The sequence below is a fragment of the Lonchura striata genome, chromosome 5 (assembly GCF_050655825.1).
Source record: "Lonchura striata isolate lonStrDom1 chromosome 5, ASM5065582v1, whole genome shotgun sequence".
In the NCBI taxonomy this organism is placed as follows: domain Eukaryota; kingdom Metazoa; phylum Chordata; class Aves; order Passeriformes; family Estrildidae; genus Lonchura; species Lonchura striata.
The window spans coordinates 29,809,539-30,097,896 of record NC_140707.1 but is presented as its reverse complement, the minus strand read 5'-3'; the positions used below and the strand labels follow the sequence as shown (position 1 = coordinate 30,097,896).

The window sequence follows — 288,358 nt, the reverse complement described above, 5'->3', positions numbered from 1 at the left end:
ATGTAGGAGTGTCATTCATTCCCTTTACAGAATGTTGGCTTAAAACAAGTCACTGAATGATTAATTTTTATTCTTTCAAGGAAGCATTCTACCCCAAATTTAATTTCAGAAAGTTTTTACTTGAATGAAAATATACAATATCCCAAAGTCAGACAATAATTAAAGTACATGAGGCAGGATCTGACTGTTACATGCAGATGGAGTAAGAGACTTTTTGTTTAACCTTTCCCTGCTGCACCCATTCAGCAGAATTGATATAGCATAATTATGTAGTGAGAACACAGTCTTCCATATGATAAATTAGGAAAAACTCAGAAGCAATCTGTTAGAAGTAGAAGCTACTTAGTGTAGAACAGAAATCCACTTCCTAAAATTCCCAGTATGATTGAGTTTCAGTAGGATCATTGCCACTAAACAAGAAATTAGGGCCAGGACTAGTGACATAAACATGGATTAAACATAGAAATTAGTGGCATAAATTAAAATTTAAAATTACTGGGGGTAATAGGAAAAGATAAATACATTACAAGATGAACTTAGAATCCTTGAAAAGCTGAATTTCATGTAGCATGTTCTCATCATCAGATCCGTCTTTATTTGAGAACACACATCAGGGAACAATGCCAGAATATAAAGTGTCAAGTAATCTAGTTCAAAAGACAGATGAGCTCAAATGATGGTGGGAAAAAAATAGGAATTTGGAAAATTTAAAAGAAATAATACAGTGGAAAAAAAATTAAATAATACAGAAAATTCAACACAAACCACTCCATGAGATATTTACATTAAAATTGAAAGCTGCTATTAGCTACCCTTCCTCTTATTTACATTTGAAGTTAGTCCCTGCTTGCTTAGACCAGGTGACATCAAATTTAGTCAATGATACTTAATATTTGTTGGGATTAAATATTTCCTTTTCAATGTAGAGATTATAAACAAATGTAACACATTCTGACAGGAAACCCCTTCTCTTTTTACATTACATGGTCCATTTGAAAAGCTCATATGTGGACAGGAAAAAAAAAGGTAAATGTCAAAAGGGCCCAGATTTTAATAGAAAGCAGAATGCAGAGGAACATGAAAGGAAATGGAAATATGAGAGACACACCTCAGGAGTGTAAGCTAGAACAAAGTAGGAAGATGTAAGAAAAACTAATTCTGAATTAGTTTTGTACTGGTTTGAGGCAAGGGGAGGCAAAAAGATGTGAATTAAATGATTAATCAAAAGGTCACCATTGGCTACCACTATTTGTTCATATCATATAACTAATAAAAAGCTTTATACTGTTCTAGGGAATACTGGAAAGTAAATTTTTAGTAGAGGAAGGAAGATATTTATAGTATTTTATAAAATGCTGGGAAATCTCCATTTGGTTTACCATGTACATTTCTGGTCATTGTGCTCATGAAAAATAAACTTGATTTGTAACAGATGCAGACCTCAAAGTCTCCTGGGACAAATGAGAGAATGGAATATATGTCTTAAATGGAGAGAGCAGAGGAGTTTGATTTAGTCTAGGCAAATTAAGTCTGAGAAGATATATGCTTCCTCTTCATAACTGAATTCAGGAAATCAACATTGAAGAGGACTAGAAGTCGTTAAAGGACACATATCACTTAAATTTGGAAAGGAAAGGAAGTTTTCTTAACTGTTCAAAGAGTAAGGTTCTGAAATGTTCTTCCAGAGAGGACAGTGTGAGCCAGGACCCTCAACTATTTAAAAATGGAACTTCAAAAATTATGTAACTAAAACATATTTCCTGGAGACAATAAATCCATGCTACAAAGTTTTGGGTGTCTATACATATTGGCATATTCAGGGGATTTTGAAAGGATGGACAGTAGATGATGCCATTTTTCTTTGTCTGAATCCCATACTTCAGGACTTCTACTAGTCACCCATGGCACCCAAAAAAATACTTCACCTCACTGCTATGTCATTCTTAGAACCACTAAGTACTGACCACTAAGAGATGCTGAGGCAAAATGTAGGCAGTGTGTATCCCCTTCCTGGAGATATTGAATAGCCCTGTTCAAATGCTTGAGCTTGAGCCATGGTAAGTCAGCTCATTCTGTGCAGCTACTTGTGAGCTCTTGCTCTTTACCCAAATGGTTTTCATTCCAGCTGCTGCAGTGTGGCAACCTGCTCTGGCATATTTTATAGTGTTTATTCACTATGGTGTGGGTTTTTTTGCAATCATAGTCAATAACTAATTAAGCTATGTCAGACCTTTTGACACATGCCAATAAGTTTAAAAATGTGCTAGTTCTTTGCACACTACAGACAGAAATTATGTGGTGTGTGGCTAAGGAGCTGAAGAGGGACTTTAAAGATCTGAGTTCACTTTTGTACTGTGTCACATGTTATGGGCTGGGTTTGAGGCACTCACCAGATTTCCATGGCTTTGTCTCAGGAAAATATTGGAATGAATGCTGAATAATAAAATCAGTCATGTTGTCAAGAGCCTTCTGAAGTTAGGACTCTTGGAAGTGGGATGAGAGGCAATACCTCCACCTTGTTTTCCTGTAGTCTGTCACTTATGAATCCATAACTCACACAAAGTCTCACCATTTATTCAGCAAGATCTGACTTGGGCTTTTGAAAGAATAAGAAATACCAGATCCTGACCAGGTACCTCACAGAAAGGCACCCTGAGCCCAGGGGGGTCTCAACTAGAACATAAATTATATCTTTGGAAATAGAAGAGGTGTATAGTTCATTTGCAAAACCAGTAGCTGTCCTGTAACTACATGCCAAAATAATGCTTCCATAAATCTTCATTACAGAGTGGATATTTGCCATTCAGTATTACCCACTTCAGAGACCAAATGTGACTCATTATTAAATTACTTCAATCTGTGCTGATGTAGAAGCACCCCTGACACATCTCTTTGTGAGCCATTTCTTCAGAGTAATTGCATTAGTAATAGCCGATTACACAGCAATCTTATGTTCCTACAAAATTAAGGTAATTACTGTAGCTAAAAACACATCCCTCTGTATTCTGTCCTAGCAAGGAAGCTGGTAAAAGGCAGTGTAATGCTTCAATTCTTTGTAACAAGAGAAACATTAAGGTATAATTACATTATTGATGTGGTGTAGGAGAAGTTTTCATATTTGAAAGGAGCATGGAAACAAAATAAGAGTTTGAAGCTATAAAATCTTAGTCTAGAAAGGGGGGAAAAAGATCTTTTGCATGTAGATGCCTTAAGTATGGAGGAAATGTATTTGAAATACATGAATGAGTTTGTGTTGTGTACTTTGAAAGTATTAGATGTCTGTATTTGAAGTAGATTTTATTATGCAAAAGTGCAATTTTCTTGGTTCCAGATATTCCAGAGAAACTCACACAGGTAAATTTTTATACAAAGTTAATGGGTATTAATTTTTTAATTTAATGGCAAACCTCCTGAATGCCAGGGTCAGATTCTAATTAGACTATGTGCTACAGAATTTGATTTTTATTTTAATTTTCACCTCTCTTTATGTCTTTAAGGGAAACTTGACATTCAACATTTTCTTTAATACAATATTAGAAGTTTAATATAACAGCTGAGGGAGAACAGGCCATTTCCTGTAAATATAGCTAAGTAATTATAAACCTAAATATTGTAGGAGGGATATTGAAAAAATAATCTCTTCAGAGACATTGTGCAGTGTCAAAATTGATTGACAGAGGGTACCACCAGGTCATGAGAGAGTGGCAGTTTATGTTTGGCTGGGGGCTGAATGATATAAATACTCCTTGCAGAATAATATAAATACATCCTTGCTTTCTGTAGGATCAACGTGCCATGGTTGAAATGCTGATAGCCCTGGAGCACAGAAGAAATGTTCAGCTGTGGAATAGACCTTGCAATATATCATATGCAAAACTCATCCCATTAACATGATGCTCAAAATTGGTTTCACTACAAAGGTAAAGTCTAGCAACTAAATATTGATTTTTGAATTGACACAGCAGAATATGAGAATGTGTCAGGTTGAGCTAAATTCCTTTTATGCTAGCATCTTAGCAACTGTTGTGTATCGTTTACATCTATTAGGAATATTCATGATGAAAGAAGTGGTTCTTTTAAAATGTTTACAAATTAGAACTCTTAGGAGATCCGAGTAACAACTTCAAAAACATTTTTTACAGGACAAGAAATTATAGAAGATGATACTGTATTTTTCTGTTACATACCAACAGCACTGGGAACAGTGGGCAGTAACTACAGCAGGAAGCTCTCCAAAGCTACATTTTTAAATATAATGTGATAAAATACATGTGGGAACATTTTGTGTTGTAGAAGGTATTTTTCAACTGCTGTGTCAGGGGATCACAAGGACAGTGTTTACATGGAGCCACCTCACTCCCTTTAGCAGCCAAACATGTGAGAGTGATAGGCCCAGGAAAGAGAGAAGCTAAATATAATAATGGAGTTGAATGAATATTGTTGCCTCATATGACAGGTTTTGGAAGGAAGCTCTCTGAAGGCAGCAAAGATGTATTTATCTGATATTTTCAATACTGGTGCTTCCCACAGACAATTTTGGAAATTATGTGGAGAGCTATAAGCTTTTCATTTACTTATATTTTCTCATGCATAATGTAAGGAGAAGGAAAGATGAGCCATATTAGTAAGCCTTTAGCTTTCATAACTGTCAAATGTAACTTTAATGATCTAAAATGAAGTTTCATCCTGGAACAAATTGATTTAACACTTTCTGATCTTTTAAGAAACTACACTGTGATTCACAATAGTTGCATTCAGTTGACTTTTTTAATTATTGATTTTCAGCGTGAGGAAGGTTTGCAGCAAACATCAGGAAAGCTTTGTTTTATTAAAAGCAGCTTATGTGTGTATATTGTACTGTAAATCTTCTTTTGATGTTCAGAACTTTCCTTGGTGTTGAACTCAGGTTTTTTAGTCTAAAGCCCAAACCAGAAAAAAAACCAAAAATGCATGTATTTCCTGGGCAATCTGCAGAGAGCACTGCTTGGTATCTATGATTTCTTTTCCTAACTTATTATTGTTGCACTGAGAACAAGAAGTTTCCTCTGACATGCAGGTGCTGGGTTTGGGTCCTACATCTGCACAGCAGCTGCTGCAGATGTTCAGCTGTTTTTCTTACAAACTGGGGGTGTTGTTCTTGCTAAGCCTTGAAAGCATCTATTTATCTGGCTCCATACCAGGAGATGAAACCCAAATCATTCTATGATTCTGTGATATCTACTCTGCTTCACAGCATCCTTATCTTGTCAGGGCTGTTTCTGTTTTCTGCTGTCATGCTGCTGCTGTTCTTGTGGATGTGGGAAGTACATGAAACAGCCTTTTCTGTACTTCAGATACACAGAAAAATCACAATCTTCAAACTTGGTGGGGTTTTTTTCCAACAAATAATTGAATTCTTAGAATACCACTGGTTTTGGAGAGAGAGCAGCACAGTGTGGTTAGTGAATTACGCTCTTGGAGAATTCAGATTGGCACTGGCAGCATGTCGTGGTTTGACACGGGAAAATAATTTTTTTCCGGAAGGAGGAGGTCAATTTGGATATTGACCAATTGAAGGTGGACACGCCTCTGAGAACACAGAGGTGTTAAAAGCAGAATTCCCAGGAGAACTCGCTCTTTTTGGTTCCGGTCAGCCGCGGTGCAGCCTCTCCCCTGCCTGGCTGTGGCTGGGTGGGGAGGGGAAGGCCCATGGCCTGACTGAGGTGGGTCCCAGGGTGGAGAGACTGGAACACCCTGCAGATGGAAGGGTGGAGAAATCTGGGATGTCTCCGTTCCCCCCACCCAGAGTTTCTCTCCTGAGAGGGAGAGAGAGAAAGAAACAGCAGCAGTTTTGTCAGCAATTCCACCGCGAGGAAGGAGGAGCTGGGGGAGCTGCTGCAAGGTGCCCAGTTGTGTGGGAGTTGCTGGATGTCCGGGCATCGAGCCATCCTGGGAGTTCGGACTTTTAACCCTTCCTTGAGAAATGAAAGCTTGTGAATTTTTTCCTTCCCCTCCTCAGTTTGAAAGAGAGGAAGAGGGACACCTTGGACCCTGGGATGTTAGAAGGAGGAATTCTAGATGGGAGGGGGACAAGGAGTGGCTTTTGGCTGGACTTTTCAGTGTTAGCCACAACCTGAACCAATCTTCTCCTCCAAGAGGGACTGTGTTTTGGGAGGATGCCAGTGAGTCAAGAGACCTGCTTCAGCTGGGAAAAGACAGAAGTGGAGTGAACAGAGAAAAGGTTAGGGGGTTTGTGGTGGTGCCCCCTGTCCTCAAAAAGAGAAGAGAAGAAGATCTCTGTTCTTGGACCCTTGGCCCCAGGGGAAATGGAAAAATGGGGGGGACTGTGGTCCCAAACAATGAAAAACTGAACTGTTGTTTTCTCCCCTCTTGGCAGGGCATCCTTGAAAGGAAAAATCCTAAAAGCAGTCTGTCCATCCATGCATTGGTGGTGAGAGCACTGTGCATGGAAAGGAGAAGGGTCACCATGGCAAACTTTTCTCCGGGCGGTGCCATGTGTGACATGGAGACACAGGATGTGGAGCTGTGTTTCTTGGGGGGTCTGTGGCACAGGAGAGACTCTGTTCCCTCGATGGACTGAGTATCGATTGTCTGGAGGGTGGAAACCTGATTGGGGTCCAGATTGTGTCTCACTGTGGTTTGTTGGAGTTGGGTGGTGGGGGGAGGAATGCTTTGCAAAGTTTTCATTTGGATCTTTGTGTGCTTTTTTTTTTCCTTTTTCCTTTCTTTTTTTCCCTTTTGTAGTAGTAGCTTAATAAGGTTTTTCTTCTGTTATTAAGCTTGGGCCTGCTTTGCTCTGTTCTCGATTCCACTTCACAGCATTCAATGGATAGGTTACATTTTCATGGGGGCACTGGCATTGTGCCAGTGTCAAACCATGACACAGCAGAGATAGAATAATTCAGACCACTTTGAAAAATCCTGACACCCCTCTGTTATCCTGTAGATTTCAGACAGCATACCAAACCAAGGAATGGATTCTCTTTAGTGTGAATAATCCCATGTAGTTAAAACTACTTACACCATTAGAAAAGTATTTCACTTTTCATATGATAAAAAGCAATGGATATGTAGCTTGTATACTGGTAAATTGTGTAGAGTTTTTCTTTTAAAATTGCTTTTGAAAATAAAAATCCTCCAGAATAAGCTTGTAATATTGTCCATCATTATCAGAGGTGTATCTTCTGTCATCTAGTAATAATGAGAACAAGAAACAAAATTCAGGAAAACTACTCCATCAACACAGTAGCCAGTTCAAGGCAATAGGTATTAGACTACCTCTCTTGGCCTGCACTGGTTTTCTGCCAGCACAGATGATTCAAAAGTGTGGAGAAGATTATAACTTGCTACGATTCCTTAAAGTTTCTCTGACATCTACTACAACTGTGATTTACTCCTTATCCTGGCACTCAGTGTCCCAGTGAAAAAGAAGCAACTGGAATATGGCATTATTAACATCTCAATTCTAGTCAAGGATGATCCTGCTTTGACAAATAATCCCATGGCTGTTTAAACTCAGCTCAGGATTAATGTATATACATCTTTAAAGTATTTTGATTTTAAGTTGAACTGCTCCAAGATCATTGTAGTAAATAAAACTTCTCAGGCAAGACTGACTAACTTTTGAAAAACCAGAGGATATAGAGAATTACAGGGGTGACTGCTGGATCATCACTCACTCCTTGAAATTGTTCCCAAGATATTGTACATAAATCTTAAAAGTCAACAGTAGGTCAGATATAATCCACAGTCTCTAGAGCAAATACCACCTGAATAATATCTGAAGTAGCTGTAGCATTCTCTGTTCTTTAAGTGACTTATTAATTCAAATGTCTTGCTTTTAAAGATACTTGTAGAAAGGCTGCCTACTCACTGACATTCTGTTGTCAAGCAGCAGCAAACTTCACATTCCACTCAATCATTACTCACAAGCACTTGTCTTTTTTCAGTTAATATAATAATATAAGCATCTTTTTGATATAAGAAGAAGGTTGCATACCATGTAGGTTCTTTTAAGTAGCTGTAAAAAATAGACTACCTACCTACTTGGTAGCCTTAAAAGGCCTCAGAACTGGTGTTTTAAACCCTGCAATAAGGTGCATAGTTCTGTTTCATGGTAAAAGAACAGGCAATTAATTATGTTTTTGAAAGCTTGATTACAAGGAGAAACATAAGATAAAAAGTAGGGCTTAGCTGTGTTCTAATCTCATCATTCTATGGCATCTGCTGGCACTCCCTTCTGCCATTCAAACACTGCCCAAGCATTTAGCCTGTAAAATAGCTGAAGATCATAAAATATATAAATCTCAGTTCAGGTGGCCTTGGTCCTTCCCAGATTTTTGTCTCACAGTGTTTATGTGCAGATTAGTTTGTGAAAATTACATATAAGATATTAACCTACTTTTCTGGTTTTGTGCCAAGATGCATTATATCAGAGTAGTTAATGGTAGTTGGCTCCAGGAGATCTGGAAATAATCTGTACCTGAAAGAAAAAAAATCATAACACAGAAGTTGACAAAATGTCAGGCATTCCCCATTGTTTTAAGGATGATGTGTGCTGATGCACAAGGTGCTGTACACTGTACTCTGTGCAGTGATGGAACACAAATATGCAAATAGTGAAAATGGGATCACTTTCTATGTCTTAACTGCAGCAAGTGAAACTCAGAACTTTTTATTTCTGTTAGCAGGCCTGGCAACAGAAAAATACCAAAGGTGAGGGAAATACAGGAATATCTTTCTCCCAAATTTCCCACAGAAGTGCTGTCTAGCTGAAGTTCTGAAAATGAAGAAAAGAACTTCTTTTTCTTTCCTGACTTTTTTTTTTTTTAGGCAACCTGTAGTGATCTGTAACAATTTATCCAGACAAGCTCCCATAGGTCATTTAAGTCACAGCTTTGATAATTTATTAAAACTTTAATCTCAGATAATCCATCCCACACACTAATGATAACCTAATTATTACCCAGAATTGGCAGGACTTTCCTCAGTATCCACTCATAAATTCTTCTTTAGGTTAATTATCTTTTAATACTCTTAATGCTGGATTGAAAGGGGGTTGATTATGTTACTGTGATGGATACAGAAGGAACATCAGATGAATTGTGACAAAGGAAGACACAACTTTTTTAATTGGTTTCTGTGAACTAGCTATTTCACAGCATCTCTATTGGGATGACCATTTCAGGACAAGAAGAATTTAATAACACAATGTGACACAATACCAATGTATTCGCTGCACAAAAGAACAATGTGGCATTTACCTATACAGAATATGCTTTTATAAGGAAAGAGCCAAGGGCACTCACAGCCCCTTTAATCTCTGTCAGAAATGTTGCATCCTGAATGAACTCCACTGAGCTGTTGTTTGATTTAACCTTTTCCAGGTAGCCTAATTTGAGTACGTGTAGACACAGTGAGGAATAACATTTATGCTAAAGGAGAAGCCTCTACCTGAGCAGTTGCACACAGGTCACCACAGGACTTTACCTGCTGTGACCTGAGTCCTTGTGCACTTCCTTTTTTTATGGATTTGGCCCTGGGTCCCCAGGAGCAGAATCCCAGGCACTGGATTTATAAAAATAAATAATTTAATAGCATGGTACAGGTCAGCTTGAGTTGGGTGCCTCTGCAAAGGGACCCAGAACAAAGAAATAATTAAGGCAATTATACCTCTATAACTCATGTACCCACCTCTCCTCTGCTCTTCAAGCTATGCATGTACCTCTTGGTGGAATGGTAATTTTTTGGTCTGGGGTCTTTTAACACTTTGTTGGATTTTTTTTTCTCTGTGTTCATGCAGGCAGACCATACCCTGTTCTTGTCAAGTTGCAGCTCCTGCTGATGGTTATGGCACCCTTATCTTGTTTGTGCTTCTGTGCACCTGCTTGCTGGTAGAGCATGGAAAACTGAAAAAGCCTTGGACTCCATATAAACATTACTTAGCAACAACCAAAAAGTAAGTGTGTTGCCAATTTCCTTATACTAAAGACAAAACACAGAACTGTACCAGATAGTGGGAAAATTAGTAAGAATATTTATTCTGTTCCAGCTGAAAATATATATAGGTGTGAGCTCACAGTTTGCAGCCTAAGGTTGGAGCAAATCACACTGCTCCTGCTGAGCAGGTAAAGTGAAGCCAAGAACAGACTAAGTCACACAGTAATACAAATCTATGCAACTCATTTGACACTAAATGTACTTATGCTAAACATTTCTTATTTCTCAACATGTGGGCAGCTCTATCTTATTAACAAGCAAAGGGATTATGTGAGCTCACTGTTACTAAAAGCAAAGGACTGAATTTGGTGGGTTAAGGAGTTTTTGTTTTGTACCATCCCCGAGAGAAAAGGTGTGCTGTGCAATTCTGCATGCCCATTGCCCAGTCCTGATGTCTGACTCTGCCTTGCTCTACCTAAAAGTTGTTTATTCTTGCTGCAACTGGCACTCCTGAGAATGAGAGGTCCTTGTTCTGAGAACCAGTCAAAGGGTTCAAATTCAAGTGCTGGACACCCTGCAGGCAGTCTGCTTTCTCCCTGTTTACAGGCTTGAAGGCCATTGTTACCTCTTCTGCAGAAAGAGGTATTGTAAACCTCAGAGTGGTTAAAGCCAAGATCTTTAAATGGGTCAGGGAAGTCACAAGAGGAAAAAAGGTTGTAAAATTATAATTAAGACTTTAAAAAAATATGATTGAAGAGAAACAGCATATATGAGGTCTTCTTAAGGAGATGAGGAAAAAAAGGAAACCCCTTTTGATAAAGTAGACTAAATTCTGTCCTGTTATATGCTTAAGAGAGAATCTCTTTATACCAAGACAAAAGAAAATTGCTGTGGGTCAAGATAGTGTGATTTGCTTTTTTTTCCACTGACTTGCTACCTTTTGCAGAGATGACAAGCATAAAAGTCACATCATTGCAAAATCTGTTTCTTCAGACTAAATTAACTCCCTCACAAATGGGCAGCAATTTATGAGTTGAGTCCTTTTGGACTGAAGAGCATGAAGAGCATTCACTCACCATGGATCAGACAGCCAGAAGATGAGTGAACTATTACTCACATGATTCAATAATCTAATATCACAGGCAATTGATGCAATCCTTCTTTATTTGGTCAAGGATAAAAGGCCTGACTCTAAAACTTTTAGTGGAGATAGTATCTAGTTGTGGAAATAGTGCCTTGACTTTACATGGTATGATTGATTTAAAAGTCTGGACTCAGAAGTGATGGTAAAATTTAAATTCATAATTTTCCTTTTGTTCTGGCCTGTGTAGACACTGTGCTGTAAAGTCTGCTGTGGCTAGCAGGGGTTAAGCAGAACACAAAAAGAATTACAGATCCCCTGTGAAATGATGTGAAATAAATTTTAAATTGCATTGCAATAATATTCTTCAAGTATCATCTTAGAGTAAGTAAACCCTTGTAATGAAATTGCTTGCCCACATAATAATTGCTGAGATGTGTGATTAGAAGTTGAAGTGTCACTTTGCATGGCACAATTTTTATTCTGCATGAATATAGCACCCATCCATCATCTGGATTTTTTTTTTTCATGCAACTTTAACACCAGGGTGCTCCTTGGAGTCCACAGACATATGCTATATTTTAGAACAGTGTTCTAAGTTGGCAATGTTTCTGTTGATTTGTGTGAATGATTAGACAATTGATTTATGCCTGGGACTGATACACTGTCTACAAGACCAAGAATCCAAATTTATTAATCTCTAAATCAGTAGGTTTTCCTTACATAAAACAGATGTATATAAATAAATACCTATTTTATATATATAGGATTTTTTCCTTGTGCTTTTAAGCACTTTTAAGCTCAGCAATAACAAAAACAGATCTATATTATCAGCTCTGTGTTCAGCAGAGATTAAAAACACAGCCTCATATTAGCCACTGAGAAGAAAACTAACTATACCTTAGTTCAAATCAGAAGAAGCTATAAGCTTACTTATTTCTAATGCAGAACTTATGAGTGCTTTTTCTCTGTTCTTTCTCACTAAAACTTTGGCAATTTACCCAGACAGCCGCTGCACAACTCTTGTGGATTTTATCACCTGACTTAATCTTTGTCGTGCTACAACAAGGGCATTTTTTAAATCACATTTTTCTGTCAGTGGGTATCACTGAGCCAGGGCATTTTTCTCTTAGCCAGCACAGAGAGTTCTGCTGGAAGTTTTCACCCCCTCGTTTCCAAAGGCACTCCTGTTCTTTGTAGTTATCATTCTCAGCAAATCAGACATCTCTGTAGGGTTAACCCTGCTTGCCTGAGCTTTTCCATGAAGAACACTATTACCACCTTGTGGCTATTTAAGCCATCTATTACACTCAGAAGAACAGTGCTGGAGTATATTGCAGCCTTCTAAATTGTCAACCTTCTTTGCTTTATCTTTTCTTTCACCTGCATGCACAAAACCTGAGACTAAAGCATTAAGAACAAACAGCCCTAACATGATCTATATAATATTTTAAATCAGAAAAAAAAACAAACAAACAAACAAACAAAGCCAGAAACCTTGATCCTCCAAATATCTGAAACTTATCTGAAGCTTACCAATGTTTAGCAAGGTGTGTTTTTTTTACCTTTAGGAAAAAATAGTCCAAAAGGATTGTGAGACAGGGCATATTAACTCTCCTGAAACACACTGATTTAGTAACAGTTAAGGGAAAAATTATTCCCATGTTCATGGTCAACAAACTGCTTGGTAGAAAAGGCAGAGCTGAAGAGATGATGAGGCCAGGAATAGAGTGTACTGTCCCCTCCATGTAATTTTGCTGGCACATGGCAGCAGGGAGCTCAGAAGGGAAATGCCATAACCAAAACCAGAGTTTCCTGGCTCTTTTCAGAACACACCTGTGCATTCAGAGTTCATCTTTTTATTCATAGCTTCCTTCTTCTAAAGGAAGGTCCTTCCTGCTGCAGGCTATAATTTCAGCTTTTTATGTGATTTTAGCATTATTAACCCTAACAGGAGTTGAAAGTCCTATAAGAATTTTTCCCAGTCTGGATAGCACAAGGGTAAGGTTTTCAGAAGGCGATGTGAGTCCCTAGCACAATTTTAAGCATTATGGTGCCAAAGTCTTGTAATATTTCAGAGGAAATTCTGGTGATGCCTGCATCACCCAGCCAGGTGTGGGGGCCCAGGCAGAGCCTTGTGGCTGCCAGTGCAGGGTGCCCTGTGTTGTCTGGCCCAGAACCTGCAGTCACGTTGCTCTTGACACTTTCCTGGCAGGTTTTTGCCCTTGAGATGTCAGTGAGTTCATTTTATTTGCTGGATAGTATCTCATTTTTGCTGAGAAATAGGTAAACCGATAGCAACACAGCCAAAACTTTGATAGTATAAGTTATTAGTGTTCTCCATGCTTTCACCTATAGAGGGGATTTATTTTGCCATCCTAAGATTAAGACGTGTATAAAGCTGAATTTATAGTTGCACAAATGTTCTTGCTTTAATAATGGTTCATATTTCATATAACTAATTAAAATTTCAAATCTTATTGGTAATCCAATACTTGACTTCTTTGCATAGTCTAATGGATCCAATAAAGTATGTTTCTGCATCTCAAAATAACACCTCCAAAATAAAAATCCTCAAATCATTCTTAAAAATAAAGGATTAAAATCCTTTATTGCTTTAATGCTTCTGAAGAATGTATCCCAAGTCTATCAATAGATGTGACTCCACTATGAATTCACAAAAGGTAGTGTGGTAAAAAATACTCGGTTTTTTCCCCACAAAGGAAAGCCTCCTTTCTGTCTGACTGAGGCGAAGAATAAAGCTTATGGTTAATAACTACTACAAATGATAGAAGGAAAAAAGCAAGTTACATCTTCTTCCCTTTATCCAGTCGGCAATATCTGATTTATCAACACTGTCACAAAAAATATTTTTTGAAAATTACTATGTTTTATGCTAAAATATAGCTAGAATGGGGAGAAGAATATCAAAGTAATGATTAACATGACAAAATTATTATGTCTAATTAAACAGATGGTTGAGGGCTCTGGTGAACAATAAAATACCATCTATAATGTGCACTGCAAAAGGAATTCAAATAAAAATTGATTAGACAGAAAAGTGTAAATATTTTGGGGGGAAAAGTGTTAGATAGTTTGAACTAAATGAAATTAAGTAAAATGAAATAAATAATATACAGAGTATAATTTCTTTAATGGCTGGAATCAGTAGATGGTTCTGATAGCACAAAGTGACAGTAGCAATTAATGAACAGCATGCTTGACAGCAGGAGGAAAGGAGTATTACTGATAGAATAAGGGTCACTATAATTTTATTTCTGACTTTTTTTATGTAAGATCTGAGATTTTTTAAAATTAATTTATTTTAATAACTTTGCTGCACTGGATGGAGTCGAACCTTAGCTAATATAAGTAAATGTACTTTTGAGGTCAACAGCACCACTGCAATTAGTTTCATAGGTCAGGATTTAGCCCTTTTGTGTTGTATTTGATGAGCTTTATTTTTAAACAGTGGCTAAGTGGGTAATCAGCAGGAAAGCCAAGCAGGCACGATTTGCAAAACTGACTTTTGAAAAGTGGTGCAAAAATGTAACATTTAACTGTAAAAACATGGTTATTTTTCCTGTCTGCTTCTACTGGTTCTCTAAGCCTTAGGGCCTGGGATCATTCTGCTTGATTTGAAGGAGGAAATCCAAATGTCTCATTTAAAAGGTGCTCTGGATCCAGAGCCAGCACCCACACTCTGCTAGCAGGAAGCAGATTCAAATTTCATTTTTCAGAACTGCCCTCTTCATTTCTAGAGCCCAGAGACTGTAGAGAGCTCTAGCAGCACTTACTCAATCTAAGTGTCCTCAAACTCTGATTTGCAGGAAACATGCATCAAATTCTCACAGAAACCTTTGGAGAATACTTTAGGAAGGATTTTAATTGCTGCCAAGAGCAACAGATATGAAAACTGTCAGAAAGCTAATGATTCCTCAATCTACCATCTTTTAGATCAGAAGTTGAAGAAGAATCAGGTAACAAAATCAAATTGCAGAAAGATCTTAGGGAAGCAGGGTGTGATTCCCTATTTATTATCTAAATGAATAGTAAGCCAAGAGCATTCCTGAAGATGTAACTGAGGAACTTATATTGATGTAAATAATTGAAGCATCAGTTTTAGGTTTTGTCACGAAATGCTAGCTTTAATATTGATAAATGTAAATAATAGCCATAATGTTCATAAATCTGGTCAATTATTTTCCAGTAGAATGATTTTTAATGGAATAGAATAATTTCAAGGAAATGCAATATCTCATGAACTTTTTGAAGGGGAAATTATAGAAGCATTATGTTCTGAATTAATTATATTTGTGTTGGTAAGTGATACATAGGCAAAATTTATTTCAGAAACTGTAAAAAAATCCAATCTGAATGGTAACAGGTATTTTAGAATTTTTTTCAGGCAGGCATTCTATATGAGACTCGTGTCTCCTAGCACTCAGAAAGGCTGTATGATTTATATATACATAATTAGAAGAAACTCTGTGGAGATAAATTAAATTAGAAATGCGTAAGTAGAATCTGAAGGGAATTTGATAACGTTTTAGGGAATAAGTCTTTTAATACCATTTTTGCTCCTCTACAAGCAAGGAGGTAAAATAATTCCCATCTTTGGTTCAGCTCTGGCTTTTCACAGCTCAACTCTGGGAAGTTCTGAGTGTGGCACATGCATTGACAAATGTCCAGTGCTTTGAGGTGTTAAAAACCTTAACAACTTTATATTTGTATACCCAGCTGCTGAATCTGGGTAATAAAGGGATCAGTGAGCTGTAGTTTTCTATGGTTGGGTCACACTCAGTCCTCATACAATTAAGTATCAGAGTTATTATTATTATTATTAAAAATAAGTGAAAGAACACAAAATAGTTACAGAAGTACTGCACCATTAATGTACTCTGTGTATTGGTGAAAAATAGTTCTGCTATTAACACTTGAGTCTAAACTTTCAGTTAACCCTTTTAAGCTTAGGAAACTCCTGAGGTAATCTGCATTCTGGGCAAAATGCAAAATACGTCTCTAACTTGCTTCCATTTTGTGTCACATAATTTTAAAATAATTTTTAATATTTTAAATAATTTGAATTAAATATTGTTTAAATAATTTTAAATAAAGTTAAAATACTTTTTCCACTTTTTTTGGGAGTTATTAATGTGTTTCTTCACATGCTATCTCATATCATATATCCTCATATCTTCGGAAATACAAAAAAGCACTTAAGGATATGTCGGGATCTTTTGTAAACAGAATCACACCAAGCTTCTCTATGACCTCAGGAAAAAGGGAGCAGGATTCTGGCAACCCCAATATCAAACCCCAACAAATGTCCTCAGTACTCTGAGTCCTACCTAATTTTTCTATGCTAATGTTGCAGTCTGACCTTTACATGAGTAGACAGGTGGGAAAATACATGTATCCTGTCAGCTCCCTGATGACTTCCTCATCTGAATAGACTCTTCTGTGCCAGCTGTGCCACCAAAAATTCCCCTTTTATGCTGAACCGATTTGCATTTAAACAAGTTTTAATGAGACTACCTGGCAGGTAGGTGAAACATTGTATAAAATTATAAGGGCTTTTTGTTATAGGTAGTGCTCAGAATTCAGTATTTCTCCAGAATTTTTAGCCAAATATATGTGACTTCCAAGTTTCTGTTGTAAACTGGCATCAGATTCTGTGCAGCTGAAGGAGTCTTGTTTAATTGTGATCCCTGGAACAGGTTCTAAGGGTTGTTTTATAGTTCTGTGCTCTCACGTACCTAATTTGGTCTGAAAAAAAATTTAATTAAACATTTGAACCTTGAAGGACTTTTCTTTCATGAATAGAACTGTTTCAGAACCTATGGCTTCCACAAAGTCCTGTGCCACAGTTTCATCGACAGATGTATGGAAAAGCCTTCTGGCTTTTTCTGGGTGTGGAGTTTAAAAGTGTTACTTGATAATTTTATCATCATTTGGCATCTAATCATTATATCTTGAGTTACAAGAAAAAGCATTTTGAGCACAACATTTAAGATTAATCTCCCACATATTCAGTTTCTCTGTGTATGAAAGTCACTGTAAATATATTTGTATATTTGTCTTTTTCCTATGGCTTTTCTGGCCTGACAGTGATTTTTTCTCTGCAGTGAAAAAGTTCTCCAGAACTGTGGTTGGTAGAAAAATTGGGAATGGTATATTTTCACTGTAATTCCTACTATTCCCTTTGACTTTCTTTCTGCTGTTGAGGTTTAAAAAAAAAACATTTTTAGAGGACTGTGTACAATGAGTCTGAGTTATATTTCCAGACATAATTTGGAGCATCAGTATGTGCATGTAAAATTAGAGTTGTTTTTCTCTGCGTACATAATTTGCTTGCATCAGCATTTAATCTCATCTCCCATTTTATTGTCCAGTCATTCAGCATCATGCAAGCCTTCTGTTCATTGTCAGAGTTAAATTTGCATGAAGGATAATTCCATATCACTGGCAAACATTACAAGAAATACTTACTCTTTTGGGGTTTTTTTATTTGGCTTTTGTCTGTAGTGTAAATATAAGTTTAACCTAATCCTACATGACAATGGAATAGAATATATGCAAATAAGCAATGAATTCTATAATATAGAAAAGGGGATTTTTTAATTCTTATTTTCTATAGAAATGTCACATTTTTTTATTGTCCATTTGCCCCATTGAAATTTCCTGTTTTCAAATTGTGGATTAAAGGACATTGGACATTTTTATTGGGTGTTTGTCCAAGAGGTTCATTATGGAGATATTATTACAAATATTTGCAGAATTTATGTTTGAGATTAAGTGATTTAAGATATATTTATTTATTAATATATTTATATATTAATAGATAAAATAAAATTAATAAAATAAAAATGTTGCTGAAAATAATAATGTTTCTGAAATTGATCCAGAAGAACTCCTTACTGTGGTTTCCCCACTTCATATTTGCAAAGATAAGAGGCATTAAAAGGGTGAAAAAAAAGCTGAAAATTTATCCTTTCTGTATTTCAGAATATTATCAATATGTGTTTGAATGCAGAAATTATTAAATGAAAGTATGTGGACTGCTTTTGGTAATTAGTTTATAATAATCTGGTTTCTATAATATATATAACAGTGCAGCACAATGTAAAACCTTGTGAGCTTCCCTGTTCAGACAGTGCTGTAAATCTTCCTGATTCTATGAGTTTTCCACTATTTCAAATAATTTCAAATTTCAGGATTTTGAATAATTGTTCTAACAGGATGACTCCAACTCTAAGGAGCTGAAGGTATGCCAATTGGATCAAAGTAATAACTGTTTTCTAATTCTATCCTATTATTTCTAAAAATTTATTTTTTTAAAAGGAAAGAAATTCTAAAATGAACGAAAATTAAGTTCCTTTTATTTGATCATAGATTCAGCTGCTTTGCCAGAGATGGATTGCTACTGAATTCTTCAAATAGATCCTGGATTTATCAGTCAATGAGCAAAGTCCATGGAAGTCAATGAAAAGAAAACCTCTTGATTTTTGTGAGCTCTATTTCAAGGTTGTGTGAGAAGCGTGGGCATTACTGGTGGAAATGAGAGTTTGGACTTACTGAGCTATGCTAATGTACAGAGGTTAAACTTCATTTTGGTGGTTTTTTTCACATTTTGGGAAGCCCATAAATTTGCCAAATAACATTGAACTAGCAGCATGTATATTAGCAGTGTATACTCTGAAAAAAAACAAAAAGAAATCCAGTAAATCATAGTGTGAAGGGTTTGCTCAGACGTTCACAGGATGTGATATGAAGTGTGTTTTCACACTTTGGAAAGTGAGAACATCAGACATGAGATCAGAGGCTGAGTGACTATCACAGGAAGAGCACAGCCTGAATAGCTGGGTGGGTACAAAGCACACACTAGTGGCTTGGATTTTAGAATTCTGCTATGCTGAAAGTGAAAAACAGATTAGATAATAAAGGTCTGCAAATTTTCTGTCGGTCTGTGCACTCCAGTGCACGTCAGCATTTTGAAAGGATGATATTTCATTGCACTGTGCAGAGGCTGAAAGTCATCTGAATATGAAAAACCTTTCTAAGGTTCTGTAACCTCTCAAACCTTTCCCCAGTCTCGATCTGACATTTATTGGGTGCAGGCCAAGCATCCTGGTCCCGTACATCAAAGCTGTTTTGCATGGCTTAAACATGGATCCAAGTGCTTTGCTGGGCTCAGAGTGAAGCCTCTCATGAAGTGTATTTTTAATCTTGCAGCAGCCAGGAGCTTTTCTCCATTGAGATTGCAGCCCCAGTGTTCTCAATGACATGGGAACACCACACATAAGACTTGTGGAAACCTGCACAGAACACTTAAATTTGCATTGCATCAAGGTATGCTCCAGCCAATGGTGTAGTACAGGTGAATAATACGAAATTTGTTATGCACAGGAGTTTATGTCTTGTCTATGAAAATATGAACAGGATGCAATGGTTCCTTGAAGCACAGAAGTATTGACAGATCTGTGACTTAAAATGATTCTGCATGGCAGCACTCTGAAGTTGTTTTTCTGTTATTTAAAGTACCAAATATATATATGTGTGTATATATGTTTTATTATACTCTAATATTGCAGAGTATAGATGCAGTATAATCTTACAATTTACCCCAGGCTTTCTATATTATGCATTGTGTGCTGGTATGTACATACTTTTAAAATGAAACAACTTTGTTGCTCTTTATTTTTATTTTATCATTTACCTACAGAAAATATTTACCAAAGCAAAATTATACACAATGACATCGCAGGAGAGGGAGGGAAGGGAAAAAAAAGAGGCAAAAAATAATCCAACAAACCAACCAGAGGGCAGAACATTGTTTACCATTTATCAGATAAGTGCAAACTATACTTCTTAACTTCAGGTCATTTTGGTCTTTTGTTTAGATTCAGTCTAAATCTACACTGCAACAAAATAAAAATTCATTCTTCAAGACTGGTTCACTTCCTCTGGTGTAGGTAGCTTGTCAAGTGCTCCCACCTCTGAAAAACAGAAAAAAAGAGATAATTAACACACATGTAAACATGCATATTTATCTTAGCAGTTAAGTAATGAAATCCAGTTTCAGTAATATAATTTTTAATACTTTTCTCAATTATAAAAGACAAATCTTTGAAGTTGTCATATTTTAATTTATAAAATACTGGGGTATATTCTTTTGAATGTCAATAATATCTTCCTGATATAATTTCAACATTTTAGAAACAGCAGCGACAGAACAACAATTACATTAATTTTATTATGTCAGTTGATATTGCTGGATCCCAGCATCTCATAAGACTTAATATTATCTAATTAGAGCTGCCATTCTACATGTTGCTCTTTATGAGAAGCACTTAAAAAGATGAAGGCCACTTTTAGTTATTACCATGGTATTTCTTAGCTGCCTTTTTCTTGCAGATTAAAAGGTATATCTAATCTGAATAACTATTGCCTGAATCTGAATCCCATGAGTGGGGTTGTTCCCCCTTCCCCCACCAAGGAACATATCTAAACCAATGCATTTAATGCAGTAAAGTTTCATTTAAGCAAATGTGTTGAAGGACCTCTATAATGAAAAAAGATGGGTTTTGCCTACTTAATTTACAGTTCTGGGTTTGTGTAAGAGTTTGTACTAAGCCTTTTCAATAAATATTGTTAAAAGATAATATGTGATAACATTCTGTTTCTGTTGCAACCTGAGACTACAGGAACTATGTCTGCAAAAAGCCAGATCTGGAGATGCATTTTTTGTTTTTCATGAGGACATGGTAATGCCACCACCTTTTCTAGATAAAAACAACTGTTTGTCATCACTGTCCTAAGAAGGGAGCTTTTTAAGCTTTTTCGTTGCAGGGAAGAAGTAATTTGTAGGTCTGTGAAATACTTTTTATTTTCTTGTCTGATTTAGCAGCTTTTAGCCTGCTCAGAAGGTGTGTGATTTAGCTTATTGTACAGCCTTTTTGCTGTGTTCAAATATTGATTTTACTTCCTAGGCTCACCCAGCAGAGTAAAGGAGAGTTTTGGGCTCTTTCTTCACAGTGGTACAACAAACAAACTACTACTTTGTCCACAGTAAATATATATGCTAACAATCTACTTCAAATATGTACTTGAATTATTTCAGGCCCTTAGAACCAGCTATGTACATTTTTTTCAAATGTAAATTCAATTCCATAAACACTGGGTTCACATTTTCAATAATGAGAATTATTTTCCTTCAGTGGATACAAATAATTCAGAAAGCAATGAGTAAAAAGCATCTCAGGTATGCAGAAAATGAACCAATCTGTTGAAAGTCTCTTTTAATAATGAAATTAAAACACAAATGTACACACATGTTCCACAGCATACACTTGGCACGAAGTTGCTTATGATTTGTTTTATACAAAAGTAAGAACATGGAAGTTACTAATTTATGGAATTGTCTACTTTTTGAGACAGAAAAAAATCCTCAAATGTTTGCAGTAGAATAACTTTTTTCTACCTGTTGGTTTCTTTGCAACTGTCTATTATGGTTTTATGCATTTTGTAGACAAAATGAGGAAGAGCTGAAGAGGTTTTTAAAAGATGAATATTGTGTTTGTTTGGGTTTTTTTTAAGCAAAACTAATGAAAACCCAGAAGCAGATAAATTGCTTCTTCACTGAATTCCAGAGCAAAGTTACCATTCTTACAGAATCAGCTTGTAAGCTCAGCATTTCAACTCCTGTCACAACTGTGAGGCTGCACAGAGTTTTGTACTTCAGGGCATTCTGAGCTGTTTGCCAACATTCAGCTTAGTCTTGTTGCAGTTTTGTCGTTCATATTTATTGTAGAATATGTGCAAAAAGGGAGATGTGTTTCTTTTGTCACTAACACATGATGGAATGCTATCAGACCTCTGCTACATCAGGTCTCCACTGAGCTGCAGTGTCTCAGGACCACCTGCACTCTGTGTCTCACAGTGATGCCAGAGGTGCTGTTGCAAGTCTTGCACACTCAAATCTGCAGCAGATGTTTACATTAAGGGACAGTTCTGCCTCCTCAGTAAATTTCCTACCAGAACTTGGGAAAGATTAAAAGGTACTCACTAACCTTTCAGATGCAAGTAAGTCAAGAATTCAATTACTGTGCGCACAATGTTTTCATCAGCCAGGGGTCTTCCAAGGTTCCCTGTAGAACAAGCTGGTTGTTACTCACAGTTAACATGGTTCAAAAACATCATGTGAGATATTGTGGCTAAGTTTATGAGTAATCTGGGGAGGGGAAAAAAGCCACCAGAACTATCTGAAATTACATTTTCCTTAAAATCTTTGATGGAAAAACCTCATTTCATGGCAGGGCAAAGCCTACCTCATAGGTAGGTAACTGCAATTCTTGGAATCAAAATCACCCAGCCTTGTGTGCCATTGCTGCATAGCAGCTGCTTTGGCACATTAATGGTTGTGATCTCTAGGCCTTATGTGATCTGTTGCAGAAGAGAGTTATCCTCTGTTCCCAGCTCTCTCCCTTGTGCCCACCTGAGCCTGCAGGGATAGGTTAAATTTCAAATTTAGAAAACAAAATCATCAGCTTTACAGAACAGTTAAAAGTTCATTCATATAGCCTTGTTTTGTTCCAAATAAGCATTTCAAGTGATATAGAAGTGATTTGTGGCCCAAAACCTTTGCCTGGATGCTTTTCTAAAAGTCCAGAAAGCTGTTTTTCACATAGGTATCTAATCCAATACACTTGTCTTCAAGCTTGTGAAAATAGCTTTTTGGTGCTATTTTAATGGCCTAATGGTTGCTTGTTATTGCACTTTTGAGAAGGATGCTTTCTGCATCTGTAAATGAGAGAAAAAACTAGCAGCCGGGAGCTGGAGGAAGACACCTTGCTATTTTTAGGAGGATGGAGAACTGCTCTCTATTAAGAACAAATGGTGAATAATTTCCCCAAGATTTTAAACTCTCTGCACACACATGTGGCCACCAGAACAAACAGTCCATTATTACATCACTGAAAGCATTCTCAGACGGGTCAGAAGGCAGACTGAGCTCTGTAGCACAAATTTAAAACATTGATGAGAGTGGCAAGGGACACAAAGGATTCTGGTAAAAGGAGAATAAGCATTTAAGAATGCACTTATAATAGGCACCTAAAAATCTTGTCTTCCAGTCTTTGAACTCACACAAAGATGTTATTATTATTTGCATTAATAATACTCTTTTATTTGAATTTTTGCTTAGCTTTTATTCCCACCTAACCTGTTATGAATTTTCATTATTATTATATTATTCACATTTTTATCAAGATTTTATTATCCATGTGAAATTTATTGGATAAATATTTTTCCTCCGTGACTCGGAAATATTGTACTTATGTATTGCTCTGCTATTTACCTTAATTCTGCACAGTGGATAACTTGCAGATTTCAGTAAACAAACAATTTTCATCTTGTAACTTGAAGATTTGATTAATTATGCTCAGAGATAGTTGTAGTTTTGTTGTGGGTTTTTTTTTGCTAGACCTAGTGTTAAATCCCTAATACAGGTTACAAATTTTTCTAGGTTATCTGGAGAGTTGATGAATTTTGCAGCATTCCTTCAAGGAGAGCACAGTCCTTCGCAGGAACTCTTTCAAATTAATAAAATAATATGTGCATATATATTGCCATTTTAAGAAGCTTTTGCAAATAATCAGGAGAAATCCTTCATTTTCAATTAAAATAATATACTGACTACCTTATGCATTTCTTATGCATTATATATATATATATATATATATATGCTTAACTCTCCTTTGGGTAGGAACTCTGTAATAAACTTCAGCTTCAAATAAACATTTGGTGAGGGAAGAGAATTAAGTTCATAGCAGAGGCAGCTGTGTAATTTTGAAGTCTCATCCTGACAAGTTTGGTTGGGTTTATCTGCAATTGTGGAGGCTCAACAGTACCCAGCAAGAAAGTTCCATAAATCCTAAATTCATATTGCTTTAAGGGACCTGGGATATACACAAATGACAACATGTTGCACAGTGATCTCTGCTGCTGGATTACAACTCCCTTATTTTTACATTGTTTTTGACTGGCCATATATTGTTTTAATCCTGGTATTTGAGACAGCAGGGTTGGTTTTCTCTTCCTTAAAAACTAACAAAATAAACTAAAACACAGCACCAAAAAAATACCACACAAAAACCCCAAAGCCTGACTCTGTAAATGTGCCAGAAGCCAGAACTGAACTGACAGTCCTTCCAGAGAGTGTTAACAATTAAGAGATGTATTAATTGTATTAAACTTCTCTTTACAAAGTATGCATGTATGAGATTGTAATTAATCAAATGTCCTTTATTTATGAACTTATTTAGTGTTAACTACATTTGCACTGTTCTAGGTATTATTTAAAATAGGCTCCAAAACCTTTGTTTTGCCCCCATTGGTGCAGTGATAGATGTACTCAGGAAATATTCTGGTCACTTTTATCAGCCTAAGGGTGAGGTTCATCCCAGCTCACTTTAGATGCCTGCAGCAGGTTAAGTATCACCTCAGGAGATAAAACAGGGTTTTTTAGAAGTTTCTGCACCTCATCCTGAAATAGGTGTTCAAAATAAAACCTAAAAATTGTCAGTTTCTCTTCATAAGGGAGTCTAAACATATATTTTAGAGGCCCAGCTTTGGATGACAAATCCAGAACAAGGCTGCACCCTTTTCATTGTCATTTGCTAAATTCTGATACATGCAACATCTAAGCATTTTGACTTCAGTTGTGGCCAGGTTCTCAATCTTTTAATGAAGATAAGCCACCTTGCTTAATCATAGGAAATACTGAGACTTTGTATTTTCTACAGCCTTCATTACTGAAGTCACCTTTATGGACTCTTTTGCAAAAAAACAATTAACTCTGGAGGGGCTAGAGTGGCATTTGAAATACTTACTTGAATATATGAAAAGAGAAAAAAAACAAAGTTTTTTTTCAAAGCAATATGATCTATTTTCCTAATCACTTAGATATTGTAATCTATGACAATATAAAGATCACAATGAGTGGCCAAATGTAATTTTCTTCCTTTCATATGTTTATTAGGATTTCTGTTGAAATGCAGAAATAGTTTTGTATCCAAGTAGTCAGTTAAAGAGTAAATAAATTACTTGATATAAAAAACAAATCAAAAATGCTTGTTTCCAGACCTTCATTACCTGCTTTAATATCCTCATCGGGTGGTACTTCACGTTTACCAGTGAAACCATGCTTGTCATTAAAAGATCTGTGGTTATCTACTGCATCTGATAAATAAGTTAAAAATCAGAGGAGTTAATTGACTCAGTAAAAGCTGATCAATATGACCTGCAACAAAGGATGATTCCTATTATCCAGTCTTAGATGCAAAATAGAAGTCTTTGACAAGCACATTTCCCCACAGTGTTTTTTCCAATTTGCTTAGATGTGCTTTGGGCAAATATACTTCCAGACATTTACAGAAGCAGTAAAGATGCATTTAAGATGCATTAAACTTCTTTTCTTTTTTTATGTCTCCTTATTGTTAGCTAAAAATAATGAAGAGTATCAGAGTAAGTATGTGTAGTATTTGTCTATGTGTTACTGAGATTGAAAATACAGAAACATTGGTGATGAATGTAACCACATTCACAAGAATTAATGGTAAAAGGACAAACATTTGAGACAGCTTAGTTCTGCATTACTTTCCTTACAACCTGCATTTGTTATCTCCACCCGTAAACCAGTACTCCTGTATTTCAAACACCTTGTATATTGATTTTTCACATAGTGAACTGTTAACAGTCTTGAGTTTGCAAGTTACTGTTTTAATTTATTTTGCTTTAATTAAAAAAAAAGTAGTCTTATAAAGTCAAGTAGTGAAATTTTGTAAAAAGATTTAAAGGTGAGATCTGAAATACATGGAGAGGTACACATTTTGTTATTCTGACCATGATGTATATGATGCTATAGGGTTTTTTGACACTTTTTGTGGTGACATATTTGTCATATGAAAATTACAGTTCAGAAGCACAAAATGTGAGCAGATGTGTTTCTGGACATAAGGCCTCCCATCATCACACTTCCTTAGAAAAGAACAGCTGTTGTCTCAGACACCTCAGTTCTATGATAAGCATGTAACAAACATATAAACAAGTATTTTTCCAAATGAGTTTGTTGCAGATTTAGATAAAATTGTTGTATACAGAGAAGTGAATAACACAATATTTGCATTTTGAAATAATGAATAAAAGAAGTGCCTCACTTACGTGGCCCGAGTAGATAACCAGCACTATTCAAAGTCCAACCCCTTTTGTCTTTCGCCTTAAAGGAAAAAACCACAAGTATGTTATTGCTCGACCTACACTCAAAAGGACATTCTCTTAGCAGAAAGAATTTTTTGAAGGCTCAAAATTAAGAAAAAAATATTTTAAAACAAAGCAAATCATATTGAAGTAAATATTCATGGTGAGCTCTTGCTCCCTCCCTGTCTAAGTCTATAGTGTTGCTATTGACTTCCATGTGGTTTGACTGTTTCACACCCACGTAAGTGATGACTGCAAATCACACTTCAGAGGCAGAAATTTCGACTTTATACGTGAAGTTTATATTACCATCTGATAGCCACCTTAGCAAACGGCAGTGCTTCTTTTTCTTGCTCGGATTTACATGACAGCCTCTTCATAAAAGAAGTCCATATGTACATCATCCTTTGGGAGGAAGGTGGGACACCCATTCAATTTTGGGCTAGCAACTATACATTCTTAGTCATAGCAATTTTTTTTTTACAAGAGAGCTAGTATTCAAAAGCTCCAAATTATTATCTGAGAAGGAAGGAAGGAAGGAAGGAAGGAAGGAAGGAAGGAAGGAAAGAAGGAAAGAAAGAAGGAAAGAAAGAAGGAAAGAAAGAAAGAAGGAAAGAAAGAAGGAAAGAAAGAAGGAAAGAAAGAAAGAAGGAAAGAAGGAAAGAAGGAAAGAAGGAAAGAAGGAAAGAAAGAAAGAAAGAAAGAAAGAAAGAAAGAAAGAAAGAAAGAAAGAAAGAAAGAAAGAAAGAAAGAAAGAAAGAAAGAAAGAAAGAAAGAAAGAAAGAAAGAAAGAAAGAAAGAAAGAAAGAGGCAAACTGTTTATAGCCCAAAATGGTTTTGAGTGCTGTACCCTTTGTAATCCTATCTAAGAGCAGTGTGTATCCGTGGGAGGTTCGCGGTCCCTCGCTGGCTGAGACGCGGATACTTACTGAGAAAACCAGCCCGAGTGTTTCCGAGAGGGCGGCACAGAGGATTAAAGCCAGAAGCAGGAAAGCGGTGCACCTCTGCATCTGGAACAAAGCGCAGCGGGTAAACGCTGGCTGGGAAGTGGGTGGGCACGGGCTCCCGGGGCCGGGCAGCCCAGCTCCCGGCGGGAGAGGGGCCGGGGCCGCGGGTACCTTGTTCTGGGCGCTGTGTCCCTCGCGGAGCCGGTCCCACGGCGGGCTCTCGCTGCGTGGCCGCGGCCCCGCCGCGCTTTATGGCCGCGCCGGCGGAGCCGCGGCCGCCCCCGCCTCCCCCCGCCTCCCCCGGCCATCCATCCCCTCGCCGCTCCGGGAGGGCAGAAATCCCGGCAATCCAATGAGAGCTGCTCGGGAGCGCCCCGCGGGGAGCCGGGAGCTGCCGTCGCATCACCCCTGCCCTGTGCCTGCGCCTCCGCCCGCGGCATCGGGGGACAAGGGGGGACAGGGACGCGGCAAGGGAGCGCACATCACTTGTCACAGACTCGGGTACGGGACAGTGCCCGAGAGAAGGCACCCGAGAGAAGGACTCCGCTCTGCTTCCGAGCCCCGCCGCTCCCTGCGGTTCACTCGCGGCCCCTGCAATCCCTCTGGCCCGTGCCCGCTGTCCAGCAGCAGGGAGAGGAGCTGCGGAGGCTCTGCGCTTCCTGCCGCTCTGTGCCCGAGACAGCGCTCCTTTCAGGGTTATATCTTTTATATATAAAAGCCTGGGATTTAGCTCTCTCTAGTGACCGCACTAGCCCTGGCCTGTGCGTTTGTTTCGCCAGTTCGCTGATCTGAGATGGTATCGGGATGTGCAAAACTGAATTACAAAGCAGAAACTCCCATATTAGTTCCATTCCCCACCCCCCCCCCGCTAAATTGCACTTTCTCTACAACAAATTATTTATTCACTGCAAGTCCCTCAAATTCATTTCTCTTTCAATGAGAAAACACCAGAAATGTTGCACAGAATAAGTTATAGTTACAGCTCCTTTTCCAGAAACTGCTAGAGAGTCTCTGCAAACTTTTTAGTTTAAAAGCAAACTTTTTTTTACTTAAACGTAGCCTAATGTTCACAATCCAAGATAGAAGCAGCAGCTGTGTCTTGTATTTCTATTTCCTACCCTCTTTTGTTGGATGCAGTAGGGTTGTAATAGTCTAGCCTTGTCTTTGGGTCTCTGAGCAAAAACTGCTGGGATAAAGTTTATTTTATGCAATTCTTAAATGCTGATTTATATACATGGGAAGCTCAGCTTTTCAGAGGTTATTTGGTACTGTTTATCATTTGCTGAAGGTGTTCTCTCAGCTATTGCATGATCCTCACAATTCAGATTAGATAGAAGATGAAAATAGCAATATAATTTTTGCAAAGTGATGTGGTCCTCTATCTTATCAAAAGTGCACTTTTGACTGAAATTCCCTAGCTTTCAGCTGTTAACCTCCACTAAGTAATTTTTGAAACATGAAGGTTCTTTGTGCCACAAAATGTTTTCTTTTGTTATGTTATTTGAAAAAAAAACCAAAGAAGTTACATCAAGAGATGCCAAATTTTGCCTTCAAGAAATGTTACAAAAATGCGTTAATTCTGTGAGCTTTGACTAATTTTATTTTTGATCTTCCCATAAAATGTATTTGAAACATTTTTGAACCTGCAGTTTTCATTCTGATTTTTCATCTATAGTATTTGCACCTTCCTGTCAAATTAGAGTGAAATGATCTCTTCATCTCCATTAGAGTCAGATGCAAAAGAAAGCCTTCTTGTATACTGAAAAGTCTAATCCATCACTTGCCCATCATACTTTTTTATCTAAATCTTTTTGTTAGTGTCAATTAAATAATTTTATCAGTCATTCCTACAATTGATGTTCTCATTCCCACAATTTTCTTTCTCAAAAATGCTATTAGTTCTTTTTTATTCCATAGAAATTTTAAATCTCACTGCTTAGAGAAAAAAAAAAAAAGAGCATTATTCTGAAGGCTTCCTTTCCTAGTTTAGCTTGACTAATGTCCATCTCAGTGACTGCACAGCTTGTTTGCATTGAGGAGACCCTTCAGTGTACTAATTCCTCCATTGATTTATTTATGTCTGCTTAATTGTAAAGGCTAAATGCAATTTGCAGTAGCTGTTAGGTTATGCCTAATCCTCACCAGAGGTCCATCATCGGATAAACTCACAATGAAGCTCATCTAAATTCACTCAAGTCAATGGAACAATAAGCATTGATAACAAAACTGTTTCTGGTGTCTCTGATACATGAGAGACAGGATTGGCTGTCTCACACAGCAAGATGTATATGTAATTTTATAGATGTGATTGTGTCTGCATTTCAAAAATAATTAAAAGAAAAACAGGGAAGAATACTGTTTGCAGCCAGAGCAAAAAGCTTTGAATTTTAAAGGAAATTGTAATATGGATTAAATAAATTACAGTGTTGAAACATCAGATTTGGGAATTAAAATTATTGCATTTTTGTCAATGGAGATTTAATTTTGAGAACAAACAGTAAATCCTAAGGATTCTACCATGTCTTTAATGATAAAAATGTCTCTTTTATAAAATTGATGAGGCAGGATGGACCATTTAAATTTTAGTTAGCAAAAAAAAAAAAAAAAAAAAAAAAGCCACACAGAATGGCTATCTTGTATAGTAGGAAAAACACTGAATAAAAGTGGATTTTGCATTGTATTTTCAAAGGGTCTGGAGTCTGACTTCCTTCACAGCTGAGATTACTGAGAGATAATGAATGAAGCAGGAAAAAGCATGTCTGCTATTTCTATGTTGAAGTTGTCTAATAGGGTTGTTTTCACCAACTTGCCAATTAATATTAAAATCAAATATTAGAAACCACTGCAGTCACAGTGATGTACATCAGCACAAAAAATGAGTGAGTTTTTTTCCTACTTCCCAGGCAACATCAAGTGTAAACATATTGTTTGAGACCTTTCGCAGGTATGTACACAAAACCTCTAATATTATATGAGCAATTGTAATGAATTCTAGGCCTGGGAGATAAATTACCAGAAAAAAATATCTCCCATGTATGAGTAATTCAGTGAAACAATAAAATAGCAGAAAAGGAATGCTTTATTGGATGAGTGTCATCATCCAGCTATCTCTAAATGATTGGTTGCAGTAGTTTCAAGATGTTTATTTTTGAATACTATTCAAAATTTACAAGGTGATCACTAAAATGCAGTGACACCAGTAACTTACATTGCTGTCTTTTCTGCATTGAAAACAATATCAATTTTTTCAGATCAGAGTTTCCACTCTGAATAGAGAGATTTATTATAACTTAACAGAAAGAGTCTTCTCAAGGCTCAAAATCAAGAAAAAATACTTTAAAAATAAAGGTAATCATGTTGAAGTAAATATTCCTGGTGAGCTCTCTGGCCCCCTCCCTAAGGACAGGTCAGAGGCACTGCCCCTCTCAGAAGCAAACACAGATTTAAATATCTCAGCCCCATAAGGGCTTCGCTTGGCACTCACCCCCTGCTAACCTTAGAGCTCAGCTTCTCTGACCCTCTCTGAGTCCAAGAGGGAGCCCCTGAGCCAAAGGGCTGAGTCAGGATTTATTGATGAAGAGGTTCCTTTACCAAACTCTCAGTTCTGATGCTTACCTGAAGGAGGCTGGTTCTTGGCTTAGTTTTCCATTTGATTCCTCCCTCACCAATGACTTCCTCCTCTGATCAGCTCCAGGGAAGCTCACACCTACCAAACACAAGTGAGTTTCTGCAAGACCTCGGGAGGAATTCCTGCCAATCCCTATAGGGCTGCATGCTGTTTAACATCCTCCTCAACAGTCTGGATGATGGGATTGAAAATCCCAAAACCTTCACCAAACCTGGTGGTGGCACCAAACTGGGTGGTGCATAGAACATGCCAGAAGGGATATCTTACAGGGAGAGCTGGACAGGCTGGAAGAGTGGGATAGAAAGAACAGGATGGAGTTTAACAAAGACAAGTGCAAGGCTATGCCTCTGGGATGGCATAACCAAAATTCCCAGGACAGGCTAGAATCCATCTGTCTGAGGAAGAGCCTTGATGAAAGGGACATAGAAATGCTGGTGGACAAGATGACATGAGTCCAGAGTGTGCTGCTGCAGCAAGGAAGGCAAATTGGATCCTAGGCTGCATCCATGGAGCATAACTAGCAGAGACAGAGCTGTGATCATCCCAGTTTATTCAGCACTTGTCAGGCCACACCTGCAGTACTGTACCCAGTCCTGGCATGCACCATTCAAAAAAGACATAGAGACTTTGGAGAGGGCTCAAAGGAGGGCCACAAAGGTGATCAAAGAGCTGGAGAACCTGTTCTGTGGGGAAAGACTTAAGGAGTTAGGTCTTTTCACCCTGGAGAAGAGGAGGCTCAAGGGAATCTCATCATAGTTCCAGTTCCCAAAAGGCAGCCACAAAAAGCATGAATGCTCTCTCTTCACAAGGACACACATAGAGAGGACAACAAGCAAAGGGCACAGGCTGTACTCAGAGAAGTTTCATTTTCATATAAGAGAGGAATTTTTTACAATGGAAACAGTGTCCCAGAGCCTTAGTGGAGTCCCCATCATGGAGGTTTTAAAGTCAAGTGGTCAGGGTGTTAAACAAGGGATGATTTTTCAAGGTCTATTGCAACCTGAGCTAAATGACAAGTGCTTTACTAAATTATGTATATTAAAATGAGAAGCCACAGGATAGCAGGTCAGTGCTTTCATGGCTCTTATTTTTTAACAGAACACCATGCCAGCTGCTTCATATAGCAAGTATGTTGCAACCTTATATTACAAAAAGCCTCACAACTAGGCATTTCAGACATGAAATGCATTCACAGTAATTCAAAAAGGAGCTACAGAATAGTACTTAAATATTTTCCAAAAGTATTTTTACATTAAGTTCATTGAACTGTAAAAAAAAATCAGCAGAATGTTAAAAGATAGATAGATATTCAGCTACAAAATACACTTCTCTATCTTGTTTGTTACTGGTCTTTATTTGGTTAAAGCACAAAATAGAGTTAGCAGGATGGTAATAAGTAGCCTTCATTATTGTACTGAAAGTGCACCCAGTTAGTCTCTTTCTGCCATGATGAGAAACAACCCATTCCATCTTACAGACTCACCATGTAATTTGAAAACAGGTTAGAGAAAATGAGGTGGAATACCTTTCTTGTTGTCCTTGACATCCCTTTTCCCAATTCCAAGTGGATCTGAGTGTTCCTCATCACATCTCTGCATACTCTGACAACATTCCTATATTCCTTGCAAACAGCCCGTCCCTTTTTTGGCATTTTGTATACTTTCTTCTTCCTTTTGCCAGAAGCTCTTTGCTTATCCATGCAGGTCTTCTGCTCTGCTTTGTGTGATTTCTTATTCATAGGGATACACCACTCTTGAGGCTGGAGGAAGTGATGCTTGAGTATTAACCAGCTCTCTTGGACATCCTTACATTTTAGCTCCCTAACCCATGGGATTCCTCTGGGCAAATCCTTGAGGAGGCCAAAGGTATCTCTCCTGAGGTCAAGGGTTGTGATCCTATTAATTGCCTGGCTTCCTCCATGCTGGATCCTGTAGTCCATGGCACTGTGTCTAAGGCTGACCACAACATTCACATGGTTAATGGCTGAACTTGGTGAACCTGGAAGTCATTCCCAAGCTTAGTGATTGTATGATTTTATGATTCTGTGATTCCCCAGCCAGTCCTTCCTTGTTTGTCAGCACACCTCTCCAGCAGCCCACCTCTCCTCGGTGGCTCCTTCACCACCTGTGTCCAAATGTTGCCATCAGTGCTCTGCAGGAGCCTCCTGGGCTCTGTGTGCCCAGATCTCCAGCAGAGATCAGGGTGGCAGAAGTTCCCCATGAGCACCAGAGCCTGTGACTGTGAGGCTTCTTGCAGCTCACTGGAGAATTTTTCATTGACTTCCCCTTCCTGACAGGGTGGCCTGTAGCAAACACCCACAGAGGTGTCACCCAGCTTGTCCCTTACATGTTGACTTCTTACCTGTGAGCTCTTGTCTGGTTCTTCACCCAGCCTGAGGCAGAGCTCTAGACATTCCAGTTGCTCTCTCACATGAAGAGCAGTTCCACCACCCCACATTGCTGGTCTGTGAGAAGAAAATAGCCTAATTTCCTAGAAAGGATGTAGCCATCCATGACAGCATTCCAGTCATGTGAGCTATCCCACCATGTCTCTGCAACTGCAGTGGGAATGTGCACACAGATCTCTAATTCTGCCTGTTTTTTTCCCCGTGCTGTGTGTGTGTGTACAGGCATTTCAGAGAGCTAGTTGATACTGCTCCCAAAGCACTCCAATAAAAACCACTTTGAAGACTCCTCAGTACACACAAAAAAACAAAAACAGCTAAAAAAAAGTAACAAGCCCCCACTCAAAGGCCTGGTTTGCAAGACAAATGTGGGAATTTACTTTCTTCTACCTATCCTCTCAAAAGACAAAGCACAGGATGTGGCTGGGTCTGAAACAATATTTTATCAAGGAGAGGTTTAATCTGGCTGCTTGCAGAGCTACTTGGCCTTTTATGTAAAAAACCTGTGTCCTCTGAGTTCTGCAGTATTTATAAAGTGGAAAATTTCTCAGGAATTGGAGCAACATTAGAGCTTTATCCTAGTGAATCAGCACTGCTATGATCTATGAGAATCTTGATTCTATGCCATTTTCAAAACTGTTACTAGTCGCCAAACATGAATTTTCAGGTTTCAAATTTAGTGTTTCCTCCCACTTCTATCCAAGGAAAAGATATGTTTACTATATAATATATTTTCCAATATTACTTCAAAGGACTTGAACTTCCACAAGATGTTGACTCATTTGTTTTCAATGAAAGTTAGAGATTTCTATTAACTACTAGCAGATAGTTGCAAGATCTTCAAGGAAAAAAAAAAAAAGCAATATCTCATTAAGTCCTTTGGATTGTCATCTTTGGAAGTACCGCACAGTAAATCCAGATAAATGTTATTCTTTCCATTTTCCTTATCCATGCCCCTTTAATTCTTTAGTGTGCTTTTTTATGGATTAAAAGGAATAAATGTGAAACACTTACCAGAAGAACATGTTACCTTATTTCTGGTTGTGGTCTTCATTCTGTTTCCTAAGAGTTACTTGGGGATATTTCGATTTTACATGAGGGGAAAAAAAATATTTATTTTATTTTGCAAGTACAGAAAATCATTCCTTGGTTGAACACTTCAGCAGGATTTTGAAGTTTAGAAACACTGTTTGATGGGTGTATTTTAATCCACTTTCACTTCCTTATTATCAGTGTGAGAAGGTCATCAGAAGGTTTGGGGGTTGTTTTTACAGAGTTTGAACCAGCAATTAACTTTTAATTTCTTTCGCTTACACATGTAAACATGTATGAGGCAAAAATACTGAATTTAGTACTTACCAAGTAACCCAAATGGATCACTTTTGTATGCTGCACCTCCAAGTAAAATTATTGCCATCTTACTTGATGATATATTAATTTGCAAAAAACACCCTAAAATAAGAATGCTTCATACCAATTTTGGGACCACTATTTAAAACTATTTGTAGGTTCATGACAACATCATTGCAGTTCAGGTGTATCAGTACCTAAAATTAGGGATCACTGAGGTCTCAAGAAAAGGATTCTGAGTATTTGTTACCAATTTCTTTCTCTGCTGAAAACCCAAGCAGCTAAGAACTTGTATTGAGAGTCTTGGTTAGATTCTAAAGATTTATGTTGTAAATACCTCTTTATTAAAAAAAAAAAAAATCACACTTGCCTATATTGCCTAGAAACCTTAAAGTACTGATTAAAAGTTTGTTCTTCAGAACTTCAGCCACCAATGCCTGATTTTAAAGGTCAATCTTCACTGAAAGATTATATTTCTTCCCTTCTTACAAATAGTAGAAGTAGTTAATTATTTATTATTTACTACTACATTATTTACTACTTAAAACTTAATTCTCTAGATGTATAAATGCTGAGGTAAAAAAAAAAAGGTAGTTTTTCTTTAGATTAGTTCCGTGTGTTTGTTTTTTTCTTTATTTCTTTCCTTTTTTCAGCACAGCAGTTCAATTCTTACTGAAAATTTACAGGATGAATTTTCCCTAAATAACTGAATAAAGCAAATTAAGTAAAACAGGCAGGTACCTTACTAGTTTTCTTGAATAATTTAATAATATTTATCAATTAAGCTTTATAGACAATGAAAAAACAAGAAGTAGTAAAAACTGTGACAATAGTTTACCTGTTCTTCATTAGAAATCTACAGAAATTTCATAAAGGTTCCTGTAATGAACACTTGTATCAATGTAGACTTTCCCAGCATGATAAAAACAGGAGTAATTATGCTTATTCTTTTTGCAGTTGTTTTTTCTCTGTGTGTCCTGGTATCATTAAAATATCATTGCAAAAAAAAATATATATATATATATAATAGCTGCAGAGTCTGGCATGACCCACATGTTAACAAATAAATGAATATGGGTGGTCTAAAGCTTTGTCTCCACTGTTGGGTAAGATATGCACACATGCATAAAACAGACCTTTGCTTTTCCATCTGTTTTTGGCTAATCAAAATGGCTTTTTCTAGTCTTTGGATGTTAGTAAATATGCACTCTGAAGGTGAAGGTTGTAAGAAAATGTTTCATAATCAGAGCCCTAATATTGAAAAACTATACATTTTGACAGACAACTCAGCTGCAAGATGATATTCTGTGGCAAGAGTGTTTTGCCAATAGAAGGCTTTTAAAGTACTGAGAATTTTAAAGGTTGCAACTGGTATCTGAATTAGGAACAGGTAGGTGAAGAAATGTGGATTGGGGCAGGGTAAGAAGGGACAAAGTTGTCTTTTTACTTGCAAATGTCTCTCTAGGCTACAGAAAAAGACATTTAAACAGGAGTAAAATTCATTTCACCCACCTGCCTTTATGCAGCTGGACTGATGTGATCAGTTACCTTAGCTCCATCAAAGAGACTGCTTCAGCACTGGAACTTAGAGTGCAAATCCATCTCGAGATAACTGTGTGCTTCAGGATGAGATGTACCATTTTCTTAACTCCACTGGCTTGTTGTCTTTCAAATATGCCACCTTGAACAACAATTTCTTACGTAAATACCCTGCAGGGTGGACATGGAAGGTTATTTATTTACCCAGTGGTGAAATCAACATGCCAGTTCTAGTTACTTTACAGGAAATGAGAATACCATACTTGTTTATAAGGGGAGGACTTTTGTGTTCCACCAGCTTTAGGTTGTCTATTCTGACTTCATCTTTGCAGGTGTACTGGTTTGGGCTGGGATAGATTGAATTTCCTTCATAGTAGCTCATATGTTTGAAAACACACCAGTGTTTCAGCTATTGCTGAACAGCGTCTGCACAGCATCAAGGCTTTCTCTGCTTCCCATGGGAGTACAGAAGAAGCCAGGAGAGGGCCCAGCTGGGATGCCAGTCCCCTCAATATATGTTCAATGTATATCAATATTCTTAGTATCTGATTGGTGTGGCAGCCTGTCTGCTCTGGGTTCCTTGCTGACTTTGTCAGCAAATTTGTTTATGTCATGTAAATGTAGCCTCCTTAGAAAAATTTGTGCTGGTAATCAGTATTCTGGAACCTTGTAAGCAGGACCAGCACAGAAATCAACTGTGATAGGAAGTCCATTCTGCATGTTTTGTAAGCAGGCATTTATCCTCACTGATGAATTCAAGACTGAGGTGAAATGGGGCTTCAGCTGAATGTGGAGAAATAAGATGAAGTAACAAATTTGCAAAGAATGCAGTCACAATTTAGCTTATAATCTTGCAAGTTTTTTGTTCTAACACTAAAACAGTATCTAGAGACCCACAGGCAAACAGCTGGTAAAGAGCTGCTGTTTGTATTTTAAGAGCTAAACTTGAACCATCTGTGTGCTGTGGGGAAACAAAGCAAGTGTTTTCTCTGCCTTATTTACCAGCAGACATCTCCTGAGTGATTGGAGAACTTCCATTCACCTTCCTGCAGGGGAAAATCAGACACCCCCTCTTCCTTTGCTCCTCTCACATAAACCAAGATGCCTCCGTTTTGAATAAGGTCATTCCAGATTTCCACTGGGAAGAATAAATGCTTCAAGAGGAAGAACAGAATGGAAGAAGGATCACTGCCCCATCTGTTAAATGGCATGGTGTCTTTGATTAGACACTGATCAAAAGGACAGTGTTTTCCTTATTTTATTTCTTTACCAGGCAAGCAAACTGAAAATGCAAAAATAAGTTATGCCTTTGCCAAGTGATTCTGAAGAATATTACTTTTGATTAATTATTTTTCTGTTACAGACTTCAACATGAAGAAAACTGGTTTATTAATAAAATAAAATCCCTAACCATTAAGTTGAAAAATTAATTTTATTTTTTCCATTCATGAATGTGGACCCAAATTTCAAGCTATGCTTGTTAAAATGTGGTTTTCCTTTTTCATTTGTAACTGAAGTAAGAAAAAGTCAGTTAATGAAAAAAAATGCTAAAAGATTGTGCATAAAATAGCACAACACCTACTAAAGCTGGTTTCTTCTACTGCAAAGGTCCTATAGATACTGTGTGCATAATACTTTTAAAATGTATTTACCATCATTTCTGAAAGCTAAGAAAAAGCTTATCCTTTGAAATGGCAGTTCTGTTTTTTCTCACACAAACCACAGATATTAGAAATAGCTAGATAATTTTCTCTTCTATGATTTCTGTCACCACAGAGATATTTCTCTTGGTTTCTTTAAAGAGGATCACATTTTTTTGTCAGCTTTCACTGTGTGGCCTACAGTTAGAAAATTACATTCATGGTTTATATAAATGAAATTTACTCATTTTGTATATATTTATGGTTAGCTTGCTTATTTTATTACCATTTTATTCCTGCATTAACTCCTATTTGAAAAATGTATGTGATATTTAGGGAAATTTTAATGCTTTGAAAGACATTTCAATATTTAGAGTTATCTAGAATATTTTTTTATTAGACTTTTGTAAACTAAGACCTTTAAAATGCAATTGGTGTCAACCATGAAGCCTTGTGAGTCATTCTGACTCTTAAGAAGCAGATTCATCTTTTCTCAAGATGGCATTTTTAAAACAAAGTACTAATTCATAGAATATTCAGAAAATACTAAGTAGCAAAATAGTCCTCTCATTTGCAAAATAACCCCACTGTAAGCAGTGTGAATTACATTTGTTTTTGTGCACTTCCATGCATCCTGATCACTATTTTCTGGACATTGCTTTATTGCCCAGTCTGATTCATTGGATATTTTCCATATTGAGTTTTCCTGAAATAGTTCTCACCCTTTGCCTTTTTGTTTCCCTTTTGTTTGTTCTGTACTTTTCCCTTCCCACTCTGCAACCCCACCCTGGCAACGAAACTGCTCACAAAGCTTCAGAACTTGGCTGAAGACTGTATTAACACTCCTTGGGGTGCAGAACCCTTCTCCCAGTCATCCATCAATAGCTGCTTTTAAATAAGCCTTACCTTTACAGCAAATGCAGTATGGGGAGGTGTTAACCTCCAAATTCTTTATTAATCCATGTTTAAATAGATTTCAAAAAAATAAATTCTTAAATTTGGTGTTCTAACTCTGTATTAGGAAACTTTAATATATTATTTGATTACCTGTGAATTCCAATTAGCCTCTGTGCATCCACTTACATGAATTACTATGTTTTTGTAAATTTGTGATGCTTATTCTTTGCAGCTCCACATTTAGTTGAGATGGGACTAAAAAAGTCCAAACTATATCTAACCTTATTTAGGAAGTATCTCCAAGTAACTTTACCTTATAACATTCATCAAGCATTTATAATTCATGCAATTTAAAACTGCTACAGTCAGATTTAAGAAAAAAACCATAAGATTACTGTTCCTCCTAAATATTATTTGGGAATGACATCCATCATGACAATCTACCATTCATCTTCACTTTCCCCTGCTTAGGAGATTTTTAAGACAAATAAGGAAGAATATATTTAGTTATTAACATACATAGGGTCACAAAAATTAATATGTATTTTCCTGTTTCAGTAACTGTTGATCATTCCTGTGGCTTAGTTCCCTTTTGCTGCATTTTCAACAGAGCATGACCACAACACTTCAGTGCCACTCCATCCCTTGTTCCACCTCTCCCTTGTACACAAAGCTCCCTCTGTGTTTATGCTCCTAAGGTGTGCAGACAGTTTGTCCCTGGTGAACCACAGCCTACACAAGCATGACCTCTTACTGAACTTTGTTTTTCAGTATTTTATCCACAGCCACCAGGGAAGTGGTAGAAACATGTCTCCTGGAAACATTAAAAAAAAAATGTGTGAAGGTGGCACTTGGGAACCACCGGTTTAGTGGTGCTGGGTGAACAGCTGGACCTGATCATCTTAGGGGTCTTTTCCAACCTTAACAATACTGCTAATAAACTGCATTCACTGGTGTGAATGCAATTTTTTTCAACCATGGCATTTACTGTGATGCAGTACATGAATAAAAGCACATAATTTCATGTGTATCTCTGTTAGGCTACCGGCAACCATATCTGAGTGAAAATAGGAAAATGGGGATAAACTATAATTACCCAGACTGGCCTTTGAAGACAACACAAATCTGTGGTGCGTTCATGCAATGAGTATTATGAGATGTTGATGAGAGCAGGCACACAGAACAGCTCATTTGGGAACCCAGCCACAGGAGCTCCTCCTCTCTGTGTCTGCCCAATGCTGAACACAGCCCAGGCAGGCAGCCAAGCTGCAGTTCTTTGCCTTGCAGTGGGTGTCAGGCATGAAGCTCTTCATCCTTGACTACAGATGCTGTGCAGGCTATATGGTCTTGACTTCCCTCTGAGCTGTATGGCAGCCTTTCCCTTAAAATTGTCCTTACCCTACACCTTTCATTTTTTGCTGGATATATTTCCCTTTCTGTAATTTTTCATTTATTCTTTTGCTTGAGGTTTTTTCCATTACCTATATATGTTTTACAGTTTTGCCTGTTCTGTCACAGGCATTCCTGTAATAGAGGTTCATCTTTACTCTGTATTGAATAAGTAAGGATTTAGATTCAGATCCCCTTCAGGTGCTCTAAATCTTAGGAAATAAACATGTTGTCAGTACACATTGAGAAATACCTTTTTAAACAATATCTTGAGATGGAAAAGTCAGCAGTCCTTGGCACCAGTACTGAACTCTCTTCCATTTTTACCTGATTTCCTGCACTTTGTAACCCAAAATGGGGTGACATTCATGCAAAAGGAGATGGTGGGTCCCAAGGAGCTCCTTCACACCACTGTAGAATGAGCCTGTAACTCACAGAATGGTTTGGAAAGGAGCTTTAATGAACTCCTTGTTCCAACCCCGCTATTGTGAACACAAAACACCTTCCAATAGATCAGATGGAGCTCAAAGCTCCATCCAGCCTGACACTTCCACATTTCAGTGCAACCTCTTCCACACAGCACAAGCCACAGACTTGTTAGTTTCTCTAGCAGTACTGCTTCTGCAAGACCTGTGGATAAACAGAAGAATAACAGCAGCACAAAAGCCAACAACTGATAAGGACTCTCCTTAAGCCCTCTCTAAACTAATTTTTGAACAGTGAATATCTTGTCTAAAACAAGATTTGAGACAGGAGGATTAAAAGCAAGATGGCAAATAGTTATTGTAAAACATGAGGAATATGACACTTGATCCAACTTCAAAACATCTACAGACATAAAATATAGGAGAGGAATGTTCTCTCTCTTGAATCTATTTTTTTTTTAAATTAAGAAATATAAATTTCTGAGATATTTTTAAATCTTAGGAGAGAAACTACAAAGGAAAAAAAATCTTATTTTGAATTTTTGTTTCCACAACATCATGATTTTGATATGTGCAATAGTTTTGTGAGCCAGTGGGGTGGTGCCAATGCAATCAGCTCATAATGCAGCTCTGTTTCATTTGCTATAGCAATTTTGAGTGACATAATTGCACAATTACTCCTTTAGCATTTTCCTAATGAAATTATGCATCTTCCACTCTCTGAAGACTGTATTTTAATATGTAAATTTTTATCTATGTCACAGATAACAAATGTAACTTCATATGATATGAAAAAGGAGAAAATAAGCTTCTTGTGCAATAAATAAGCTTGGAGTCTGGATTGGAGTTTTTCTGTCCTAGATATCTGTAGCCTTATTTTTCCTGTACACTTTTACAAGATTATTTTTTGCATTGCTACCACCTAATGGTCATAATGTCTTGTCTTAACTCTAATGGTAGTAATTTTGTCTCACTCATGTCCAGCTTTCAGACAGAAATCACACAATAGCTTTTGTCTTTTTATAAAAAAGTAGAATAGTAGTAAAATACTAAAATTACTGCGAGACTTTCATCATCCATTTTTTCTGTTTGCATGGTAAAGTCTTTTTCCTCAATGTTCCTGAAATTCTAATGACAAAGAGGGTTATGATTAATTTGCAGATAGAATACCCCTTTTCTAAATGCATACTGCTCAATAAATGAACAAGCTGCTTACAGTAATTAAAGTAATGTCATGCTGTGCTCAAATTGCTTGTGCTAATAAAGCTAATTGGCAACAGCAAGCATTAACTGTGATTAGTCATATGCATCTAATGTCATCACCAGTGCCTATAATTTTCTACACAGAGGGAATTTCACATCTGTTTTAAATCACTTGTCTGTTTCCAGCATTGGTGTTCTTTCCAATATTAAATCAGAGATTCTTTTACTACAATAGATGATAAAAAACTTGATTTTCTTTTTTTCAAAGAAAGAACTGTGTAGTAGAGAATAAGATATGAAGCCTTCAGCCTAAAATAATTTATTCTAAAATAAGTGCTTGATTTTAGTTACATTAGCAAATCGGCATTTTCCTTCTTTTGCACATAGTCTGATATTCCCTTCAACAGAACGTAGATTATTTGCAACAGAACATTCATTTTCTCAATTTAGACTGCACATTGTATTTCCCCATAAAATGGATGAGTCAAAAGATCAATTTTGTATTTGTTTTGAAAATTTTTAAGCAATCATTATCAGGAAAACAACCTTTTGCACCATACAGTAACTCTTAGCTGTAAATAGAACAATAACTATTTGCTGTGTCTATCCAGAAAGGCAAATATTAAATTATGAAGAATCAGGGAGCTGAAAATGGAGTTTGAGAGACCAAAATTATCCAAGAATTCATACAAGTGTTTTTCATGGATTATATTTACTAGACATCTCCAGTTTGCATTGCTTTCTAAAGTCTCTGTCCAAACGGGTACATTTTTCTAGAAACACAGAAGTGTCCTCCAGTTCTGTAGCTGAGGTTTCTTCCTGTGCTGAATGAATATTGCCTGTGTTAATGTATTTGCTACAGTTCATAGTTTGCTTTTGTCCAGCTGCTCAGATGTATTGATCTATGTCTAGTTGATGTTTGGCCTTGTGGCTCACATGTAAAGATTCGGAGCTGCTCTGTCACCTCAGAATCAGCAAAGGCAAACAACCCACCCCAAGTTCCACAGAGAGCTATCTTAAGGAAAGTAAATAAAACATCCCTCTTTTTTTTATTTTTTACAGCAATTTACCTGACTTTTTCCACTTCTGATTTCAGTTCTGTGTCCGTTATTCAAAATATTACCAATATTACCTAGCTGATCGCAATTTATTTTTTTTTATCCCATTTCAGAGTACGATCAGGTCATGACTTTTTTCATAGTTTTTCATTTTCTAAGACTAAGTTCCATATGTACTCATAAAAATCCTCATAAATTTGGAATTTGACATGATTACACTCACATGCACCACTTTGAACCGTGTGGTTAATGTGATGATAGCATCAGCACTCTTTCATGGAAGAATCTTAAGTTTCGCAATATAACTTAATTGTAAAGCGGTAGATCTTTACCCATAACAAAACATCCAGTTTTGAATCAGCTACAATTTCTTGGATTGTTTTTGCTTATGTAAACCACAAGTGATTTAATTTTGTTGAGTTTTTGAGAAATCCTGTAAAAATCAAGGATACACATTTGAAATCACATCTAGAACTGCAGGTATTACCTTTCATTTTATCAGATGACAACATCAACTTCACGATATATTTTTAAAATTATTTAAGCAACTTGTTTGTGAGCTCAGAGGACAGTTATTATACAGCTCACTTTTACCTATGTGAGTGAGCAGCTGCATGGTATTTAGTTGCTGGCTGGAGTTAAGCCATGATAAGTCCAATGACCACAGGTTTTCTGATTTTGGACAACTTGGATAATTTTGCAAGCTCCCAGAGCCTTTGTAATGACAGCAGTACTTGTATTTTAGGGAACAGTAATCCTATTTGCTTGGGCACACAAAATCAGTAATCTACCTCTGTGAAAAAATTTAAAAAACCCCAAGGTTTTACCCATGTATAACCAAGAGCGCTCAGCATTTGTTTTTGGAGCTCATCAGCACCACTAAACACCAGTTCACTCTTTCTATTCAATATGGTGAACTCAGTTACTTACAAACACTGCCCAGGGAGCACAGCTACAACTCCTGGTCTCGTGAGTGACTGGGCACAGGTGGCTAGCCAGAATGTTTTATAACTGAAGACTTCAGGACACAAGTTCAGATGCGCTCTGTTACAGAAGTTTACTACGATTGAAAAGACAAAGAGAATGCACATGGTCAAATATGATGCAACCACAAAAATAACCAATGTTGAGAGTGATTATGAAGAGAACTAATTAGTCTGTAAGCAAAGGAGACACTGCAATGACAGGAAAAACATTATGTTGCTCATGTTTGCTTTCAGATTTGGGTTTGGGTGGATATGCACTGGTTAATCCAGTGACGTGTTTGCGGTAATCTGCCTTCAAGAGGGTCAAAACTCCTCCTACATCAATGCTGTCTGTTCAGGGGCAGAATGAAGAGTAACTGGTTTTGGTTGATAAATACTACTTTGTCCTAGAGGAGTGGAAAACCACAAAATAGGGCCTATTTTTATGGGGCTTTAAGGAGACTAAGCTAGTAACTAGTAAGCATAAATTGTAATAAGGAATAAAATTAGAAAATAAGCAGATAAATGCAATCTTTTTGGCAAACATGGAAAGTTAAAGGGAAGTTGTGCATCACAACTGTGAGATTCAGTATTAAAAATGGGGTTGTGACCTTTAAAGTTAATCCTAACAATAGAAACAGAATATACATCTAAACTGACTTTTTAAAATTACTGATCAGTATCTATATACATCTGAGGCACTTAATTTGTCTGGGCTACTTTAAGGTGTCATAGGATAGTTACTTAATTCCTTTGAACTTTTCTAGTCACTGATTCATCTTGATACCCTTTTCAGCTTGAAATGTTCTTGCCCTCACTTTAGATTTCACAGTCTACAAAGTTAGTCTCCAGCCTAACATGTAAGTAGAGCAGTAAGGGGCAAGTTAACCTGCCTGAGAAGGAAATGCAGCATACTGCTTCTTATGTAAGTGCTGTTCAGTGCTAAACAATATCACTTACATTTTATTTGTGCTTAATATACTTAATGACTAGGAAGCAGGAAATTTGAAAGTATAATTATGAAGGTCTTTCTCTTGCTTTCCCCAAGACAAAATCAATCTGTTTTCACAACAATGGAGGAATAGATTTAAAGAGCATTCTAGGGAGAGAAAACTTAAAGTGCTTTTGTGAAAAGACCGTCTGTATCGTTTGGTCTTAGTTAATGTAATTACAACATTACACATGACACATACTCCCCTAGGCTTTCCTGATAACCACTGGAGAAACAGGTTCCTCTGGAGGATCACTCAGGATCTACTTACTGCCTTCTCAAACATAAAAACCAATTAAGTCACTTCTCAGACTAAATAAATATGACAATGTATTAACACATGAATATAGGCAATCAAGGTCTTAGATGTTACTCTTACATCAACTAATAATGTTTGCTGATGCCAACAACACACCAATTCTTCACAAAAAGTGTTATCCTGCTCATTGTTCAAATGTTTTCTGCAGAAAATTTTTCACTAATACATTAGTGCCTAGTTCTGACCAAATTTCAGTTTAATGACTTGTCAGACCTTTTCAATTTTAACATATGGGGAGCATTATAAATTTCCTGGCAGTACTTCAGTGCTACAGTCAGGACTGCTGAGTTTTTGTTTTCTTTTAATTATGGAGTTAATAAGATTATGCTGGTGTACTTCATTAAGAAATGTTTTAAATTATTGTAAGATAAAACAGTTCATCTTTTCCTTCCTTATACTTTACACAGCCACAACAGTCATATTTATATTAGTGATTGCAGTGTGATGTGCAATCGAGGAGTTTTACTATGCTGTTTACTCTGTGTGTTCAAATTTTGAAAAGGGGCCATTTTTTCCCATTCCTAGTTTTGGAAGGATGGCTGTGTCTTTCAATATCACATTAACAGCTTTTGGAGAACATACCTCTACTACTGATTATCTCAAGTTGTGAACAGCTCTGAAACTTGATGAAAATAACAAAAGCTTTGATCTCAAAACCATTTAAGCATTTATATTTTTATTTAAGAGCTCTAACCTATTACAAGTAAGTTTGGATATTTTAACTAAACAAATGCCTTCCTTTAAAGATACTGACAGTTGTAAAATATATTACAGAAACTGATCTAGAATCTCTTAAATACTTATAATGTGTGCAGAAATGCATCACGGGGGAAAAAAGCCATGGGTAGGATGAGTGGTCATATTTTCCCTTCTCATTGTATGGCAAATTGGCTGTGCAGCTCCGAAGGTTTTGAAGTATTGGCTATTACTATCTAAGCAAATTGAACTGTACAAAACCTCACTGAAATTCATGTCATCCCACTCCATTTTATTGATTTGACTTCAGTTCAGAATATTCTTTTTTTAGCATTTGATTTCTTCAATTTTTTTCTCCTCTTTGTTTCATATTCTTCCCTGATTCCAGCATCTCAGTAACTGTAATTTTGGTAAGTTTTACTTGTTTTCAGTCTCCCATAGTGGAAAAATACATCCTATTTGGATTTCTAACATTTTGTCATTTCTCAAGAAGTTAGTGAGGGCAAGGAGGAGAAACAGAGCAAGAATTTAGGCATCAGTGATCTTAATTATGCTGTATGAAGTTAAACTGAGCTTTCCACAGAGCATGTGACATACCCAGAGTTCAAGCTGATCTAGAATGAAGTGAAATTCTAGTCCTTGTTACAAAGATTTGTATGAGAGATATTTTAAATTACCTCTTTCAGCTTTTATTTAGCAGCTATCACATCTATTTAACTTGTAGCATCTATGAAAGAAGAACTTTTACTTCATAAACACCTATGCATTGAGTATGTGATTTCTGCAGTCCTGGTAACAGTTCATTCTATCTTCCCACAATCCCAAATAGTTCTGTGAAATCTTCCATGAGACATTAGGCAAAAGACAATGACAAATGTAATACTGCCAGGATTTCTAATGGAGAGTAAGGAAGAGCTTCCTGTGAATTATTAAAAAGCTGCAAATATTTATCTGTCACCCTATTTCTTATTTTCATCCTTTGACTGTAAAAACAAATTCTAGCACTGATTCTTTTTCCTTTATTTCTATATGAAATTACCCTCATAAAGCATTTGGAGAAAACGGATACAAATCTCTTCTGCTGAGAAGCACTGGGAAATACTGACATGGATTCTGCTCTCCACTTTGCTTCCTAGACTAAGAGCAGTTTGTTTCAAGGTTCTACTATTACTGTAGGATTTAATCCATTCCATCCTCAGCCACCACAGAAACTGCTATGGCAGCAGCAGAGAGTGACTCTGACACATTCAGTAAACTGAACACCTAATAAATGCCTGTCAGCTTAGCAGTCAGCCTCATTACCTTTATTTCTCTTTAACAGAAAAGCTGTAACTAAGATAAATGTTTATACTCATTTTTGAGTTTCTAAGACATTGGAGGTTTGTAGCACATATGTAGCAAGGCCATAGATTGTTTATAAACAAGTCATTCTTACTCCACTAGCCCTTCTGCTCTGAGGTCAGAAAAGCTTTCTTTGTCATAAAAACATACAAAGATTGTCAGAGACAGCAGTATTCAAGCAGAGAAATATTGCTTTGTGTTAAAGCTGAAGAAAATCCAAAGTCCAGAGGCCATACTAAGTCCTATAATCACATAAGTGCCTTTGGAATACCTTGCTGACACATATGGCTGGACATTATGATAGTCACAAAAACAGTATTAAAAACTAACTAGTTACTCTTTCAAACATGCTATATTATCAGTTCTATCTTTTATGAGTAAATGAAGACTAAATCTACAGTCCTCACAGCAGGTTTAGACAGAGAAAGGTTTCATAAAACAACTAATGTTAACACAAAACCAATAACATTCTAATTTTGTCTAGCAGCAGCAATCATTCAAGTTTCCAAATCTTCACATTCCAGAGGGCCAGATGTCACTACATAATACACAGCCACACCATGAGTATAAATTCTGACTTCATTACACAACTTATTCAGAGGATTTCATTGGCGTGTATTTCTTCTCCTATTACAACTCACAACTTCAGTCCTTTCCCTTCATGGATAATGTGCTACCAGCATCACTGCTATGAACTATGAAAAAGAATTCTCCCAGGAACCCAAAGCCATTTGAGGATTCTATTTTAGAGCAATCCATTATTCCACAGGCAGAAAGCAAGCCAGAAAGATTTAATCTTCTTCTAGCTTGCTGAAGCGCTGCAATGACCAAAAAATGAAATGAGGCCTTGCCTGAGATTAAGAACTTCAAATGGCTTTCCCCTGCAAAGCTTTGCTAGTTCCCTGCTTTTTCTTTCAAGCCAATATCTTGATACTTGAAAGCAATTACCTTTCCATTTGAGTGTTGCCTAACTATAGCCTTTTTCCACACTTGTGAAGACAAAGACTTCTCGCTCCCAATAAATGTTCTAGTGTGACTAGATGATCTGGTTTCTGTACAAGTGTCCCACTACACCATCACTTTCTTGATTCCTTTTCAGACACTTGGTATAAAAATGTATCCAGAAGTAACATCTACTCCTCTCACTGAAGGAACTGGTTAGTAATTTAACACATAATCCATACCTTCTTAAATGAGAAAAAAAAGGATATTGGAGAACAGCTCAGACGGAAGAGCACCAAGCATGCACATGAACAGACTTATGCTTAACATAACACCCTTGCCCTGCTATTAGTTTTACAATCCAAGTCCTTTTCTGAGTTACTGCATTCTAGATTGCCATTGAGATTGTAAAAGAGACTCCCTGTTGGATATGCCCTACCACAGGCTCAAATCTGTCAAGTAGCTGGACTGAGAGAGCATCAGACAAAAGAAATCATCTAACAAAAGCTGAAGCTTTCCTCCAACACCAGAGGTGCCAGCTCCTCCTCCCATCAAGATACCTTCAGCCTGGCCAGACACTACTGACAATGTCTACACATGCAGACACAAGCCTGAAATGCTTTAGAATGGGCTGTAACCTGTGCAAAAGTATCTGTTCTTTCTGGTATTCTACAGTTCAGCACACTCTGGAAATGCACCACGGGCACTGCACCAGCCACGTTATGAGAATGCATCCTGCACACTGATGTGCATGCACACAGGTGTGAATCTATAGATTTTATTTAAACAGTTCAGTCAAAAACTGTTCTCAGTGCTTGTACATAGAGATAAGTATGAATTCCACATGAATAGTGGTGTAACTAAAGCTTGAAACAATTTACTTACCAGGAAGTCACCCACCACTTTCCAAGTTCAGAGATTTGTCTTTGAAGTAGTTCAAACTAGACAAGCAAAGTACAAGCATTAAAAAGAAAAGTGACACATTTTGTCAGCCCTTTTACCTTTCCAAGCTACTTTATTCTGAAGGGACTAAAGAGAAACAACAGGGCCTCAGTCCCACAAATATCTCACAGTTCCTTGTTACTGCCTTGTCAAGTCAACATGCTCAGTCCTCCATGGCTCACTCCACGAGAAGCAGAGCCCTTCTTGTCTGAAAGCACATCTCAGAATTGTAAGTTTAGCAGTGACTAAAGAAAGACAACCAATTTTAACAAACAGCATTAACAAATGTTTCATTAAATATCTAGGAGGAAAGGTACTTTGGAGAACTCCCAACAAGGTCACTTGTAGCAGTTTTAGCTTATCTCAGCAATCTCATCTGATAGAAAAATTAGTAAAAGACAGTCACATTTTTTTATATTTCATTTGAAAAAATAGCAGAGGGATTTCCCAAACACTTAATTCTGTTTGGTGTAAGGAAAAGCAGGTTTTATTTGCATCATCTGCAGTCACATTTCAGAGCTCTTGCAGAAGAGCCAGGCTAGTGCATTACCCAAGGTGAAACTGTGACAACCTTTGATAGATAATTGGTGTAGAGAAGGGGAATCGAAGAACCCTTCCCAAGTAAGAAAGAAGTGTGGCACATAGTGGAGTCTAAAAGCAGACCTGATTCCTTGATCAGGTCTAGGTTTCATCTGAAAAAATAATGTCTATTAGGTCCTTAAGAATCAAAAACCTATCTACCTGAATATCATCTACAGACCAAAGTAGTGAGAAAACCAGATAAACTTCCCCTGTGCAAATGGGCAACCAGTATATCTCATAGGACATGAGTGACAAAATCTACACAACCACAGCTAGGCAAGGTGTAGCTTTCTTACTCTGGGTGGCTGTATGGCAACAGAAAATCATCATCTAAATTACAGTCTTCAGAATCATGACTTAAGACATACAAAACAAGAAAGGATGCACATGATACTCAAATCCAGAATGAAGCCCAAGAATCAGAATTACAGTATTTAAGCTATGGCCAGAAAGATAAAAGAGAATCTCCCCTCATTTTGCAAAGTATTTAGTGACTTAAGAGAAGACAAATACAGAAAAAGTTCCCCTCTCCAACAAAAAACAGGCAAACACTAAGCCCAGACTCATCTAAAAGAGAAATTCTAAAAGATGCTATCAGCAAAACACAAGGTAAAGTTTGGGTCTCAGTGCTTTAGCTTATGGCAGCAGAGTAAGAAGTACACAGACTTCCCTTGGATATCGTGTGAGTACCTCCAAGTCATTAACCAAGACTAAACACATTGCAAATCACAATTTGAAACATGTAATAGAACCTGGTTGGAACCAGTCCAAAAAAATATAATGAACTGTCCTACCTAAAAGAGACAGAAAAATGCATCTATCATTACAGTAAGAATATTTTTTATTTAAATTTTATTATCTTTACCTCCTTCCACACTGTAACCTTACATACTCAAACAATAACAGAACAGGAAGATGCCAAATCCTTACCTTGCCAGCAAGTAAGATGCAGTAGCTAAAATACAGATGTTAAAACCTTTACTAATAAAGGGCATTTTGCTGCCACAATAACAGCCATTTTCCACCCTGGTTTCAAAAACAATACAGATTCTTTCATAATGAAACTCAAAGCATTTACACTACACTAGAGAAACCACTATTTATTCCGAGACAGAGGTGATTAAGTCTATTAATAAGTCAGTTATATACAGTGAGTACTTCCTGATATAACTGTATGAGATGTATGCCAGAAAACAAAATCTACAAGGAAATTAGTGCTTTAAATTTTAAATTGAAAGGTAAGTTTATAATGAATGATAGTAGAATCTGATTCATCTTCCTCACAAGTCTCCTCAATGGATTTCACACAAAGAATGAATGTCACTGAGTTTCCACAGAAGTATGCAGATGACAACACAGAAGTCACTGTTTTTAAGAGGTAGATACAAGGTTTAATAGGTGCAATAATGTAGACTTCACTCAAGAGCATGGTCACACGGGGATTCCACGTACAATGACATAATGAGATTGTTTCCACTATCCTGTTATCTTTTCAGTGAATTAATAGCAATGTTAGTCAAGATGATGACTTATGCTTTTACTTAAATGGAACAATCTTGCTATAAAATTAATTCAGGGATTACACTCAAAAATAATGGTTTCACTGGTCAAGAAGGCATGATTGATTCATCCACTCTGCCAGAAGGGAAGAGGCAATGAGCTACTATGGATATTACTGGTCTAGCCACTTTTGAAATATAATCTTGCTTGAGTAAAAATCCTTTACAAGAGAAATCCTAAGGGTTAAATCCACTGGCCACTGACATCAACATCATTATTCCTCAGTTTCAAGGGACTAAGCTTTTAGCCATTTCAAAGAGCACTGTGGAATGTGGCAGTGGATGAGCCTTTCAAAGCAAGCTCATTTCATCCTAATTGCTGCTAAAAACACTGTAGGAACTCAAACCTATACAAAGGTATTAGACTTCAGTCCATGCTTCAAATGCATAAAAATACCTTTTCTTAAAGAAGATTCAAATTCCATAGCATGCAAGTCAAATCTGATTAAATAAGCTGGGTAAGAGCCATTCAGGATTCTTGCAGTATGTTCAAACCTTTGTAAGACTCTGTGAGCAGCAGATCAGCAGCAGTGTTGACGAGAGACAGCAGAAGAGGTGTGTTTACACCCACCCACAGACCTCCCCAAACACACCTCCAATGTTTTCAAGTTCCGGATTCCTTGTGCAAGTAATAATGAATGGGTAAAACACACCCTACACTTCCTCAAAACAGTGGACTGATATGACAGCTTGTGAACAGGACAAGTACAAGATTGCTGAACTAATGACAACAAGGCCCAGATTCAATTTCATCTATTGTGTTCTCCAGTTTTCATGGCTACAGAGTTAGATAAATCACCCTTTTAGCAAGGGACAAATAGTTCCACTGGAAAGGACGCAAGTTTTTCTCCTTACAAGCATCAAACTTACGCAAACCAACTTGCTGCTTGCCTGAATTTGGAATTTCTACTTGACATCAATTCATGCATCAAAATGAGCAGTTTTGTTTCCGAAGCTGCTTGTTCAATGACAGAACAAAGTGACAAGAGGACAGCTGCCAACCTTAAAGCTAACACACAAAATGGTTTTGGTTAAGCTGATCTGCAAGTAATTCTGAACTGATAAAGAAAACTTAGAAACAGACTGGATTCTATAATTTATAAAGTACAAATAAAAGGGCAACTATAGTTATCAATTCTACTTATGATATTGTGGTTTTACCCCTTCATTTTCACACAACTGATCACTTTGCAAAAACTTCCCAGGACAAGTGCACTGAACCTTGTCAAAAACGCAAAAGAGAAAGCAATAAGGGCAGTGACATACATGTGGGTTTTTTATTTCTGTATGCAATGTAATGTTTAGGCACGTTGTTTGGGACGCCTTCTAAAATAAATCATTGGCCATTGTTTAGAATATCCTTTTGGCTTTAAATACTGGTCAGGAAAACAAACGATGTAAAAAATAAATGAGTATGACTATTACAGAAACAAAAATGGGTTTGCATCTAAAAGTGCAGGAGTATTTTAACCCTTTCACCAGACAATGTGGCAATATACAGTATATTGCTTCTGTTTGTTTGAGAAGGCTGTTGGAATTTTACACTGACATAGAAAATTATAAATTACACAGAATTAGTTTCCATAATCACTATATATATACACAAACCAGCTGTGAAAAAACTGGCTTAGAACATACAAATGAAAGCCTCACACAGATCAGTACAGTGAAATTACCAATTAACATGCTCTGCTGCCAAAATTTGTATTAAAAACACTATTTACTTTAAAATGCAGGTACTGTAATTACATTAGCAGCATGAGCATTTCTTTTACTTGACTTGTCTAAAAGGATTATAGCGTTTTAAATACGCAGATTGTTCTGAAATGTTCAATTGTATAATGCTTGGTATTAAAATAAATCTTGGTGAACTGTTTAAAGGCAGGTGAACCACTTAAACACAACAAGCCATGTGCACTCCAAATATTCTAGTGTTTCACCTGGAAGGTATTGTTTCAAGCAAACTAGACTTAACAGAACATATGGCTTTACAGTAACATCAATTTGTCAACTAAGCTGTTGCAATAAATACTTAAAATCTCTACCAATAGACTTACATTTTTTGATCTGTTTAGAACAATACAGAAAACAATTACCAATTAAAAAACCTGTTGTAAAATGTTGAACACCAAAAAATTCTTATTTAAATCACTTTTGTAAGCTAAACCAACCAAAATAACATTTATAGGGCATTTCAGTTTCAGAAAAAACATGAATTTCCTTTTTCTTTTTTACAAGGTGAAAAATGTAAGAAAACTGCTAAATACTTTGGTCACACTAATCATCAAATAGTTATGTCTCAAATACATTAGATTTTTGTATTCACTTTTTTATAAAACTATTCTTACAGCCATTTTAACTATAGTAACACTACTGTCATCATTACATGGGTAGCAGGATCTTATTTCACAGGCCCCCCATTATTTAGAACAATACAATATAAACATACGCAAAAATTATTGGTATTTCGCAATGTGCAATATTTTTACACTTAGGAATTTCTGTACAATGTCTTAAAATCTAGAATATAAATGTTGCTGGTCCTGATTCCTTGCGAAATTAGTGCAGCAGTGACTGGCTTCAACAGGGTCTAGATGACATCCTTAAGAAACACTCAAACACCTGGACATCAGTTCTTTCTCTTCAGCCAAGGCAGTAGACATCACGTATCATACAGGGCCATTAACAGATGCCTCTCCTAAATGGGTGCGTTGATCAGTCCTAAGAGGCCAAAAAAAGAGATGTAAATATACAAAAAAGATTCAAAACAAATTCAGGTAGGTGCAATAAAAAGCAAATAAAAACCAAGAACCCCAGATCCTGTGTAGCATAACCCATGAACTGAAGGAAGGAAACATGTGCTAATAACATGTTCATCCCAATTATCTTCTACAGTCCAGTATTTCTGGAGTCTTTATTTCCTAATTAGGCATAGCATTCAATTAACTGAGCACACCACTGAAGAACGTGTGTTCTTCATTAACTGATATAAGTGATCTCTAGAGATGTGGTATCTCAGAGACTTACTAATAAATAGGACATTTCTGATAGTTATCCAAATCTTATTCTGAGGCAAAATGTGATACCAGGAGAATTTAAGGTTGCACTGGAAAGCCAGCAGCTAAGACAACAGGAAAAAACAGCATCTTAAAAAATTGCTTGTTATTAATCTAATCTACAAAGAACCTTTCACAAGTACTTTGAATGTCAGACCATTAGGATGAAACTTTCATGAAGTATGGAGGAAAATGGAGAGCAAACCTACAAGAGTGAAAACAGTAACAGTATATACATTTCTAGATAAAAGTTTAAACATGGGCTCAATTGCTCTGGACTGGCACAAAGAGATCAAACCAATGCATGAGGACATAAAAAATATGCAAGCAACAGAGGCAAAAAAATCTCAACTTCCATTCAGTGCAAGTCTATGGAATACATTTGAAGATTGTCTAAAAGAATGCCAACACTGCTTGAAACTACAGATGAGGAAAGTTACCTGTAACTCCTGTTCTCTGATGGTGGACATAACAGAGAAGCCACTCTGGGGTCTGTGCTCTACATGCACAAGACCAGCAGAAGCCCCCTAGCTAAGTCTCTGGCTGCTAAGCTCTAAAAACACTTTTTAAAAAACATATGTAAACATTAGAGAAAAGACAGACAGAACTAGACAAAAGCAAACACTTTGTAGAGAAATCTAGAAGGTAAGAAACAAATGCTGCATGGACAGGAAGTGTGACAGTCTGCACAACCATCACTCACTTATTAACTGGAAAAAGTCCATGAGAGAACAGTGCTCCTAGCAGAGATTACTCCTGCTAGCCACCAGCCAGAGACCTACTTAGGGGATTCCTTCCACTAGTCATACATACATGGAGCCCCAAAAGCACCATTAGGTTTATCTTGGTATTTATCCTGTGCTTATGAGGATCTACTGCAACAGCCACCTTTAAAGAAAATTCTGAGCTTTGCTGAAGCCAGCAGGATTCAGTGAAAGGAGTTCCCTGAGATTTCCCACAACCTAAAGGCAATCTAGACAACTGCTAGCTCTGAGAACCCTCTGTTGGTTCAGACGAGCATCTTTACCCAAAAGATAATTACCTAGTACCTACAATATAACGCTTAGCAATGTTTAAAAAATATTGTTGTCTTGATAAAGGCAGCATCTCTAGGAGACACTGTGAAAGAGTTTTTGGATCTCCCACGTTATGTATACAGGGTTGTTTTTTCTGATTAGAATCCCCTTCTTGATCAAGTTTGAGATTTATGCAAAGCAGGAAGTTAGAAAAAAGGAGCTAGTTAAATACTGGTTTATAAACAAGTCTTAAAAATCAGAATCTAAATTTGTCAAACACACATCTCTGTAATCTATCTAGAGTACAATCAGAACACGCAGTAAAGTTCTGTGCATTAGTTCACTATTCTAACTTGGTAACATCGTCACAGAACAGAATGGGGATATTTACAACTTCCTGCAAGAAAAATACACCTCTGATGTCTCAAGAGTCTTAGAAACAACTCAAAATTCAACTTCTGAGACTTTAATAAAAGCAAGCACATTTTTAGATTGAGCTAAATTCAGTCTCTTTATATCAATCCTGTTAGAAAAGCATATGAACTGCTATTTAGAGAATTGAAAGCATCCTTGATTGCAGTTACCTCTGCTCTGGACTGCTGTTGGTAGGCTGAAGACCTGAAGAAACCTCTTCTGCAACCTCTGTATTCTCTTCTACTACATATTTACAAGAAGGATCCTGCGAGGTAGTCAATTTTCCTTCCTCACTTAAACAAAACAAAAGCAAGTGATTATTTAATGTATTTAACTTTGAAGTTTATTTATAGGGAATTTCAGGCAACAGGAGAAAACGGAGACGGGTCCATATTTCACATGCAAATGGATTTTAAGTTATGATTGCAATATGAAGATCAAGCACATGGCTCTCAACTTTACAAACACCTAATGATGCATTGGTGTTTACATCCATTAAAACTTGAATGGATAAAAAGGCAGGGAACACAGTAATCGCAAATAGGATCAGGAAAGAAAAAAGGAATGTATATGATGCCTGAAGTGATAATAATCATGATCCTTTACTATACATACCGATAGGATTTCAACACTCTGAAGCCAGAAGTATGCAAAAATGGAAGAAAGTATAAAAGAAATTCAAGATTCCCTCAGGAACCGGCATTAATAAAGTCTGTCCATGAAACATACCAGCAAAATCATTAACTCATCACTATCTTACATAATAAACTCCCTAGTAACTCCACAGTGAATACTATGTACGGGGTACAAAGACTGCAGCCCAATCTAATTCATAAATTTCCTCTTGTAGACAAAAACAAAGTTCAGTGAAAAAGCTGTACATTCACACTATATAAGACAGTACCATGTAATCAGGCAGCCTCAAAAGTCATTAGTGAACAAATCTTCCGGTTTGCCTCGAAACCCAAACTTTTCTGCCTCTTTATTCCACCCTCTTCCATTTCAATCACACCATTATGAGCGAACTAAAATACAAATTTGAGCATATATACCTGCAAGAGATAGTTATAAAGTAGCTCTGAAGTAGACAAACATCAATCTTATACCTCTGTAGCAACAAATCTATTTATTCAAGAAGTGCCAATCTCCTCTGCTGGTTTTCTTCCTATTCTCACAGTTCTCCTTTCCATGGATCCTTTAAATTTCAATGAATCCTTCTCTTTTCTCCTTCTATCCTGCAGAGCCTGCAAAAATACTGTCTTTTGCATTGCAATCTCTCATCAAGTTTTCCCCATCTAAGCTCCCCATCTCATTTGCCTTGATACTCTCCACATTTCTTCCAAATAAAATACTTGTCACCATCACGATCGAAAGTGATGTCCTAGGTCGTTTTATTTTTTAAAGAGGCAGTCTCTGCTGGCATTCTTCATACTTGTTCTCCACTCTGAACTACGTTCAGAAATCACATTTTTGTCCTTTCCAGCTTTTCACAAATTAACTACTGTGCTTATAAATCCCCTCAATATTGACTTCAACACCATCAATTTTCTATTGACAGAAATCGAGATAAAGCTGAAGTCTGGAAGCATCCTTCCTTTCAAAAGGAAAGGCCGTAGTAGGACTTCCCCTCACTACTCTAACTGTCCCTTAATTTAGACCTTTTCCCTGTAAGCTGGCTTTAAAAAATGCCATTTGAGCACTGACTCACTATGAAGCTGCACATGTCTATCAGAGTAGAATAGTCTCTACAATGTAAGACCTCATCTTTGAGCCCCCTTGTATGCTCCTTTGACATTTCCCTTCCAAATCAAGATCTGAAATTTTTTCAATATACAATAGGCCAGAGTGCCTGGTAATCTCATCTGGGCTCCACTTCCCATAAAAGATTGGACTGGATAAACTTTCAAGGTCCCTTCTGACTGGGGCAATTCTATGGTATTGCCTCCCTTTGCACCTCTATGTCCTTTTAACTACAGTTCCTTGAAGGGAGGCAGGAATTGTCACCAGATACTGCCTCCTCACGTTAGTTTTTGCACCAGTATCACAAGTCACACAACTTGAAAGCGCATGTGAGCTAAACTAGTTTAAGGAGAAGTTTAAAGACACCATGGATAACTAAACCAAATTTGTGAACATCTAAGAGTGAAGACCACGTAAAAGAATTGTGCAAAAGACAAACTGGAGAGCAGACACATCATTTCCTAAATCAACAATGCCCTATGGATGGCTTCATGTGACATCGATCTGCACGGAGTCCCAACACCTCTCTTAAGTGCTGTGGTTTATTACTATATCAATGCCATTTTATTTAGAAGCACTGTGCAGTCACAAGTTTCTGCTCCTCTGTGCTGAAAAACCATCAGAAGTTCAGTCACTCAGATAACCAAAAGGATGGAATCAAGAGTGACAGAAAACTGGTTTTCAAGGTCTTCCATTCTGGATAGTTCAGATTTACGTCCTACCACCTCTCCTAATGAAGTAAATTAATTTAAACAACAGGGAGTGTAAGGACTAATACTGGAAAAGTTTCTTATGCTTAAAGAAATCAACTCCGAGTCGATTTCAGTAATTTCCAAGACATACTGACAATTTCTTTTTAGTATTTAAAGCTATAATAGGGACAGATACTAGGAAGTTATTCTAGAAGAACAAGAGGGCTGCATGTCAAAATGCTCTAGTGGTGTGTTCCAATTTGTTAACATCAAGGTGGAGCCAGGACATGTCAGCTTCAATGAAGGCAAAATTTTTGCATGTTATACTGTTTGTAGCCTCTGTTTCCCTATATAAATATTTTATACTAAACAAAAAGCACTTGATCATTAAATGTGAGATCACAGTATCTTAGTAGATGGAATGGAGTAGACAACACTGAAATGTGATTTATTCTCATAAAAGAACTGCAGTGTTGATATACATACAATATACAATTTAACCATGTTGTAAGACACTTATTCCTGAATCTTTGTATCAGAAGACAGCAGAATTACAAAGTTGTTCTTCCAGTTATTCTAGAATTCCACATGCCACCTCGATTTAACACCATTGTGCATACCACCAACAGTGATCAACCCTAGTGTCTGATGAGCTACACTGAAAAGCAGTGCCTGGATGGCCTTCAATTTCTGTCTTCAATCCTCCTGGATAAGAAGAATGAAATTCCAATCTAAGCCTAAGAATTCTGTGCAAAATTTTAAAAGCTTAGTTTTGATGTGCAATGTTAAAAGAACTGTACATAAAAAATGCACAATAATGTGCAGCAGGGACAAAAGCTGAGTTAGTCCTCTGCTAATATCCTTGCACTGAAACCAAGGCTTGACAAGTAAAGTCACATGTTATAGTAGCTAACTATAAGTCAAATTTCAAAGCAATTACTTCAAAAGGTTTCTAGTAAAGCCTCAGGAATTATCACTTAAACTCTCTTTGATGACACAGTGTTCATTCAACAGTGTTCTATTTACACGGTGGGAAGACAATAAATAAGCATTCTTACCTTTTGAAAACAGCGGTTTCAGTTTTAGCATCTACAGTTAGGCTCAGTGTCTCCTTCATGCTGCCATTCATGACTGTCTCAGTTACCTTGTCTGCATTTTCCACATCATCCTCTCCGTCTGAGCTGGCCTCCATAGCAACACTTCCTGGGGCTGCAAGCAGAAATAGAAGCAATTTAGCATATGACTGGTTATGTTTCCATTCCATGTGCAAGCACATAAATATATCAAGAACAGTATTTTTGCAGTTTTGCACACTTCTTGAATTCTTTCTTACAGAGAATGTATGTGTCACTTTCTGCAAGTGCCACATAGAGAACATGAGTATTACTTACAGATGGCTTAAGAAAAAGCCACAATGTGCAGCTTTTTTCATTTTGACAGACAATGGTTACTGCAACAATTTTGCCTAAAAAAAGCCTTAGTAGGTGACAAATTATTTTTCTGTACAGTAAAATTCATGACACGTCTACACAGTACAAATTTGACTTTAAGCTTCCTAGTACTAACAAATCTTTGGGATGTCCAGGGTGCCTGGACTTCTCACCTGCACTTCTTGCCCTCTCTGGTAATAACAGACACAAAAAAAAGCTCATTAAAATATTATTGCCCTTTTACCAGCTCATACATGTAGAACAAACAATTAGGGCATACATACTGAAGGTAGCTTTAGAAAGAGGCATGAGCAGAAAGGAGAAATTTGAACACATTGAGGCTACTGGCCTATTGTCACACAGGTCAAGAATGGAGGCTATCATTCTTCTTGGGCATCAGCTGAGCTAAGGGCTGACACAAGTGAGAAGATCCTCTAACAGAATGAACTTACAAACTTCGTTTCTTTGTAATGCTTTTATGTTCATAATGTGCAAACTTTATAGAGGGATCAGTAATGCCAGCTCTTGTTTTAAATTGGAAACTATTTAGTTTATAAATTCTTTGAAAAGTCACTTTTAATACTTGTCAGAACAGCAACAGAGCCAGAGAGGAGTCTAAACCTAAAATTTTAAAGTTCATGGAGATTTTTCTTATGTACAACTCCTATGATCAAGCCATTTGCATTTAGAAATGCAGTGCAGTTTACTTACTCTCTAGCTGCGTTGTAAGAGTAGTTGCATTTGCACTCAAGGGATCACCTGGATCTGTGTTTGTTTCCATTTCCACAGGAGAATTACTTCTCAAGGAGTCTTTTGAGCTTCAAGTAGAATAAAAAAAAACTTTAGAAACATTTCTGAATAGCAACATGAAGTGTTCTTAATATAATATTAGTTCTCTACAAGAGCTGTAAGGCCTAGAGAGCTATACTGAAACTGAATTAAGCAAGTTTGTTATAAGAGTGCTGGAAAGACATGCTAAATAGAAGCCTAGTAATGCAAAATGCACCAGAACTGAGCTGAGGGTGTTTCATGGTAATCTTATTTTCACTTGATTTTGTTGCATTACAAGTACTAGTGGACATGTCCACTAGTAACTAAGGCATACAGGTATCACCAGCTCCTTGCAGTGTTCGAAATATTTTTAACTGTTTTGCTAAATGCCTTTTTCCAATTTGATAGCTCTCTATTCAGATTTCTATACTTTTTCATATATCTGACCTGTTTTAATGCTCAGACAGAAGGTCAAAAGCTGAATTTATAAAAGCAAAGTCTTTCAGTATGAGAAGGAATTAGTTCTTGACTGTCAGTATTTGCCAACTCAAAATTAACATCTATTTAATTAGGTACATAAGACTTCAGCAGAATGTAGCATCCAATCCAAAAAAGAACAGCATTATCTTGTGTGTTCTCAAAATCATGCAGAACTACTTAAACTAGTTATCACAGCTGCATAACAATATGAAATTTTAAAAATCCCAAAACACTAGCACCCACCCATCCTGGAAAGGGAGATCATACAGACACATGCTGTTGGGACACACAGCACTATTCAGACACTTTACATACACCAGCAACACAGGCTTGTGTGGAGATGGACACCCCCAGAAAACCAAGCTCACCCTGAATAACTGACATTCTTACCTCAAAGAGGATGTGAAGTCAGAAAAGGAAGCCCAGCCAGTTTCTTTAGCTGGCACAGGTGCTTCAGCACTCCACACAGCAGAGCCAACAGAATCCAGACTGGCACCATGTGCAGTCTCCATGGGTACATCAAAGTTCGCTGACCAGTTAGGTGCTGAAAAACCATCACCAGGGTCATTAGGAACAAATTTCTATGAAGAACACGAGTGCACATATGCCTAATACTGATTGCCTCTATGTACATTTCATAAAGAGAAGATTCATAACTAGACTTGAAAGCACATGCAGAAAAATCCTGTACATCCTGTTAAAAAATTAATGTATTCCCTAAAAGGAAAATTCTGCTAGTAAGGCAGAATTTTAAGATCAGTTAATTCAGAGTACTCCGCTAAAAAAAAAAAGTTTATCTGAAGAACAAAACTAATAAAACATTAAATCATAGGTACAATCCTGCTTTATCCTTGACATAATCTCAATATTTGTTACCATTTTTCAAACTAATTAAACTAATTTCTACAATAATGAAAATCACAGAAGTTTTATCCCTTTTTCAATTTCTTCAAATAATTTCTCATGCACTAACACCACTGCTAAATATCAGAAAAGTTTAAGCCTTTTTACAACTTAAAATATTTATTGATATTTTATATTTGGGAGCAACTGTGAATAGCATCTAATTTAGGATAGGTCAATTCAAAATACTTCACCTACCCAAGGGAAACATGTTTTACATTAACACTTACATACAAAAAAACAGGCTGAAAAGGAAGCTCTGACTAGCAATTAGAAATTCCAACCCAGGCAGATATGGGAGGAGACCCACATGGATCAAAACTTGTTTGACACACAGATGCCAACGACACCAATCTGACAAAAGAAAAGAACACCCTTAACTTTTCCTGCTAATTTAATTCCTTACAGTCTAGATAAACACAGGGCTTTTACCTACAGACATTGCCAGTTTAACAACAGCCAGTTTAGTCTGACTTGAATATGAAAATTTTTCAACCTATTACATCAGTTAAGATTCCACAGAAGAGTCTCCTGATGTGTACCTTTCACTCGCATCTGAAACCAGAACAATGCAATTTCCCTGAGCTTCTGTAGGAAGTCTTCTAAAAGAGCACTTAGATGAAAAGCTGGTCTGAAAGGCTTCCAGTAAAAATTTTGGGTTTGGATAGTAACATATCAGGTTTTTGTAGGCACTCAATATTTATAAACCAGCATTTTATCCTCCCCTGACTATTCCTCCTTTTTTTAACTCTTCAAGAGTAGAAACATGAATTTTAAAAAGACTAAGTAATTTAAGACAGATAAGGAATTCAAACTTCCCAGTATGTGCATGCTCTGTGGCAAGGAAGAAAGATTAAGACAGTTGGAATAAAACCAGTCAACAAGAAAAGTCCTATAAAATCAGGCTACTAGATCTATCAATTTCCTATAACCCAAAGCACTGGGAAAAAAGCTACGTACGTTCACTTAAGTCTACTTCCATTTTGTCCTCTGTATTGGTGTGGGATTCGAACAAGTCTTGTTTAGTTCCATCCTCTTCTTCAGAATCTGTACTTTCTTCACTGTCTGTACTGCCCGAACTTCAAATACAAAGAGAGAGTTTACATTTTGGTTTTAGTACAACACCCTGGGCACAATGAAATACTGTAGAGTTTCAGGCTAGAGAGAATTACAATTATTTCTGACAGAATACTTGAGGTATAAATTTTAGCTCTCAGTATTCTCCCCTCATTTCTCTCTCAAAGAAACAAGTTTTAAGATTTTTCACTTGATCAATGAAGAGGCTTTAGGCAGATATTGAGGGAGGGTCCACAGCCCTGAGTTGTGGGGACTAGATGCGCTTTCCACTCTGCATTTTCCTTTGTTCACAGCCATACTGGTACTGTGAGGACAGCAAGGTCTAATAGAAGTGTGGAGCTAGGCTGCCTTGTCCAAAGCAAGGACAGTAAGGCCAGTTTAAAAGCAGAAGGAAAGAATACACAGCAGGGAGAAAAAAAAAAAACAAAAACAAAAACAAAACCAACAAGCTACAAAACCCGAAGTGCCTCTTCTGCAAATTATGGCTGGAAAACAAAGCACTAGAGCCACATCTCCACTCACTCCTCCACAGAATGAAATACCTAGTTAAGCTGGACAGTCTGTACTAAGAGACAGACTGAACCAGAGGACAGGTATATTACTGCAGGCTCACTACACTGCTATTTGGATGAGAAACACCCTTCTCACCTGGAACGCCTCTGGGACTCTGGTGCAAACGCAATATGTTTTTCTTCCCAGATGTCTTCTTCATCAGAGCCACCATCATCAAACTGCTGTATCCGTTCCTTACAGCATGCCTCAAACAAGGCTATATTGCCCTAAATACAGAAAGTATAAAATTCATATTACATTATTAAACATCTTGATTAATCTGAAGGGAACCTTAAGCATTTCTCTAAAGGCAGCAGAACTCCAGAATGTCTTAATTTAAAGCTTGTCAAGAAAATACACAGGGCTGCTTGTTTTATTTGGCTACTAACAAGCTGAGTGGACCAAAGAACACTTAGGAGCTTCCCTCATGTTTAAAAATGGGATTTGGGAGTGACCCCAAAGAGCTTTCCAAAAAACAGGGCACAAAGTACTCCAGCTTTGTTTTCTGTACTTGGGGATCATTTTAGTTCAACCAACAAATAATATTGAGGTTCAGAGACTCTGTCCTGACTTTCCTGTCACTACAATATCACTGGGTATTTAAAGCTTCTAATCATAAAACACAAGTGTGCAACATGCACAAAGCAGAGCTAAGCCCATTCTTAAATCCAGTTATACAAATTAGAAGCAATTCTAATACTGATTCTTAAGAAGCGATTCTTAAGAATTCTAATACTGATTCTTAGAAGCAATTCTTAATACTGATCAGAAAGAACAATAGTGTCTTCCAATTAGCAAACCTCATGATACAAGAATAAGGCAGAGTAACTGTTTTCCAATTACTTCGTGTAAAAGAAGTAAATGGAACCACTACCAAAGTTCTGAGGTCATGCCAAAGCTTAAAAGACAGTAATTTTTCTGATAATACTGGAACTGATACTTACACTTTCATTTGTATTGAGGGTAAAATTGATGTCTGAAACCCGATCAAAAGAAACACTACAAGAAAAAAAGAAATGTACTCAGTTAAACAGGACTTTCTATTGTGACCTGAAGAGATTTAATTTCTGTTTGGTTTCTTATATTCCAATAAGCTAAAAATAGAAGATAAAAGACAGTCTCCAACACAAAACACTCAAAATTACACACCAAGGAGACCTGGCATTCCTGTGACTTTTTTTAACTGTTAAATATTTTTAACAAAAACACAGAACATTGCCATCTACAGTTAGGTGTATGCAACAAGTCTAAACAAGCATAACTGAAATGATATACCCAAATCTCAAGTACTGTATTGCTATGCACTGGAGAAAACCTAGGCCTAAAGAATGCCTAACCTGACAATGGTCTACCACGATATACCTCAAAATCCTGCAAATATCTGCATCTGCATTTCTTATATATTTTAACTGATTTCACTCTTCTATTAAAGGACCTTTTCAACAGGAAGAAACAAAATGAAAAATAGTATCAAGTTCTGTTTCTTAACAAAAGAACCCTACGAATATTTTTTAACCAACCACTGAAATATTTTCCCAAGCATAACACTATATATTAGGCTTGACACATCCTTACATATCAGAAGAGGTCACATATTCTTTGTGTAGCCATGAGTGCATTCAGCAGAGCACACATTACTCCTCCTCTAATATTCATAGCCTTACGAAGCAGGGAAAAAGTAACCTAAGTTGCTAGTGTGACTGTATTACTGTAGGATAAGTTACTGTAGGTAACTTAAGAGTGCAATTTATTCTTGCACAGAAGGCATAACTTTAAAGTAACTTCACCTACAGCTTAATTCAACTCATGAGTACATCATCAGTGTACCTGTCACAAGTTGTGAGACCTCTTTAGGTAAGTAGTCAGCTTCTTTCTACCAAGAGAAGATACTTCCAAAGGCATGAACTTAAACGAATTCCAATTCCTATCCTTCCCAAAATCCATCTGCTTCTAACAAAGTTAAGGAGTATCCTGTGTTACTTCCTTTACCATCATATCTTAATCTCTAATCTCAGCAGGTTCTGTGGTGTAAAAAAGCAGCAATGCTTCTTGGATGGAAGACACAAGCTTCAGTCAGACATCACTTACTAAACACTTACAGAAAAGCACTGAGATTATTATAAAAACACCCTTCTAAAAACCATCCTAAAGTAATGCTTTTTATTCTTATCTGCATGTTCTGCCATCCCAAGCCATGAAATCTTATAAAAACAATGATGAACTTTAACATCTGCAAGAACTCCCATTCTTCCCTTTTCCCTTTACTGCATCCATTTACTTACAAAGATACCAGCTTTTCTGAGGGGTGTTTTTTGTTGTGTGCTGGCTTTTGTCTAGTTTGGAGTTTTTTAGTATGACCAAGACTGTTCTTATTTCCTCATCTTTCACCTAAGACTATCTGTAGAAATCAGTCTTAACTGCCTCGACGTTATAAACAAAGGTAGATTTACAATGCCCTTCCTTACTCTCCCCTACAGAAAAGTACACTCAGAGACATGTTGTTCCTGTCATCCTTTCCAGGAAAACTCAGAAGCAGAGCTATTCATCTGGTCATCAGCAGGGGAAAAAACCCACTTTGAAACAGAGAGAAAGTTAAAGTGACCCAAACAAAGTCAGGTCAACAGACAGCCGTAGCTGTCTGTTAAAAAGCAGAGTTACAATTCAGTTTTTTGTTCACAACACAGTGCTCTCAACATTGGCACAACCAGAAGATTAGAAGAGAAGCTGCTGCTTCCCTCTGTTCAGGGAAGCTTCTATCAATGCACACAAATGGCACAAAAAGACAGGACTAATTGACAACTGCTTCACATCAGTAAATGCTTATCACCAGTAAAACCACAGCCAAAAACAGAGTCAGAAAGAAAACTCACACGGCTATAGCCAAATTTAGTGTAATATTATACTCACTTGCCAATGTCATCTTGATCAGCAAACTTCTCATCGTTGAAGCCAAACTGGTCAATAAAATTGGACGTCATTTGTTGCATCTGATAATCAGAAAAGGCCTGGCAACCCCAGGACCAACGACAGTGATATAATGATTCTACTAATACTCTAAAATCTATTTGCCCATTTTGCTTCAAAGAAATAAAAATCTATCTAAACTAAACATAAAAGGACAAGAAAAGGATTTGTCTTAACCTCTGAATTTTGAAAGGTAGTATCAACTACAATCCTACTTACATTTACTGACTTGAAAGCCAATCTAACAGCTTTCAATAAAGTTAAAACTGTTAACATTAATCGGCACTTTTCCAAATGCACCCCAAAGAAGCAGAGAAACAACACTATAGAAAAGAAAAAGCTGTCTTTGCTCAAAATAGCATGAAACTGTAAATAGTAAGAACCAGAAAAGTAAACTATATTTAGATACCAAAGCACAGCTGCATATTTATTATGCAGATATCACTAGCAAAATCAGTCTCAGGTACACACACCAGCAGCATCTATTAAGTATTAGAAGAATGAAACCATTGAGCATTTTACATCTCAGTGCAGTGTCACTGACACAACTGTGCTGGTTTTTTAAATAAAATTAAGTGTCAACTGCCAGCAGATCAGTATATACACTAAGGTACACGTGGGCATCACCTATCCCTAACAACAGCTTTTGAATCTTATTTCTCAGGACTATCATTAAATTATATATTACTATACATCCTCTAGGGACTTTTAATACTATTATTTCCATGTGTAAAGTCAGCCAACACTAAGATATTCTAGGAAATAAAGCTGTCATGTCAACTCTTGGTTTCTTGGCCAGGTAGCTGAGGGGACACAGTATGGTGGTAAAGTTGAACAAAGTGAATATGGAAAGAAAACAAAAGAACGATCAAAAAACCCCAAGTTCAGATCAAGGCATTATGAAAATTGAAGGAAAAAGAAAATATATATAAAAGGAGGAGGTATACAGCAAGACAAACTTGAAAGAAGCAGCACTGGACCATCTGCATTTCTCCAGATTAACTACCTGGAACTGCTGGGATTGCCTAGGCACAGCAGGTCACTAAGGGGATGCATGAAAAGCACAGAGATATTAGAAGATCTTACTTTCTCACTAAAGCTGCTAAAGATAGCATCCAACTTATCAAGTTTTTGTACAGGTGCACCTTATAGGTACAAAGGCACTTAATCAGATAAAAATCAGATTCTTTAAGATTGAGCCACCACCCACAATTCAAACTTAGACAAGCAATTATTATAAAAACTATAGAAAATGCATAAAATACCAAAGCAAATATTAGATTAGATAGATACTACACAGCTGTTAGTGTGATCTGAAAGATTTTGGTTAGTAACCCCAGCAAATAATGCATGTAAAGCATCTGATTCCATCTAAGTGATCTATTGGCAAAATCTTGTGCCACAAGGCTCCCACTCCTTCACTACCAGCAAAAGAATTCAAAGAGATGCTTATGAGTCTGGTAAGACACTGTGTGCCTGCACACATGCCTAGATTTTAAACTTTCTAGATTTATATTTGCTTGTGAGAGCAAATAAAAGTTCCACTTCTTTTTAAAAAATTACTTAATTTACTTTAACAGAAAGAGCAACTTAAGCTGTTAAAAGAATTCAACTCACCTGCTGCAAAGAAGAATCCTGTGAGAAGCCAGTTTCTTTAAAGTCTATTTCATCATCACTGGAAGAATGAATGTGGCAGGTAGTAACCTAGACAAATAAATTGGGTCATTGGCATAGTAGATAATGTATTTATTTCAGATAAAAGAAATTGTTTTAATGTTTTGAGTCTCTATCCTACTGAAAACTGAGGAGTCTGGAGATAAGTTTTCAATTAAGTTTTACTGTTATTACACCAAGTACCTTCAAGCACATGATTATGTATCTGAAGAGCCAATTGGTGCCATATTTTATGAGCTTAAAATTCTTCCTCTTTACATGATCCATCTTTTGGCCTTGACCAAGACATCGTTTCTACCAAGAGGAAAAATAACATTCATCTGCAAGCCCTACACACTGCTTTTGCTCAAGAAAAAATGCCTTATGTACATCTTCTGGACCTGTTCACAACTTGCACCATATTTCAGAAGAGTATCTTATTGCTTCTATTGACACCTGTTCACATCATGCTCCAGTTAACATTTACGTTGAAATAGCAAATTCAACAATTAACTGTAGTCCAAATGACAGAAGACTAGTGGAAGTTAATGAAGCCATAAGCAAAGCACACATTCCTGGAGAAGTCAGGTAAAATAAAACTCAGAAATTGGTCTGCTGACATTGGAAACTGCCTTGCTTATTAAAGTCTCCAAGTGATTATTCTTAGACTGTATTACTGATGTGATTACACAAACCACTTCTACTGGAGTTCAGTCTTTTTCCAAAAGCCTAATTGCTACAACTGCATGCAGAAGAAATGTGGTAGGTGCACAACAGTAAGCAAAGTTACTTAAGCAAGATCAGAAACACAGGCAGTGGAATGCAGGTAGCAGTCTTCTGTTAAGCTTGTACTGGGTCATTTACATCCTGTAGAGAAAGCAACCAACACCAGCACCTGCACTTTTAGTTTGTACCCTCATGCAGACTGGAGTTTTCAAGAACACGACCTCAAAGAGGCAAAGAAATCCTCCTCCTTTCAGATTGCCTGGGATTAGCTACACTAGGTAATGAGTCAGTTAGCTATTACAAGCTGATCATCTACATTATGCCTGCACAAATATTAACTATATGGCTTTCACTGAAAAGTAAACTAAATAATTATCAGTTCCGTAACTCAGCAACTAGAGGGACTCCTTAAAAGAACACTGGGTTTTGGAAGACTGACAGTGCTGCTGACAAAAAGAAACTGTCCAAGTAAAGCAGCAGCAATCTTCATACTTTACTCATCGCTACTTACCAGATCCACTGTATTCCTCTTGTTGGTTTCTCCTAAAGAACTTGTGCAGAATGTTTCCCATCGCTCTCTCACCTCCTCTGGAAGCTCTACCACAGGAAACAAAACACCAAACCAATTAAAACTATAAGCAATGAAGCATCACTTAATTTTCAAGAGTTTTTTTCTGCTCTATCAAAAATACTGGTAAGAAAATACACAAATGTAACTTCACCTAGCAAACAAGTCCAAATTAAGCAGGTCAGCATTTCTATTTCAGGGAGTTTTAACACTGATTGAAATGAAAATACTTAAGCATTTATTTAAGGATGACTGCTTTAAATTGGAATTTCAGAAGTAATCCAGTTATTTTCTTCTTTAATCCAACTGCTGCCTTCTAATTTAAGTTTGCTTAATATCCGCAGCATTTGATAATGAAAGCCCTGAAGATAAAGTTGGGACCATGAATTAATACCTTTGATGAGCTGCTGGACTAGTGTGCTGTTTGGCCCCTTATCTGTACTGTGCACAATGCAGTTTGCTATCCTTGTCAGGTGACCCATGTAGCCGTGCCTCCTTCCTCCTTCAGCCCTGTAAGAAACCAAGAGTTCATTTGCTGCACTCAGAGCAACTCTGATACCGTATGTTGTAGTACACTGTCAGAGTCAAAATGGTACACAAGACAACGAACTGGGGTTCTTAAGTTGGAGTTGCATCCTAAAACCACAGGTTCACAAAAATACTTAAGGTATCAACTGGTTTGACTTCACTGAGCCAGTTGAGAAGACTTAACAAGCACATAAAATACCAAGAAGGATGTACAAGTATTTGTACTGCTTTTGTGTGTGTGCAGAAAGCAAAATGCACAGCATTAGCAAAATAATGACAGAATTAGCAACTGCTCCAGAGTTTTTAGGAAATTGCTATTGCTGAGAGTATTTTGCAAAACCGCAAAACACCAAATAGTGCCTCAGAGACTTCAACCCATGAACAAAAGGGAAAAGCATTCTTAAGTATGCTTCAGTATTTCAGGGCCTCTTAGCACTACACGTAGCATACCCATTCATGTCAGGGTCATTGCTTTCCTGAAATTTAGGAACAACATTTACATGCTTACCAAAGCTAAAATTACAAAGCCATTTAAATATTTCCACAGAACTGCTCTGCAAAAACAGGAATTACTAGATGTTAGAGTGGTGCTCTGAGCACCTACAGCCAATTGGAACAATTCTAAATCTGACCAAATAGCAATCAGGAGAGGTCCTGCTTGAATTGAGTCTCCAACATTTGGCTGCAAGCCAACCAAACTTTTGCTGCATCAATTCAAGGTTTTCTGTTTTAAACAAAAACCCCTCACTCAGCTAGACAAACCTCCTATGACTGAAATCTTTGTAAAATGGCAGCAACTCGTGAAGTACCTTATGTTATACAAACACAGATCACATGATGTTATTTTCCACCATCATCATCTAACATAAGAGGTAACTGAAATTACGTTATGTCTATGCAAGATATCATGAATAAACTACCACAGTGTTTACAGCTTGGTTAGGTAACAAGCACATTCAAAATAAGCAGCACATGATAACAGCAAATGTTATCGTTTCTAATACAGGATATGACACAGTGTGCTTCTATTTAACAAACTAAACTGACTTGACAGAAAGTCTGAAATACAACTGTATCTTTTGTTATAAAATGCTTATTAATCCAAATGAACCAAACAACTTATACTATGTCAGATTTTTACCAGCAGAATGTGGTAACCCTTAAGCTTCTGAAGCTGCTTGAAATAACGTTAAGTGACAGAATACAAAAGGACTAAAACAATACCCATTTCCTGAAACAGCCAAGCTAAAAGTACCCTTAAAGATTTATCTTTTACATCTGGAGCCACACCTCTACAAAACTGGATAAAGGAGTGAATTCATTACAAGTCTGTTTCCAGATAAAAGCACTAACTAACGTTTGAAACACTATTTTCTTCATTAGTATTCCCAAATGTGAGACTAAATATTTAATTAAATCATTCATATGGTAAGCACTAGATCAATGACAGTCTTATCCAAGTAAAACTTAAGTTTTAGGTTGGAATTGCAGAGAAAACTTTTCATATTTCTCTCCTACGAGAACCTAATTGCCAGTGAAGTTGGCAATTCTCTATAACCTCAGGAGAATTTATATAAAAAGGAAGACATTCAGGAGAGCATGTTTTCTACAGTTAAATTTAATACATTCCTTCTTCTATTACCCCCCACTCCCCTTTACCATCCTTATTTCCAGGTCAGTTACATTAATCATATATTTACTATCTGATTCACTTCAGATGCAAATGTCTTGGGGAGTGGAAAGGTCTCAACATTCTATGGAACCAGCAGCACTACCCCAGCTAGTCAACTCAGTGCTCTGACAGGTCAGAACTAACATCTGTTCAGTACCTCCAGAGCTAAAATTATTTGGACTTCGTGAGAACATTTTACCACCTCAGGTGACAACTGAGGATTTTTTCTCCTGCTACAAAAACAGTTTCAGATCATATTAGCTACTTGAAGCTTACATTCTTTCAAACACATAATTTTAAAAGGTATTCTATTGCTGAGGAATTAGCTTTTACTATTTAGGAGTCTGATGCTCCCCAGTATGTGATATGCTTTGATGTGTTCACAAGTAATTCCCAACTGCTTACTGGGGAAAAGTATCTCCTGTCCCCTCAAAACTTACACTATGCTTATTTTTTCACTAAAACATGGGTAAACTTTAAAGATCATAGTAATATACATAACAAGAATAACAATTCTTGTAACTCCCAAATGGCCACAGGAAAAAGAATGCTACCAAGAAGTACAAGAGAAAGCTTTAACCCAAATATTAACATACAAGTGATTTTAGAACTGGCTAGATCACTTCAGAATTAGTTAATACATTCATTTTACAACTCAAGTCTGATTTAAACAATTGCAAGGAATGAGAAAACTAATTACTCACTGTTTCTTCTCATTCATCTCCCATGCTTCAAGTATTCTTTCTATTAATTGGCACTTAAGGAAGAGCTGTCAAAAAAAGCAAAATATGCTTAGTAGCAGTAAAATGGAACACTATTTATGCATTTTACAGTTGATACTAAAGTCTACAAGACTATTAATTTCATGTTCAGGATATATACTTTCATTAAAGGGTTGAAAGTCCAGCAGTCAAATCACAACCAGAAACCTAAAAGCTAAACCTGTATTAATTCTACTCTGCTTTCTAAGTGCTGACTTGTTGGAGTAGCATAAAGCTACCAAAACAGCAATTTTAAGCCTTAAAAGTAGGAAGAACTTGAGAGAAAAGAAGTACTTGCAGCTCTTCACACTCACTTTGGAGCAACAAAAAAAATCTACTCTATGGCAGTTTCAGGTTTAACACCCTGAACTAACATTTTAAGTAAAACCAGAAAGACATTCTTTTTCATTCTATACATTAAGTAGAAAGGGGTATATTTTAAGTAAAACTAACTGCATGAAAACAGGAAAATTCAAGAGATTCACAAAACACAACTTACATGTTTCAGTAAGAGATTGTCCCCATTGGAATCCTGATCTGTAATTGTGCCATTTTCCGTGTTTTCAAGAGGACTTGCAAGAATCAATGCAATACAGATTTCTACTTGAGTATGCAAAAAGTTATTCCATGTATACTTAAAAAACATGTCCTGAAAAATAAATTCACCAAGGTTTACACAAACCAAGATTTTTTTCATTAAACATAACCAACAGTCTCACCTACCTAATCATTCAAATGACTACAATGGAAGAAATCTTAAGTTTTATACCAAGTATTTTTCCACAAGAGAAAATTTGTGACCCACAAAACCAGTAACTTTTGCTGGTTTTCTGGGTCACAAATACTTGCCATTTTCTGAACACAAGGAATACTATACTGGATCAGAACAAGAATGCAACTAACTGGATTTATTGCAGCAGTCACAAGTAATGCACTTTCAGACTATGAAGACAGGGAGATATAATGTTCCCTACTTACATTTCTTCTGCCAGCTGCAGCCCAGAAAGTCCCACAGTCAGAAGTGTTATTTATGACCTTAGAAGTCCTTGACTTTTTTGAGTTCACTTAACTTCTTAGTATCTCTAATACCATTCTATAAATGTGCTCCTCGCTTCAGTGAGACTCCTTAGGAAATTGTATCTACCTGTTCCAAACCCATCATACAATACCTCAGACAATCTAGCAGCTGTTTAACATTATTAACGAAGTACAAGACAAATACTGAGGTTGAAATAAAATAAACAGCTTCCATTTAGTCAAGTTCCTGCTTCTCCACATTCTTACTCTTAAACACAAGTAAGACTTTTGTCAAGCCTAGTTATTTTAGGCTGCTCAGTGCAAAATTCAAATGACTGCTGTCACTGGTAAAATGTAATGAGTTCTAGAAATACGTGCAGTGATTAGAACAGTATTGAACAATTTTAGTCTTATTCAAAGTACAGCTAAAGGTCTTCAATCTATCTTCAGTCCTCCTAAACTAATGACATTTGCCCATAACTTTTCTGAAGTCAAGTCTGCTCAGTAGAACATGTGCTGTTTCAGCAAACAGCATGAAGCACTGAGGTTTCCATGGCTACAATTACTTTTTTCTTATGTAAAACCTGCAACAGAAAAGCGTGTTCAAACCTCACTGAACACAGTTCACAAAATAATCTATTTACAAGAATATGCAAGCATTCATAGCGTGTATGCTCCCTTAGTGGATCTAGGATAACCTGCAGCTACAGTGAAGTCAGCTGTTTGTATATAAGTTAGTACCTGTCTGCAAACCCAATTGTGAATAAAATTTGGTATTAAAACATTTCAAACACGCTGTAATTATCACACACAGGAAAAAGGGGATTTGGACTAAAATCAGGGAAGAGAAGGTATTTACACTTTAAGCTTGCAACTGCCAACTTAGATGTTTAGATATTGTTATTCAGTAACTAACTTAAGTTCTACATTATTTAAGCTATTTTTTAATCAAACAGCATTTGGATTTCTTGGGTGGACCGAAACACAAAATACATCTGCTATAGTGGAAGGATGAGGTAGGAAGTACTCAAAGTACTCAAAGTACATCAGAAAAGAGCAATGAGTTAGGTAACTGAGTTTGTTGTACACCATCTAGCTTTGAAGTTTGAAGGCGTACAAGCTATCAAGAATAACTGTTCCTTTACAGGACACTGCTGAGATACCATTCCATAGGCCATATATTAAGTGAGAAATAGGGGCTTTGAGGGAAGACTTAGGGAAAAAATTAAATAGCAATGAAGCCTTGAACATGGCTGAAAACTCAAGAACATCCAGTTGAAAACAGCTTATTAAGAAAACCACTTCATGTATTTATGAAGGTGTAGCAAGTAAAAACCATTCAAGTGGTCAGAAGAAAATGCTTCCCTCAGAATAACAGTAAAATCCAGTATTAAAAGTCTTAAACCGAGCAACAGACAGAACAATACAAAGGTGTTGAAAAGTTAGGCTGGAAAATAAGTTAGATTGGAAAATTATCTGCAGAGTCAGAAAAAGCAGACAAGATCTCAACAGCAATCAAAAAAAAGACAGCATAAAATTCTTACCAGTATGACTCCTATGCTGTTAAGTTCTATAAGCTCCTGATTCACACTGCTTGTATTTGTCTGTAAAAGGCTAGATATTAATCTAATCACATTTAAACGTGTGTTTCCTACAGGTGGATCTAGTACACCCCAGGTTGTCTTCATGACGCTTTTCTGAAAAAGAAAAAAGTTAAATACATATACCCATAAAAGTATCTTGTAAAAATTCAGCTTATCATTTCTACATACAATAACTGAATAGTGCTTAAAAATAGATACATTTAGTCCTTGAGCAACTGTCTTACCTTCATCCTACAAAAAAACCCTAATTTTAATTCCAAATACTGTAGCTTATTTTAATTCCACAGAAAGGAAGCACTAAAATAATTCACAGGAAAGCCACAACTTTGTAAAAAAGTGATTGCTAACTACAGACAGGATCTCAAAATAGATGAAGTCTACTCAACATTGACAGGAATTACAAGATAGTTCCTCAGAAATAATTCTCATTCAATCCAGCTATATTCTACATTACTACAACGTACATTAACAATTAGATGGACAGTTAAGACATATTATAATGTCTCAGCAACCCTAACTTCATATATTTAAAAACAATTTCACATTCAATTTTTCTGTTAAAATCTGCAGCACCCAATCCAGGGTGCAGTGCTCCAACTGAAATTCTGCCAGTAAAAATGTGAAAATGGATCAGAGGTAAACCCCCTATTTATACCTTTCTTTATCTTTGACAAGAGCATGACAGAGGTAAGTTTATTAACCAGTTAAAAAGCCCAAGGAATTTAACATGCCTAGGGTGCAGAGATGCGTCGTGGAGCTAATCTACTTGGGTCCTGGGAAAGAATTGCACAAGCCTAATGTGAGCCATTCCAAAGCTCCAAACAACTGCAGCATCTATAGTCCATGTTTCCTATCCAGACTAGAATTCCAAACACAAAATAGGACCTCCCTCGAGAACATATAGCAAATCTCTTTTTGTTTCTTTTAGAAAGGAGTAATTGCTCCAAGGTTACTTTGCTAATTAAACCAAGTTTGTGCTGGAAAAGCACAAAGCATTGCTGTTCATTATTCCTGTTTGCCTGAGCCAAAGCTCACAACAGGCTAGGACATAGCCTGGGTGCCTGCCTGAAAGTTGTCAGATTAGGTTTTGTTTATTATAATCTGCCTAAAACAGATTCAATTAATTTGTTAACACAAGATTTCACTTACTTTTGGAGGCTCAAGTAGGAGCTCATGGAAAGATGAAAGTCGTGCTTTTATGGCTTCTAGAACACTTTTGTTGACGGAATATGTGGAATTGCTCATGCCTGGAGGACAGATCTCTACATGACCTTCAAATCTAAAACACACATAAGTAAAATCTGATAATTAGTACCAAAACTAGTTGCAAAACATCTCTGAGGTATGTAACAGTTCTGAAAGGATGTGAAAATAACAAAGAGGCAAAACATACAAAAACCTAGGGTTACATACACATAAAAATTAAGTGTGACAATGGTTGAACGAGAGATTTTCCCAAACATTAGCCCTAGCATTTCTAGGTTTATTGTGCTTGAAATCCCCAAAATAGATTTGAGATTAAAAATTACATTATAATTTGTCTGATTGAAGCAGATAAAGAGCTTCATTTGTCTATCTGAAACAATATAAGTTGAATGTACCAGAGAGATCTATTCAGCAGTTTCTCCAAATTAAGCTGTAATAATATTACAACTAACTTTTAAAATGTCAATATTCAGTCACTGCACTATACCTATTTATTCTATTCCCTGTATCCAGAAACAAACTGATAAAATGTATTTAGTCTGATCTGTCTATTGGTACTCACACTAGAAAAAGCTGCAGAAATTCCAGTGATTTGGTGAAAGTGTAGTAATGCCAACCACACTAACTTGGTTTGCATTTTTACTCCTTCATCTACAACAGGTCACAGAAACGGTTTGGTCTCAAGCACAAGGAAGGCATTTGCTACTGCAGGCATAAACCAAGTGAAATAATAACACTTACGTCTGTCGTCTTGTCTCAAGTAAGGTCAAGAGGATTTGGATTGCACTGACAATTGCAGATTCATTTTTTTCTTTATGAAAAATATTAGACAGAAGCTGCTCTATTATTTCTTGCCTGAAAAGAAAAGCATTGGTAAGAGATGAAATCACTTCAGGATAGCTGTTAGCAGAAGTAACTACCATTTGCCCACATAAAAAAAAAACGGAAAATGGAATACAGAATCTTTGTTGGCAGAAACATTCACTCAGATTAACAGAACAAAGCTGAAGTTTTCCATGTTTCGTCTGCACAGTATCAAGCTGACCTCGACACATAACATATCATTCAATTGGGCAGCAAAGGAAATAATTTAATGAGACAACTTCTCTCCCACATTCCTCACTAGAATATCCTCCAGTTGTCCTCTGCTTACTTGTAAAGTTGTTTTTCACTACACAAACAAAAGATAGGTAGTCAAGAAAATTAACCTGAAAAGAGCTTGCCATTTCTGAAGGGTTTTCAAGGACAAAAGTTAAAAACTAGTTTCTTATGAAGTGAGAATAAAACCAAAAATTCAAACCAACTTACTTCTCTAAACTTGCAAGCAGTGGATCTGGTTCTGAACTGTTCTGTACTTGTAGCATCTGGTCTCTGCTTAGACGAATAATTTCACAGAGTGACTGTGATGCATTTGAATGCCTCTGAAACAGAAAAACAGCACTTTGCACTACAGGAATAGTAACATGCAAGACTAATTCTTCAGTTAAGATGAATGTTTCAACATGAACAAGAGCTCTCCTACTCAAAAAACATTCAGGCAGTAACTTTATGCCATAACCAACCTTTAACAAAACAAAACAAAACAAACCCTTGAAGCATGAGGCAAGAATCTATTTCCAACATTAAGGTGGCAAAACATGAGAGCTGAATCTTCCAACAAATCTAAGTATGCCTAAGGCTTTGATATGAATCTCAAAAAGGGGGCAGAGAGGTGAACAAAACCACATAACCTTCCTCAAATAACCACACTTAATACAGAAATCAGCTTACTGAAAAAAGCAAGCAGAAAACAGTAAAACTAGAAGTTCTAACACCATGTTGTATAGCTGAACAGGTGAACCCAGGAGAGTACCAGTGATGCCTTAAGTTTTTTTTTCCTATTTTTCAGATCCTGTACTGAACTAGTGTGTAAGTGAACTTCATATAGTGTTAGCAAACTCTCTTCACAGTTTGGTGAGACAAAAGCCTTCCAGGCCTGAGAAGCAAGGTCACCATCACAGCCTCAGGCCTGAAAAGCATCAACAAAAGTGAATGGGGGGAAAAGCATACCAGGACAACATAATTTCATTACCTCAAGCTGTAATTGTACAATTAACCTCTGATATGCAAATAGACCAATCATGACCACTGTTCATCTTGGGTGTAGCCTCTTTGAGGCTCCTGCACTGCCAAAGGTGTATTTGTTAAAGGCCTTTAATAAACACCCACTTTATTCTCCAACTCTGTGTAGCCTATGTTCTAGGTAGCCAGCCCAAGGCATCATCAGACCAATACTTACATCTTCATCTTGAGATGGGTGTACAATTTCTACAAGCCGCTGGATAATTCTCTCCTCATTCAGCCACTGTAAAAATGTTTGTGGATGTTAATAAGAATTTTTCCCAAGTGAATTAATTAAATGAACACATGAAATTGAAAGTAGCCTTTTGACAACTGCCACAAGCCTTCTCATAAGGATTAACAATACTTCAGAAAAAAAAGAGAACATAAAATCGGCATTTTTCAGCCAGAGTGAAAAAGAAAAGCTTATGCTAATTTCAACAAACTTTGATGGCAAAGTTGTATTTGGCAAGGTTCAAAACTATTTTAAAATTGCATCTGTCTGGTGTAAGTTAGATATCAAAGACTGGGGAAGAGACCAGCCACTTGGGTTCTAAGCTGTCCCCAGCAGCAGTGGGGTTTTACTGGAAAAATATTGGCAGCTCAGAAGAAAAAAACAAAACCAAGAACAAATAAACAAAGAAAACCACAAACAAACAAACCCCCACACATCTAATTTCAGCATATTCAATACATAAACTTAGCAGCCAGCAGAAGTTATGCCAGCTTAGAGTTCATACATCAGACCAAAATTCTGCGATATTTTACTTACATTTAGCACTTCTTGCCGGGGCTGCAGAGGTTCTATGCAAGTCAGTAGCCTGAGCAACAAGTCCATGATAGCAGAGGTCCCTATGTGCTTAATAATGAGGTCTACAAAATCATGCTTCCTCTTCAAAAAATCTACAATCTGGAAATGAAAAATAAGCTTGTATTTGCTTCATGCATTTTACATGATAAATTACACCAATCACTTTTCATTTCACTCTCCTATCAAACCAACAAAGTAGATGAGAACTTCTTAAACACTTCTGCCACTTAAAGCCTGCAGTACAAAACAAGATAAAATAAAACCCAGGTACAGGCAGATCCATACTACAGGCAGTGTATCCTGGGTCTCCTCTCAAACCCAACTTGCTGACCATAACCTGTACTTATAATCCAAAGCAGAGTCAGGTTTTCTTTTTGATATGAATCAGTCTCATCTTTGCTTAGTGGGCAAAGCCCAACATGGTAAAATTCTTAATACAAACAGTTTCTCAGGTTTGAGAGTCAAGTCATTGCAGCTGTTTGCAGTATTGAACCACATACACTGAGCACAAGAACATTTCTGAGCAAGGACTCTAAACGTTTCTCTCCTTATTCTAAACAATTCTTCACACCAAGTCAAGACCACTATCACCAATTCAAGTAATTTACATTTGTTTTTAACAGCAATAAATTCAAATATAATAATATAAAACAGAGCTAAGCCAAAAGGTAGGCACTCACACACTCACTGCATAAATAGCTCAGGCAAACCTGAATCAAATATATCCTACTCATCCAAGTGTATTTTTTAATCATGCGCATAACAAAAAGGTTTCTTCAGCTAGGGTGGAACCTGAATGCTCTCTTTTGACTCTGCTGCTATCCCTCAACTGTGTATCTTAAAGCAGAAATCCTGAGTACCACAGCTTTATCAGAGCACTTGTAAAATAGGTGAGTTTGCAAATAATTACCTGTTCTGGTTTTCTGCTGATAAGAATACTTAACACCTTGCTGAAGAAACTGGCCAGTAGAGGGTTTAGAGGAGATTCATTTAAGAGGAAGCTGTACAGTTTCAGGAGTAAGGATTCTTCTTCTCCCAACCTATCATTGATCTGTGAGACATCTGATGTAAGCAGCTCACATGATATGTTTGGGTATCTGGGGAAAAGAAAAAAATATCCATCACTCATACTTCAGTACTCTCATACTTCCACCTTTGAATTCAGAACCTAGTAATGCATCTGACTAAATTTTCAAGCAAGAGTGGTCTACACTAAAGTAGTAAAGTAACACTAAGTAATAAAACTGCACATTCAAGTCTATAAGTTCTGTTTTCATTTAAGAAGGGCACTACTATCTTCAGTAGCAACAGAACACTTTCTGAAAAAGGAGATAGTAAGCTTTCATTTCAAGATCTATTGTCAAATCTATCTCTTCAAGTACTGACTTATTTGCTTCAATTTCCAACTCTACAAGAAACAGGAGGCTTGTTTTTTCAGAAATGGTGAAGTTCTGCAATTAAGAGTGCAACTTATTTCACATTATTTTAACACACCATTTTAAGAAAAAAAGCACCTTTCTGTACAGATAACACTAAAATAGGCCAAAAGCAGTAGAAGTGTTTTTCTACAAATTACTAGATGGATTTTGAACTTGAACCTTCTCAGAAAACAAGAAGTTATGGCCATACTCTGGAAAGGAAAACATCAGCATTGAGACCTTAAGGACATTGTTCCAAGAAGTATCAAGAATCTTCTAAAAGGTATCTTCAAAACATCTTACAATTCAACACAACAAAGCTAATCATTCAGTTATACTATCCAAAAAGGGTTTTTCATTCAACTATTTTCTTAAACATAACTACAGGAATCTTAATGCGAGTCCTGGTTAACCTTTTTTTAGCAACTCCTTTAGACATGAACCAGTTTTGAAAGCATTTGTGGATAAGAAGCTTCCATTTGAAAACCATGCATATATTACAATGATTTACTTAGAAGTTCCATGAAGCCTCTTGAAAACATTCTTATCTCAAACACACCAATAGTGTACTACATACCAGCACACAGGGATTCACACTATCAAATTAACTAGATTTATTTAGTCCTCTTTTCACCTTCCAAATCTCCCCCAACCCCAAAAGTTTTCCTACTTATATCGAATTTTTTCATCCATGTCTTGAGGTGGCTCTTCAATAATAAATGAAACTAAGTCTTCCAAACATTCTGACTTCAGCAGAAACTCTATAAGTTTGCGATTCTGAGCCTTGCACTCCTGTAGAACATCCTCTTCATCCATCAATTCCTTCAGTGTTACATCTTCTCTCTCTAGAAGGGTATCTATGTGCGATGATGAATGGAGATCAAATTTCCAAAACATGCTGGTCTGTGTAAGAAGAATAGCAATATATTAGCAGTAGGCATTATTCTAACATTCAAAGGTAAGAGTTAGGCAGGGTTTTACTTACATGAAATGAATGTACTAATTTGCATTAAAGAAAAAGGTATGAAATTTGCTTTTCCCATTCCTTGTTTTTAATCTATGCAATGAGACAGAGATTCAGAGCTATTTGCTCAGCAATTAATCGAGCTGGGTGAAGATAAAGTGGACAGATAATAATTGCACTGAAATACCACCCCCACCATTGAAGAAAGCATCTATAAAGGTAAAGGAGTTAAAAGAATTTTAGCTTGCAGGGAGCACACTTAAGAAAGCAGGAAGTAATTTCAACACTACACTAATTGTCCCTGCCTCCACAAACTTGACAGAGGAGGAATAGCAAAGGCTATTGTGTGTGACACGAACATGTCAAGGGAGTGGCCCCAGCTCCTGAAACACTCTAAGAGACTGTAACAGATCTGTAAGAATGAACAACTTCACCTTTTCCTATAAAATGCTTTGGCACCTCTGTATTAATTGTTCCTCTAAGACACCTTTTGAACAGTTGCTACTGAGACAACTGTGCTATCAGAAAAGGCTAATTCAAGTCTACAATATATCCAATAAATTCTTGTTTTCACATCTTTAAGCTCCATACAAACACTTCATTTCCCTCCAGCCCTGAAAATAGGGCTTTCACATGACATTTGACCTCTGACACAGTATAAACTGGGCTGATATGAATGCAGATTTTAAGTGGACTGAAAAGAGATACTAGAACATAGTAAGAAAAACTTTCCTTTCCTTACAACTGAAAACAGCAGTTTTGAGAAAAACAAAGAAAGAAAGAAACAAACACACCTTTTGCTCCTTTAGTAAATATTTTCCAAATGTGAAAGATTAAATCAATATATTAGTTACTGCTGTGCATTAGCAATATCAGCTGTGAGGACATGTAATTAGGGTAGGGAATTTCAGCAAACAGTATTATTTTAGCAAGGACATTTCTGTCAACTGTAGGCTGTATACAGGAGCAAGCTTAAAGGCAATAATCCAGCTATGCTGTTGTCATACACTCAAAACACCCCATAAATATAGAACAGAAATATCCAATTCTTTTGCAACTAAGAGGCAGCATTCAGCTTACTTCCAAGTTGAAATTGATTCAGCATACACACTACAGCTACTTAGAACAGCACTGTGTCAAATTTAGTAATTGAGCACTTGGGAAACAGAAACAACCTCAAGGATTTAGCAAAACCTTTCTGTGCACAATCTTTCCACTAGCAAGACTTTCAGTATAAATATTATATATATATAATATTTATAACTTTCAGTTATAAATATTATAAAGCTTGGTATATTCACTTTCAAGATTTTTTAATTGCTTTGAGGGTTTAATTGTTGCTTTAACCACTATACCGATCACCTTATTCTGCTTGACCTTTTTTCAGAAGTTGTGACATTAAAAACTGGCCCTATATTACACAACTTTCTGTTTATAAAGTCGCAGAGTTCAAATAAAATCAATCAGGCGATGTATAGATTTATTTGACTGCAGTACTGATACTAATCTAACATCCCATGCAAGTATTAAATGATTAGGAAGCAGAAAAAACTTTTTATACTAGAAGTATTAGTAAACTTCTAAGCGGGGTTTAACACACTTGATCTTAAAAATTAGCTTAAATCATCTTATACAGTTATGAAAAACACTAGCTTGTGGGTAATGCAAGATACACACAAACTTACTGCCAGGAAGTGAGAACAGTGCATTATTAAAGCCAGAGAACATTTTTGATTGGGATTTTTAAACCTCTAGAAAGTAGATCAAATCCCTCCCCTTGCCCCAATTAGTCAAAGTACCATGCTCACAAGTAACCACTCTCAACGCTAATTTGAGATGTAAATACCTCTGTAGTGATTTATGCTCATTTCAGTAGCTTCAATGTATTTCTCAGTTATTTCAAGAGAAATTATTTCAACAATGAAAAAGAGCAATAACAAAAAAAGAGGCGTACTACTGCAAACATGTTACTGCGTTATTTCACAAACTGTCTCCCAGGCAAGCTCCTTTAGGGGCTGCTCCCTCAATATGTCAGATGCCGGCCACAGATTATTCCATCACTTCTCAACAGGAGCCCAGGTCCTTTGAAATAAGGAAAAATAAACAACATAAACTGTGCCAAAGGGAAAGTCAAGGAACCCTGAAGAGAAGAGAATTTTCTTAGGCATTATTACTGACAGTAATCTAGAATCAGCCTAGCATAGTTTTGATTGGAAATTTTAAAATCAAAACATGTTACTGCTATTTTTCTCAAAGCCTACTGTTCTACCCTCCCTCCCAAAATCTACTTATTCTGAAATTCTGAATCATTGTCATGCTTTTTGAAATTTCAGTCCCATTAAGCCTTCTGTCCAAAACTCACAAGTGTGCTCCTTCCAAAACTTCACTACCTGCAAATTTACAAAAAACTCAATGAGTCAAATGGGTTGTATTACTCTCAACGTTACCTCACTTTCAGTCGGAGCAGAAAAAGACATTTGAACTTAATGCAAGATACAAAAGACTTCCAAATAGGAGACATGCTCAAGCTTAGAAACTACAAGAAGCAAAATAATACAGGATGATGTAAAAACTCACATATGGAAAGACAAAATATGTTAAAGTTGGTAAAGATACTGCATGTATTTGACTGTCTTTGGTAACATGTTAGTTTTCTATAATCTCTGGAAGTTCCTAATAAGCAAGACTGACGACATCCAGTTCATTGAACAGTACTTACAGAAGTTTATATTAACTTGATGATGCACAATTTAAGACAATTCAAGATCCTGAGTAACATCTAATAGCCATAAAAATATTTGTTTCGTAATTAATACTGTTAATAGATTCTTCTCTGAAAGAATGCTAAATAGCATGCCATGTAATAAACACTTGACTTAAATCTGAAAAGAAAAAAGCAGTTCAACAAAACAAAGAAAGCCTGCTTTCAATTGCTGGCATTCAGGTAACTGAAATTCTCACTTTTATTATGTGCTAAATGGAAGACAAAGCTTAGAAATAACCCTTTCAGACCAAGAAGGAAAATTAAATCTTCTGTCTGTTACAGGGAAAGAAAACCACACAGGTATTTTTAACACTAACTAATTAGTGGGTCTTTCTGGAGGTCAAGTGCACAAGAGGCATCTCCATCAAAAAAAAGTTGGTAACAGTTGTATCACAAAGTCTCTCAGCTACCTTAAAGTGATGGTAGCTGTCATACACCTTTTCCTGAATATTCCCGTTTTCAAGCTACCAGACTAAGATGTGTATTCCAGTCAGAGAATCATATAGTTTCGGACAACATCTCCTATACTGAACCTTTTACAAAACAGACTAACAAGTTTTTAAGGCATTCAGAAGTCTTTCCAGTAAATAATAAAACTACAGTAAGCTGTTCCTTTGAGTTGAACTTTTAAGAAACATACTTAGGTTAAACAAACATGAGAAGGGTGTTTTATACCAAGTTCCTTCTAACTAAGTACCTCAGATTTCTATATAAAAGTGAGTACTGGCAGCTCCAAGCAAACATGGACCAGTGTAGAAGGAAAACCAGAAGGATTCCAGTAGCCAGCTGCAGGTTATTTACCTGATAACTACATAGATGTCAAAGGCATATACACGCAGCTTCACTCAGGAACTTCACAGATTTTACTGCAATGCCCAGTTTAATTTTTCAAGCAAGAGAAACTTTAAGTGTATCACTGTCAAGCTGAAGATTCCATAGTATGTGAAATTCTGAGAAATGTTATATATAGAGTTGTAACAATTACTGCATTATAAAGAACTCAGAATCTGTCACTTTTCTTTGTGCAATACTGTGTTTTCTTACTGTAGAGTTCAAGCACACAGATGGAAAAGAAAATCAGTTACTTTTGCACCAACAAACATTTCCACAATTGAAACAGATCTTAAGTGATGCAGCCTACTTCAGCAAAACAGGATTTATAATTTCTGTGCAGCAACTAGCAAAAGCCAACCTAGTTGATGGAGGCAAGGAGAGTAACTACCAAAGGAGTCCTTGAATTTAGGATGGTCTTGCACTTCTTAATGATACAAGAATTTCCAATGCAAACAATTCCTTGCATCCCAAAAACCAAGTAGGCAGGTAAGTTTAAGGAAGGATAAAGTAATAATGAAACTAATTTATTAAGCTTTTATCATGAAAAATTTTGGTATATTATCTTTTAAGACCTTTAAACACATTAAGAGATTTATTTCAACTGCCAAGCATACCTTTCTGCCAGCTTCATATAACCTCACCTAGTTACTATCTAGGTATGTCTAGTGAGATTCCAACTTAGAGCACAGGGGCCCCTTTCTCCAATCAATGGACAGTAACAAGACACTGTCCTAGCATTCATAAAGAGCTTATTTTGACACTGAAAGTGGACCATTTGTTCAAAACAAAACTAAGCATGAATGTACCTCTGAAAAAATGTAGAGCTAAAGAGAATTTCCATTGAACAAAAGTGACAGAAGTGACAGAAGACACTCTAGCTGCTACTTTTTAAACTGCCTGTTGTACTCAGCAGAGCATCACCCATTGTAAACTTGCTGTCTACAATTGCCTGTCCTAACCTATTTGGAATAAATTTATTTTCAATCAGAACAGTGAGAATCACTGAGTACTATTGGCTAGAAAGATGTAAGTTGGTGTTCAAAATCCCTCAATTTAATTACAGTATTTTACAATTACACCCAGCAATCAAAAAAAAAACAAAAAAACAAACCAAAAACAATAATAAGCTTTCATGGTACAGTTGCCACATTTCTTAAACAAAATGTAAGATTAATTTGACATAGAACACAAGTCTCCAGTGAATACAAAATAACATGTAGCTATTTCTTCAGTGTCAGAACTGAGACCTGGTAGAGAAGAAATACTTCATTACTTATAATGAGCTAGTGAAATTTCAAAGAAACTCTGTGGAGAAAGGAACAAATAAATGGTTTGAAATTAATAGGAATTAAATAGAAGAGAAAACAGAAACACCTCTACCTCAACAGTTTAACACATACTTCTAATAACATGCATACTCCTTCCTAGTCCATGGGCATAACAAACTAGAAGAGATACTAAAAGAGAAACAAAACCAACCAACAATTCCTTCATGGAAGGCTGGGAGAGCTTGTGCAAGCTGGCTGCACTTCTTTCCTCAGAGCAGGATTTCTGGACGCTTCACTCTCTTCTCAGCCACTGCTGGACACAGGGCTGCAGAGTGGGAGGTTACCAAGGGTCTCTGACCTTCCTGCAAAACTTCTGCCACTGTCTCATGCAGGGGAGCCCAGACACAGGATGAAGAGCAGGCTGAAGCTTAGGCACACGAGGGGAGACTGAGGGCAGTCCCTGTGTCCAAGGAGCAGCAGGAACAGGGGAGCGATCCCTGAAAAGGGGACCTCAGCCTACGTAAGCCTCCTTCTCCCACATGAGCACATCTCTCAGGCCACAGCCTCCCAAACTCCCAGGACAGCCATAGTTGGCCACATACTGCAGCCAGAGTGGCCTCCTGATGCCATGACAGGATTCCTTCCAGACACTATAGTCTTTCACAACACATATGCTCCTCTGCTAACTACTATACTTTCAGAGGGTAACTACATCCTCTTTAGAGGAATGCAGGAGATGCCATGTGACAGTCTTTCCCTGACTGTAAGAAAAACATGCCCAAAAACTGGATGAAGACAGTGATCTCCTAACATGTTCTTTAACAAGGTGCCACCTCCTACTGGCAAGTTATTAAAGCAGGGACTTCCATTCCTCTATCAGTCATGAGAAGAAGGAGCCTGCTATGGTGACACAACAGTTAAGAAGTGAAGTGAAATCACACTTACTCTTCTTTATCAATCTCAGCTGCACTCCTATCTAGATAAGAACTAGAAAAACACATCTGTGGATGAGTCAGCAGCATACCCTTGCGGCCAGGAGGGACAATGGTATCTATCCTAGGGTGCATCAGAAGAGTGTGCCCAGCAGGTGGAGGGGATGTGATCCTACCCCTCTAGTCAGCCCTAGGGAGGCCACATCTGGAGTGAAATGCTATGGTCAATCTAATCCCCGCAGTTCAAGCAAGAAAAGGAGCTACTGGAGAGGGATGCAGCAGAGGCCACAATGACGGACTTGAGGTCTGGAGCATCACTTATGAGGAGAGACTGTGAGAGCTGGGCATCTTTAGTCCAGACAAGACTGAGAGGGCATCTCATTCTTGCATACAAATATCTAAGTTGGGTGCTAAGACAATGATGCTGGACTCCTCTCCATGGTGTCCAACAACAGGATAAGGAGCAATGGCCATAAACTAGACGACATGAAATTCCACCTCAACACAAGGAAGAACTTCTGGACACGGAGGGTGGCAGAGCACTGGAACAGGATGCCCAGGGAGGTCTGGAGACAATCAAACCCTACCTGAGTATGCTCCTGTGTCACTTGCTCTAGGTGACTCTGCCTTGGCAGAAGGGTGGACTAGATGATCTCCAGAGGTTCCTTCCAATCCTAATCTGTCATCTTATTATTTTTTATATATTATATATATATACACACACATATCATGTGCATATACACCCCCCAATAATCTATAGCTCTGACATGAAGTATGTACATAAATCCAAACTAGTTCAAGTTTATCCCAAGATACCAATCCCTCAAAATTCAAGAGGTCATAACTGTTCAACAGAAGTACAAAAATCAGTTGAAATGTACAGTCTGCAGTGAATTTACAAGAACTATTTCATACCAAGTAACAACTATAGCCTCATCATTTCCTACATTATCTCAAACCACATGTTACTAAGTGTTAATAAATAAAGATCTTAATGCAATAATTACAAATTAAGACATTAATCTCTCCTGCCCAAGTAGAGAAGATGAATAATTTTCTAGTTGTTTCACATCAACTGCCAATTACAAATTTAAAATATCCACTGGTCACAGAATTCAGTTAGATTTCTTCTTATTCCGAATTCTTCCAATTAGCTTCAAAATGAAAATTAAGATATTATTGCACTATGAAATGCACATGACTCCATAATAATATAAAATGCAAGCTCAACAATGCATAGGTACCCAAGACACCTTTGCACTGAAACATGAAGTTTAGTACCAAAAAATTCAGTTGCAAAAGACAGTACTGTCTCAGTATAATAATCTATAAACCTCACTCATATCTACTGTACGTCAGTTCATGAACACATTTGCTTTAAAACTCTTTCAAAAAGGTTGGGTAGCACATACACTTCCTGGCACAAAAGCAAAATCCTGTAAAACAAACAGAATAGCCACAACTGTGTGTCTGGAACACCCCTGATTGTCACAGTGAACCAAAGCAGGGTGGAGAAAGATGGTGCAAGAGCAGGGTAAGTTAAAAGACAAAAGTTAGCATCAGCCAGCTAGAAAGTAGTCAGAAAGAAGCTGCAAGAAAAGAGAAGGCATGGCCACAAAGCCTGAACTGAAGAAGGAACTGCAGCTTAGAAAGTGATAAATGTGAACTTGTAAAATCAGGTGACTTTAGCGGACATCAGGGACATGAAAAGCTTAAAATTTAAGTGGTTTCTGAATGCTTTAGGATAAGGCTTTATAGATGCAGAAGCTAAATCTACTGCTGTAGGTGAAGTTTAATAGTGTCTTACCTGTTAAAACACAAAAGTTTTTAAAAGTTAAGAAATCAGAACGTTTTGATTCTCTCAGGCTTCTTGCCCATTACAGGGTATCCTGGCAACAGCAAAAAAATCTTTCAATCTACAGTACTAGCAGATTAGCAGGACTGAATTAGCATTGAATTAGATGAAGCAGATTTCTTCCTACAACGACAAAAAAAAATCGTATAATTTAATATTGTTAATAGGTTCTATTCAATAGCTTGACAACTGCATAAACACTAAGGGCTGTTTTGCAACAAATATAACATGTAAACAGAGGAAAGAAACAACTTGCTAGGAAGAAAATTGTCAGTTCAGCAGAACATACACCAAAAATAAAATGAAAAGCAGCCTGTCATCTGAAATACCTATTTACTTTTAAATCAATTTTAACATTTCCTTCCATTTTTGGAAGTCAAAGAAGAAACTTTGTCTCATTGAAATGAAACTGCCTTTATAATCTGTAATTCACTGAACTCTAACACAAATCTAGACTTAAAAAAAAAAACCTATTAGCAAGTTCCCATAAAATAACATCTTCAGATCTGGAAGACCTGAAATACCCATTACTGAGCTTTCTGCAGTAGTTTTTTCCTATCTTCATAATTATTCCTTTATATTAATGTCATTTATCTACAAACCTACACAGAAATAAACTAAAAAGCATTAAGAATGCCTGTTAGGTTGGCACAAGTCTATAAAGAATTCAGTCAGTTTCAATCTGAAAACAGGTCAGCTTCAAAAAAACCAACAGAGATCACATCCAGACTTCCAAAGTAACAAGGTAAATTAAGACAGCATTCAGTCACCATTATGAAAATCTCTTAATTCTGATAGTTTAATATTACTTTGCTTTACACTGGAAGAATTATGAGCTCTATTAAGTATCCTTAACTGACTTCAGACTGACACCTGCCTGTGCTCTAGTCAACACTAAACAGGCAAGAAAAAGCACCCTACAAACTGCTTTTTCTTTCTGATTAGCTGTTTGTAGTAGTTGCAGGAAGAATTCCTGAAATAAAAATTCACCTTCACTTTTCAGCACTTTGAGGGGCTTTTTGATTTTGTTTTTTAACACAGGTTTCAAGAACACAATTCTTTTGGGAACATGGTTAATAGTTTTTATGGAAAATAAAGTACTAGCAACTAAGAAGAGTAGCAAAATTAGTGGCACATTTATTAACTCAGGTCAGTGACTACCCACTATTTGGCATATTCAGCTAAAAACCCCAAACTATCCACCTCAGTAGCTTTTCAAGTATTCTGCCAATTATTAATTGTATTACTTTTACACCTTCCATGTTAAAGATAAGGAGCTGTGTCTTCAAAGCTGGTTTTTGATCTTTGCATGTGATTTAACAGATGGTCTTTGTCAACCTAAAGATCATAGATTCAAATAATACCTTGGGTTGGAAATGACCTTAAAGATAATTTCTCAGGTTGTTTTAGCAACCAACATGCACATGAACTGAAGCTCAGTGTAATACACTGACCATAATTCTCTTAAAGGTCTTTTAAATGCGTTTTTCCACCTGCAGACCTTTAGGTCTCCATGCCTGACAGACCTGCTAATACCCTGTGAGTCAAGCAGAAAAAGTAAACAAATTTTCTGGACTCAGTTCACTTCACTGAAGTGAAGTTTTGCAGGTTATTGTTCCTGCATTTTAAAAGTGTACCTATGTTCCAAAGCAGAGCCTCAAAAAGGGAGAGAACATTTCTTCAATTATGTCTTGTGGAAACAAAGTAAGCCTGCTTAGCTTAATACACTTTCAGAAGAGTTTACACATTCTTAAAATCCACAGATTTCAATTGCTACTGGAACTATCCAAATGAAAACCACTCTTATTACTCCCCTTACAAGGATGTCTTTGTTATTTCTCTACTCTGCTTTCTGTTTGAAGACTTCAGTGTCTAAATACCATTGTCTAGCACCAGAACAGTTGGCTTCTGAATTCAACGCAGCAGGATTACAGAGTAAATTAGAGACACCGGTGTAGTCAAAATTAGCAAGATACTTGGAGTGCATGTATTACAGCATGCTCTGTGAAGAGTGTACCACCAGAATGCTGCTCTGGTCAATCAGGACTTTTTCAGTCCACCTCAAAATCTGCAAGAGTTTAGAGGTTGGTCTAAAGACTGACTTACACTTAGTGATACGTATGGTTTATTAACTCAGACTGCTCCTCTCTGCAGGACAGATTAGGTACTGCATTATGAAAAAAGGGACACCCCCACCCCCCCCCAAAAAAAAAAAAAAACCTCACAGGCGGTCTTTCCAAAAAACAATGTAAAAAAAAAGGCATCACCTGACTGGATGAGGTTCAAGTATATTTAAATCTGTCTTTCCTACATCCAGGGATGCCTTGCATTCAGCAATCATTCAGCCAAGTTAATAGAGCCCTGTCATGAAGTATCCAATGATGGAAGGTTAAAACCTTAGACCTGAAGGTAACATGCAGGATGGTAGTATTGTCATGTGTACAGATGGATTATATTCAAACACAGAACAATGAAGAGTCATCATAACCAGGACCACATCCATGTTCATGTTTATATAATATACCCAGAAAATAAAGCAAGGCACAACTACCCAGGGTAGGATCCATCTTCACATGAAACAAACTATCACAGCAAAGTCTGTTTTAAGTATTACCTAAAAAACTTTAATCATACATTTTTAGATAAGAGAAGTAACCACTATGTGACCAGTTGCCATAAAAAGGACTAAACTAATTTTATTAATGCTGCATGAACTGTTTCTAAAACCATTCCCATGCATCTCTATTGGCCCGAACACTGAAACCAAACAAGTGTCTCTACCCATGCAACATTTGTGCATCTTGGTAAAAAAGTCCAAGAACTGCAAGCTCCTGAATAGTGCTGCTCTTACTGTAATTCTCTGCATGTAACTTATATAACTTCATATATCTGAAATAAAACTGTTACATAAGCTTGACAAAACCACTAGCAGAACACCAGCATCTCTTCTCTAACATAAGGACCTGGACTTCAATTAATAAAGGGAGCACAGGACATGGGATGGTTTAGTTCTGTCACTTCTCTAGGCCAGAAAAAGTCCAAGAATTCTAATGCAACACACATGAAAAACAGCTGAAGCACAAAATAGTAGAATCTTTTCCTTTCTTCCAGCAGCTTACTGGCCAAGAAAGATTCCCCCAGTGAAATTACAGGCTAGCAACACAAAACTGTTTAATGTAACATTCAGGCAGAGCACTATGAAATTGTAATTTAAGATTCAGCATTGTTCCCTACCACAATTCTCCAAATGCCAGTTGAGAAAAAACAAAGTAATGAAAAAAAAAAAAATAAAAAAAAAATCAAAGGACCACTCCTGGTTAGAATACTCGTGTTTTACCACATGATCAGGAACATCTCTTCCCAAAAACTTTTAAGTAACCCCTTTGACAAAAGGTTCTCAAAGAAACTTGACTTGAAAGTGTTGTCCACAACCATCAACTTCATAGTGGTGAGAGCAGAAGGGCTAAGATATTGGTACATCTGAACTAGTCTAGAATTCTCATTTGTAAACTAAATAAGTTTATAGAAAAATCTTCATGATAACCAAGGCAAATTTTAAACACAAAGAAGCATCTCACTCAGGTCAGGACTTAAACTTTGAATGCTTTGGCTATCAGTTCCGAACACCTTGCTTAGAGGATACATGTGTACTTTGAAATGTCACCATCCACACTCAGAATGAGGATAAGGACTGAAATTCCTCATAGTCTCTCACAGGAGTGCTTCAGGATGCTAAATTAGCTTATGCAAAGCAGCTTTGTTCTACCCCTTGCTGTGCAGTCACCCTCTGTTGGCTCCCCAACAGTGATGAAACCTCTGCCAAGGCATTTCCAAATGAAAAAAGTTACTCCAAAAGTGGCAAATGCAGAAGGAAGAGGGGAAGAGTTTTTCTGTCCACGGGATGGAACAACAGAAAGGGTCTATCAATCACCAGGGCCAGTGCAGCCAAGGAAGAGGGACCACACCATTAGGGACAGTGCAATCAGGATCTGACTCTTCCATCTTTGCCCTAAATTATATCACTACAAGCCTGCTCAGATGACAGAGTAAAAGCTCTCCTGAATCCAATACATAAGATGGGTGATGTTGAATTTGAACAACTCAGTATCAGTTCTACTGTTGTCTCAACCAGCTGATAATTTGCAAGTGTAAACGAGTCCTGAATTCCCATACTGCTACTCTGGAAATGCAAAAAACTCCAGTAACACTGACTCACTGCTTTAGCAGTAAACTTAACGTTTTTGTTGGAACATTTTAGAAACAACTACTATAACCTAAAGACAGCCTTTAAGTTGAAAGGCGTGAATTTTACCAGAGGTTTCTTTTATAAGCATGTGTGTTATTCTGTTCACTGTATTAGTTCAAAGACAGCATGAGTTTGGATTTTTTTTCTCAAGTTAATCCTCCTATTCCCCTTGTGGATTAGGCCTTGAAAGTTGGACATAAATCAGGTTTTGAGGCACATAAAAAAATACATGGAGGTAAAAGAAAGCTACTTCAGCAACTTCTAACCAGGACACCAGTGCTCCTCCTGTATAGACAGTGCATTCACATCTATTATTTGCTTTATTTTTTAATGCAAAATCCCAGTCTTGTTAAAAAGAATAATTAAAGACCATTTGCAGTTCAGAAATGGAAGTCAGCAGCTTCCAGGAGCACATCAGTGTTTTTGTCTCCTGAAGCTCCAGTCATTTACAGCTGCTGCCAGAACTGCAGTGGACTCTCACGTGAAGACAGCAACTTCAAAACTAAATCCAAAGCAATTTGTAACCTCTTGCTTAACTCTTCACTTTCATTCACGGTTTCTGGGACCTGCTGTTCAGGTAACCTGAATTTTCACTCCAAGTTACGTGAACTGCACTAGTTAAAGGCTATGGGCAAGAGTATCTACCTGCTTTTCCTTATGCTAAGCTCTACAAAGCCATTAAAATAAATTTTGATGGCTGCAAGTTCTTAAGTTCTTTTAATTAGGATATCAAGAAATGTAACCATATCGTGAAAAACTGACAGAACTATTCAACCCACCCTAAATGCACTCACAAGCTAAATATTCCCTTAATGACAGTATCATAAACATGTTTTGCTTTGGGGAATTAAAGTTAGAATCCCTAACACTCTTCAAAGAGTGTTCAAATCCAACATCATGAAGAGAAAGTTTAAGTTATTTCTTCCTTTAATATTCAATTTAACCAGGTTAAAACATCTTTTATTTTGATTTGCTCATGGGCAAAGACCACTAAAAATTGACTTGATTTACCAAAGAGCTTAAGCCCCTTCTATATTTTTTCCTACAATACCAGCATTTTCAAGTTTAACAATACAATCCCTAAGATAAAAGCAGAAAAGTTCTTCCAATGCCAAGCAAGAGAAAAAAAAAAACCACAGAAGCAGCATCTAAATACAAGGGGAGTGATGCTGCTTTAGCATATCCACTTCTCTAGATTTTGGCTTCAGTATTTAGCAAAATTTAGTGCCATCTGGAATCTTACAGCTTTATTTGACCCTTTAACCAAACAAAAAACACTACTTTCCTTCACAGTTTTCAGGGAAAACAGTGTACACAACAGTTTGCCCACCTCTACAGATATCCTGAGAATGAAGGTAAGTACTTAATAAAGATAAATATTCTAATACATATGAAATGTCGATTAAATACTGGATGCTGAACAGTCAGATTAATTTAGCACTCAAAGATTAAGACAGCTGGTGACTCAATATCCTCCTTCTGTAATACAGAGTGCTACAAAGACAATTGTCCAGTAACTGCTGGTATTTAAACAACAAGCTTCAAAAAAGCATGACCAGCTTGACTTTTCCAAGACTCATCTTAGAAAATTAAGAAAATAATGCTTTTAAATGGGAAGATTTCACCAATTCTCATCTACATAAGGTTAATGAATTACCATCATTTTTATTTAGGTACATGCAAAAATACATTTCAGAAAATAAATTAGAAACCCGGCAAAATCATGAAACTTCAGTGCAAAAAGCCTTCCCAGAGAAGCCTGAAGTGGCTATTAAGCTAATGCAATCTTTTTTTTCTCATTCCCCACTCGCACAGGCAATTTATATTTTGGAGACTCCAGTAACTGAGTTTTGCCATGCTGTCCTTTTACAAACCACACACACAAAGCAATCACACACTTTTTTAGGCACAGATGCCTCTGGTGTCTAAACAGAACAGAAGGAATGCCTTCCCCATGGAACTCTTCTATTAACCCTTCTATTTGGACAACAGTACAAAAATCAGGACTGCCTAACAGAATAAGACACCACCTTCCAAGTGCAAGTTTAAAGAAAAAAAAGCTGAAGTTTCATTTAAAAAAATGCCAAATCTACTATCTTCTCTGTGACCTTCAAAATAATCTTTTCAAAATTCTTCAATACTTCAATGCTTCTTGAATTAAGACTCAAACAAATCAGAGGAGCAGATTTGTTTGAGCACCTTTCAGAATTCTATCACAGTTTCAACTGGCAACTGTGGGGCAAGTCTGTCTCAAAGATTTAGCAGCAGCTCTTAGTAATACTGCTTCCAAAAGGTGATTAGTCTAAAGTTTTACACTGAAGTGATCATCAGCTGTGCAATACCGTAAGGACACTAGTATACTCTAATAGAGTTTAAAAAACCCATTCAAGCAATATGCCACAGTTAAGGGACACATATCCTTCTGAAATTACCCTTCCTTCAACTGGCTTTTCACACTTTCATTTTCTTTGTGCCCTTTCAAGAGAGGGCACACAGTAACTCAGAGTACTTTAAGCATCCATTCCTTCCTACCAATTCTTTCTCTCAACTACCAATCTATCTGCCAACAGTTTTCTCCCTCTGCAAGAGCCTCAACTCTCACCAAGTGTTACTTTACTAAGAATTACTGAACACACTGTTATAACTAATCCCAATGCAAGACTGAAAACAGCACTGATAGGTTAGTTACACAAAACTACAGCGATACATCTGCCCTACGCCTACTCAAGGGATTTAAAGCATAAAGTTTCAAAGAAACCAAGCGACTTAAAATGCAAGCTCAGAATTTAAAATGGCATTTACTACAGCATTACATGATAAAGCCCTAAAGAGAAATACCCTGCTGAGCCAAAGACTTGAAAATCAATTTACTTAAGATCTAAACTTAAGTCTTCTATTCTTTTCAGTAACATTTAGGGTCCCACACAGACTTTTGTCAAGACAGTCTTATTACAATTCCAAAAAGTCAAGTCACTGCAATGCCCAGTGGCACAGAAATTAACTTGGTTTTAAATGCCTTGAAGTCTATAACAAGACTTCTTAGGTGGTTTTACTCAATGCTCGCTACTTACAATAATTTTTTTTTTTAATTACATTTGGATAACCTATAAACCCTTCTTATGAGGATGCGATCAGCACCACATTACAAATTTTTATTTGCTCTATAAATAATTTAATTCCTGTCTACACAGGGCTACAACTTCAACATGGGAGGAAAAAAAAAGCCAACCCCACTGCATTCTAATCTCCAGCCTTACAGCTAGGATTACAAACTAAACTTCACAATTCCCAAATCCAGAAGACGGGAAGACTGGACCAGTGCATTTCAAAAGGTAAAAAATCTTGTATAAGTATTAATATCATTGTTTTCGCTTTCTGTTATGCCCTAAAAGGCATCCAGTTTCCCACTGTGAAAAACATCTGCAGGTGTTTCCTATAAAAAATATAAATAAGTAAACACATAAACCCTATGGGTTTTCCTTTGAATCTTTTTTCCACAGACACTCTCATACATAAAAGATTCAGAATTATTCTTGTCTGCCTTGAATATCTATCTCTCCTATTCCAATCTGGGCAACTAAATTCCCTAGTCAGTAACCAAGGCATTAGGGATTAATTTATACTTTTAACTTACATTTTTGCAAATTATAAATTTGCATTTTTGAAGCAGAGCATCAAAGCCAAGTGTAGCTGGTACTCAGTTCAGGTATGTTGGTTTTTGTTCCCAAAATAAGTATTCAAGTAATAATAATATTCAAGTACAGCAGGAGGGCATACTGGATAAGGCAGACTCAGGAAAAAAAAAGTATGTGCCTATCTATGACTGAAATCGTATTAAGACAACTGTATCTGGCACAACTACTGAGTAACTAAAGTAATCAAGCACTAAAGCAATGGGTTGAGAAGTTGTAAGTTCAGTCTTCAATCACATATTACTTGTATCAGAAAAAATTATTAACTTTAATATTGTGACTCTAGAAGACAGCATTAGCCCTTAGAGCATAATCAAGCAGCCTGAAAAGACACATTTCATTTTTTATGATGATCATTTTGAAATGCAGATCTCTCACTAATGTTACCTTTACCAAATCCTTTATCAAACAGATTTCACCAAATACAGTGTTTGGTGAACAATTTTTTTGCTATTTAGATGTGGATTAGAACTGTAACAAAGAGCCCATCATCAACATCAAATACACACAGAGAAGGATCCTTTGATGAATGTTTGCTGGACACAGCCAAAAGGAAGAACTGATACTTCACAGCCAGCTCACTGTACCTTCTACAGCTGTCCCTCACAGACAGCAAAAGACTCCTACATGTCATCACTCCTCAGAGCTGCCATGAGCAGTGACAAACTCCCCCTTTGTGAGAGCCAGAAAGAACAGAGAAAGACAAACATGGCCGACGGGAACAAGACCCCTGAGCTGCTGCAACTTCCAGGTGCACTTCCATCTAGACTGTTCTGCACTGACATGACACAGACCTTGAGCTCCTAGAAAAAGGAGATGCTTACATCAGTAGGAACCCTCCTCATTTAAAAAATGGGTCTCTTCCTGCCACCACTGCAGTTTTGTTTTAGCTGTCTCTAAACTTGCCATCCTTTTCTAAAAAGTTTGGTGACAACAGCTAAAGTTGTCAAAAGTGACCTACTACTTTTTGTTTTCTAGAAGACTTAGCTTTCAGTTACATGGACATCCAGCAAGTTCATCAAGACAGTAGCAGAAAAAATAACATTAATTCAAATTCTGCAGTTCAAACAAGACCTAAAGTTCACAGCTGAACTCTTAAGATTGGTAACTGGTTCAAGTAGCCAGTACATGGTAAGCAAGAGAAGAATATGGAGAGCCCTATTTCTCCACATCACAGAATGAATGAGCTTTGTCACCAATTCCTAACCTGATTTTTTGCTTTAATGAAACTTAGAGCAATTGAAAAAACACACACACACACACACACAAAACCCCTTTATTTTCCCCTGCACTAAGTAGATTGGAAACACAAAACTTGATTTCCATTATACTTACAAAAAAAGCAAAATAGCATTGTATTTTCACAATTTCTATGAGGATCACTAATTGTTAGACACTCTGCTACAAAGGTGCAGAAATCCACCCTGTGGAGGCAGTGGCTTACACCCCTTTCACAATGCAAACAAAAGTGAAATAATATCAACTTGTAGCAAGGTAAGCCTTGAGAGTATCTGCTACTCCCTTTTTTCTGCTCTAACAAAGGCTCAAAACAGTTACAATACAATGGAAAATGCAATCACACCTGCACTAGCATTGCCTACAGCCACTGCATAAAGCATTACTTGAAAGTTTTAATCTATCCATTAGGTTACTCCCACAGGAGAGAAATGTGCAACACAACTGAGGATTAGTCTGGGGCTTTGCTCTTCTAAAGGAGCATCCTGTACATTTACAGAAAAGTTTAGGAAATAATGGCATTCACTTCAAAAACCCACAGCAGAAGTTAAATTTGTACAACAAAATCTTGTTTTATATACTGGCATCCAGTTAGAAATCCTGCCAATGGTCACTCAAGAAGGGAACTCACCCATTGTGTAACCTGCAATTCACTTCTGTAATTAACAATCAGAATGCTTTTAGTACTGAAACAGCTATTCTAGAACATATTTAATTAATTCAGAAACTACTTTTTACTAAAAAATTTGATGTTTTCATCCTCCATCCCAACTGTGCTTTATTACCAAACTGGAAATCACATGGCCATCTCTCAAGCCTCACCTAGGACAGGCCTGGGCAGCCTAAAAGGGCTTTAGAGCTTTCTTCATGTTTAAAAGCATCTTTTGGCACAGGTGACAAGAGACAGCCTATGGTGTTCCTGTGCTCATTTTCAAGAAGGGCCAGTGGACACAGGGGCACCTCCTCAGAGATACACAACTTAAACTGCAAAAATGCTTGGAACCATCTCATTCAAAATGAAATTGGATAAAGTTTTAAGAACCTTTCAAGGAAACTAATCCATCCTCAAATCTCACCACAGGGCAGTTTCTGCTTGTGCATATATAGAATTTTTATTCTCCTTTTTTACACTCCTTCCCTTAATTAATCAAATCCCCACCTTGCATTTCCCAGGCACTCTTCTGTGCCATTGTGCCTACAGGCCTAACAACATAAATCTCCCGTCCAGTGGAGTGTTACAGCTTCACTGGTCCATAAGATTGTATGCTAATGTGTTTCTGCTATTCTTTTCCACAACTGGTATGCAACATATCCCACAGATTTGACACTGAACGTTTCAAGTTTAAGAGGAAGAGATACATGGATTTAACAGAATTAAGGGATGACTGTATGAACTAACAGCAAGAAGAAAAAAAAGTCAAAGTGTTAGGCAGGAACTTTTTCACCTATTCCAAATCACACATACCATTTCAAACATGTTTCTTGGCATGTTATATATGCTATTGAATAATCAAGGGTCACGAAAAGCCTTGTATTTCATACCAACAATTTTTTGCCAATATTATGTGAAGAGCTATTCCATAAACAGGCAAGCTTAAACCACGTGTCCTCCCAATCTTTTCAAGTCAGTCTATTCCACTTCCTGAGAAGGTCCCAAACTAGCTATAAAGCTACATATAATATCCAAGAGTAGAAAAATATTTTACTTCAGTTGCTTAGTAGCATATGGTTTCTAAAACAGATGCTGGCACCCTGACACGCTACAGAAACAATTAAACATGCTATGCAGAGCTTTCAGCATGATGTTCATGTTCTCTGTGCGTCTTCTCCTTGACCCTTCCGGCTTGCTTCCCACCCCAAAAATATCAGGATCACTCGTTTCTCAAGTTCTTTGCCCTCTTCCTACAACTTACCAAAATAAGAAGACACAAGCAAGACGCTATTTCTCATTTACCCATACGTGTTCTATTACTGTGAAAAGCTTTGCCAAAAACAATGGCTCTACATCTTGCTCTTAGGACAACCCAACATCTGGTCTTCTAGAATCTGGGTGTGAGATAGTAACCTGAGATAACACAGTATTCCTAAACCTGGAATATGCGATAGTGGAGTACACAGCAAGTTTAACAACCACAGGCAAAGGTGCTACTACAGAAGACTAATCTAGAGGGCACACAGTGTGCTGAAGCCATCCTACCTTACCACAGAAAGTGATCACTATGCTCACACCAGCACCTCTTCTGCCCAAGCACAAAAGCCATGGCTTCCACCATAGTTCTAAAAGCCATAAATTAACTCAGTTATCCAAGAAAAGGGAATACAAAAGTGAAGACAAAGATGTACTATGTTGAAACACTGCTCTTTGCAACCATATTGCAATAAGCCATCCTTTACCTTCCACCTTTAACTGTGCATTTAAATACATACTTCAAGGCTTTTTAAACACTTGAACAAAACAGGACATTAATGGATAGGAAGAAGAGGGGACCAGACAGTTCTTCAATACATTTCTCCCTTCAGACTGGTTGGTTTTGAGCCAGCTCTTTAGCATTTCATAGTACATGCATGTCAAGCTCAAGCTGGGTAAATAAGCAAAGATTTTGAACCATAACAACAGAGTTCACTCTCTAAACATCTGTAAATACTAAAGCTACATACACAAATTTCTGTTCCCATACTGCTAAACTCAGGCTCCCTCTACTAATTCACTTGAATTTCACTCTTGGAACACAATCTGATTATCTGAGTGGTACACAGGCTATAGCATCACCTCCTTTAAGTGTAAGACAGAAACATTCCAAAGGAAAAAGTCACTTTTGTTCACTTCAGCAACTCAGCAGAACTGAGCAGTTTGCAGGCAGTATTGTGAAGAGACATAAACTACTCAGTGTCTTTAATTCCATAAGGGAATAACAGCTACTTGAATCGTATTTTTAAGAAATCCAAAGCTGTGATGCTTACAGCAGTTTACATACAAATCTAGCTGGCTTGTAAAGAAACTGTAATGCACTACCCTAGTTAAAGGCATTCCTGTTAAACAGGTTGCTTTTCTGGAATTTCTAAACTACACCTTTCAATTCAATGTTTTCCTTGGTCTTAAGAAGAATCCCTTATGTTCAAATAAGATCATAGATGGACAAAACAAGTAATTTAAGTGAACCTAAACAAGTACTTAAAAATATAAACTATCACGAAAAACATGTAAACTGGATATCACTTTTGCATGGCATCTCATTAACAACTTACATATTGAAAGGTAATTTTGCAGTGTTATTTTCTACTTGTATAATGATGAAACTCTTGCAAGCTTCAGTTACTCCATGTCTTGCTAGTGAAAACATAAATAACACGGAGATAAATAATCAGAGTCTTATTTGAAATGTTTGTTGCACTGGAAATAGACCATTCGGTTCAAATAACTTCAGCAATCTTTCTGGAACACTGAAACAGAGACTTCCAATCTTTCAGCATCCCAGAAAAAAAAAAAACAAAAACCCACACAGGTATTTGTGCATATCCAAAAAACATACTGCACTGTTAAGAGTACACTTACTCACTGCACTGAAGGACATTCAAAACCTAATACCACCACCAGTAAGTAACATAATCTTTCATTTTTAAGTTGTCAACATCTCAAAGGATTCCTTTCAAAAGCTATCCACCTACTCCTAAGTTTTCTCCACTTAGAACACTTTTTTAAAATAGCAACACACCCATTCAAAGTACCCCACTGACTTAAAACAACATTTGTGCTGACAGAAACGATCTTTAGCCTCAATTGCACTTATGTCATACAAGATAGTCTCGTATGACACTAAATAGAAAACACTAATTCCCTCTTACACTTTGGCAAGTTCGTAGCAACCAACAAAAAACAAAACCAGAAAAACTGGCAGGTTCTAAGTGAGATTTTGCCAAACGCATTTAACAGCGGTTAAAGCTTACCCAAACACTACTACGCTCTTAAAGCACTACAGTTCCAAGAAGCCGCCTCGTTAAAGCCCCAGAGCCGCCCATCCGTCCCACCAGAGGAGCGCCAGGAGCGCGGCAGCCCGGGGCAGCCGGCACGGAGCGCTCCGCCTGCGGCCCGGCCTCCGCGCCGCGCTCCGGGCCCGCGCGGCGGCTGCGGGAGGCCGCGCACGCCCGGCCCCGGCGGCCCGGCCCGGTGCCGCCCGAGCAGCGCCCGGAGCCCCGCACGGCCGTCAGCGGGCGCCAGGCCCGCGCCGCCGCGGAGGAGCCGCCGCCGGAGCGCTGCTCCCCTGGAAGCGGCGGGGCGGAGTCACGGCGCCGGCCCGGCCGTACCTCGGCAGCGCGTCCCCCGCCACAGGCCCCGGTGCCTCCGCTCAGGCGGGAAAACCTCCGCTCGCCACCATCACCGACGCTCCAAGATGGCGGACATGGCAGCTCCGGCGAGCCCTCCTCTACCTCCGCCCACCTGCCAATCACCTCGCCCCGGAACCGCCCTTCTCCTCGGAGCGCCCCTTTCTATTGGGCGCTGTGCGTACCTCGGCCTCTCATTGGCCGCCAGGCCAACGTCAGTCACCCGTTACGCGGCTGCGACAGGGTGGGACGCGGGTGGCGGCGGGCTCTCGGCTTCCCATTGGCCAATCAGCGCACGGGGCGGGTACACGCCGATTCCCACCTTCCCAGCCTAGCAACAAAGTAACGTCACGCTGACAGGCGTCTCTCTCGGCCAATAGAAAAAGCAGATTCCTTTTAAAAATAAACCCGTCCCGTCCAATCCGGAGCCGAGGCGCTCGGAGGCCGCGGCGGGGGCGGGGCGGGAGCCAGCGGGGGCGTCCGTCCCGCAGCTTCACCCGCCGCGCCTCGCCATTGGCCAGCGCTCCGGGCCACGCCCCCGGGGCGCGCGCGGGCGCCAAACTGCCTGACAACAGGGCGGCGGCGCGCGGGGGGGCCGGGCCGGGGCGGCCGGCTGCGGTGCGGCGGCGCTGCCGCCTCCTGCGCCTGCGGGGCTTGCCTTTTCCTGAGCCCGCCGCCCCGCAGGGGCCCCTGAGACCTCTAACGCCGCCTAACAGCCGGCACAGTGTGTTCTATAAAACTATAGGATCGTTAAGGTTAGAAATGACCCGCCTTTAAGGTGATCGAGTCCAGGCGTCAACCAGCAACACCGCCTTGCTTATCACTGGACCATGTCCCCGAGTTCCACCTGCCTTTTGAACGCTTTCAGGGATGTTGATTGCACCACTCCTTGGGAAGCCTGTTCTTAATGCATGACAATTTCTGCAGTGAAGACATTTTTCCTAATACCCAAACTAAACCTCCTCTGGCGCAGCTTCAGCCCATTTCCTCTTTCCCGCTTGTTGGCTGGGAGGAGGCGCCAACCCCCACCTGGCTACAGCCTCCTTCCAGGCACTTGTAGATAAAGTCTCCCTTGACCTCCTTTCCCCCAGCTGTCTCAGCTGCTCCTCACAGGACTTGTGCTCCAGACCCTTCTCTATTGCCCTTCTCTGGACTCACTCCAGCACCTCAGTGTCCTTCCTGTAGTGAGGGGTCCAAACCGGACACGGCACTCTAGCTGTGGCCTCACCAGTGCAGGGGGACAATCGCTGCCCTGGTCCCATGGCCACACTATTCCCAATACGAAGCGCTCTGGAACGAACGTGTGTGAGATGCAGGGCGGGTGCTGTGCCCCAGCCTTGGCAAACCTCCCTGTCTGCCACCCGGAGCCACCGGTGCGGCTGCTGCGCTGCAGCCCTGCTTGGCCGAGCACGGCGGGCAAGGGGCTCTGCTGGAAAGCTCAGGTGACACACACCTGCACAGGACACAAGTGACACACAAGTGGCACAGGACACCCATGGCGCGTGTTGAGCGCCCTGTGTCCTAAAGGCATGAACAAATTCTGATCAGCCAGGATGCTTTTGGCCTTCCCTCACAAAGCCTCCCGAATCACCTCTGCCCGAAAAGGTGGTGACTCCTCTGTCTCGAGCCCCTTGGCCCCTCGGGGCAGCCTCCCTGGTTTCAGAATGTCACTGTCAGGATGACATCCATGTCCCTGTTGGACACTGCCCAGCCAGGTTATCATCAGGTACCTGCCTTGCCTGGTGTCCACAGGCTTTGTCTGGTTTTGTGGGCGTTTGCCTGGCTTCAATGGGATTTTGTCAGGTTTCAATGTGGTTTTGACTGGTTTCTTGTAAAGAGGGCATGGGCTAGTTAAGGCAAGGACTCATTATTTTATTCAGTTACACTGAAGAAAGAAACAACAGAGCTGAAATGATAGCGTAGCATTAGGGTAGTCCTTGCAGGCCTCTCATGTAGAGGACATGAAAACTGAAGGGTAGCACTGTGTGTATTTCATGTGCCAAAGAGAGGGGCAAACAATATATTTCTTGAACTTTATTATGAATCAGTAGTCTAGGATAAAGCAACTCCACTGTGAATAATGTATCTTCACGTTTCACACGCTCATCTAATAAAGTTAAGCTCAGTACAGCTGTACTTACGTCCTACTGAAAAACAATCAGCAGGTCTACTCCCATTAAGATAAAGCTAATGATAGAGACAAGAGACAAATATTGAGGGGGCTGCTGCAGAAAGCAGCACCTTTTTCAGTGATCCAAGCTAGAAATGGGCTCAGACCTTGGTCTACAAGAATAAGGTGCTAATGCGAGCATGCCTCTACATAAAACACCTTAGAGTTTGGACAAAGGGAGAGTGTAATAGCAGTGTAAACTATGTACAGCCTTTGCTTACCTTTCTCTGTGTGTCCTTTTCAGATGAGAGGGACTCCACATCTTCTCCTTCACAAATCTGTTCAAGAATTTCACAGAATACAGGCTGCTTGGGGTTTCTCTAAATACAGAAAGATAGGTTAAGAGACTTGCTTCTAAGGAAAAGGTAGCTACCGGATTTACAATAGCTGCAAACAGGCTAATGTGGCCTGGCCTTTGTGCTTTGTCCAAAGGAGACTCTTGCCAGCTGCTCAGGTGCTTGGTTTCATAATGCCTATTGCATAAAAAGCTGGCCACAATGTCAGCCTTCTTTGTGTTCTTGTGTCTTTTCCACCAGTTGACCAAGCTTTGGCTCCTGTCCACTCTGCAGGCATTACTGGCTCTCCCAAAGACTGAGTTGCAGTGTCCATTATCCTACTAAGAGCTGTGCTTGTGCTTGCCCCCCTTCAGTATATCAATATATTACTGCTCAGTAAAAGATCCCTGTTTCACAAAACCCCTGTGAACAGAAGCCCTCCCCAAGCTGTGAGCCTGGTGGGTTGTTTCTGTTAATAGGATCTTGCTGGCTGCCAGCACAGGCACATGATCGTCTCCTTCTGCCTGAATAAGTCAGTGGAGCTGCAGCAGTTATGGATACATGTGATCTTAATGTGTCACAAACACATGGTAAAAATTCAGCAGCTGAAATGTATTTGCTGATATCTACTGCACAGAGCTACACAGTTAGTTCTCTGAGTGTACAGCCTGGTTTTTGCTTTCTTTTTAATGTAAGCACATTTATTTAATAAAATGTACAAAAGAAAAAAAAGTATTATCTTCAAAATAATCGACATGAAATGGGATGTTGTTTCTTTATTCAACATTTCAGCTGATGGTCAGTCCAGAAAGCTCTCTAAACTGTATTTGTTCCACATTCATTTTATCTGTCTTCTTTTTGTTTTCTTTCACTGTGTCTGCTTTTTTTGTTGGGTGGTTTTGTTTATGTCATGCCACTTGTATGTTCCAGCAGAGAGTACCGGCACTACCTGCAACAAATAGAGATTTCACAATATAAAGTGTGTAGAGGCAGTTCTAGTTGTGTTGTCAATGACAGTGTGTAGTAAAGACACTGGAAATTGTGAGTAGAGACTTAACAGGAAAGAATGGGTCTAAACAATGGATGGATGAATGTACCATGTTAAATGGCATCCCCAGGACCAGCAGGTGGGTTGTTAAAAGGATAATGAGATTATAAAAAATATACATAACATATAATATATAATATATAATATATAATATATAATATATAATATATAATATATAATATATTATATATTATATATTATATATTATATATTATATATTATATATTATATATTATATATTATATATTATATATTATATATTATATATTATATATTATATATTATATATATTAAGCAACAGAAGTGGTATCTGGAGAGGGAATTAATAGCTTGAGTGTAGAACAGCTACAACAGTAAAATGGTTAGTTACCTAGTATAGTTCCTGTAAATATTAAGCATGTTCTCACAGATAACTAAGTGTTAAACTGTGCTGCTATGGATACTTCCTATATTGTGAGCAGATGTCCCCTGGCAGCAAGGGATGCATCTCTAGCTTAGAAGAGGCAGGATAATATTTGCACTGGCACATATCTAATTTTCAAGGGTCCTGTCACCACCATCACAATTCCAGAAGAGTTTGGGACTTCATAGGCCCTGTTCTTATCTAAGAGATTTCCTATCAATGTATTTCTAAATCTGGATTTTTTGCAATTATTTTTTAAAATTACAACTGTCCAGGTGGAGCTACCATTACCCATATATGTTGCTAATGCCAGGGCACTACTATCTCAAGGTAGAAACACTTCATGTCTACAAAGAGGATCTCAAAACACTACTGAACAGCTAGGGGAAATGGGGAGGTTTTGTGGCTTGTGAAACATCACACAATAAGCTGAACCAGAGGCAAAAGACTGAAATCCCAGTCCTTTATCCCTGGAAGTTATGTGCAAATCTGAAGATCTCCACACCATTCCTGTGCCTGTGATTACAAGCAAATCAGAAGCAAAAACCTAGCCTGCTTCAGGTGATTGTAGTATTGTATTGCTGGCAGGGGAACTCTTTTAGGCAATGGACCTAAAGCTTGATGGTGTTTTACTAAATCACTAGGCTAGGGTTTCAAGTGTCAGTGTCTTAACGGTGATGGCTGCTGCCTGTGGCACTTTGAGAGACAGCACTTCTGATGAATTACTCCCTCGAGGAAGCCACCTCCTCAACATAAAGTGATAGGCAAATACAAAATTTACAAATAATCAGCCTGCTCAGTCACTGTCACTCCATCAAAGGATGCTGAGCACGTTTCCTCAGTGTGCAGCCAGAGCTGTGCTCCCTCCAGGAGCTCATGGGCTCAGGTGGGCTCCCTGCACATGCCAAGAGAAGCATTTCTTAGGGCTTGCTGTGACTCAGCAACTCTGCCACACCTTGGAGAGCAAACTTGTCTTCCCAAGACTGGCACAGCCTGCCAAGCCAGCTTGTCCTGTGGCTCTGCAATTGCTAGATGTGACAGCAGAGGAGGGCAGGCAGGACTGTAGCCTTTCAGCAGCATTTCACCATTAGCTGCTGCTGCTTTTACAGAACCATCATTTCAGACCATGACCATGTGAAGTGTATTTCTGCTTCAGCTCTGCCAAGACAACCATAGTCCTGTCCCTACCAACATGTTATCTTCCCTTTGTCCCCACAGGGCAGCTGAGGGATCCTCTGAGAGGTTGTTTATTTCCAGTTTACCCAGCTTGCAGACTTGGGTTTCCCACAGGCACAGGGAAGCACCAGTGCCTGCAAGGCAACCAGGAACACCTGCACACGGGTCTGAAGCTGAACCTCCCCAGTGGTGATATCTGGCTGTTCAATCAACTCGGGCATAAAATGAAATCATAGTGCTCAGAAGAATGAAACTCAACCAGATCAAAAGAGGTTAAACTACCTGTTACATGTAGGAAACAGACACAGAAAAAGAGGGACAATTAGGTGCCTTGCACCAGAGTCCCCATCTCTGTTAACACTGAAAGAGTATTTGTAGAGTAAGGTCAGCCAAGACAGAAACACTTCTGGTTTAAACATAGCCCTTACAAAATCTATTGTTCATCTTACAGTTCAGGAGAGAATAAAGCCTCTTAAAGAATTTTAATGATTTAATGTTTAGCTCAACATCTTATTAAAGTTGCGAAAACTAAGTAGCTTTAAGAAGAGAGAAGGAGCATTTCTGAACAATAACTTCATGGTTATGCTGCTGAGGATGAACATGGATGTTTGACTGCACCAAACCCACAAGTTAATCCATTTAGTTGAAACAAAATGTTCAAGTTCAGTTTTCTAATCTCATTTCAAGCATTGATCCTATTAGCATTTCTAAGGCAAAGCTGCTGGAGAGTAGGGTTGGACCTCCATACCATGCCTGTGGTCCTGCTGGAAAGATGGAGGGAGGTTTTGCCACCAACCCATTTTGTTTTCACTTGAGAGCTTTGGCCATCCCCCTTCCATCTCCATGAGAGACCACATATAAGTATTGGTCATCCTTTTCTCCCACCTGCCCAGCACTAGCAATCAATGGCATATCACCTGGGAGCAAAAAACAGACAGAACCTGTTAACTTTGCTGACCTGCCAGCAAAGTGCACAGTGTGGGCCCAGCATGCAGGTATGGGAGCCTGCTGGGTGGCTGCACAGGAAAGCTGTCCTGACTAATCAACCCCATCCCTCTTGGGATGGATCCTCTCTTTTTCTGAGAGGATGCTGAAGGCTGGCAAGGTGTGCCAGCAGTATGGGCAAAGCACTGATTTCTTCCCATCCATTTCCTAAAAGAGCAGAGGAAACAGTGTTTGGTGAGGGCATGGTCAAAAGACAATTTGACACAATTTGTTAGAAACTCCATAAACCTTATTACATGGGAAAATGGGTGAAGAAATGGAAGCCTAATGATCCTAAACATTAAGTCCTGGTGCTACCACTGTCCCCATATATATGCAGGGTGATTTCCCTTGAGCCTTTTGGTTATTTTGGCCAGGTAAAAGGGTTGAAGGTTATCTCCCATCCAAACATAATGCTTGGGAATCATGGGGAACAGGGGAATACCTGGGTACATCAGTTATTAACATCAGAGTCAAATCACGTTCTAGTAACAAAACAGAGTGTGTACTGTAAGCAGAAGAAATAATGTACAGTTTCCAACAAGCATCTGAGGCTGGAACACAAGTCCATCTATAAAGGTGAGCAAAATTTAATTTAATATGTTAAACAACATACACGTGCAGCACCCAGTGCAGGTACAGAGAAATTGTCTTGGATAAAAGGTGTACAGCATTGCTCATCCTTCTCTGGTCCTAACTGACCTGACAGGAACCTTGCAGCACTTCCCACCCCAGGAGAGCTTGTAATCTGGTGATTATAGATACATTTGGGAGGTGCAGATTGAAATTTCCATGGCAAAGGGAGTTATATCACCATCTCATTAAGACTGTTGTATAAAAGGAGCACCATCTCCATTTCTTTTCCCTCTGGCCATGCTTCAACAGAAAACATACCTAAGGACTCTTGAGCTGTAAAGAGCCCAGTATCCTGGAAGCAGGCCCAGGATTTGGGATGCTGACCAAACTGAACTCTGGGCACTCAGGCCAAATGATACAGAGCTTCTGCACCATGATTCAGATGTCACCTGTCTGACCATCTCAGGGCCCTCCCAGGGATTTTTTGATACCTTAAAGCTTACAGAGCAGCTGAGCAGGAGGATTGCAGGATTGCAATTTTAGACTGCAGTGTCTTAATCCCATTTCAAGCACTTAAATGCTTTTGCTAGAGATACTAATATGACAGAGGAGAAAAGAGAGCAGAAAACTGCTAGACAAGTGCTTGAATACAGATCCCAGGAGAGAGAGTGTTCATTTTTCTTCTGCTTCATTAGATGTGCACTAGGTACTGGTTTTATTATGTAGTTACCTATTAAAAAAATGTCACACTGTTCAGCAACAGTGCTAATTACCAGCATAACCACATGACCACTCTGGTCTAATGATAGTCCTAAACCCGTGTTATCTTTTAATGGCTAAGCTGATTAAACTAGCACAGAGGAAAAACAAGTTAGAGAAATTACCTTCATGGTACTTCTCCTAGGAAAATTAAGGTGCTTTTGAAGCATGCAAAGTGCATATATTGTGTTGTTTCCCAACCAGCCATGATACAGCTGCCTAGTAACTACTGAGTTTCTGTGAAATGGTAGCAGGGAACCAAAAGAGATGATAGAAACAGGCTAGATTACCCAGGCAAACTTGTGAACACAGTCATCTAATCAGGTACATGTCATAAACAGCAGTTGCAGGGTATTCTTGCTTTAAGTTTTTCCTTTCTCTTCTCTTTCTTCCCTTTCAACACCACAAAAAAAGGTATGTCATTTCCCCAAACTGGTCAAGATCAAAACTTGCACATAGTTTAAGTACTGCAGCCTTGAAATGCAGAGCCAAACTCTGTTTTTAACCCATTGCTCCACTGGGTAGGAAGCAACAAAGGAAGATGTTTCCCTGTTTCAGTGCCAGGAAGGACCACTATGATCAGCTGACCCATCTTTTGAGAACTATGATGACTAAATGAGCAAAGAAAAAACAAGGTGGAAAAATAGCCTTCACAGTACTTCAAGGAAAATGAAGATGCTTTCTTTATCTCAGCCCCATTCTCTTCCTATCTATCCTGACCTGTTGCCATCGTGATCTGGAACATGCATGCAAAGATGAGGAGTGCATCTGTCAAAGGGATTAGGCTCCTAAAAAGTCTCAGTGCAATTACCTCTGCAGGTAGTTCCCATCGCTAAGATAGGAAATGCCTTACAGAGAACTCATGACCCGCTTGACAATGCTATTTAAGCCTTTTAAAATTAGGAACATGGCACAGGCACACTAAGGATGCCATATCCAGGCTCAACAGAGCTTGAACTAACCTTAGGATGGCTCAAGAAAGATGCCAGCATGCAAGGGTAGTTCTTCAGCCCCTGCTTGAGAACAAAAATATTCAAACTCAATGAATCTCACCAAGGACTTGACTGTAGCAGATGTGTAACACTCCCAGAGTCTCCCTCCAAGTCTGGATTTTAGATAGCTGATTTAATTCCTTGTGTTTGAGGATTTCATCTGACAGCTTCTTTCCAAAAAGTTATTTCACTGTTGGTGTGAAAGAAATAGGACATCAATGAATAAGAGTTTTTAAGCTATGCTTGGAACATCACGCACCAGAGAGCTCTGAAGAGTGCCTGGTAACTCTGATACCCCAAACAGATAAACCCCACACCCATATGTTTTCTGTAGCATTTCAAGTATTTCAGAAGTTTCTCACCAAGGCACTTAAAAATCTATAAATGTTCAGAAATATTCTGTTTTCTGAACAAATTATACAAAATAGTAAGAGTCCGTTGTTTTTTCCTACCTGAAAGATCTTTTGTGTTATTGTGAGTCCAATATTTATCCTGTGGGGATAATGTGATGTCAGAAGTGATCATTACATGCTAGGGCTGCTTTTATATCTATCAGAATTTGTCCTTTTTTTTTTTTTTAATAAATTAGAGAATATAAATACTGAATGACTCTTCCCTGACCTGACTGGAGAAACCCACCTAATTTCCTGTATCTCATCTCCTTCTCATCCCATCTGTCCTGACCTTCTTGCTCTCATAGCATGGGATTAGGTTCCTGGAAAATGTAGGTGATTGCAATTAACTATTTGTGTAATTTCAACATCTGAGGAAGGCAGTGCCTTGCAGAGACCACCTGACCTGCTTCAGACATGCTATGGAAACTTTTCATGTCCAGAGAGACAAAGGCACACTGAGGGCCACAAGCTCAGAAGTATTTGCAAGTGTCTGTCTTACAAGGACTCACAAAGGCATCAGCTGGGGTTAGTACTCAGCCTCGAGGATATAGGCCTAAATAATATTCATAAAGCTGCTAAGAAAAACCTGGAACCTCTGTCCAAGTCTTGCATATGTATTGTAAATGCAGGTGAACCCAATGGGAAGAAATGATGATGTCTGACTCAATTCAGAAGGCTGAATTATTTATTTATTATAACTATGCTAAAATACATTAATACACTATATAAAAGGAGAATACTAAAACTACATACTACTTTCTCTGACTCTTAACTCCAACACATCTCGTGACCCTCTCTCAAGAGTCCAGACACGGGTGGATTGGATTGGCCATCAGGCTCAAACAATCCTCACCAGAATCCAATCAAGCACTCACTCCAGGTAAACAATTCTCCAAACATATTCCACATAGGAAAAACAAGGAACAGAAATAGAAATTGTTTTCTCTTTCATTTCTCTCTGTGCATCTCTATGAAAAATCCTGAGAGGGAGAGAAATGTTCTTGCCACACACGTGGATAATAAGATAAATTCTGCTTTTATTGGGTGTTTTTCATTCATTTCTTCTCCTTTTCACTAGCCTCTCCTCTTATGTGATTGTATATACGTTTATCTGGGTAAAATATTTTTTTAATTAGTCTCAATTAATAGCTCTGTATGGTGTGTTAGAAAAGCTGTGTGTGTACTAGGAGGATTTCTGTGAGGCTTCTAAGGCTCATTCCTTGCTCTATTACTCGGCTTTGTTTGTGCATTGATGTAGTGTCGATTTTCAATCACCCCCCGAGGCAGAAATAGGTGACCTACTTTTCAGCCCTGGACATCTGCTAATGTAGCCGTCCCTCCCTCTATCCTTTAACCCCTTCTTCCCCCCTTCCCTCTCTGCAGAGCATATGGTGTCTCCCAGCCTTCCAGGGACCTGTGGCTGTCCTGCAGTCGCCTTTAGGACCGTGGGTTCTGCTCTGCAGCAGCAGGCAGATAATCTAGGAGGCAGTGCTGGGGCAGGACTGCATGCACAACATCAAAGAGGGTTGCGCTTCTGCCTCTGTGCTACAATGTCAACTCAATAGCATCCCAAAAGCCATCCAGGCCCAGGTACCAGCAGAAAAGTCCCAGGACACCTCACCTTCTCACAGGCACCCAACCACTTCAGGGCTGACCAAGAGTTAAAGCATGTTATATGGTGTTTCCACTGGGAATTTTCCCTTTCACAGAGGCAGTGGTTCCTCCCAGGGGCCTCCTCTGTTATCACGGCTTTTCTGAAGCAGATATTGGGCGTTGCCTTGTAATCTGCTTCAACAGCAGTTTTGCTGTCCTGGCTAGACCCTTCCTTACCCTGGGTGAGGAACTTTCAGCTGGAGGCAGCAGGGGTGTTTGCTTGCACTGTGGCGTTTTTAGGCACTGCCAATTGCGAGCTTTGCCTCCGGATGGAAGGCAGTAATCTGCAAGGTTGTCAAGGCTCTGGCCTTGCTGGCCCAAGGCATTTGCAGATTTGCAGATCAATAGTGACAAAGGATGTGGAAAAGACTGTGCTACTTAATGCCTTCTTTGCCTCAGTGTTTAATAACAAAATCAGTTGTTCTCCAGGTACCCAGCTCTCTGAGCTGGAAGGCAGAGATGGGGAGCAGAACAAAGCCCTCATAATTCGGGAGATCAGTGACCTGCTACACATCTAGACATACACAAGGCTATAGGCCCTGATAGGATCCACCCAGGGGCAATGAGGCAGCTGCTGGAAGAGTTTCCCAAGCCACTTCCAAAGATCTGCCAGCTGTCCTGGTGAACCAGGGGGCTCCCAGATGACCAAAGTCAGCAATTATAATGTCCATTTACAGAAAGGTGGGAAGGAGGATTTGGGGAAGGACAGACATGTCAGCCTGACCTTGGTGCCAGGGAAGTCATGGAGCAGATTGTCCTGAGTGCCAGCATGTGGCACACACAGGAGAACCAGGGGATCAGGCCCAGCCAGGATGGGTTTGTGAAACTCATCTGCTGCTTGATCAAACTGATCTCCTTCTATGACTAGGTGACCCACTCGGTGGATGAGGGAAGAGCTGTGGATGTTGTCTGCCTGGAGTTTAATAAAGCCTTTGACAGCATTTCCCACAGCATTGCCTGAACAAACTGGCTGCTCGTGGCTTGATTGTGTGCACTCTTTGCTCAGTAGAAATTTTGCAGGATGGCTGGGCCCAGAGATGGCTGTGACCAAAGTTAAATCCAGATGGTGACCGTTCAGAGGGGGTGTTCCCCAAGGCTCAGTGTTGGGGCCAATTCTGTTTAATATCTTTAACAACGATCAGGATTAGGGGATCAAGTACCCCCAGTCAGTCCACAGATGACATCAGGCTGCATGGGAGCATTGACCTCCTAGAGGGTAGGAAGGCTCTGCAGAGGAATCTGGACAGGCTGGATTGATGGGACAAAGCCAACTGCATGATGTTCAAGCTGAAATGCCAGGCCCAGCCCTTGGGTGACAAAACAGTCACGTAATGCTACAGGCTGGGGGGAAAGTGGCTGAAAAACTGTCGGGTAGAAAAGTACCTGGGAGTGCTGGCTGATGGTGGCTGAATATGAACCAGCAGTGCCCAGATGGCCAAGAAGGCCAATGGCATCCCGGCCATCAGAAATAATGTGGCTAGCAGGACCAGGGAAAGGATCTGTACTCAGCACCAATGAGGTCACACTATGAATCCTGAGTTCAGTTTTGGGCCACTTACTCCAAGAAAGACATTGACGTGCTGGAGTGAGTCCAAAGAAGACCAACAGAGCTGGAATACAAGTCTTCTGAGGAGCAACTGATGGGGATGGGGATGATCAGCCTGGAGAAAAGGAGGCTCAGGGGGATCTTATCAGTTTAGTGAGGTTGTCACAAGGTGGGAGTTGATATCTTCTCCCAAGCAGCAAGTGACAGGACGAGAGGAAACTGCTTCAAGCTGCAATAGGGAAAGTTTAGACAATGTTGGGGAAAATGTCTTCACTGAAAGAGTTGTCAGGCATTGGAACACGCTGCCCAGGTGAGTGCTGGAGTCACCATCCCTGGAAGTGGTCGGAAAGCATGTGGATGCAGCAATTTGGGATAAGGTTTAGTGGTGAACACAGTAGTTCTATGCTAATGGTTAAAGTCTATTACTTGTAGGGCATTTCCAACCTTAATGATTCTATGATTCCAAGAATGCAGTGGTGCCAGGTGATTTTTGTATAGTGGCCAAGGTCAGACTCTAACCTGTGGCACCCAGGACTTTCGACTGGTTTTGCAATGCAAATGCATTTCCAGTTTGGTTAGTTTATGCACTGGCTTTATTGACTATACATGTCTCCCTTCTTGCAAACAGCAGATGGCATGTTTTGATCAAGAATATAATTTCTCTGTCAGCCTCTGGCAGGGCAGGGGAAGATGCACAGTTATTGGGGAAAAAAAAATAATGCAGTGGAGATGCCCTGTCAGTAATTTTTCATCTTAACTTCAAGCTAGCACAAAAAAGATCCATTCTCCTGGGGCAGTCCTACAGGAAGGGAAGTGTAGTGTTTCCCCTTGCAGCAGCTCAGATGAAGGTGCTCAGGCACCTCAGCCTGTGGGAGGGACTGAGAATATAATATGCCCCTGCTGACACACTGCTGCTGCATTTTAGACATTTGGTGAAGTTCAGTGGGGAAAGCCCACACAATGTACAGAAGGAATTTACAGCCAGGGCTAGGAGTAGACACTGAGTTCTAAATACTTCCATGTTCTCATTTAGGTCATCAGTTGCTGCACTCCCATATGCCTCATGTACAGGGTGTGAGTTCACAGAGATTTCAAACTTCTGATTTCCCATGCAAGGAGGAGGAGGGTGTCTTCAGGCATTTCATCAATTACTATGAGAAAGGCCACCCAAAGTAAATCTCTGCCCTCTGGACAGGAAAAGCAAAGCAGTGCTAGAAGTTTGATTTCATTCTTGTTGAATTAAACTCTGGACTTCTGCAACTGATAAACAGCACATTTTGGAGCAGGATTTGCTTGGACACATTATTTGCAAGCACCCAGCCTTGAGTCTGGCTCTTTTCAGCTCTGCCAGCTCCTGCAGCAGCCTTGGGACCCTATAGGATCATACTTGTGTCCCTGGGGTTTGATCTGCCCCATGAACGAAGCCTTCACAAAGGACAGGATGCTCAGCACAGCCATTTAAGTCTGTGGCATGGAGCAAAGCTCAAAGGGACAATACAGAAGTGATGAACAGGGGAATAAATGTACATTTTCTACATGGGAGTCTGGCTTGACTTGGGATATATACAGGGATTGATTTCAATTCAACAGTCAAGGATAGTTAGTTAATTCCTCAAGATTCCCAAGCACTCATATCTAAACATATGTAGAAGTGATAAATATATATCTAGAGAGATATAACACACATAGCAATTTTATATACATAACCTCCAAAAAGGGACAGTACAGAAGTGAGGGACAGGGAAGTAAATATGTGTATATATGTGTATAGACAAATAACTCTTTTCAACAGCACCAAAAGGATCAGTTGTCAGAACTTTTTAACACCAAGCAGAGATGCATCATTGCTGGGTGTCTTTCCTTTCAGAAGTAAACAGCAAAACACTGTCTCTTCCAGCCAAAGGACCAGGATGTGTGTGCGCAGGTTGGGCACTGGAATATTTCTTATTAAGACAAAGACAAACAGAAGTCTACATGAGAGAAATTATTTCCACCTACCGTCAAACAACACTCAGTCAGCAAACAGAAGCAGCTCCAAAAGTCTGCATTTACTCCATGGTAGGCAAGAAGAAAAGAGAAAATTACAGATATGCTGATGATTTCCCTTTACTGCTCTGCTTTTTCCTGGTGATGCTAAATCCTCCCTACACCCTTGACAAATGCAGGTGTCTCTGCAAACAAGTGCTGTTTTCTTGGACATTATTTTCTTTTTTTTTTTTCCCGCCCCCAAAAGATCATTTGTTCCCTTTTGGCATTTGCCTCTCCCAGATGCTCATCTCAGGATTTCCATACCTTCCATATTTCCCTCCAAAGAAGAAAATGAGGAGATAGATAAATAGATTAACTTGTTTTGAAAACCTGCATAAGCCTCATGATATTAGTGCTGAAATCAGGCACCAAACAAACTGTTGCCTAGCAGAGATGCTATTTCCACTGGCAAAATGGGGGTTTACTATTACAGATTTTCTAGGGCTGTGAAAAATTTAGCAGCAGCCACAAAATATTGCCATGTAAGTATTTCCATAGTAGGGTTTTATTATACGACAAAAATCTCACTCCCAGGAAAGCTACACCCACCATCAGTGTTTACTCTGTGAAATCGAAGGCAGGGGTGGAGATAGGATGGGTGATTCCCCCTTCAAAAGGGAAACTGGAGCTGTGTTTACTTTGGGAAATGAAGTCTGGTGAGCAACTCTTCAGAGCAGATGACTGTGCCACCTTGTGGCTTTGCTTAGTACTAAGCTCTGAAGTATTTATGTATATTTTAACATGGATGTCTCCCCATAAATGTCAGATGTGGCCAGGAGGACTAGGACAGTGATTGCCCCCCTGTATTGGGCACTGGGGAAGCTGCATGTAATTTAACAGGTTCCAAAATCCAGAAGTGGTTAAAAATGTGAGGGTAGAACATGCCACTCCTACTTAAATAAATAAATAAATAAATTTGAAAACACTAACCCAATTTCAAAATATACTGTAATTTAAAGTGTCTTAAACAACCTCAAATGACACACAACATATGAAGTGAAAATTCCTTTTAAAATGACTGTCATTTATTTTTTTTCTCTAGCCAGAGAAATAGGAAGAAAAATATTCTATTCCTTTGACATCTGCCCTCTCCCTTTTTTTTTTTTTTTTCTTTTTTTGTGCGCAAGCTGAAAAGGCCATTCTGTGCTTCTTCAGGTCTTTCTTCCCCAACCTTAAATGCACTCATGGCAATGAAATCCAATCTTCTGTTGTAAGACTGGGAAAATTTTGTCCCTACACCTGCTACTGCCTTTACTAGGCCTAACCCCTGAGAAGTACTTCTGGAACAAGACTGAAGATGGAATTCTAAAAGTTTCCTTGTTGGCTGCATCTCTAAAAATCCAGCAGGATCTTGAAATAAACTAGACTCTTCAAGTGCTCAATTCACAAAAACCTACCCTCACTTCTAGGTAGAAACAAGATAACAACTTATAAAATGAGACAAAACACAGTATCTCTCACAAGGCCCAGGACAGGAGGCACATATTACTCAATCTCATTCCTGATTTATCAGGTCTGGTCCTCCAAGCAATTTTACAAGTAAAGACAAGTGGGTTCCTTCAATTCAGCTTTCAATTGAAGTGTGCTACTTCATCCTCTACAGATACAGCAGTCAGCTTTCTACATTTTAGATTCTTAAACTTGGAACTTCCCTGAACCCCCTTTAATTTTTCCTAAGTTTGCTCACACACAGTGTTCATCCCGCAGGTAACACTGTTCTCCAGGAACTCGGTGTAACAAACAGGTCCCCTAATTTTATTTGGATACAGCAGCCAAAACTGCAGAGGGAAAGGGTAAGAATGAGGACTAAAATCCATGAAATACTCACATATCTGCCAAGCCTGTAAGGGTGAAGCTTAATATTCAGTTTGAGAAATGTAAAACACCTGGGCTTCAGTTTATTGGTGGCTCCTGTAGCATATCAGGCACTAACAAGAAGGAATGGGAACCGAATGGGAAGGGAGTCTTTTCCCCTCACTTCTGAGAAGAAAGGATTTCTTTTCCAGTCAGGGAAAAGTGTGGCAGGCAGAGGGAAGCCTTCCACCATTGGGTTTCAACATCTTGGGCTTGGCGAGCATTGTGCAAGTAAATCACCCCCTCTTTGCCCACATTTTTACACTTTTGTTACACTGTTTTTACACTGTTGGTGGTGGGGGCACTGAATTGGAAAGTACCATTCTTAAACCACGACAGCACCGACAGCACCTCAGCTCATGAGCTCCCTGCTACCTGAGCATTTCTGTCTAGTCTGGATCCAGGGAATCCAGCTCCTGAACACCTGCCACTCTGTTGGTCCCAGCACCTGGGCTTTTGGTACAACCACCTACAACAGGAAAGAGAAGCTAAGGATATCAACCCTTCCAAACGCTGCAGGCTATGTATAGCATTGGAATTGACAAACCTTTGAAGCCTGATGCCCAAATTCTATTCTCATTTTTGACTGCCTATTTACAATGACTACAGTAAAATGAGCATAAGCACTAAATCTGTATCCTTACAACCTAGAAGGAATTCAGATAGCTATGAGAGAAATTGTCTAAGAATTAAATACTAATTAATCCTGTAACAATAGCCTGGTAAGCCAAATTAAAATACAATGGAAAGTATTGTCCCTGTTCTCATGAGTCTTTCTTATACCCTTCTAGGCCATGCAAAGTTCAGTAACAAACATCGTTCCCCATGTAATAGATTGTCAAAGCTGTTGCTAGACCTTAAATCAGATTTATTGCCAAAGTAGCTTTGCCTTTGGGAAACTGTAACAGAAGGCATTAACCCCAATTAGGGCAAGCATAGATCCTGTCTTTACTGTCTGTCCAGAATATATGTAAACTGTTGACATTTTTCTATTCCAAAAGCCACTACAGCTTCAAGCCTATTTACTATTCATGTTAATTACAGACAAGAGATTAGTCTCTAATTGCAAGAGGAAATTCAAGACCTTATCCTGCCCTTACCATCCCTCTTCCAGCTGTTGTGTTCTGTGAAGAATCCATCAAAACCCAAAGCGGCCAGACCCAGGTAAATTGCTTGTCCTAATCTTCACTGCAGCTGTGATCTTAGCCAGCTGATCTGGCAATACCCCTTGCCTTTACGATCCTCACTTCATTTCTTCAATATACCCAGAGTCCAGCAATTAGCCTGGCTCATCAGGCCTCCATTTCTCAGATGCTACCTTTGTCTCCAGCCTTAATTATAGACAAGTGCCTTTTTGTGATGCCTTAAACCACAACAGTATTGGCTCCTCTGCATACCAACCCTCTTTCTACCTGTGCTTTCTGAGCACAGCAAGCACCTGCCCCATCAGTGGAAGGCTGTGTGCAGCTCTGTGCTGTCAGCAGGGGTGTGGGCAGCCTGCTGCAGTGCTGCTCCTGCAGAAACCACACAGCATGCACTGCCTTCCCTCCACCCTGCTCTCCACAGCACCACCCATGGCCTCAAAGGCTCCCCCACCATTCCCTAGCCAGTCACTCGAAGGACAACCTGCGTTAAACCCCTCAGAGCACAGGTGGGAGAAAAACAACCAAATCTGTCCTAAAAAGCATTAGTTTCACATGAACTCCTCCTCATAAGCGTACAGGGCTTTTTGGCAGGGTGTGGGCACAGTTAACTCAGTGTGCTGGGTGTGCCTGGCATGGAGCTCATGTCCCCAGGTCAGCTCTCATGGTGCTGTGCTTTGCAGTGTTGGTAACACCCCAAGTGGTGATTTGGCTGCTCCTGAGCAGTGCTCCCACAGCACCAGTGCTATCTCTCCAGCAGTAACCCCTCACCAGTAAGTTGGGGGTGGGCAGGATCTTGGGAGGGGACATCTCCCACACTGACCAAAGGGATATATTCCATGTGACACGATGTCTGCTCAGCAATAAAAGCTAGGAGAAAGGAGGAGAAAGGAAGGGCATTAGTTATTTATGATGTTTGTCTTGTGGAGCAACCACCATGTGTATGGAAGCTTTGAGGCTGGCATGAAGCATGGAATGAAATCCATGGAGCTGAATTGTTTAGGACCAGGCTGTTCTTGAGGGCAGCTGTGAGCCACCCATGCCATGGCAGAATGCATTTTGACCACTTGAACCACTTCCTAGCACACCCACAGTTATTCACTTCAACCCTCAGTGATGCTGCACAAAATCAGCCAAACACTTTGCTCTGCCCCGCCACAGACAGTAACAGCTGGGGCAATTTTGTAAAAGATCAGCACCAGTGGATTTGGAATTATGCACCCTTCCCTGTGACCACAGGTTCAGCCCTGGGAATGTATTCAGACAAATGATGTACCAGAGCTCAAGAAATCTGTAAGCTGTGGGAATGTAAGGCTACAAAGATCTATCCAGACAGGTGAGCAAGCTTTTCTGGAGCAAAAAGAAAATACTGTGTCCTCTGGTTTCAAGAAACGTCTGGAATTAAGGCACTGGAGATTCAGAATTGTAGGTATGCTGTGCAGAAATCTGTATTATTGTGTGTATCTGACACCTCCCTGCAAACAGCCAGTGTCAGACAGGGTCCACTCCAAAAGGAGCTTGTGCATCTTACAGGAGAGAAAGACTAGCTACAGCCAGGAGTTCCAGAAAGAAGAGTAGGGGTGTTACGCTTCATGCCATATGAAATCCTAAAAATCTTTCTGTACTTCTGGATGATTTGGTTCAACTTTTCTAACACAATAGGATGATGGAAGGCCTGTTCCAGGCTGAGCAGAGCACCAGAAGTTGACAAATCCATCCTAACCAGTGATGATATAAATCACTAGGTGTAGGCAGTCATCATATGGCTGCTCCAGGCTCCATTTATATTAAGCATTATTAGCAAGGATAATGTAACTAAGAGGAAAAATCCTTTGACATTTTCTGGTTCATTATAATGCAAAGTCTAGACAAACTTTGTAGGAAACAAGCAGGTCTCTGAAAGTGTATGTTCTATTTTTTCTCTAGCCTGGAAAAATCAGAAGAAACAGAACTGAATTTCACCACGACTGCTGATGACTGCTCAGGAACACTTCAGTCTGAGTCCCATCTAACCAGCATACAGGAGAAAGGGTATCTCCACTAAAAGTTATTTTGACTTCTAGGTTAAATCTCACAAATCTGAGACCACCAATATTGACTCTACAACTCAGGACAAAACTAGACTCAATTGAGCTAGTTTTCAAGTATGTTCACCATAAAAAATAATAGAAGTAATTATTTTAAAAGTTTACTTTGACATCCTATAGCATCCGTTTAAAAGATGTAATACAATTAAAAAAGAAATACAGATCAGATCTGGCCTAGTCAGAACAATTGAGATTGTTCCTATATGGTGTAACAATTTTTGTACGGTCATGATGCTGACAAACTTGTGGTAAGTTCTGTAGCTAACAACTCTAATTCTAAAAGGTGATTTACTTTCCAGCTCTCACTGTTGTTGTACATTTTGAAATTAAAACCAAGAAGACAGCACTATCGTTATCTTAAATAGTCTCTAAAACAGTTGTAATACTGGCTGGTGTCTCTTGCAGGTGATGAAACAGCTTTGCTCATAAAATGGCTGCTAAGCATTTCTTTTTAAAGCATTTATTATAAAACAAAATCCACATAATCTATAGTACAAAAGCAGAGTCTGTTATCTGTACAAATATTTATACAAAATACCAGTTACTTCAAACAAGCCTTTGGTTTTGTTAACAGAAAGAAACATTGCAGTTTCATGACCAGAAAATTGTTAACGAACAATGGTCTGAAGTGATGACAGCCTCAAAGATTTTTTTACAACAGTATTACCAAGTCATTAGTGTGTTAGAAGGCTGTGCTTGGAAAAATAATTGATACAGACTTTCTGTAACACAATAAAGATTTTATGACGCTAATGAAAATTGTGACATGCTGAAAACAGCATTAATTTAATCCCCAAACATGTAAATGCTACGTATTTTTTGACAGATATTGGGATGTCTGTTGAAATAGATATGACTATATAAATCAAAGTTAACTTGAAAGAATGCATTTGAGAGGAACTCCAATATATTACAAATTCAAAACATGCATGCTCTAAAAAAACCTCCAAAATGGTAAGCTTTCAATTAGTTCCGCAACTTCTGGCTGTATGTATTTTAACTGAAGGGAACCCTAACGATAATACAAAGCTTTGTTAAAACCAGCGGAGTACAATGAACATTTCTTTCCCCCAGTTTATATGTTAATCTGTTTAAAATACACAAGGCACTGAAGTATTGGGTTTGGTTGTCTTTTGAGGTGAAAAATGCTACAAAACGATACACGTATAAAGCTGTAATTATTAGGCTGTTTGCAGAATACACAATTTAATATAAATATAAAAAGATTATGTGTGGGTTATATAAAAATCCTTGGTACTCTTTGTATATTCCTGTACATTTACAATAGCAGCAATTGCGATACAAGTAGGTGAGTAGGGAAGCAGTCTGGGTTAGAGTTGTGTTTATGGTACCCCCAACTTTCACACAGCTGTCCTCCCGCTTTCAACACTTTGTTTTACCTCCGCAGGCTGATGAAGTGCATGTACAGCTATTTACAGGCTGCGGGATCTCTGCACAAATCAAACGGGAACGTGGCTCCCTTTGCCAAGCAGGCAGCCCAGGAACCCAGAGCGGCCTCCTTATTTACAGGCAGGTGCATCAGCGGGAGCGCTCGCTTTTCAGACGCTTTTCAGACGTGTCAACGGTGCTGAATTAGTCTGTCACTGGAGCTGTCAAACTTGCTTTTCTCCTCTGACAAGTCCTTCTAAGCACAATCTCTGCATGTGTTTTGTCGATATAAACCCACCCGTTTAGGAATTGTCATTATAATCTTCTATCTGCCAGGATTCTGTGTTGGCTGGTGAGACCTAGCCCGGAGGTGGGCTGCAACAAGGGCTGTGGTTCATGCTGGGAACAGCCAGGATGTTGCAGCTTGTCACAGGTGTTTGGGAGCACTGTCAGCACGTCAGGACATGGCATTTTGAAGGATTTTGTTGTGGAATGCAGAAGACATATCAAACTGGTTTCCATCATTCCTATGAGCAGGCTTAACATGGATTTAAAACAAATTTTTCCTTTTTTTTTTTTTTTCCTCCTTACAGGGAGTATGAGTCTATGTGAAAAAGTCCACAGCATAGCTGGCCAACCTCAAAATGAAAGAAAATCACCCTTTAGAAAATCTAAAGTTTTCAGGAAGAAGAGGTAGAAGACCTAACAGGACTGAAAAGATCTATGCCTATTAAATATTTCTTTTAATGTGTAGTAAATACCTCAAGCTGTTTAGCTAAACTTACAACTTCTGTGGAAAGGCAGTTTTATTTACAGCAATGAACAGAAAATGTTGCAGTACCTAAGGGAACAGCAGCAGAAACAGCAGACACATCTCAGAGTGTAGGGTTCAGCCTTCCTTGAATCTCTTATTGACAAGGCAAATTTACAAGAAGGATTCTACTTATAATTCATAACTGAGTCTCAACACATAACAACCACCAAATGACTGAGCTTTACACAATTATCTTTGTGGCTTGTCTAAGGCTCTGTCCAAGCATGGACCTTTATAAAATATTCTTCAGCACTGTAACAGCAAATATACTGCTTCCAATTCAGGGCTCTGTGCCAGCATGGAGTGCATGTTATTAATTATTTGGAACATGCTTGCCTTCTGTTTTCATTTCCGGACATTAATGGATATAATTTGTAGTACAATTGTAAGCAGTTACTCATTTGGACTGACTCAGCATAAACCCCAACAAAATTACAGAAGAGATCTGCTTCCAAAAATTCTTGAGGCCAACAGGACACACAACTTTTGTGATGTTTAACTGAGCACACTTGTGAATTAGCACAACATGCTGGAGAGGCTCTGAGGAAGGGCAGCACGAGAGCCCTCCCCAGCAAAGGGATCTGACCCTGCAGGCCACAGAGGAGTGACATCAGCACCAGCTCTTACTTAAATGCTCCTCCTTCCAAATCCTTTTCCACTGCTGTGCACAGAGCATCAGAATGTCAAAAGTTCCAGAACCCAAAAGCACCAGTTGGCATAAAAACGGTGAGAACACCCTGAGCCCTGGACCTTGCACATAATGTTTTAGATACCAGGTGGAAAACAGATCTAGGGTAAACAAGCCTGGAGATTTCCAAAATGCCCATCCTAGGTCTATAAAACAGGTATTGAGGCAACAGACCATTTTGTTGTTACTTTGAAAAGAATCAGAACTTGTAGATTCTGATTAGTGCCTGTACTTTTGCAAAGCACAGAAATTAAGGCTTATTACTGAAAATCAATACCATTATTCCAAAAGAATTTTGTTTCCCACTCATTTCTGCCTTCCTCTTTAGAATATGTTGATAATGGCATAATCACATTTTTAGACACAGAGCATTTTTTACTATAACACTATCCTGAAGAAATCATTATTTGTCATACATACAGTGCTCTCTTAGTGATCTGTCCAGACAAAATAAATCTGAGTAAGAAATCTAAGTAAGGCAGCTGGGATAGAGCTCATAAAGTTTCCTCAGCCTCAACTGGAACAAATTCACTACCCCTATTTATTAAAATTTAAAGATGCAGTGGCTATAGTCTAGTCTAGCTCAAGTCAAGTTATAATTTGCACAAACTGTTCCTTGAAATGAAGGAATCCTTGGCTATCAATGATTACTTGTCCATTTACCTTACAGCCTCACACTGCTGCTCCACCTGCCCTGCAGGACAGGTAAGCTGCTCTCTGCTGGGCCATCTGTCCTTTAAATCGAACACAGAATCAGCCATATCATTTGCCCATTACTGGCTGCTCTCCAGACACCATTCCTTGTTACACCCTGAGTTGTTTCAAGTGCTAATATGCAGTCACAATGGGCTTGGACAATAGTGGTTGAAAACACTGATTCAAGTACTCACTAGCTCACACAGGTAGCTGAATCACATGTATCCCTCTGCAGATTATTAGGGTAGAAGTCCTAAAATGACTCAGTCAGCTTTCTCACAGAAAGCTTCCGAGTTATAAAACCATGCTTAAGCCTCACCAAAACGCAACTTTCCCTCACACATTTCCTATTCATCCCTGAACTACCAGAATTTCTCATATGCACTAATTCCTTGCAAGTCCTTCTCTGATCCTTATCCAGAAGAAAATAGCACCTATTTTTTATATTTTAGCCTGAAAATTCACAGGATGGAAACCACTAAGAACACAGTGTGGATATTCTGGAAAGAAGTAATTTCTGTTGCTCAGATTTCTTCCTGGACTTTTCTAACACCGGGGGTAAAGTAATCCTTTTAAAGTATACTGTCTACAACAATAAAAAATAATATTTAGCATTTAAATGTTAAGATGCTAAATTTGTATACAGTCTTTTTTTTGGAAAAGGCTTTTAATGTCAGTAATATGGAGCGGTGTGGGGCTTTGATTTTCACCACCAAACTTCAAGTGCCTCAGAGAAGGCAATTCCTCAGCAAACATCAACAGCAAGAGTCTATAATGTTCAACCGAAATAAAAATGTACATTTAATTCACCCAATTCAACAAATGCTTCCTTCCTTTTTAAAACTTAAGCTCCAAAAGAATGTGACTCTTAAGATAGTTCAATTCTCAGTAAAAATGCCAATTTTCTTGGACTCAATTCCAATGTTTCTAATAGGATACAAATCTTCAGATGGAATGGTCAGGATTCTTATAGTAATGGCTCTTAAAAAAGATCAGTGGTTTAATGAAAAAAAATTAAGTAATTATTCATCCAGTGTCATCACAGAAATACAGGAAAATTGATGTGATATATCTCTAAGCTAGAACTGTGACATGAAACAACTAATGAATTCATTATAAATAGTGAATAGTTATCAAGCAGAAAATTATGTATGATATGAAATTGGACTACCAACTGCTGTAATGCAGAACAAATACTCTTTCATGCAATTCATGTGGCACATAAAATATCCTGTGGATGTATATTCTAATTTAGTTAATCGAAACACGATCACATGAGAATTGCTTTTTTTCACCAAACCATCAGTTCAGAGACTGGCTAAGTCACTCCAAGAGTAACAAGCTGTGACCTTGCCCATGCCAGCATAATACAAAATTGCTAATGTTGACAGAAGAAGAGGAAAGAACCCATTCTTCAACTCAATTTCTGTACTCTTCTCTAAGAAAAATCATCCTCTTTGTGCTTAATTTCTCATGTAAAAATATAGACATGAAGGTAGTAAAAGCTACTTTAGGAGTTTTAGTAACATGTCAGTGACATCACAAATGCTATCATTGAACTATGCAGACAGGAAGAACAGATCTGAAAACACAAAGTGGATCAGAACACTGTGGTCCCAGCCCTTCCACCACCACAAGAAAGACCTCTCTCCTGGAGTTGTAGGCTTTTCTCTGATGTGCTCTCAAATAACTTGCTTAAAAGACCCAAAGTCAAGAACAATTTTAGTTCAAACAAGAAAAAAAAGTTCATTGTTGCCATCAATATTAAAGCAGTTGAAGGCCCAACACATCTGTTACTGAGCAGCTGTAGAAACAGGTGCAAGTTTGCATATTCAGAACTTCCCTCAGATGTCCCAAGCAGGCACTCACATTATCATCACCAGTGCTGAATTTATAAAGTGCCATACAATACCCAATCCCTTTTGCTACAAAGAAAGAGCAATTAAAGCAAAAATTTGTCTTCTGAATTTGAAAGGGGTTGATTCTAGCTCCCCCATTCCCTAATTTTTTTTTTTTAGTAGGAATGGGAACAAGCACTTTGTTGATCTTGATGTCCTGAGGTTACAGCAGTTTGTACAAGTTAATCATTTTCATATCAACATGAATAGAAAAAAAGTATTTGTCTTTTCTCCCTCATCTGTACTTCTTTTCTACCTATTTCTCAATCTGAATCAAGTGACAAATTTTTATGATATGTCTAAACTAATTTTTGATTTGATCTATGTGGATACCATTTTTCTACAAACACCAGTTAAAACCCAACTTTCCTCATTTGAATACAAGTGACCATTTTGTTCCACTTTGGAAAATGAATATTAAGAGATGAAGCAATTCTCTGATCAAGTCAACATGGGTGAACACTTCAGAAACCTGGTACAGTGATTACAGGACTTTTGAGAAAAAGAAAACTAGCACTGTGTTTTAAGAAGCAGCTGACTATTATATTACTGCTTCTTCCCAGACACTCACTAAAGCTTCACAAGGAAGATGAATGATCATGGTTGCATCACTATCAAAATGGTGAGTCTGACCCAATCTGCAGTTTGTTGGGCATTTATCTTAGCTTAAATACCACTTCAGACTTGACCCTTGCTGTCATGCAAGGTCAGTACAACTGCAGTCCAACTGCTTCTGCTACCATTCACCCAGTCAGGTGGGAAACTGGCTGGGCCTAAACCAAGTTTTTTAGAACTGATCTTATTTGGCCTGAATCAGTTACAGAATTGGCCATGTGCAGAGTGCCACTGCCATGAGGTAGGACATGATGCCTGTGGGTTTAGTTAACCTGGAAGGTTTGGCCAAGAGAAGTGTTCTTTCAGTTCAATGCTAAGCAGATGGAGAGGGAGGTTTGAAATTCAGGTCTTGGCACTCAAGTTCTGCTGGGAAGCATTCAGCTCACTTGCAAACAGGAGCATCTAAAGGTTGTGATCATGTATGTTTACTTCCAGTGGTGGGGCAGGGATGATACTGACCATTGTATTTAAAATGGTGTTGTTTTTTTTTTCTCTAGGAATAAGCCTGCATCTTTCTTTAGATGACCCCCCCCTCCCACAAGCCACTTCATTTTCTTGTCTCATTAATAAAAAGAACCACATACACTTTTTGCATGTAAAAAGGTGACTTAAAAATGTAGAAAGTTTCAACAATCCCTCCCCAAATCCATTAGAGACTGAGTCACTTACATGACTTCAAAAAGGCAAATATGGCACAAAAGAATGGAAATTAAGTTAAAAAAATCAATTTTATAAATATTCTTCCTCTGTACAATTTTTCACAGCCCCACCTCTCCCACCCATTTTTATTCACATTTAGTTTTGTTTAATTCCCACCCAGATTTATTTTTAAATCATAAAATATATATTTTTAAATCTGTTCATATTTTAAAATATTTACAGGAAAAGTTCCTTCTGTTGAGGTCATGAAGAGTCTGTACAAGGAGAGGGTGGAGGGGGGTAGAGGTGAAAATAGCTTCGTTCCGTGGCAGGAGATGGAGGGCAGCTTTCTTCTGCCGACATGTACTGACTGCGAGGTGTGGGTGGAGGGGGATAAGGGTCTGAGTCTGAATTTAAATCTATATAGTATTTGTTGGCCTTCCATCGACTCGTGGTATAGTCACTGTCACAGACATCTGTGCTGCATGGGGTTGTGGGTGGAGCTATCCCTCGTATAAGGTATGGCCTGCACAAAACCAAAAAAGAACAAAGCACATGCATTAGTTGCAACCTGGGGAGAAAAGAAGGAAAAAATAAAGAGATTGAACAGCTCAGTGTGCTCAGTCAAGATGCCTGCTCATTAATATGTGAGCCTTAATACACGCTCTCAGAGAAATCCAACAAGAAGTACCTGAACTGTGTCAATTTTGAACGGCACAACTACCCTCAGCCAGCAGCACATTGTTACAGCCCCTAACCTAACAGAGGAGATCACTATGACCATTTATCCCAGTCCCTAACAAACAGGCTTACTCATGAAAGAGTTTTAAGATGGAAAGAGCAGAAAACACCAACCTTTATACAGGATGCTCAGGGACTATTACATAGCAATATAATGTACATAATTTGAATGGTCATTTATTAAGAGAGGAAGAGATTTTTAAATGAAGTCTGAACAAGATCTAGAACTAAAGGCAGATAAACAGAAGATTTAGCAAACCTTGTTATCTGAACTGTACCTGTAAGATCTTGTGTTTGAAGGAATGTTTGAGGAATAAAACATCTCTGCATTGTACAAGGAGCGATCGGTAGCTGGGGAAGGAGGAGGGTTCAAAATCTAGAAACAACAGGAAAAAGAAGTGTGAAATTTTGGGTTAATTATACAATTTTACTTTTACTGTCATTCATCCTTATTCTTGTTTGCTTTCCTAGCTGCTTGGATGTGTTAATGCATTTTTAAAGATCACAGATATTCATTACAAGACTTTACTTTGGACTTAGGTACTGTGCAGACCTTAAAAGTTCTCAGTACAGGGAATTTTCTTCCTTGTCACATCTGTTATTATGCTGGAAGGCTGGAATAAAGCTGGAAATGAGACCCAGTTTGGCTGAATCTGAGTGCACTTCCTTGGACATAAGGACTGATAGCATCCTCAGCAGATGCTATTGGAAATAAAGTATGTTCCACTCCCAGACCCTAAATGTGTTCCCAATCAATAGTAGGGTCAGGAACCCAAGTTCCTTTATTATAACTAATAAAACCCCATCCTTCCCTGAATGCTTCATTTTTACTCCTGGTCTGTAAACATATCATTTTGGCAGAGTTCACAATGCAAAAAAAGCCTATGAGCTAAAAAATACTTATAGCCTGTCTATATGTGCATATAGACAGCATACACACATATGGCTCAGCTGTGAGTGCTTACACATGGTTACTGGTAGCCTTCACACAAGGAAAAAGTTTAGCAGGCTTCAAAATGATTTAGAATTCTTCCATCATCACAAGCTGAACCTCTGACACAGCCGTTAGGACATTGGCCTAAACTTAAGAAGATAATATTATCTCTTCCAGTGTGAAAAATGACACCATTGCTGTTGATTGAGCCTTGCTACTCATGTGCACATCTTGTACACTGCCTGCCCTGGGCATTTGGCCAACTCATGGCCCGTCCCATTGACCATCCTTTCTCTGCCTCTGCTCTTCTCCCACAGAAACACTCTAAAATCACTGGAGTGTAGATCATTGTTTGGGTCGGCACTGTGCAGCAGCCAGCAAAGTGATTCCTGACCTTTGAGTTGAGCTCACTGTCACTTATACTGACAATCCCTGCACCCAGATTCACATGAAGGGAGACGAGCTTGAATACCCCCTCTTTGCCAGATGTGGGGAGTGATGAGTAACTGCCTCAAGAGGATCTTTCAGAAATCTTCCTTGGAGAAGCACTGCATACTGCTTGTGGATTCACTCCTATTGACACCCTGAGCTGCATCAGTACCACTTCATGTTGAGACTAAATACAGCAAACAGTGTCAGCCAGGATGCCTGTAGCCAGGTTCTGAGGTATATAGAATGGCATAACTTCATTGACACCGATTCTTTCCTAGTCTTTATTCACTGGAGCACCTCTCAGTACCACTAAGATGTGTTAAACAAACAAAAAAAGCCAAGAAAACTAAGATGCTCAGATCTGTCCTTTTGATTATTATCATAAAGCTGGGTAATTAGCTACCAGGCAGAACTCACCAAAACATTTGGATTAAGCAGTACCTTAATGTAACAAAGCCCTTGCAATAGCTTCCCTCTAAGAACCCAGTATGCCTTTCATGAAGGAAATGCTGATATCATCCCTGCAGGCCCTGGCTGACATAGCAAAGTGTGGAAAAAGAAATCCCAGTAACAGTCAGATTAACTTAGGGCAGAAGTCAAATGGAAGAGTTGATCTTTTGGCCAACACAGATCCCATAGAATCACACAGGCAGATCAGCACTTGTGCTTCTTTTCTCTTTCAAGCTTTATTTAAGTTAGTGTTTTTTCTGTTCATCCTTTTTAGCATGGTACTGACACATCAATCAGGTGGAGCATAAAATTGTTCAAAACATTACAGAGACACCGGTGATGCATGAGACAAGCTAAATTAGAAGGGCTGCTGAGTTCCTGAACATCTGCTTCTCGATGGCTTCACAATGCAAAAGGTAAGTAGATACTTTACCTTACCAACAGATAAGCTCACAAGCCTCTCTTTTCCATTTTTGCCCTTCTTAAAGGGAGAAAAAATACCTTTGTAACTGGCCAAAATGTTATCAATCAAAATGCCCACACAGAGCATAACAGCTTGCGTGTAAACACAAATGCATGTATACCCACACAGTGTGTGGGCTCCTGATTCAATACTACACAAAAATCCTCTCCATAGCTGGCAGATCAACTCTGGCAGCTTGTTGTGTGTGCCTAAAAGCAAATGGATGTATTGCTCAGAAGCACAATGGAAAAAACTGTCGTGACAAAATATGCTAGCAAACAGGAACCTTTGTATGCCTCTTGCACATATTCAGAGAGGACTCTTTCTGTTCAGAATATACATGTTGGAATTTGTGAAATGTGATATGGGGATGAGAATTCAGTCACTTCCAACACTCAAAAGTCAGAAATGCAGCTAAATTATAGCTGAAAAAATGCAAGCAAAGTACCCTCTGCTTCACTCTGCTGCACCAGTGTTTTCCCTCAGTGCATGCACTTGGTTTTCTGAATCAACAATCGATGCTTGATCTAAACAGCAAGTCAAGCTTATTTAATGCACATTTGTATTACAGTCCCTTTTCATTTTGCTTGCCTTATTATTCCATGTGTGCCTGCAGCATTAGGCAGTGCAAAATGTCATTGGGCCACAGCCATCAGAGCTAAGGAAGAACAAAGGAGGTGATATCTCCAAGGGAAGAACAGAAGTATCCAGGAACAAACCATCTGAGTAGCACTCTGATAACAAAACATTTTGGACATCACAGAGCACTGTATAATCCTGATGAACTACAACAAAGCCCTTTTGTGAAGTTCAGCAGTGCCAAAATGTGCCTGCATATCATAAACAGTAACACCAAAGAGCTGTTAACAGTTGTTAACATTTACTTAATAAGCACAAAGTTTCACCTTTCCTTTCTCCAGAAGCAGGAAATACTTAAATCACTGGTGTATTTCCAAGACATACCTGTGGATAGAAAGTGGCTTTAGTGCTGGATGAGCTGCTTGAAGATGCTCCAGTAACATGGTTTCTGTCATACAATGGGGCACCACTGCTTCCTCCCATGAGACTCATGGAGCTAATCATGGACTTTCCACAAGAAATGCCTGCATTGAAACAGAGAAAAACAAGGTTAGACAAACCACGGTGTTATCTATCAATGCCAAACAGAAACCAAATCCTTAGCTTTGCAAACCCTTGCAATCGTAATGGTTGTCACACCCTGGGAAGAGTGCTTTAGGTAAAAACTTCAGCATTACAAGGAAGGACACTTTTTGTAAAGAACATTTCACCCTCAGACCACATATTGTCTCACTGCAGCACTGAACTCACAATCTACTATCACACTGCTGAGAAAGGAATCTTCAGAACAGCTGATCCAAACTGTTCATACAAATTAACAAAGAAATTTTTCAATTAAACAAACTTAGGCAGTTGCAGAAAAACCAAACAAACAAAAAAACCCAAGGCCTAAAAGAAACAAGCTTGAAGACCTCCAAAGTTTGAATTTCCATTGCAAGAAATTCAATTGCAAGTAAATGAATAACTGCAAAACTCAAATATTTTTATTAAAAAAAATCACAGCTGAAATTGAAAATCAGCAGAGACAAAAGGAAGCAAACCTGAGTTAGAGGAAAATGAAAGACATCATTCTCCAATCTACAGTATATATAATTCTCCAATTACTACAATATACTCTTATCTCAGAGAATTAATTTTCAGCTTCTTCCATCAGACTATTCAGTGCTATTGTAAGAGTTTTAAGTCTGGGAAGTTTTTAGAACTTCTCTTTTCAAATGCAGGAAATATTTATTACAAGCAGAGTAAGTATTTGTAATCATCGTGCATGATTATATATCCTTCTCATAAAGTGCCATGGTATTAGAAGCCTGTCTTTTCTTTAGAATTAACATAAATATAAGATTTTCAGCCGTTGTAACTTGTTACAACAATATGGATTAGAGAACGCTAACAAATACGGATGAGAATCAGAATGACAGCTTGGTTTAACACCTACAGAAGTACAGATGAAAACCACTGATACTTGCTTTAATTAAAAAAGCTTTAGTGTGAAGTCCAGTTTAAAACATCCCTGTGAAGATTTCACCTACAATTATTTCATCCTTTAATTTTATTTCCTACCACAAAAACTCTTGATAACCACAGTAGCATAATTTAAGCAGGAATAGCTGACCATAGCCATTAAAGTGCAAGAAAAGTGAATGGATTTTACATATTTGATTCAAATGACAGATTCATCCCAGAACCACCAAACAGACCAACATCTAATTTCTGCTCTTTGAAAACCCCACATCCAACAGCCCTAATCATGTGTAAAACTCAAAATGCAGGCAATGGAATGGTACTGATTAGATGCAAGCACCCTTACCAGTGAAAGTGCCATGCTGAGAGCTCCCTGGAGCGATGAAATTGAGAGGGACGTGGGGGGTACCACTGACATACTCGTGTGGGAAGGGACTGTTGGGCCCGGCGTAGCGCTGGCACACCACCCGCTGGCAAACAAAGTACATTCCTCCCATGACAAAAAGGGACAGGATGATCCCAATGACGGGACCGATGGCGCTGCTGTGCGGCTGCGACTCGTCTGAGGCTGGCTTCGATTTTTCTGGAAGAAGAGAAGAAAATGAACCAGGTTGTTAAACATGGAGCAGGGTACATGCTGCTGTCCTGGAGCTCATTCAGCAAATCAGGCAGCACACAGCCGTTCACACAGTGCCCATAAAAGCATCTGCATCACACTCAGGCATCTGTAACTCCAGATATTCCGATGCAGTACACAAGACTTCACGCTTCCTCTTCCCCTCCATAAAGCAGTAAGAACAAAGTACTCTTCTTTTTATCTAGCATTTTTGTCTTGTAACAGGATTACTTATCTTGATACAACAACAGTCTAGAAAGTTTCCTTTTCTTCCCTGCCCTCCAAAGTCAATGGCTCAAAGACAGAGGATACTTATAAATATTAAGTCCTTAATCAGAGAGGATTGTTGTCTCAAAAGCCATTTGGACTAGCAATAACATGAAAAGTCAAGAAAATTTATCAGTAGGGAAGATACCATATATACTAAGCAATGGATGTCTTCCTAGATAATAAAGGTCTTAAAACAGAATACTTTTCCTTCCTAAAATATGACTTGCTTTCAAAGAAACCCCACCTTACAAAGTGGAAGGAAAACACAATTCAAAATATCTCAAATACTTTCTTTATTCATTATTTTTCCCCTTATGTAGCCAAATGTTAAATAACAAAAAATGCTGCAGTATTTGAGATAACCTACATCTCACATCTCTCCCTGATTATGGGTAACACATTCAAAATTCTTGCCAGATAAACCTGACACCGCTCTGTTTTTCACATAGGCAATGGTCTTCAGGGAAGGCAATTTTCCCATGTGATTCATATGTATATTAACCAGGAAACTGGGGGAACTGGATGAAAGCTAAAGAGATAAATGGAAGATGTGGGAGAAGCATGTTCAGTCTGAAGGTTCCAACAGTTTCTGTCCCCATTCTTTTAGCCTTTTTTTCTATTTACAACTAGGTCTCCTTTACCATTCTTACTCATGATACACTTCCCCTTGCAGTATCCACCATGAAGATGGAAGGAAGAAACAAGGCTACCAGACCAAACCTGGCAAACCCTCCTCTCATCCCAGCAGAGGCACAGCTTCTGACAACTGGTGCTTCAAGACATGACAAGATCTAAGATATTAAAAACTTCACAATCCGCTAAGGCTGCTCCTATAGGCAATGTAAGTGCAGCATTTCTCTACACAAACCCAGTGCAAGCTATTTGTAAGCTACATTAATGAACTACAGACCAGCACATCCTATTTGCTTTTATTCTAAAATGCTTTGTGTTTCAGCTATTTTGATAAACCACTTCTGTGATTCTAAATGCTCCCTCCATCTGCCTTATTGCCTGAATACTTCATGCTCTAGTCACCCCAAAACAAAACAACAGAAACTGTATGAGCAGCAAAAGTAAGTGAATTTTACAGTCTACTTTGGACTGCAAAGTAACAGACTCTCTAAGGACTAACACAACAGCTGCATGTCTGTAACTTGCATATACCTACTGCCATGAGACTTCAAAGTCACATTTTTCCCAGAAAAATCAACATCTCTCCATATATTCTTTTCACATCTGCACTGTAAGAGACCAGTTTGTGGTCGCTTGTGGACACTTGCTCATTGCATGTTAGCTCCTCCACATAATTAGCCTCCAGTTTGGCCCTGTTACTGCAGTGGATAGGGATGCACATTTTTAAAAGCCACTCCAGGCTTAGCAGCAGCTCTACAAGTTCTAAGGTACTGTGCACAGTCAAATCAGGTTTCCCTAAGGACAGCTCTGAAGGCCCTTCTGAAGTATTCTTCCCTGAAAGAATACTGCTCTGCAAAGACCAGGGCTCTGCGTGGGGGTGTAGAACATGCCCCAACACAACACCTGAATGTCAAGAAAAGCCATCTCACCACACATGAGCTCGTCAGAGCCGTCCATGCAGTCTGGAAAGGAGTCACACTGCTGCTTCAGGAGGATGCACTGCCCACTCGCACATCGGAACTGGTTGGGCAGGCAAATTGCTGCACAGAAAGAAAGGGAAAAATCAATTACTGACAGCACAGGAGCATTCGAGCCTTTTGAGAAAACTGAAACAAGTCAGTCTCATATTATGATCAAGGTAGGTGTCACAACACTGCTGTGGGTAAACTGCAAGCCTGTGTATCCCTGTTATTCCCCCTTGCTGTTATACCTCTAACTTAATGGAGCTAAAATAAAATTCTGGTCCCAGTAACTCCCAATCCTTTCTCATATCAGTCCTGCTGGGGCAAAACCAAGATCGAATCAGCAAGAATCTCTTACATTAACCTAACAAAGTGTAGTTGATCACCTGACATGTTAACAAAATGTAGTAATGTGGCATATTATAAAACCTTATGTACTCCATACCTATATTGTGTATATGTAATAGATATATTATGTATAATATATCCTTGCTAAGTAACTGCTAGATTTCTTATCTGCATTCAGGAACCTCTGACTTAACAAAAAGGACTTTTATCCATACATTTCAAGAACAGTTAGAATCCCAAAGGGATGCTTGTGTTAGAGCCATGAGTTCAGGAAAACTGATCTTACTATCGCAGTCTGCTTCATCAGATTTATCTTGACAGTCGATTTCTCCATTACACCGCAAGTGTGCATCAATGCACTGTCCCTTCTCACACTGGAACTGGGATGCAGAGCATATGGGGCAGCTATCTTCATCACTCTGGTCATCACACTCAGGAAACCCATCACACCTCCATGCCATTGGGATACAGTCAATCTCTCCGGTTGCACATGTAAACTGGTCTGGGGAACAAGTTGGAGGTTCTGGAGAAAGAGAAAACAGATCAGATTTATATACTCAACCTTATCCCTTTCAACAGAGTAAAAACATGACAGAGTTTGTCAAGGAAAGCATTTATTCTTTCCCTGGAGTTCTTCTCTGACTACACTAAGATTCCAGTGTAGAGGAAAAAATGATTTTGTATAGGGAATGAGATTTCACTAACTACATAACAAAAACTGGATGCATGATGGTAGAAGTTTGCTTTAGCAGTTAAGCACTGTACTAAGTACAGGAGCTACAAATACTTGCTTTGTCTCTAACAGCCATGTTTTGGAAGATACTGTCATATACATAAATTCAAAAGAATACTCAATTTCTGATTGCAAACCAGATTCTAAACAATTATAATCCCTGCAATTATATTAACCTGGACCAATTTTTCATTAAAAAACCTGAAAAGTTAATTTGCAATACATCTAAATACATCTAAAACATACAACATGTAGCTTCTACAGTATCTGTTTTGTTATTTTCCCAGTGGTTTTTCCACAAAAAAATATCTGAGTCAGTTATGAATTGAAAAATATGAATGGAGAAAAAAATATCTTTATAGCACTGGTAAACAGGAAGCTAAGGTCTCTTGCTGGAAAGTGTCTGGGCTGCAGGTCAGCAAATGTTCAGAGAGCAGTGCAAGGAGCACTGCAGACCTGCCCTAATCTTATATTCTCTCACTACAGACACAGACCACTTTAACTTGTGCACAGCCATTTTTGTGTTTGTTGGACCTAAGAAAGCTGGGATTTCCTTCAAGTTTGACTTTTTATGGACCCCAAGACTCTGGTATCACTCATTTTCACATCCATACTGTTGTTCAAGTTGCAGTGAGGCACTGACAGAATTAGGCAGCAGCTACAACCCATATAGAGATGCAACAATTATGCTCTTATAAGGCATCTATAGTTGCTTTCTTTAGAATGTCAGGACACAAACACAATCCAGGTCAAGAATCTATTGCAAAAAATGCTCCAAATTCTTACATACAACAAGTTAGCACACAATTTTCCATCATTGTTATCAATTAAAGAAATAGACAATGGGCATATCCACTCAGTTGTTATCAGGAGCAATTTGTTACAGTCAAAAAGTGGGGGTCATCTCAAAACACCCCTGCAGCAATCACATACATTTCCACTGATTTGAAAAGTTGATGGGTCAAAACTCTATGACACAACGACATCATTTAGCAGAGGCAGCCACTCCTCCCCACAGCTGCTGTTGCCCAGTAATGCTCTGAGTAAATATTCACCACTTGGATTGAGAGAGAACCACATCATACCCTACCTATAGCAATAGTAAGATCAAGCTAGAGGTGTGCTCTGGCACTGGATGGGAACACTCCTCTGGAAGCCCAGTGGGCTTTTCTTGAGATTCAGGCTCAGGAATAGACTTCACAAAGAACCCAGCATAAGTTTCTTAGCTGTATGAGTATTTTTTCTCCTGAGGGTGGTGCTAAAAATTCTAGAATTACATGCAAACAGTTTCTAACATGCTGTTGTCCTTTGTTCATTAGGGACAAAAAGCTGAAGAATGAAACAAAAGGATAATCAAGAGTTTGAAAAGCAAAATGCAAATAAAAATCAAAAAGTGCTTGGATCTTGAAAAAATTATGATTTTTTTAAGTTCCTCATTTATGATTATTTGGAGGAGCAATATGAGAATTATAAATGTAGCCAGTGACCTGACAGCTGTAGATAAGATAAAGATGTGAGACACACACATTAAGGTGAATTATATTTTGATACAAGCGTGCTGTTTGGATAATTCAACAGACAGATCACTGCTTCTGCATTTAAAGGCACATTTCATGTTGCACTGTGGTTGCACTTAGCAAGAACAAGTTTGCATTAAAAAAACTGACAAAAGCATTCATAAGGATGTCCAGAACATGGACTAATGTTCTGCAGACAACTAAGTTATTTTGAAACACTGGGTAGTGGCTGTTACTAGGCCAGAAAAGATGAGTTAAAAAGTTGTTGCAGGCTTAGTGAAAGATTAGAATAAAAAGAAAAAGACACTGAAATAGAGGCCCCTGAAATTTTAGATTTATAGCTGAAGATCCAAAGGAGTGGAATGTGAGACTCTCTCACTGTCCACGTTGCGCAACAACACTACAGCAAGAAGTATAATTAGATTGATCCACCCTGCCCTCCCCATGTAACCACCACTACTCTAAAGCCACATAACGTGTTGTGGTCATGGGAAAGAAAACAGTTTATCATGGAAATGACTGTCCCATGGGAGTTCAGAGTTCAGCCAGAAAATGAAATCCACAGCAAAATAAATACATGAGAAGAAGTCAAGAGGACCAACAGAGCCAAACAAGATATAATGCCTCCCAAAAAGAAGCAACATTTTGTTTTCCAGTACCTCTGCAAGTGTAACGTTAACAGTTTTTAAAAATACTAGGATGGTAAAAAGGAAGGCTAAAGGAAAAGTCTACCATGTGGAAAAAGTAGAGGTACCTTAATTAAAAAGAATCTCAACAGAGCCTACATTTGATAAGTAGCCAGTACAGTGTTTCACATTACATGAAGGCCAAATTAATTTCAAAGACTGGAGTCTCATACTCTGGGAATCACAGGCACAATTTCTGCTGCTAGGTCATCACAGGTTGATGCATCATCTTATAAACACTTGTTAAAAGCACAAATCTGTCACATCATACAATTATAAAAATCTTAGTAGAAGATGTAAGCATTTTAAGGCCAAAGAAAAATATTCTGCTCAGAATGAGAACTCACATGGGCCCAAAACCTCAAGCAGAAAACAGCTGGTAGAGCTACCAAAGACTAATTTAACACACAGTGCAGCACAATGTGTACAGAAAACCTGTGTGTAAATCCACATTTTAGATTGGAATGCAACCTCAGCCAACACATTTTTGATATAAATTGACTAGCAGTGCTGTTAAATGTAACTCACCTCCACATGTTAAGAGATTCTGTAGAAGCACAAGGTGCTCAGGGCATGAACATCTTGGAGTTCCATCCCCTTTGGCAATGCAGATGTGTGAACAGCCACCATTGTCACGGGAGCATGGATGCACAGCTGGTGAAACACACAAAAATAATATTATGTAGCATAAAAGAAATTATAACTATTCCTCAATAGGACAAAATAAAAAACTACTCACAAACCACTTTTGAGTAACCAAGATTTCACTACAAATTATTAGGAAGACACATGCAGGATTTTTCAGTTCAGTGCTTGAAAGATGATTTATTACTTCATAAGGACTATATTTCTCACAGTCATAATAGACCAACCTGATCAAGTTGAAGATGTCCCAGCCCATTGCAGGACATTGGAACTGCATGACCTTCAGAAGGTCTCTCCCAACCCTAACTATTCTATGATTCTATCATATGGAGAACTTTCTTCCTCCTTTCAAGAACTTCTAAAAATAATCTGGGAGCTGAGGTAAAGAGAACTGAAAAAGCAGATTTGAGAAGGCTGCATTTACGTCTTACCTAGATCCCCCCCTGCATTTCTAGGGTAGGCATCAAGAAACAATGTATGTCACTGCACAATGCCAACCTGCAAAACCCTCAGGATTTCTCCTTTAAAGAGCTCTTAGTATCTAATGCCTCAGCTTCCCTGGTCCTCACAAAACTGCAAATATAGGGACAAAGATTTTGGGGTCTTTGTTTAAAGACAGGAAGCTACGCATTTGTGTTCCAAATCAGTTACCCAGAAACACTGAGAGGTCCTAAAAGAGCAAGTTTTAATGAACATTAGGTGGACAAGAAACAGGCACAGAGATGGGAGGTCACTGTCTGATGACCCCAGCCCAAAGGAGTCAGAAGAGAATCAGTCTCTTGCCTGCTTATTGAGGCTGGTAGCTGAGCATCTGCTGCAGCAATCTGTGGGGCTACAGCCTGTGTTATTTGTGATGCTGCTGAGTAGTGCTTTCTTTCCTACTGCTCAGCACCAAGAATTTACACAGGGAAAAAATTGTTCAGATATCATAATTTCTCTACCAAAGTTGTTTTTCAACTGTCCAGGCTTCTTAGCAACCTGCTTTCTACCTTTAACAAATTTATTAGTTTATACAGTGTTTCAGGCATGAGCTGCTCACAGAAGTGCATGCATACATACCTGCATGTGTATATATATTTTACTCCCCTGTTGTAACAGAAATCACCTATGTAGAAATTTTTCAGCTGCAAAAGAGGATTTCTTTTCCCTATCTTAAAGAAACACATGAGGGAAAAGCAAACCTCTTTTTTTTTAACGTTGTTGAGAATTAAAGAAAAAAAATCTTTTTCTTCAGTCAGTATTATCTTTGAAATATACCAATATATGTGAAATGTGTGAAGTGGCATAGAAGAAGAAGAGCTGGGTATTGTGAAAGTAAAAAAGAACCTCTAGGTCATGATTACCCCATAGAATCTACTACAGTTTAAATGCTTATGTTACCTGATTTGTAACAGTTTACCCATATACACAAGTTCAAAAATACTTCCAGCCATCACAGACACTAATGCATGCGACTCAGAGTGTTTGTTATGAAGTTGAATAATTTTTTTCTGAAAATTAATGCATTAGATACCAACATACCCTCCCTATATAAGACAACTCATCACAGGCAACAGAGACCACTGTTTTCCACATTTTGTTTCCAATTTTATAGTCTCTCTACAATCCTGTTAAATAGGAGGAGCTGTAGATTGTCACTTTGAGGAATGACTGCTTGAAGATGTTTTTACACTCTCCAATAAACCACAGTAATTTGGACCACTAATCCAGAAAAAGAACATCCTGAATGCATAACCCCTTTCAGATGTGAGCACCTAAAATGCTCCACCTCTGTTGGGTGAAAAATTCCCCATCCACAGTACAACTCATTGCAGGAGCTTCCTCCCCATTTTGCCTCCCTCACTGCAGACTTTTACATCATCCTCTGTGCTGAGTCAAACCATGCATACCTTTACATGGGAGTCTGAAGCACCTAGAGAAAAGGCAAGTACAACCCTTTTGTTTCTTATTAGAGTTTTTCCAAGACCTATTACTTGATTGTACTTAGAAAATTAACAACCAGAATTTTAAATAGCTTTTAGACTGAATTCCGTGTCATGTGAGCTTGCACGAAGCAGGTAACTCAGTGCCACAATATCACACGTTCTGCTGTGCAGCAATAGCTCCCTCAGTAAGAAAGAGAAATTTGTTTCTCCTCTCCTGCAACTGGTCAAGTTGAAAGCATTTCATGGCTCATTTGAAGCCCATGGGCAACATTATTACAATATCCAACTGGATAAGGACTTTGAGATACAATGACCAAGACATCAGATATTGAAACTTACAGAATTCTTCCATATCAAGCTCTTCCACAGCATGAATGCCCGTTAGATGAGCAATCCTGCCTTGAATTCTAGTCCTTTTGTAGCCATTCACTTTCTCCACTCTCTCAATCATCTGCTGCTGACGATCAATCCAATACAGGTGATTCCCCAGCACCGTGAGTCCCATGGGCTGAAGAATGTTGGAGTCCTCCAGGGTCACACGGTTGGCACCTGAGACCAACAAAAACAAAGACTAGTTTTACACCAGTCAACTTCTAAGTTATTCCTTAAAAAACATATCACAAAACAACATCCCAGCTAAAACCAAACCAAACCTTGGGGACAGTGAGCTACAAGGTCATTGACTTCATCTGTCTCTGCTTGTTCAGTCTCAGGTAAACACCAGCAGTGCCTGTCTCTGTCTGTGTCTGGAGGGCAAGCAGATAGAACAGGAAACCCAGCTCATCCCTGCACAGCCTGGCTGGTCAGCCAGCCATGCTCAGCCCCACGCTGACATCTCTGTTATGTGCAGCTGTGAGCACTCCCAAAAGCTGGTACACACTCAGCTCTTGGGCCAAAGGTTTTACAGTGCACTCACACATGAAGCAGTACATTTTTTCTGGAATATATAAACAAGAGCGAAATACAACCAGTTTAGTTTCACTGTCATTACTCAAATAAAACATATTCATCCTGCAAAGCAAGAGGCAAGTACCAAACCTTGTCGCAGCCTATGTGACTACCACAGATATATGATCAAAAAAAGAAAAGCACTTAAAAAAACTCCAACTTTTTTTATTAGTAACCAACCAGAAAACCCAAACTTTAAATGACTCAATATGCTCCTAAATAGGAACACTGTCAAATGCTCAGGCTCTCTGCTTTATGAAAAAATGTGTAAAAATCTGCTTTAAGCCAAGGAGTAAAAAGAGGTCAAGCAAAAATGCATTTATTATGTTTTCACTTTAATTACTTGCATCTTCTTATGCAGTCTTCCACTGCATACTGCCCTACACTTGAAGTCATTTAGTTATTGCTTTTATTATTCTTTTCTAGGGTGAAGATATTCCAAATTATTCTATTAATTCACCAAAACCATTCAGACCCTGTGCATGCCTATGTAACTGGATATATTTGGTTCAAAAAATGAAAATTTAAAACAAAATCGTAACTTGGAGCTGCTTCTGCTCTCATAATTAATTTTGGAACTATGACCTTATGTCTGCTTGTATATAAAAAACTGTAAGTTTTTAGTATCTACACAAAATGAGATTATAGAATCCACATAATAAAAATGCTATGAAAACTGTATTCAACTAATTTTCTGCATAAATTATGCAGATCTCAGCCAAGCATGAGCAGGTTCTATTAGTTTTGCTGTTAGAATAGCTCCAGAGGAGGGTCATGAAGATGACCAGAGAGGGCTGGAGCACCTCTCCTATGAGAACAAGCAGAGAGAGCTGTGGTTGTTCAGCCTGGAGAAGAGAAGGCTCTGGGAAGACCTTAAAGGAGCCATTCATCACACTTAAAGGGAGCTTATAAAAAAGAGGGAGAGCAACTTTTTGTATGGGCAGATAGTGATAGGACAAGGGCGAATGGTTTTAAACTAAAGGAACTTAAAAGACCAACTTTTGCTCTAACTCCAACTGAAAAATTCCAGAACCTTGTAAAGAAAACTGTTAGATGGGTTTATAATGCTTTCATCCCTCTCTGAAAATTAAGCACTGGACATCTGAGGCTAATCCCTGATTTAGCAGACTGCTGTTTTAATCAGGGTACAGTGCAAACTTCAAGAACCTCCAAAACCGTGTCACCTCTACAGGTCTACAATGGAATAATAAAGCTACTAACTACTAGAATATCTAGACCAGTTTAAATGGAATGAAGGATGCTATACACAATTTTGGTCTCATTTATTCAGCAGCCTTAGTTTATGCTAAAAACCTTTTCCTAACATATGCCCATTTTGCTCAGTAAAGAATGTTCTCACAAATATTTTTTCAAAAGTATTTTGCTCAAAAAATACTATTTAGAGGAAGTAATTCAAATCAACATTACTTTGGCTCTCACTTCTTCAGCACTACCCAGTGCTTTTAAAAGTCAGCGATGAACTGTGCTAAGATCCATGAGGTGCTGTTGCTTTGTATATGGAGTAATGCTTTATATTACTAATATGGGACAACTGTGATGAGTTGGCATCTCTCCACTGTGTTGCAGCAATGCTGTTTCAGTTGAGCTGTTTTATCACCCAGATTAAAAAAATAAAAACATCATTGCTCTTTCTTCTGTTTGTTTTTTCCAAGCTACCTTGACGTACTAACTTTAAGCTCCAGAGAGAAAAATTGAAAAGTATGCAAACTTTTCAAACCACTAAGAAAAGAAAAGGGGCACAGAGGAGGTTATTTAGGGGTTCCATGACTAACAACGCTTTCAGAACACATCAAAAGTCAAATGGCAGTCTTGGAGGATGTCAATCATTACAGTCATGTCTATTCTAATTACATCAAAGATGGGAGCCCACCAGCAATTGCTGTCTGTGACTGCCTACACAGAACTGGCAGCGGTGGAAATGAAAGTCACCAGGGTCAGCATCAAAGAGGGAATGATGTCCTGCACATGCTAACACTGTGCTGCAAATGTTTAACTTCATACCACATACCTGACAGGTCACAGCTTTCGATGCGCTTCAGATCTGCATCCACCCAGAAAAGCTTTCCAAGTTTGTTGTCAACCACCAGTGCTACCGGTCGGATCAAGCCAGTTGTAAAAAGCACTTCTCTCTCTGTGCCATCCAGGGCTGCACGCTCAATCTTGGGAGCTCTCTCCTGCATGTTGGTGAAGTACATGTACCTGAGAACAGAGACAGCACCGCTGAACTGGAGCTCCAGGGACAGGCAATTCCCCTTTGTCTGCAGGGTCTTGTAACCCACCCTGTAAGTGGGAATGGTTTCACAGGCATGGCTGTGGTGACTGCTCCCAGGTGCAAAGATCCAGAACCAAACACCTGCTAGCTGACACACTTAGCCTGAAATTAATGGGATTTATCTCCAGGCCATAAAGTGCCTCAGCACTGCTGCACCAGCAGCATTGCTCCTGCATGGAATTGGGGGTTGTAAGAGACTAGCAAAGACCTGCAACTCTCCCTGGGTAAAGCTGTCCCCACTTACAAATCAAAGTCCAGAAGTTCTTTCTGACAAAAAAAACCCAAAAAAACCAAAAAAACAAAACAAAACAAAACAAAAAAAAAACCAAAAAAAAAACCAAACAAAAAAAAAACATTAACCACCACCTCCTCTCCTTCTAGGTAACTTTTCCTTCTCAGCAAGTAAAATTTCCTACCAAATTTGAGAAAAGATTACAGAAGAACCCCTGAGGATGGCATGTTCCTGACATCTTAGTTCCATGAATTCTTTACATCTGTCTAAGCCAGTTAAGTTGCAAACAAAAGCAGTCTCTGTCCTCCTTCTGCATAGAGAAAAAAGGGTTTGTGCACCCCCACGATGAACTGAGACCTCTTCAAATGAAAAGTCCACTATTTTTTCAGTGGTGAGTAACATGGGCAAACTCTCCAAGAGCATGGGCTGCATTGCTGCACAGCCTTTCCTTTTGGCACAAGGAGGGGAGGCAGCAGTCAGAACACGCACCCAAGGGAGAGGTGGAGGAAGGAATTTCTATAATCATGGCAGAAGTCGTTGAAGATCACTAATTCAGCTCTCCCAGATAGTCACAGTGTTTAACATACTATCTTCCTCATTTTTCCTCCTTTTATTTAGAAATGGATTTAGCATTAAATCACTTGAAAACCTGACCAGGAAAGTTGAGAGTTTTAGAAATCAACAAACCCAAACTCCCATTTTAATGGAGAAAGCAGATAAGCTTTTATAAATACAAACTATATCCAAGTGACTTAGTCCCAATAAGATTAGAATCTTTCCTCTAATCCCCCTCTCCCCACAACAGCTTTTGAACTGTGCAGAGTACACTGGTATAAAACACCAGTCCTATAAACACTCCAGAAAGAGTCTCTGGGTACTACTGTATCCACACATTTGTGAAATACTGTCATTCAACATCTGTCAAGCACATGGCAAGCCATTTAGCAGTAAACTGGGATTTAAGCATCTAACTTATTCAAGAGAGCAGTAAAGCACCATCCATCTTTGACATCTAAGAAGGAAGCTACTAACTACCAGAAGCAGAGAGTGTCTGCTGAATCTAACCAAAGCTGCTTTGCAGCAAAACAACAAATTTTCCTCCTGTGGGAAATCACTCTAGTGCATCCGACCTGCTTCAATTCATTTCAGAGGTTTTTAAGATACACATTACATCAGAACTAACTTAAGAATGTATAGAACATAAGAGGTTTAACTGTTTAAGCTTTATACCACTACATTAGCAGGAATAATATCAAATTCAATGCTCCTTTCTTTACCCCTGGAAACATTTCTTTTATGATGACTAAACATTTATGATCCAGATTCTGAGGTGATACAGACTCTCTTGTTTTTGCTATCAGGTGGCAGGGATGTGCACCCACACAAAGAACAGTACAAGGTGGTTGTACTTTGCTGTCACCTGGTGCCTCACACAGGTTGTGAGAACAGAGGCAAAGAAGAGAACAGGAAGAGAAAGCTGGATACCTCCAGAACCCAGAACTGGCTAAGGCGTCACCTACACCCAGAACAACATTCAGAACTTCTCTTTGTACAAACAGACAGATGCAGCACAAAGTTCCCAGCACAGAGCTGGCACAGCCCCAGGAGTGCTCTGCACAAGGTGCAGATGGACGCTCACCCTCGCTCTGCGTTCACTACGATGGCTCTGGGCCGGTCGTGGTCCCCCCGCAGCACCATCCCGATGGATTCGCCGTTCAGCCGGTGCACATTGACGGAATTTGTGGCCTCACATGTCCAGTACAAGGTGTGGCTGTATATATCAATGCTGAGGTCGTGTGGCTGCTTCTCTGGGTTCTGGCTTTGGTTTGGGGTACTCATTACAGTGAAAGGCTGCAAGACAACATATCAGCAATGATTTCCAGCCATTGCTCTGATGATTGACTGAAGAACACTGATTGCACAGAAGGTGTGGTTTACCTGCTTGATGATTTATAAACCCCTAAAACCACAATCCTAAAAACATTCAGTAATTCTCATATAATAAATAGAATATCCATGAGTAAGTGCTGACAAGAGAAGGTGACTGTGAGGATCCCTTGGTGTGGCAGATAGAAGAGCATAAAGGAAAAGCACACAAAAAGACTGAAACAAAACTATATACAAGATGTACACTTGCCTGGGTGCCATCATCTTTGGCTCTTTTTATAATATTCTGGCGCCCATCCACCCAGTAGATCAATTTATCTAAGGGATCATAATCAATAGCCTTGACGTTCCTCAGACCATGCATAGGTAGGATGATATCTGGGCTCTGCTGATCATCAGGTATCATCCTGCTGATGGCAGATTTCTGGCTAAATAGCAGGAAACTGGCCGGGGCTGAAACAAGCCAAAACAGAATGCATGAGAAAGTACAATTCCCAAAAATATATCCCCACAGAAGAAAGTGAATATTTGGAACAAAGTCACAAAGAAATATTAATACTCACAATGAAAACTAAATAATTCATAACTGGAGATTTTTGGTATAAAGTTGTAAATTTCTTTCTCTAGTTATAGAAAGGTATCAGGTTAAATGTGTAGGACCTGCCTTTCAAAATTCACCCTTTCATTCAGTTAAAATTGCCTTATCCACCACTATGCACGCATTTTATATTCATTGCCATTATTACTGGAAACTTTAGTTCCTATTGGACAACCAGTCCACTGGCAGGCTCATAATATCACATGCAGGGAGAAAGCAAACTTCTATGTATTTTAAGTGCATCTACAAGTTGAGCAGATTACTTAGGAGTTAGAGTGCTCTACTGAGTGTTATTTTAGCTGCCTTTATCAAGCATGTAAGGGAAAAAGACATTTTTGTTGGTGATTTCCACACACCTACACACATAGGTAAGGAGTGGGAAAGCTTCATTTACACAGCTGAATCACCTAGAAAGCATTTTGGGTAAAACAAGGAAGACCAGACTTGACAGCGCTGTCATTTCTTGAAACACAAATCTTCATGCCTAGTACATGTCACAAAAATGGATATAGAATTCCATACTCTGTCCTCATATTCAAAGATCACTTTTAAAGTCAGAACCTTTGAAACACACTTGGGACCCCTTTCCTTTTGCATTTGGGAGCCACAAGCACTGAAGAACACAATAGCAAACAAAAAGGCTTACAACTGCAGTTCCTGCTGTTGGGATCCAAGGTGTAATGAGCAGCACAGCCACACCTAAATCCATTTGGGATGGCAAGGCACAGGTGACCACAATGGCCATTATTCTGCACACAATCATTCAAGCCATCCTGACGAGAAGAATGGAAGACCAATATGTCCATCACAAAATCCAGATGGCCCTGAATAAGCGTCCTGTTCTTCCCACTGGTCTTGTCTGCTCTTTCTATGCTGTGAAGATTCCAGTCTGTCCAGTAAATGTAGTCACTATACTGGGTTAATCCAAATGGATGAGGTAGATCATCTGCTATGATTTCTCGTTCTTGTCCTGCAAAAACAAGGATAATCAGCTAAAAGACAATTCCCATGGCATAAAATGAAGAGTGTGACTGGCATGCAGAAAAATCTTGTTCTTCTTTTTAAAATAAAACCTCACTTTCCAAATCAGCATCATGGGATTCTTTATTAAGTAGTACCTGCTCAAAAGGTAACATAAGCAATTGCATTCAAAAGCCCTACCTTGATACCCTCTTGCCTACAGAGTAATTTGAAATGCTGCCAGTGTATTGTAATCTAAAAAAATACTACTTCATATGTCTCATGCTTATCAACCCAAATAGACACTGAAAAACATATCCAAGAATACTATCAGCTTTGGTAATCACATAGGCCAATAAAAAAGCTCATTAATATGCATGAAAACAACAACAAATTTGGGATTCAAAGAGAAACTGCTAGGAGAAATTATGGTGTCTCACTCAAGAAACAAATCTTTTGCAGTGCAATCTAACATACAGCTATTCCAGGAGTTTAGGAAACCATTTGTTTGGCAGGAATCTCTATACCCCACATTCAGTGGTTCCGTTAGCAACATTTACAACAGATTTAACACCTTCTAGAGCATGGTCTCTGACAAAGATGCATTACTGAAGTACATAAAGTCTTACTGAAAACCACCCTCCTGAACATTTTAAAGCATAAACCTCTATGAATCTCTGTCATCAAATGAATATGTAGCCTTTAGCAGCACCACTCCTCCTGTCTCAAACATCCAAATGCTAGACTCTACAGAACACCTCACTTTTCTTCTTCTTTCCTACTTTCCATTTCACCGAGACTTGAGAAAGAATGAAATACCCATAAATCAGAACATGAGGCCATTTCCTTATAAGCCACCAGGTCTAAATACAGAGGCAACCTCCCCATGTAACTTTTAGGCATCTAAACTCTCCAAGTTAGGGGTATAGATATCCTGCATGTTCTCAGTTACTTCTTAGAGCAACTCTGATCCATAGTGAAGAATTCAGGAGAAAGACTCTTTTGAAGGAAGCAGATAAGCTGTATAACTGAAGAAAAGCTCCCAACAGTGTGATTTTTTCCCCCTGCTGTTTATAATGTCCAAGATTAATCTGGAGCAGCATTCAGAGTGCTTTCCTCACCCCTTAACTATTGTGCCCACTTGTTACAAGTCTACCTGAGTCTTTATAATCTGCTAACTACAAAGACATTGTACAACATGAAAGTGAATGGGCACAAGTCTATGGCACCTGCTGGGATGCATCCCAGGGTCCTGAGGCAACTGGCTGATGAGGCTGGCAAGCCACTGTCCATCGTATTTGAAAAGCCATGTAGTTGACAGTGACTGGAAAAAAGGGAAACATCACTCCTATTTTTAAAAGGACGGCCCAGAGAACCCAGTGAGCCTCCCTTCTGTGGCTGGGAAGATCACGGAACAGATCCTCCTAGAAGTAATTCTAAGGCACATGCAAGATGAAGGGGTGATCTGACAGAGCAGCCAGCACAGCTTCACCAAGGACAAATTGAGCCTGACCACCTTGGTGGCCTTCTACAATGGAGTGACTTCAGAATCTCAGAATTCTGAAGATATGCATACAGAATGACACCTAAAAAAACCCAAACAACTCTCTAAAAGTATCTTCTAATGGATTAAAAAACAAACAAACAAAAATCTAGTTGCAGTGAAATAATGTATATTGTCAATCAGACCACACCCCTTGTATGTATAAATGCAATTCTAATGGAAAACATGAGAATGTGTGAAGTTGTATCTGAAACACACTGCAGAAGTAGCTGCACAGCCTTTCAGCCTCCACAAAATGCAAGAAGTATTTTGGTTTAGAACTAATACAACTGGTCTGAAGTCAGAAATAATACTCAATAGAATATTAGTGTTCAGGCTAAAATGTCAGGGATGATTTACAATGAACCTCTACGTTATCCTCACTTTAAGAACTCAGAGGCCATCTCTGCTTTGGTACAACACTGTTTCACACCAATAGAGAGAAATGACATCTCACCACCATTATAAATCATCATATGGTTATTAATTCATGAAGGTTTAAAAAATATTCTCAAACACTTAACTCTCTTCCTTTTATAAGAAAATATACACACAGATTAACTATCAGTTATATTGCTCAAATTTCATATTACTCAATTACTTTACTATGGCCAGTGGATATTTCTGTTCTGCCTGGTGTAAATAACATTAGATTACCCAGCATATTTGATGACTCAATCATGCTTGTGTCTAAGTCAGTCCAGTAGAGCCTTTGGTCCACATAATCAATAGTGAGGTCATTGGCACGCCCCACTTTGTCCACCAGAGTGATGCTGTTTGTCCCATCCATGTAGGCTCGAACGATCCTGGGTTTGCCTCCCCACTCAGTCCAGTACATGTATCTGCAATGAGAAGTGCAACAAAAACAGGGCATCAGCCAGGTATAGCTGCATGCTTTGCCTTTCTAAATTTCTTTGCACCACTTGAAAAAAAAAATAACCCACATGCTTATGTGCAGCATCACAATACTCGTCTTTTTACATAAAGGCAGAATAGTATTTTTGACAATTATTAATTTTTCATTGTAGCCCATATGATTGTGGAAGGTTTAGTGCCTTTTCAAAGACTCTGAAGAAATGGTGCCAAACAACTCCTTACGTATAAGAACACCCACACAAAGCTTTGAAAAACAACAGGGTTCCTTACCCTTTGGTGGGATCAAGAGCCAAAGACCTTGGGTTGTCCAAGTCCTTCCACACAAGGACCTGTCTATACTGCCCATCCAGACGGGCGACTTCGATGCGATTGGTTCCAGTATCTGCCCAGTAGAGGTTCTTTCCCATCCAGTCCACAGCCATTCCCTCAGGATAATCTAGCCCAAACTCAATCACATGCTCAACAGAGCTCCCATTCATGAAAGCTCGGCTTATGGTCTGGAAAACAATGGTGTAAAATTATTACAGTGCTTATGGACACCCCAGTGAAATAAAAAGAAGTAATTATCATGAAGTTTAGTGTACAAAAAGAAATTAGAACAAAAAACCCGCAGCCATTGTTACTTTTTAAACAACTAATTTCTGTTGTCAAAAAATACAGAAATTCTCAGGAGAAAAACACGTGAATTTTCAGAAAGCTAGTGGTTTCTGATGTCCAGACCAAGACATCTGAAGAGGACATGATTTTCAGAAAGCAGCATGTAACTGCAGATTCTTTCTTGATCCCTCTCCCTGTCTTCTATTTGTACACAAGAAGCTGGTTTTAAAAAATTATTTAATTCCCTGTAATGTTTTAAGTCTCAGAAGCACATCTCAGTGGCATCTAAATTAAATTGTTTCTCATAATCAGTCACCTGGAGCACGTCTACATCAGAGAACATCTACTGATCCCATCTACATTTTAGTTATGCACGCTCATCAAAATAAGTCACAGAGCAAGGACTGCACTCATATAAATAAGTCACTCCTAAAAGCACTGGAACAACCCCCAAGTAAATAGTAACTTCCAGGACCAAATACCCATCCTTGCTTATCAGCACTGAGCAATCAGTCTACATGCCTGCCAATGTTTCAGCTATTGATTTCTTAATAATTTGATACATGGATGTGTAAGGGTCAGAGAAATTTCACACTTTTAAAGGTAAGCCTTGAAATCATGTCAAGTAGTGGCTGAAAATGTGTCCTCTAATAACCAGAGGCAGAGATCAGGGAAATGGTGGGCGCTGAAGGAAAGGATGCCCACCACTCAGTGGTAACTCACAGATCATTGTGAGCTCTGAAGTTATAATACCTGTCCCTGATCACCTAGATGTGGGGGACAAGAGGAATGACAACCCAAAGATACTGGAAGATACCCGGTATGTATATGAAAATACAGTATGCTGGAAAATTCAGGAGGCAACAAATAAGTAAAATGTTTTCCACTCCTGCATAGAGTGAGACTGCGATCTACTCACTGATGCAGCAGAAGTGATCTGCTTTCCAGCACAAATGGTTAAGGTGTCCATAACTCCTGCTCTCCATGTGCCTGTGTGAGATTTATTTAGTAACTGTGCCTACTGCACTAATTTATTACACTGGCACTCCTCCTGAAGGAACAGTGTCCACACCACAAGCAGCACTGGTAACTCTGAAGCACAGCCCTCATTAGTCCTCACAGAGAGACTATGGAAATTGCCTGAGCCCTGCAGGCTCCAGAAGTGAGCTTTGCCATGTTATGGCTTGGGCACACTGGCAAGGAAACTCTGATTGCTCTTGGAAAACATATTAACAATTTAAATAGAATAATTTAGTTCCAGTGAAGCAAATATCTTATTTCTACCATATCCTTAGTTCATTTCAAAAGGCCAAGTAATGCTGATGAAGAGAACAACCCTCACTTTAGCACGCACCTGGATGTGTACCAAACATCACAGGAAATGTGTTCTGGGAGACACATTGAGATAGAACTGGGAGCAGGTGGGCCCTTCACATGGTGTGGAGGAGACTGGACAAGTTCTCTGGCTTTTTGTGTGCCAAGCTGAAGCCACAGCAAACAATCCAAAGTTCACTTGTCAAATGTTAATACTGAGTACAATTGTCTTCCAAGTCAAAACTGGAAGAGGATAGAAAACTCAGGGGGCTGCTGAGCTCAATGTTTAAATTGCTCTACTCTGACATAAAATTAGCTTTTCTACAGCAGATACATACATGGATGCAACACATCCAGCATCCAAGATTTATGCATTCGGTACAAGCAGACACCACTCTGGATTTTTATTTGAAGCAGGAAGATGCCTGTCACCCTACTGTGCATTCAGCAATGCAACTGTCTTCATCTCCAAGGGTCTCCTTGGATGCAATTCAATGACAACCCTGGCAACTGCAGGACAGATCATGTAACAGAGACCTTTGTTAGATCAAAGTAACTGCTCTGTGGCTTTATATTCAAGGAATTCACACATCAGTAATACCTTCAAACTAACATCAGTCCAATAGATTCTGTTATCAGAGACATCAAAATCCAGAGCAGATGCTTCCTTGACTCCAGTAAGAGGAATAGCAACATCATTATTATTGGTTTCAAGGGAAATCCTATGAATTGCTGCTCTGCTTGTGAAAACTAAGAAGGCTTCAGGAATGATGCAAGTCTTCATGTCACTCAACAGCTCAAGGCCGATGGGACAGGCACACCTGGCCTCCTGGGGTGTAAAGAAACACAGATGGCTGCAGCCTCCGTTGTTCTCTGCGCATGAATTAGTTCCTTTAAAAAATAAATAAACAAAACAACAAACCAGAACAGATATTAGTGCGTTGAATTAGTTCCTTAAAAAAACCCCAAAAAACCAACAATTAAGCCAGAACACATATTAGTGCATTGTGAAGGTAAAAGGGAAAGGGGAGCACAGAAGGTTGAGCAAAAAACCAGTATAATTTTCCAAAATAAGTTAACAGTATGGGTTATCAGCAGGGAATTCTAAGTGGATTCTTCCTGTCTACCCAGGATTACAAAGATGGACCTATCCCTCCTATTGTACAAACACCATCTACAAACAGATCTTTCTTGTCTCCCCAAGGATTAAATTCCTTCACTGAAGACAGATAATTAATTAGCTAGTTTTCACCAAGTACTCCATCTTTGTATCTCTTTGAAACCACCAGCTTTTACAAATGTTCAGTGATACAAAAGGGTGAGAAAATTGGTGGATAATCACAGTTCTTTCCCACCTGTTTAATTTAAAGCTGAGAAGAGTCATTAGCAGAAGCAGTTCCAACAAGATCCCCACAACCTCACACTTATTTTTTTATGTAATGGGGATGGAATGTGTAGGGGAAAGTAAGGACCAACACATAAATAAATGCCTCTCTCCATCTGCTGGAACCAAGGATTTAAGTATTTTACGAATATTACCACACACACAAAAGAAATTCTCAAAGATCAGTCTCAACCAGGGTTCTTTTAATTTTCCCTACTTTAGGGTATATGCATTTCACATCGATGCCATTACTCCATTGTGACTCTTCTCACTAATTTTAATAGCTGACTAATGAATCTGTTTAGTGCTGTGCCCAAATTCCAGTGTTCCAGGTAGCTGGAAAATCTGTGGTGCACTGAAGATAGGAGGTCCTGTGACACTTGCTGCACAGTGCCAGCAGAGGACCTAAAAACTGGCTGCACCTTTCAGAAATGTAATGGTAGGACACGGAGACCCAGCTGCTGACACTTTGCTAAGGACAAGTTTTAATTGTTAAGTTTGGGTACAACTGAGATGTTAAGAGTTAATATATAAGTGCTAAATGCTTTGGGGCAGTGTTGTAATGGTGACTGACTGTGCCTATACCACCCAGCAGTGAAAAGCATTCTGCTGACAACATGGGACTTTGCTCTGGAAGGGAAGAGCAGCAGGAAATAGAGCATTTCTGTGAGAATAATGATTCCTGTAGCATAGAGCAATAAAATCCTCATAAAATTTCAAAGAGTGCAGTGAAAGCTGTGGAAGATTTATGTCACTAAAAACTGGGAGCAACTTCTTTTGCAACACTATATTTTCCCAGCTTTAGAAACAATAGGTGCCATTTTCCTTTCAAACCCACCAGATCACAGTTATTCTCATTGCAAGTGACCAACAGCAGCTTAATGCATGGAATGCCCTATGAAGACTCCTACAGACCCATGCTATGTTGCCCATCTTACCAAAAGCTTTGGTGACACTCGTTGCCTTAAGGCCCATTAAATCCGGCAGCTGATCGATAATGATGTCTCTGCTGGCCTTTATCTTGTGAACTCTCTCAATGCTTCGTCTCTGCCAGTCAGTCCAGTAGATGTAGTCCCCCAGCAGTGTAAACCCAAATATATGTGGAAGCTTATCTTCTAAGAGGGTTTTCCTCATTGTTCCATCAACGTTTATGACCTGTGGGATGCCCAAAAAAAAAAAAAAAGAAAAAAAAAATCTTCTCTAATGTGGGTACAATTAAAATGGCAATATCAGTTGTGTTTTGAACAGCTACTGCTATGCAAATACCTCTTGATATTCCCAGCATGTCTTTCCCATGATCTGTGACTGAGATTTTAAATAGCTTCCTCTTTGCTATTATTTGGAAACATTTTATTTTGACACATATTAAATCTGTACCTTGTAGGTGATTATGTTCCCTTCACCGTGCAGCGCTTCTATTTTCTTGTGATTTAAGAATCTAACTTTTAAATTTCTAAGTGTTTGAGCAATAATTATTTTTATCACAAATATGTGTAACTCTATTGTAGCGTAAAATTAAACCATGAAATGCCTAAATGCTGGCAGTGAAAATCACTTTTACCACAATTTTAATAGAGTTATAAGGCTCTCTTGATATACAATAAACAGCAGAAGCACCTAAAATTAATTTTTTTAACACAACCAATGACAATTACCACATCTTTCTAATACATTAATGCACAAAGAGTAGATACCCAAATAAATTTTAAATGACATCTCCACTTTAAAACCTTACAGTTTGTGAAAACAGTATGCATTTTGATTTGATTTGCCATAAATAAAAGTAATTTCGCCAAGCTGAGCCTGTTTAGCCTATGCTAAGTGGTGTCTCCCTGTCCTTATCTTGATCCACAAGCCTTTCATTGCATTTTCTCTCCCCTGTCCTGCTGGGCAGTGGAGTGACAGAGCTGCTGGGGTGGGCACCTGGCACCCAGCCAAGGCCAACCCACACTGGATTTTCCAACTAGCACCAGCCAAACAGCAGAGGTGAGCAGTCAGCTACTGCTACAACTATGGCATGCACAAAAATCATCCCTATAACAGCAGTGAATTTCAACAGAGGTCACAATAATCGACACCTCTGGATGCCTTCCAGACAAAATGCCGCCTGCTGGAGACAGTTAAAAATAACACTGGCATTCCTGCAAACCAAGTTTCAAGGGAGCTTTGTATCTGCCCATCAACTTACGATTCTTCTACTGCTTGATAGAGTAACAGAGACTGAAGATTAGTATATTTTTATTCTGTTAAGGTAAATAGAGTACATTAAAAAGAAAAAAAAAAAAAAGGCTGTATCGGTGGTTAAAAGCCAAATGGTTCTGCAATTATGTCATTACATCATGTCCAGGCAAACCCCAAATGCTCACTTATATAGAACACTATCAGTCCCACAGGCAATACTGCAGGTTCAAAAGTTCCTCACACATACTCAGGTGCTGGAGCCAAGCTGGTACCACACTAAGTAAACAGGACACCACTTCCCTTACAACAGTGCATCAGCAGGATGAGGATGAAGCTTCCACATTTCCATCAACTTCTACAGAAATGGACAGTAGAAATATAATTAAAATAGCAGAGCTGCTGACTAAAATGTACAAGTGAAGATTGAATCCAAGGATGCAGACACATTTATTGAAACCCATGCACATCTGTGGATGCTGCAGACAACACCAAGCTGTTGAACTTCAGGAATCTCATGTGGTTCGACAAGGCCAGGTGCAAGATGCTGCACCTGGTTCGGGGCAAGCCCTGGTATTGATACAGGCTGGAGTGTGATGGGACTGAAAGCAGCCCTGTTGTGTGCTGGTGTCAGCCATGTGTGCTCATGGCCTGGAAAGTCACTCATATCCTGGGCTGGATCCAAAGCAGCGTGGCCAGCAGCAGGGAGGTGATTCTCCCCCTCTACTCTGCTCTGGGAGGCCCCACCTGGAGTGCAGCATCCAGCTCTGGGGTCCCAGTACAAGACAGGCTGAGAGCCAGTTGAGAGGAGAGCCACAAAAATCATCAGGAGGCTGCAAGACTTCTGCTGTCTGAAGAAAGGCTGAGAGTGTTGGTGTTGCTCAGCCTTGGGATGAGAAGAGTGACCTTACTGCAAGCACTCCCAAATTATACACTGTTCAACATAGTGGGAAAGGAGGTCCAAAATGTGGAATCAGACATCAATAAAACATTTAATAGTTTGCATTTTGGCTAAGAAAATAATGGAATAAATGTTTGCTGTCTCCCTCTCCCAAACGTTCCTCCTCAGTACTACAGGCAGAACACCTACAAATCCAAGCAGGCTTCCCTTGGATGCAGAAAGGGCAACTCTGACTTGGAAGATTTTTCTGTGCTGAGAGCAATTGAGTCCTCCAAGTAGTAGCTGGTCCAGGAAACAAGCAGGAAATGCTATCTCCCTCCCTGACATGATCCTACTTACATAGGAGCTAGGGCAAATCTTGAACAAGGAGGTGTCACATGCAGGTCAATACAGGTACATGTACACAGTCCTTACCTCAAATTTTGCTGCCACCCACCTTCCCAGAGATACAGCTGCATTCTAGCATATCAAATGAAATCACAAGGATTCAAAATAAAAATCTACAAACAGGCTGCACAATATGACCAAAATCACAACTCCTGTTGTTAAATCAGCACTTCCCATTTCTTCAAAGGGTCTGGAATAATCCCGTAAGACTTTTACCCTCTCCTTTCCAAATTCAAACATCTTCTCAGCTCAACAGACCACTAGAAGTCTGTGGAAATAGCACACCATGTAAATATTTACCATGTTGTTCTTCTGCTGGTGATATTGGGACTGCAAGAACCTTTATAATGTACATGTACAATATGGAAGAAAGACAAGAAAAGATAATAAAATACCATATTAACTCATCTTTTAATATCTGACAACTAGAATCTGCTGCCTGCAGACAAAAGGGAAGACTTTAAAGCACAATCCTTATAATTTAGCACAAATTGACTAGAATAGGCTTTATTCTACTCAGGGTTTTCTTTCCTTCTCTGTAAGTGATAAATGGATCTCAAAGGATAAATGAAACACTAAATGTGTTGTGCTTTACACATGAAACACTGAAAGCTCCCCTTGAACAGCGTCACACACTGAAAGCCCCTGATTAGTCTCAAGACTTCAATGACAAATGTCCTAATGAGGCCTTGCCAAGCTCAGCTAAAATCTGTTGTGGGCAAAGTGAAATCAACATCAAACGCCTTAATGAACTGAATTACACAAAAAACACAAGAAGGTGGTAAGGTGTGATTTTTTTTTTTAGATGCTGCTGCAATGTATGCAAAATGATTTCACAAATATTTCTAAATATAACACTCAAAAGCTCTTGGCTCTTTGAAGAAGATTAAAGTAAAACAATGCAATTAAATTCTACACATCAGCATGATTCATGTAGTCAAACTGTATTTCAGGTGCATCTATGAAAAAAACAGCTATTCAGCATAGATACAGCACACCTTTTGACAGAACAACAAAGAGACCTCTAAGACCTTACCCCTCTATTTCAGTCACTAAGATAAAACAAAATTTATTTGATTGCTAAAGACAAAGATGCAGTCAAATGGAAATCAATTTTTGGGCTGAGCTAAATCACTACGTGAGCAAACACAGCAGGTTGGCAACAGCAAAATGACATGACTGGCATATTCAGGAGACTCATGGGATGTGCTTTAGCTCTGTGAGTCTTGCAGATCTTGTAGAAAGCTGCACTTTTGCTGTGAGGGTGCCTGGGAACTGGAACAGGTTGCTCATGGAGGTTGTGGAATCTCCCCTGTTGGAGCTATTCCAAAGTGATCTGGTCATGGCCCAGAGCACCCACCTCCAGGAGAACCTGCCTGAGCAGGGCTTGGACCAGCTGAGCTCCAGAGGTCCCTTCCACCCTCAACCCTTCTCTGAGTGGCTTTTAAGGATTTTCACCAGCAGCCTCTGGAATGGCACCTCAAGTGAACATACCCAGCCTTCTCCAGCTCAAGAAAGAACTTGTGAGACAGACTGGATAGGCAGCATGGAAAAGAAAACAGGAAAGTCAGCAGGGAAAGAAAAAGACAAAGAAAAATGGAACTACATAGAAAAACTCCTATGGGTAAAGAAGCCTGCTCCAAAAAGAGAAGAGTGATGTGAGCAGTCTATACCACAGTCTATATTCAGCTGAGTGTAAGCCATTCATTAATATTTCCAACAGCTGAAACACAGCCACCTTTCATCAATGCTCTGGGATAAAAGCAACACCTTCTTTTTTTTTTTTTTTTTTAATGTCTGAAGGGGCTTAATGTCAGGCATGTATTGGCAGATACTGGCAAGCAGAAAAGGGAATAACATTCAACCAAACAGTACCAGAACCCCTATAACAAAAAAGAAGAGATACATCGACAACAGAAATATCTGGTCATTTCCACAAAGATGGGCTGCTTGAGTGTCTTAGCAAGCTGTTGCCTCAAACACTCTAGAATTTGTAAAGCAGTTCCTCATCGTTGTCCATAGTTCTGTCCCCTTTGCCAATACTTTGGCTACCTGGTAAAAGCTGCCTCATAAACAACGTTCATCAGGTTTCTATTGCTACTACATTTCATGGATTACTCCTACATGTACTATTCTGGCTCTTCTTTCAGATGAATTTTGATGATGGCATACACCTGTATCATTATTTTCTGAATTCTTACATTAGTTGCAGCTCCAAACTATCATCACCCACCTACATTCAGAGCAAGCTCTAAACCCAGAGAACACAGAGAATGAATCCCTACAATACTGTGAGTGCAACACCCCAGCTGAACTGTGAATAACCATTTGTTGTTTGCAAATACACGTAGTGACCCATCACCACCCTTTTCTATCATATTTTTTTCCTTTCTTTAAGAGACATTTTTCACTTCTCACTGAAGAACATGTCATTTAACCTTGCTGAAGGCAAAGCATCTGAACACACTTCTCTATGGCTACACAGATGGGCCATATTTTTACTCATAATACAAAATCCACTTTGAGATGCTCAGCAAAAAAAATTCCAAAGAGGCTCACTGACTGACTGACTGTCAATAGTCTTTTTTTTTTTAACAATCTTCCTTCAGAAGTACCTTTGCAGTCTCCTGGAGTAAAGCACAGCAGTGGTGGCAAACCATCCCTGATGCTTGGTTCTCACTTGAAGCTGTGGTGGTGGCCTGCCACGGCTGTCAGGGCAGATGTGCCAGTCCTTAGACAGGCAAAGCAAAGAAGGTGGTGTGAAATACCAAATAACAGCCATTGGTAAAAGAGCCCACACTCAAACAATTTTCTGACAGTCTTACAAAAGTCTCTACAATCCAGCAATGTCGGCTTCTTGACAGAATATTCTAAAGGCAATGACTCCAGCATATTTTCTTTATCACTTTGTTCTGAGTCATGCAAAATAAAATCTACACCTATAAATGAATGTAAGATAGTTAAGTAGTGACTTGTTAATAACCCACAAACCAACCCAACTATTTAGAGAGATGACAAATGCAACAGAATATAAATCTACAGAATAAAAAGTGGTACTTTCTAGTGAACTCCCATTTTCTCTGTAAATAATATAAACAAAACATATTCTTATTCTTGTGCTCTTATCACCACATGAAGCAGTTATTTATTTGCAGTGTTGATCTGTTCATTTTTTCCCATATTAAATCACCACCACACCTAGTGTTCTCTTAGGAATTCACAACATTTTTTTTAGTTCCACAGAGAGTATTGCACTTTCAGACAGACTTTCCACAATACAAGCACATGAAATAGGCTCTAGCAGACACTGATAGACGGATGAACTTCTTGTTGGAAAGGCTGTGTTAACATGATTGTGATTTTGAACTTTTTTATGTCTTATATGCCTCTTCTAGGAGTAGCTAATGTTGTTAATGAGTTACATCAGCCTGATGTTTCCAGAATTTTTTCTGCTTACAGGATATCAGAGGATTAAGGGTGCAGCTGGTCAGTTCTGTAACTTACCTCTCATAGGCAGGAACATGATCACATACTTAAAAAGTACTTAAAAGGAGAAAAAGTTAAACAAAAAAATAATTTATGGCAACTGGTGGCTAGCCCCTAAAACATGCAGAAACTACCAAATTGGTATTCCAGTTTTATTTTTAGGTAGAAGCTGCTTATTTAATGCACCTGGGGGAAATTTTACCTTCTGTAAATACTTTTTCATTCTCAAATTCTGACCACTGTTAGTTTAAAGGGGTATGCAACAACTCTGAAATTTAGCTAACACCCATTATGGAAACAATATGCCTTTCCAACTTCTAGACAACTAGTCTAGGAAAGGTGAAGAAGAATCTAAACTTTTCACAGGAATATTTTTAAAACTCATGTATCTTAATTTTTCTCTCCTGATTTCCCATTTCTTCCAAGGGACTGCAATAATCCAGTAACATCAACTTTCCAAATTCAAACACTTTCTCAACTCAACAGACCACTAGAAGTCTGTGGAAATAGCACATCATGTAAATATTTACCATGCTGTTTTCTGCAGGTGATACTAGGACTGCAAGAACTTCTATAATGTACACTTACAACATGGAGGAAAGACATGAAAAGAAACACAATGAGCTTGATATGAAAAAAAAATTGTGGTAAAGTTTTGAGTCCAAAAAACCAATCAGCAATTTCAACAGCCAACTGGAATTTCTTAAAAAGTCAAAAGGATGCCAAAACCAGCAGATACAATAGACCTTGACATATAAAGTGGCACCAATACTGGTCAATTTTTCCAAAGAAAAATCCTGTCTCATGTCCAATGTTACCATGCTTAAAATTAGCTTGCAACGAAATATAAAGTAAGATAAATCTAGTCTGCACTACTGCTATTTTAGTCCTTTTTGTTTCCTTACCCTAAAATACGTGGATTTTAGTGGTTTTTTCAAATATAATCTTTTATGTCACAGCCAATGAGAGGTTCCTGAACAACTGAATGAGAAACACTGGTCAAGTCATGCCTCCCTCCCGAGGCCTTACAATGCAAGGTCTCCTGCAGTCAGCCTCTGTCCACAGCAAACTGAGATTCAGCTGCTGGTCCTTTGTCCAGCACAGTGGGACCTCTTGCTCAGAACTCAACTTCTTAGCATTGCCCTGGAGAATCATAACATATTCTTTTTCTCAGCCTCACCACAGTGCAATTATCTGAAGTCACCTGTATCTCTTCACACCCTCTTCACACTGTGCTAGGCACATACAGTGCTTCAAAGAGCACAGTAATGACCCCTTATGCTCTAAGTCACCTCAAGTGTCATGCACAGAAATTCCACTGGAAGCCAAAGGTAGACCCTAGATTAACTGGCATGTCCATTTATGGCACCACACTGGAAGAATGGGTGCTTTTATCCTCATTTAGCAACCTATCAGCAGAAAACCAGGATTCAGTTTTAAAGTGGTGGGGATGGGAAATCTACATTTTAAAAATAATTAATTAATGGCAGAGTTTCCCTCCCTGAAGGGCAGCACAGCTGAAAACCTGCTACTACAGGAGACTGGATTTACAAGAGAAGGACAATGAAACACCAGTAACTGAAAACATTTTCACTGTTTTGGTTTGGAGGGCTTGTTTTTTCAAGGATATTTATTTCTAAAGGAGTTCTTTCTGTAGCAGACAAGCAGCTGCTCCCATGGCAGCTCAGGCTAGAGCAAGAGTGATGGAGTAGTAGATGAAGAAAGTAAAGCATTTCATGTGAGCCAGAAACACACTTCTCTAACAGAGTATTTTAATACAGCAAAAGGGCAAAGACAGAAATGCTGATGAACTCCTATCTCCCAGGCACCAAACTATATGGATCAATTGTTGCCCTGCCATGTCAAGGGAAAGACCCTGAGCTTAAAAATAATTGAAAGATGAGAGAGCTATTCAGGTAAATAGCATATGCACACACAGCTTCTCTACTTCTATAGATACCTGGAGTTCACTGTTGGAGTTAGAAAGTAGTACCAGATGGACTTTGGCTCAGGCCACATGCCCTTTTAAAGTTCTAACACAGAACTTTAATAGAAAGTCCTGAAAGGAACAAAAAGCAAAGCTTACTTAGAAAGAAAGGATATAAATGATTATCTGAGGAAAGTATTTCCTACCTTCTAATACTAATTAGTAGGGGAAGAATCTCCAAATTGGAATCCTCAAGGCCCCTGAGGTCAAATATGATTTTAGCAGTACTCAGGCTCTTACAGGAAAGAGAGAGATCACAGAGATCACCAGCTACACCTACTGCTCCTTGCTGAGGTCTTACAAATGTCTCTTAAAACAATACAACTCTCAAGTGCAAAAGGAGAGAAAGCTTGAACTGACTAATGCCAACCCAAAACTGTGTCTCACATTAACAGCAGACAGAGTTTGCATCTAGACTGGACATGGCATTTCTGGTTTGTAATACTTGCAATAGATAGAGAAATAAGAGGTCAAAAGGCCAAGGCAATGCAGTCCAATACTCCAGGCTTTGAAGGAACTCCACCAAATATGACATCCATACGCAGCAGTGAGCACAACAGCATCCAGCCTGGATGAAACATTCATCTGTTAAAGCAGCTCAAAATCATAGAATGTTAAGGGCTGGAACATAGAGACAGAATCCTACTAATGCACAAAAAGTTTTCAATTAATCAGAAACACATACTTAAGCTTTATTTAAAACTGATGGACCTTCTGACAACAAAAATCTTTAAGGAATCATTGGTAAGCTCCCAAACACACCAAAAAATTCTAAAATTCTGCATGAAATTCCTGAAATCCTGAACTAGGGCTTAAACAATACAAAACAAACAAAAACAGCAGTTCATCTCAGTAACCTAGAACGAAGGCAGTGCAAACTTTTTTCTCATTTCTTAAGGAATTGGAGACAAGTCTATCCTCAGTGTAAATGATGCCAATGGCAGAAATGAAAGATGTTGCAATAGTATTCACAGAAGTATCCTCAGGAGTCAGACACCCAATATTAGAAATCATATTCTACTGGAAAATTAGTTTAAAGCTGTTTCTGTGAAAACAGTTACATAATCAAAGAATGTTTCCTGAAAATATTTTTATATAAAAAGAAAAAGGAATCTTAGCATTTTTCAGCCAAGAAAAACTGAAGAATGGTAATTCAAACAGCATTATTTCTTCTCAAGTTAGTACCTCTAGAAATACATTTGAAGAATTCCAGCTCTCTTTGCTTGCTTCTTGAGGTGTATGTGAATACAAGAAACTGATTCTCCTGTATCTTGTCGCTACCAGTGCAACACTATTTGGATATGTCTATGAAAAAGTTCTTAAATTTGATTCCCCTCTTGCTTTGGATTAAAAGCTACAGAAGTCAGTGATGTTCTACAGGTATCTAAAAGAAGTGTTAAATCTTCTTTTCCCCAGGTGAATGCTTGGCTTCACCTGAGAAAACTGAAGCCAGCAGTAAAGATTTAAGATGCTCTTAACACAGCTAAGGCTATACATTTATTACACAATAGCCTAGCAACTTCATGATCATTTTCAGTCACTGGATGAGACAGTTCAAGAACCTTTCCTTCACATCAAACTTTGCAGCTCGCTCTCATTTCCTTCTCTGCCAGCACATGCCTTTCTCTGGCTGTACAGCCAGACAGACTAAAAATCTGATTCAGTATAAAACCTGAAACTTGTCCTCTCCTCTCTCAGCTATAGCACTGTGTGAGTAAAGTCCAGGTGAAGCAAGGCAACCTAAGACTGAGTCACTCTGAAACACAGGAACAGCACATTCTTCTCCTGCATTACTGTTTCAGACTTCCAAAACAACTGAAAGGTGTAAACTGCTTAAAATGACAGAAATATGGTAAAGAACTACATCTATTGTTCATTAATTCATTTTTGTGGGTGTAATGAACACTAGATCTTATAAATACAGGTAGCTTGATTACCCTTGGACAAAGCATTCATGCAGAACTTGAGGCCCACAGAACACTACATTGTCATTTAGACTTTTCTGTGGCAAGGTCAATGACAATCTACACAGACTGTACCAAAATATCCCACAGCGGGAGAGGAACAATGCCAAGGCACCTGCACATGCTGGGTACCACCCAGCTGGAAAGAGAAGGACCTGGAGGTCCTGGTGCAGACCAAGCTGAACATGTGCCCTTGCTGCAGGGAAGGTGATGGTAATCTGGGCTGCATCAGGAGGGCAGGGGAGCCAATCCTCCTCTGCTCAGCACCAAAGAGGTTTCCTCTGGAGTACTGCGTCCAGTTCCACGCTCCTCAGCACAAAAAGATGTGGACGTGCTGGTGTGAGTACAGCTAAAGGCTACAAAGGTGAATAATATTTTTCTTACAAAAAAAAAAAAAGCTGAAGGAGATGCATCTGCTTAGCCTGGAGAAGGCTCAGGGGGAAATCTCATGAATGTATGTAAATACCTGCAGGAAGGGAGTAAAAAATGCAGAGCCATACCACTTCTCAGCAGTACCCAGCGGCAGCACCAGCGACAACAAACTCAAACGCAGGTGACACCCTCTGAACATCAGGAAATATTTCTTCACTGTGAGACTGACCAAGCCATAGCACAGGATCCCCAAGGAGGCTGTGGAGTCTCCATCCTTGGAGATACTCACAAGTTATGTGCTCTGGACAACCATTTCTAGGTGGCCCTGCTTGAGTGTGGGGGCTGGACATGACCTCCGGCGGTCCCTTCCTGTATCAACCATCCTGGGATTCTGTGTGACTGCTGTTTAATAAAGCCCTCTTAAACTAAAAAACAGGGAGTGCTTCCCACCTCCACTATTTGCACTCCAACTTGGACTCTGCAAATCCCTTCACGTTGTGGTCTCCAGCACATATGGAATCCATTGTGAACAGACAATCTGCCAGCTCTGAAAACAGCAACGCTGTTATAAAACAAGAAACTTCAACCCCAGCTTTGGCACAATTATGTTAGTAAGTCTCAAATAACCATAAGAGGACAAAAAAAAGCCTTTTAAATTTTAATTTTTTTTTTTTTGTTAAGATTGATATAATCAGCTTAAGGAAAAAAAAAAAGCTGCACCATGGCAAATTACAGAACTTCTAATTTCTCTTCCAGATTAAAAAAAAGTACTTCAGAATTTAGAGTTACAGGGTAAACTTAGATTTCAGATATATTTCCAAGCGTTGTTTAAAGCTTATGAATAGTTAACAATGTAAAATTTCTGTCTGGTTTTGCTATCTAGAGGTAATTGCTACTACACAGGAGTAAAGTCTCCCACATGTAGCCTAAAGCTGTATCTTTCTAGATAGTCTCTGTAAGCATATTCTGAAGTAAAAATAGGTGACAATCCACTATGAAATCTTGTTTTTCTTCAAAGCTCCACACTTTTTCATACACTTGACAAAATATTTAGTAGTAGAAGAGTATCATCAGACATTACAGAAGATTTTTTGTCATATCTATGTGGTTTCATTCAATTAAAAAACCTCACTGTAATACATTAGAAAAATCTGAGGAATTGTTGTAGTTGGGCAAACCTACATGCCACATGTCACACTAGCACGAGACTTCACATCAAGGATGTCCTGGATCTAAAAGTCATTTTGACATAGTAATGAAAAAAACTTCTTGACAACAACAGACTTTTACCAAAGAGAAAAACAAATATATTTCTCTCACTCTCACTACATTCTGGAAACTCTCTTGTGATCATAGTTTGAGACATGGGTATCAGACCCAGCTTTTGAAATATCAGAAGAGACTACTAGTTTAAAAATATTCCTCAGATATATTATTATCCTCCTCTTATTCTACATTAATTTTAGGAAAACACTTGCATACTTTAAATTCATTCTTCCTAGAGCTTGTGGTTAATGATAGGTGCATTGTCATTTGAATTATTGAAAAAGCACATGATGGGGGCAGGGGAGAGCTTCCTAAACAAAGGCCATGTGCTCCCAATGGCTCCCAGTGCCCTGCCCATGGCACTCCTCCTTTCCCCCAGCGTCTGCAGGCTCACACACCTCCTCTATGAGTACAAACGTGGGCAATGAAAAAGTGTTTCTCCTCTAAGAGGTCACTTTTTACAATGGAATAAACAACAAAAAAAGAAGCGTAACATCTGATTTTGGTGTTGCAGTCGCTGTCTTCTCTTTGCAAGCTGCACTAAGTATTCGAGCACACTTTTTTGGCGGTGTGGTCAAGATGCAGTCTACCTCAACATACCACAGCTAATATTCCACTCACTCCTGCAGCCAGCTTGAAAACAAAGCAGCTCATAAAAAGGCTAGACAGTCTATTTTAGCTACCTTCTGCCTTTTCATTTAAGAAGTCTGCTGCAAAAGCACAGCAGATACTCAGAATGAGACACTGTGCTGCATTCATTGTTCATGAGTATAAACCATTCCTTCCAGCCTCTCACTCAATTGAACAATGGCTGAGATCCAGGTCTTGAAAACATGGCACCTGCAGGGGTCTAGGTATTAAGCTCCTAGTACCAGTTAAAACATGATTGGGCTGTGGAGATATCACCTTTACCCTTTACGACAGACCTCTGCCAACCCTGCATGGTATGTAAATAATTTCTCATTTAGCAACCTCAGTAATTGACAATGGTTTTTATTTTCATTATAATTTCCACCAAGTTTGCAAGCCTGCAAATGGACACAAATATTCAACTTCTTTTCTGAGGTTTAGACTCACACTTGTGAAGCATTCTAGTCCTGTTCCAAAAACGGCTCAGCATTCCTGCTTTAGCTCCAGCTATCCTTTTAATCTTATACTTTGCACAGCACTCCTGGCTCTATGGAAAGCACAGAATGAAAGGGTGTGTTTCAGGGACTAGGCTTGCCTTATCAAAAACCTGGTCCTTGGATGTCCACCTGCACATGTTTTACTGTCTGCTCATGTTTTATTTTTATTTTTTTATAATTTGGTGAAAATAATGTATTTCATACCAATTCATCAGTTTCCCTTGTGCAGTATCTCCCACTGAGGCACTCCCAGTGCCTTCACCATTGCTGACAGAACAAGGGCAATGGGGAGCTGCAAGCCAAAGACCACCTAACAGACATCTACTCTGACACAGACTGAAAAACCAGCACTCTTTCAACTCTTGAGAGTTAATTCCCATCACGTGACTTTTGGAAAGAGGAAGCAGACTTGTCCAGAAACAAATGGAACAAATGGATAGGCACTGGACAATGGCAACTAGGGATTTAGTTCCAGAAAAAAGAAAATACCTTGCACTGGAGCTGCTCTGTGTTCCAGTGCTTCCTTTCCCACCAAGCAGAGAATTCTCAAAGTAGCTGTGAAGCATCAACAACCCCCGGGTAGTTCAATGCCACTGTCAGCAGTGGAGATGCACATTTTTTCTGTGTGCAGATCTGTACTTAAACACAAAATTTTGCTGTTTTTAGACTCCATTTGAACATGGCAAATGTGGTCACTGCTCAGAAATAGCTCAGGATGGGACCTGGAGGGTTGGCAGTATCTGAGAGGGACCAGCAGATATGTGCTTGTTTTGGGGAGAAAGGAGGATCTCTCTGCTGGTTTACTGCATGCAGCACCCAGTCAGATCTGTGGGACCTGACTGCACTCACCCTGACTGCTGAGGGTCACAAAATCTTTCTCCTCTTCATCAAGTCTCTCCTGATATGACCACAATCCACACTACACCCTCAACCAGAGTAAAAGATGAGTTAGGTAGGGAATTTTTGTCACAGCAGAGCTCAAGGGAAAGGAGCAAAGCAGAACCAGGCAGGACAGACACAAAAGTGGCCAAGAGAACTGAGCCTACTAGTCTGGTTGGGGCAGAGCAGAATGCAGCTGGAACACAACCAATATTAAACATTTATTAAAAAATAAGCGATCGAGAGCCAAATCACTAATTGCAACTGCAGTGTTAACACTCACTTTTCCCAAATGCCATCCCTCCTGATCCTACCCAACTTCTGGAGACACAAACCTTTTGTTTTACTCTGTGAAGAAGAAGTAGGACGACTTCTTTCTTTGTTCCCACTACTGGCCACCTGCAAGACTGAACTAGTCTCTTCATTTCAGTGCTTGTGTCTCTTCCTCTCCCCTTTTGTTTTGTCTATTTAGCTGTTTAGCTTTGGGGCTTTGTGGGTGGTTGCTTGGGTATTGTGCTAAGCTTGTGGTTTTTTTGGGGTTGTTTTTGCTGGTTTTTTAAATCTTTGGGGGTGAGGGGGATGTGTTGTACTTTTTATTTGGCACTTTACTTATATCTTCAGCTCCTGGGAGACACTGACTGGGACACAAACTTGGCCTAAATTGAAATATAAATGTTTTAAGTTACTCTGGGTTTCAGAGAAATTCCAAAAATGTAACATGAATCCCTGAAAAGCTTCAAAGATACGGGCAAAAAGCAAGCTACAAAAAGTCATTTTAAGTCCCCATTTTTAAGCAGATCCTTAGGAAGAAGAGCTGTTACGTGCATGAGCTGCACTGCCTGGGGCAATGGGACAAACCCTGGGTCTGGGTTTAGTAACACTGGAACACCCGCACACTGTGTTTTCAGACTGTGACTGGCATCAGCAATCCAAATTAAAAAAAAAAAATCTTCAATTTCTCCCTGTCAGGAACTTTCTTATGAAAACACACCTTGGTAAGGGCTGAGAAGTTTCAGGATCTGGCTGTAAGTATGCATGTGCCTAGGAATCCACACAGATATACACACAGATATCCACACACACACATTAATATATATATTTTTTTTTTTTCTCTGTGTGCATGTATGTGCATGTGCGTGTTTCTAAGATGTTCTCAGAAATCCCATTTCCTGCTGGAAGATTCAAAGACACGAATAACCCACCCATGGACAAATCAGTTTCATATTCTTTATTTCTCAAGCCAAATTTTCCTGGTGATATATAATGAGATTTTGCATTCTTTGTGCTTCATTGACTAATTAGATCAATGCAGGCTACTCCCCCTGTCCCTCCCTTTTTGTAGTAGGGACTTTCATCGCCTGTAGCTACACAAGTGTGGTTGCTTTTGCCAAATACTTGGAGATACTGCTAATGGCTTCATTTGAACTCTGCATTGCTGCATATTAGTATGGAGGAGGGTAGGTTGTGTATTTTAATCCATACTGTGATTGCTTTGATGTTGTTTGTAATGAGGAATATGGGTTTATTTATACATATCAGAGCTGTTATAGGAATTTGTGCTTCCCAAAGGATTAGATTTCCACTATCAAACAAAACACAGTGTATACTTAGAAGAAGGGGGAGGCTAACTAGAGGTCAATTTTCCACTCACAAACTACAGTGCTTAGCCTCTCTCTCTCAGTTCTTTCCATCCATGGATCTAAACATTTTGTACAGAAAGCTATCAGTTATCCCCACGTTGCCTGTAAGAAAACAGTCAGGACACCACAACACACTGCTGTAGCTCACATAGATGGTTAATGCAGCATTAGTGAAGTCACAGGAGCCACTGCTGCCTCCAGATTGACACTGCCACACACACATTTTTAAAAAAATACACAGGAACTACCAAAAATAAGGATGTAAGTTTTACATCCTTGCTAGACAGTAGATAAGAGGGTAGAAAGGATAAAGTTGAAGGGAAGGGTCGGCTGAACATGTTTTTAAAAGGAATACAAAAAATTTAACCAAAGGACTATGTATGGCTCCTGTTACTCCTTATTCCAAATGCTGAGACCACAAAACTGCTGCACTACTATTTCCTCCCTTCTAAAGCTCAAAGTCAATGTACAAATTATTGCAATTATTTAATCTTGAAATTAAGCATTTATGCCAGATGCAAATATGAAACTGATCTCCACAATATAGAAAAATGATATCTCAGTGCTAGTCACCAGGATCAAGTACTTAGTACCCAAAATAGAGATAATTGTTCCAGAAAATAAAAACAAACCCACCACTAAATAATGTTCCTGACACAGCTCATTCCCATGTAAATTTAAGCATAACTGTGTACCAGGCCTTACTGTACAAAAAAGCCTGGGAAATAAATCCATCTTGCTAAACTGAGTTTTGCTATCCAGCTGCAGGGGCTTTTATCATTTCAGCTTCACAAATTCCTCTTATTGTCATTTAACCATTTACTTTTAACATGAGGATCTTTTAAAATTACACTATTTACAAGGGGAGAAGACCTTTTCAGAATACTTTGTAGACTCTCTAGAACTTCCTTTTCAGAGCAGATCTGCTTGGGGTATAGCTTTGTCACTTCATATTTATCCAATACTAAGTTTTGACCAGTTTAGTTACTTATAATATTCTGGTGGAAAGAAGTTTAAAGAAGTAGAGGGGAGAGAGAGCAATGGTGTGACAACACTCCAGATCTGGTAGAAAAGGCAATTTTACAGACCTCTTAACACCCATAGTCTGTGGGTCTCAGATTCAGTCAAAGAGAGAAACGGAGAGTTTCTAACCAGACAGAAGCCTGGGAATCTGTTGGAAAAGAATGCAAAGAAGAGGTTTATCTCCTTATTGTTCACATTGTTTATAGTTAAGTTCTATCACTGTACATCAAGCACTCTGCAGCAATGGTGTGGTTGTTTTCACTTCATGACCAATGGAGTTGGTCTGCATGAAGCTCTGTATAAAGAGCGATGCATTTTGAATAAAATTGGAGTTTTACTCTCACAGCCTTCTGAATCACTTCACCAAATGGCCACAGTGAAGTGGCACGGCGCCTCTCTGGAGCTGAAGGTAAGGACAGACAGACACCCCCAGACCCGTGTGCCTGGCACTGTGACAGCCCCAGCTGAACACTTTGGGTTCTACCTGCTACAGAAAATGGCTCAAGGCCATGTCTGAGCTTCAATTCCCAGCTCACAGGGATGCACAGAGCACCCTGTGTATCAGCAGAGGCACAGACTCATGGAGAACCTCTTCCCCTGGTTTTATTAAATGTGGCTGAAAGCAAGAGAAAGCATCAAAACAGACCAAAATAATGAAATATTTACCCCTAGATACCAAGTTGACTTAAAAGAACTGCATAATTAACAAGCATTCCATGCATCTATTGGAAAAGTACGGGGGTTTTGAGCACATGGGAGGAGACAGCCACTGTGACTACAAAAATATCAGTTTCCTGTTTAAATCTGGGACTGTATTTATTTAGACTTGGTGGCTTATCATCTGAGAAGTTTCTCTGGATATAGGGAAGGTTGGTTTGTTTGTTTATATTAAGGATAACACAGTTTCCTGACTTGGATCACAGTGTTTATATTTGCCAATTTCATGTCAATTGTGAGTAAAAAAAGTCAAGTAATTTACTCAAAGACTGCCTGTGGTGAATTTGTTCAGTACATCCAACCCCAATTCTTTTTATAAAAGAACTGGCCATTTCCATGAAAAAAAAAAAATCATATTTTGGAAATGCTTGGGCTATGCAGCTGTTATGTAGTAAACTATTAGATACTTAGAGGAAATTCCTCTCAGAAAGGAAGCTGAAAGTTGGTTTGATCATAGATAGGAGACTTCCCATGACCTTCCATTGCCTATATCTTAATATCTATGTCAGAGTTCCAATTCTATATTCAACACGAGACTCTTTTTTACGCCCTGAACTGTGAACAGCTGGCACTGCCTACTCCATTGGTTCTCTAAGGACCTGTTAAAAGAAGCTGCAACATGGACACAAAAGTAATTGCAAAAAGCTAGGGTGAAAACTTTAATCCATATTTTTGGAAAGATACCAGAGTGAGAAGTTGAGAAGAGAGATGCTTTTGGCTTGTCTAGTACTCACCTCTCCAAAGCAAAAGATATCTGAGAACTTACTGAAATGAATTTCATTTTACTCTTTGCTGGGGTCTCTATTGGAAAAGCTTGAGTCAATTTACTTTAAATCACCAAGGCTGAAAAAGACAGTGGTTCTCAAGTTGATTCATCAATGGATTTGTTGCTCAAATACTCAAAGACAAGCAAGGACCCGGATGCTATTGGAATAATCTGATGGAGTCTCATATGCTGACACAAACCTGTCAGATGTTAACAGCATACAGATGCAAAGGGCCTCTTCATCCTCTTGTACAAATGCTTGTTTTGGCACAGAAAAATGTGCATTTGTACCAAGTTTAATCTGGAGAAAAAGAAATTAACTCATAGCATGAGTATCCCACTCCACTCTGGAGACAAGACATGCTTAAGAAGTCTGTCTGCTGCTCCATCACTAAATGATTTGTGTTTTATTATCAATCTACAGCAGCAAATTATCTTTGACTTCAGCCATCTTCCCCCTCCCAAACCTCACTGTCCATCTTTCATCTTTTCAGAATCATATGTAAGGTGTTTTCAACTTGTCAAGATGGGATATCCACCAACAAAACCAACTTGAACTTTGCACTGACAAAGCTGTCCTGTGCCACTGGGTGCTTCATTACAGTCACAAATCCAAACTTTCAAAAGCCAGGAAACAGATAATGAAGGCACAGATTGATATGACCTTTACTGTGTTCTTGAAAATGGTAACAGCCAACACTGATTTTCATACACTGTAGCACAATCAACAGGTAACTGGTAACTATGAAAATGAAGGGAAGGGGAAAAAAAAAAAAGTACAGTTGTTCTGTAGATCTCAGAAGTAGAAGATAACAAAAACCATGGATGAGAAGCTTTTGACCACATAGGGATGACATCAGGCACACTGGTTCAGTGGAACACATGGGGATCCTCTGCCCTGTGAACTGTCTCCATAGTGGGAACAAACAAGTGACAGACAACGTAGAACTGTCCCAAGGGTGTTATGTTCACACCACAGCGAAACCCCGTTCATGCATAAGCAACATACAGTGCACAGACCCACATTCCATAATGGCATGACTACAAAATGTCAAAGACAAGGAGAACACAACGTTGCTTTTCTTTCCTGTATGACCATGCCAGAAGCAAAAGGGAAATGCTTCTACCGGGAACAATTTTGACATTTGGTCTGCTGCTGGATCCTCTAAGGTGGATTTGCAAGATCAGAACATAAAAAGTGTAAGTCAAACCATACAGAAGAAAGAGCAGAGGTCAAAGGAGAGGCTGTGGCACTCTACAAAGACGCCTTAAATTTAATCTACTGGCAACAGTAAGTTTGCATTTGTGTATCATTTCATAAACCTTAAATTAGTAAGGCTTGAACAAGCTACAAAACACTATCTTTCTTCCACCACAGGGGCACAAGATGGTGAAACTCTCAGCCAAAGGTCTTGCAGCAAGTCAGTACAAGTACCACCTACTTTTGTCCCCTGGGGATCTACTTTGTGCTGGAAGATTGCCCCAGTGCAGCTCTGCCAGAAACACCCACTAGGAGAGGAACATCTCACACTGAAGGAAGGAGGAGCGATGGTGCTCTCAGGATAACACAAATGCTCTGAGCAAATGACCTTCCTGGCCCTCACACAGGTTGAGGGACACAACTTCTTCCACACTCCTTACCTTACCAACTCCTAGACCTGGCCTGAGACCCAAATCTGACCATCTCCCAGCAGTTCACTTAATGTCTCAATTTAATAATCTGTGAAGCTAAGCAGGGAACATCACTGCCCTTCACAAGAGCTCTTCAACTTTGTAGAACTAGGTGGTACAAACCTTAGTCCTTCTCTAAATGGGAAGTTCTTATATTTCACTGCCTCACAAGATGCCCTAGAAAGTTGCTGCAAAATACAGCATCTCCCTAGGGGAACAAATCCAAGACTGGACCTTATTAAACCTTTGCTAAACTCAACCAGCCTATAAGAAAAAAACCAACAAAACCAAACTCCAAACCCAGGAGTCTTGCAATTACCCCTTTGGGAGAATCTTCAGAAAGTTCTGGTTCTGACCTCTGCCACCTCCAAGATTCCCCAGGGAATCTGGCATTAATTGCTCATTCTTCTGTGCCCAACCTTTCTGAATCACTAAGGTAATGTCACACCTTAGGCTGATCTTCCCATTCTTAAGTAGGAATTCAGCAGGGCGATTTATATTTCTTGTACTTTTTTTCTAGTTTGGACTAGCAGAAATTCCCAAAGCACAGCACAGCCTTTGAGAGTAACTTCCAATCTAAGCATAAATTCACAGGCATGAGATTTCCCAGCTGCAGTGGTCTCTACACAAGCTGTCCAAGCAGTGACAAGCTGGGTGTTGAAAATTTGCTTAAATTGACATTATTTCTGTGGGAGCTGTGCAAACAAACCCAAACCATCCTCTTTTTAATGCTCATGACAAATATTTCATTTGCATTTTATCAAAGACACATTTCTGTGCTTTCAGTCCAGGTCCTGCTTCATGTTGCTACATGCAGGGAGTACAGGCTCTACATTCAGCTGCTGGTTGCAGCTTCTCTTTAAGAAGAAAAGAAGCTTCTGATTTCTGCTGATTTGATTTAGTAATATGCCATCCATTAATATTCTGATCTGACAGCAGACTTGGGTAGTTCTATTATTCCCAGTGGGGATGAACCTGCACGAGAAATTCGAGTGCTCAGAAAGGGTTATACAGTTAGAACAAGGTGTATGTAGATTATCCTGTGCCGCTGTATGACAAAACCATTTATCAGTGGAAAGCACAGAACTGCTTTTCTAAAAAGAAACACAACTTTTTTTCCCTTCCAACAAAAAAAAAAAACCAGACACCTGCCAAATCACCAATTAATCTAATGGTTCACAGATGTCCATCTCAAAACCATTTATGAACATGAGATCCAGGTACATTCCTACACTGCTCCACACTGAGGTCCCTCTAGTGGCACTGAAAGCCACCCGTCCTCATGCCACAGGCAACGTGGATGACACCTATACTGCCACAAAGATGCACACTCCCATTCCATGCTAACAGGAACAGGACCATGTATCAGGCTGGACAGCAAATCATAGGGAATATTCCTTCCTAACCCCAGATCCTTCTGAGTCTGCATACACATACAAGGCACATCAAGAACCTCTTCAGACAGGATTTTCTGTAGCACCTCAGATAACAGTGTCATGCCTCCAGATGTGGCCAAGGTGAATAGGTCTTCCTGGTTACACATAAGACACAGACACCTTCTGACTCCTACAGGAATGCAGCTAGAGCCATGACAGCTAACAATACTGCTACTTCACAGGGTCAGACTGAAGGAAAGTAAAGCAAAGACAGAAACAAAGGAACACAGAGGGATTCAGTAAGAACAGTGTTAAAATAAAAGAAACATCTTTACTTCTACCTTACCTCACTGGAAAAAGTAATTACATGATTTTTATTGTTCACAGGTAGCACAGAATTTGGATGAGACAAACAGCCATGGTTTCTGGGTAAATAAACACTCATATATGAGAGCAGAGAGGACCAGAAGGTAAATCAGAGGACTGACCTCAAACTGACTGTTTGAGCACAATTTGTAAAACCCTTCTAATTGCTAAGGGAACCAAGACCTGAAACCAAACCAGATCTGCCATCACAGACATTGGTGAAATTGATGCAAGGAGTCTGTCAATTCTGATTAGCTGATAAAACAAAGATCCATTCTGAGATGTTCTCAAGAGGCATGGGGTTTGAGTGGGGACTTTGCTCATGCAGAACTGTATTAACTGCTGGGGCCTTAAACAGATGGAGGGGCTACAGGAATGGAAGGTGACAGCAGGGTAGCTGGGCCCAAACCTCACTGCTTGAACCAGTCTGATAAGGAGGAACCCCAGGGAAGAGGAACAAAAACCTGTCTAGAGACAGATCCCACCTGACTTCTCTCCAAGGAGACAGCTTTTGTGACTAGGGCCTCTCCAGTGCTTCACCTGCTAGGTGACAGCATTGGGGTTTTCAAAATAAAATTAAAATATTAATATATTTGACAAAAAGGAGGCCTGTTTTACATTAGAAGCAACTGCCTAGGTTCCAATGATGTCCTTCCTGGAAAGTTTCTTCTTGCATTAAATTTGCCAAAAAAGTTTGTTATTTTAACAAGGAATAAAACCAGATCCAGAACTAGGAGAAAAATGCACTTTGTCCTTGCCACCCATTTTACAAATAATGATCTTTTACTTTTAAACACATCAAATCATCTTATCAATAAATTTAAAAACACATGATCCAAAATTTCATATAACCATGAACTAGTGGACAACATAATTAAAAAGAAACTAATGCAATATCTGATCTAGGAAATATGCATGTTTTTTTTATTTGGAAAGTAACTTTAAGTCAAGTGAAGAACTCAAATGCCAGTCAGATGACCAACTGGCAAAATATAACCTGAGCAATCACTTGAGCTCTCTCTGCTCAAGGGGATTTATAAAGGTAAAATGACAATGATGAAATTACAAAGATCAATATGTCCCAACAGTCAGAATCAAGAGAAACAAACTAACAACTTGACTATATTTCTCTACAAAGTTTGTGTTTCATTTGTCCAGCTATGAAAACCTCAATTGAATGACATTGACCATCAGTTTTAAGCTAAAAAATTTATGATCTAGAAAACTAAAAATAAATTAGATATTATAGAATCTCGTATCTTCTTAGTCTGTTTGGCAATTGCTTAAACATTGCTTTCCTGGTCTTGCTGAAGGGCACATTTCTTTCTCTGCTTTTCCTCCCTTCTACTAGAAATGTGAACAGCACTGACATACTGCTCTCCTTATTTCCTGTCTGCTGTTGCTCTCATTTTTACATTAGCACTAATGCAAAAACCACTGGAAACCATGCACAGGCTGGGCTTAAAAAAAAGCAAGGTATTTGTCAACCTTTTAATTCCTCTGTTAAAAAAAGGAAGAGAAAAACCACTCACCTAACTAGATTTCCATAAGTAATGGAAAGAGCAATGCAAAGAATCTACAGACCCATTCTTTAAAAACTTTGAACAGGGAAAAGAAGACTATGAAAAAGGCTGCCCTTGCTAGGTTTTTTTTTAAGGTAGAAAAAAATGTGAAACAAAAGGTCTGAGGAGAAAATAAGAAGCAGCTTTCAAAATAACACCACACAAAACACCACTGTGTTAGGAAAAAAAAGGGGAAAGGGTGGAAGAAAAAAAAAAGAGAAGAAAACCAAAAAAAGGTGGGGGGGGGGGAGAAAAAAGGGGTGAAAACCAGGAAAAGAGAATCCAACAGCTTGAGTGCTAGGATCTTTACCACTGCCAACTCACAAACCTGTCAAACATTTTCCTCCATCTACTATGTGTCTTTCTTCAATACTACAGTCTTTCTGAAAAGAGGAGGCAGAAGAAAAATGATTGCACTACATTTACATTAACTGCACAACATGGGAGATTTATCATCATTTTTTAACAGCCAAATCAGCCAAACAGATTGTCTGCAGAACTGCAACAGTATTGGAGCTCTTACCATCGGCAACATCACAAGTGTGTAGGGAGAATCAAATCTTTTATTATAAAAATCAATCACAATTCCCATTCTGTTCCTCGATCCCTTAAAAAAAAAAAAAGCCACAAAAACCTGAGTGCTGCTAATTTAGCCTCCTCACTAAAGAATGAATACCAGATAAAAAGAGAGCCGACAGCTGGCCCAGAGCCAAAAAGAAGGCTTTCAGGGACAAAAATTGCCCAGAACAATGTTCTGCGCTCAGAATTTTTTTACATGCAACTCTGTACAGACATGACAGGCATATCTGGCAACATGGCTAAGAATATACATTTATGATGGAGTACACTGCCTTTTAAAAGGAGAAATAAATTAGAGATTAACGCCTTTTATGCAAGCTGCAAGGAGAAGAATTCCTGGAGCAATTCAATTCAGCTCAAGGAACAAGGCTTCTTTCAAAAAGTCACCCTTTAACTGGGAAGGGCGCTTCTTTGCAGGGAGTCTGAACTGAGAAATACGCAGCTCCTTGCTTTCTATTTATAGTCATTCAGGCAGTGAATAGCCTCATTCCAAATGCCACAAGGCATACTCACAACCTTTTATTCCAGAGACCTGATTTGTGTTTCATTTCAAAAAGTCCAGCCTGATGAGGAGAAAAAAAAAACCCAGAGGGAAAAAAAAAAAAAAAAAAGAGGGAGGGGAAAAAAAGGGTAGGTGTCTTGTGACAGAAACACTTTTTCCCCCAACTTTTCCTTTACGAAGCTGGTGCTGAAGAGAGTGGAAAAGATGGTGGGTTTTTATTTAGAAACTTCCCTATGGGAAGGGAAGGAAAGTGGGAGCTGTGGAAGTGGATGCATTTTTACTCGTTTAACACTGAGTGCCAGTTGCCCTGCAATTTAAAGCAAGTCTGGGGGAAGGAGAAAAAGGAGTGAGGGGTGAAAGCATTTCAATTACTTGGCTTTGAAGGACCCTTCTGAATGAGAAAGAGACAGAAAACACTTGTCAAATGCAAGTTCAAGTGAAAGCCACTTCTGCCAATGAAGTGTGCAGATGGCTGTGGGGGTTCCGCTGAACCCTAACTGGGCCTCTATTATGTCTTTATTGCTCACAAAAAGGCCAGGGTCACCTCCAGTTTAGAATAAGTTAGCATCCTTTCCCACAGAATGACTCTGGTCAATCAAGCCAGGCAAAGGAAGTCTTCCTTTGAGTGACTGCTATCCCATCAGTACACTGAAGAATTTTTAGAAAGGATAAATAGACACAAAAACCTTTGGTCTCATCCACACTACCGACATTTACCAGAAAAATTTCCCACCACTGCAGGCAAGCTTGGGAGAACCAGGGTTGTCCACTGTGGTGGCTGTCATGAGTGTCTGTTGGATTTCTCTCTCGTTAGGCCTGGATGACAGGAGTCTAAAAATGGTACTGACAGCTTTCAAAATTTCACTAATAAGATGTGGCATGAAAAGCAAGTTCCACACCTTTATTTGTAGTGTGAGCTCTTCAGAAGCATGGGAACTTCACCAGGCCAGCCCAGCATGCCAAGTTTCTTGTTTCTCACAGCATCCACATTTCATGTGTTTCACAAGCAAAAATTTGTGCTCACAGGCACCTGTGGTACCATCACCTGCCCTCCCAGCATTGCTCAAGACAATCCATCTGGAACATTCCAATATGATGTTCTGTGGTGTTGTGAAATACCATCACTAATGCAGACAGCCTTAAAAAAAATGACCCAACAAAGCTGAAATTGGAGGCTGGAATTTATGGCAAAAATATTTCTGTATTCTTCATTTAAGAAGTTCATATCTAAGGTCACTAAAGACCAAGAAAGGGTTCAAACAAGAGCAGGGGGAGGACTTTTTTCCCAGTGAAAAGTTAGTTCCCAAACTATGGTGACAAACTATGCATATTGGCACAACTGTCTTCAAAACACCAGAGAAACAAGTCTCTTCCGACACTGGAAAAAGACATTATTCATGAGATCACAACTCCTGGGCAACAAAGATCACCTTCCCTTGAAGTTAGAGGTAAGCTCTATGGCAAATTCAGCACTTTTCTTGGGAAAATACAGAAGAAAGTGGAAAAATGAAATCATAAAAGGTAACAGTATTTGAAGGAAATCACTCATAGCTACTGAAAAACAATATAGTCAGTAACTTCAAGATGGTCACCAAGTTAAAACCTCTCTCAACTATCCTACCTGCCAGTCTGACAAACTCAAAGTTACTCCAACTTCCATAGAAGCCAACTTTTTCTCAGCAATTGGAAAAACAAATACTTGTTCTGTGCTAGAATATACATCAGGTTGCCTTAAAGGGGGGCTCATTTCCACACTTCACAGGTACAGAAGCCTTTGTGCCACTACATACAAAATCCCTTTTTTAAGTACAGCAAGCTGATCCCAGCAATGGAAGTAAAGCAGAATTCTCTCCCTAGCAAGAGGAAAAGGGTGATTTGAAATCAGATAGCCTAAAATAATTCTTTAGGGAGAAAGGAGAACCTCAAACATCTAAAACTCAAATAATTCTTTAACTTTGTAGTTTAATACATCCTCAGGATTTCCTTGTGATAAATATGGCAAAAGCTGCACATACAGAAGTAATTTCTGAGCACTCCACAAAGACCAAATTTAGAAGTTGCCTGTCATTTTCTTCTTTTTTAAGTTGTCCCTTTGAAAGAGTAGTACAAAACAAAAAAGTTCCTGGATAATTACACAAGATTTAGAGGGCTTTATGGCAATATATCAACTCTAATAAATCACAGATTGTTATAGATTAATGTAAGTTCATACTGGTAGAAATTTGAGTGTGGAAAGACTCAAAGGAGGATTTAAACGATATATTTTTTTTCATTTTGAATCTATTTGATACAGTACCAAGTGGGGCATAGAGAAGTTTAAGAGAATGTCTAATAAAAACCATCCTATGGAGGGATCTCATTCAATAAAAACATATTTGACAGTTTTCTATTAGTACATTAAGTGACATGATTAACACAGGCCACATCATCTCCAGTAACCTCTAGGTGGGACAAGAAGTCCCTGTTGCAACTGCTTCTACACAATGGGGTTTTGCTGCAAGGCTGGTTTTGCTCTACTTCTTTACAGATGAGAATTTCTGGTTATTTATGATGCTGCAGGCAAGGTCAACTAATATGAACCTTGCACTTGGAACAGAGAAACAGAACTCCTTGATGTTTTTCAGTTCCTAAAAATTGGGGAAGGGGGAAAGAGAGAAGGCTAATCCAGCATCTCAGCACAACCTCTAAGAAAAAAATCTCTTTACTACAGAAAAGATTCGCCTTTATTATGGAAAATCCATTTATGCTCAACAGTAGCCCAGACAACAGTCTTCACTTCAGACACGTAGCTGCCTTTTCCATATGTATGGCCTAGGCTGTGAAGAAAAGAACTGGCATCTTGAATTTGATTTGTAGTTAGTTATCTGGGAAATGTCAGCTTAAAGAATTAAGAATGTGCTCATGGCACCTCATGCTGCCAAGGAGACATGGTACCAGCCTTGAGGACTGAAGCCCCCACACCCCTGTCAACTGGGCTGCTGCATTTCAGCCAAAAGGTCATCAAGAGCAGAATAAACGAGTCTAGGTCATCATTCACCTGCAGAGGCACTCCACCATCCCTCCCCATCCCATCCAGGATAGCAGAAAAAAATTTCTCAAGAAAATTTTGCTGAAGAATGGAAAGTTTTATGTATCTCCAAGAGCACTACTGAACACAGAATGGAACCAGCCACAGCTTGGATGTGTTCCTTATAATAAACACTTTCTTCTTCAAGCTGTCGTACCTCTCACTTGCTCAGGGCTCAGATACATGTTCACCTGGCAGCTAACACTGAAAAGGGACAGGAGGAAATTCACTTTCATAAGTTTATCTTCTTCTCTTTGGTCAATCAGTCTCTCTGTTCTGAACATTTCCTTTCTACTTAGCTTAGAGCAGAAAGGTGTGACTCTTCTGTTCTGATCTAAAACATCGAATTCTGTGAAACTGGATCTGACTTTCTTCAACAACTCCCACACTTGGCAAAAGTCCTCTTAGAAGTAAACAAAGCTCATGTGGTGCAAGGTATAAAATAACATACTGAAATGCCTAATTAAGCAGTAAGCAAAACACAGACAAACTGATCTTGCAATTAGAAGAGTGGAACTAGAAGGCTCTATGCTCCTGAACAGGATATGTGCATTGCTTGTCGGCAGATAGAGGCTGGCTATATTTCTGTGTTCCAGAAAGAGGTAGAATTACATCAGGAAATCCTGAACCACAGTTCAGGGTTTAGAAACATGTGACAGACTCAGAAGAGTTTAAATTCACTAAAAGCCATTAAGATCTGAAATGACTCACCAGTCTGACCTGCTGACCATTACACATCATTGTATGTCATCTCAGCAGTCTGTTGCACACTACAGACTGGTGTGTTCAAGGCTGGACAAACTGCAACATCATTTCTACCATAGCAAATTAGTCAAGATCATTCCATTGCAAATATGCATAAGCAGAAAATTGCATAGGAAATTGCTTTCCTTGCATAGGAAGCTGAGGCTCCACTAAGATCCCTGGGAGTCAGAACTTAGGTGCTTACTCCTGACCCCAAATCTGGTGATGAGTCTGGTGTTGCAAGCAGAACACAGCCAACAGACAGATGAGAGAGTGGGGATTCTCAAACAAGAGAGAATAAAGATCCTCTTCCACTGGCTGCCAGGTTTCCTTCTTTTTCCTACAGGTGCACACCCATTTGAGGCCGTACATAATTTTGTAGAATTAGAATTTCTTTTAGTCAAAGATACAGCTCTCTTCCCTCCCTGAAAGTCTGTGTTCCATCCCAACAAAGTCCCTCTGGGAAAAGCAACCATAACTGATTTATCAACAGTCTAATCAAACTCTAAAAACTGTCACAGAATTCACAGAATAACTAGGTTGAAAGAGACTTTCAAGACCACCGAGTCCAACCCATGCCCTAAAACCTCAACTAAACCATGGCACTGAGTGCCACTTCCAGTCTTTTTCTAAACACATCCAGGGATGGTGACTCCACCACCTCCCCAGGCAGACCATTCCAGTACTTTATCACTCTTTCAGTAAAAAAATAATGCTGTAACAACATTTTAAGGTAATCCTTCCTCCAAGCATTTTAAGGTAATCCTTCCTCCAAATGACTCCTCCTATCCATTCTACAATGGCTATGTGGCTCCTGGTCTAAATCTGGTCTCAAGCTCACCAGCACAGATTATACCCTCCAGAAGCTTAAAAGATAGTTGGTTATACACCAGGTCTTTGGACACTGCTACCAAACAGAGCTCTCACGTGATAGAAGTTTGCTGAGCAGCTCCCTTCAGGCAAAAGAAAAAAATCCCCCTCCACCTATAACAGCATTCACGGTTCCTCAAGCTAAAGGCAGAGCAATACAAAGCCTGACAGCTACTTCAGATTAATAAAAACACAGAGGTATATAATGCTCACAAACCACACAGACAATTCCCAACAAAAAAAAATACCCAACAGCCACAAACGTGCACGCGTGTCACTCCCCCAACAGTACAGCCTAATGCCAGTGAGGAGTGCATCACAAACAGAAAAACCAGAAGTGGCAGCACCCAAAGGAGCTGCAGGAATACAGAGCTGAACAGAGCTACATGAACTGCAGGGACGAGCACGAGGTTTGCCAGCCCAGTTCTGACATGTGCTATTCAACATGAACACATTGTATGTCATCATCATGTGATGCATATCACTTCACATATACAGCACTTGCAGCTGGAAAGGATATAATCTACCAATTTGTCAGAAGTAAAAAATATAGGATATAGTAAAAAGTGTAGAAGATACATATCTCATTCATCTAAGGACCACAGTGTAAGCTTCAATTCACAACATTTCTTTGCCACAGTTTTAAACCGAATTGAATTGAATGTTACCGAAAAGTTTCAAAAAACCCCACTGAAATTAAGGCTCCCTCACTATTAAAAATCTAAATAATTTTATTCATGCACCTGCCTATTTAGACTAATCTAAGATTGTAGATCTGTTCTTTCAGTTAAGGGGATCCTGCATTCCTTACTTCTATATCCATTTAACTTTTCTGTTATCATATATTAATATAAGTATGCAGTGTGGGAATTATTTACATTAATATAAGTATAAACTAGGTCTTCTGAAATGCATTTATATTTATAGAAAAACAATGCTTTGAGATCTTTACAGCTAATTAGCATGTGGCAATAAGTTTAAATTAGTTGTTCTTCCTATAAGATTTGCTTGTTTCTGTAAACCAGTACAGAATCTCTTCCAAGTAGTTTATTACATTGTGTAGGTTTTTTTAATCCTTTGCTGAAAAATGAAGCACACAAACAAAAATGTATTATAGTTATGAGAAAATGTTTCATGTATAAACTAAATAATGCATCTTTCGGGTCAAATAACTGGAAAATAGAAGTGTAATATGTGAAGTATACTTGGACTTGTTTAGAAAAAGCAGCTTTAAGTTAGTTTAATTATTATTTTTTTCTTCCCAGTACAAATGACTTCTACAAATCCTACTCCTATATTTAAGTTGCAAATTGTTCCAAATAGCCTTTTACATTATTTATGCAGAATGTGATCAACAACACACTAATTATAAAGCTTGTTTCCTGAAAATTCAAGGGCAGCCCACACAACTACACCTGGGAAAGAAATTCCAGTGAGTTCCATGATCATCATCTAGTGCTGACTTACACTTAAAACACCCTATAAACTTGCAAAGACTTACTGTATGTGATAGGTTATTGTGTGTGTGATAGTTATATGATTATGGAGCTCCCACTAAAAAAACCAAAGGCCATTTGTCAACAGAGGGGAGAGAGAAGAGGGCAACGAGGGGAAGCTGCCAGAAGGGAGAGTCTGCTGAATACTTATTCCAAGAATATTGCACAAGCTCAACTAAAATGCATAGGTAATGACAGGCAGCTGAAAATTTCATAATTACTCATTATGCAACTATACCTTAGGCACTTTAAGCAAATACTGAAGAAATAATACATGGGAAAACCTGGCTTGCCATAGATTTTTTTAAAGAAGAATTAGGAAACTATACACATGGGCCTTTGCTTCTCTCTCTGCTGGAATCCTGTAATCCTTATTAATCTGCTGTTTGTTCCTGGAAAGTAACTTATCTCTGTCAGTAAAATCCAAAGCTCAGTTGGATTAATCTATGCCCTTTACTTGTAGCTGAAGCTGTGTGGACAAACACTTGATTTTGACAGACACGAACTCAAAATCTGCTATCTATTTTCTATTTGCCCTACTCTTTGTCAAACCAATTAAAAAAAATAAACTTAAAACCTGGGAACAGTGTTACCACAGGATGCCAAGTTTGCAGCGAAAGCCCCACAGGCTCCTGTCACACAAAATTTTGACAAGCCTTGCCAAGTGGTTTCTTCGGGATGCAAACTGCTTGCAAAGTGACTGGGCCCTTTGTGTCACAGTTGAATGCTGCAGATGGGAAGGTTAGCAAAGGGGTTTTGACAGGAAAGGGGAACTGCTGTTTTCACCCTGTGAAGTTCTCCATGCACAAATGAAACACAGTCTCCTGGTATCGGGTGATGCTTGGTGTACCCTCAACAGCTCTGCAGAGATTATTTTCTAACTGAGGAAGAGTGCACCCAAAAGTAATGTCACAGTGTGTTACCAGAACAGAACAAAACCACCCCTGAAACCAACCAACCCATCCACCCAGGGACATTCACAGGGCATTTCAAACCCAAGGTCCAGGAAAAACAGGACAGATGCCTTCAGCTTATCAAATTGCCAAGCTGTACAAAGTTCATTCACTGTTTAAGAACTTTAAATTCAAACACGCCTTCCCAGTGAGAGTAAGATGACTCCCTGCAGATCTGGAATACCAGAAGCCAGAGCAGAATACCAAGCAGTGATACACACAAATATGCATAAGCTATATTCACCCTCATGTTTTGTTCTATGTAGAAAGCAACTGAAGGCATGCCATGTGATGAAAGCAATTCTCAATTACCATCTAACAGCAATTTTGGGATCCCATCTTCAGCACAGACAAAGCAGCACCTTCTTTGCCTTCTGCAGCAGAATGCAGATGCAGAGCACAACTTTCTGAACTATGCAGAGGCGAAGTGTTTGGTTGAAGCCTTCCTTCTTCAGGAGCACTCAGCATAAATCTGAATGTCATTTAGGCATGAAGCAAGAATATGAAGCAAGAACTCCCTCCCTGAAGTGCAGCAAGAGAGTAAACCACCCAAAACATCATAGTTTGGGGTTTTTTTTTCATTTGCTACCTAATGAGCTACAAAATAGTTACAGCTTACTATCTACCATCCCATTTATGCTGGTTTTAGGTGATAACAGAAATTAAATTTACCCAGTAACATGTTTCAAGGTAGTTTTAGGCATCTATTGGGAAAAAAAGAGAAATCCCAATACCCAGCTGGGTCAACTATAGTGTAAAATATAAATATGTATCCTCGACTTGAAGTCAGCTGACTTTTGTTTCTGACAAGGTGTGGATGCAACATACATACAGAACAAATCACTGAGATATAGTGCTGCTACTAAAATGGCATGTTCTTGGCAACAAAACACAAGCATGGGAAAATGAATTTATGCTGAATGACTGCAGCAGCAAGTGAAACTGGAAATGCCCCACCTCAAACAACATACAGTGAGATTTTGTGTGTATTAGGGCCAGCAGAGTAGCACAAAAGAAAAACAGAGTGAATTAAAAGCCTTACATTAGTTTCTCTGGTTCTCCTAGACTTTGATGTCAAACCAAACAGGATTGCTGGATTTGCTGCCTGACAGTGAAGTAAGACAGACTGAACAGATTGTTTAAACCCATGAAACACAAGGCAGCCCCAGCTATAAAAAGTGGCATCTGGAATGTTCCCTGCCCTGCAAGCTGAAAGGTAAGGGGAGACAGGATCTCTCTGGTAGTCATCAAACTCAGCATTAGCTATTGCCAAACACTGAACTTAAATTTCTGGAGCTAGCAGACAGTCTAGTTTCCTCTCTTCCTTGTGGCAAAGCCTTTAGAAAGCAGTCATTCCTCAAAATCTATTTATCTAAATTATTTATCAAAAAATGTTGCATATGCTACTACCCTGAACAACAGTAAAACTCAATTGATTTCACAGGCCATGACCAAGGTAGAAATTTCCCTCCTCAAATTCAGGCACAGACTGCCTATATTGTTTTCAAAGCACTAGGTACATTAAAATTTCCTTCTTGTCCACATATCTGGACACCACAATCATTAACGTCCTGAAATATGGCTTTCCAGGGCCTCCATATCCACTGGCTCCTGTACATGAACCTTGCACTGTCTTTTGCATTCAGCAATTTTAGATAGCAGTTCCAAGCACCAAAGCCAAAACAGTTTTTAAACAAATTTTACCTGAGTGTCCCAATTTGTTGCAAAAGCCTCAGGTAAAATCTGAGATTTCAAGTAATTAAATTACACTTGGAGCAATGTAGGCATAACAAACATACCATTTCTTGCAGAAATTTTCTGAACCACATAAATGTACTTCCTTTCTTCTCAAATATGTCTTGTTATGCTAAGTATATTTTAATATTAATGAAACAAAAGACTCCTCCAAAAATGGGTAAATGTACCCAAGACAAAAGCTGCAGATGAGAACTGCACTTGTTTTCTACAAATGCACCCAAGTATGGTTCTGTTACTTACCTCAATTTTATCTGTTTTTGCATCTCCCCAGTAAAGCTTGTTTTTCTCAAGATCCAGTGCCAAGCCATTAGGCCACCCAAGAGAAGTATTCACCAGAACTCGCCTTTCTGAGCCATCCAAATAAGCACATTCTATCTTTGGACTTTCACCCCAGTCTGTCCAATACATGTAGCTGTTAAAAAAAAAAAAAAAAAAAGAAAGAAAAGAGGGGGAACAGTTAATGAATGCAACAGGCAAGACAAGAGTTAAGGTCTGTGTTGCTTTTGAAAGAATTTGCTTTTTGCTTCCCCAACAACAGCAAACAAGCCAGCTTAAACAGCAATCAGTGAAGACAATATAAAGTTTGAGCAGTAAATAAATTAAACTACTGAAAATATGCAGTGGCCCAATTCCTTCATAGTTAGGATAACACTGAAGATGCAAAGAAAAGAAAATTCAACTAAATACCCAATGTATAAGTTCATTGAGGAACACTATATCTAGAAGTCACCTTTTATGTACACAGTTATTAAAGGGATGAATCAAGGGAAAACCAGTCATTTCCTGAATATCTGACAAACAGCACAGGCACCATCCTGCAATTTGCACATTTTCACTTTCAGGAGACCATAAGCTGGATCTCAAGACCTACCACAGGGCTCTCACTAAACACCCAGCTTACCCCATGACAGGATTGAGCACTATGGCTCGAGGTTCATCGAGGTTTTCGGAGATCAGGATCTTCCTCGATGTCCCGTTCAGCCGGGTCACTTCGATGCGGTCGGTGCCAGTATCGGTCCAGTACAGGTTCCTGGCCACCCAGTCCACAGCAATCCCATCTGGGTGGTTGATCTCCGTGGTCACCAGAGTCTGGGCTCCAGTGCCATCAAGATAGGCCCGACGAATTGCCCGGACATCGTCATCAGTCCAGTAGATGTAGCCTTCCACAGGGTCATAGTCAATGGCAATTGCATGTCTGATGTTGTCAATCTGCAGAATAATGTCAGTGAAATCTGGTGTGTCCAGGGAAATCCTCCTCAAGTCGGTTCTTCTGGCGAGCAGCAAGACTTCCTCAGCACCTGGGGAGAAAGGCATTCATGGCATCATCTCCATTGCTACAGATGTGAAGATTTCAGTAGAGCACAGCAGGCTGTGAACTGCTACTGTCACTGTAACAAGAAGAGATTTCCTTAAATACGGACATCAAGCTTATGTGAAAATAAAGACCTGTTTGCATTTCAGATGACAATTTCTCCCAGCCTTCTAAATTAACACAGACCATAGCAATCTGTCTCTAGAAAAAAAAAAAAAAAAATTGGTGGGTGCAGGTTCAAATATTTCATCACATTATAGAGACTTGCTCAGCCAAATGTCCCACTAGCTCTATCAGTGCACTAGACAAGTTTTCACACATGCCCTACACAGTAAATGTAGGCTAACAGAAGACTGGAGTATTTTGTAAACAAATTCCATTAATGATTTACTCCAGACAGTCCAACAAGAAAACAAGTCACAACCACAGCAAGTATTTCTCATTTGGCCACAGATGATGCAAAACAATTTTAAGGCAATAGGATTGTTGTTCTTTTCTCTCCTCTATTCTTTCTCCCTACTGCAAAGTTTTCCTGCTTGTGGAAAGGGTGACAAACAACAGCTTGGAGTACATTTCAAGGACAAATGGCATCTTCAGTGTTGACTGACATGGAAGTGGCAGCTTCTTTTATTAATGAAAATAAGGGGACAGACAGCAAATGTGCAGTTGCTTAATAAAGTTTCCCCACATCCACCCATGCATGCTTCAGTACAAGTGAAGTATGTGGGTTTTTTCCTACTTCTGTTGCCAAGTTTATGCTGAGTATTTTGAAAACTGACAAGGAAATTTTATAGTTTAGCAATACTCAAAAATTAGAAACCTAAATAAAAGTAATTTTTTGTATTTCATCCAGACCAGCAAATGCCATAGGAGGTGGCAATTTCCAGTTTTCCCCAATAGCTGAGATTGAATGAAAATGGCCATCATGGGGACATAGCTAAGAATAACAGAAATTCAAATGCTCATGAGAAATATTTCTTCTAGAAATATTTAACACCTAGGCATGCTTATGTAGTTCTGGAGACACAGAAGTTGAATCTATTGTACAACACAACCAAATTTACTTTCACTACGGGTGCTGGATTTGGTTTTGATTTTGGGTTTAGCCTCCATGTATCATCTCAGAAGCTCTGAAAAGAAACAGTGCTCAGGGCACAAGTGTATAATGACAGAAAGGATCTAAAATAGCAGCATTTTAGTATCATTTAAGAGCTCCAAACTACCTCAAGCCATCACAACTCTTGGATGGAGCAGTGCTGCTCTCCTTCTTGCTATAGGCTACTTGTTTTCATTTCAGTATCACCCAGCCTCACATGCAAGCACAGCATGGCCTTGTACCATAGCTGTGTGCTGCAAACCACACCAGAGAGCTGATCCAAGCAAAAACCAACTCAGTAGAAATTAAGTCATCAGCTGAAATAAACAACAAGACCGGCAGAGCTCCACAAACGTTTGTGCTGGCACAGTGAGGGGCTCCAGCAAGAATGCTTCTCCCAGTCAGCATCAGCTGACAAGGTCTGGTAAGGACAGCATCACTTTGAGGCAAGGCTTAGGTAGAAGGAACAAAAAAACAACTCAGAGCTCAAAAACCTCCTGGAGAAAAGGGAGGAATGAAAGCCCATTCATTCATGACAGCAAAACACGAGAGACACAGCAACTACAGCAGAACCAAATACCTAATGTAACAAAGTTTTATGTCTAGCTTCTATGCTTCTGAAATATTTCATTATGGGAGTCAAAATTAAAACGGGTTAGTGCAAGTTAAGTAAAAATTCAGGCCTCAACATGGAAAGGGTGATGCATCTGGTCATCTAAGTGTTGTACAAACACAGAAGGGTTTTAAATTTAAAAAGACAGGCGAGATGTTGGAGTTGCTTTTTATTTAAGAGAACACCTGGAACACATGGCCCTCTGTCTCAGGGAGGATGATGAGCCAGTCAAGAGTTTATGGGTTGGGAGTAAAGAGCAGAGCAGGCAGGGTGACACTGCTGTGGGTGTTTGTTAACCTCTGAATTTCTACTATATCTATGTATCTGCAATCATAACCTTAATACTGAAGTATGAATACTGTGAAACAGAGGACTATCAAATACATGCCTAGCAAGTGATAACACAGCAATTACCAATATTACATGTATTTCTAGGATAACCAACATTGCAAGCCTCATTGCATGGGAACAAACAGATAAGAATCAAATGCATATGTTTTGGCTCTTCACACAAGGGATTGCAGGGTCACCTTGGTTCACTGTAAACAAACTCAGAGGAAGCAACCATCAGACCAAGGCCCAGATTGTGTCTAAAAATGCTGACTAGACAACAGGCTGAAAAACACCGTAAACACCCCCTAAAATTCACAAGTAGTACCAAAACAGCTTTCACTTCCTCACAGCAGCAGTAATTAAGACTCAGATTTATTTCATCCCGCTCTGAGATAGTGCATGGTCTTACGCAGAGGTGAACCTTACTTGCACACAAGGTATTGTTTTGACCAGGACCAGGACAGCCCGGACACCTTGAATCAACTGCACGACTAGAATCTTCTTGCAAATCGAAAGAAACTATTTGTTTCTGACACATTCAGCTGCTCTGACTTTTTTCTCCAAGCAAACACTATTGGAGATACATTCCCTACCTCAGTTCTGTCCCATGGACATATATGGCTAAAAATAAACAGGAAAAAAACTTCTCCCTGCTGATCTAGTGAACAAAAAGAAAATCTTCAGTTGACAACTGGCACGTTTTGTTGGTAGTTGAATAAGATGCCTCTTGGCAATTTCTTCTATTTTCTAACATACCTTTAACTGAGGCTTGTGGGGAAAAAGAAATAATATGGGGAATGAGCTACCTGGGTAATTCTGTAAGGATGCTTAAAATTAAGTGAAATATTACACAGAAAGACTCTTGGCAGACATGCACCTACATCTTTGAACAATAAAATAGACATGAACAGAGAAAACATTACCACAGCATGTATCACGACTTTACACCCCCCCACTTGAAATCCTGTAATAGATTTGTTATCAGAGGTAATTGCTAATAAGTGTAAAAAATCCTGTCTTTTATTACAACAGAATTCTCAATTACAGTTGGTTATAACTGTATTTGACTCCATTAACAAATTTCTGCTAGAGAGAAAGAGTTGGCAGCAGGCTCTGAGCACAACAGCAAGAGATGAGAACCTGACACTGGTTGTCTCTAAAAACCTGGCCAAACACGCTTGTCTGGCTCATTAGTTTTATCTGCATCATGGAGGTATTTTGATTATTAATGTTGGTAGGAATGTTTTCAAGGCTGCAGGAGTGTTGTGCTGTGACAGGCCCAGTGTTATCCTAGATACCCTAGAATCTGCTTAACACATTACAGCCAGCTATTTACCTAAAGTGCTGTAACATATATTTAATTAACTTCATTTTCAAAACCTCTCTCACTGCAGTCACTTCTCTAACCACATGATCAAGAGATTCCCAACAGAACTGCTAACTGTTACAACATGGTCATTTATAACACCACACAATGAACAAAAGCCTTTTTGGAGGGGAGTGGGAAATGCAAGCTATTCCAACATCACAATTGCAGCAACCAAACACTTCAGCAGAAGTTCATGAGAAGTTTTCTATGCAAACCATAAATAGAAAACCAGGAGGAACTAGATCAATCTAAAATTTCCAGAAAACATTTTAAAATACCCATATTCAAATTGTTTTATTTTTTCAACTGGTTTAAATTTTGAACTGCTGCTTTTTCTCTACTCTATTAATCTCAAGCTTTCTACAGACCTTCAAGAGAAATTTTTAGGAGATCTAATAACCATAAGAACTGATGAGCTCTTCTGGTTGACGCACAATCACAGAAAGGTGTGGGTTGGAAGGGACCTTGAAAATCATCTAATTCCAATCCCTCTGTCACAGAAAAGGATGCCACACACTAGATCAGATTGCTCAGAGCCTGGCCTTGAACTCTTCCAGAGATGGGGTTTACAAAACAAAACAAATAACCAAACCCACAAATAAGACGACTCTAAGGTCTATTTTCAATTAATAAGTCCTAGAAAAACAGGTTGGGATACCTTTTTTTTTTTTTTTTTTTTTTGCACTTACACAAGATGCTTTCCTGCCATACTCAAAAATCAGTATTTTTAATATCTATGCTAGGATATCATTCTTGCTTTGATTTGGTTGGCTTGTGCTTTTGTTATTAAAAATTCATGCTTCACTGCTGGAAATGGGAACTGTATTCTATTTGCAAAACTAACTGCAATCAGAGCTGACAGCAGCAAAACAGGCCATCTCACCAGCTTGACAGGACCCTCTTTTATTCTTCCCTTGGCCCACTTCACATTTGACAAGTAACAAGACATCTATAACACAGTAACAAATGCCCCAATTTATTCACCCAACCTAAACATGTGGACTGCAGTGGCTGCCTCTGTTAATCTTTGCCAGAAAAAGCCATGCTATTCCTTTTCTATTTGTCTGTCTGCTAATTAGGCTAGAACAATGACCTATTGTAGAACTCATCCCCCAGTTTTATGTATATGCATGAGCATGCACCTGCATGTGCAGGCCCAGTCTCACTGCAAACAATTCTGGAGATCTCTATACTTGTGGGGAGAAAATCAGATACACTGTAAGAACAGGAAAGATTTCAGCTCTGTTCCAAAGAACAAAATACTTTTTGAAAAGACTGTGTTAGAAGTACTTTGACTGCAGGCAACTCCCTTACAAGCTGTTTGAACACAGCTACCTCAGCACTCTTGAGAAACAAAACAGATTTATCAAAAAAGCAAGGGATTCTGTTATTGCTGCAATACAGTGAATTACCCAGCAAACTTTCAGTGTATGGCAAAAGAGGACCAGAGTATGGTTTTGGGAGAAAACATGGAGCAAATGAATACTGATAACACTGCCACACTGCTTAATGAGTTTTCCAATATTCAAAACAACGACGACACCTTGTACAAGGGTTTAACATCAGTCACTCTTCACACCAAAAGAAAAATGATGTAATGAAATTGACTGGATTTAAATCAACAAAATTCTGTAAAACCCCCTTCTTGTTACTCAACCTCCCCAGAAAACAGTAATATTTAAGGAGTTGAAACAACCTTTAGCAATACCTAGAAACAAATGGAAAATCTTTTTATTCATTCTCCTTGGTTACCTTACTAGAGCCAGCTGCAACATGAACAGCACTGTGCATTCCAGTTCAGGCCTTTATTTATCTTTCAGTCTGAGAGGAAGACAGGACTGCTGCTTCTTACTGTGTGCCAGTGGTGGGCTGGGAAAGGCTGGCCATGTACTCTCCAACTGGACACTGCACATGCAATTTAAAACCAAGGACCATGTGCAGTGGGAGTGTGCAACCAGCAAAATAGAAACAGGAAAGGTTTCTTTGAAAGAATGTTTTGAGTGGCCACATTCAGACAGGACTTGATTTAATTGAAAGGTAAGTAAGCATAAGGAAAACTAACAATTGTGACAAAGAACGGAAATACCAGAGCACTTACGTAACTCATAAATTACATCATTTCTGTCTGCATGTTACAGTGAAAAGCTATTGTCTCCTGGTTCTGCCACTGTCATAGCTGTAGACTTCTAACGTCGCCTGAACCAGAAAAAACACCTACAAATCAGAGTTTTGACACATTCACACAGCCACCAAAATGAAATTCCACAAATGGATTATTAGTTAAACTGCACAGCTGATAAGACCATTAGCACAAAGCAGCTGACTAGGACAAAAGTAATGTTTCTTCCAGAAAAAGCTGTTGCAGGACAGAAATCACAGTCACCCTGTTCTAGTTTAGGAGATTCTGTGAAACATGCTCAGTTTTACATGCCCAGTACTATACTTGTGAGTACAAAGGTTTGAGAAGTTACTACTGACAGAGGAGTAGGTAACTCTTAGGAAGATTTACTCAAAACAGCATTAATGTAAGTCATAATTGCATTGGTATTAACCAGAATCAAAGGTCAGCACAGCCATCTGGCTGCTGCTGTACCAAGCAAAGAAGCTTCCCTTACACACAGGTTTCATCCAAAGAGCTCAAAGCACTTGAACTACCAAGTCTTACCCTGCCCTGGGGTCTTTATAATCTCTGTGAGCTTTAAAAAAAGAGAAGAGGAAGTTGAAAATGTTAATTGGTAAATCTGTTACCTTATGGATGTCATACTCCCAGCTTCTACTCTTTATTAACAAAAAAAAAAAAAAAAATTAACATCCCTTTGCACATAATTCTTAATAACAGCTCACTGCAAGCCATAGGAAGAAGGATGGGTGAAGAAAAAGTCTGCCAAAAATCCCTACCGCTAGAAAAAGGGTTGGCTTTGGATTGTGGTGTTTCCTCACAAAGCAAGGCTTTAAAGTTTACAGGTACCTGCTCTCTGCTGGAGATACACAATTCCACTGGCTCAGAATAAGGAATCACTGACTTTGGAACTGACATCCATTTTGCCACCTAGTTATTGTTTAACAGATTTTTGGCAGTAAAACCCCTAATGCACAAGAGAGACAAGAACCAAAAATTCATTATAACTCAACAAGATACACAATTAATATATTTTACAAATGAACAGAAATACAGTAGGTTTTCTACAATCCCACTTCTATTGACTTGTAATTGCAGATGTTTCCAATTCAGCAAGAGACCTTGAACATATTAAGTTTCTTTGCACTGCTGTCATCCTTTACACAAACAGAAATAAATACACACCACGAGCCCTCTCTGAGGCTGAAAACTGTGTAATGCTTTGAAATTTAAGCATTATTTACTATGTGCCAAGTCTGATGGAGCCCCAGAAAATTCAATTCTGAGCTGACACAATCCAAGAAAAAAGCAAAACAGCAAAACAAAACAAACAAAAAAGATATAAACAGCTGCAAATTAGGGTTTGCACATCTAGGGAGAGTATCAATCTCACATTGATGTAGTAAAACAGAGAGACAGCCACCCAATGCTGGAAGAAGTCAAGCCACAGCAGTTTAGGCAGTTACCACTGGGTCTTGGTGACTTTGCCTGTGTATGTTCCCAGCACAAAGAGAATGCGAGATAACAAAGTTTACATGTAAACTTTTTCAGTGCAGACCCAGGGTGTGGTTCTTTTGCAGCTTAAAACCAGATTAAATCCAGAGACTCAACAGAGCTGAAAAAGGAGAGTGTCGCTATTTCCTTTATATGCGCACACCAAAAAAAAAAAACAAAAAAAAAAACCAAAAAAAACCCAAAACAACAAACTCAAAACAAAAAACCCCTAACCACAAAAATAAGCTCTAACTAGACAGTGTTTCAGAGTCCTGGAAAGTAGTAATCAATTTGAAACATGCACCAACAAAGCCTGAAAAGAAAGTTTCATTCACCATAGCCCAGGAAAACCACTGACAACAGAACTAGAAGATGATGTGGCAGACCTTCAAGAATGCTCCTCACTCCCTCCAGGTTTGTTCCTTATGATATGTTCCTAATGGCTTTTATCCAGTGAAATTATAAATAAGGCCATTTCTATATGAGGCTATTTCATTTTGTCACTAAACAAAGTAGCCCCATTCAGAAGCATAAAAGTTGCTATGAATAGAAAATAATGTAATCTTTTAATATATCAAATAAACTCATAAACATAACACACTAAATCAAGCAAGGGGAAAACAGACTCAAAACAAATATCTACACATGAATGAAAGGAAAAAATCCACTCACTAAATGGAGTAGAACAAGAAGAGGTAGATTTCCCTCTAGATTTCCCAGACTCTAGGTACCCATTACCGAACAGTTTTTAATTACAAACTTGCACTTGCAACAATTCCTGGATAAGCAAAGGAAGTACAATGCACCTTTGGGAGTGCAATAGGGAGAGAAGGAGTGCAGAAAGTCACCCAGCTTCTGGATAACATCTCCCTACAGTAGTCAAACACCAGGCAGAGGGCAGAAGACACTTAAGGTATCAAAATATCTTGCAACCAAGCCCATGGTTTTCCACAGCTGCATTTCAATCACAGAGTTGTCAACAGGGAGAGACAGATATGCTGTTGGCTGTCCAGGTTCTAGGAAATAAGGCAAAACACAGTTTTCTTTTTGCTTTTTTATTTCATACAAACAGATTAGGACATGAGTGCTGCTTCCCAATACAGCCTCAAATCAATGATAGAATGCAATCAGAGTTTATCTACTGATACACCAGGTTTCTCTCCCAGCATCTTCCAAGTGCTAAAATACTCCAGACAGTTATTCACACAATGCCAGCAGAAGCTTTATCGGGTATTTGAAGGAACTGAATCTACAGCAGTTATCCCAAATAACAAATACCTCCCTGACCCTTCACTTTCTCAACAGAGCTGTTTTTCTCAAATTAGTGGTTGATCTACTTCATCAGAAAGTCTGGATTAATCCATATTGCTCCTCTTATTTGTCAGGAAGACATGCTAAGAAACCTTCTATGGTGGTTAAATGGCATGAGGTAAGTACTTCACCATGAAGGTTTTCTTTTCTGCCAGCTTGTCTTGCTTGGAGGCTTAGTTGCTGTAATGAATTCATGACTGCTTGCCAAGGAACCGCAGACAAAACTTTTAAAACGTATGATGTGCACCAAGAAACACAAAGGAGATGAGAAGATGCTAAGTGCCTTCGCATTTCTTCCTTCAATACTCCTCTATCTCCTGCATATTAAAACACCACGGTATGCCCTGCAGTATTAGCCAGCAGGTTCGAAAAACAGTTTTCTATTTCACAATGTTCAGAATGGCAAAGAGAAATAAGAGGCTGGGAATAGCAGCCAACCCTGATCAACTGCCTCAACAACAGGATCAAGGATAGAAAAGGGTAACTGACTTTTCAAACAACTGAAGCAAGTATTTTCTTTTTCGGTTATGAAAATATGGGGGCTTTTTTTCTGGTTTTCATTTGGGAGAACAGAATTTTCTCATTTATTTGAGAAACTGCAGCTGTCACACCTTTCTGACAGAAACCTACAACTTCTAACACCACACAAGACTAACTCACAGCCAAACTTTCCCATTTTCAAGCAAAGAACAGTTGCCTTTCGCTGGAGAAATGCCTGTGGTGAGTTGAGGTCAATGCACCATGTCTCAAATGGCCACTTACATTATGACATAGCAGGGACAATATTATTGCAAAAAGCAGCTGGCTAGTTACAACATCTAGACTGAAATATCTAAAAGGAACAAGATTTCTAAAAAGTATCTATCAACTGAGGTATATTTGAGGAGCAGAAGCTTTAAAGCAACCAAACTCTTGCCACTGACAATATAAAAGTTCTAAAAATTAGTAACTTTTTCATTTGATTCACATTATGCTTAAAGCTCAATATTCAGCAGCAGTTCTTATGCTGGCTTTAAGGAATGCTCATGCTGATGCACAGCAAGTGTTTAATTTCCACATCTTAAGAAGTGTAAACCCCCTTTTCTTTAAGGGTAGATTTGCTGTGGTAAAGAAGCCACTAAGATAATTGTGAATTCAGGTACCTCTTTCACTGTGAAACCTGCCAGCTACCCCAGCATTAAGGTAAGCCACTAGCAGGATTCCATGCAATTGTGGATATTTATCCCTAATATACTTTTGCACAGCCTTTAGGAAAAGGACCCTTATAGGAGCAATCCATTACCATGCATTGCATGAATAGCATCAGCTCACAAATCTGTCCCCCAGCACATGGGCATTCACTTTTTCTGAGCTCAGTAATAATATCAGCGTGAGCAGAAGCTAAAATACCATTGCAATATGGTTGCTTTTGCAGCCAAATTCTTTGTCTTCAGCTATGACAGAGGAGTGTTTATGTTTTTATAGCCCTTCCTGAAGACAGTTTTGCTTGGTCTACTCAGAATCACAGAATATCTCAAGTTGTAAAGGACTATTTAGTCCAGCTCCCTGCTCTTTGCAGGACCACCTAAAACTAAATCCTACAATCAAGAACATTGTCCAGGCACCCCCTGGCTTAGATCTATACTGAGCCAATGGCCAGTGTATTAAAGGAACATACTTTAGTTAGCACTGCCCTTACTTCCACGCATCACTTCTTTGTGCAAAATTCAAAATATCAAAAGCATTTGCCACAAAACCGTGGCAAACTTGGATGTTGCATTTGTCATCTTCTCTTTGCATGGCATGCAAATACACCTATACCTCAACCACCCTTATGCCTTCTTAGTAAGAGGCCTCTCACATTACTTTAAAACACAATACAAATGGAAAAACAAACAATATATCAGAGTAAAATTAAATCTCCAAGAGATTCCAGTGTCACAGAAAGGCTTGGCTCATTTTAATTTGTGTTTTTATGAGGAAGCAAATACAAAAAGGTTCTTCTTAATAGATATTTAAATTTGGTTAGAGAGGAATTTAGGTATGTAAAATGGATCAAGAATTAATGATATCCAGGCCATGTGAAATTGCTGTAATGAATTTGCATAATGAGTAAAGTAAAATTCTGCAGCATTTACTGAAATATTTTATCTATACACTGCAGCAAACATTACATATTTAATAAGAAGCAAAACAAAATCCTGAAAAATATTTTTTTTTAAAAAACTAGGGGGTCCAGAAGCTGCATGGATCTGGACTAATTCTGAGATTGTGTAGCTCTGAGTGTCCTTGCTGAAGTTAAAAAAACAGAATAAAAAAGAACCATAGCTGAAGTCCCAGTTTATCCTACCTACTACAGCTTCATAGCCATAGAGCCAAGCTAGTAAAGACTTGTGAGAGCGAGGTGTGGAATACTGAAAATATTTTGCAGGTATCAGCCCTGGATAATAGGTTTTAAAATGCTATCCAACTAATTCTAGTTCATATACTTTGACTAACTTGATACTATGATATCAGGAAATTTATGTGTAATGAGAGTAATTCCTTTGGGAATGCAACTCTGACAGGCAGAGGGAATTTAGGAAGTCGAGTGACCGCTTACAGGAAATATATCCACTTAGAAAAAAAGATTAAGCTTTTGACATTCCTCTAGAAGGCCTGCAGTGATAGCTGTATGCCAGTGACACTGAACACGGCAGAAAGAAATTATGTATTTTCCAGAAATAAGAGAAACATGCTGCTAAATGGTGTTTACAAAAAGCAGCTCAGTCTTAGAAGGATGCAGACGCATAGCTGCTGTACAGGAGACTGGGATCAGGGTTTAAAGATGCACAAAAACCATCTAGACTTCCCTGAATGTGATTGAACTGAACCACATGATGAAGCCACAGACGGAAGGAAAAAGCAGAGGGAGTCATCCAATATTTTGAGACTGCAGCTTCACCCAGCAAAGCAAAACAAACCTGCTCCACAAAAGCAGAACAGGGTGCAAAGATCCAGCTCCATTTTATCTGGAAACACTCACTTTAACAAGTACAAATTACACCAGAGCTGGGGTGAGAAACAGATAAATTCATGTCATTCACTGTGTGCTGTGGAAAATGAGAAGCATGAGGAAGGTGCATCTGCTCAAAAGAGGTGACAGGTATCACCTGAAGTCTCTGCCCTGCAAGGTAAAAATGGAGCAAATAATTCACTGCTGGAGATGAGACAGTAGCCATTAATATATTTGTCTTTCTCACAACACTACAAACTACCACTGGCCCAACAACAGAACTCACTAAATCCTAGGAAGGGAACCCCAGGAGAGGAGAAAGAACATCTTCTTGAAAGGAGACATTGCACACAATCAGAAGACTCATGAATCAAAATAATTCTGTTCATTAAGAAAATAAATGTGATCCTTAAACAATGAAAGCAAGAAAAAATTCAGGATAGTCCTAAATCAGCAAAATTACTTAAATAAGGTCCCCAAGCTTGTGAAACTTCCACCCTTTTGCTCTGCTTTTAACTGGCCTATTTGCTGGCAGAATTACACAACCCTTCTAAATGACTGCAACCAAATGTTGGTTCCTTTCTCAAGTATTCATTCAATTGCTCAAGTCAGCTTAGGAAAGGTTTTCAAACAAATTACTAAAAACCTAAAAAAAAAACAAACAACAAATCAAGAAAACTACCTAGTCTAAGAACTGAAGCTCCATTTGGAGAAATGACATTTCATAGTCAATTATTCTTGAATGTTACAAGGTGTTACCAGATCCTACTGAGCAGGCGACTCCACAGGCACAACCAGAACCATCACTCTGACAGGCTTTACAAACTGTGATTTCATTACCTTCTATGCCAGCAAGATCAGGTTCAGACACTTATCTAAAATCATGTATTTGACACATCCACAAGACAGTAGTGGTCCAACACAACTTCCTAAATAATTTCAAAGACCAGAGCTTGAATGTTCACTTTGCTGAGATGACATGGTCAGAAGCAGCTGATTTACTTTCCAAAGTTATAACCCCCTTGCTTGCTGATATGGAAGCTTCAAGGTATTGCAGACCATTTTCAATCCAACAGAAGACAACAGACCTAGCACCATGGGTCTGCAAACAATAAATTTACCTGCACAAAACACATACATATTCCCAGAGGAGAACATACACTTGATGCCAGTTAGTTTCTATCTATCATCCATTATTAGTGATGGATATTTACTGTAAAGGTAATTAAAAAAAATAAAATTTCAGAGCAACTCTTTAGAACCAGAGAGAAAGCAAGAATGAACACCAGAAGCTAAAACTACAGGAAAATGAACTATTATTTTAACACAGGCACAATACTTAAGGTTCCAGCAGATCAATGATTAGTTTAGTCAAAGTATAAAAATCCAGAGTTTCAGAGTTTCATTACATACAGGTGTAACTCAGCAAGGCAAATACTTGCACAGCCTGTCCATGAACTTGTATTTTTTGTTAATTACCTAGGCCCTTTACCATTTGTAAAGAGCTATAGAGTGCTCTCATCTGAACATCACTAATGTATGTATACTTCAATATTCAAGAGAGCTAAAATCACCTAAGCACTCCAGGGCTTTTCTGCTCAAGAATTCTTTCTGACAGATATATACAATAACATTATATAGTTATATTTGCACCAGTAAACTCCCCATGTGGACAGGGATCTGGAGAGCAGAATGCTTTTTCCTTCTGCAGATAAACCCCCAGCAGCAGCCTTTGTGTGATTCACTTAACAGCCTGAAATCTAAGCTCACATGCCCAAGTGACTCTGTACTTTTGCACCTCTGCCTAAGCCAACAGGGAACAAAATGAAGGTGGTCAACACCCATGGATCTGCAGCTCCTGCTTACAACATCACTACAAATGGCTCATGTGGAGAACAAAAAGTCAATTCCTTGCAACCAAGGAGTTAATTAGCAAAATGGGAAGGAGAAGCACATGGATGTTGGCATAAGGCACACAGGACAACAAAAGATGTGGAGCTTGGGAAAGAAATAATCCATAAAACTGAACGAAAAAGCTACATTCTTATGCAAAACCAGATTTCCTGTTCTCATCCCACTTTTTTGCCCTCCTTTGACAGAAAACCCTTGGCAGACTGTCTGGCCTGACAATGGAAAGGTGAAAGCACAGTATAAGCAGTCGGTCCTACTTGTGCTATGTGCCAAAATGCCAAAAGCAGGCTGACCTTCATTGCCACTGCCAGAAACATGAAGTCAATCTGAACGTCTAAAAAGGTTGTCCTGAGCATTCAGTGAGGGGTTTTTAAAAGCTGCAAAAGGGAAACTTTCCAAAGCTGGAAGTAGTAAAGGGAAAATTCTCTTAGCAGTTGCAAAATTACCTTATAAGCCTTTCAAATAGGGTAGGATGAGCTAATAAAACCAGCCCTTAAACCCTGGAGATTCAGTGTTTAAACTGTGCTTCTGGTTCATAAATGAAAGGCATCTCTTATGCGTGCTCTAGTATACAGGGGAATCAAGCCACATCAGAAAATGATTATTTTATTTGACTAGACTCAAAAGCACACTGAAGACAGGCAGCAGAGTCAGCAGAACACTCTCCAAAACCTTGCCTCCTAGTGTTCTGCCACCCTATCAGTGTTAGTTGCCTGCTTTTGTAAGATGCATCTTTTAAAAAGACTTCTCAAACAATGAAAAACAAGTTTTCAGAGTATACCACAAAGCTCATTCAATCTGTGGATACAAAATACACATCTAGTTACACTTTCTAATTAAAAGATATACTCTGGCTATATTTTTTAAACAGCTTCTTATTGGTGATACACAATCCTGTCCTACTTCTCAGGGACATGAGCAACTCACCTGGAACAGTATTTTCTTAGCTCTCTCAACAACTCAGCCAGCACTACTTTATCATAGATCTCTTCTGGACAACAAATGGGAGGGAGCATAAGTTTCTCCACTGTCCAAATGGAAAGATGCCCTACATTAATTTACTTCTAATAAAATCCTTCAGCAATGGGTTTCACATACTACTTCATTCCTACAGAGAACTGGCAACCCTAAACACGGACAAAAGCCTCTGATTTCTGCTACAAGGGATGACTTTAGTCCATAAAAATCACTTTGGTAGCTTGGTGGGAGGTCTGAATGCAAAATAGCATTTCAGTTTCTTAGGCAGCTCCTCTCAACTCACTTCTTCAAGGATCAGCTCTGAAGCAGTGAACCCAAACCAAACCAACAGTGTGACTGTAGAAAAAAGCTAAGTTCCTACCTGCTTTGCACGTCCTGCCGTCGTCTTCCAGCTGCACACCAGTGGGACAGGCACAGCTGTAGAAGGGGTCCCTTGGAGACAGCAGGCACAGATGGGAGCAACCACCGTTGTTTTCTTCACATGGAGTGTGAACTTCAAGAAACAAAGCAGATTTATTCTAATTTTTCTAGAAGCCCATAAGCTCTGTTTTTTCCATGAGGAAGAAATTACAGATCCCAAATGGCATAAGCTTTAGTAGTAAAAAAGCAGAGGAATCACGATATAAAATGCTTGATTTCCCCCCACCCCAGCCTCTGAACTCTAGGGGCACCTAAATTGAGATGCATGCAACTGATGAGACAACCAGTTCTCTGAAAGAAAACAACAATTTGTACAATTCCTACATTACAGTACTGTTGCATGTACAGAGATGGACATATGACAACTGAACACTCCTTTCTCCTTTAGAGGAGGAAAAAAGACATGAAACCATATTAATAAGTAATTATTGGTAAAAATTGCCATTTATAAAAAATACTTGCAACTTTTGCAAGATTTCTGCAAAACTGTTGTTTGAATCATCATCTAAACTATTTTAATATAAAAGCACAAAATGTGTGGCTGATTTGACCTTTGTTACTTCCACTGACACAGAGAAAAAAAAATGGTGAGGAAGGAATCCAAGCCTGATCTTAATGAAGTCAATGGCATCCGAGCTATTTTCAGCATATGCTCTTTCTCCGTGTGCTGTATTTTCTTTGTGACTGACTCAAATACTATGACCCAAGGCTGGGACATTCCTGGAGCTAAAAGCAATGACAAGAATTCAGCACAGACAAACTCTTATCTGAACTGTGAGATAGACCAGGGTGCTGTGCATACCCAGCAACCTCAAGGAAAATTTGCACATCCCCAAGAGGATCTCCGAACTCCTCTTGCTTACTTTCAGGCCTGTTTACTCACATCCTATTAACTTCATTAGAATAACAAATGTTATCTTTAGGGAAGCAGATTTTAGAGTTGGCATAAGGAAAGAAGCCAGTCCAAATGGCAAAAATATTTCCTCTGGACAAGGACTGATTTTTCCCAGAGCTACTCAAATATGTACATTTTACAACACTGATTTTAAGTCCCATTCTCACAATCCTAAAAAAACCTCCAAAACCTAGACCAGCTGCCACGTGAATCACGTGAACATACAAAATATATGGAGCTCTACTCAATTTTCAATACTCTACTTCCTTCAAAGTAGCACTAGAGAATATATAGAAAAATAGAGGTACAAGTGTGTTCATATGAAACCTCAAAACTAAAACTCTTCCATACTAATACATGCACAAACTATTTGATATGTATTTAAGAAACGACAACCAAGTTTGGACTGCAAAAATGGCACTTAAAAGTACAACACGAACATTTTATGTTTTGTGGCCATTTTACTTAAGAAAAAAAGCAATTATAAGCATCTCTGATAGCTGTCTTTAAAACAATGGCATTAAAATGATGCCAGGTAAGCTGGTACCGTTCTTGTTCAAATTTTCCAAACCAAAAAAAGTCATTGAAATACTGCACTGGATTTTGAATTTTGCTACCAACTGGGACAGTGAGTGAATGCCGGAGACCACCCTAGATCAGGGGTGGCTCCGTGTGGTGGAAAAATCTCTCCTCCAACCCGTGCTTCCAAAGAAACGCTCAATAGCTTCTGTTGTTTGGTCTCAAGGCAGTTTATTGCAAGCTATCTAAAAGATTGTCTTCTCTGGCTACTGCAGTTTGCTCAGCAGCTCCGGCAGAGTCACACACACCCCTGACACCCTCTCTGTCTGCTGTCTTCTTCTTCTCTCCCCCTGCCCAGGGCTGCTGCTGTCTTTTATATGATATATTACAGGATAAATGTTTACAGTTTATCCCCAATACCTACTACCTATATTAAATGGTGCTTTTCTACTCTAAACCAATCCATAAGTGCCAACATCACCAAGAACATGAAGGTAAGGAAGAAGAACGAGGGATGACAGGACAGGCCCAAATCCCTCCATCTTAAAACTTCTGACTCCCATGTACAAAACTAAAAACCCCCTGTACAGGACTTAAAACCCCCCTGTACAGCATTACAAAATTCTTCCCTCTACTTCGTGACTATTTCTACTATAATATCTAAACTTTTGTGACTTCTTGTTCTTCCTGCAAGGTTGGTAACTCATTCCATGGTTCAAACCCAAAATCACAGCTGTTTCCAGCTGCCTGCCAGGGTCTCAAATGCTTCTGACCTGGGCCCAGAACCTTCAAAAATGTCTGAGGGATATTTTGAGCTCCAACAAGTGAGTTCACACAAATTCGGGCCAGAACACTCAAAGCAAGGCACAGGATTCAAGCATGTCTAGCAACCAATCCTTTGAAACTGCACGCTGGCCACTTTCCTGGCTGACACTGTCCCTGACAGAGAGCAGCAGTCATGCAGGGTTTGAGGGCAAGCAGGACGTACAGTAGGGCTGCCGGTCCGGGCTCAGGACCTGGATGTCCATGGGCGAGTAGAGGGCAGACAGGATCTCCCTCCTCTTCTCTCCCGTCCTTTTGTTACAGGCGTGGATGGAGCGCGTCTGCCAGTCCGTCCAGTACAGAGTGTCCCCAGACAACGTCAGGGCAAAGGGATGAGTAAGGCTACCTTCGACAACTTTTTGCCTTTTTGGGAGAAAGAGTAAAGATTAAAAAATTGATTGCTTTCACTTGTTACCACACACACGAGAAAACATTTCGCTCTGTAGAAACTCTGTAGGAATTGTCGTCTTTCAACAAATTCACAGCACCAAGAGATTCACCTGGTGATAAAAGCGACAAGCAGACTGAAAAATGTAAAATAAGGTTTTATCCCTTCATAGCAACAAGGAGACAAACATACTGGGTTTCAGAGCATCAAGGTATCTGATTCAGGCTCTACACTGACCCCTTAAGTTCCTTAACTTCTGGAGCTGTGCAAATACCCAAACACAAGTGACTTTTCAAGGAAACTTAGGTTCAAAGAGTGCTCCTCTGATTACAGCAGTATATGACATCTTTGTTCAGAACTTCAGTTGCACTCAATCTTTTCTTCCAGGAGAAAAAGGCAGAAATTACCTAGGAGTCTCATTAAATTACCTCCTCTTAACTTTGTCTTCAGCAGAAGTAAATATTTTTCAGACTAATTTTTAATGTAGAGCAAAGGTCAGTTATGCTTTTCCTAAAACTAAATATTTATAATTAATACAAATCAGAAACATTTGAGATGGTTTTTCAATGACATATAGCCACACCTCCAAGGATTAGATGAACTGGAAGCCACAAAACACATGACATTTCTAACATGTTTTCACAGGATCCCAAAGTTTACACCTGTTGCAATAAATGCATATAATTTAGATTCAGTAGTTTTGAAGATATTTATTGAGTCAAAGAAAAGATGCTGGACAATTCCTCAGTCAAAACACTAGGTACTCAGTTTTCACAAAATCCATGCATTTTATGTATACACAAAGGTATGCACACACCTTTCAAACCAGTGTTGTGACACAGCAAAGCATTATTCAGAATTTTTCATCATATGACTTTGAGAAAGCTGAAATCTCAGTCTCATCCTGAAGGAAAATGAGGAACTTAATTTTCTTATACCTCTATTAAATATGCCTTCAATTTGTTTCCAGTGAAGATGTTTAAGGAAAAACAAAAAACACCTAACATTTGGCAGGGAAAGGACTCTTTCTCATTTTGAGCAGCATAGGTAATTATCTGCATTTTCCAGGGTAGAAGGGAATAAAAAACACCTCCAAAATTCTTGATATATATTCAGACATGGACAAGTTTAAAATGGACTGACACATGCACAAAAATACCAGCATATACATGAGAAAACAAAATTATTAATAATCTTTCTCTTCTAGAGATAAAATTGAAACTGTTCTAAAAATTCTAATTGCCACTACTTCTTAACATAAAACACAACAGAATAAATACAAATACTAATTTCACTTTCTCTTTCCACCCTCACATTGCTCTTTCCTCTTAACTAATAACAGCAGTGGCTGTATCCTAATATCGTAACAGCTGCTTTCCACTATGTATTGCCCCTATTTCCATCATTCTTAGATATCAAGTCTCCCTTTCTCCTGTAATTACATCCCTTGAAATAGTTCCAGAAAATGTGGTTGCAAATTGAAGCTTGCTAACAGGCAGAGTGCTCCAGTAACATTAATCCACCACACAGAATGCAAATTTCCTTTTTATTTAAATTTTGAGGTAATCCTGAATGGATTCTGGGATGGGGGGTTGGAAGCATTTGAAACATCACAGATTTCTTTATTGTCATGGATGAGTGAAACTCGTTTGCTCCATGTTTAAGGAACAGAAAAAACTTCTAAAGTTACCATCCAGCCCTTACTGAAGTACACCTTAACACCAGAATCCAGGAGTCCCAGCTTCACAGAAGTCTGTTTCAACATTGATCAGTGGAATGGAAAAGGGAATAAATAAAAATTTCATTTAAAAGAAGTTATGATTAAGATCAATCTTCATGGCATTTTATCAATATCTGTAACACTTTCAGAGTTATCATGTTGGACAATACCTAAAAGTTCACGTAATGTCACACATCAGGGACTTCCAGAATGCACCCTGTACAGGGATATTCTGACCTCAAGTGTGCATTTACATGCTCTAGCAGCTCAGTAAAATATGCAGGAGTGAGCCAATTTTTTCTTAATGCAAAATACATTATTTTTTCCTCAAATACTACTTGATGTTCAACAGAAACTTGTTTGGGAGGTGGGGCATTGATCCATCATGAAGTAATTTGAATAGATTGCTGGAATTGGTCTATTCAGTCTTGCTTCCTTTCAGGTGGCCTTTCTCTACCTTAAAATGAGCAGAATAGATTTTACTTGCCAATTCATATTTAAAGATTTACACACATATGCAAGTAAAGTCTGTGTATGTGCATGAAAACCCCAGAAACAGCCTGGAAACCTCAAACTCTGCCACTCACCACCAAATCAGAGAAACGTATTCATGCTGAATTATATGAAAATCTTTTTTTCTGTCTACAAACCTGGAGCTACCACTGCCTTCCACAAAGGCCTTTTCCCTCGTCTCTGCTCTGGACTGTCAGTCAATACTTGTCACTTACTACAATGCCACCATTATCCAGTTCTTACACAGTGCCCTCAAAGGAACTTGGGAATGTTTTATAAAGGATGTCAATATTGCTATTGCTCTTTTATGACTGTGAAAATCAGGCATAGAATGTAACTCAGTAGAAAAAAAAAATAAAAACACCATGGAAACATTTTTTTTTTGGGGGGGAAGACATATTATTCTATTACACAGAAATGTGTAAAATAGAACTCCTCCAACTTTTCACCAGGGCAAAACAATTTTATTGACACAGGCATTTACAATGTTATGAAATCATGAAAATGTCATTTAAAACTACCTGAAGACCAGAGCCAAATAACAATGCAGAGATTTCTTTCAATGTAAAATGCAGGACATTTTACTGCATGTGACACTCACCCTTCAGGACCAACATAACCTGCCCACTGAGCACTGCCCCAAACTGAAGATGCAATCTCAAATGCTTAAGTCTGCCCTGCCTAAAGTGTCATTTCTCCATGTCTACAGAAGCCAAAACTTAACAGCACACTTGGACAGCAGCCACCAAAAAACTTCCACACTGTGCTTTCCAGCAAGCTTTAGGAAAATTTGTTTCCTAAAAGCTTGTTGTTTGAAACAACCCCCAAATTGGTTAATTAATAGGCATGACATAAAGGACATCTCTAGATGGGGCCACAGACAAGTGTGACTCAATGTGTATTTCTTGTTGGTAAAAAAAAAACATTAAAAATACTGTAAAATCCCAGTCAAGGTTAAATGTCATATTTTCTAGGGTCATGAATAAGCATTTCCAACTATTTTCAAGACAAGTAAGAGCCTAAAAAAGAAGAATCCTGCTGTACAAGAAGGCTGTGAACAGTCTATAGTGAAATGCTGATACAAACACTCTTTCTCTTAAAATCAGTTTTATAGTATGTGAAGGGTTTTTTGCAAGGTTATTAAGAACTGCATTAAAAAAAATATGGTATTTGCATTATTCTAGACTACTGGGGGGAAAAAAAGTCTCATTTCAAAATGAACACAAAAAGTGAGAAATAACTTAGACCTTACTATAGGCAAAAGAGAGCTTACCTAAAGGAACCATCCAGATTTGCTCTATGAATGAAACTCAGTTTTGCGTCAGCCCAGTAAAGTTTCTGCTCGTCGAGATCTATCGTGAGTCCATTTGGCCAATAAATATCAGAATCAACAATTATCTTTCGCATGCTGCTGTCCATTCCTGCCCGTTCTATTCGGGGTGTTTCACCCCAGTCCGTCCAGTACATGTATCTGAAAGAGACACAAACACACAGATGAGGCCACAAGACATGCTAGGATAGCAGCTCATTGCACAGCCTGCAGTGGTACATACATACAGCAGGGTATAGACACCAGGGTTTATTCTCAAAACTTTTACACACTTATTAAAGCAAATCAAACCCCAGGCCCACAGGGCTCAAAAGAAGTCCTTCATTAAATCATCTCACAAGTTTTGCCTCTGTGTATTTACCATTCTCTTCCAATGCTGAGCAGTATCTGATTGTTATAAGCATTTACAACTGAGTATCATCCTTGTGTGGTCAGTGACTACAAGTTAATATCCTATATCACACTCCGAATAACTATCCAAGCAGGCAATGAGCACAGCTTAACCTCATTATGCAAATCCATAGAGGAAAAAAAAGAATAAAATCAAGTGTTCTGAAATTTGTTTCTGTCAAAAAATAAATCATGAATCCATGAAACTTAGAAAGATATTAAATTTTGGGGTATTTTTTTCCCCATTCCCATCCATCTCCCAGTTTCCCTGTCACTCCACCAATGGACAATTTAAGTAGCCTGAATGGATTTACAATAGATTACAGCACGTACTAATTGGAAAGGACCAGATCAAAGTGTGGCGAATCTGCATGAAAAGCTGAGATTGTGCAGCTACAAGAGAAATGCTCTGCTGAGAAGAGGACAGACAGCACTCTGTAAGAGAAATGCTCTGGTGAGAAGAGGACAGCTGGTAAGCATTACCCAGCATCACATACCCAGCCTGCAAGTTCCACATGCACACACAACACAGGCAGCTCCTAGCACAGCTGCCTCAGGGTGCTCAGAGAAAGGACACTGCTTCCCCAATGCCACTACAGCCTTTTGGGCCATGGCTCTGTGTGAGAAAGCCTTTGCCCTGAGGAAGCTCTCAAACATAACCAGGGACCTGCACTGCACCCATCACCTCCCCAGGTTCCCCACACAGTGTTAGATCAACAGGAGCACCAGATGGCACCAGCTGGGCAAGAGCATTGAGCATCTGAGCTAAGTCCTCCTAACACTGGAGCTCCAGAAAAGCGTGGAAAAGAGACATCTATTCAGTCCTGCACAATGCTTAGCCAGATGTTTCATAACCCGGATTATCTCACTCTTAGCTCCCCTGAGAAAACAGCACTTGCTGTGCAGTCACAGTAGGAACTACAAAGGAAGTCAATGAACATGGATTTTGAAAACACACTTATACAAAAAAAGCTTTATGCTTTATTTTATGAGAGAGAATCCTGTCCACACTTCAGGGATGATGTAGGGACTCATTTGTAATTGCTGTGATGTTCTTCTGCAGGGTGGTCTCCCCTTTGCACAGCAAGATCCTCCTGCAAACTGCAGAGGCTCTGCAGCTGCTTTACCTGCAGCTGGGGCCATCATTTCATCCGAGGAGGAACAGGCAGCTCTACAGTTATCACCAGCAAATGTCCCTCACAACACACTTAACCTTAAAATGCTCTGATCTCCATGTGCATCCTCCACCCCACTTTAGGCAGATCTCCAGTTCTGGGGCAGTCACAGCATCTACACAGCAGCATATACAGTCATGAGCAGTTTACCCCACTAAAGAGGGGAATATAGATAACCAGACAGAAATTGCTCACTTGTATCACAATACACCCGAGTGTGAGGTCAAACAAGTTTTCTAATTGAAATAAAAACCTTCCACACAGGTGAGTCTGCCGGTTTCTGAGATAGCTCACATTAGAGTGGCTGAGACACATTCATATCCCCAGATGCCTTCCCAAAGCTTCTTCAGCTCCAGCAACCAGGATAGACTGACAGCTCCTGAAAAAGCAGCAGCAGCAGTTGAGAGCTGCCCCAGTTCAGAGGACAACCTATGAATGTAAATTGCCACTCATTTTGGTTTTCCTTAACAAGTCAGGCTGTAATTTGTGGCAACTTGGACTGTGTGAGGAAGCAGCTATTGACAAACAACTAAAGACAGAGAAAAGCAGACATAAAAAACCTGTCTGCACAACCAGCTGCTGAATCACACTGTGAAACTGATATGGCCAAATACCCATTTTTGGTCAGGTCTAATCAGTTGTCTGATCCAGCTCATCTGCACTAGAGCTTGCACCATCTGCATCCAACTCTACAGGAATAAAGACAGACAAAAGATAGACTGTTGGATGAAGAAAAATGTGGCTATTAGAAGTGACTTTGGGCCATATCATATGGCTATTGAAATCTGTAAGTACAGGCTAAAAAGGAGCTTAGACCAAAATTAAAAATCCCATGAAAGTTACTGAAAAGATAAAACAAAGGAGACAAAACTAGCTAAGTCCTATTAAACCCTTAAAGCAGGTTAAAAGGATGAAAAAACATCCTAAATTATTATGGAATAAAATTCCTCTCCTCAGGCCTTCCATTAAAATTTCAGCCTGCACTCTCAATGCATTCAGATGAAGGAAAAAAACCCCAAATCTGTAAACCAAAGGGCCTTCATGGCTTTTCTATGATATTAAAGGAGCTCCAACTCAAGAGCCTCTTCCCAAAAAACAGTGTCATTTAATTTCATAGGTGATGTGCGTTTACCCTTGGCCTCACAGAGACTGCTGTACAAAAGTAGTACTTCCGAATTCACACACAAATTTGTCACAGGAAAATTGCATCTCTACATTTCAGCTCATTAGCAGGCACCAAGCTCAATGTTACTCAAAGGTTTAATACTACATGGTATTAGCAAAGTAGCTGCACCACAAAGGAAGGGTCAGCAGGATGAAGATGCACTTAGACAACATGGAAAACAATCTGAATGCAGGCAGCTTTCTTTCAAAGCTCTTCTAGCTCAGTTGGACTTTTCTAAAGCAACATACCCTGTCACCACCTTGATCTGACAACAGGGTGTCTCTGCAGTCCCTCAAGTATCATAAAGCTGATCTTCTCAGTGAACTTTTCAGAGTATACTGAGTCTCTGCACTAATCAAACACCTAAAGATGTAATGGTTTCCTTCCCTCTGTGTGCTCCACAGAATCCCATGGTCCATCACAGGAGCACACACCAAGCCATGGAATGGCAAATACAATTTTTGCATCCTTTTCAAAGAGGTTTCCATCCTTTCATCAGGCAGCAGGTGCTGAATTGCCAAGAATTCTCTGCTTTGGGGATCTCTCAGCACATCAAGACCTTGAATTGGGAGTTTTAAAATCAATCTAAGAAGCTGCTTCTATGACAGGGACTGACCTTCTCTGGTCTAAGTGAGCCCATTTAAAATCGTTCCACTGCCAAATGAAGCACTTCTTCCCTCATGCCCACCCCTGGTGTTGACATTAGTATTCTACAAGGAAAAAAAAAAAAAAGAGAAGACCCAAAACCTTTAAATTACCTCAGCAAATAATCAGTCTTGCCAATGTTTCTGCAGCAGTGATGCTTAAACAGAAGGAGCAAATAAGGGCAGCAACCAGCCAGCTGAAGCCACCTGTGAAACTGGTCCAGAGGAGAAACAGGCACTTCTCATCAATCACCTTTGAGTCTACAATTAGTTCAGTCCTTTCCAGTCAGTCCTTTCCATCCCTCCTCTTCCACCTTTCTTTAGCCTAACAGCTAGGCTCTTTTTTTTTTTTTTTTTTTTTTCTGCACAAGGTACAACAGAGCACTGGACATGAGACTAACAAACCATAAAATGTCATGTTTGAACTGCATGCCTGTGAGGGATTTTCAAAAATGTACAAAGTATCCGGTTTTCCTTTATTTTGCCCTCCTCTATTTTGAGTGACAAAGCTAGTTCAAACTAAGGTAAAAATACAGTGTCCTGGCTGGAACACAGAGTAACCTGAAGACAGAAATTTTTTTGCACAAGTTATAAATCCTAAAGAAAAGAAACATCCATGGCTATTATGGAAAGAATGACACAAACGTAGCTAAACCAGCACTGCAAACTTAACTGGAACAGTAATAAGAGAAATTTTTGGGGCAGGTGGAAAACCTCCTTGCTATGATTTGTGACGAAGAAAAAGACAAAGGCTAACAAGAGCCCATGGATCTCATTAAAAATATTATTCTCCTGTCAAAAGTACTGAAATCTGCTTGCACTAGCTGGTTCATCAGAGAAAGAGGAACACAGGGAAAACAGTGGAGAAATTAAAGATTTTAGTAATGTCCTGAAGTAATAATTAGGTCTTACAGCTTGCACCTGTCAAATGCCTCCAGTCTACAGAATCAATTCTTACACAAAAGTTTTTGTGTTAGAGCTTTTTGGGCAGGGGGAGAACATAGCAAAAAGCTCCAAGTAGCTTCTCAGAGAAAGAAATTAATCTGCATGCTTTAACAGCTTAAATGTAGGAACTGATTTGATTCATCCTGATTTAAATTAACCTTAATTCAGGAGCCTGGAGTGATAACTGACATACTATTTCAGTAGAGGAGGGAAAAAAGGCTTTCCTGAATTATCTTTTTTAAAGAATGCTCAAGAGTCCACATCTCTTATTGACCTCAATATAAAACAAGCACTTTCAAATAGTCAAGACATCATCAATGTTTCTGGGACAAATGATGGTTCAAGAATGGGTTTTTTTATTTTTCAAATAGAACCAATTTTCAGGCATCCAGTAAATTAACAATCCCTATCATTTTCATTTTACCATTTTAAAAAACCTCCAGTATTTAAACCAGATAACATTTCAGAAAAATAAGTAGACTAAGCAAAGAATCTCAGTCTGGCACTACCTGTGCTATTATGCCTCCCAGTTTTTGAAGCCAGCTGAAAAGATGCACACTGAATAACAATGAAGAGCCTAAGGCAAGCATTTGGGTAGTTTTTTTATTTGGTTGATTTTCTTTGTGGTGATGGTGGTGTTTTTAAATGTAAATTCCAGAGTTTTAAATACTCCTGGGCCAGGGTATGCCATAACAACTGTAAGAAACTAAAAATATCAAAACCAGTATCTTTGTACACATTAGGTCGATCACATTTTAGGACTGAGATCCAGCATCTTGAGTTTTACATCCTCCTTGCATGGCAACAGGTCAACAAAAGTCTAACAGCACTGAGGCTGTCCAAGAAAATGAAAACAGGAATTCCTAAAGAGCTAATGAGAGAAAAAAAGCCCTTGTGAGCAAAACTCACTGCTAAGCAGCAGCTATCACAAATCAATGCTCTTTAAAAAAACAATAAAATAAAAGTAACCAAGCAGCACTACCGAAGCTCTAAACAAAAAGCAGACCTTGGACAAACTTGTGGGTCAGAGATGTTTAAGTGTCTTCCCTCCATCTCTGGTTTTAAACCTGAACTCCAGACTTCCAAGGCAGCAAGGAAGTAGAGGCAGGGCAAAAAAAGAGACTAACATCAAATAATAATTTGATTTCACAGCACTTGCACCAATTCTGTCCTAAACTGATCTGCTACACCACTTCGCTTGCACTAAAGAAACGAGCTGGAACAAAGCAGATCAAAAGCCAAAGCTCCATCAAGGCTATGATGTAAATGTACACTTTCTTCTGAACACACAGCCACCAACAGTCCATCCAGCCCAGTAGCCAGAAGCTAGGGAAGCCAGATCCAGAAGCCAGACCCAAGAGAATACATAAAATTCAGTTACTGCTCTACATGTAAGCACATATATGTAATGTGCTAGATATATTACAAATATGTAACATATATTACAAATATGTAAGTTCTATATGTAAGCTGCATGCTTCACAACCAAGCTTTCTAGTTAGAACTTAATTAAATGCAATTCAACTGCAGTCAACAAGTCCCTGAGTTTTGGCATATAAATTACCACATTGAATCAGGGCTTAAATGGTGCTTCCCTTGTATCAGAAGAATAGGACTGAAAACCACCTTGCAAAAACAAACAGATTTTGAAGTTGGCAAACTGCACCCCAGTGGGTTTTTTGTCGGCTTTCTTTTTGGGCGGGTTTTTTTGTTTGGTTGGTTTGTTTTCTTTCCCCTGCTTAACTCATTTTAAAATTCCAGGTGCAGGAGCAAAACCAGAATGAAGACCATATTTCCCCTCACTCTTAAAGGTGCAAGTCATTTTTTATTTCCCAGCACCTCATGTCTCTTGTCATCATTTTCACAAAGATTAGAAATCAAGGCTGTGCCCTCCAAGAGCAGTCAATCAGCCATCTGAGCTGGAAGGTATCACAGACATAATAAAAAACAGCCAACATTGCCCAAACACTTTTTCCATCTCCCAAAATGCAGTACAGTTGCCAAACCTTACATAACCTGCTTACACAAAAGGGGCCAGTTGTACAGATGATATAAATCAGTACAAACTTCTCCAATTTCAACAATGCTCTTGAACTTATACAAGCCCATGGCACAAAACAGGAGTTTACAGGAAATTGCAATGAAGTTTAGATTCCTGCACATTTAAAACTTACTTCCTCCATCCCACCTTTAAAGCTACAAAAACTCCACTGTGAAATTAAATATCCCCAACTGTTTACAGAAGAATGTCTATCCCACATAGCATTAAGCTGCAAATTACTTACTCAAATTACTTTTTTCTTTTTTCAAGCATTAAATTTTGAGACCTGGATGTCCTTGACAAAATCATTACACCAAACCCAAAAACGTGCCACAATAGTTAATCATTACAACTAATCACATTGTATTCAAAATTGTGTACAAAGCAAACAAAACCCTTGAAACCAGCCTTCTCCACTACGGTTTTCCAACAGTGTCTTTTATTCTGATTTATTCTTTTAAAACACACACTGGTAAGATGTCCTTAATGATCTCTGTGACTGGCTCACACCAGCATGTCCATGTCCCTGTCCTGCTGAGGAGTCATTCCACAGCTCTGAGCAGAGAGGGAGGTTCTGGTCTGATGGCAGCACTCCTTCTGAGGAAGCCCAGGAGCGCTGCTGGCTTTCTTGACAGCAAGGGTTGTCTCAAAGTCAGTCCATTAACCCCAGGTCCCCTTCTTCTTTCATAAAATGTGATTTATTTTAGGAATGGGAAAAATAGTCCAAATCTCACTACATTCAACCCATTCTAAGACACGCTGCAAGCATTCAAAATTCAGGGTATCCTCACATGAAAAAGTGCAGAATGAACTGCTGAACTCTCCATCAGTTTGTGAGCTAGACCCAGTCATTACTTAACTACATCTACCTGAAGTTAAACCTAGATTTCTTCCTCTCTTCATAAGGAAACACTGAATTAAAATCCTGGGATGGTCAAAAAAATTGTATGCACACATTGTACTGACTTAATGGAAGATGGGGTGCAGCAAATGTATTCAGCAACAGTAATCCAAAAGTGTGAGGTGCTGGTGGCTCTCTTATCCACAGATCTCACAACTGCTCAAATGGTTAGCTCAAACCAAACGTTTCACCGTGCTGCTGCACTTTAACTCAATGTTTAGGGAAAGGTACACTCCAGCTAAAGTCAGGAATTTGTCAAGGCATGCAACTTAAGTTTGTTCATTTGCACCCTTGTAATTTCAAACACAGTAACAAACAAAACCCTGAGAACACCCTCAGCAGGTTACATGGAAAAATTCTTCCTTCAGCTTATACTAATGCTCAATTTTACATGAAAAAAAAAAATTAGAAACATGTTTTGAGTTAAACCAAAGCAACTCATTAATGACATACAGAACAGTGCCAGTCCAACCAGACCAACATGTTGTATATGCCATGATCTCCACATTATGCAGCTATAAAATGCACCCAATTACATCATCTAATCAAAAACCTTCCATCACCTCTTTGGTGCCAGTGCATTCCTGACTTCACCCAAGAAACCACTGCAACACACACTGGCACTGTGACAACTAAAGCAATCCTGTTGTTCCTTCTGCTCCCTCAAGAAATGGCATAGAAATTTAGAAGATAAGAATACAATTCCCAAACTTAATAAGACTAAATGTGTACAGGGCAAAGAAGTATCAGTCTCCAGGATCCAGGATAAAAGGAATCACAGAAACGTAGCAAAGGAAGAGTGCAAACAGCGGAGGGAGTTCAGTGGGGCTTTTAAGGAAGTCTTCACATTTCCACCTCTTTCCCATGTAATTTTGCAGGGTAGGGGAGAAGTAAATGACTTTTTTCTATCATCTGTGAACAGGCAGGTCTGCTCTCAAATGGAGTTAAAGGTCTTTGAACAATATATGCCCTTTAGTCATAGCTATGAGCAGGAAAAGGGAGAAATAAGCAGAGGAGACTAATGAACTATTTAAAGAAAGGCTGTCACCATCAAGGACAATAATCCAAAAAATAAAGTAAATAACAATTCTCACAAAAACCTCAAGTTTCTTATGCATGAGACTATTTGCAGCTATTTGGAGACCCGAATCAAAAGCTTTCCAAGTCCCAGAAATTACTGCCATACCAAGATACTGGATATGACCGTGAACCAATTTTACAGTTGAGTACTTTTCTTTCATTTTAAGATAATAATTGTGCTACTCATATATTATAGAGTTTCAAGTAACTAACCAAAAGCTTCAAAATAATTTTATACTTGCAATTAATTACAAACTAGAAGCACACAGGACATAAACTAATCTCTAGCTTTCAGGCAGCAATAAGCATGTTTCACTCAAAACCTGGGCATCTTCTGAATTTTAACCAAGCAGCCATGAGTCAGGGTTTCTAAAAAGCACAGTCTTTACTCAGAGGATGTTCCTTGCTTTTCTTCTCCACCACTTGCAACAGTCACAAGTTTTATTCCCTCTCCTCTCAACTATTCCAAAAGAGATTAAGACCAGAAGATACACTGCTAAAAAGACGTCACCATTCAGGCTTATTTGTTCAGAAGCCTCAGTCTACTGCAGCTCATATAGATCCCAGTAATTCCAACACAGCAGGCCAACATGCTTAACCTCTAGTACCTGCCACGCTGCTGTGTGGGACCAAGGTCCTGGTGAATCATCAGCAAACACCACTGCAGTCTGAAGTGCTGACATAAACACAGTTGTGAGTTAGAACAGCTCCAGGTCTTGTTCATGGCTTTGCTGTGACACTGAGGAAACGCTGGATTAACAACTAGGCATGTCTGAGGCTTTTAATTTTAGACTCTGAACTGAAAACTTTCTAATTGTGATAGCAGTCCTTTCTATATCCATTTTTAATATCCTGTTTGGTGCATTTACCATCTAATCCTTTATTTGGTGCCAACTATACTTTAGGTCAATGACAGCAACTACTTGCAGATTTTGGTGATTTGCTATAAGCAACCTGAGGCAATGGCTAAGCCAGGCTATGGCATGCAATCCCTTAATGTTGTTCAGACACGATTAGGCTTGTTTAAATCTCTGAACTAATAGCCATTCTGCAGAATGCCAAAACAGATGATTTATTTTTAGTACTCAGTAATTTTTTTCTTATTGCTGCATTCTAATTTGTATCTTATTTCCTTTCCCCGAAGCTTTGCTATTCCAAAAGGAATTGCTCCATAAATGAAGTCAGCTTCTGTGGTGGTCCACTGGCACAGCACTGCCTCTGCCCAACAGCCCCACACCATGCCATGGAAGACTTTAGGAGTGAAAATGAGGGAGGAAATGGGAGACAGCAGTTTGCAGCTTTTCTTCAGTCAGTTAAACCAGTTCAAATGTCTTTATTCTCCTCTTTCATCCTTTCTACACATCCCACCAGGGTCAGCAGGCCAGCTCAGGTATGGCAAATTCAACAATCCCAGTGACTACACCAAGTGATGGCTGTGGTTATACCCACACCAAAAACCCCACAAGACAGCAATACCTTTTCTTGAGGCAAGCGTTTTTTATCTTTCCTTAAAATAATAATTTCACAAACATTTCACAGATGTCTCATTTAGCTCTTTGTGCTTCAGCAAACACAGGGGGCAGAAATTTCTCAAGCATTATTGTCTGCTTAGCGAGGTAAATTACGGAAAATGCAGCCTGGACTTGGACAGTCCAAGGCAATACAGCAGCCATCACACAAGTAGGAATTCAAGATTTATATTAACCAAAGTAAATATCTCTAATACATTCTAGACTTTAATAATGTGAACTAACTACTTCATTAAGCACTTAGTGAAAATCAGATATGAGAATTATGGATATGCTATAGATCCTCAGAATCTGAGCCCTGCATTAAATGGAGAAGGTAGCAAGCATTGAGATTTTTATGTCATAGATTTAATGACCCTTGTCAACACACATTCTAGGGTGTTCAGATCTAAGACCTTCACTACAGGACTGAGAATTAAATCATTTGTTTTGGCTACTCATTCATGCATTCTTTTGAAGACTTTTTTTCAGGAAACTGAAGTTTGCTTGCCACGACGTGATACAAACTTGTTTTTCAAATACATTCCTCCTCCTTCTTCAGACCATGTTCATGACACAGGTTCTTTGCATGGGTTCATTGCAGGGAATTTGAGCTACCTCACTGAGCTGGGCTTGAGTAAAATCTTTACATACAACAAATTCAGATTTGTTATAAGCTGCTATCCTGAAAACAAGTAAATACTTATGCAATGGCTGCAAACTCAAAATTAGTAACACCAACACTATTGAGGCCCCCATCAGCGGTCTACCTATCAAGAATGTATATCAATGCTAATGTTCTACAAAACACTACCAAGAATTTAGCCTAAAGTCCTCCATTTACAAACTCAGCCTAACATACCCAACAGCAGGACTGGGATCTAAATGTTCAAAACAAAGCATCAGCAAATTTGCAGAAAAATGTTTTGTACTAACCTCTATCTTCTTAGTTTATCCCTCATGTCAGGGAAGAATAATTGGATTATCACATATCACATGCTTCCTTTAATTCCTAGAATATACAGTGGGTCCAGCAAGAAAGTTTTAATGTGTATGGAAAGGATGTCATTACATATTAAGCCAACTCTTGTTAATTATGATGGTCTTTCAGCATATCAGAAGATCCTGTACAGTGAATGATTTTCACTAGCTCTGGGAAGAAGAGAGACCCACAGATAAGCTTTGTCTCACAGCTTGCCTGAAAAAATGAAATTTTAGGAATGGACTGAATGATCATTAGGGAAGAGTATTCTCTCTTTCTCAGTCATAACTGAGAGATAATCACTACCTTTAAAGAAGGAAGATAGGCTGAGTATGCAAAAGGTGCAGCTCTCTTTAAAAATGTCACTACACCACAATCATCTGACTTACTACTGAAGAAGCCCATCAGAACATCTGAAAAATCATACTCCTGAATGTCAGCTGGAAATCACAAAATAACAGGCTTCAAAAGGAAACTCCAGAAGTCAGCTTAGCCCCTCTCCAATGTCCTAAGGCTTGGTCATTATACTTCTGGTGTTCCTGAGAGATGATGACTGTATATTCAATATGTTCTTTTCTATTCTCTCAAAGTAGTCTATGACTTGAAGAATCACACTCAGAATGGACTAAAACCTACTTATTAAGCAAACACTACTCTGGGAGTAACACCCCACTGCAAACATACAGTCCTCCATCCACCTCTGCAGAACAGCCTTACTAAAGCTAGAAGACAAGAGAAAGTTTCACCATTCTGCACAACATGTTATTACCTCAAGAGAAATCAGACTTGTTTGACTTGGAGCCTTCTAGACAAACCCATGTTTGGGTACTAATAATATCAGCTAAGCATTTGCAATCTCCTTATTTGTTCCATTTTGCCTCTGGAAACCAAAGTTGACTAATGAAGTTTTCTTCCTCATTTTCTAAGCTCCTCACCCACACTTCTATAGTAGAAACTGCTAAAAGGACAAAAATCACATCTATGGAATGGTTTCATATTGGAACCTCTTCCAAACTGAAAGCAAATGACTAGCCACTGACAGATTGCCTCATCCAGTTTTAAGAACCCTTGTCTGAACTTCATCACATTTTATGATCCAGGAAAAAACCCACAAACTTACTCTGGTGCTCTGATCTCATACAGTTCTGACAGTATTAGCCACCCGATTTCAAAAACTTATTAACAAAAAGACAAATAAGATATTATTAAATGGTTCTTTTCTCCTTCTGGCACCCATTTTTCTTTCCCTGAGAATACCTGGAACAAGGAACACGTGGTTCTATGCGAGTTCAACCCCAGAGCCTGCTGTGCCAAAATCACCATTTCTCAGATGCACTTAGGAAATATTTCAGATCTACCAGGTGAAATGATGTGCTTGTAAAAGCAAACCTGAATGTTTTATTCCACAAATATATGCGATGTCTGAGTTTTTAAATTTTCTTTTAAGTATAATGTATTAGTTTTTCAGGCAAACCTGTCTTTATTTCAACACTTAAAGAATCAGTCAAAAGACAAGGAACTGCACCCACTTAGGAGAAGTAAACCTGGCATTGGCATTTCATGCAAAGTGCCATACTACTCTCTGTAATCCACCTCACTGTGAAATACTCAATTTAACATCATATTCTCTCTTTAAATACACTACTGAACTCTACATCTAATGAATCAACATTAATTAATTATGCATAGATTACTTGCTGTCAGGATACAACAGGATTCCTGTTAATTTATTTAAAACATCTCTATACAGGAATTTGCTGTGGGGAGCATTCCTTTCACCTAAAGGCATCTGTAAGGAAGGCAGGGATAAGGACCCCTCTGGAAAAGTCCTTTGGCCTAACAAAGTCACTCCACTTCCCCTTTCACTGGTAATGGCTGTACCCTTCCAGCCATTTTCTAAAGGATACCAGCAGCTCCAGCATTTGACGAGTCAACAAAACTAAGTATTTTATTTCTTTGGGTACACACAATTTCATTTAGCCTTTGTATGCCCTTTATGTATTAATCATAAATGTACCTGTAACACCTCACATCCATCTGTAAAATCTTATACAGGAAACACTGAAAAAACAACTGAAGTTCCAGTCTGTGACATGGAAGGTGCTGACATGGTCATCTTAAGTTGCCCTCTGTTGGCTAGTTTCCATTTTCATTGTTGATACACTTGAAGCAGGTAGTTTCTCAAGACAATGTCCATCTCCCAGAGTAGGATAAACCACCAAATACTTTATTTTTATGGTTTATACTAACCCCTTTCATTAACTCAGCATCATTTTGCAAAGACAACAGACTCAGTGAAAATATCAGTTAATGCCAGATTTTCCTACAGATAAAAAACCCACCTATCTATACCCTAGAGGAAGAAAAAGTGATCTCTGAGAAAGTACTGTGAAAATGGCAGCAGATCAGTGGCAAACCAGCTCACTTGTGTGGATCCATGCACACAAGAGAAATGTACTTGAGTTCTCTTTCCTCATTTTCATGAAGGTTCATCTAGCACAGCACATCTGCAGTCATCACTGCAATAAATGCCAGGCCCAAAGGACACAACATCAGCACTGCTTGTGCACAGGGAGGGCAAAAGGCACATGTGAAACCCTGGGGAGGGTTGAAGAGGGAGGGAGGAACCATGCATATACACAAGTATTTTTTAGAGCACTAGAAGTGATGACACATGCAGCGTGTACTCATTACTTCTTAATATGGTCATTTTACAGCATTGAGAATCAACAGTTTCACCTGGATTCTTTCCCTTGCTGGCACAAACATTATTATTCAACATCATCACTTAAAAATACCGTGGATTTTGTTTACCAGAGCATAGCAAGTGAGAATTCCTGTTTCAACGCATGCAGACTTTCACATGTTGCTGTCTACATTAAATAGACATCACATATAAAAACAAAGTTAACTTACTAAACAAGATAACTGAGAAGATCATAATAATCATAATAATAATAAAAAGCTTGGAAAATTAATTACTTTTCCAAAGTGCAATGGGATAAGCCAGGTAATTATACTGGTTGAATATTTGGCTCGGCACCTAAAAACCAGCTGTATTTTTCTTTTTGGCTCAAGGTCTGGGCTACCATTTCTTGCCACAAAATATTTAAGCTCAAACATATGTTCAGTTACAGACCTTGAGAAAAATACCTCAGGAAAATGTTAAATGAAACAAAAGGTTATGTGTTCCTTTTCTTTTCAGAACTATAAACTTAACATAAATCACCACCATATCCATTTAAGCATTTAAGCCAAATTAATATTTACCCATGAGCCGGATCCAAAGCTATTGCCCTGGGCTGATCAAGGTCTTGCCAGAAGAGGACTTTTCTAGATGTTCCATTGAGATTAGCTACTTCTATCCTATTGGTTTCTGAATCCGTCCAATAAAGTTTTTTCCCAATCCAATCACACGCCAGGCCGTCCGGGGAAACCAGACCAGAAATGATGACATTCTGCACCACATTCCCAGTTTGGTTAATGTAAGTTTGCTTGATGGCTTCTTCACTCACATCTGTCCAGAAAACGATGCCCTGTGAATACTGGAAGTCGACCGCAGCAGCGTCCTCTAAACCACTGACCACCACGGTGGACTCCAGCTTCGTGCCTCCGGCATCCACGAGCCGAACGTCCCGCCGGTTAGCAAAGAGCAGAAAGGGAGATGCTGCAGAAGGAAAAAATGGAAACGTGTTAGCATCACAGGCACCTACAGATGTTCAAGAGCTGGCTATGTATGTGGCAGAGGATTTCTTCTCCCAGACTGGCAGGACACGGAGTACAGTGTGTCACCGTATCTAAATACCTGTTCCTTCCCTATGTCAGACAGGGGTGTAAAAGAGAGATGGAAGAGTAGGGGTGTTTGTGAAGACTGCTGTTAGCTGAAAGAGACAGCGAGAGCAAAAGGACAAAGGTTTCCCAGTTTCCCCCATCTCACCCCAATTTTTCTAACTCAAGCAGCAGCTGCTGGAGTTCTACACCAGTCACCTGCTGAGTCCCAGCTTCATATGGAACCATTGCATTTGACGTGCTGCCTCCAATGCACAGTCAGCACAGGTCCAATAATTTGCTACTCATGGAACAGAGCAGCTCATAGAATACTCATAGAATAGAGAAGAATATATCTCCTATGTTTCAAGCCTGTCATATAAATACCTTCAGTTTTAAATTCACGTTACTGTATGTAAGAGTTACTTCTTGATATTATCTTTCAGATTAAATTTCTCCTGCACTTTCTAAAAAAGAAGACAGTTTATACAGTGTCTGAATTGCAGGTCTGCAATGCTGGCTGCCCTGTCATTGCTATATTGCCAGTCTCGTGAATTCTGGCTCTGGCTACATTCTCACTGGAGAGTGTGTGCCTCTGCACATCCTTGACAACAGCTAATGTGTTTATGTGCAGGCCAAAGACCTCAGTCAGAATACACACCTTCAGATGACCTCAAAAACATACATAAAAATTCAGAGTTTTCATTATTATTCTCCATGGTCTTTTTCCCCCCCAAAGCCAGGAAAGAGATTGTTTTATTTTGCTTTTTGAAGGAAAAGTATGCTGATGTAATTTACATCACCAGGTGGTTTTAATGAGGGTCTTGGACAGCAAAGAGAACCAATTGTTATCATTAACGTTTCACTGAAGATGTATCTTTTTTCTCTACAATATTTAACTCAGGGAAGTTTATACAGCTTGAGAAGAATTACTTGTTAAGAAATGATGTCTCAGTAACCCTCCTATTTAATTTTGCTGGCTTGCCAAGCCCTTCTCTCAATCTTTAAAAACACTACGAATAGTATCAGGAAAATCCAACAGGTTAGTTATTGCAAACAGACAAAAAAAAGTCTAAAATACCAAGTGCTTGTTTTCTTCTCTGCAGCTGATTGGTTCCCCATAGCCACGTCTGTTTTAAGTGGCACTGTATCAAAACATTTGAACACTTGGGAAGTTTCATGTTAGAGGGCTCCAAGTCACAAATTCTTTGGGGCAGAGACCTTCTCAAGTTACGCACACTGCCTCACAAAACCAGCCCCACATCCAGACAAAGATCAAAGCTGCAAAAAGCCTATGTAGAATTTTTTTTTAAATATTGTCCCACAAACTTGTTTAGAGGAATCTGAATAGATTGATTTTCATCTAGACATTTCCATACTGAAGGCATTATTAATGCTACTACAAAGGAAAAATGAACCTGAAATATCAAGTCCAATCAACAGCAGAAGAACTCAACAGCTTCTTAACTAAAGATCAGACATGAAAAATGTCTAATCCAATCAGTATCAACATTATCCCAGCTCCCCATCCCTTTCAGCAGATTTCTTCCCTGCTGATGTACACAGTGGGCAGCAGCAGGCAGATAAGGCACTAAACTGCTGTGTTCTCCGTCACTTCTGTTCTTCAGAGATGTCCTGATTGAAGTGCAGCCTCATTGTGCTGGCCATGAACACCCAGCAGGGGAATCGCACTGCCCTGCTCGCAACTGTGTTATTAGAACTTCAGTGCACTATACACTCCTCTAAACTGATTGATTATTGAAAATGACCAGGTTTTATCCCCTTTAAGAACAAGTCCACTTCCTTTGAGAAAGACAAAAAGAGAAGGCAGAACTCTGATTCTGAAAACTATATTCACTTCTCTGCTCCTCCCCACCAGCCTATTTTTTTTAATTCCAAATTTTACTTTTGAAATGGTTACAGAGCCCTTTTAGAGCAATACTGGTTGGGAAAATAAACAAACAAGAAAATCACAAAAAGGCCAACAAACAGTGATCTGCTTCTCTACAGTAATTCTTGCTTGAAATGCTGCTGAAGAAAGCCTATGTCTCTCACATAAATAAAGGAAATAAAACAAAAGTCAGAAAAGTACCTAAATGTACTTCCACCGTCTTGTATTTATCACTTCAGGTCAGAATGTGATGGCTCATGAGAAGGCAAAGTTAGTTCTAGTAACTCTGCAGATTCCACTAAATACAATTTCCAAGATGTCGCAAGAAAAGTTCACAGAACTTTTCAACTTTTCAGCTTTCCCAGTTAATAAGCAGTAAATCTGAAAGAGGCAGCTAAGACAACAAATGTGTTTCTAGAAAGACACACACATAGCATATCGCTTCATAAAATTACTCAACAGTTTAGCAATTCAAAATATATATTCATACTCTAGAAAATTACAACCAACAGGGTTTTTAAGGCATGAGAATGAGAAATGAAGCTCAAAAAGTATCAAAATAAATGGCATTGACAAAACACTTGATTTGCTGTGCCATCAATAAACCACTTGAGATACAAGGCCATCCCACCCATGGAGGATACAAGTTTATTTTGAATCCCACATGAAAGCAGAATCAAAACTTCATTTCAAGAATATGAAGACCAATCTAAACCATGCTGTCTTCTCAGTCCTGAACTGAGCTTGATGGTCCACAGAACACTTTTATCCTTGATGCATTTAATTCTTTACTGCATAATTCTTGACAAGACAAACCAGAAAGCAAGTTAACAAGAGTTTCTAAGGAGAGGGATGGGGGAGACCCAAAAAAAGCAGCAATAACTGCTTACCATTAACCTGCAAATGAGCTTATTTGTTTCACAGGAGGAAATATTCTTTCCTTGAGAAGTTATTCCATGGTTAGAAGGTTAAGAGATTCAAAGGAACAATGAGTGTTTTGCTCTATTTTGATCAGCAATACTCCTGACAACTGCAAATTGCTTGAAAAGGGAAACACCATTTCTATTTCGAAAAAATAGAAGAATAAACAGTGAAAGGATGAATGCTGAATGTGGAGGATAAACTGTTCCTATCCAGTCTATTACCACCCAATTGAAACGACATTTTAATGAAGTCACCAAAAAAGTATTCTTTTTCAGTACAATTAGAACAGTTTATATTTTTCCATAATAGGCAATATTTAAAATGTCTGTACATCGCTGCAGTTCACAGCCTTTGGACACAAAAAAAAAAAAAAAAACACCAAAAAAAACCCACCCAAACCTGAAACCTCTCAAATTTTCAAATAAACTCTAAAGAGATAACAGCCTGAACTACACAAAGTTACATAATTTCTTCTTGCAGCAATTCTACAATCTTTCTTGGATCATGCAGTACTTGATCAAAACCATTTCATTCTAGAAAGACATATTATTTCTGTGTAGAAACCCACCATTTTTCCTGTGGTTTTCTGTTAAGTGGAAAACACCCTTGACTTGACAATGTAGTGAGCTATCTACACAGAAGCCTATTGTACAATTGTGTGAAAACAGAGCTTCTCATCAGTCCATTAACTGCAGAAAAGGAAACACTCCTGGTCAGACAGGGTAGGAATCAAGCAAGGGTTCAGTTTCCAGCTTTGCCTTTGATCCTTTAAATGCTCACTCCTCGTCTGTGGCCATTTACTAAATTTAAATTGTTTCACCTGCATCAGGAAAGTTGTTTTGTGCAGACATAACTTAAGACTGGAGGATTTGTACGCTTTTGTATAATTTATTTGGTTGACCACCATAAACAGTATCAGTTTCTGAATTCCTGAATTCAGTCATCAACTTCCATTGTTTTAATTGTGCCCATTTAGAGCACTTGAATTTTATTAAGTGCTTCAGGGGTACCTATTAGCCTCAGTAAACTGGCATGGAACAAACAACGAAAAATTGCACTATATGGTCTTTACTATTAGTTTCAGTAATAGCTTTCTAAAAACCAGTTTGACAAGGTTCAACATACATATTAAGACTAAGATGATAATGAGTGATAACAGTGTATTTGTCATCAGTTGTTGGTTTTTTGCAAAGCTGCAACACTTCTAAGACAAGTTGAGCAAGAGTTTTAAAAAGTTATATTTATAGTACTGCTTCATACTTGTTGACATGCCTACATTTTGTCTCCTTCCCCTTAAAGCCAAAATAGAAAGACATGAGAATACTGAGGCACATGCATGATTTCCACCCTTGAAAGCACCAGAAGCACAGAACAAACACAACTCCTGTGTATAGCACATAGGAGAAAAGCCTAACTTACCAGTTCCTAAACTGGTTAACTAGGCTGAAGTTCATGGAAAGGTTTAACTGTGATTTTAAGAAAAGCAACTAAGGATCTTGGGAACCTGGCACACAACATAAAACAAGGGTCTCATTTTAATAAGCATACAAGCGAAAATAGCTATCCAAAATTACAGCATGTGCACCAACTTATATTTTAAATATTATTTCAAACCTTAACAGGACAATTGCAATGGAGACCTCTGTGGTTAAGCCATCTGTATGGCTGGACAGAGAGAATAGCATAATTCTTGCAGCAGTCAATGTCCCAAACCACAAAAACATTTATTACCAAAGAGCAAAAGAACCCCACACACCCCTACCACAGGCATGCAAGATGGTAAAAAACAAACATGTCACAACTTTTGCACCCAAGGCTGCACCATGTTACGGAAACTCTTAGGCAGGACATGGAATTAGCATGCATCAGCTCTCTAGACTTAAAAATAGCTGTTGTGCAGTAACAAGACTGTAGGGTCCTAAGCCATAAATTAATTGGGAGAAACCACTTCTACAACACTTGTCCAGCTCTCTCTGGAGCATATGGAGGCTTAGACCTTGGATGTTATAGAATCACAGAACAGTTTGGGTTGGAAGAGACCTTAAAGAGCATCTATCTTCAGCTCCCCACTGCCATGGGCAGGGAGACCTTGGAATAGGTCACTCAAAGCCTCCTCCAGCCTGGCCTTGAACACTGACAGGGATGGGGCACCCACAGCTTCTCTGGGCAATCTGTTGCAGGTCTCAGCATTCTCACAGTAATTTCTGCTTAAAATCCAATCTAAGCCCACTCTCAGTTTGAAGCCATTCCTCTTTGTTCTGTCACTACATGTTCTCATAAAAAGTCCCTGTCCATCTTGCTTGCAGGCCCCTTCAGGTACAGCTAAGTCAACTCAATGCCTTCTTTTTTCCATGTTGAACAACCCCAAATTTCACTGCCTTTCCTTGTAGGAGTGGTCCTCCATCCCTCTAATCATCTTGGTGCCCCCCTCTGGACTCTGCAGCAGGTCAATGTCCCTCCTGTGCTGGGAAATCATCAACGTCAGAGGAGTGAATGTTGATCTTCCTGTACTAACTGCACGTACTCGACCCAAGTTTCAGCTTGCCTTGTGGACTCCCTGAAGAACACAGGGCTATGGCTGTCATCCTCAAAACACATTACTGAAAATAAAGCAAATTCCCCGTGCAATAAGTAAATTACTGAATATTCCTGCTCCAGCACAGAGGTAGGTGGTAGCAGTTTTAGGACACAAGATTAAAAAAAAAAAATCAGGACTCCTTGGCTTCACTCCCACACATTTCTTCCCTTGTAGCAAAGAACTTGAACAGGAATTTCAGCCCAACAATTTGTAAAACTCATTCCTCCTGCTACAAACATATCCTTCCTTCTGCTATTAATTATCTCAAAGGGCTGCAGTGAAGCCACTCATGCTCAAGTAAGGCACTTGAAGATATTCCAACAAAAGGCTCAGTGATGCACTCAGCTTTTCATTCCTGAATGGCTAAGACTTGTCTCTGTGAGCTGATCCTCTCAATGATGACTGGTTTGTAGCAGTACTTGAAGAGGAAAACACACTCCTCCAAATTACATCCCATTCCTCTAACCCTCCTGTTCAATCCATTTTATAGGAGTTTTGTTTTCCAAACTGTGAGGTGTTCTGGTTATCAAATAAGGAGGATTCATTTCCATTTTATCTGACTTTACTTAGAATCAAGGTCTGAAATTCAGGATGAGACCACTAAGAATATCATACATCTACATGTGTTGTGTACAGCCAGTAACTTTGTAAACTTTCCCCTTTACCAGCCTATATTTTAAATTATTCAGATGGTCACACCACACATACCACAGTGTGCAGTAATCCAGCCCATGCTAATATCCCATATTATAAACCATATTTGGTAAAATGTTTGTTTATATATGCTAAGTATGATCTTGAATACCACAAGACAGACAGGATCTCAGTGCTCAGATCTGTTTGCTATCAAGCTACAGTAAAAGCAAGGCTGTTCATCCACTAATGTACCTACAAGAAGTGACAAGGCTTTAGCCACAAATATATTTCCAAGCAGGTTATGTAAATAAATTACGCAAGTTTAAAGGACATCTCGTTTAAACTTTAGCAAGTTTAAAGGACATCTTGTTTCCAGCAAGGGGGAAAGGGTCCACAGAAAGTATATGAAAAAGGTTTAGGGGGGTTTAGAAAACATATGAAGCTTGTTCTTATCAAGAAGAGGAGCTGGGAAGGCTGTGAGATAAAATTATAGTAAGACCAATCAGCAAACACTTTTATGAGAGGCTGAAGTTCAGTTTTTCTTAGCCAATGAAGAAAGGATGCACTGAAGAAACTAAAACTAGATCAGGTTAGGCTTTTGTGGCTTTCCTTGATAGGGAAGAGAATGCAGACACAATGCAGAGAGGAGCATGTTCTGAAGATACTGGAGCACACTACAGAAGCCACAAAACTGCTTGCAAAAGGTGAATTTTAATAGCAGTTGGATAGCCATTCCTCAGGTATGGTTTTTGTACAGTTAATCCCTGCCTCAAGAAAGCAGGTTTTTTATGTGTCTTGAAATCAAAAGCTAATTTAAAAATAATAAAAAAAAAAAATTAAAAAGAGCTCAGTGGACTGAACTCCCCACACTGCTTCACTGAAAATCATGATTAAGGGGGTCTGGAATTGATTATGTTTATGCCAGGTTTTACACAAAATAGTTTTGAACTTCTAAGTAACTCACATCACTGTTTCTGCTGACTGCCTGAAACAGATTAATTTAGTAGCTTTATCAAATAGTAATGTTAAAGTATTGTTAAATAAACTTTGAGCTACTTTTGTTTTATCTTTTAAATAAACAAGCAGCAAGTCTTTTGAAAATCTTGTTGTATTTTTCACATTGCATAGGGTTCCCACACATGCAATAATGACAGGGTTTTAGGAGGATGAGAGTTACTTCAGACCACTGGTTTTGTTTGGCAGCCTTGTTTTTAAATAATAATGTTAGCAGTAACAACAAAATATAGCACTGCTTATATACCATGTCATCTCCACTGGCCGAAATTAGTTCATTTCCCTTGGTCAAGAGATGCCAAACTATGTCCCTGAAGAGCATGCTCTGAAGAAATCCAGCAAAGGTGTTTTACACAAATTATGAAATTTAGAACCTGTTCTACTTAGCTGGGTGGTAATTAAATATTTTTAAAATATCCAACAACACACTCCGAACTTATTATTTTTCTGTCCTGTTTCTGGTTATATTACGTACTTCAAGTAAAAAAAAAAAAATTCACATGTTAAAAAAGCCAAGTTAGTGGATTCAGTGTGCATACTTCAGTGCACTTGCATCTCAGCAGATCCTGGAAGCAAGCTACATGTGTTCAAGACCACTCCTATGTGGACACATTATTTTAAAGGAGGGTTTCTCAAACTCTCGCTCTTTTCTGAAGACCACCCATTAAGGACACCAGACAAATGCCTCTTCTGGTGCATCAGGCAATGGTTCTCTCAGCCTGCCCTTAGTACTGCTATAGCAAATACTACAATTGGTTACATAGGACAGCATATTTCACTTCTAACACAGCTTTAGCAGCTGGAAAGGATGACAGCCAAGCCCACGTGAGCTGACGACACTACAAGGACCACCAAGCAGCATACAGAACATATTTAAAGATTCACTGAAAAACTAAACAAAACCCAAAATATAAGCTGTGATTTGGGGACACATCAACTTACAATGAGATATTAATCAGATAAGACTTGCAAGCACTTTAAACATTTAGAGAAGAACATGATTCACTAGATCATAAAGCAATTTTTATTTGGTCTGTATTGCTAGAGGAAATTTCTAAACATTATTCTAAACTGTTTCTTGGCAATCTCTCTGTGCAATGCACAACTGGTGTTAAGCCAAAAAGTTTTGAGGATTGCAGCCTCATGCAATCCTGACTAGCTAATGTTAAGCAGATAAAATCTCTGCAGTCTGAACCCCCACATCTTCCTGACCTCAGGAAAGTTCTCACCTGAGCTTTTTACAGAGGTTAAAATATACATGAGATTTTCCCAAAAGCAGTATACCGTTCACAACCACTTGTTTGTTCTTTTGAGGCTCCTGCTGCAATTTGCTGTTCAGGAACCACAACGCACATGATAGCTAAAATACAAATATATCATCTACTGGGGATTAGGGAATTGGCTTTAGACAGATACCACCAACAAGCTTTGGAAACTACTACTTTGAAAATGGCTGCTAAACTGAGCATTCTCCAATCTCACAAGTCAGCTTTTGAGTTTGGTACTGGTTGGAGATTAGAATATGCACTGAACTCCAAGGGAGCTTAAACTGACAATTTCCATCAAACTTCAACGATGATGGTCAAAGCTCCCAAGGTACACCAAAAATCCCACTCTAAATGAAGACAGTAAACTCCCCAAGAAAGTCAAAACTTCCCTTCTCTATGAACAAGTAGGCAGCAGTACTTCACAGGTCTGCACTGAGATGTTTGAGTTCAACACAGTGTCAAAACAGAGGAATTGGAAAGCAGAGACCCACTGCACACACACGGGTGATCCACTGGCACCACAGCCAGCCTCCAGCCCTCCCCGGTGTTAAATTAAGAACAGTGTGACACAAGGAAGGCTGCCAGAGTTCCCACACACCACCTGCTATTTGAAGATGTACCAAGCAACTCCTGCAGAGCCATCACAGACTACTGCACTGGATGTTCACCTCCTGCAGCTGTACAAAGCTATGGTCTATGTGCTGCTGCCCATAGTGCCCATAGTGCCCCTACCTCTGCCAGAAACTCAGAAGTCTCTGACAACCGTGTTCTGAGGCAAATCACTCAGCAAGTCACTAACAAGATACCATCACAGAGAGATTCTTATCACAGGCACATTTGCTTCAACAGCAGGTTCATTGTTTTGTCAGTGAGGTTTCACATTTTGATTAAGGATTCTTTAAAGTACATACCTGCATTTTACCTAATACCATTAGCTTCACCAACAATCGCTCCAATTCCATAACAATGTTCACCACATTCCACACAGTTGGCAGTTTTCTTTGTGAGAATTAATATGGCACTCTGCTTGTACCCACAAAAGTGGGATACAGCCTGTCCGTTGAGATTTCTGGTATTTTCTGATTTTAGAATAAGCAGAAGTGGCACTGAAGTAGTCTCTTACACAATACTGCTGTTGGGCTTTGCCAAAATGGGTAAGTGCCGAAGGCAGTGCTTAAAAATAGGGTTGGGGGATGTGACAGGAAAAAAATATACTTGGATGTTTCACATTCTGTGATGCAGAGTACATGGCAACAATTTTCCTGTTGTTATTCTAAATGTAATAGGTGTGGATTTCCCCCCACCCCCAAGATATGCTCCACAATTTTAAAACTGCAGAGGAAACTGAAGATTTGTCCTACTTCTGCATAAAATGGTTTAGAAGAATGAGGACAAAAGGGTGACTTCCTTGAACATCTAAACATGACTTTTTCTGGGAACAACAGTTCAGGTCAATCCAGGAATGGAAAAAAAAAACCCTGCAGTGTCCCCTTTTTAGATTCTGGATGTCAATGGGAGCAAGGTTCTTTTCTGTTGTTTTTTCTTTTTCAGTATTCCTCCTTGGTTTGGCAGACAGCTGTCTGGCCAATAATAGTAGATTACACAGTGATGAGGGTTCCAAACTTTTAATGGATAAAATAGTGGCTCTACATAATTTGGAAAATTTGGCTTGCAAATTTTATCCAGGACTTAAACAAATACAGGCTTGACAAAGGTATGCTTGTTTCTGATCTGAACTGTTTCCAGTTTTTAGTTCCAGTTCCAGATGTTATGTTAACTCCAAAAAACACAAATCTTTAGAAAGCTGAAAATAAAAAAAGATATTTTATTTCTATTTCCACCAAAGGTACAATATGTACTGTATTTGCAAATTGCAGAAAAAGAGACTCAGAAATAGCGTGTGCTGGATTCAGCTGCTGACAAATGTTACTTATTGGAACAAAAAACCAGTCAAGTCTCAAATATAGGTTCCACAATTTGTCATGGTTTTCTTCTAACAGTTAGGAATATTCCCCCAAAAAACCACCTTGTTAAATGGAACCTGCTACATGATACTGAGCTTTAGAGGGCATAAAGTTAAGAGAAGATTTCAGTGCCAAGTTGTAGACACAACTTCTGTTTTTTGTACAGACTACGTTCCAGTCAAATATTCAAGATTTAGGTTTTGCGAGAGCTTGCTAGGAAGGAGGAAAATAGAGGATTATTTCAGATAATGAAACCTGTAACCTTGTGCTTGTACTTACATCACTGGTAATACCTAATTTACCACCTCGAAAGCAGCAAATAAACAGAACAACCTGTTCCAAGCATTGCAGATCATTCCTTGCAGAAGATGACTCTGCTTTAGCCAAGAACTTTGATGTAACCAAATCAATTCCTTATGGCTCCTTTTATCTTTTTAAGGTCAGTATTTGTCATGCAAGTTATCTGGAATGTTTGTACTAATGGTACTACAAAAAAGATGATCTTCTGGTAGCTTAGCTGAAGAAACATAAAATAATCATCTATGTTATTTGTCTCTCCACAATGTAGAATTTAAGGACATTTCCAAAAAACACAGTTGTCAGCTCAAATCTTCCAGAATAAAAGTCTCCACATTTGGAGAAGTGTTGATAATATTCAAAAGAAAGCAGATTGCATTAGTTCTGTGCCTAAATGTATAGACTGGTAGTTTGTATGTGCAAGATGGGAAACATGTTTTAGAATTCAGCCCCAGAATGCCTCATTTGGATTTTGGAAAAGGTTTTGAATATAGATAATTATTTAAAAATTAAGAAAACCTGAAAGGCAATAGAAATTTGGGGCTTTAAAAGGTAAGTTACACAGGAGCTGTTTAACATTTTGTTTTGTTATTTTTACAGCTAATTACTGCTCAAGATTATTAACTAGTCACTTTCCTTGGTGTCTGCAGTGTGTGACATGCATCTATTGATACTGTGGTGAATAATCAAGGATGAGGAACCAAAAAAGAAGACTAAAAACAATATTAAAGAAGTGATGGTGTGGTGCACCAAGAGAAGGCTGTAAAACTGCAAAAAATCAGAAACTGTGCAAATCAAACTGCAGCTACACTGTGTTAGGAGGGATCTTGATTTAAACATGCCCTTTGCTTTGGGCTAGGTCAGATGGGTTTAATTCTGCTGTCTGATTGAACTGGCCACTCATTCCTGTCCCTCCCCAGTGGCATTCCCCAGTCTCCTACTGGGCCACAGGTGTTTTGGTGTCCTGAAATCTGCCCATTTGACTGCATACACCGTTGGTTTCCTTGAATTGATCTTGTCAAAAGGATCTTGGTTTCAAAAGGCACACAGATTTTATAAAAACCAATAAGGTAACTTCTTTGCCCAGCTCAGCTGCAGACAGAATATTGCAGACAGACCTGCAGAGCACCTTCTCTTATGCTGCTGTGTCTTGTCCACACAGTGCTCAGGGGAAGGAGCTTTAGAAGAGGTTTTGTGCTTATAAAAAAGAATTCATTGGTATGCATAGGTCTGCTGTACTTCTATGCTTTAGGCATAAACCTAGCCACGCACAAACTCCCAAACTAAAGATTTTAAATATTTCCACGTAGAGCTACAACAAATTATCACCTATTTTTCAAGTTAACCTTATTTGCCTCTTGAAATTTTCATGTGAGTCTCAATAACATCTTAGTGGCATAAGAAATTAACTGTCTGCACTGCATAGGCAAGAGAAGCTGCCACAATGTTGTAGAATACTCTCATATTACAGAAACATAAAGCAGGAGAGGTACTAGAAAAGCATGGTGCACCTCAACTTTGACAGCAGGTTAACTCCAGAAAGAGCTAAGATATAAAAAGAAAAAAAAAAATAGTTTTCTTCCCAGGTCGTTTCAAGACTTAATTCTTCCTTTTTTTTTCTACATTATTTCCCCACCTGAATAAACAGCCAAGCCTAATTATTGTTTTAACCCAACACATATCTGCCTTTCCCAAACAAAAAAGGAAATGAATGTCTAAAAAAACCTGAAATTCATTATAAAGGGGGGGAAGGAGGGATCAGAAGAAAGTCAGATTTGTCTCTGCAGAGAAACACAGTGGGGAAAAAAAAGGAAACAACAAACTCTACACAACATGAACTGTGGTCATTCACACTACGGAGACACCTACAAGCCAGAATTGTGATGTGCACCCTGAAACGCTCCATGGGAAGGACTGTCACAGCTGACAAACTTGCTGTCCAGAAACACAAGGCAAAGAATGAAAGGAAATCCACAGAGGACCAGGATTAAGGGTCATGCACAGCACATCCAAGGCAAGAGCCCAGCCTGCTAATCAGGACCACGGTAGAACCATAGCCAGTGTTTTTTGTTCCAAAGTAACATATTTTTTCATACCTCAAGCTACCCTGCAATATTTTTTTTTGTACAAAAGACATAGATTTTACTATCATGAATGGTTTAGGAATTATCTCAGCCACACCAAATCTCCCATTCCTTTGCAGCCTAGACAAGGTGTACTGCAAATAAGAAACAGGATTTCTGATAAACAGCAACAAGATTTCTCCAGAAGGAAGGGCACAAGCCTGTAAGCATTACACAAGGAAGCAGTATCATGGAGGACAGAACAAAATGCATTTGTTTATACTATAACAAAACAAACTCCAGCAATTTATGGCCACAAGTGATCAGATCATCCTGTTTCATGCACCATATTGTCTTTCTCCACCCTTCATTTGCACTGCTTGGCTATGCCTTCATTGCTAAAGAGAAAGATGCAAATTTTCCATTGAGATAGCTATTTTAATGCAAAGGTGCTCGAGGAGAACTGGAAATTTTACATCAAGTAAAAAGTCAGCAGCATTATTTCACTCCTCACCCAAGATTTCATAAGCTGCACAGAATTGCACTGACTCTATCGGGAATTTCACATCAAGATTGCAGTATCAGTGTAGTAACAACACCTGTTTCAGCAATGAAGACATGACCCAAGACTTTCACAGCGGGAACATTTCTCTCTTGGTATCTGGAAAACATCCAGGGCATTTCAGAGAATGGTATTCCAAACAACTATTTCAACCACACACAACAGTTGAGAAAACTTAACAAATACTGCAGTCGTTCAGACACCAGACTGGGCATCTGGGGCAAACACACACAACACACTCACCACTGCAGTGCTCTGCCCAGCACTGAACACACTCACAGCTGCACTAAGGAGCAGTGCCATTTGTCCTGGCTGGTGAAAGCCTTTTAGCACAGTAAGCTTATTAGAACCAGTTTTACACCTCTTCTATTTCCAGCTGTTGCAGACTGTTTTGGACTTAAAAAGTCCTGGATCCCATCCTCCCTATTAAACATGTGCATATCCTTTTGCTTATTAAAAACAAGACAAAATACAACTGTTAATACAAAAAGCTATGTATGACCCACAGCCTAAAATCATGTTTCCAATCCAGAAATGTCAGACACAAGCACACTGTCAAGTACCAACATCATTTTAACTTTTTATAACCGAGACTGTGCAGCAGACTCTCAATAAACATGAAATGCAACAAGAAATGAGCATTTGCATTTAAGTAACTCCCTCCAGGTATGAATGACAATGACTAAATACAAAATAAACATCTGTCCTCTTACAATACAATAGGGGCTTATAAACCAAATTTAACCCACAGATTTACATGCAAAGGGAAGGGCTTTTTTTCCTACATACTGAAGATGGAAGATTTGCTTAAAAATATGTTATGCCCCAAATGTAAGACTTATGTGAATAGTTCCAAAAGCAAACAGAAGACACCTTAAATTTCATTTGTGAAATGCAAGAAAATTGAACATGTTGTCTTCATTCACCTAACCTTTGCTGTACTGTCTGAAAGAGAAGGCTGAACAGCCAGAGAGTATTGTTAAACTAGAGGAAAAAACCTACCTTCTCTAAAACTAGATGTAAACTAGACCACAAAAGCATTCACTTTTTATCAAAAACTGCTTTCTCCTCAAAAACACCAAAAAGAGCACAAGCCACACCAAACACTCAAAGCACAGCTGACAAAACCCCTTCACTTCTATACTAAACTTAGGTAGCTTCTGTAACTAAGTAATTGCTCAGACCTAAGGCAACCATCACCTTGTCCTAACAGAAAATACTGTACTATTGCAACAACAGCAGCACCAAGTAGAAACAGGAAAGTCCTTTATCAAGCTCATGTGGTAGAGAAATGAACTAAGATGCAAATGAAAATTAAAACATTTTCTCCTTTAAAAAGGGGACCTAAAATCCAGAACTCCCTACCTATGTCAGTCTTCTATTAATTACCATGGGCAATATGGGTCACCCTTGATATCAAGAGACTTTGCTTGGGTGAAGGAAGTAAAGCACTTTTGAGGACAATTCACAGGATTTTGTCTCCTTTGCTGTGACCTGTACTTGCAATGTAGAGAGCACTGTGAGATACATGTTATCACCTCTACAGCAAGGAGATTCAAAACCACCAACTTGTTTTAGAAAAGCCACCCAGGGGCCAGTAACTGCAAGTCATTATCACCAATTCACTGTTGGGCATCAAGAAGCTCTGTAATGAGAAGATGCTTTACTTGGAGGAAGTTAGGGCACCTAAAACCTCTCAAGAATGTTTTCCACTGATTATAGCATTAAGTTGCTTCCTTTATAAAACCTCATAAGGCAGAGGACATTTTTATATAGATATAAACATACATACACACACACATATATATATGCTAATGAGATAATAAGACTTGACATCAAATGACACCAAACATTTCTAAAGGCTACTTAAGCTGAAATTTTCAAACCAAAAACTTCAGCTCATGCATTAATTGTCCAAGGACACCACAACATCAAAGGAAAAAACATCTATCTACTCCAGAGAACAGTTAATCCATACAATTAACCCTCCTTCACATCACATCACACTATAAATGCGAACACATGCTCCATTTCTGCATTGCTCAGAAGATTCTCCAAGATGCTATTCTTGTCACTAATGAGGTGCAGCACAAACAATTAAAGACTTGTAAAAATAACACACAGAGCTTAGATTTTTTTTTTATTTATTTAAAAAAAGAACCCCCAACATCACAGGCTGTGCAACATGTGAATTGCATAGAAACATGTGGCATCATCCTTCCTTCAAAGCTGAATGTTAGACCCATCAAATCCTTGATCTTTCAGTATCACAGTTTTATTAGACTAGAGAAAATTTAAGTCACATCTTAACCTATGTCATTGATCAGTCTCCCTCTTTCTCCTCTCTGATACAGGGATTTATTAATAATATTTTTGACGGAGAGGGGAGACTGGTGTCGGAAGAACAGAAGGAAGTTAAAACAATAATTAAAACAATGAGTAAGGATAAGATATCCCACAAACCAGAGGATAACTAAGGTTACTTTCAGGCCTAGTTTACTACATGGTCACATATTTTCATGCTGTCACTAGAAGGAGCACAGAATTGAAACAGAATGCTGCTTCAACTGAAACCACTGGACAAAACACTCCATTTGAAACATAGCCTTGTCCTAATCCACACCAGGTGTTTTCAACCAGCTCCTGGTTTATTGTAACACCATCAGTTACAAAAATAGCTCTAAAATATATAACATTAGTAAATTCACTGAATGGCATTCCATTGCTGCAACTCCATTTGCATTGTCTGTGCCTATATATTGTATTAGAGGAGGAACCCCCCCCCCCCCGCACACACACACACACACAAAAAACCCCACACAACCATTCTCCAGGATTAAGGAAGCAGTAACAGAACCAGTTGTTGAGTTTTGTGTCAAATAAGCCACTGGGGAAGAGTAAAAAAATAACTAAAATCTAAAGAATAAACTGCAAATAAATCAAATTCAGGTCTTTTCTGGTAGTGCCAATCTCACAAAGATATAGAGAGATGTGCTTTGAGGTAGGCAATAGACAATTTCAGGAAATCTTGTTTTTTAACATGAACTTGCAGCTGTCAGGACTTGGAAGTTTTGTGCCATTTCAGACGCTGGGAAGAATTTTGTAACCATTACTGCTTGGCCAGTGCAGCAGGTGGAGCTGAAGCTGGGAGACGTGTAGGATCCAGCAGAGTCTGACCATCCACTTGGCACATGCTCAGCCAAACATGGGAGAAAGCATTCTCTGCCTATCTGTGTAGGCTCATCTATTTGTCAGTATTTTGGGATCATCCCAGCAAAAATTTTCACTTTAGGATTAAGCAATATCTATGACAAGGCTTTGAATAAATTAACATTCCATGTTTCAAAGCCTTTCTGAATAAAGATAACAAAACACAGTCACCTCTGGCCACATTCACAAGAGAGATATTACAACTGACATCATACACATCAATAACTGCAAAAAAAATCCCCCCAAAAAAACCCAAACGAAAAAAAACAACCAAACAAAAAAATCCCACACTGATTTTTCTTCCCAGTCATCTTACCTTCACAGTGAAGGCCAAAGATTTGCAATTGAATTTGAATAGCTTAAAAGCTAAACTTTCATTAAAATAAATGTTGCCAAGCACACTAAGCAAACACAATTTACTCAAATACTCACAGTAATCTGCTCCCAGTGTCCTGCTGAAGTTTAAATATGAAAACAACCCTGTGAAGTCCATTCCCTTTTATAAACAGCCAACATTAATTCAGACTTTGGAATAACAAACTGGTGCTAAAATTTCTTTTTGCAGTTTTAAGCGTGTGCACATAACATTTAAACATCCCCCACTGTGCTTGACTGGTCTATTGTTGCATACAAAACATTTCAAATTAAAAAGAAAAAAAAATTATCAATATTAGTTCCTGAAGAAAATCAGAGGTTTTTGATTTTTATCCCTGCAACTTCCCCAAATTCTCCAGTTGATGCCCAAAACTTGAGAAACCATGCAAAAGCTTTTCATTAGTAATGGGACATCATCCCTCAAGTGCTGTGAAGTTTTACTGACCCACTCATCACTTCCTGCCAACACAGTGGTTTGCAACAGCAATGGCACTTGTGCAATGCCAGCAGAGACACCTGAAGTCATTTTAGTTTCCAACAGAGATAAAGGTTTTATTCATAAAATTTAAATGAGTAAAAAAAAAACCAAAAACCCAAAAACCACCAACCCACGAAACAAAAAACCAAACAAACCTGCTGCTACAGGAAAGAATACGTAAAGCAGCTTCCTCACAAGTAATGGTCAGGGATCTAAACACCTGAAGAATTTAACAGTAATTAAAAAACAGAACAGTAGAATTTACAAGTAACAGAATGAATTCCTACCCCACAATAGTACACATGAGTTGAGTGTACCTGTCCTACATCATGGCTTCCCATGCAAATCAACATTTTTCCTGTTGTCCATTCAAACAAGTCCTCACACCCACCTCTGCCTCATTGCCAATCAAGGGCCAAATGTGTCTGAAGGATACTCTTGCCATATGACCCAAAGTGTTCCCACAGACTCCCGGAAGGCTTCTCCCCTCAGAAACCACCATTTGTGGACAAAAGGATCCTAAGAAGCTACCAACAAGTGAATGGAAATGTGACATGTTATAAACAACCGTGATAATGAAACAGTTTACATCAAGATGTGACCAGCAGATGTGATTCAGTAACATGAGCCTGTAACTCACTCTCAATCCCCATAGTGCAAAATGAGTTCCAAGACCAAGAGGAATATAAGACCATAATAAAGTATTCCATAATTAATCTTTGTGGGGAAACCGTTCCAAAATACAAGCACCCCAGGGGAAGTAATTGTGGAATAGCTGTTAGATTTTGAATTCATATTCTACCTCAAACAAAGCAAGTTTTGTTACCCTACAAAAGCCTGATAATCTGTACAAGGAAGGAGAGTCTAACAGGCCCCAAGTAAGTTCCTCAAAGTTGAACACTTCAGTACATCTACTTCAGATAGAATACTTTCTACTATGGCCCCGCAACACTGACTGCACAGAATCCCAAGGGTCAGAAAAGCACAAAAGACAGGACCCCAGAATCTTTACCTGTATCTACCAAGTGTTTTCTACAGTGAAGATGCAGGCATTTTGCATATATAAGGGCACCACTGTTAAGAAGCAAAGACTGCTTGGAGGACCAAGTCAGCTGTATCAAGAACTTATAGTAGTCCACATCCTCCCTCACTGCACACAGACTTCCTCAGGGAAAACAAACAAACAAACAAAAAAAACCAAACAAAAACACCCAACAGGCAAGAAGCCAACACTCACAAAGATCCCATAGCCATTGTTCAGAGAAAACAAGTCACTTGCATCATTCCCCACATGCAATAGGCTCTGGGCTGGCTGTATTCTGCCTCTGAGGACCAGCACCAGATGTGCTCTATCTCCACATGCCAGGAGTTCCACAACCTGGGAATCAGCAACCAGAGTTATTTTCCATGACCTAATTACTGTCACAAGATGGACAAGATGTGTCAAGGTGGTTAATACCTAAGGTAAATGAATCCTAGATCACTTATGTCTTTTGCAAGTAACAATGAAAACCTTAATTTGGACCGTGCAAGTTGAGAGGTAACATCAACAGAGGCCACCAGCAAAGTATTTCCATGTGCTCATCTTCTCTGTTGTGCCCTAGACTGAATAAAAAGCAGCAATCTTCAAACACACACTCAGCTGCAGCTTCTCCAGTTTTACCAATTCTGTCATGAGTAGACAATGTTAGTGGAGCCACATGCTAAAGGGACAGCAGGCAGCTTTTCCAAACTGCCAGAAATAGAAGGGTGGTTTGGGGCTGGCTTCTTGTTTTGCTTAGGGTTTGGTTTTCTGCCTTTCAGTCGATGCTACCTCATCATCCTACTTAGGGAAGTAACCTCTCTTGACCACCGGGTAATAAAAATTACCCACCTACAGACATTTCAACCTTTAGCAGCCTTGGTTCTTCACACAGTTGGGGAAGAGGGGGGAACAACACAAAAGAAGCTGGTAGAAATTTTAAAAACAACATACAAGATCTCTGCCTAAAAGAGCTTTCAAGTTAAAAAGAAATACTACCAATACAGGAAAGTGATACTGCATGCAGAAATTGTAAAGATTGCAAAAGGACTAGAAAAGTGGTTATGCAAGGTCAAATATTTAGGTGCAGAACACTGATCAGGCATACAATTTTGATTAATAAATACTCATTGCCCTGCCTTTTAAGGAATACTTTACCTATCATCCTGTTAGTTTGAGGCTTCGTTCCTCTCTAATGGACCAACAGTCATTAAGAGAACAATGCAATGGAGTCAAAGTAGGTTTACTCCTAGATGGTTATTTAAAAACCATAAGTACAGGAGAAGATGACTCTGAAGTGCTTCTTGTGCAGAACACTCCAAGATGCATTCAGAGACCATTTCTGTATCACTGTCACCTGTTCTCGGACAAAATGCTGTCAGTTCACAGACTTCAGGGCATGCTTTGGTAACACCACCAAAACCAAATCCAGGTATACTGCATTCCAGTGCCATACTTGGCAACTGTGAAACTCACCTCAAAATTCTGTATCAACAGCTAACATCAGGCATTCAAGTCTACACAAAAAGTATGGTTGTGGTTTTCTGGGTTATGGAGATTTTTTTTTTTCAGAAACTGGAGGTTATTCAATAACACAGCCATTAGAATGAAAGGAGAAAAAACAGAGCAGGAGAAACTGGTTAACCAAGTGTGTAAGCATGTGAGAACATAGATACTTACTGCATACATGCTCACACACAGACATATGAGGAAAACCACCCTCTCCCCCCCAAAGTCTCACACCCTTCCCTGTGTAAATACTTTACCATAAACTAGCCAGGTCCTTGCAAAAGATTACTTCTGCCTAGGTCAGCATTTTTCTGAACTAGAAGCAAACCTGTCTCTGCTCCAGGAAAACGGAATGGTCTGGTAGCTACAGACAAGGTACAGAGCTCACTCGAGCTGCCTGTGACTCTTAGAGAACACCTGCAGATCATGGTCTATTCACTGCAAGCATATCCAACACTCACGTCTTTGCTGGTGTCTGTGCATTTCTCCAAATTTCACCTAGCTACAATGTTCACAGAAGTTATGAGAACCCTTAAGAATTCAGTAACTCTAGTCAAAAAGCCTCAAGGAGTATTACCTCACTCTTTAGAGGATGTGTGGTTCCTCCTGTAAGTCACCATACCTGGCTTTTGCAATTGAAAAGTTCATCTTTTTAACAGCATCACAGAAAACCTTCCCTCCTGTGCAGGTTCCAAAGTCACAGCTGACATCGAGTCAGGGGCTCTGTGGCTCAGGATGGGAGGACTGTTAAAGATAGGCCAGATGAGATGAAAATCCAAATTCATTTTTAGAGGCAGGGAAGGATTGCAAACGATTCAATTCCAATTTATTGAGGATCCACTGTAATTTTGCCTGCATTAGCCACACCCTGCCTACTCTCACTATGTAGCTTGCCTAAGTAAGTCCAGATGTGTAACTGTTTCTGAGTATGCCCTTTCTATCAGTGAACACCTGCAAACTGGAGATTTAGAATATAAGTAATAGTCTACAACATTCAGACAGTAAAAAACATACTGTTAAAACCCAGACAGCCCAAAATTCCCCCTAACTACATATTTCTTTTACTCAGCTTTTAAAGATACAGATAATGTATAGATATTTTTTAATCATCCACAGCTGGGCAGACTTTCTAAGTGGAAAATGCCACCCATGTGCATTCTCATCCTCTTAGCTCTCACTTGGGAACACAAATAAGTCAGATTAATTTGCTTTTATATCTTTTGGGATAGACACATCCAGGTAAGTCAGCAATACAGATTTCTGAGGTTAAAACACTTTCCCTTTGAAAAAAAAAACAGATGCTTAAACACCTCATAATTCAAGCTGCTTAATTTCAAGCAGATGAAGCAATCAGAGAAAAAAAAATCTAAAGCAAAAGTAAAACTATTTGTATAATTTCTATTATATTTTATGTTGAAATTCATTCCTATATGGCAGGTGACTATTCTGAGCTTTTTCTAAAACCAGAAAGTTTTCAACAACTGAAAACAAAGCAAAAGGTGACAGAGAAAATAGGAAACTTGGTGGCCATGAGTAAGCTTCTTTAAAGAGGACAGAATAGATAAGTATTCTGAAATAACTAGTTACATAAAGCCTCCAAAGCTCTTGGAATAATATGGACAATGTAAGTAGGGACCAACATATATCTAACACTGGGTAATTTATAGTTCAGTGGCCAAAGGTGATACCTTCTTTAAAACAAAGGATTAGGGTTTTGGTTTTTAAGTTCTGCTGCTTTGAAAAGTTCAAGAAACAGCATACTGACTTTTGTATCAGCCTAAAGTGCTAAAAAAGACTAATAAGTATGTTGTATAGACATTGCCTGGTTACACTACAGAGAATAAATCTCATAACCTCTCATTCCTTTTCTTCCTCGAGTCGTTCACTGTCATCACCAGAGACAAACTGTTATCCAAGAGGCAAACTCTCACTTTTTCTCTTCCTCTACAATGAAATGCAAAACAGATAAAAAGACAGCTCTATTACAGAATATGTTTTCCTGGCATCAGCAAGACCCTGGTCTAAGCGACTGAGCCTGTACTGGGTTGGTGTGGCAATGTTTTGATAATTGAAGGGGCTACAGGGGTGGTTTCTGTGAGAAGCTGCTGCAAGTTTCCCCCATGTCCCATAGAGCCAATGCCAGGCAGCTCCAGCATGGACCCACTGCTGGCCAAGGCCAGGCCCACGGCTGGTGCTGGGAATGTCACCGGGGAAATTACAAGGGAAAAAACTTACTGTGTAGATAACAACGTGTGGTGAACTGACTGCAGCCCCCTTTCCTTGTCCCTCTGCACTGCTGGCAGAGAGGAGGGAGAAAATCAGGAATAAAATTAAATAAGCCAGGGAGAAAAGGAGGGGTGAGGGATAGGTATTTTTAAGATTTTATTTCTCATTATCCTACTCTGATTTGATTGGTAATAAGTTGAACTAATTTCCACAAGCTCGGTTTGTTTTGCCCATAACAGTAACTGGTGACTGATCTCTGCCTGTCTTTAACTCCACCCGTGACCCTTTTGTTAAACTTTCTCTCCCCTCTCCAGTCAAAAAGGGGAGAAATAGAGCAGTTTTGGTGAGCACCTGGCATCCAGACAAGGTCAAGCCACCACAGAACTAACAACAGTGTTGTGAAGACAAATACGCAGCAGAAACATTTCCAAATGCCACGGCTTTGCGATTGTCCTTCTAAAGCAATCACTTTTTGCCCCCAAAATCTTATTTTTGTATCTGCACAAAAACTTGTAGAAACTGTCCCCTACCAGTTATTTGAAAATAACCTTTGAACAATAATAATTACAGTAAAGACGTAAGGCCTTTCACATTGCCTTGAGTATCATTTATGCTCCACTTCTAGAACTAAAACTAGAGAAATCAGCTTAAAAGACTTTCTTAAACTTCACACACAGATTTCAACACTCAACAGACTCTTCAGACAAAGTCTGGTTACACAGGAACATGCCACAGTTTTCACAACGCCCTAGAAATGATGGGCTGAAGGAAAAATAACACAAAAAAGTGCCAAAGCACCCCACTGGGTGCAAGGAACAGCAAAATCTCATAACAATAAGGCAGCTGGCAGACCACTCACTCAATGTCACAAAAAATACCCTTCAGCCTTACCTGAAGGAACAGATTTGCAAAGTCTTTACCTACCCCATGAAGCTGTTTCCTTCAGGAGCACATACTAAGAACAAACAAGTTCTGATCACCACCATCATGAAAAGTCCACTAAAAAAGCATTCCATCTCCTACAGCAAGGCCAAAAGGAAGTAACTTGACCTTCTTGATAGCCATACTCTACAGCATGATTTTGTGTGATAACAAAAAAAAAAATCAAAACCAAATCACACAATTTAATTACATTTATTGTGTTTTAAAGATTTTTTTCCCCCCTTTCTTAAACCCAGCATGTACAGGTTCAATCTGGAAGAATAGAAAATAGTGTCTTTGTGCAAAATTAATGAAAAATTAAGGACTGGAAAAAGCATCCATGAAACTGGAATCATAATTTCCACTGAAGACATCCTGAAGTTATTGACCAGGATTTAAGTTTCTTATTGCTGTTAAGCATAATCTGTGCCTACTTCAAGTCCTGTGGTATATGGCTTAAGCCATACATACAGAATTCCAGAGGAGTTCTCAAATTATGTATCAACAACCTATAGATTATAGCAGCACTGTACAATTTCATCATCTGAGTCTTCTCAGATTTTTTTACTCCCTTTTTTTTTTTTCTTATTTAGTTAAAACCAGCACTGAACAGCAGAAAAATAGAAAGAACATTTGCAAAATCACATTATAGTAACAGTATTTGATTCCCAAACCCCAAAGCCAAGTTCACTAAGCAGGTTCATTCAATCCACTGCTACTCCTCATCAGCCCAGAGGTGCAGAAACACAAAGCAGACAACACTCACTCACTCTCTCCGACCTTGCTTTACTCTTGAAAACACTACAGAAAGAAGGGGTCAAGCTTCTGTCTCTACTGACTGCCCCCTCCTACCTCCAGTCTAATTCTTGAAGGCTGAGGATCAAGAATCCCCCAGAGCTAATTTATCATCTTAGCAGTCATGTGTAACAAGTCACATCCAATTCCTGTATTAAAAAATGTATAATGCATCACATTAAATGCAACAACATGGTGAAATAAACAAAATGTACAGTTATGGCATGTAAAGAAAGGGCAAGAGAGGACCTCTGGAATCACCATTACAAAAGGTTATCAAATTCTAAGCCACGTGAAGAAATGTCAAGATAAATAAATCAATCGTTTATCTCCCTCCAAGACAAAACTCAAGCCAACAGGTGTCCTGTAAGGACAGAACTACTAAATTAAAAACACTATGCTTTCACAGAACACCATATGCCCTTTAACAAGAATGCATGAGAAAAACATGAAAATCAAGACCTTTGTGTAACCAAATAAAAACCAGAAATACAGTTTCCATCTTTCTACTTTCCTTAGCAGAGGGGAGAGTTACCCCTTAACACACTTGCAACTTCATTTCTCCAGCTGCATCACCTTTCATGACAGCTCAGGAATATCACACTTGATTTATTGAACAATTACCCGATTTACATCTATAGTCTCGACAGGAAGACCAGAGTTCAAAAATTCTGCCTGCCACAAAGACAACTTTTGTCACTGTTTAAAGTAAGTGAAATTTAACTTGGGAAGCTCAATTTCCTTATGTATAATAGATAAATAACAGATGCCATCCTTGCAGAACATTCAGAATTAGCTAAAAATAAACACAGTATTTAAAAAAGTAAAAGTGCCAAACAGAATTCAACAATTATATTATTAACCAGGCACCTTTTAAACACACATGCCAACATTTGAGCTTTTCACACCACTGGCAATCTCACCAAGAATTTACTACTGAATCTGCTGTCAGTGCTGTTTATTGCAATAGCAAAAGGCCTACAAACTGTGAAATGAAGACAATTCTGTAGCTGATTTACAGTCAAGAAAGCTCTTTTCCCAGTAGGCTATTTCCATTAAGTTAATCTAACACACCACAAATTATTTATTGGTTTGAAAGCAGTTTCAATTGCTTTAACACTTTTATGATCCAGAGCAAACACACCAATTTAAATAAAGCATGTGTCAATTTATTGGCATCCTTGCAAAAGTTGCCCATGGATTTAACATCAATACAAAATGACACCTTACATCTGTCTGTGCTGGCAGGCAAAGAGTGAGTCAAGCAAGAATAAAGGAAAGAACAGCTAAATTAAAAATCTTGTTTATTACACAGACCCTCAACATCCTTACCAGCCCATCACCCATTCCTTACACTCTTTGGAGCTTCTCAGTCGAATTGTGTGGCTTAACAGATAGTTTCAATCTTTAGTAAACAGAAACCACAAAGATGAGACACTGCTAAGTTCCACATTCCAATTTTTCTGAGACAAGAAACCGAAGAGTTGTTGGCCCATAAGCTCCAAAAAAACAACTCTACTGAACAATACTGTGTGGGACATAGTTCCCATTTTCTTTCCTGCTCTTGCCACAACTGTTTCATCACTCAAAATCTCAAGAATTGCTAAAAATATCCTTTGACTCTATCATAAGCTTTTCCATAGCCTAAGTTAATGGCAGTAGGACTCTCCAGAATTACTTTTTCCAGTTTAGAAGTCCCAGATGTGAGCTATCAGGAGATGGTACATCTTTGCCTTCTTCAGAAAGACCTCAGTGTCCAAACAGCACATGGGTCCACCTAGTCAGCATCTTAATTATTTGCTCCTATCCTAAGTGAACAACCTTGAAGTCTTGTCAGACAATCCTGTCAGAAAGAATACAAAAAAAAAAAACACAACCCACATGCCTCAAAATCTAAGGAAAATGTTGCTTTCCACTGTGCACAGTAGAATTGCATTGTTGCTGGCCTGTGCCACAAACTTGAGGGAATAATTGTTCTACTGCCCATCCTCCCCTGAAGCTCAGGTTGGTACTTATGTGAGATCTCCACAGAAGTCTTGAGCAGAAAGTAACACCCATTTCTTTCAAGGGTTCTCAGTGTTTCGGGGTTTTTTTCAGCCATATCAACTCCCAAGAGAAATTCTGAATTTACAAAAGCTAAACATTTTGACTGTATAATAGCCCTTGGGTTACACACATAAGGAAAAAAATAAGAGGATTTCTTAGAAAGATGGTATTGTAGGTAACTTTATTTCTCTTCATTCTAAGAAGGAATTTAAGTCTACTTATTGTCCTTAGTCTTAAGATGGCAGGCTGCTTTCATACCGTACAGTAAGTTTACAAGAAATACTGATCTAACATGAAACTAAACCTTGTTATTATAGCTGTTTCTGAGCACCACCAAGTGAAATTCACCAAGTGAAATTTATTTCTGTTTTGACAAAGAGAATTGCTTTGAAATGTACAGGGCTGGTTAATTTTTAACTAGAAGCAGAGGTACAATAGACAGTCTTATAGAGTAAATCGGGTGTGTCTATATTCCAGGAGAGGTTTTGTAACCTTTATTTCTGGTTATGCTGCCAAATCTTACCCTAACACTAAAGGATAACAAGTTCCCAGAAACAATCTCTGTTTGCTAAAAACTTACCTTGGCTTGCCTTATTCAAGAAACATGCAGGACTGAGAAAATTTACAGCTGGGACAAAACCCGTAGCCTGTTTTACTAACAATTACACTATAAACAGCTAAAATAAAAATTCTTAAGCTAAAGCAGCAAGTGGCAACGATGGAACTTATGCTGAGGTATCGATGAAATACATTCATATTCTTCTAACTACTGACTTTGTGTGTCAGGCTGGTCTACGTATTTCAGGCATCTATAGTATGAATGATGTTAAAGCATCTCTGTGTGCTTTAAAATAAATCTAAATAATTTAATTTAAAATGAAATAGTAACAAATCCATTCACATACCACAGCTAAAGACAGTTAAACCCATTTAACTTTCCCTGGAGAAAGAAGACTCAGTGCTTTGAAAGTATGAACTTAAACTTCACAGTCAACCTGAACTTTCATTATTTCCTCATTATTTCAAGAGGATTTATGACCATAATTTGTGACAGATCCTCACATCATGGTAGCAATAGTTACTAGGAAAATAGTAACTAGCCCCCTATATCAATGACAGACCAAATGAAACGGTACTGAAATGCACTTGAGGACTCCTACATAGCACATTTCCCTGTCATAAAATTAGTAAGTGAGCTTCCTGCTACATTCTACATTTCACCACAGCAACAGGTTTCCCTAGCTATAGGTTATCTCATGTAAACAGTAAGGATTAAAAGTCATTTTAGGGTTGGTTGTGCTCAAATGCATTTTTTATTTCATGCTGCATCCCTAGTTTCAAATATTTGCAACCACCACACTTCCCTGTGTCACACTTCTCCTTTCTGTATCCTGTGTTGGTATCAGGCAGATAGTTGTAACATTAAAGAAAACTAAGATACAATCTCCATATTTTGGGAAACATTCAAGTGCATGACAAAACACAGTTAAGCAAGCATTTGTGAGTTTAAGTAAAAATAATTTTTGCTTGAGATAGCTCTAAAACAAGAATTATCTCAACTTACTCGAACATTTTAAGACCCCACATGAAATACCTACTGTGCAATTGCAGGAATCCATAACTTACAGTATTTTCACAAAAATGAAAAAACAAATACTTTGCATGAGCAAGAAATTCCTCCCTTCAAGGAAGGACCAAATGCAATGATCATTTTGTCTTTTCACAGTGAAATTAGTCAAGTACAAACCATATCTGGAATAGGTTTATCATTATTTCAAACCAATTAAATAAAACCACTCCTGACACCACCACCACATACAGAGCAAGAACTTACAGCTCTACAGCAAAATTATTTAACAGCAGAGTGTTCAAGATCTATTACAACATGCCAAACTTCAGGGAAGCTTTAGCACTGCAGAAGCTCCCAGCAGATCCCCAATCGTGCAGAGATGCATTTACATATTTGTAAGATAAGCACATCAAAATACTTTTAATAGCTAAAAGTCAGGCATCTCCTTACAGAGCAGGGATTCTCAGAAAGGGAATTAAATCCATGGAGAGCCTCTCATAGTACATCCGTGCTCCTTCTAAAAGGACAGATGAACTGTCCTTAAAAGTACTGTCAAGATCAACACAATAAAACCTTCCTAATAAGTAGGCAGAACAAAGCAATGTCATTAAGATCTGTAACGAAGACTCCTTAACTAATTATTAAAAATGGTATGTTTGTAGCCAAGTTCCTCCACGCGTGTTCAGGAAGGTGACTGTTCATACCAAACATAGACTATATTAAACTAATCACTGTCTCTCAAACAAGGTGAAAGCAAACCAAACTCCAAGTCAGAACTTATTCCTTAGTTTTATCATGAACACTTATTTTCCTAAGAATTCCAAATGCAGAGTTATCCCTTTTTTAAGAAGGGATTTTTCTATTAGAACCTTTTAAGTAAATGTAAGGAAATCCTTTAAGAAGCCTTCATATAAGAGCCTTAGAAGTCAATTTCCACCCTCCACCCCCCCAAAGCTACATTAGCTTCATTCAGCCAAGCAGGAATGTGAACATCTTTATACAAACGTAAGTGTTCAGAAAGGAACAAACCACATTTCAGGCTTTCAGTAACCTTTTATAAAGATTGTGGCAGTGTATATGGAGAAGGTGGACCCTGCAATATGAAGTGTATCTTTTTGATATAATCCAGGCAGAATAAGCAATACATAATACACACCCACACAGAGCTCCAACTAAAAATACAGAATGATGATGCCAGCAGAATATGGTCTGTTCTCTTGCTCTAAACGACAGTTCTAATAATTACAGGAGGTTTGAAAAGGTGGGTGGCCTAATAAAAAGAGGCCCTGAGGTGATGTTCTGACAGCCTTGGCCACACTGCCGAGTTTTCTAAACTACCTAGGAAATCGCAACAACCAGGCTTCGGCTTGCTCGAGCACCGGAGTGATGTATCAGGGCAGAGCACATGCAGCAGCAGCAAAAAACCAGAAGTCTCGCACATGCAGGGAGAGACAAAGTCGGGAGCGAAGCCGCAAGCAGGAGAAACGGAGGAGGAACGGACACCGTCCCGCTGCCCACGGATGCTGCAGGCACAGCACCGCCTCTGTTTATTTGTGATTTAAAAGGATTAGCACACTCTCGAAAACGGGATGGCCAAGGGAAAGCGGAGGGCAGGCTCCATGCCCGGGACGGGGCACCCGGACCGCAGCTCGGGCATCGCCCGCGGGCCGGGCCGGACCCCCGCCCGCCGCCTCTCACCGGAGCCGGGGCGAGGGGGAAACAGGGCACGCACACCAAACTCGCCGTGCCCCCACCCCCTCCCGGCCCGGCCAGCAGTTTGAGCGACACCCGACACCGACCCCTCCAAACTCCACAGAAATCCCTGCCCGGCACCGCGGAAGGACGGGACTGGGGGGGCGAGGGGGGTGGGCGACTTTTGTCTTTCTTTTTGCAACTGTGCGCGTTTACCTGCGCCACCCCTGAGGGAAAACCGCCTCGCCCCCAAACGGGATATTGTCCCGAGGGAACAGAGAGGAGAGGCCTCCTTTTCCTGCGCACCCTTTTTGCAGGAAAGAGGGGCGAGGAGCAGTAGTTTCGGGGGGGAACCGCTGCAGACAGCTTCCCGTCCTCCTGCCGGCCCGGCCCGTCCATGTGCGCGTCCCGCGCCTCCGCGGGAGCCTGGCCCCGCGCCCGCCCCTCCCCGCCGCACTCCCGGCGGAGCGCGGGGGAAAGTTTGCCCAAGTCCGACAACAAAAGGGACAGCGGCGCTCGCCTCCCCGCCCGCCCGGGCCCCGCGACGCCCCGACGAGCTTACCCCCGGCCGAGCCCGGCTCGCAGCGCAGCACCGAGGCGGCGAGGAGCCGCAGCAGCAGCAGCAGCGGGAGCGGCGGGGCCGCCGCCGCCTCCATGTTGTGCCGCCGCAGCAGCTGCCGGAGCACGGAGCGTCTCAGGCAGGCTCCATGCTCGGGGCGCTGCGCTCGCCGAGGAGGGAGGGAGGCGGGGAAGGGGGGAGGCGCTGCAGCCGACCCGACCCTCCTCCTCCTCCTCCTCCTCCTCACGCCGCCGCCAGGGAGGGGGCTGGGGCGGAGGATCCCGGCCCGCACCGCATCCCGGGAGCGGGCGGGGGCGCCCCGTCCCGCCGCGGCGCGTCCCACGCCCGGGAACACCTGGCCGCGCGGGGAGGAGCTGGGGCGCTGGGGCTTTCTTCTTTATCTTGTTAACTCGTTCCTGCTGCAGCAATTACTCCAGAACCAGCCGGGAAGGCTGGAGAAGATGGCTCGCTGCGTGTTCAAAAAGCAGCCTTTCGCTGGTGGATTTGGAAGTTAACAGCGGGGACGCCCGTCCCTTTTTCTGTCTCCAGGAAAAAGAGTGGTTTTTTTCTTCCCGAATGGAGGTTCGTTCTTGCCTTTCTCCTCCCACCAAAACAAACATTTTGTTAAGTCACTCTTCCACAAAACACTACTTTTCAAAGAAAAATGCATTCAACAGCAGTCTTTTGTTGCCTTTCCCCTCTCCCTGTTAAGCATGCCACCTGCTCCTATAAACACGTAACCACCAGGAAAGAGGCAGAAACTGCACTGTGACAGGGCTTGGTTTGTGCCGAGGCCGGGTACAGAGGGCTGAGAAGCCCCCGGCTCACACTGAAACATCCCGCACCTTTCACAGGCCAGATACTGCCCCCATCTCTCTCACAGGGATAAAACCAAATGCCGTAAGTCAAGAATTTTCATTTAAATGTCCATTTTTGGGCATCAGTGTCCTTGTGCTAACACTGACCTGACAATAAGAAAAAGGATTGCCAGATGGCCTTCAATAGAGGTGGAAATCACAAGGGTCAGCCCAGCATCCCCTTTAAACAAGTTTTTGCAAGTCTCAGAGCAGAAGCCATAAATCATATGCAAGCACTTAGCAAATGGATGTCACATTTTAATAGCTTCATTACATTTCAGAGATTAGTGACTTCTAGGTTGCCCTGTTGCCACGTACTAATTTATCTGCCTTGCTGTAGGTGCTATAGCAGCAGCTGAGATTTCTTCTTGGTGCTCCACGGACCCCTGCCCAACTCAAATACCAGGATCAAACACTCAAGAATTAGTCTAAGTCCTGTTGGTTACTCCATTGCAGACATCCCCTGCAAGGGAAAAGGCCGAGTGTTTTGATTTGGTTTGTTCCTAAAGTCAGCAATATTCAACGTACCTCAGAAAGCAGTTTAAAAATTCAAGGGTTTACAAAAGACTTATAGTGCTGACATTAAAGATCACCTATAAAGGGGAAAGGAAAGGTTTTCTTCTCTCTCTTGCTTCTGGTTTAACATATAGAGAACATGTATTTTAAAGAGGGCTCATTTTAGGTGGCATTTAAAACCTAGAATAATCTCAACTTCCTTGAAGGTAGGAGAAGCAGAAGTTGGTTTTTGGTGATGGATAAACTGGAACCCAAATCTAGGCTGCTGTAAATCATTAATGGAAAAACTTTGTGTGAACACCAACTGAATGAGGGTTTTGTTTTGCATCTGCTTAAAGAAATTGCCCAAGACCAGCCAAATAACTGGATGAAAGCTTTATTTGTTGAAGACAGTGATTGGACTTTACTTTTGATGGGTCTAACCTCCTGCAATGTGGAAATTACCCAGCAGTCCTGGCATGGCATGAAGTGGGGTTAACTGAAGTTAGAGGCAGAGAAAGGGCACATGAAGCAGTTGTGCTTGCAGCAGGCAGTGGAGAACAGTGGGGTTCTCATCCCAAACCCTAATCAGCTTGGGGGCCATACACAAAATTGGCTTGTGTGCCTGGAGGGAGAGCCAGGCTGTCCTGAGGTGGCCTCAACAGCACCACAGCAATCAGGTTCCCTGCCCTTCCTGCCCCTGGCCCTAACAGGATCAGGGATCAGCTGCTGAGATGACCCAGCCATCGCTCCAATGCCAGCGCCAAGCCACGTAGAGAGGGTGAGTTGAGTCTGCCCACAGATTGCTGGAAGGCAGCAGCAAGTCCTCTTTCAGCTTGCAGCTGATCCCAGCACTTGATAACTTGGGTCCCAAGGTCCCATACTAGTATGCAATAGCCTGCTGCTATCCCTGCTCCATCCAAGAGTTGATTATCTCCCTATCTGATCCTGTCAAACTTCGTGGTCAAGTTAGGAATGGCAGCAGTTTATACCAAAAGGGAGAGATAGCAGCATGTGAGCAATTAGCAATTTTAGACTGACTCACAGTCTAAAACAAAATGAGATGAGAGATCAGGCCATGGAGGCAGGCAGCTAGGGAAGAGAATCTTACTTCTTTGGGGCTTTAACCAAAACACCTCTGCTAAAAAAAACATTAAAGACATTCATCTAAAGCGATGGCAAATGCAGTAGCAGCCAGGAACACAGTCTTTCTCCAACCCAGAAGATGCCATCTTAAATTTAGATAATATATTGTAAGGGGAAATTGGAGGAAGTTGAAGTTATGCAAACCTGAAGTCATGAGCTGAGCAAGCTGCCTTCCATCTATTTTTCAGCCCTGCAAAAATCCCTCCAGCAAAACCAAGGGAGGCAAAGCTGTGACACTCCCAAAATGCCCGATGTACATATTTTTCCAAGAAATTATAAAACAATGTAAAAATAAACAAACCAAAAACACATATAAGGATAGCACAAGCATAATTCTATCCTTTATTTTAATTGAAGAAAGAGGGATCTCTTTTCATACTGCTGCATCTCACAGTGTCCAAGAATGCAAAATCCAAAACGCCAATGCCCCGTTTCATCTAATATTTCTTGTGTGATTCTGGGCAAGTCACAGTCTAACATTCCCTTGGTTTCTCTTCCTACAATAAAAGGAGCAGAGGGAATAGTTTTCCTAACTTCCATAATTTCTGTTTATAGTTTGACAGAAACTGCAGCAAGTTTGGAGCCTGACTGTAGGAAGCAGGAAAGGGAGGAAATCAAGACTGGGAGGCCAGGCCTCCCCTGCCAAGGTGTAAAAGCAGGTCAGTTCCTGCATCCTTCCATTGCCATTCCTGGTGGGGAAAGGAAAGACACACAGAGATAAAGGAGGGGAAACAAAGAGCTATGTCTGAGCACCAGGATAATGTAGCCACCCTGCCACAGCTGGGAAATTTGGTTTGACTGAAACGCTCCAGATGTTTCTGCATGTTTACGCCTCCTGGATTTCTTCTTCCTACCCCAGTTTACAGTGTCCTTCTCCCTCAGCTGCCAGAGCTCTCTCACTTAATGACAACTGCAGAAGGCCCTAAAGTGAATCTACTGTTTTACAACTGACACCCAGGTTTATTTCATGGTGAATATCGGTATCAAGACACACATTTTTATTCTCTGGGGCAGTGCAGTTTAGTCAGGATGAAGTCACTAGATCCAGATAGACTGAAGCTGCTCTTTGGAGCTTTGCAAGGGAAAGGCAAAGTGATCAGTAAAAAACAAAGACACCATCAAAACATTTTTCTTCTTTACTTCTAAACCATATGACAAAATAATTTCCCTCTAACCACGTCTCAAATACACTTCTTCACCCTTTCACTCCCAGCTTCCAGTTAGAAATTGTGTGTAGGGATCTCTATTCTCTATCACCCTGTATCAGAAAAGAAAATGTTTACATGTAATCTAGAACAAGTCAGAAATTATAGCAGAAAGTATTATCTGGATACAGGTTTCCTCATTGCCTCAAATAAATAGACACACTGAGAAAAACATATCTATGCATTCAGCCATAGTTAAGATTACCCCTCCTGAGCAGAAATCTGAAGTAATCTTGGTAAGGGGTGGGTTTGGTTCTGAGGCTGCATGGGGGATTTAGGTGTTGCTTTGGTAAAGGTGGGTTTTTAGGTGCCAAATAATACTTTAAACCTAAATCACTGCACTGCCACTCATTAAGTTGACTAAAAGGAGGGAAAATGTCACCATCACCACCTTCTTCTCTATAAAGAAAATAACAGTAAGAAAAATAATGACTTTGTATCACACAGTTTCCCTGGCATTGCATAAGGACAGTAGCTTAATTTTTTTTAACTAATTATTCCCTGAAATATTTCAGCAACCCAAATTTGTGTGACAGTTTTCTTCCCCCTCCCCAGATCAACTCTGACATGAACTAACAGTTAAACCACCACAGTGTGCCATGCAGTCAGTTTAAAATCAATGCTCTTTCAGCCTGTGGGTTTAAGGCCCTTTTAAGGCAGTCTTAAAAGAAACTATGAAAAGGAAGTAAAATTTTATAGCATTTAAAATGTCTATACAGAACTTCTTTATGCTTATTGAGAAATCTTTCGGATTGAAAAAGCATGAAAATCTTGGGATGAGTAGTGAAAAGTTAAATATGGAAGAAAACTACACTTTTCAGGCAGCCATGTGAAAGAGCACAGGTGCATTATAGATATAACTGGAGAGCATTAGGCACATGATTATCTTACATTATAGTACATGTAAGCTGGAAAACTTTCCTGCACAGAGAGGGCTCCAGTGCCACATCTGAATTGCAACCCCAGCATTTCCAGTGTGGTGACCCCAGCGAGGTCAGTTGTGGAGTCACAAACAGGACTGGGAGATCTACCAAAAAAAGGTTGTTTTTTTTAAATAGTTATGACATTTTTTTAAAAGAAGACTGTGCAGCAAGTATCCTAGGTGGGACCACAGAAAAGAAAAGACAGAGAATGGCAACCTGCCACTGCTTGAGATTTTCTGCAATACCCAGGGCCCATCTGCCAGCAGTTTCTGCTCCAAGAGGGATAAATGGGACACACATGCCAGTAACTCAAATACAGGGAAATCAGGAGACACTGCAAGCCAAGGGAGCAGAGGCTTCCTGGCAGATATGAATTTAAGGAGAGAGATGGCTCACATAGGCTTGCAAGAGGAAAACTAATATTAAAAAAAAAAAAAAAAAATCTGACAAAGGCCCCACTGCTATCTAATTTAAAAAACATTTAAGTGAGACAGCAAGTGTAAAGAGCCTGTTCCCAAAATCTCATGCTGGCTAGCAATGTCAAGAACAGAGGGGCTGACACTGCCTGAGAAACATGTCACCATAAAAAGTTCTGAAAACATAAAAATAGTTCAGTGGGGTTTTTTGGTGGTGATACTTGGACTCTGAATGCTTTTCTGGTTATAAGTACACTCCCTGCTACAGCTACCAGAACAGCAGTCACTGCATTTCCCTGCACTGTATGAGCTAAAGCTTTTCTTTAAAACCCCCATGACAGCAACATTTGCAAAACTGCTTGCAAAATTAACTATTAGTCATCAAAGTTCTATGTCAAAAAGAGGAAGTATTGTGAAGAAACATGGAAATTGATTGCAGAGGAAAGAGAAGATGACCATCTTCATGTCCCAAACTAGGACTCCATTTCGCCCTGTAAAGGTAAAATTGTGAAAGACTATCTTTTACAACAAGCAACATCAATATTTCTGTAGCAAAAGCAATAATTAAAGTCATCACAGATAAATATTGAAGAAACACTAACAAAAACCTATATTAATAATAGAATTGTTTGGGTTGGAAGGGATCTTTTTAAAATTATCTAGTCCAATACCCCTGCAATAATCAGGGATACCTTCAACTAAACCAGGCTGTTCAGAGCCCTGTCCAACCTGACCTTGAATGTTTCCAGAGACTGGGCATCTACTACCTCTCTGGGCAACTTGTTCCAATGTTTTATTACTCTCAATATAAGACATTTCTTCCTTACATTGTGATGGTTTAGCCCCAGCCTGAAACTAGTATCATGCAGCTGCTAGCTCATTCCCTCCCACCACCCTGTGGGGAGGAGAATCAGAACACGAAAAATCATGGATTGAGATAAGAACAGTTTAATAAGTGCATTAAAACAAAATATAATAATCATAACAATTATAATAACAATAACAACACTAATAATAGCAATGAAAAGGAGAGAGAGGAGTAAACTCCAAGAAACACAGGTGATGCACAATACTCCTGCCCATCACCTGCTGACCAATGCCCAGCCCCTCCTCCAGCAGTGATTAGTGGCTCCAGGCCATCTTCTCCCAGTTTCTATTCTGAGCCTGACATTTTAAGACCTGAAACATCCCTTTGGCCAGTTTGGATCAGCTGTCCTGGCCATGCTCCCTCCTTTCTTGTGCACTTCCTTGCTGGCGGAGCATGGGAAACCAGCAAGTCCTTGGGTTAGAATCACACTATTTAGCATAAGTAAAGTATCAGTGGTATCACACTGTTCCCACAAATCCAAAACACAGCACTGTACCAGCTGCCAGGAAGAAAATTAACTCTATGCTAGCTGAAATCAGGATGCTTCTATCCAGTCAATCTATCCTCTGTTAGTTTAAAACCTTGTTCTATTGCAACAGGCCCTGCTAAACAGTCTGGCCCCATCTCTCTTACAAAACCCCTTTAATAACAAAGAAAGGCTGCAAAAAGGTCCCCCCAGTCTTCTCCAGGTTGAACAGCTCCAATTCTCTCAGCCTTTCCTCATAGCAGAGGTTCTTCAGCCCTTTAATAACTTTTGCAGCCTTCCTCTGGAGCCACCCCAGCAGGTCCAATAGCCTTTCCTGTGCTTGGGAGCCCAGAGCTGGACGCAGTACCCCAAGTGGAGTCTCAGCACAGCACAGGAAAAAGGATAGCATGAGGAGCTTTCTCCAAACGCAGTAGTCATCACACCACCTTGAGAATACAAGAACAGATGCTGGATGGGTCATGGAAAAATGATGTGATTTAGGGTAGCATATTTACATGGCCCTGCACTGCTCCAAACATATCTGCACTTCACAAGTGTCTGGGTACTGAGGAGAGCAAGAAGAGTTTTTTTGAAGGAAGAATAAACACAATTTGTATTCATGTAACTGGCAGGTTCTGCCTCACTTTACACCCCAGCCAACTGCAGCTGATAAACACATGTAAAATAGCAGTGCATGACATGAATATGTGACTGTCATACCCACTCATACCTTCAGGGACGAAGTTCACTGCCACCATTAAAATCATCTAACAAGTAGGATTGGAAGACGTAGAAAGAGTGTCAGAACAACCTGGTGGTGATGTGCTTCCTGAAATAGATTATTGAAAGGTCACAGACTTTGGTAGGTCTTATGACATTTTCAGCATTAAAAGTTTCTTTTAGTTTTGAAAGCTACTCTTACTTTTTGAAGCACAAAAAATCTTGTAAAGTAGGGGTAAAACCATGCTCAGCTAGGTACCATCTGACTAATTTTTGTGGGTGGTTAAAATACCAGGCAAGACTTGCTCTGTCCCATAGAGATAGAAATCTTTCCACTGTATGCAGTGGGAAAGGCCCTTATGATATGGCTCAGTGCCATGACTACTTAGATATTAAAATGGTGGGTGTCGAAACCAACCATGAATGCAGTTACATCAATTCTACCTGCAATCTGCTCACTGGCAACACTGGGAGCAACTCTTTCTGGGATTACACTGCATGCTCCTGGTGCCTGCCAAACAAAGTAAAAGTTAAGGGAGGAAATAAAAAGAGAAAAGTGACCTATGGGGCAAAGTTGCAGCTAGAGGGGAAAGAATCCCTGATAAAGTTTTATGTGCTCCTAGATGTCAATACACATGAAAATTCATTGCATGTAACATTCTCTTGAACAGTACCTGGTCTGCAGTTCATAACAAATGAAAGTATATAGAATCATAGAATGATGTGTGTTGGAAGGGACCTTAAAGAAGAGTTAGTACCACCCCACTGCCATGGGCAAGAATGCCTTCCACTAGACCAAGTTGTTCAGAGCTCCATCCAGCTGGCCTTGAACACCACCAGGGATGGGGCATGCACAGCTCTCTGTACAACCTGTTCCAGTGCCTCACCACCCTCACAGTAAAAACTTTTCCCTAGTATCTAAACTAAACCTACTCTCTTTTAGTTAGGAGCCATTTCCCCTAGTCCTGTTAGTATATGCTGTAATAAAAATCCCTCTCCATCTTTCCTGTAGGCTCCCCTCATGTATTGGAAGGCCAGAATTAGGTCACTTCAGAGCCTTCTCTTCTCCAGGTTGAAAAACCCCAATTCTCTCAGCCTTTCCTCACAGGACAGGCGCTCTGATCAGCTTGGTGACCCTCCACTGGAGTCGCTCCAACAGGCTGATGCCCTGTCCACCCTGGGGAGCCCAGAGCTGGACACGGCCCTGCAGGTGGGGGCTCAGCAGAGCAGAGCAGAGGGGCAGCATCCCCTCCCTCCCTTGCCCACGCTGCTTTGGGTGCAGCCCAGGGCACGTTTGGCTTTCTGGGCTGCGAGTGCCCATTGCCTGTGCTGAGTTTGGTGCGTGGCAAGTCCGGCGGCTGGAGCGGTGCCCGTGGTGCCCACGGTGCCCGCGGTGCGGCGTGTCCAGCCGGGCCCCTGCGGGCGGCAGCCTCAGGAGCCAGGCTGCCACTCGCAGCCAGTGCCAGTGACGCTTTTCCTTGGGGATCACAGCGGGGATTTCATCATTAATTGGCTTTACAAGTTTCTTGGCGTTTGTTTTGTTTTGTTTTTTAATAATTAATTTCCCCTCTCTCATCCCTGTTGGACAAAGCACATTGAACCAAATCAGAGTTGTGTCAGCAGCTCAAGGGAACTCTGACCAGTGACATGGAACTCACTGCAGTGGGCATTATCCAGCTGTAAATATAGCCATAATTCTAATAATGAAAACCTGAGCTCCTATTGGTCTGTCAACACTTGTTAAAGAATGTTCATTTTCTTCGACAGACAGTCCAGGATCAATTATAAAATTAACAAACTTTCGTTCATACAGAACTACAAAACCTGTTCTCACTTCAGAGTTAATTTGAGTTTCAAACGCTCATGTGCCAGCAGGTGGCTGTTGAATTTCTGTTGTAAACAGCATGGAAGAACTTAGCAGGCTGAACTGGATGCACAGTGATAAGCAAACACAGCAACACTATTTCTGTGAGCTCCTCTACCCTCTAAGCATAAATTCTTACAAGCTGTTTTTGGGGCTGGATTTTTTGCATCTGTTAAGTTCTTCATATAGTTTGCACCTTACAAACCTCTAGCACCAGAAGAGAAGCTTAAAGTCATGATCAGGGCTATCATCCTGTTGGGGGACTTCAACAAATGGCATCTGCTGGAAAAGCTGTGGGTGATCCAGGAAACTCTTGAAATGCATTGAGGAGAAATTCTTAAGCCAGGCAAGCCAGGTAACAGATATCCCTGCCAAAGGAGATGTAACATCAGACCTGTTATTCAGCAGCACAAATGATCTAATCAGTGACATCAAGACTGGAGTCAGCCTCAGTGATCCTGCTTTGGTGGAGATCAGTCCTCAGGAATATGGGTCAAGCAGACTAAAGTCAGGTCACTGAATTTTAGGAAAGCAATATTCCAAAGTTTTGCTTTCTAAGTTCAATAAGACCCCCTGGAAAGTGCCTGTCCCAAGGGGACAGAGCAGAGCTGGCAGGTCTTTAAGAACATTTTCCACAGAGCACAAGAATTCTCAATCCCCACACGTGAGAAATCAGAAAGGTCTTGACTCATCCAAGAGTCAAAAGTGATGGTCAAAGGCAAAGGGCAAGAAGGAAATGCACAGTCAATGGAAACAGGGAGTGGAATCCTGGGAAGAATAGAGGGATATTGCTTGTATGTGTAGAAATGGGGTCAGCAAGGCCAAGGTGTGGCTGGAGCTGAACTTGGCAGGGGACCCAAAGAATACTAAGAAGGGCTTCCACAGGTATATCTGCCAGAAAAGAGTGTCAAAAAAATGCACTACTTCTGATGAGCATGACTGGCAAAGTGGGAACAACAGACAAGGTGCTCAATTTTTTGCCTCATCACTCTTCCCACACCTCTTGAGTGGGGCAAGGCAGGAACTGAGGGAGCAAAGTCCCTCCCACTGTAAGAGAACATCAGGTTTAAGACCACCTGAGGAATGAGCTGAAACATGCCTAAGCCTATGGGACCTGAAAAGCTGAGTCCCAAAGTCCCAAGGGACTTGGCAGATGTAGTTGTCAAGCTACTCCCCACGATATTTGAAAAGTCATGGCAGTCAGGTGAAGTCCTGGGTGAAAAAGAGAATCATTGCACCCATCTTAAAAAAGGGTAGAAAGGGAGATCCTGTGAACTACTGACCTGTCAGCCTCACCTCTGTGCCTGGGAAGATCTTGGAACAGATCCTTGAGCTGGCTCAGAGCAACCTGATGCTTATGAAGATGCCCCTGCTCAATGCAGGGGCATTGGACTTTATGAACTTTGAAAGGTCCCTTTCAACCCAAATAATTCTATGATCAGATACTGGGCATATTCTGGACCTTACAGTTTTGCTCCACCCATCTTCATCTGATAATAAAAGTACATGCCAAAAATACAATATTTGCCTGACACAAATACACATTCGGCAGGATTTTTGACAGAATAATACAGCAGGCACACACAGGCACAGGAACATGACACTGAAACACCATTCGGGAGATCAGAACTTAGACACAAGAATTTATGTAAGGCTCATAGTTGTACTAATGAAGTATCAGCATGGCCTCAATCCAATTAAAATAAAGAACACATGATATTCTGCTTAGGAAACAGAAGGATTAAAGTTTCATTACTTGTTGGACTTCTATGAGATGAAAACAATTGTTTCAGCCAATACAGCTGAACAGTCTGCTGGCAAGGAGGATGTGACTGAGTTAATGTCTTCATCCTCTTCATTCAAGAGCCAAGTGGGGTCTTCACAAGAAACTTCTACCAGCTCTATCTTCAATTTACTGACTTCACTTCAGAAACAGGCTAGCCTTGAAGTTAACTTTGTTATACTGATTTTCACAACCCTCCACCACACACACATCCACCATTTCTGAGTTTCTTTTGCTGCTCTCTTCCCTGAGGGATTTTGTAAAACAAGTATTTTAACTCCTCAGTGTGGCTGGTAAATTGGAATAAGATCACACAGAGAGGGCAGAGATGGTTGGGGTAAATTCAGGCCATAAGAAAACAATTTAGAAACCAAACTATGAAACTTTAGCCAAACTGAAACATGACGGTGGTTACCTGTTGTAATGAGGGGAAGCAAGGAATGAGCTGACACAAGAGCACAGGCTGCTCCACAGGTTGTTCAGCCATATTCAAGAAGAAATACTGTACATGCAACATCTCTGAAATCACTCAGAGGAGTATTTGATGCTGACAGTAGTGAAATGCAATGAAACAGGAAAGCAAAGAAGGAAACTGGTAGAGAAGGAGCAAACTATAAAGTCTCAGAGTCTTAGGAGAAGAAAAAGTGGGAAATATACTAAGAACAACCCAATGCCTGGGAAGAATGAGTTCTGAGCTCCAATGATTTCTGAAGACAATTACTTTATTAAACTATACTATAACTGTATTACACTAACAAGACCTATCACTAACTAACCCGTGACTTTCTCCTGAGAGTCCCAGCACAGCTGGATCCAATTGGTCAATGAATCCAAAACACCATCACCAGAATCCAATCAAGCAATCACCTTGGATAAACAATCTCCATACCACATTCCACATGGGCACAAACACAGGCACAGATAAGAATTGTTTTCTCTTCTTCTCTCTGTGCTTCTCCAGGAAAAAGCCCTGAGAGAGAGAATTATATCTCTCTGTTCAGAGAATGTGAATGCCACAGGGAAGAGCAAAATAAATTGTTGAAGATGAAATCAAATTAAAATTATTCAGCTTCTGTGAGGTAAAAAGTTCATAGGAGCCTCCAGTCCTTAAACAAAGCACATCTAACTCAAAAACTGTCCTAATGCATAAATGGCATGGAAAAGGGACTAAATCCTATGGTTCTTCAGCAACCTCCTCCACAGAGAGGAAGCACATAAATTCTGGGAAAACAGATAAAAAGTACAAGCAATGATGGAACAGATGTACAGAAATGAAAATCAGAGAGGCCATGGCAGAAAGTAACATACAACTAACAGAGAAAAAGCCATGTTAAAGCTTGCATTTGTACAATATTAGCAAAAGCAAAACAAGTGATGAACAGATCTCTTAAGAGGCATTGAAAGCTTTTATCAAACATCACTAAGCAAGGAAGTATTTAATGAATTTTTTTGCTTCAGTGTCTATTAAAAACCTGCTACAGATCAGGCAGTCAACAAAATTAATACCAACAATATCAGTAATATTTAACCTTAGGTTAGAATTAATAAAGAACAAAATAGATAAGGTATACAGCTTTTAGCTGGATTAAATGAATCCAGAGGAAGTTAGAAGAACTCTCAGTGTCATCAGAAGTGGTATCTGAAAGTTTGTACAGGACCAGGATGCTTCCAGAAGAATTGTAAAGACAATTACCATCTTAGAAAAGGGGAAAGGGAGGAGTCAGAATTATGGGCTGCTTTGCTAAAATTCAACTCTAAGAAAAAACAAAACTGACAAACCATGTGGGAGCATCTAGCCAGTATTTGGGAGGTAGTTAAAATACCACCCACATCTGACACAAACAGATCGAATGAAGTGTATTTCTTTCTATGACAAAGACCTTGTAGACACACCAGGCAAGCAAAGAAAAACACATACACTGACCCTGCTGAGGGCTTTAACAGTGTTTCATGTGACCTTAGCAAAAATAAACTAGGAAAAATACGGCCTGGATGAAAATCTTACAGAGTAACTGGGGTATTCATTGTAAAAACTGCATCAGTAGCTGCAGTGTCCAGCAGTAATGGCAGCCCAAAGGAAGGAGGACTGAGAGGAGAAGTGAAAACAGTATTAGCTGCTGTAAAGAGGAAAAGAATAACCTACCCTTCATGCCCTTGATGAACAGCTCGAGTACAGGCATCAAATCACAGCAAGATGGGGGCCTAGGGCTCGGATGAGGAATAATATTACAATGTTACACATTCCAATCCTTTCTATTTTCTCCTCATTTGCTGTGTAAGCCATGGGAAAAAATCAACAAATGTCAAGGTTAGTTGCCATGAAATAGTCTAGTCAAGACATAGTTTTTTGGCATTTTTAATCATACTTGTGCATAAACCTTCTCCCCTCAGGGAAAGGAGAAGCCACACATTTGAGAGCCTGGAGAGTTATATTCTGATTGTATTCTCAGTTCAGCACTTGATCTGCTGAATAACTTTTATATGTGCTTTGGTTTTCCCACTTATAAAAGGGTGGGAATTAACCTTGCTGCAATCTCTGAAATGCACTCAATTCTACCAGTGAAGCCCACTACACAACAGCTACACACAGGTTCCATCAGTTCCTCTCATGTAAATCAGCCTGTCTTTACCTTTTATGCACTAAAGGAATTTCATGATGCATTGCCAGCTCATAGGAAGGGGCACAGTGGGCAATACTGCTTTGCTCTATACAGTCTGTGCCACAAGACAAGCCATGCTGACGTCTGCTGCTATTGTGAGAAGACACCATAACTCAGGAAGTACCCAAAACCAAATGGCAATAAAGAGAAAAACACAACAGGAAATAAGATTCTTAGCAACTGGGCAGTAACAAGCCAAAGTGGAAAGTTTCAAGTGGCTACTTGCAAAAAAAAAAAGACCTTGCACTTTATCTGCTAAGCCTAAAATAAAAAATAAAAAAATCAACCTCAAGAAGGCATGCCAGGGAAAAAAGCATCTATGAAGGGGCATAATGTCTAAGAGCATTAGTACATATAGGCTGTAACAGGTTATTAAGCAGCTTGGCACTGGGAAAAGCCAAATGTTTGTTTCCAGACTTCTAAAAACTGCAGGCTGAAATATGCCCATGTGCCTACTTACTATAAAATATGAGGACTACTGGTGTTTGAACTAAAAGGTATATCTTAGTCTGTGAATAATTTGAAATGAAAAGAAGGCAAGTGATGGGTAAATCTGTGGTAGTTAACTTAAGCAAGAAACTGTGAAAAGAACCCAGTGTGGTGCTGCTTGGTCAAAGGGTGAAAGCAGAGGCAAGCATGGCGAAATCTGCCTGTGCCTCCTCTCTGCAGTGCCTGTACTTGGAACATGAAGGTTTTACTCCCAAAGGACTAGAGAGGCAAAAACGAGAAGCCACATCCTGTGGCATTTCAGCTGACTGGGAAGCAGAAGCCAGACCTACTCTTCTTTGCAAGTATTGCAGTCTGGGGAGCCAAAAGGAAGAGAGGTTTAGAGAAGCAACATCCAGGCTCACTTGAGCCACCTCCTCTGCTACCGTGGCTGGCACATCCTCTGCACTGTTTGCAAGAGCAAGGACACCATGCCCATTTCTTATCTTGAGCTCCAGCTCAAAGTGAACCTGAATGTGAAACCTTTCTCACCTTTATTTTTAGCCCTTCTAAGTGATTAATAATGATGATTTGCAACCTAGGAGGAAAAAAAGAAAGGCTGAAAGAAAAAGGATGGGGGAAAGGAGAGAGAAAAGAAAGAAGTCACCTGAGCAGACTTTTTTGTTACGCAGAAATGAAAAAGCTAAAGGTCTTAGCACTCAAATTTCTGGGAAAACTGTGCTGTTACAGACGCAGTCTGGGCTCATCAGCCTTTGCTAAAATATTTACTTTGGCTCCACAGCTCTCTGACCCAGGCTCTTGGCACCATGATAGCACCATAAGGATCCAACAGCAGACCCCTGGTAGGAGAGGTGGTCATCAGGCTGGTTTTCTGGCACTGACCTGGTTTATCCACTGGCTACCCTGCTCCCCATTATCACAGCAGTGTGCCCACAGGGAGCAGAACAGCTTTTGGCTCTGACCTTATTTCCCTGCTGTCTGGGCACAATCCACTCTGGAAGAGATGGGAGCAAACAGCTTTCAATAACATGATGTTGGGATATTATCATTGCTAAGAGTGTCACTTCAAGAAGTGGCAGAAGTCGTTCACCCCTTCTGTCTAAATAGGAGGACAATTAGGAAAAGTGAAATACCCTGATTTGTTACATAAACAATCCTAGGAACATCATGGCCCTGTTAAATGGCCATAAGTGCTCAGAAAGAGAACTGTATGTTCAATTTACATGACAGGGCTCAACCTGTGCCTGTCTGATATCCATCATTTTCTTTGTCCTCCTGAAATATTTTAAAACTCTTTGTCATTCTTGACAGAAGAAGTGAGGGTTCAAAAATACCAAATGTGCAGGAGTTCATAGAAATAGGTGTCGTGTATTCCCATAAAGAGGAACAGAGAGGCAGGACCTAAACTCTTTTTGGACACCAAGAACCTCTAGCAGTCAAGACCCTTTACTGGACTGCCATGTCCAGGTAAATTTTCAAATCAGATTTTCTCTCTTATTAGGCACTGAAAGCTCCAGCTGATCCATAGAAGACCAGATTAATTCTGACACCTGCCCAGGCAGCTATGAGCTAAATCTCTTACAAACCACCAGCTACTAATTGAACAAGCAATGTTCAGAAGTGCTTCGGTATTCACTTCTTGAGAACATGTATTTAAATTAGACTGGCAGTCAGAGAAGCATCAAAATAAAGGGCTGAATATCTTAAGCACCTGAGTGCACAAAGTATGGACAGATTGGTCCTGGGCATCACACTTGAGAAATGTGAGGCTGGTTGCTTTGCATTCATAACATCAGGATAGCTGACCCCACTCCACTTGGGCACAGGGAAGTGTCCCCTTTTTCCCCTGGGGAAGGTCCTTCCAACAGCCAAAGCAGCCCAGGCCTGCTGAGGTGAGGATGGTTCACATCTGGGTCACTACTGAAATCCAGTGAAGCAGCTGCACAGGAGCTCATCCAAGAGGTCCTATCCAGGAGGAAAGGAACAGCACAGTTAGAGAATGTCTCAGTCCGGCTGGACAGCTTTGTTCCAACACTAGGACAATGCACTGAGAGTTTTCCTCAAAAGTGAGACCAGGACATCCTGTGACTGCAATACTGTTATTTCTGGTGCCCCAGACCCTCCCTTTGCCAAACTCATCACTGGTATAGAACCAAACCCTCTTAGTACTCTGGAGGAGGAAGGAAAAAAGGATGAATGTCTATGTCCCTTCTGTTTTCATTGCAAATTGCATTCAGTTTACATGAACACATCCTGCAGAAAAAGAAGCTGATGCTACATGTGGAAGAGCAGGGAATGACTAGGACAGCTTATCCAGAGCAGTGCAGAGTCCAGCAGAAAAGGCTGAGATGTGGCTGCACTGCTCATGCTTTGACTGCAGCCTGCCCTGCCCCTGGACATGTTATTTCACACCTCTGCCTCCTGTGAGCAGCAGGTGATAGCGAGTGCCTGTGTGCTGGCACATTTCTAGATCAAACTAACAGAGCTCTCCTGCACATCCCTCAGCTCTCCTTTTACCCTTCACTCCCTCTGGCAGAAATCTTGATGGAAACCCAGCAAAGCAGCCATAAATACCAGAACTTCTTCCACAGTACAAGCTCAAGCTGGCCTGAGAGCAGAATTTAGAATAAAATTTAAAAGGCAAGCATCACATCCTTAAACACAGCCCATGACAAAAAAGTGCCCAGCCCCTGGCACAGCTGGGTACTGCAGTTACTGCCAGGTGAGGTCAGTAACTTGTTACTTCAGTGGAGATGGGGAAGAAAGGGTAAACTTATGCCAAATTGATTCAGGTGTCACCTGGACTTAAGAGATTTCCAGTGTCCTTCAGGCTCCCTCCATACTCATCTCTGCCTGCTTTCCTGCATCTTCTACGCCAGCTCCACCAGAGTAAACAAGGTTTCCTTGTCACCAAGTCCTCTTCTTGCTCTCTTATAATGAAAAACAGCTGTGGTAGGCATGTCCAAAACAAAGCTTTACACATTCCTGGTGGAACTGCCTCCTCACCGCCAAAACCCCCAGACTTTATATTTACTACAGAAAATTCAAAACACAACCACTTTTCCTCCTCCAAGCTGTAATTTCCTCCTTGACAAGCCTGTCAAATTTAAGATTTCACTTACTATTCTTATCTCAAGTATCTGCTTCCCCCCTGCCTCACCACTTAGCAAAGCTGACAGCTCTCCAGCACCATGAACATTGCTATAAGTAGCTTCTGTGGAGCAGAGTAGGACATTTTCCCTTCTCTGAAAAAGACTGCAGAGGGCAGTTTGAAGTAGAAATAAGGAAATCACCATGACACAACAAGAATCCTTCTGAACTGTGCTAGACCTTCTCAGCAGGTGGACCCCTGTTTAAAACCAGGCAGGTGGTAAACAACTCTCCTCTCCTGCGTTTTGCTTTGCATTCTGTTTTCTGATAGCTTATCCCCAAAACTAGTATGGCAAAATTCAGAGGGAAAGGCTGGACTTCGGATATTTCAGGCCCAGTTCTGCAGTCTGGGTAGGTTTCAATACAAAGAAAAGGGATAGGGGCTGTACTGTGAACCAGTGAACATTTTACTTCTTTGGTTTGACTGCAAAAAGCCAGGCCTTGAACTTGGTCTTTGGACACACAAAAGCAATTAAATTGATTTTTGTAGATGCACTCTTAAAAATGTGAGGACAAACATGCAAGGACCTGAATGACTCTACAAACCCCACTGAGTGATCATCTGTAAATCTTGCTACTCACAAAAGGAAAAAAACCACTATATGCCAGCCACTGACATAGCCAAGACATACAGGATGAGTTCAGGCATGAGCAGTGCCTGTCGATGTGTTCTGTTGTAATGAAGTGGCTTTAAGAACCACAGTGATCTCTGAGTGAACTAGACCGAGTCCCACACAGGGGTTTCAGTCAGGTCCTAGGATACCCAGCAGGGTATCTTTCCACAGATTACTGGTACCCACACCACCATTCTGCCCCTCTTCCTCCCCTCAAGCTCTTCTCAGTCCCTGCCAAGGATGAGGCTGGTGATGGAGCTTAGCAGAAACCTCTCACGAGCAGGATCCCACTCCACCAGTCACAGACTGCAGTCTGGAAATGGTGAGGGGAGCACAGGGATGTGTATTGGCACAGTTTGTGCAGCCTTTTGCAGAGAGGGTTCCTTATGCAGGCTGTGCTCACCCCTTAGTCTGGCCTGAGCTTTAGTACATACTCCTGCAAATTGCTCCTGAGGTCTTGTCTGCTTTTTGCTGCTCAATTCTCCTCCTACCCAGCAACCTTTGTCACAAGAACAAGGGTGAGCTGAGCTGCCAATGGCCTCAGTGATAAGGAAAAGGAGTGGCTGCCAGCCAGGGGAAAGCAGTAGCATTTCTTTCCTGACCTTTTTTGCCAGTTGAGCTCCAGGACAGCAATTTAAGTTATCAAAGTTTGCTCCAATGTTATTCAAGGGAAAGTCTGAAATCAAAGCCAAGCAGAGGAAGGTCAAAAAGCAGACTCTTCTCCCATCAAACCTTTAAGAACATTATTTCTTGAATAGCAAGGATATTTTAAGACTACCACCACAAGGCTTGCCCTCGTGCAAGCTATCTTTGGGCAACAATTCCCATAACACTGGAATTCTGGGAGCTTAGAAAGGAAAGTCTTCTGTCACCCTGACCACCAAAAATCAAGTTTTCCTGTCTTTTAACTTCTACCTGGTTCTCCTTCTCAGTCCAGCTACTTTGCTACACAGGCAGCATGATAGATCACACACTATGGAGAGGTCATTCCCCTGCCACCTCCCCCTTGCTCCAGGTGATCCAAAAATCACTCAGATATCCCAGGAAGTTCCATCTCACCAGAGTACCTAGAGGCCATTAGTAGCAAACACCAGCTTTCATAGGACTCTCTAGAGCTTGTACCTGCAGCTTTTTGTTAAGCAGGGAGATCCCAGCCACATCCACAACCATCTCAAATTCCACCTCCCAGTGGGGTCCTTGGCCAATTTACTGCAGTGAGTTGATGAGTCTCTTGGCAGAAGTCCCCAGAGGGGCAGTTTGGAAACACTTGATCCTACCCACCCTCACAATAAGTTTGCACAAACTATGGCAAATCCTGGTATCTGTACTCTTCCAGCAGAAAGAGGTAAATCAACATACCCAACTCTTTAGGGCCACAGCATTCCTGATTTCTTACCTAATACAAATCTACCAATAAGAAGGAATCAGCCCATTCTGTGTTGGCAGGAGATGCTCACTTGACCTTTGGCTAGAGCATTGCTGTGGCCACAACCAGTCTGGCTGCTCCAGGGCCTCTGAGCCACCAGGTGGGTGGCCTTAGGGAAGAAGTGAATCAGAGACAGCTTCTGGCCACCAGTTGGCAATGAAAGCCAATCTCGGCAAAATCTACATAGGATGTGGTTGCCAATATTTGGCCTATGATTTCCTGTCTTACACACAACTTCACTACCCTTTAGTATAGGACGTTGGGCTGCTGTATGATTTCTACACCACCCTACACTTACCAGCTCCAGCACCCAGCTTCGCTGTCTGGAAGATTCCTCATAATTTTCCTGAGTAAGCTATGGAGAATGAATAGGAAAAGGAAGAGAAGAAAAACATTTTCATATTATCTAAAACACATCTGTACAGCAATTCCCTTTTTACTTACTCAGACCTATAACATTACTGAAGCAGAACAATCAGGGTGGATCTCTTTGGGAGGAAAGTGTGTGGGACACTCCTGTGCAGGAAAAGTTTTAGATTGGGTCAAGGAATAGTCAAGACGGGGGAAAAAAGGACAGCTCTGGTGGTTCCAAACTATAATCATAATATACTTCTTGGGCTTTCATTACCCTCAAAAATTAAAAATGTGCAACCTCTTTTCTAAAACCTCATAAAACCCCATAATATATATTTATTGTCCTCTTCCAAAAACAGTCCATGAAGCAGAACTTGTCCTAGCACAGAATGCCATAGCACTTCAGTCTTCCGGAGCAGTGTTAAACCTGCAGGTCACTTCAGTCCAGCCATAATCCTGCAGAGCCATCCCTGCTAACACTTGGACCAGGTCTTGCCATTCTGCTGTTTTGGAAAAGTGTATATATTAAAGACATGCAAGTAAGAGTGAATGATAAAACACACATAAAGAACAGGAAAGATCCACTATTTTCAGGAAGGAAAGGAGAAAAGAGAAGAGGTTATTACTTCTCTCACCAGCAACCATGATGCTTTGAGATGCAAGAAGTCCCGTTTGCAAAGTGCGAGAGGTTATATGGTCACACCCAAAGCCATTACTTCAGGTCATGCTTGGAAGAGAGACAAGAGATTATGGTAACCTTTTATAAGGACCTTGTGGAGCTGTAAGAGTTTAGGTAATCTAGCTTTAGAATTTAACACGTCCAAATACACACACATATGCAATACCTGCAGCAGAACCCCTCCATCCTTGGAGCACCCCTCAGCCTACAGCAGTGGCCTGGAAAGCTTGTAGACAAGCAGGAGAGCCCCAGTGAGATCCACCAAGAAATTTTCCTTCCATCTTCCTCTGGTGGCACAGCACAGCACAGGGACACCAAGGCTGAGGGTGCTGCCAGGAGACAGATAATCGTCCAACTCCCAGACAGCTGCTGGAGCCCAACAGCCCATACATTTGCCAAGGAGTCACTGGCTCCTGTGAGACCCTGCAAAGAAGGATTGAAGTGATTTACAATGCACTACTAAAAAATCAAATGTTTGTATTACCTCCTCCCTAAGCTTTCAAGAAATCAAAAATTTCCAACAAGTGTTTTAATTGTTATGGGTCATATTTCCCATACTCACCCTTAAATTTTCAGATGAAAGTTTTGATCCTTAAATGATCAGCTTCTTTGTTTAGCTGGATGGAACTGTTAAGGTGAAGAATTGGCAGACTAATTTGGCCAGGGAGCAGCATTTAATATTTACTTTCTCTTGTATAACCATGCAAAAAAGTTTGAAAGAGGTTCTTGGTGTAGCCTAGTAGAGGCAGTAATAACTTCTCAAAGCTCATGGCCTGTGTGACAGGAATGTGCAGTAACTGTCCACAAGCGTGCTCCCAGTCCCTGCCACAGATTAAATGAATCTGTTTAGACCCTTGGTGAAGGCAGGCTGCTGCTTCTGTTACAACAAACAAAGATACAGGACAACTCCAAGCAGAAGTGGACAACAACAAAGCAAACTTTTGGCTCCATATCTTGTGAGATGAGAGCCAGGAGTGCTGGCCAATTATCAAGAGAAGGTCTATTTTATTATAGGATTTCAGGAGTGATATACATTTGTTTCTCAACAAAAGCCAGTGCTGCCACAGACCCATGCAAACATGCATGATATGGAGGACACTTGCTATTTCTCAGAATGCAAGAGCTGATGGGGAATAAAAGGGGTGGGAGCAGTGGTTAAGCTGCCAGGCAAACACATCTGAGACAAGCTGCGGGAAATATGTTTTTCGTGCGGATAGCACGTAAATTGAGGAACCCAATGTCACTAGATGCTTTGAAGATTAACCATAAAATTTGTCTAATCTCTTTTCCAAGTCAATTGAATTAGCCCATCAGGGTCTATTAAATGTGGTGATAGAAATGCAACCTCCAGTTCAGGAAGTTTTCAAACCACTGATTGCTGAAAGCTGAGTGTGCCTTATAGAGGAAGCATATCCCAATTTTTAAATTTTCCCTATTCATTACTGGACATATGAGACACCCAACACTGTGTTCTGTGAGTTGGTATTAAAGGGTCTTTCTACAATTATAGATCTCTACCTTAGAAGAGTTCTAAGCTCTCTCAAATGTCTCTCACTCAAAATGTGATCTAGTTAAAGGAAAATTAACAATATTGATAGCTGAGGAATTATGACCAAGAAAAAAGTTTGAAAGAACACACTTCTTTTGCCTCACAGGAAGAAAATTAGGACTATATGGTAAAACACTAACTACAAACTTAAAACTCAATTACACTGTTCAAGTTGTTCTCTGCCTGAAGAATATAAAAGCTACATTTATATAAAGCAGGACTTCAGTTAATAACTCCAATAAAATTTATTGTCAAGTTAGTTAAGCATTATAGTAGAAACAGATATAGAATCCTCTTCATGTAGGATCTTCAGGAACAGGTGTAAACAAATCATTATCAAGACGTTTTGATAAGGTCAACAGGGTGGTCCAGGTACATTGATGCCACCTCTGCTCATAGGCAGAATTGTATGATTTATCATGTCTTTTCCAGCCTACGTGTCTAGGAAACCATGGATTCAGGATGCCAAGACTGAAATTAGCAAAGACTGAAGAATGAGAAGTATAGACAAGACACAAGGGGACTCAGAGCTGCCCTTAGAAAATGTTATGTTTTATCATCTTGGCATTTCTAAAGCCTTGTGAGAATGTTCAAAAGAACTGCTATACCTCATTTGATTAACACCCAGCAGTAGGAGAGGAGGGAAATCTCCACTGATGATGATAAACTGCTCTGATAAGAGCAGAACTGATACAACTCTTTTTCCAGTAATATATGCCCAGTGTTCACTGTGATACTTTCAGTTAAAAATCCTTCACCTCCCCTGTTTCATGCCCAACAGGCGAAAAATATTGCTTTGCTGCTAGTTGAGAGCTGTGTGTAGATTGATCATCTGTCTAGCACATGTGCTAGGCTGGCCAGCCCACATCATGTTTGTTTGGCAAAGCAGATCCTGGGGCAGTGTCACAGCTGAGTCCTGCTGGCCTCCTCCCCACTCAGGGCTCAAACCTGTGCTCCTTGCTTCTGCCCACCCAGGAGATTCACTGAATTTACAGACACTCAACTGCTCCTCTCATTACAAGTCCTCTGCCTAATTTGTCATGAGTGGGCATCACTGGAATCATCCTAGGAAACCAATTATTCAAGCAGTGGTTGTTTCACGTACTGGTTTCAGTGGGATCCAGCATTCCTCTAAGCTGTTAAATGGAAGATTAAGGGATGATATGACAATAGATGAACCTATTTTGCAAAATAGAGGGCTTGCCATTTACCACTGAAAAGGATATAATAAACACAAGTTGACACATACTAATATCTTAGAATTATTTGGGTATGCCTTAATAATTCAGATTGCACACCTCTGTCATGTGCAGGGACACCTACTACACCAGGCTGCTCAGAGCCACATCCAACTTGGCCTTGAACACTGCCTGGGATGTGACTTCTTTGAGCAACCTCCTCCAGTGTCTCACCACCTTTAGAGTAAAGCCTTTTTTCCTAATATCTAATTTAAACCTACCTTCTCTTTTTGTTTAAAACCACTACTCTGTTTCAACAGTCTGTCCCCATCTCTCTTATAAACCCCCTTTTAATATTGAAAGGCCACAACAAGGTCTCCCTGGAGCCTTCTCTTCTCCAGGCTGAACAACCCCAAATCTCTCAGCCTTCCCTCAAAGGAGAGGTGCTCCAGCCCCCTGGTCATTTTTGTGGCCCTCCTCTGGACCCACTCCAGCAGGCTGGTCCTCTTTGGAGGCCCCAGATGCCATATCCTGATGCAGTAACCTGACTAGCAAAGGAGTGCACATTTTTAACTTTATCCCAGGACTTTTTGTATCATCATTTCTCTCTTGCTCTCACTGAAAATTGCCTTCAAAGAAATATGCACCAGACTCATGTGGACATTTTTCCTGTCCTCCAGCCATCTCCAGTTTCCCAACATCAGAAATGTCTCATTTCTGGCACAGGTTTCTTCCCCATGTTGGCAACAGTGGTGCTTGCAGGTAATAATCTATTAGCTATAATTAAATAACGGGTGCTGCCTTGGGAATTGGCTGCTATAATCTGTTGTATTAAAAGGATGAAAACATCATTTTGGTCAGACAGTTTACAGGAAAGAACATGATTTACAGGACAACAGATTAAATTATATGCAATTAAATAGCTGGATTAAGTCTCAGGGCTTGATCCAGAATGTAAAACATTGAATGTAAAACAGAAAAGCAGCCAAGAAAGAAACCTTGTCACGGTCCCTCTCTCTGCACAATCTGCCATCTCTACTCAAGGCTGAGATCCACATGGATTCTGGCTCATCCAGAAAGGGAGATGCCAAAAATTGCCAGCATTGCCATGGCCAGTAGCGCTCTAGCCACTTACAGCAAAGCCAAATGACGGGCAGCTTTAATTATTAATGGCTGCAAACACCGACCCTCTCACCACTGCTGTGCTTGCTTCAAATCTGTATCATCCTCTGCCTCCTTTACTGAGTGCAGGAAGGATGTGGTTCACCAAGAATCATTTCCCAAACTCATCCCAATTGCTCTATTAATTATCCTTTAGCTTCAACATGAGGAAACAGTTTCTACCTTCTGCAGCAGGTCTATTTTTAGTGAAGCATCAATTTGCCTCTATTTTGTTATCCCTCACTGTTAATCCTGCCCACACAACAAATCTGGCATTGATCACTTGTGGTAGACAAATATTTTTGGCTTAGGCTACGAAAGAGGCATGAGGAAGGTTGTACAGAAAAGGAGTCTTAATAACCAGAAAGAGTATCATTAGAAACCAGAATTCATATGGAGAAAGCAAAGCTAGCAGAAAGAAAACAAAAAGGAAGGGTGGGGCAGAATGTGTTCTTAGTATGTGTTTGTGAATATAAATCTACAAAAGTGACAAGAATCCCTCAGCTTCTGCAAGTGCAAAATCACATCAGCAAATTCACGTTCATATGAAAAAAGGCTTCATTGTTGGATAGCATTCCTGGTGTTGCGAAGAGGGTGCTGCCTGATACCCAAAGATCATCCCTTCCTAGAAAACCATGGACCTCACTCAACAGAGGAGAGCAAAATGATCTGTCAGTCTTGCCAAGAAAATACTGCTCTGAGTGATGGTCCTGCTACTTAAAAGGGGAAAAGGACAGGGCAAAAGAAAACATCCTCCTTGTCTGTATTCATCCACCTTGTAGTCTCCCTAATTCCGTGTTCTGTCTCTCACCCAGCCTATCTGACCAGACCTGCTTTCCTTAGAGAAGGTCTGAAGGTGAATCCAGAGCTGGAACTAGATGCAACTGATGAAGCAGCATAAACTGTGTCCACACCATAGTGCTTCTGTTCCATCATCAGGATTTAATCATTAAATGATAGGATTGTTCAGTTTGAGAAAGACTTTTAAAATAATTGAGTCCAACCATCATCTTCACAACTCACCTTGTAATCTAGATCTTCTTTGAGATTGCCCAAGCTGGGGAAGGTGAAAAAAAGCAGCATGGCCAGTTCTCTTTGACCTGTGTTCTCTGTAATGATGAAGGACAAAAGACATTGAAAAATGATATAACTAAGTGGAAACTTTACCTAAACCTCTATGCTTGTGAGCTCAGCCTGCTTTACACAAGCCCATGCACAGCACTGACTCTCTGCTATGGGCTGTTAGGGGTTTGAGAGCCCTGGAGCACCTTGAGGCTACTGCTGTCCCCAAACCCCAGCCTGTGAGAAGCAAGGGGCCTCTCAAAACTAGGCAAGCCAAAGAAAGCCTGAAACTTGATGACTGTGTTTTATTGGACTCAGGACAGTAAGAAGCAGACTTGCCTCTGCCTGAAAATATCATTACAGCTATAGGTCCTGTTATAGACTGAGGAATCCATAGCACAGTAGGAGGCAAAGACAGAGGCACCAGGAAAGGCAGAAGGGACAAAACTATTCATAAACTGGTTATTGCTGTGTGCATACATGCCTAACACTCTTATCCTTCAGTCACTATTTTGATCTATGCTAGCCTGGGATATATTCTCCAGCCATGCTGTGTGCAAGAAAAGAAAATAGTCCTCCTTTGCTCTGGAAATCACATATTCCTGACTGTGACTGCTGAAAGAAACAACTCTCAGGCCAGGTGTTTAAATAGCTTGGAAGTGGAATTTACTGCCAGTATAGCAGTTAAACTGAGCCACAGTTTAGCAGTTGGTAAACTTGGACATCTGCCAGCGCCCTAGAATATTAACCATTCCTGTAAATCCATCAGCATTTTTGTCATCTTCTTCTGGAAAACTGAGGAGCTTGAACCAGACAGACAAACAAGAGAAACTAAATCTCAGAGATGCCTATAATCCATCCAAATACACCAGCTGTCTGCAGCTGTGAGTGTGTCCACCCCTTCAAATATAAACCTGAGAGAGGGAAGCTAAACCTTGTGACAAGACATTTATCTTAGCGCTATGGTCCAAAAGAGTCTTCAGGAAAGCAGCACAGTTTGGGAGGCAAATTAGTAACCCAGAAGAGCTCCCAAGACTGCTGTCAGTAACTAGGAGGAGCAGGAAAGGAAGGTTGTGAGGCTCCACCTAGAAGTCTGCCCCAGAGCCCCAGGCCAAACGCTGCTGCCTCCCATCCACTCCCCAAGGTGTGGCCAAACCCAGCGTAGTCGCTGCGCCCTCGCCAGCTCTGTGCAAGGTTCATGGGCACTGCTGGAATCCTCTCCCGTCATCCTCTTCTCTACATCAGCAAACAAAAGACCTGAGATAATACTGGCACAATTTTCTTCTGGAATCCCAAGTCCATAAATAACAATTTAGCTGTTTTTTTTTTCTTGTTGTTGAGTTTAAGCAGAAAAAAACTGGCCTGTTTGGGATTCTGCAAAGAAGAGCTGAAGCTAGTAGCAATTTAGAGCAGAGAACTGTCACGTATGGAGGAAAACCCAGGCCTCTCAGTACAGAGGTAGTACCTGCTGTTTAAGGGAGGTTGCTCAGAGGCCTTCAGTTGAGTGCTCAGTTATGGTCTACCTAAGTCATCTTAGCTATGTCATCAGTTCTTCTTGCATACTATTTTTCCTCATCTGTGAAACAGGAGTAGAAAAATCTCTTATTTCTCTACTTTTTTTTTTTTTCCCTGGTCAGATACCATATCCTAGAGAAGTTCAGGACTGATTTTGGTCTTAATTAAGACTTGAGGCCATGAGTTCACAGTAGTGCTGAGCTTAACCCAACACCAAGGGAGGCACACAGAGATCCCTTCCTATCTTCAGATTTTCCTTTCTCCTCTTCCCAAGGAGCAGATGCATCCATTCCCACTGTGCTCTCACTGCTAGGAGGAAGGAATCTTTCTGGAAATGCTCTCCTTCTACTTCAGCAGGGCAGAGATGTTTAGTCTTTGCGTCCTCCGCAAGCACCACACCTAAACTATAAATCGTATTTCAGAAGGGGGAGGATTTTTTTGGAGTTCTTTTCCCCCCATTTTAATCTTTTGCTAGGGTGTGGAAAGTGAATAATCCCAACTGAGCATTCCTTACTTAACAAATTTACAGTTGGATGCTTAATTAGGAATGTAATAAATGTGACTTAATTATCTCATAATTAGATTGCCTTATTAATGCCCATGGCCATAAGCCCTTAGGGCTCTCAATCTTGTTAGATCTCAAAAGCTAGGCTGAGTCAACACTTGAATAAACAGCTGCCAAAGGTGGCATTTGAATTTAACTTGATGATTCCCTTCCCAGGTTGAACTCAGTACCTTTGCACAGTGCCAGCTAATCTCTGCTCTCAGAGGTTTCCTTTCTGTGTGAGATGCAAAGTAGAGAATAGACCACTTTCAACAGAGCTCACATCAAGCAAAGTTTTAAAAATCTTACTGGCCAGGCCATATTCCAGCTGCAGCAATTAAAGTTCCCTTACTTAATTTCATTTTCACCAGAAACCAATTTTCTCCACTTCTGAAGAGCTGTTGTGTAATGTTGTCTTACACTGACAAGGCCTGTCAACATGACAGATTTTTGGCATCTTCTTAGGTAGCTGAAGTACCTATAAAACGCTCCTTGACCATCTAGGACTCTCATTACTGTTAATATTAGAAGAGAAGCACATATGGAAAGCTCTCACTTCTATTCCCAAGTGGGTTTTTTCAGTTATAAGCAACTTCAACCTTTTCAGGTGGAATTTTGCCCTTCTGGTTTCTGCCAGAAAACTTTTCGGAAAGTTTGGTTCAGCTGTTTTTTTAGTTTTAAGACAGTGAGTAGGTGGAGGAAAATACAACTGTTACTACAATTTAAAAGTCAAAATAAATATTCTGTCACCTTGTCTTGAGCAATCACTCCTTTACCAAGAAAAGGGAACCTTAAAGTTGGCTCATACATGCACTCATTAGTTTTCCAAAGAAAACACATCTCAAATTAGCTGAATCACATCAATGCCTGCTGAGCTAACCTACCCAGAATCTGCTGCTTAAAATCCAGGAACAAATCCAGAGATGGGTGTCTTAGGCAATAACCACTCAATAGCAGCAATGGTGATAGAGGTCATGGCCCTTGAATGCTAGAAAGGACTCTCTATTTTTCAAAGCCTGTTCTTGAGGTCAAAGGAAGGTGATTTGAAGGAAATATTGCATCCCACTCCTGAAGGGGGGAAGATGATGCTGGAAAAAAAACTGTTCCTGGTTTTGGTTCAAAAAAGTTAAAAAGCAATCAGCACCTGCCCCCAAAAATTCCTGCTGTTAATTCGGTACAGAGTAGAGCAGCAGAAACAGATGAATCAGTGCACTGCAGATGAGGCAGCAACACCTGGGAACAAACACCTGAAGAGGTGACAGCTCAAAAAGGGCCTGTAGCTGACAGAACAGCAGCATGAAGCCACAGGTTCAACACAAAGCTCTTATCCAGCTGGCAGAAGGAGAGGGCATATCAGATAATGAAAAGTCCCCTTAGGTAGCAATGGCTACCTCCACTCTGGAAAAGGTTAGAAGCAGATCTTTATGAAAATCCATGGATTTTAGGCTCTTGTACTCAGCAGACCATCTCTTGTCCTTTCAAGGCATACTGAGACTTAGTGCCATGTTTTCTCTCCTGCAATGTGATGTATCCATTGTTTCTTACAATACAAAACCACTGCAGCCCTGTACACATTTTAGCCTGGCCTGGCAATAAATAAACATGTGTTTCCTGGCAGGCAGTTTGTTTTTCTTCCAAGCCACCCTGAGTGGCTTTATGGCCCACATGGACTGCTGTGGCACAGCACACTGAGCAAACATCCTGAACAGCTTTGTTTGGGGTTGGCATCTCTGAAGGGAGCCAGTGCTTGTGGAAAGCTGCATTGCCAGACTAACACTACCTCTAGAGCAGGACAGCTTCTGTTTCCCTTCCCCTTTATGATAAATCCTTCTTGTGTTAAAACAGGAGAAGCAGTATTGTCAGGGATGGGGTGGGAAGCAGGAACTGGACATGAGAGGCCCAGCCACTTCTCTTGACTTCACCACTCTCCTCCTCTGCCTCCCTAAGTTAGTTGCTACGCCTCCACTTCCCTCTCTGTTGTACCCCAAAGCTGTCTAGACTGTACAGGTCATGAGCTATTTACTCCATGCAGCACCTCAGTATATGTATGCTTCCAGCCTAATGCAATGTGAACCATGGTTAAAATATTCTAAATAAAATAATAAACCACATATTGTATAGGAGGGGCTGGTCAGCTTTTCTTTTTATGTACTTGAAGGGTAGCACAACTCTGTGCCAGCTAATCTGGAAAGTGCAACATTAAGGAAGCATCTCATACTTCTTTGCCCCAGACATAAAATACCTCTGGCCTTTGTGTGACAGCCACAGAAGGAGGACACACCCCACCAGTAAGGTGTTTCAGAGCATGAGCAGCAAGGCTGGCTCTTGTCACTGGAATCCATGTTACTCATTTTCAGACACCTGTACCTGGGAGGAACAAGGTACAGCCACTTGCCCCTCCATGCTCTCACCATGCCACAGCTGCTGCTTTGCCAGCTGTCCAGGCCCACAAGCAAGGGAACCCGGTGCTCTTCATCAGCTTGTCCATGCAAGGACCACTCTTACTGAGTGGGCAGCCAAAAGTCAACAGATGGGGTGCTTGACACAAAACTCCAAGGACCTGCCTCCTCTTCCTTCTGTTCCCTACTTCAACACAACTTGTTCTACACAGCTTGCTGAACACTCCCTTTTTCTGCCCTCCCTGACTCTGGTGAATAAAGCTATGAGAGCCACAGAGAGAGAAAGAACAGCTACCCTCAGCTTATTTTCAGTTCTCCTGGCCCCTCCTCTTCTGAGTCAACAGGGGAAGCCTCCCCTGACACCAAAGCTAAATACCAGTGACCCCTTTTGCTGCCTGCACACACAGATCCCCCAGCAAGCAGTGCCAAGGACAGGCAGTAGCTGTGGCCAGCAAGTGCCAGGCCGCCAGCACACACACGGGGAAGAGGAAGTTGTTATCAGGCCCCAGTAACACAAAGCAGCTGTGCTTGGGCAGGGCAGCTACTGCTCACCCAAGCTGGGGGCTGAGCAGCAGCTGTGCTCCAGAAACCTTCTGCTTTGGCTCGTGCTCCAGGTCCAACGAATAAGGAGGCACCTCAGGAGGCCCCAGTGAAGTCAGCACTCAAAATCTTCATTTGCCTGAGCTGTTTCAGCAAATCAGCCCACATACCATGCTAGCAGGGTCTTTTTCTGAAGACACCCCTTTCTCTCTGAGTTTTGCTAGCTCAAAAAGGGGATGCTGCAGCACTTCCCAGTAAGTGACAGCTGTAGATAAAATGTATTGGGCAGGCACACTGGAAACCTTGGGGAAAAAAAAAAAAAAACACCAAAACAAAACAAAACAAAAAAAAACAACCCAAAACCACAAGCCTGTCCATCTCAGCCTTCCACCGACCTGCCTTGGCACCTCAGCCCCACCTCAGCTTGCAGCACAAGGTTGCCCCACACCCTTGCTCAGCTCCAGCAGCGCAATTCAAAGCCAGCTGCTAATGGTAAGGGTCTCTTGTGAAGCCTATATAAGTACCCAAATGAGGGATCTGCACTGGGAAAAAAGTGATTCTAGCATTTTTCAACAAGGCTATTCTAGCTAGGTGATGAGCAGAAGACAAGGTAAAGTGATTTAAAATGCACCATCCCCAGAGGTGGTGCTGTCTCCTACCCAGTGACTGTTCACCTGTCAGGAGCATGGGAAACTTGCAAAAGGACCCATGCAAAAGCACTCATGAAATCTCCTCTCTCCCAGAGTACATAGGTGGCCCAAGCCAAAAGGTTGTACAGAAAATCATTTTCTCAATGTTAGCTGCTAAATTTATCAGTGTAAATATTACAGCAGTAGGTTAACAACACAGGCTGTATCCCCACCCAGCTCACACAGTACCACCAGGCAGGCAGGTCAGCTCCAGCCCAGGTTTCAATTAAAGAGCACACTGCAGTTAAAACTGTCCCTGCCTGCTTTGCTTTGGGGTTTACAGTTCCTCCACAATGCAGCTGCTTTTAGTGCAGGTTTATTATTAGTCTCATCTACATTATGGCCTCCTCAACCCACTGGAATGACCAGGAAATCCATGGAGAGAGAACAAACAGACACCACATGGCAGTCCTGGAAAAAGGTACATGGCTATTTGATAAGTGGAGCTTAGACTTAATTAGCTGTGCTAAAGGATTTGTGGTGTATATAAATCTCAGAATAAGAATTAGCCTCCCTCTGGCACTTTGCTGGTCATTTTTGGCAGGAAATGACAAGACATGAAGGAATATTAAACCTCATAGCTCAGGGCTGGAGTCAGATTCAGAGATGTGGAGGAGACATCTCAGACTACTTTTTTTTTTTTTTTTTTAAACAGGAGAGATCTTGCTTTTTCCTTCGAAAAGAGCCGTGACATCTGTGGTGGCAATAGGTGAAGACTATATATTTCAAAGTTGTTGTGGGACAATTCCTAGACCAAGACATGCTCACATGAACACACACGTTGAGGGTGGGAAGGAGCAGCCACAGTGGGCATCCACACACCATGGTGGGGACATGAGGCAACCTCACCTCACTGCTGCAGTGCTCTCTCTTAGCGACAGGCATCAGAATACCTTTAAACCTAAGTTAAGGACATGGTAATGTAGCAAACCTTTACCCAGTTCTGTGGCCAGAAATGGCTCTGTGACTCTGCCACATGGATCTTCTCAGCCCAGTGTTTTCAGCCAGCAACTCAATGGGCAGACAATTGTCTTGAGTACAAATATCACATACCTCAAAGAGTGTTTCTGTTCTGGTTTTTAATTCCCTCTGCAGACAGTTCTGTACAAATGCATTCAAAGGAATATTTTGCTTTTATCTGGCCAGCAATCATGTAAACCCAGAAGTATGAAGAGTAATAGCCAAGTCCAATCATAGCAGGACTGTTCTTCACAGAAATGCCTGATCTTCCTTTACCTTTAGCAGGCACACAGATCTCTCCAGCTCACATCATTACGTCTTCACAGAAGAGTTCTCAGGTCATCCTTTCTTTGCCAGGATTTTTCCTATGCCACATTAAGTCTGTAAGGATTTGAACTCCTGTAGGGATGCTACTCCTTCCCTTGGGAGATCATTACAGGGTTTGACAGCTCTCACTAACATTTTCCAGCATTTCCCGCTGTCAAACAAAACTGCAAACATTCAACAAAAAGTACACTCTACCAAGGCTCACACACACTGATGGCAGAACCAAGGCTCACAGCTGGAAAAAACCACATGGGTTGTTCTACTGCAAGCCATGTGCATCTGCTGCCCATGTGGAGCCTTCCATCCCTTTCAGCCACTGCTCCCCTTCCTGCTTTGATTCACATGGATGTGATTTTCAACAGGTGAGATCATCTTTTGAAAAAGTTTTATGTTTGGCTATAAACAGGCCCCAAGACTGTAATTCAGGAGAGGCAAGGAGGCTGTGCTCATGAGGCTCACTATTTCCTTCCAAATGGGATGCTCACTGTGTGTCGCAAACTTCTGGTATAAGAGATTGCTCCTTTCTGCAGAAGAGTCTCTCTACTTCTCCTTGCAGATTGAAATAGGATAAAAAGTATAAAACTTTCCACAAAAATTCCCAAGGCAATTTTGGACCAGTTCTGTCTGACCCTCTGCGACATGCTGGAGACTTAAACCCCAGCTCAGGAAAGCTCCATTAAAAACTGACCCACTCTAGGGTGCCTTTAGCAGGGAAGGTCATGGTGTTCTGAAGATCTTTAGCCCAATAGTACTTCAATCTAAATACTGAAGACATGTAGGTATATGTAAAAATCAATAAATCGGGGAATAAAAAGCTGAAAACAACTTGCCTTGAGCTCTTACAACATCTCTGCAGTACACTTTGACCCAGCAATCAGGAGAATGAGATAGGACAGCTGGCTTTTTTCCTGCAGATCAGACAGCTTTTTGCCTGGAACTTGTAGACACTGGCTGTAGCACACACAGCACTGCTGCTGCTCTCTCACTGCTGGGAATACTCACCAGGATCCACGCAGAAGGAATCAGCCTAGAGCTGTCTTCTACCAGCAGCAAGTGCCCACAGCTGAGCTGGTCAGAAATAAACAGTTCATCAAAAGTTGTTTCCATTTACTCCCTGTCCCTTGAACAACCATATTAGCACCTCCCTACATAACAAGCTTCCCCTAGTTCTGATAAAAGTCATCAACAAGGATTTCAGCTGCTCCCTAACAGTACTGCCCTGTGCACCACTATCAGCAAAGCTTCCTCCCAGAGCAAACTCTCTTTTCTGGCACTTCACAGGCTCATCTGCTCCCTGGCATCACCTGATCACACAAGGCACCACACTGAACTAAGGACAGTCTTGTCACTGCCTGATGCCACAAGGGTGCAGGACAAGCTGGCAGCCACTGTGCACATCCCCACTCCTCTACTGCAGTAAAAGGTTTCAGTTTTGCAAGAGCAGGGGGACTTCTGCCCCATGGTACAGCCCACTATGGTCATTAGTCAGCTGCTGAGTTCAGCTTAACTGCAGTGACCAAGAATGAGTAAAGTTGCTCAGGAGAATGCCTATAGTGGGTGCAGCACTTGTGAGAAATCACAACATAGGTACTTTTGAAAATTCCTGCTTTGTAATCTGCAGCAGTGACTGTAATCTCAAGATTTGAGAGCAGAGGTTAATTTAAACTTTAGAAGGTGGTTAAATCTTGATTGGTTGTTTTTGTTTTAAATAGCCATGACAGTCACTTCTAAATGTGAGCTTTTTCCAGATGAATAAACACCTCCTCCTTTCTTTTCCTTTTCTCACTGTTACAAGAGTTATGTGAAAGATGTAACAGTATTGACACTCACAAGCTTTGGCTATATGATCTGCAGTAAAGAACAGGAACAAGTTGCAAAAGTCCATTACCCTCAAAAACAGTGTAATTGGTTTCACCTCTCCCAGCTTGAAAGAGTTAAAATCATTTAGCCACTTTTCATGAAGACAAGTTATTTGTTTGCTTTTTCAAACAGATGGTATAATCCAGTCCAAACAGCTTTAGCCCTCTTAATTTGGACCAGGAGGATGCTGGGCAAGTTCTGCGTGCTTGCAGAACCTCTCCTTCAAACATCGTAATACAAACATAACTCCAGCCAAAGCACAAGCTGAACATCACCCAGGGCTAACCAGGAAGCCCCGGATCAGGCAGAGACCTTTCCCCAGATCCTTTG

At 39.6% G+C, this 288,358-nt stretch overlaps 3 protein-coding genes and 1 long non-coding RNA gene across 32 annotated transcripts; 1 reads left to right on the top strand and 3 right to left on the bottom strand.

Moving 5' to 3' along the window:
• Positions 1 to 19,706: 19,706 nt before the first annotated feature.
• On the bottom strand, positions 19,707 to 27,508 carry GAL (galanin and GMAP prepropeptide). Of its 2 annotated transcripts, none has more exons than XM_021555103.3 (6): positions 27,397 to 27,508; positions 27,208 to 27,288; positions 26,243 to 26,297; positions 25,166 to 25,261; positions 22,093 to 22,170; positions 19,707 to 20,019 (listed from the first exon to the last, which is right to left on the bottom strand). In XM_021555103.3, exons 2-6 carry the CDS (start codon positions 27,286 to 27,288, stop codon positions 19,967 to 19,969), a joined length of 363 nt encoding a protein of 120 aa, XP_021410778.1. In that variant the 5' UTR covers positions 27,397 to 27,508; the 3' UTR covers positions 19,707 to 19,966. The 2 variants fall into 2 exon arrangements, with proteins under 2 accessions (XP_021410778.1, XP_021410780.1); XM_021555105.3 differs by having other exon boundaries at positions 25,175 to 25,261.
• A 24,840-nt stretch (positions 27,509 to 52,348) lies between these two features.
• On the bottom strand, positions 52,349 to 104,910 carry PPP6R3 (protein phosphatase 6 regulatory subunit 3). Of its 28 annotated transcripts, none has more exons than XM_085581665.1 (26): positions 104,757 to 104,910; positions 88,824 to 88,994; positions 83,173 to 83,300; positions 80,925 to 81,157; positions 79,747 to 79,933; positions 78,798 to 78,935; positions 78,204 to 78,269; positions 77,234 to 77,346; positions 76,667 to 76,780; positions 75,869 to 75,998; positions 74,660 to 74,812; positions 72,598 to 72,747; positions 72,042 to 72,106; positions 69,532 to 69,647; positions 69,081 to 69,166; positions 67,808 to 67,894; positions 66,134 to 66,231; positions 64,171 to 64,225; positions 63,323 to 63,453; positions 62,558 to 62,676; positions 61,085 to 61,238; positions 60,155 to 60,261; positions 59,072 to 59,222; positions 56,197 to 56,214; positions 55,752 to 55,874; positions 52,349 to 53,816 (listed from the first exon to the last, which is right to left on the bottom strand). In XM_085581665.1, the coding sequence occupies exons 3-26, from the start codon at positions 83,182 to 83,184 to the stop codon at positions 53,765 to 53,767; spliced, it is 2,658 nt and encodes an 885-aa protein (XP_085437791.1). In that variant the 5' UTR covers positions 83,185 to 83,300; positions 88,824 to 88,994; positions 104,757 to 104,910; the 3' UTR covers positions 52,349 to 53,764. The 28 variants fall into 28 exon arrangements, 22 of the variants coding, with proteins under 22 accessions (XP_085437791.1, XP_085437790.1, XP_085437793.1 ...); XM_085581664.1 differs by lacking the exon at positions 104,757 to 104,910 and adding an exon at positions 102,348 to 102,453; XM_085581667.1 differs by lacking the exon at positions 104,757 to 104,910 and adding an exon at positions 102,348 to 102,453 and having other exon boundaries at positions 88,824 to 88,905.
• A 157-nt stretch (positions 104,911 to 105,067) lies between these two features.
• LOC146767318 (uncharacterized) lies at positions 105,068 to 124,433 on the top strand. The gene is made up of 2 exons (XR_014956002.1): positions 105,068 to 119,388; positions 121,293 to 124,433. It is a non-coding gene; the product is annotated as an uncharacterized LOC146767318 (long non-coding RNA).
• On the bottom strand, positions 121,898 to 254,411 carry LRP5 (LDL receptor related protein 5). Its single transcript, XM_021555189.3, has 23 exons — positions 254,175 to 254,411; positions 224,075 to 224,471; positions 209,917 to 210,114; positions 206,189 to 206,385; positions 203,728 to 203,859; positions 188,758 to 189,154; positions 188,097 to 188,268; positions 155,158 to 155,374; positions 153,437 to 153,726; positions 151,195 to 151,421; positions 150,706 to 150,890; positions 148,192 to 148,515; positions 147,198 to 147,400; positions 146,700 to 146,911; positions 144,565 to 144,755; positions 141,927 to 142,136; positions 139,546 to 139,671; positions 136,368 to 136,604; positions 135,701 to 135,811; positions 133,599 to 133,835; positions 132,176 to 132,315; positions 129,212 to 129,309; positions 121,898 to 128,718 (listed from the first exon to the last, which is right to left on the bottom strand). The coding sequence occupies exons 1-23, from the start codon at positions 254,266 to 254,268 to the stop codon at positions 128,457 to 128,459; spliced, it is 4,857 nt and encodes a 1,618-aa protein (XP_021410864.1). The 5' UTR covers positions 254,269 to 254,411; the 3' UTR covers positions 121,898 to 128,456.
• Between the last annotated feature and the right edge of the window lie 33,947 nt (positions 254,412 to 288,358).

Excerpts from the sequence above, each read along its gene's own strand:
- GAL (XM_021555103.3), bottom strand. The coding sequence starts at position 27,288 with ATGCAGAGGTGCACCGCTTTCCTGCTTCTGGCTTTAATCCTCTGTGCC. Across the intron at positions 25,262-26,242 it reads TGGTTATCTACTCGGGCCAC|ATGCAGTAGATAACCACAGA; the intron begins GTAAGTGAGGCA and ends CTTATTTATCAG. Across the intron at positions 22,171-25,165 it reads TATTAAAGCAGGTAATGAAG|GGAACCTTGGAAGACCCCTG; the intron begins GTCTGGAAACAA and ends CTTGTTCTACAG.
- LRP5 (XM_021555189.3), bottom strand. The coding sequence starts at position 254,268 with ATGGAGGCGGCGGCGGCCCCGCCGCTCCCGCTGCTGCTGCTGCTGCGG. Across the intron at positions 188,269-188,757 it reads GTGCTCAATCCTGTCATGGG|CTACATGTATTGGACAGACT; the intron begins GTAAGCTGGGTG and ends TTTTTTTAACAG. Across the intron at positions 136,605-139,545 it reads GAATCTCTTAACATGTGGAG|AACCTCCAACTTGTTCCCCA; the intron begins GTGAGTTACATT and ends CTCTTTCTCCAG.
- PPP6R3 (XM_085581665.1), bottom strand. Across the intron at positions 78,270-78,797 it reads CCCGGCAAGAAGTGCTAAAT|TGGCTGAATGAGGAGAGAAT; the intron begins GTAAGTAAAATA and ends ACATTTTTACAG. Across the intron at positions 77,347-78,203 it reads ACCCATCTCAAGATGAAGAT|AGGCATTCAAATGCATCACA; the intron begins GTAAGTATTGGT and ends TTTCTGTTTCAG.